We start from the raw sequence: 238,208 nt of genomic DNA, 5'->3' as shown, positions 1-238,208 counted from the left end.
GCATCTGGGTTCTTTGCTTGCCTTCTCTCTGGGAGCAGCACAGTGCCCTCCAGCCCATATCCCAACCAATTCTTTTGATGTTTAATAGATAAGTTTAGGGATGTAGTGTGGTGGGGACCTGCACTAGTTTTCTAGGGGAGAGACTTGAAGCACTGAGACTATTGTAGGTTTCACTGAGGAAGACATCTGGACCAGAGCACAAGGGTGTTGACTTGGAGCAAGTAAGCTAGGCAGCCAGTTTCTCGGCTAAGCTCCCCTTGGCAGGCTACTCTGTACCTATGCTGAGGGGTGGGGAAGGGAAAAGTCACCCACTGGCTCTTTTGTCCCTGGAATGGTGTACCCATGATGCCACTGCTCACCCAGGAGCTCCAAGAAGAGCAAGTCATCTCCCCACTGTGGGCCCGAGGTATTCTTCAGATTGCATGGTGTGCCTCCAGGTTAACTGCTTTCCTTCTCTCCAGGAGTAGGGCAGAACCTCAAGGATCTACCCCAGCTAAGACCACAGACCTTTAAAACTCCAGTCTTCAAGCCCAAGTGATTGCAAAAAACTCAAAAAAGTCAACCCGTCTCATTTTCCCAGCCAATGGCTTTGAGAAAGTGTTCCCTTTGTGTATTCCCCTGTGTACTCTTCTCTCTTGCCTTTCTTCATGGTCACGGCTCCCTCCCTTCCACAGCATATGATCTGTTTCTCCTTCAAACCACATCCCCACCCTTCCCACCTTCTGTGTTGTGGTCTCTTTTTCACACTAGTTGTGCAGATTGTTCTATCAATTCTCAGGTCAATTTTTTGGGTCTTCAGAATGATTTGATAATTATCCAGTTGTGTTTGAGGGATGAGATGAGCCTAGGGCCCTCCTATTACCCTGCCATCTTATCTTCCGAGTCTTAACTAGTATATTTTAATGGAAACAGTAAGCACTGAGTGACATAATGATAAATAAATTTTAGAAAAGTGGCACTTCCATTGTATGACTGCGTATGCATTCATGTGGATAAGACTGAGTATGACTGTTTTAAGATTATAAATCTATCATATGAGACTATGAATATGAATCATCTTTTCCAAGTTATATGTCAATAGTCTGTGTTATGAGGTACACTATAATATTAAAAAAACAAACTCCCACAACATACATTATTCTAGAACAGTTAAGAAAAATTATGACACATTTAAAAAAACAGTCATGGAAAAAATATTCAATTTATTAATTATTCTTGAAGAATAAAGTATGGATTTCTCCTGCAACTTTAAAATATGATGGATAAAGTTATTTTATAAGACAATAATAAGATGCAACTATAGATAAGGGCTCCAAATCCTTCATTTTTTGTTAACTTGGTTAATGAAAGATAATGCATGACTTGACAATCCGAAGCAACAAGTGATCTAACCATTATTCCAATTTGGATTAACATTGTATTCTCGTGTGCATTTTTTTTTACTGAGTAGATGGGTTCCTTGAATTTAGTTGTGAATATGTGCATATGTGAGAAATCATATCTGATATTGTTTAAAGTTAATCATTGTTAAATAAATTATTTTATAAACTAAAAAATATAGTATGTTTCATATTTCAAGAAGACATAGCTATATAGCACCTTTCATTATGTAGAGGAATGTGGTATGTGATAAGATGTGCAAGATACAGTCCCTGTATACCAGTTTATGAGTTAGTGAAAATATATGTATATACACAAAGTATAATAATATCAAGCTGATGGTGACAAATGCTATAGTTAAAAATGTAAAAACATTCTTCATATTATTTTCTTCTATGGGATTCACAATAAAATATTAAAATGTAGTTATGCAAACACCTTTTTTGAGGAATTTAACTACTTTGGTCCGGATGAGTACCTTTCTCAGGCTCTAACTTAGTATAAGGCTACAGTTTATAAATACTAAAAGACTGAATCTTTAATGTGTTCCTTTGACTATCCCAAATATCAAAAGCCTGAAGAGGATTTTGCAGAAACTAGACTGTGATTGAGCTCACTGTGTTCATTACCAAAAGGAACTTCTTAAACTACCAACCACTTTATCAGAGGTACAATATGCTATTAAGAGCATAATTAGGAAATAAATAAAATATAGGGAAGAGATTCTGTGATTAAGGATTCACAAAAGATGTACTATTATTTAAGTGTGTTGCAGGGTGTGGTTATAGCTTTAATGTAAGATGTGTGTGAGTTCAGACAAGAGTATATAGACAGGAAACTAGATGGTAGGTTAGGAACAGATTAATGAGGACCTTCAATACTACTGTAAAGAGTTTGGGCTTTATGCCATAGTTAATAAAGAACCTTGAGTGAGTATCCATGTAATAAAAGTGGAGGCACATTTTTAGATTTTTTTTTCTGCCAGCAATGTGAACACTATATTGAAGTGGAAAGTATTAATGGCATGGAAAACAGTTGTAGCTATTGTCATAGTCCAGTTGTGAAATTATGAGTGCCTAGACTATGATAATTGTCTCACATATTTAAGGAAATTGACAGGTATAATAAAGATTGCAAAGGTAAAATTAGAAGGACTTGACACCTATTTAGATGTGAGGAAGTAAGTAAAGAGTATATGGTGACTCTAGATGCTTGTGAAGATAGCAAATCCATTAGTAGAGTTTGGGGACCCAACAGGAGATATAAACTTGAAGAAGATGAGCTTCATTTTTCATGGTACCAATAGAAATTCAGAGGCATTTGGAAATATGGATCTGTAGATCAAAATAGGAAGCCACAGGGTAAGAGAAGAAAGAAACACTTATGATTAATTATTATTAACAATAATGGTAGTAACGTTTTTTCTTAATCATGATACGTCACTAGGTGGACATTTTTTAGGACATTTTTAGGAAACTGGAGGGGAGTAGAGATAATTTTATTTACTAATGTAATAGTCTATATGTTGCCAAACTCAAATATGCTATTTCTAAGATATTTGAAGACTTTACACTTATCATCTACACATTATTTATATAACAATTAATATTCTTTTGGCATAAGGTTTATAAAAAACAATAGCCACCATCTCCTACAGATAAGCATCAGTAGTATTTGGACCAGGGAAGACTAACAATTTCTTACTTGAGAAAAGAAATCTGAACTCTTTAAAGTTAGTGTTTCTTAATACTGAATTAGATATTAGATAAAAGGTTAAAAGAACATCATGTGTAATAAATTAAAGTGGATATATAAATCTTCCATGGAAGATGTTTCTAAGACAGTTCATTTAACTGCCTTTAATTGATCTCACTTGAATTATAAAATTGAATGCTTAATTCCAAACTGTTATTAGATGTAAATTCCTCTTTTTACTTTAAAAGTAACTTTTCTTCTGAAATCTTGCCATTTGCAACAATGTAGATGGAATTGGAGTTTATTATGCTAAGCAAAATCAGTCAGTCAGAGAAAGACAAATATCATGATTTCACTCACATGTGAAATTTAAGAAACACAATGATGAACCTAGGGGAAGTGAAAGAAAAATAAGATTAAAAACAGAAAAGGGAGGCAAACTGTAAAAGAATCCTAAATAAAGAAAACAAACAGGGTTGCTGGAGGGGTGGTGAGTGGGGAGATGGGCTAAATGAGTGATGGGCATTAAGGAGGCACTTGTTGGGAAGAGCACTGGGTGTTATATGTAAGTGATGAATCATTGGGTTCTACTCCTGAAACCAATATTACTAACTTGAATTTAAATAAATAAATTTTAAAAAATAACTGTTTTGTAGCCCATATCCTTCTACCAGCATGTAAATTCCATGGACATTATCTGGTTTAGATCAGTGCCTTGAAGGTAGTTGTGAAATGAATAGGTGGAAGGATGGATGAAAGGCAAATGAATGAAAGAAGGCATGGAGATGAAGGGAATGGAACAATTTCTCCTATCTGTGATACCTTCGTTACAGCTCGGTTTGTAGCAGACTGGCAGCAGATCTGTAACTCTTCCCTTACATCTTGTCCTCACCAACAAACTGACATTTGAGGGTTAGAAAATCACACTTGATGAGCACTGGGTGTTATATGGAAGTGATGAATTACTGGGTTCTACTCCTAAAACCAATACTATTCTATATGTTAACTAACTTGAATTTAAATGTAAAAAATACACAAAAAATAAAAATAAATAAAAGAAACTTTTCTTCTACTTCTGAATCAATCTTCTGAGCTGAAATTTCAGAAGTGTCCAGAGGTGAAATATAAACCCCTACGGGGGCTTAAGTTAAATAAAACTGTTCGTAGAGTTATGTGGGTGGTTGTGGGTGTAATAAAATGCTTTTATGTTTTTTGAAAGGGTTGGTGAAGAATTAGTAAAGAAAGGTTTAGTAACTTAGAAAAACCTCAGTGTCTTTTTATGGGAGTTTAAGTCTATATCTGTTGCCTCTATGTGCAATTGAGAACATCAGAAAAAGTGTCATGCTGCTATTAAGGCAGGGAGGAGTTGGAAATTAAATTTTCTTCTGCAGATCTTTAATCTGCAATGACCACTGCAGTAAGTTCTGTGATAATAGCAATCTTATTTTGAGCCAGCCCAGAAAAATCATTAGAGCAAAGTCAAGTCTATATGATTCTCAGACCTCAGCTGCAGGCATCATAGGCCAAAAAATTATTATTCCCCAGAATGAAAATATTTTGTTTGAAGATACAAATTTTTAATGAATTTTGCATTATATATCAAAAATCCAAAACTACAAAATGGCTAAGAGCAATTTCAGGTGGCATTGAGCTATATAACATATATTCAAATAACACCTTTTTTTCTAGCATCATCAAAAACAGAGGCTATATAAATGTGTCCACTTAAGATATTGGAAATCTTGCCAGCGGATGGCATATCATCTCATTACATGTACAGTTTAAATAGCTATCACTTTTACACAAAGGTGAAGTTGGCAAAAATAAGTTCTGAAGTCAAAAATGTATCTTTAAAATTGTGACTGATTGTTAAGATTGATCATGTGATATATGTTTTGTAAGTGTGCTTACTGAGTCCAAAATGAAAAAAGGCAGTTTTCATGATTTAAACTATCAAATTAAAATGTGGAAACAAAGTAGGCCAGAGAGAGAATAGAAATTAGTCACTTAGGGCTGTTAGGCAAGATGGCAGAGCAGCATGGAAGTTCTCAGCTTGTCTCATCACTGAAATGCAGCTAGATCAGCACCACAACATTTTGCACACCTAGGTAATTGGTCTAAGGATTAACATAACAGTCTGCATAACTGGAGCCACAGAACTCAGCGGGTACACAGTGTGGAGAAGTGAACTGGGGGAGAGAAAAGCCAAGGAGGGTAGGGAGATGTTTTTGCAGAGAGAGGACAGAGAAAGAAGTGGAGAATGTGGCACACCAGGAAAGTACAGGAAAACTACTCCCCTGAAAGTAGGTAGAGATAAAGAGAAAGAATGAAAACACTCACAAGTGACTGAACAAGAAATCTGTTCCCTAAAACTACTGATAGGGAGAAAGCAGAGGGTTTCAACAGCATTAAATTCTATAAATAGTGGAGCACAGAGTCTGAAGTTCTGGAGCACAGTGCCTGGTGGTGCTCTGGTGAAGAAGTAGTGTGAATCCCCTGGAGCAGGTAGTGGAGTCTGAGGGGTCCATGTGCCACACAGGGAGAAACAGTTCCCCTGTTTGGAGAGCATTTGGTAGAGGCCATATGACCTTCCCACAGGCAAGGGTCCCAGCGGTCCCCAGAGAGCAGCCATGTTTTCTGGTAATGGGACAAAGATGCAGGAGTGTGGTGAAACCTGGCACTAGCTTTTTATTGTGATTCAACATAATCTCTGAAACTCTGCTGCTACATGATTGTATGAATGTTTTCTGGGGCCAGCTGGCACCTTGCCACTGTTCAGTGAGACCCTGCCCCACAGATTTGGCATGGGTACAAGCCACATGGTACTCTGAAGTGAGAGGTTTTGAAACACAGCCCCACCTGAGATAAAACTCTGGAGGGAGGTGCCACCTGGCAGGCTGACAGCTTGGACATGGGCAGGGTAGACACAGGGAGTAGACAGAAGCCTGACACAAAAGAGGGATGCTTGACTGTAGGTCAGTGAGAATGCAAAATTCCTGTGCCAAAGACTAGGAAGCTGAGTGAAGACATTTTTACCTCTCCAGCAAAAGTGCATACATGCACATGCACATGTGAACTATACCAATCCACTCAGTAAGCTAAGCAGCTCCACCTAGTGGAAAACAGAACCGTTACACCAAGCCCAGCCTAATTGCACCATCCAAGCATATCCCCTAGAAGCCAACACAAGTCTCTCCATCTGCATAGTGTATGGACTGTATAGAGTGCTTCATAATTTGAGTTCTAGGGAAGACTGGATGTAACTTCATTCGAGTTTCATTCTGTTTGCTGGTTCATCTATTCGTTGTTTTTTTTTTTTTTATTTATTTTTTTCCTTCTGTCTTTGTTTAAATTGTTTTTTCTTTCTTTTTTCCCTTCCGTTCATTTCTTTATCTTGGATACAAAAAGAGAAAATTTACTATTTTTAGTTAAAAAATAGAAAGATATGGGTTTAGAGTCATTGTGATGTCTGTAGGTTTCATGCTTGCAGTGATGTCTCTGGTATTTGTCTCACAGGATCTCCCTTAGGATCTCTTGTAGGGCTGGTTTAGTGGTGATGAATTCCTTAAGTTTTTGTTTCTTTTAGAAGACCTTTATCTCTCCTTCAATTCTAAATGACAGACTTTCTGAATAAAGGATTCTCAGCTGCATATTTTTTCTCTTCATCACAATAAAATACCTAGGAATAAACCTAACCAAAGATGTAAAAGATCTGTATGCTGAAAACTATAGAAAACTTATGAAGGAAATTGAAGAAGATACAAAGAAATGGAAAAACATTCCATGCTCATGGATTGGAGGAGTAAATATTGTTAAAATGTCAATACTACCCAAAGCTATCTACACATTCAATGCAATACCAATCAAAATTGCACCAGCATTCTTCTCAAAGCTAAAACAAGCAATCCTAAAATTTGTACAGAACCACAAAAGGCCCTGAATAGCCAAAGTAATTTTGAAGAAAAAGACCAAAGCAGGAGGCATCACAATCCCAGAATTTAGCCTCTACTACAAAGCTGTAATCATCAAGACAGCATGGTATTGGTACAAAAGCAGACACAGAGACCAATGGAATAGAATACAAACCCCAGAACTAGACCCACAAACGTATGGCCAACTAATCTTTGACAAAGCAGGAAAGAATATCCAATGGAAAAAAGACAGTCTCTTTAACAAATGGTGCTGGGAGAACTGGATAGCAACATGCAGAAGAATGAAACTAGACCACTTTCTCACACCATTCACAAAAACAAACTCAAAATGTATAAAGGACCTGAATGTGAGACAGGAAACCATCCAAACCCTAGAGGAGAAAGCAGGAAAAAACCTCTCTGACCTCAGCTGCAGCATTTCTTACTTGACGCATCCCCAAACGCAAGGTAATTAAAAGCAAAAGTGAACTATTGGGACCTCATGAAGATAAAAAGCTTCTGCACTGCAAAGGAAACAGTCAACAAAACTAAGAGGCAACCAACAGAATGGGAAAAGATATTTGCAAATGACATATCAGACAAAGGGCTAGTATCCAAAATCTATAAAGAACTTACCAACCTCCACACCCAAAAAACAAATAACCCAGTGAAGAAATGGGCAGAAAACATGAATAGACACTTCTCTAAAGACGACATCCAGATGGCCAACAGGCACATGAAAAGATGCTCAACGTCACTTCTCATCAGGAAAAAACAAATCAAAACCACACTCAGATATCACCTCACGCCAGAGTGGCTAAAATGAACAAATAAGGAGACTATACATGCTGGAGATGATGTGGAGAAACAGGAACCCTCTTGCACTGTTGGTGGGAATGCAAACAGGTGAAGCTGCTCTGGAAAACAGTGTGGATGTTCCTCAAAAAATTAAAAATAGACCTACCCTATGACCCAGCAATAGCACTGCTAGGGATGTACACAAGGGATACAGGAGTACTGATGCATAGTGGCACTTGTACCCCAATGTTTATAGCAGCACTCTCAACAATAGCCAAATTATGGAGAGAGTCTAAATGTCCATCAACTGATGAATGGATAAAGAAATTGTGGTTTATATATACAATGGAATACTACATGGCAATGAGAAAGAATGAAATATGGCCTTTTGTAGCAACATGGATGGAACTGGAGAGTGTTCTGCTAAGTGAAATAAGCCATACAGAGAAAGACAGATACCATATGTTTTCACTCTTATGTGGATCCTGAGAAACTTATCAGAAGTCCATGGGGGAGGGGAAGAAAAAAAAGAGGTTAGAGAGGGAGGTAGCCAAAGCATAAGAGACTCTTTTTTAAAAAAATTTTTTTAACGTTTATTTATTTTTGAGACAGAGAGAGACAGAGCATGAACGGGGGAGGGTCAGAGAGAGAGAGACACACCGAATCTGAAACAGGCTCCAGGCTCTGAGCAGTCAGCACAGAGCCCGACACGGGGCTCGAACTCACATACTGCAAGATCGTGACCTGAGCCGAAGTCGGACGCTTAACCGACTGAGCCACCCAGGCGCCCCCATAAGAGACTCTTAAAAACCGAGAACAAACTGAGGGTTGATGGGGTTGGGTGGTAGGGGATGGTGGGTGATGGGTATTGATGAGGGCACCTTTTGGGATGAGCACTGGGTTTTGTATGGAAGCCAATTTGACAATAAATTCAAATTTTAAAAAGTGTAATAAAAAATAAAAGAAACATTTGTAATAGTTAAAAAATATTTTTACTATGTTTTTCATTTTTTGTAAAGTGTTTATGCTATTTCACTTTCTTCATTTCATTTTATTTATTTTGTTATATAGATTTTTTAAATGTTTAAGTGTTTAGTACCTTTTTTTTCCTTCTCTTTCTTATTCTTTCCATTTTTTTCTCCATTCTATCAAGCTTCTTTCAACAATCAGATCAAAATACACTTAGGATCTAGCTTCCTTTATTTGATTTTTTTGTGTTGTTTTTAATTTTTTAATTTTATATTTTATTAATGTTTTTCCTCCAAAATGACAAAATGTAGGAATTCACCCCCAAAAGAAGAACAGGAAGAAATGATAACCAGGAGCTTAATCAACAAAGACATAAGCAAAATGTGTGAACTAGAATATTAAACCATGATAATAAGGATACTAGCTGATGTTGCAAAAGCATAGAATCACTTTCTAATAAAAGAAGTAAAATCTAGTCAGGATGAAATTAAAAAATGCTATAACTGAGATGCAATCTTGAATGGATGCTACGGAGGCAAGGGCGGACACAGCAGAGCAGTAAATCAGCGATATAGAAGACAAAATTATGGAGAATATGAACCAGAAAAAAGAGGGAAACTAAGACAAAAGAGCATGATACAAGAACTAGAGAACTCAGTGAGTTATTAAAAAGAATTAACATCTGAATCATCAGAATCCCAGAAGATAAAGAGAGAGTAAAAGGGGCTAAAGGTGTATGTGAGCAAATTATAGTGGAAAACTTTCTTAATCTGGGGAAGGACACTGACATCAAAATCCAAGAAGCACAGAGAACTCCCATTAGATTAAACCAAAACCGACCATCACCAACGCATATCATAGTCAAATTCACAAAATACAGAGACAAGGAAAGAATCATGAAAGCAGAAAGGGAAAAAATGTTCTTAACCTTTAAGGGAAGACAGATCAGGTTCACAGCTGACCTGTCCACAGAAACTTGGCAGGCCAGAAACGAGTGGCAAGATATAGTCAACATGCTAAATTGGACAATATGCAGCCAAGAATTCTGTATCCAGCCAAGGCTATATGGTTATTTACAGAGATTGTATCCTACGCCCTGGGAAAGTGAATGGGGTAATTGCTGAAACATCAGGATTGTTCTGGTCTCAAAGCTTTCAACGCGATAGCACTATGAGATCCAGAGCCCCATGATCTCCCAGGAGCCAGTTAGGGAACAAACCCTCTGTAATTGCCTAGCAGTCCTTGAAACTGCACATCTTCCCTGCATGCTTTCACATAAACACCAGATGTGTATTTGTTCTATGTCTGGAGGCTTTTTGTGTTTTCCTCCCATGCTTTGACATTCTTTGATGTTTATACCTGGTGAACATGAAATAAAGACTATTTCTAGTTTGCTGCTGCTGCTGCTGTTTTGCTGGCAGAGGCAACCCTGCACATCTACTCAATCTAAGTGACTGAGAATTTTTTCCTCAGTTTGTGGCTACAAGTGGCGCCTGAACAGAGACTAGCAGAATTGACTGGCTCCTAGCTGCATACCTCATATCTCAGACCCTTAAAGGGAAAAGGACATCCGCTAATTCAGGTAGGAACTACTACCACTCAGTGTCCAAAAGGAGACCAGCAAATATCCCTAATCTTTCCTTTTCCAATCAGGAGTGCATAACCCTTCATTTTTTTGTCTCTTTTACTTTTGCTTTCATGTTTGCCTGTCATGGGAGTTTTACTATCTAATTTTTTTTTAACGTTTATTTATTTTTGAGACAGAGAGAGACAGAGCATGAATGGGGGAGGGTCAGAGAGAGGGAGACACAAAATCTGAAACAGGCTCCAGGCTCCGAGCTGTCAGCACAGAGCCCGACGCGGGGCTCGAACCCACGGACCGTGAGATCATGACCTGAGCTGAAGTCGGCCGCTTAACTGACTGAGCCACCCAGGCGCCCTGGGAGTTTCACTATCTAAACAGCAAAATATACATAAGGAGCAACTCCATATGCTTTTGCACTCATCAGGATGTAAAGCCCCAGACAAAGATTCAACCCAATTGTTTTCCATAATTTATCAGCAATGCCCATGGTACCCCACTGAAGGATCCCTTGAAATGGCCTTTTGGGAGTGCATAGGGAGCTACTTAAAAAAATGCTCTTGGACCAATAAAGATCACCCATTTACATAACTAGAACTTATGCCACATTGCTACTCATGCTTTACAAGAAAAACTTGATTAAAATAGTTGGCAGGAATTGAAAAAAATTCTGCCTCTACTCATCTATCCAAACTAATAGGCTTTAAAACTGGGAGACTTTTTTCTCTGTCTTCTGGGATTTTATCCATCTCCAGCCTTCTTGGTGGCATCATCTCTTCTATGTTCCTCCATCACCTGGGTTATGAGAAATTCCATGACATATGTTGTTTTAACATAACTAATAATTCTCACAGATTCTCACAACTAATAGTTGACATTCGGGCACAATTAGACAAAGTCAGTGTCTCTCCTGGGTTGTTTAACTGGTTTGGAAACTGGGGACATTATCTTAGAGATGCCATCTTGTTGGTCAATATAATTCCTTAGTTTGTGTTTTTCTCTTTATGTCCACCAATGTTTATGTCACCTCATGAATGCAAGCCTTCCTATGAAGCTTTTGAACCACTTAGCCTACCCTTTGGTAGACTCTGACTGCTGTACCCCCACACCGTCTTTTATCACCTTGAAGAAGACAGAAATATAATTGTTCCTGTTCCCTAATGGCAGTTAGAGGCCCTATTCCAGGCGGAGAAATATGTAGGGAAAAGGCTAACATTAGGCAGGAAAACATAAGGGACCTTCAGGGAGGCAGGAAATAGCTGCAAATTGGAGACTGAGAAAGTAGCAATGGCAATGTCGGTGGTGTTTGTGAAAAAAGAGGATGAGATAAATATGTTTCAGACCTGCCTGAGTTAGATGCCATAACAGTACTATCTTACAGTTAGATCTGTGTCACAGAAGAGAAGGTAAATAGTCAGAAGTTCCTTATATGCAGGTTTTCTTTGCTTTACATGACCAGGCAAACTTATGTAAGAGTTGTAAATTAGGTGCTCACTTCCTGTCCACTTTAAGCAGCCAAGAAAGGCAAGTACTTGCAGACTTCCCCTCTGAGGGCTCTTCTCAGGAAAAGCCACCTGTTAGACCTTCATACCTTCCTTATCCAGGGTTGTCAGGGATAAAAAATCTTCCCCCTAAAAGGAAGGCACATGTAATGTATCTATTGACTAAAATACCTCATGGTACCTTTGGCCCCATAAAGGTTCCATTTTCCTTGCAAGATTTTAAACAAATAAAAATGGACCTAAACAAATTTTCAGACAACCCTGATCAATATATATATAGAAGTGTTCCAAAACCTAACCAAACTGCTGGAGAACACCCCGGCCATCCCTAATGAAGAGAAGTGTAACACTGTCTCGCTGTTTTTCCTAATACACTAAAATTCTGCTAAATGTAATTAAGACTGATGGAAATAAGTAAAGTAACTCTGTATGTAGAAAAATAGGAGATATATAAGAAAGATACAAGTAATTAGAATACATTTTTGTTAAAGGTAAAAGAAAGGAGTTTTGTCCAAAATGAGACTAGTTATTTGGAAAAAATGGCTTGGGACAAAGTCTAAATGCAAAGGGTAAGTTATAGAAGATACATAAAGGGAAATCTTAGAAAAAATTATATGTATGCTTAAGAAAGACTAAGATTAAAATAAATGGATTTTAAAAATACACTAATACAACGTTAAAATTCTACCTTTCCCTCTATTCATAAAACAGTTTTCTTGGATTGTGACTTTGCTCTTGAAAAAAAAAAAAAAGTAAACTAAGGTCTTTTCTCTTTTGTCTACCAAAAAACACCAAAGTTTTATGTTTTGTATTTATCAGGTCTTTAATTACTCAGTCAAAACTTCTCAACGTTAAAAACTAGGTTTTGCTAAGAACTATATAATCCTACATATTTCCCTTTAAAATTTCTTATTGCCACCTTGGTTAAATAAATAATTAAAATTTATAATGAAATATAATCTTATTTAGGATATGCTTCATAACTTTCTAAGATTTTAACAAATTTCCCAAGATTTAAATTGTAAATAAATCTTTTTAACCAATTGGCCCTTTTAATTTAATATGTTACTTAAAAAGCCCTGCCAAACAAATAATGATAAACCTTAGGTTGTATTGCTTAGGTCAATGCTATAGCTATTCAAAAATTTATATATAATTCTTAAAATTTTAATATGTTTTCATATAAGGTCATCACTTGATATTCTAATTATCAAAAAGTTTTATGTTTCAAAAATAACCAAATTTCCTTGTCAATTGCACCATAATAAACTCTCATATCACATTATTAACCATGTCCAATTTTAAGTCTTTTATCATTTATACTTTTTGTACTGATTCTCTTACAAAATATGTTTCATATTCAAAGAGATTTATAAAAATAACTTCTGAGACAAATGCAGGTGTTTGACATCTTTAAGATTATAAAACGTATGAGTAAAAATTTCCAAAATTAAATAACTACATTCAAACTAAACAAAAATTAATAACATAAAACTAAATAAAAAAATATCAACTATCAAAAAACTCTTATTTAGACTTCTTTTTCTTTTTGTTATTCTAATCATACTTTGCCAAAAGGGGGGAAATGCCACCCATAAGGCCAGACTAATGAGAGCCTTATTCACATTAAATCATTTACAGTTAGATAGAAATTTTCATTCCACAATGCTCAAACATTTTCAAATGGGACAGGAACTCCCAAAACCCAAGGTATGGTACAGATTGCCCAACGAGGGGCCAATATGGAAGGGTCCAATACAATTGTTAACCTGGTGGAAGGTTGTGCTGATGTGTTTTCTCCTCAGGGCCCTGTGTAGGTACCTGCTTAGTTAATAAAACCATATCATGAGCTGGCAGGAGGGACTCAAGAATCCAATACCAAACTTCAAACTGTTGGCAGTGCCCCTCCCAGTGGGATCTATAATCAAAAGAAGAGGAAGATCAATAATCCAACTGGGAGATCTCCTGGGGTGATGTTAAAAAATTAACCTCAAAGGCTGAAGAGGTTTGAAGCAACACGTGTATGACCATGACTCCTAAAAACATGTTTCTATCCATCATCTCTTGCCTTACTGCCAACTCAACCAAGGTAATACTCCTGCTAATATGTATGCATATTCACCCACACTCTACTTTTACCTACTGGACTCATCTTCTTAGCCCTCTGATGTTTGATCTATTCTCCTAGGAAGATCCTGAAATTCCTATATCACCTAATGACTCCTCTATTACTGGAGGACACTGAGTTTCCATGAACGCTGATGATTCGTCTAACTATCCATCCCATAGGATCTCTATAAATTGGAATCTTTCTCACTTGGACATCTATGTTTCTATTATAATCCTAACACTCAAAATACTAACCGAAGTCTCTGTGTCCCTCTTCACAAACAATGGTATATTAATAGCATACCTAAAACACCAGAAGATGAATCTCAGGTAAGTATTACCAAATATCAACATTTTTTCCCTCACAATACGAATAGTAAGAAACCTAACTGAGGTAAAACGAGTACCAGAACCTCCAATGCCAGTATGTACTAGACCACGACTAGAGATAGGGTCCTAGTATGGCTTCTCAGGGGACTTCTGCCATTCTTATAATTTTACCCAAATATCCCTATTTAACAATACATTCCTTGAGAATTGGGGACCCCAACGACTGATGGTGATGGAAAGTAATAGAACTTGGGAAGCACGAATCTGCAATTGGTCACTTCCTTTTCATTATGACACTTGTAACCCCATATGGAGTCCCGAATTTGCAGTCCGATACTTAGACTCAAATACTCCACTAATACCTCTTCCTGTATTAAAACTTCCTCTTGGAGGATTGGCTTGCCATTTATCCAAAGAAAATTTAGACACGGTCCTGCTACATTTATACATGGCAAATTTAACTGGTCCTATACTGATGGAATCAACAGCACTCTTATAGGAACTACAAGACCATATATTTTCTTACTTACATCTGCAGCTCCATATTTTAATGAGACACACACTGTTTTCATAGAAAAAAAACACGGGTGACCCCTTGTTTCTTTACTACAAACATACCACATTTACATATGACTTTTGCCTATATTGTCAAACAAAAGGCACAACTTTGGCTGCCAGTCGAATTAAGTCTGCCTTGGCAAGTGGAGGGGGTGCTCCTTGCAACAGCTTGCCTCTTCATTGGCAGACAGAAAGAGAGTCAAAAGGTTTCTAGACATTGTGTTGGAGACTATTTTGACCATTAGGGCACTTGCAACAACAGCAGCCACCGCAGCTGCCTCTATAGACATCTCTTTACAGACCACATAACAAATAAATCAATATATGCAAAGCACTACATTAGATTTAGAAAAGCAGGTGAAGATTCACCAACAAATCGTCACCCAACTTCAGGCATTAGAAGCCGTTATTGTCTGGATAGGAGAAAATCAACAGGCATTGTGCACCCAATCAGAACTTGTATGTGACTCAGTTTTCACAACCTACTGTATCACTTCCACTTCATACGATGGGTACTGGAATCAAATACATCAACATCTAAGTCAGGCATTTGACTTGCCCTTAAAGATGAATTAAAAAATGTAAAATCTCCATTAACAACTGAAAAATCAAGTTGCAAAAACAATTACAAGAACTTCGACAAGAAAGCCAACAAGCCACAATTAACACTCTCAACAATAATTCTAACTGGATCAACCCAAAAAACTGGCTCTCTGGGTTCAATTTCTACTCCTGGTTCAACACTATTACAATATTGCTAATAATCTTATTTTTTGTTGCAGTTGTCAAGCTGATTATGTCTCTTTTCCCCTCTAACAAGTCACCCAAGTAGTTCTTTACCAATATCCAGATGCTCACCACTTCCGTGACAACTCCTGGTCATGCAAATAAAATACAAAAGGGGTGAGGGAGATGTGGAGTTATTTCTAGAGAGTGTATTGTAAGTCCTGGAGGGTGAATGGGGTAATAGCTGAAATGTCAGTAATGTTCTGGCATCAAGGCTGTCAAGCATGTAGCATTATGAGATACAGTGCCCCATGATCCCCCAAAGGATAGTTTAGATACAACACCTGCTGTAACTCCCTGACATTCCTTGAAACCACATGCACTCCCTTCATACTTTCACCAGACATAGGTCTGGCTAAGGTTTAAAGATTCTGTGCTGTCTTTCCGTGCTTTGATATACTTTGATACTTACACCTAATGAAATATGAAATAAAGACTAAGACAGAAATATGAAATAAGACTAAGGCAGACTAATGCCACTGCTGTTTCTCTCACAGAGGCAGCCCTGCATGTCCATCAGTCTTGTGTCTGAGAACTCTTTCTTCAATGTGCGGCTACAGATGGCACTGTTATAAACATTAGGGTGCATGTGCCCCTTCAAAAAAGCACTCCTGCATCCTTTGGATAAATACCTAGTAGTGCAGTTGCTGGGTCATAGGGTAATTCTATTTTTAACTTTTTGAGAAACCTCCATACTGTTTTCCAGAGTGGCTGCACCAATTTTCATTCCCACCAGCAGTGCAAAAGTGTTCCTCTTTCTCTGCACCTTCACCAACATCTGTTGCTGCCTGAGTTGTTAAGGTTAGTCATTCTGACAGGTGTGAGGTGGTATCTCATCAGGGTTTTGATTTGTATTTCCTTGATGATAAGTGATATTGAGCATTTTTCATGTGTCTGTTAGCCATCTGGATGTCTTCTTTGGAAAAGTTTCTATTCATATGTTCTGCCCATTTCTTCACTTGATTATTTGATTTTTGGGTGTTGAGTTTGATAAGTTCTTCATAGATTTTGAACACTAATCCTTTATCTGATATTTAATTTGCAAATGTCTTCTCCCATTCCATCTGTTGCCTTTTAGTTTTGCTGATTGTTTCCTTCTCTGTGAAGAAGTTTTTTTTTTTTTTTTACCTTAATGAGGCCCCAATAGTTCATTTTCCCTTTTTTTCCCCATGCCTCTAGAGACATGAAAAGTAAGAAGTTGCTGCAGTCTAGGCCTAGGTTGCTTGTTTGCTTCTGTAGGATTTTAATGGCTTTTTGTCTCACATTTAGGTCTTTCATCCATTTTGAATTAATTTTTGTGTACGGTGTACACAAAATGAAAGTGGTCCAGTTTCATTCTTCTAATGTCACCATGCAGTTTCCCCAACATTTGACAAAAGACTGTCTTTTTGCCATTGGATATTCTTTCCTAGTTTGTTGAAGATTAGTTGGTCATATATTTGAAGCCCATTTCTGGTACTGTGTTCTGTTCCATTAATCTATGTGTCTGTTTTTGTACCATTACCATACTGTCTTGATGATTACAGCTTTGTAATACAGCTTGAAGTCTGGAATTGTGATGCCTCCAGCTTTGGTTTTCTTTTTCAGGATTGTTTGGCTATTCCAGTTCTTTTCTGGTTCCATACAAATTTTAGGATTGTTTGTTCTAGCTCTGTGAAAAATTCTGTTGTTATTTTGATAGGGATTGCACTGAATATGTAGATTTTTTTGGGTAGTATCACCATTTTAACAATATTTGGTCTTCCAATCCATGAGCATGGAATGTTTTTCCTATTTTGTGTGTGCCTTCAATTTCTTTCATAAGTCTTCTATAGTATCAGCTCAGAAAACTTCTAGATGGTTTTTGGTGGAGTCTTTTGGGTTTTCCACATAGAGTATCATGTCATCTGCAAAGAGTGAAATTTTGACTTCTTCCTTGCTAGTTTGGATGCCTTTTATTTCTTTGTGTTGCCTGACTGCTGAGGCTAGGACTTCCAACACTATGTTGAATAACAGTGGTGAGAGTGGACATCCTTTTTGTGTTCCTGACCTTAGGGCAAAAGCTCTCAGATTTTCCCCACTAAGGATGATATTGGTAGTGGGCCTTTCGATTATGGCTGTTATGGTCTTGGGATATGATCATTCTATCCCTACTTTCTTGAAGGTTTTTATCAATAAAGGATTCTGTATTTTGTCAAATGCTTTCTCTGCATCTATTGAGTGAATCATGTGGTTCTTATCCTTTCATTTATTAATATGATGTATTACATTGATTTGTGGTTATTGAATCAGAGTTGCATCCCAGGAACAAATCTAATTTGATCTTGGTGAATAATTCTTTTAACGTATTGTTGGATCCAGTTTTCTAGTATCTTGTTGAGAATTTTTGCATTCATGTTCATAAGGGAAATTGGTCTGTAGTTCTCCTTTTGAGTGTGGTCTTTGTCTGATTTTGGGATAAAGATAATGCTGGTTTCATAGAATGAGTTTGGAAGTTTTCCTTCAATTTCTGTTTTTTGGAACAGCTTCAGAAGAATAAGTGTTAACTCTTCTTTAAATGTTTGGTTGAATTCCCCTGGAAAGCTATTTGGCCCTGGACTCTTGTTTGTTGGGAGACTTATGATTATGTATTCAATTTCTTTACTGGTTATGGGTCAGTTCACATTTTCTATTTCTTCATGTTTCAGTTTTGGTAGTTTGTGTGTTTCTAGGAATTTGTCCATTTCTTCCAGATTGCCCAATTTATTGGCATATAATTTCTCATAATATTCTCTTATTATTATTTGTATTTCTGTGGTGTTGGTTGTGATCTCTCCTCTTTCATTTGTGATTTTATTTATTTAGGACCTTTCCTTTTTCTTTTTGATCAATCTGGCTAGGGGGTTATCAATTTTGTTAATTATTTCAACGGTCTACCTCCTGGTTTCATTAATCTGTTCTACTGTTGTTGTTTTTTTTAATTTCGATATCATTGTTTTCTTTATTATTTCTCATCTTCTGATGATTTGGGGCTTTATTTGCTGTTCTTTTTCCAGCCCTTTTAGGTGTAAAGTTAACTTGTGTATCTGAGACCTTTCTTCCTTCTTTAGGAAGTTCTGGATTGCTCTATGCTTCCCTCTTATATCCACCTTTGCTGCATCCCAGAGGTTTTCGACTGTCATGTTTTCATTTTCATTGGCTTCCATGTACTTTTTAATTTCCTCTTTAATTTCTTGGTTAACCCATTCATTCTTTAGTAGGATGTTGTTTAACCTCCATATATTTCAGGGCATTCCAAATTTGTTCTTGTGGTTGATTTCAAATTTCATAGCGTTGTAATCTGAAAATATGCAAGGTATGATCTGAATCTTTTTGTACTTGTTGAGGGCTGATTTGTGTCCCAGTATGTGATCTATTCTGGAGAAGGTTCCATGTTCACTTGAGAAGAATGTGTATTCTCCTGCTCTAGGATGAAATGTTCTGAGTGTATATGTTAAGTCCATCCAGTCCAGTGTTTCATTCAAAGCCATTATTTTCTTGTTGATTTTCTGCTTACATGGTCTGTCCATTGTTGTAAGTGGGGTGTTGAAGTACCCTACTATCATGGTATTATTATCAATGAGTTTCTTTATGTTTGTGATTAATTGATTTATATAGTTGGGTTCTCCCAAGTTGGGCACGTAAATATTTATAATTGTTAGATCTTTTTGGTGGCTAGACCCCTTCATTATGATATATTTCCCTTTTTAATCTCTTCTTACTGTCTTTATTTTAAAGTCTAGTTTGTCCGATAGAAGTATGGCTACTCCAGCTTTCTTTTGGTGACCATTAGCATGGTAGATAGCTCTCCATCCCCTTACCTTCAATCTGCAGGTGTCTTTAGGTCTAAAATGGGTCTCTTTTAAACAGCATATAGATAGGTCTTGTTTTATTATCCATTCTGGTACCCTATGTATTTTGAATGGAGCCTTTAGTCCATTGACATTTAGAGTGAATACTGAAAGATACAAATTTAGTGCCATTGTATTGCCTGTGTAGTTGGAGTTTCTGGTGATGTCCTCCAGTACTTTCTAGTCTTTGTTGCTTTTGGTCATTTTTGTTTTGTTTCATATTTTCTCCACCCAAGGAGTCCTGCTTAAAATTTCTTGCAGGACTGGTTTAGTGGTCACAAACTCTAGTTTTTGTTTGTCGGGGAAACTCTTTATTTCTCCTTATCTTTTGAATGACAGCCTTGTGTAGCCAAACAATGAAGAAAAAATTCTCAGTCACTTAGAATGAGTGATGGGCAGGGCTGCTTCTGCTAGCAAAACAGCAGCAGCAGCTGCAGCATTAGCCAACTGGAAAGAGTCTTTATTTCATGTTCACAAGGTATAAACATCAAAGAATGTCAAAGCATGGGAGGAAAACACAAAGAGCTTCCAGACATAAATCAAATACATATCTGTTGTTATATGTGAAAGCATGTAGGAAAGATGCGCAGTTTCAGGAACTGCTTGGCAATTGCAGTGGGTCTGCCTTCTAACTGGCTTCTGGGAGATTATGGGGCTCTGGATCTCATAGTGCTATCGTGTCTGAACACCTTGAGACCAGAACATCACTGATGTTTCAGCAATTACCCCATTGACTTTCCCAGTGCTTACAATACACTCTCTAAAAATAACTCCACATATCCCCCCTTTTATTTTTTATTAGCAGGACCAGGAGTTATCATAGAAGTGGTGAGCATTTGGGTATTGGTGAAGAACATCTTGGGTGACTTGTTAGAGGAGCAAAGAGACATTTTGACAACTGAAACAAAAAACAAGATTAGTAACAATATTATAGTAGTACTAAACCAGGAGTGTAGATTGAACACAGAGAACCAGTTTTTTGGGTTTATACAGTGAGATATATCATTAAGAGTGTTAATTGTAGCCTGTTGGATTTCTTGTTGAGGCTCTTGTAATTGTTTTTGCAATATGATTTTTAAGTTGTTTAAAATTTTTTGAACAAATGGTAAACTAACGCATCAAGAGGAAGTCTTAATAGAGGAATAGGTATTAGTAGGGTATTTGAGTCTGAGTATTGGACCCACAAGCTTAGGATTTCATATGGGGCTAAAATTATCATAATGGAAAGAAGTTAGGTTTCTTACTATTCATGTTGTCAGGAAAAAATGTTGACATTTGATAGTACTTACCCGAGATTCATCTTCTGGTGTTTAAATATGCCATTCATATACCATTGTTTGTGCAGAGGGACACAGACACTTTGACTAATATTTCAAGTATTAAGATTATAATAGGAACAAAGGTGATGCCCAAATGAGAAAAAGTCCAATTTATTGGGAGCTTATGGGATGGATAGTTAGATGAATCATCAGCATTAATGGGAACCCAGTCTAATGACTCCAGTAATAGAGGAGTCATTAGATAAGAATTTCTAGATCTTCTCAAGAGACTAAATTAAACATAGGAGGGCTAAGAAGATGAGCCTAGTAGGTAAAAGTAGTGTGTGGGTGACTAGAAGAAACAGGTAAAGAATGCAGACACATTAGCAGGAGTATTACCTCAGCTAAGTTGACAGTAAACAAGAGATGACAGAAAGGAACATATTTTCAGGGATCACAGGCATGCCCGTGTTGATTAGAGCCTCTTCAGCCTGTGAGGTTAATTTTTTAACATCACTCCAGGAGATATCTTGGCTGAATGATTAGTCTTCCTCTTCTTTGGATTCAACATCCCATTGGGGGGGGTCACTGTTAGTTTGAAGTTTGGTATTGGATTCTTGAGTCCCTGGTGCCACGTCATGATGTGGTTTTAATAACTGATCAGGTACCCATACAGGACTTGGAGGAGAAAACACAGCAGCGTAACTTCTTTATCAGGTTAACAGTTGTATTGGACCCTCCCAGATTAGCCCCTCTTTGGGCAATCTATGCCATACCTTGGATTTTGGGAGTTTTTGTTTCATTTGAAAATGTTTGAGCATTGTGGAGGGAAATGTTCTAATTGTAAATAATTTAATGTGAATAAGGCTCTCATTAATCTGGCCCTAAGGGTGGCATTGCCACCCTTTTGTTTTAATAAAAATAATTTTAGGGGGCCATTTGCATGTTCCCTGATGGCTTGACCTTGTGGGTTATAAGGAATTTTAGTGGAGTGGCACATATTCTATTGTAAGAAGAGCTGTAATTGTTTTGAGATGTAAGCTGGGGCATTAAAAGTTGTAATCTTTTCAGGTACATCCATCACTGTAAAACATTCCAATAAATGAGAAATAACATATGAAGTGCATTCCTCCCTCTGGGCAGAAGCCCATATGTATCCAGGAAAAGTGTATATAGATACATGTGTCTATAGATACAAGTGTCTATAGATACATTCAGTTTTCCCAAAAGATGATATGGGTAAAAGATCCATTTGCTGTAATTTGTTGGCTGTTAGGCCCTGAGGATTTACTCCATGGAGCAAGTAGGTAGGGGGGAATTGTTTACATTCTGAGCAAGAATGAATGAGATTTTTTGCTTGAGAAAGAGGAATAGAAATTTGTTTAGATAGAGAATGTGTGTTCTGGTGAAAAAAGAATGAAAAGAGACATTGTTTAGTCACAATTGTGACTATATGACCTATGTGACCTATGTTTAATAATCAATGCTTCAGCATTCCATTAGAATTGGAAAAGGCTTAAATGTCCAATGAATTCAATCCAGTTTATAAACCAAGCAAAACTTTAAAGTTTCATGTTATCAAAGACTTTGAAAGCTATTTTAACAATTACCCATGAAAAGGTTTGAGATATAATGAGTCATCATCTTAAGTTGTCTTTTTGTTAACAAATTGCAACAGAGATAACATGAGGTTGTTTGACCTTTGGTAAACGTAGGTAGAAAAAGTTTAATATATTAAATGCCACTGGCTATAAAAACATGTCTGTCTTAAATTAGTTTAAATACCAAACATGTTCCATTTGGGTCCACTTAAGAAGTGAAGCAATTTGGTTTCTTGCTTGGGAAGATGGGGGCGTAGGAGGATGCAGGGCTCACGGCATCTTGCTGATGACTAAGATTCCACCCACATCTGCCTAAATAACCCAGAAAACCACCAAAAGGCTAGCAAATCAGACTTTCTGGAGACAAGAGTAGACAAGAGGCCCACGGAAGAGGGTAGGAAGGGTGGAGAGGTGGTGCACGCAAACACAGACTGGCGGGAAGGAGCTGGGCAGTAAAGGAGCAGCCCTCCCTGAAAGGCAGAGCCCCAGAGTCTGGCTTGCAAAGGCGGAGGGGCTGGACTGTGAGAGTTCTGACAGCCAGCTGGACTTAACATCTGGATTGTTAAAAGTCAACAGATCTGCTCTCGGAGAGCCAGGAGGGCAAGAGGACACCAAAGGGAGAGTTGCTGAGGCCCAGAAAACAGAACACAGCTAGGTGGGGTACAAAGGCACTGGCAAGTGCCATCTCCCTCTCCCATCCCCAGCTGAAAATCCAAAGGGAACCAGCTCCCGTCACCAAACTTGCTTGCACATTGCAAACGCCCAACAATGTGCTTCTCTGGATCCATCCCTTCTATGGGTATGGCTCCCTCACAGTGCTGCAGAACCCTTCCCACAGGGGACCACCCATGGCAAATCCAGCTAAGCCTTCCCCTCCCAACCCTGTGCACCTTGCGGATCCACCCTAGCTAATATGTCAGATCCTATTGAAGCAGCACCACAAGCCTGGCAGTGTGCAAGTAGCCCAGAAAGGGGCCACACCACACCAGAGTGAACCCTGCCCTGGGAGAGGGTAAGATAAGGTACACACCAGTCTGACTGTGGCCCCAGAGATGGGCTGGGGGCAGAAAACGGGTCTGACTGCGGCCCCAGGCACCAACACAAGTTACTGTGGACAGTACAGGAGAAGTGCCCTGCGGTTTGGAGCCACCCCAGGGAATACCCAAAATGAAGGAACAGAAGAACTCTCTTCAAAAGAAACTCCAGGAAGTAGCGACAGCTAACGAATTGATCAAAAATGATTTAAGCAATATAACGGAACAAGAATTTAGAATAATAGTCATAAAATTAATTGCTGGGCTTGAAAAAAGCATAGAGGACAGCAGAGAATCTACTGCTACAGAGATCAAGGGACCAAGAAATAGTCATGAGGAGCTAAAAATGCTATAAATGAGGTGCAAAATAAAATGGAGGCAACCATAGCACAGATTGAAGAGGCAGAGGAGAGAATAGGTGAATTAGAAGATAGAATTATGGACAAAGAGGAAGCCGAGGAAAAGATAAAAAAAAATCCAGGAGCATGAGGGGAGAATTAGAGAACTAAGTGATGCAATCAAATGGAAAAATATCTGTATCATTGGAATTGCAGAAAAAGAAGAGAGAGAGAAAGGAGCTGAAGGTGTACTTGAACAAATCAAGCTGAGGACTTCCTTAATCTGGGGAAGGAAAAAGGCATTGAAATCCAAGAGGCACAGAGAACTCCCTTCAGATGTAACTTGAATCGATCTTCTGCATGACATATCATAGTGACACTGGCAAAATACAAGGATAAAGAGAAAATTCTGAAAGCAACTAGGGATAAACAGGCTCTAGCTTACAAGGTAGACACGTAAGAGTAGTGGCAGATCTATCTACTGAAACTTGGCAACCAGAAAGGAATGGCACGAAATCTTCAATGTGATGAACAGAAAATATATGCAGCCGAGAAACCTTTATTCAGGCAGTCTGTCATTCAGAATAGGAGAGAGAAAGGTCTTCCCAAACAAATAAAAACTGAAGGAATTCATCACCACTAAACCAGCCATACAAGAGATCCTAAGGGGGATACTGTGAGTGAAATGTTTCAAGGACCACAAAGTACCAGAGACAGCACTACAAGAATGAAAGCTATAGACATCACAATGACTCTAAATCCATAACTTTCAATAATAACACTGAATGTAAATGGACTAAATGCTTCAACCAAAAGACATAGGATATCAGAATGGATAAAAAACCAAGACCCATCTATTTGCTGTCTACAAAGAGACTCATTTTAGACCTGAGGACACCTTGAGGTTGAAAGTGAGGGGATCGAGAACTATCTATCATACTACTGAAGTCCAAAGAAAGCTGGGGTAGCCATACTTATATCACACAAACTAGACTATAAAGTGAAGGTTGTAACAAGAGATGAGGTAGGGCATTATATAATAATTACAGGGACTATCCATTAGAGAGAGCTAACAATTAAAAATGTCTATGTGCCAAAAACGGGAGCCCCTAAATATATAAAACAATTAATCACTAACATAAGCAACCTTATTGATAAGAATGTGGTAATTGCAGGGGACTTGAATACTCCACTCACAACAATGGATAGATCATCTAGACACAGAGTCAATAAAGAAATAAGGGCCCTGAATGATACATTGGATCAGATGGACTTGACAGATATATTTAGAACTCTACATCTCAAAGCAACAGAATATACTTTCTTCTCAAGTGCACATGGAACATTCTCCAAGATAGATCACATACTGGGTCACAAAACAGCCCTTCATAAGTATACAAGAATTGAGATCATACCATGCACACTATCAGACCACAATGCTATGAAACTTGAAATCAACCACAGGAAAAAGTCTGGAGAACCTCCAAAAGCATGGAGGTTAAAGAACACCCTACTAAAGAATGAATGGGTCAACCAGGCAATTAGAGAAGAAATTATAAAATATATGGAAACAAATAAAAATGAAAAGACAATAATCCAAACGCTTTAGAATGCAGTGGAGGCAATTCTGAGAGGAAAATACTTAGCAATCAAGGCCTATCTCAAGAAACAAGAAAAATCCCACGTACAAAATCTAACAGCACACCTAAAGAAAAGAGAAGCAGAACAGCAAAGACACCCCAAAACCAGCAGAAGAAGAGAAATAATAAAGATAAGAGCAGAAATAAACAATATAGAATCTAAAAAAAAAACAAAAAACTGTAGAGCAGATCAATGAAACCAGGAGTTGGTTTCTTGAAAAAATAAACAAAATTGATAAACCTCTAGCCAGGCTTCTCAAGAAGAAAAGGTAGATGACCCAAATAGATAAAATCATGAATGAAAATGGAATTATTACAACCAAACCCTCAGAAATACAAGCAATTATCAGGGAATACTATGAAAAATTATCTGCCAATAAACTGGCCATCCTGGAAGAAATGGATAAATTTCTAAGCACCTACACCCTTCCAAGACTCGAACAGGAAGAAATAGAATACTTGAACAGACCATAACCAGCAAAGAAATTGAATCAATTATCAAAAATCTCCCAACAAATAAGAGTCTGGGACCAGATGGCTTCCCAGGGGAATTCTACCACACATATAAAGCAGAGACATTACCTATCCTTCTGAAGCTGTTCCAAAAAATAGAAAGGGAAAGAAAACTTCCAGACTCATTCAATGAAGCCAGCATTAATTTGATTCCTAAACCAGACACAGACCCAGCCAAAAAAGAGAACTACAGACCAATATCCCTGATGAATATGGATGCAAAAATTCTCAATAAGATACTAGCAAATCGAATTCAACAATATATAAAAAGAATTATACACCAAGATCAAGTGGGATTCATTCCTGGGCTGCAGGGCTGGTTCAACATTCATAAATCAATCAATGTGATACATCACATTAATAAAAGAAAAGAAAACAACCATATGATCCCATCAATTGATGCAGAAAAAGCATGTGACAAAATTCAGCATTATTTCTTAATAAAAACCCTTGAGAAAGGTGGGATAGAAGGAACATACTTAAACATCATAAAAGCCATTTATGAAAAGCCCACAGCTAATATCATCTTCCATGTGGAAAAACTGAGAGCTTTTCCCTGAGATCAGGAACACGTCGGGGATGTCCATTTTCGCTGAAGTTGTTTAACATAATGTTGGAAGTTCTAGCATTAGCAATCAGACAACAAAAGGAAATTAAAGACATGAATATTGGCAGAGATGAAGTAAAGCTTTCACTTTTTGCTGATGACATGATACTATACATGGAAAACCCGATAAACTCCACCAAAAGTCTGCTAGAACTGATACATGAATTCAACAAAGTCGCAGGGTTCAAAATTAATGTACCTAAATCAGTTGCATTCTTATAGACTAATAATGAAACAACAGAAAGACAAATAAAGAAGCTGATCCCATTCATAATTGCACCAAGAATCATAAAATACCTAGGAATCAACCTAACCAAAGATGTTAAATAACTGGATGCTGAAAACAATAGAAAGCTTATGAAAGAAAGTGAAGAAGATACAAAGAAATGGAAAAACATTCCATACTCATAGGTTGGAAGAATAAATATTGTTATTGTCAATAGTACCCAAAGCTATCTACACATTCAATGAAATCCCAATTAAAATTGTACCAGCATTCTTCTCGAAGCTAGAACAAGCAATCGTAAAATTTGTATGGAACCACAAAAGGCCCCAAATAGTCAAAGTAATATTGAAGAAGACCCAAGGCGGGAGGCATGACAATCCCAGACTTTAGTCTCTACTACAAAACTGTAATCAAGACAGCATGGTATTGGCACAAAAACAGACACAGAGACCAATGGAATAGATTAGAAACCCCAGAATTAGACCCACAAAAGTATGGCCAACTAATCTTTGACAAAGCAGGAAAGAATATCCAATGGAAAAAAGACAGTCTCTTTAACAAATGGTGCTGGGAGAACTGGACAGCAACATGCAGAAGAATGAAACTAGACCACTTTCTCACACCATTCACAAAAATAAACTCAAAATGGATGAAAGACATGAATATGAGACAGGAAACCATCAAACCCTAGAGGAGAAAGCAGGAAACAACCTCTTTGACCTCAGCCACAGAAATTTCTTGCTCCACACATCTCCAAAGGCAAAGGAATTAAAAGCAAAAATCAACTATTGGGACCTCGTGAAGGTAAAAAGCTTCTGCACTACAAAGGAAACTATCAACAAAACTAAAAAGCAACCAATGGAATAGGAAAATATATTTTCAAATGACATATCAGACAAAGGGCTAGTATCCAAAATCTATAAAGAACTCACCAGACTCTACACCCAAAAAACAAATAATCCAGTGAAGAAATGGGCAGAAAACATGAATAGACACTTCTCTAAAGAAGACATTTAGATAGCCATCAGGCACATGAGAAGATGCTCAACGTCACTCCTCATCAGGGAAAAAAAAATCAAAACCACACTGAGATATCACCTCACGCCAGTCAGAATGGCCAAAATGAACAAATCAGGAGACTAAAGATGCTGGAAACGATGTGGAGAAATGGGAACCCTCTTGCACTGTTAGTGGGAATGCAAACTGGTGCAGCCACTCTGGAAAACAGTGTGGATGTTTCTCAAAAAATTGAAAATAGATCTACCTTATGACCCAGCAGTAGCACTGCTAGGAATTTACCCAAGGGATACAAGAGTACTTATGCATAGGGGCACTTTTACTCCAATGTTTATAGCAGCACTTTCAACAATAGTCAAATTATGGAGAGAGCCTAAATGTCCATCAACTGATGAATGGATAAAGAAATTGTGGTTTATATATACAATAGAATACTACGTGTCAATGAGAAAGAATGAAATATTGCCTTTTGTAGCAACGTGGATGGAACTGGAGAGTGTTATGCTAAGTGAAATAAGTCATACAAAGGAAGACAAATGCCATTTGTGTTCACTCTTATTTGGATCCTTAGAAACTTAACAGAAGACCATGGAGGAGGGGAAGGAAAAAAATATTAGGGAGGGAGGGAGCCAAACCATAAGAAACTCTCAAAAACTGAGAACAATCTGAGGCTTGAAGGGAGTTGGAAGGGAGGAGTGGGTGGGTGATGGGTATTGAAGAGGGCACCTATTGGGATTAGCAGTGGGTGTTCTATGGAAACCAATTTGACAATACATTTTATTAAAAAAGAAAAAGTCAAGCAATTTGTTTACCATTGTTAACTTTTACGTGGGACATTGGTGGGGAAATCTGATGTGGGTGGTTTACATCTAGTGGGGTGCTCTTTGCTCCTTGACATCAAGGGGAGGAGGAGAAGCCCATGGTACCAGTGGCACCAAGAACGTATAGAAGTCAGTCATGTAGGTTGCACCCTAGGTGGTGTACAAGTAGGAGGAGGGAACGAAAGGCAGAAGAGGTGAGGTGCAGCAAAGAAGGGTGGAGATGGATAAAATCCTAGTGGACAGAGAAAAAAGTCTCACAGTCCTAAAGCCTGTCAGCTCCAACAGATCTGGTCTCCGAATGGAGGCATGAGTTAAATGTTTGTTTGAAAATTTACACCTTGACAAGTGCAAAAGCATACGGAGTTGCTCCTTATGTATATTCTGCTCTTAGATAGTGAAACCCCCATGACAAGTGAATGTGAAAATGAAAGTAAAAGAAACAAGAAGACCAAGGATTCTGCATGCCTGACTTGAACAGAAAAGATTAGGGATACTATTCTTGTCTCATTGCAGGCATTGAGTGCTTTAGTTCCTACCTAGATGAGTGGACAACCGTTATCTTCCTTAGGCTTGAGAGACAAGGTCCGCTGCTGGGAACCAGCTGACTTTTCTCATCCCTGTTCAGATGCCACTTGTAGCTGCACACCAATGAAAAGTTCTCAGACACTATACTGAGCAGACATACAGGGCTGCCTCTTTGAGAGAAACAGCAGCAGCAGTAGACTGCCCATAGCCTTTATTTCATATTTCATTAGATACAATTATTAAAGGATAGCAAAGCATGGAAAGATAGCACACAGTATCTTTAGATGTTAACCAGACCTATGCTGGTGGCTATGTGAAGGCATGAAGGGATTGTGTGTGGTTTCAAGCAATGTCTGGGAGTTACAACAGGTGTTGTATCCAAACCGTCCTTTGGGGGATCATTGGCCTCTGTATCTCATAATGCTATAATGCTTGACAGCCTTGATACCAAAACATTGCTGACATTCCAACTATTACTGCATTCACCCTCCAGGACTTATGATACACTCTCTAGAAATAACTCCGTAGCTATCGACAATGCCAAAGTATGGAAAGAGCCCAAATGTCCATTGACTGATGAATGGATAAAGAAGACATGGTATATATACTCAATGGAATATTACTCGGCAATCAAAAAGAATGAAATCTTGCCATTTGCAATAACATGATTGGAACTAAAGTGTATTATGCTAAGCGAAATAATTCAGTCAGAGAAAGATAAATATCATATGACTTCATTTATATGTGGAATTTAAGATACAAAAGAGATGAACATAAAGGAAGGGAAGCAAAAATAATATAAAAACAGAGAGGGAGACAAAGAATAAGAGACTCAATTTTTTTATTTATTATTATTATTATTATTATTTTAATTTTTGAGAGAGAGACAGACAGAGTATGAGCAGGGGAGTGGCAGAGAGAGAGGGAGTCACAGAATCTGAAGCAGGCTCCAGACTCTGAGCTGTCAGCACAAAGCCTGATGCAGGGCTCAAACTCACAAGCTGTGAGATCATGACATAAGCCAAAGTCATACGCTTAACCTACTGAGACACCCAGGCACCCCCATAAGAGACTTTTAAAAACAGAGAACAAACAGGGTTGCTGGAGGGGTTTTGGGTGCGGCCTGGGCTAAATGGGCAAGGGGCATTAAAGAGGACACTTGTTGGGATGAGCACTGGGTGTTACATGTAAGTGATGAATCACTAAATTCTATTCTTGAAATCATTATTACAACTATATGTTAACTTAGATATAAATTAAAAAAAAACAATAATAATAAAAAAATGTGGAAACCATCCCTACAACTATAAACCTGCAAATGTCCTGAAACTTAGTATTCTCCAAATACTTGTTTGAAATGTCTCATCCTCTAATGTAGTGATGAAGAAAGATAATTTGGATCTGAATTAAAATACTTGGTTTCCAACCTGGTGTATGTCACTTATTAGCTATCTGGCCTGAAGCAAGTCAATTAACAATTCTAAAACTCACTTCTGGCATATTAAAATAAAAATGTAATACCCACTTCACAGAGTTATTAAAAGACCAAAAGAAAACTACAAAGCTCAAAGAAAAATTCTAAGCAGCTTATAGATTTTAAATAGTGTTTTCTTATCGGTGTATGGGGAAAATATGGGCAAATTATTCATGAAAAGTTGTTATGAAAATTTCCTGAAAAAAAACAATTTAATTTCTATCTCACATCATACACCAAAATAACTTTTAAATAAATTTAAGACCCAATATAAGCTTTTAAACCTAAAATATCAAAGAAAATATAAACAAATAATATATTGTACAATCTGTAATAATAAAGATATTTCCAGGGATTAAACAAAAAAGTAAAAGAGGATTAATGGATTCAATAACACCAGAAACAGAAGCAAATCATCAACTGGAAAAAATATTTGCAAGGTGTATTATAGAATTAATATCCATAAGAAAGTGTTCTTACAAGCCAATTAAGTTATGACTAACTCTTGATTTTGAAAAAATGAGCTAAGATAAATAATAAATTTACAAAAGATTATTTTTAATTGCAGTAATCTAAGAAAGGCAAAATAAAATAAAATTTCATTTTTCCTTTATAGGTTTAGTAAATAATAATAATAATAATAATAATGTCAAAAAAGGTAAAATGAAATGCCTTCTGTTGACCATATCATAAATTGGTAAAATCTTTCTGAAAATTTCACAATATGTATGAAACATATTAAAAATGTCCATAATCTTTTTATGCATAAAAGTATTCATTTCAGTATTGTAATATCACAATAGTTGAAGACAATCAACATATTTAGCAATGGGGATTGATTAAATCATGGTAAGGTATACAATTTAATAATATGCAGTAATTAAAGTCATATTGTAGGGAAAAGTTCACTTTATTTTGAGTAAATATTTGTAAAATAGGATTTCAGTGTAATTCAAATTTATTTATATACAAATACAAATTCACATATGCACACATACTTGAGAGATACACACCAAAATTTATCAAGTTTTTGCTTTGTGGTGTTTTGTATTTTCTAAAATTTTTTAAATGAACATATGTTAATCAGAAAAAAGTATATATTATTTTTAAAGCCCTTAGTTTTGAATCGAAATATAAATATTAAAGTGAAAAAATTACGGGAACCTTTAGAACAATTCGTATGAAACATTTAGCATACAATAAGCGCTGTGTAAATGTTAGTTATTACTGTTATTACTATTTTCATCATTGATATTCAGCAGAAATATTTAAAGTTCTTTATTTGTACTTACAACATGTCACTCTTTCAGTGACTTAAATGTGCTGAAAAGATAAAGATATTCTAGCCTAATCTCATTATTTTATCAGTAAAATGTTCAGTGTTGAGATGGTTTACTTAAAGGAATACAGTTAGGTTATGGAAAGCTGGGGTCAAAATCCAAAACTTCATTAGATCCACGCACATGTTGTTATGTCGGGATGACATTGTTTTAAATATCACTAAAGGAAGAGTTAAAAATAGGACATGACCCCAATAACTTTGCAAATCCTGGGGCCCTGAAAAATCACATGATGGAACACTATGGTTTGAGCCCCATTGGAACATCAGTATGAAGCTTAAGTTATTAGACGTTGAAAGCCAGAACGTTTTTCATAATAACTCTAAGTAATAAAGAATGAATGAAGTAGTCAGCATTGGAGAAATATTGATTCATTTATTCAACAAATATTTACTAAGTGGTTACTATATATTAAGCAATGTACAAGGTACTAGGGAAAAGGTCACCTGCTGGTTTAGTCAGTAGAGCATACAACACTTGATCTCAGGGTTGTGAGGTTGAGACCCACATTGGGCGTGGAGCTTACTTAAAAAAAAATAAAAATAAAGGTACTAGGGAAATGAATGGTAAACACTATGCCTATTGTGTCTGTGCTCAAGTAGCTTTCAGTCCAGGATATAAAGAAAGCCTTTAGTTCAATCTACAACAGAATTCAGGAAATAATCAAACTCCCATTTCTGTTAAACCTTTCAAACAATGTTATACTTAATTTTACTATCTTCAAAGCTTGATATATTTATACATTTAATTTTGACAGGATTTTAGCCACTGAATTATGAACTGATACTTTCCTATTCTTTCGTCTGGTCCTAGTGATAGGGGATGCAGCCCATACTTCTTAGTGACATGGTATTTAACCCTAGGCATGACTTTCTACCCCAGAATAGAGCTTTTTTAGGAGGAGCAATTATTTGTAATTGCTACTCCTGACTCTTCATTAAGTATCCAGGTTATTAAGCTTTAATGAACAAACTTTAAAAAAGTTTCAAACTCATTCTGTGACTGAAAATATGTACACCAAAAGCATTTAAAGACTTAGGTCACTGTTGCTGTATCATATACTGTTTTTATTTTTATTTAAGGAAACTCCATACTGTTTTCCATAGTGGCTGTACAGTTTTACATTCCCACCAACAGTGTACAAGGGCTCCAATTTCTCCACATGCTTGTCAACACTTGCTAGCTTTTTGTTTGTAATAGCCATCCTAACAGGTGTGAGGTGATAGCTCATTAATGATATTGAGCATTTTTTTATTTACTTGTTGGCTATTTGCATATCTTCCCTATAGCAGTCTCTTTTAAAATCCTCTGCCCATTTTTAACTGGGTTAATTTTCTAAAATTGAGTTGTAGGAGTTCCTTATATATTTTGGATGTTAAGCCTTTATCTAATGTAGGTATGTAAATGTTTTCTCGTTCCATAGGTTGCCTTTACACTCTGCTGATTATTTCCTTAAATGAGCAAGGTTTTTTTTTTTTTAGTTTAACTTAGTCCCACTTCTTTATTTTTGCTTTTTTTGTGCTATATCCAAAAAATCATTCCCTAGACAAATGCCATAAAGCACTTTCTTCTATGTTGTTTCATGGGATTTTTACAATTTCAGGTCTTAGTTTAAATCTTTAACCCATTTTTAGTTGATTTTGTGTAGGGTGTGCTATAAGGGTCCAATTTCATTCTTTTGCAGGTGGATATCCAGTTTTCCCAGCATAAGATCCAGAAATCCTATTTCTGGATATATATAAATCAGGATCTCAAAGAGATATCTGCATTCTTATATTCACTGCAGCATTCACAATAGCCAGAATATGGGAGCAATTTAAATGTCCATCAAAGGATGAATGGATAAAGAAAATGTGGCATATACACACAATAGATGTTATTAAAAATAAGGAAATCCTACCATATATGACAACATGGATGAACATGGTGGGCATTATGCTAAATGAAATAAGCCAATCCATGAGACAGATACTGTATAATTTCACTACATTAAGGGGGTATGGTCAAACTTATAGAAATAGACAATAGAATTTTGGTTTCCAGAGGTTGAGAGAAAGGGAAAATGGGAAGTTCCAATCAACAGATACAAAGATTAAGTTTTACAAAGTGAATGAATTCTAGAGATGTGTTGTACAACATTGTACTTATATTAAATAATACCATATTGTGCATTTCCAAATTTGTTAAGAGGGTAAATCTTATACTAAGTGTTCTTACTATAATGATAAAAAAAGAAAGAATTAGGCTCCCACAACATTTATTTGGCAAGTTGTTAATTACAAGTAGGGGGAAATTTCAGATCTGACTTTTTCTTAATGGTAGTGTAAAAGGACAGAACAGGCCCTGAGGCTTCATCTCTTATTGCTAAGGTTGGAATCTTAGGGGTTTAAAGATGGGTTTGAAAGGTCAAGGGCCAAGATAACTTAGCCACAAATTAAGATTCAAGACCTGGAGAGTTGAAAGTAATGCAAAGATGATAATTGCTTTTCCAGCAAATTAAAAAATAAATATTTCTTTGGTCCAAGTGTTTGAATTTTGATGTAGCAAGTGGTTAAACCTTTAGTATCTGGAGAATCTGTGAACAGTAAGTACCTATACATTCCAGGAATTTAGAGTTCTAAAGGAAATGGCATATTTCTTGTTTCCTTCAAATGGGGTTCATGACGCCTACATACCATCAGGCTTAGCATATTCCTAGTGGTCCAGGTGCTCGATATGAAACCGTCATGAAAATAGAAAAGCAGTTATCATGAAAATTTATTAGAGATACTTCCAGGATCCAGAAACTGGTTCTGCCTTTACTTCTTTTTTTTTTTTTTTTTTTCTGGATTTATTTCTAATGACTGAATTTGCTATGAGGATTTGTGGAGATTCTGTCAAAGGAATTATGCTTGAATATCTGAAGCTTAGTCACATTAGAACACACAGTTTTACATGCCACCTTTCAATGACTTTATTTTTTAAACTTTTTAAAATAATAAAATACTTCAGGCATAAACAAACCATAAGTAATAATATTGACAACCTTATTTAGACTCTTCAACTGAAAAAGTCATCATTCATACAATTTAAATCTCTCACCCCTATGTCATTATCCTTGAGCCCTCATGGTTACATATTGCCAATAATAAATATTTGTTCTTTTTTTTTTTTTTGGAAAGAGAGTGCATGAGTTGGGGAGAGGGGCAGAGGGAAAGATAATCTTCTAGATTCTGGGCTCAGTCCCATGACCCTGGGATCATGACCTTAATGGAAATCAAGAGTCTGATGCTCAACCTACTGAGCCACCCAGGTGTCCCACCAATAATAAATATTTATATTATTTTATACTTCTATATTTATGAGAGTTCTTGTTGCCTCACATTCTTCCCATAATTTGTTATTGTCGGAACTTTTTGGTCATCTCCAAAAGAAACCCTGTACTCATTAAACAATAACTCCCAATTCTCCCTCATCCTCAGTCTCTGGCAAACTCTATTATACTTTCTGTCTCTATGGATTTGCCCATTCTAGGAATCACACATAAATGGAATCATGCAATATTTGTCACTTAGCATAATATCCTCAAGATTCATCCATGTTTTACATGTGTCAGAATTTTCTTCTCTTTCAAGCCTGAATAATATTATTATATTTATGTGTATGTACATATATATGCATATGCATATATATGATATAAATATATATATTATATTTTGTTTACTCATTAATCCATTGATGGACATTTGGAGTGGTTTTTAGTTTTACTTTTGGCTATTGTAAATAATGTTGCTATGAAAACTCGTGTCCAATGATCTGAGTCCCTGCTTTCAATTCTTTTTAATATATATCTTAAATTGGAATTACTAGAACATATGTTAATTCTATTTTTAATTTTTTTAGAAACTTCCATACAGATTTCCATAGCTGTTACACCATTTTACATTCTCACTGGCAATGCACAACGTTTCCAATTTCTTCACACCTACACAAAAACTTGTTATTTTCTTCTTTTATGATAATACCCATACTAATGGTTGTGAAATTGCATCTCATTGTGGTATTTTATTTGTATTTCCCTAATAACTAGTGACGTTAAGCATGTTTTCATTAGCTTATTGGACATTTGTATATCTTCTCTGGACAAATTTTTATTCAAGTACTTTGTGCATTTTTTTGAAATAGGCTGTATCTGTTGCTGTTGAGTTGTAGAAGTTCTCTATATGTTCTGGAAATTAATGTCTTACCAGATATATGATTTCCAAATATTCTCTCCAATTCCATGGATTACCTTTTCACTTTCTTGATAGTATCCTTTGACTCACAAATTGTTTTAATTTTGATGAAGTTCAATTTATCTATTTTTTTGTTATTGCCTGTGCTTTTGATGTCACATTCAAGAAATCTTCACCAAACCTAATGTTATGAATATTTTACTCAATGTTTCCTTTAAAAAGTGTTATAGTTTTAGCACTTATGTTTATATCTTTGATCCACTTTGAGTTAATTTTTGTATATGGTGTAAGGTAAGAGTCCAACTTCATTCTTTTGCATTCTTTTCCAGTTTCCAAGCACCATTTGTTGAAAGACTGCCCTTTCTCTATTGAATTGTCTTGGCACACTTGTTAAAAATCATTTAACCATGTATGCAAGGGATTCTATCTTAATACCTATTCCATTCCATTGGCCTATGCATCTGTTTTTATGTGAGTGACACACTGTTTTGATTACTGTAGCTTTGTGGTAAGTTTTGAAGTCAGAAACTGTGAGGCCACTGACTTTTTATTTTTTCTTTTCTTTTTTTTAAAACATTTTTTAAACGTTTATTTTATTTTTGAGAGACAGAGAGAGATAGAGAATAAGCAAGGGAGGGGCAGAGAGAGAAGGAGACAGAATCTGAGGCAGGCTCCAGGCTCTGAGCTGGCAGCACAGAGCTTGACACAGGGCTCAAACCATGAACCATGAGAACATGACCTGAACCGAAGTTGGATGCCCAACCGACTGAGCCACCCAGGCGCCCCTGTATATGTTCTTTTAAAGCATATAATTACATTTTTTTAATCCACAACCTTCCAAACTTTATCTTTGAAATAGAGCAATAATTCCATTTAAGTTTTACCATTTTATTTTGCACTATTTTTTCTGTCATTTTTTTCTCTTCTCATCTCCTTTTTGATCACTGGTTTGTTTTAATCATTCAAATTGCTGCCTGATATTTGGAAATTAGAGATTTTATTTCTTAGTATTTATTCCATAAATTATAGCATGTGCACTTAAAGTATAAAAGTCTAAAGTCAACAAATTTATTTATTCTCCTCCCAGATAATTCAGAAACTTTCCAGCACTCTAATGCTATTTACCTTTTGGCAGCTTATGTTATTGATGTCATGTATTTTAATGGTATGATTTCTTAAAAATTGAATTCCCCAAGTTATTATTATTAGTTTCACGCAGTAAATGCTCATTTAAAATTGCTGACATATTTACCATTTTCTTTTGTTTTCATTTCTTCTATTTAGAACGACCTCTTTTATTTCCTTAAGAGAACATTCTTTTTATTTGTGATAGTTATCTTAAGATAACTCCTTAAGTTTATTTTTATCTGGCAATGTTTTCATTTGAAAGATATTTTCACTTGAAATATATTTTTACTGGATATAGAATGTTAGCAGTTTATTTGAAAACAATGGCTATACTATTCCACTGCCTTGATTTCTATTGCTGCCATTGAGAAACAAGATATCAATTAACCTGCCATTCCTTTGAATATGTCTCTTTTCTTAGACAGTTATTAAAGTTTTCTTTATTTTTGGTGTTTTGCTATTTCATTATGATGTGTCACTGGTGTGAGTTTCTTTATGTATATTTTTTAGGATTCATCAAAGTTCTTGAATCTTTAGTGTCTTTTGTCATTGCTGGAAAATTCATAGTGAATATCTCTTTAAATATTGATTCTATCCCATCCTTTCTTTTCCCTCCTTTTGGTTCTCTAATCAACCACATGTGAGACCTTCTAATTCTATTTTCATTGTTCCTACCTCTTCTACATCTTTTAAATATTTTTATGTCTATGTGATTGCATGATAGCTAATTTATTCTGACTTATGTTCTAGTTCATAAATTCTCTCTTCAGTTATGTCTAATTTCCTATTAAAAGCCACCCATTTTATTTTTGTTATTTTAGTTTTTACTTTTATAAGTGTCATCAAATCTGCTTTCTCAAATCTTCTGAGTCACTTTTTACAGTTTCTTGTTCTCTCTAAAATTATTAATATTCTCTTTTAATTTTTTAAGCTTAGTAAGCATAGTTGTTTTAAAGGTATTTCTGACCACTTTATTACCTAAAGTCTGAAGATCTGCTGTTTTACCACTGTTTTTCACTCCTGGTACCTTGGTTATTTATATACTTGATTATCATTGTGTGTTGCTTACTGTACCTTGAACAATTAACTGTGGGAATAATGTGAGACCTAGAATAAAGTTGACTTAATCTAAGGAGAGTTTGTATTTGCTTCTGGATGCCTAGGGACACTACAAGTTTGTTACCTTGTTAAACTAAATTCAGAGCTTGAGGTTTTCTGGATGAGTTAATATGTATTTGTGTAGAAAAAAATAGTATACGTATCATTTTTCTTTACCTTGGAGGTTTACACTTTAAAGACTCAGCTTACAAGGTTCAAATTTTCCTATATTACCAAATTCTCTCAGGGCCAAATAGCTTCAGTGTTCTTACTTCTCTGATTCTCGCTTTCCCTTCTATTTTTGGCCGGTAGTTTGTAACTATCTTATCATTTCTTTCTTGCTCCTAAGCAAGATATCTTTAAAAAGATATTTTTAAAATAAATATTTTAGCCAGTATTTTAACTTGTTTTCTCAGGAATGGTTGGTAAAAATAGCGTGACCTCTCATTACTCAAATGGAAGTCCTTCTTTTTCTTTTTGCAAACTCACCTATGTATTTAAAATGATGTTATTTTTCCAGAATTTTCAGGTGTACTACAGTGAGGATTTTCATGTTTCTGACCATAATGCATGAAAGGGAACCCTCCCCAGTTTATACTAATGAATATACACAATAAAAGCACTCTAATACACTGGGCCAAAGTATGTGTGAGCTTCAAGGCCACTCTTGCTCTTTCTACCCAATGTTCAGATCAAAGAAAAGTCTGAGGTAATTGCTCTGTGCCTCCCTTTACCTGAGTTGTTTTTTAGTAGCATAATTTCCTAAACTGCCTGCATTGGCTTTTGCCTTGGCTTTACCCTGGTGCAATGTTTTCCAGTCCTATCTTACTGCATCAACCACTTTGAAAGGAACACAGATATTATACTAGTCTAGTACTACTTATATTGCCTTTCCTTACTTCATAAAGTCCCTGATACATGAAACTATTTGTATGCCTAATTGTGGGTCTTTGAGGATTCCATTTTGTCTTAATCATTATCATTATTTTCTTACTGAGAAGTATAATGCAAGGAGTGAATGGGTAGTAGGAGTGTGGTGAAGAGGCTTAAATATTTTCTTAAAAAGTTTATTTACTTATTTTGAAAGATACAGCACAAGTTGGGGAGTTATAGAAAGAGAGGGAGAGAGAGACAATTCCACCAGGCTCTGTGTTGCCAGTGCAGAAGCATTTAATTACTCTAAGGAGAGTGTGTAACCAAAATGAGTCTTGTCCTGTAGCTTAGAAAATTTATATTAATAAGTTTAACTACAGTGAAGAAGGTAGCCAACTTCATGGCCCTTGGGCCACTTGTAGTATTTCAACAATGGCATGCCTGATAGAAGTTTGTAGAATCCCTTTCTTAGTTTCTCTTCCCTTTGTAGCACTTTCCTGGGTCTGAGATTTAACTTCTTTATTTGATATGGTGGGCAAGAAATAATGAACACATTATTACTTCAGATAAATTGTTATTTCTAGAAATTCCTTGAACACATTTTGAATTACCTATAATGTTCTTCTTGTCTTTTCTTCTATTTGTCAACTTTTGGTATTACTTTTATAAAGTTGTAGCTTATAAGGTTGTGTCACTATCTAACATGATGTAATTTAGATGAAAAATGGCTTCATTTTTTTATAAACTATGAACTTTAAAACTGAATAATTTCTGTATTTTAACATTTTAGTCACTCACTAAATTTGTATATAGTTATTTTAAAAGAAGTACATTTAGAGACCAATATGGTGGTGAAGTAAGGAGATCCGTACTTCCCACATGTCTCAAACAAAAAAGGGATGCAGCCAAAAGACTTTGAACCCTAAGAGTCTGGGAGGAAAAGAGACTGAGTCTACTAGGGAGAAACCGGGACAACCTGATGGGCCATAGATGGGTGATTGGGAACTGGGGGAGATAAAATGGGCCGTGTAGGCATGGAAGGGAGGGATCCCCTTCTGAAGAGAGACAAAAGGAAGAGAAAGAGTTGCTGAGGAAGCGTAAGACTATATCTGGACAAGAGAAAAAAAAAACTCACATAAAGATGGAGATGTATCTCATCTCTAACTGCATGTTAGAGGATCTCTAAACAGATCCCATCTTCTGACTGGGGCCAGCTGCCCTGTTCGGGCACCTGGGGAGCCACCTCCAGGTTCAGTGGTATATACAGGGCACAGTCCCCAGCAGTAAAAAATGGTCCCCTTCCTTGAAGGGCTATGGCACAGGGCAAAACCAGCTGGGACCACTATCCGGAGGCACTTCCCCAGTACTGGGGCACAGAGAGCAGGAGTTTAATTCCCAGCCAAGTGCCAGGCAAAGGAGTTGGCAGAGCAAGACAGACAACCTTGTCTGCACCCATGGCACAGAGAGAATGAGTCCTAAGGCGTGATTTGGGACACCAGGTCCATGGAGAAGAGACTGGGGGATTTCTGTTTTTCTCCCCATCACCACCAAGGCTGGGCCTCAGGGATCAGTCCTGGGGGCCCACAGTGGAGGAGGGACCAGCCTACACTAAACCATGTCCCTCAATGCCAGGTAACTGCATATCTACTGGAGCAGGACAGAGGCTGTGGAACCAGACAGACCCCTTCCAGACAAGCACTGCTGTATTGCCTGGATTAATTCAAGGACAATTCTTGTTATATAGATATATTCTCCTTTCCATTTCTCCTTCTTATCTCTTCCCTTCTCTAGGCTGATTACTCTGGTTATTGGTCATAGGGTAGTACTGGTTTTAATTTTGTGAGGAACCTCCACACTGTTTTCCAGAGCGGCTGCACCAGTTTGCATTCCCACCAACAGTGCAAGAGGGTTCCCATTTCTCCACATCCTCTCCAGCATCTATAGTCTCCTGATTTGTTCATTATAGCCACTCTGACTGGTGTGAGGTGGTAGCTCAGTGTGCCTTTGATTTGTATTTCCCTGATGAGGAGTGACGTTGAGCATCTTCTCATGTGTCTGTTGGCCATCTGGATATCTTCTTTGGAGAAGTTTCTATTCAGGTCTTCTGCCCATATCTTCCTGGATTATTTGTATTTAGGGTGTGGAGTTTGGTGAGTTCTTTATAGATTTTGGATACTAGCCCTTTGTCTGATATGTCATTTGCAAATATCTTTTCCCATTCCGTTGGTTGCCTTTTAGTTTTGTTGATTGTTTCCTTTGCAGTGCAGAAGATTTTTATCTTGATGAGGTCCCAATAGTTCATTTTTGCTTTTAATTCCTTTGCCTTTGGAGATGTGTGGAGCAAGAAATGTCTGTGGCTGAGGTCAAAGAGGTTGTTTCCTACTTTCTCCTCTAGGGTTTGATGGTTTCCTGTCTCATATTCATGTATTTCATCCATTTTGAGTTTACTTTTGTGAATGATGTAAGAAAGTGGTCTAGTTTCATTCTTCTGCATATTGCTGTCCAGTTCTCCCAGCACCATTTGCTAAAGAGACTGTCTTTTTTCCATTGGATACTCTTTCCTGCTTTGTCAAAGATTAGTTGGTCATACACTTGTGGGTCCAGTTCTGGGTTCTCTATTCTATTCCATTGGTCTATGTGTCTGTTTTTATGTCAATACCACAATGTCTTCATGATTACAGCTTTGTAGTAGAGGCTAAAGTCTCAGATTGTGAAACCTCCAGCTTTGGTTTTCTTCTTCACTATCACTTTGGCTATTTGGGGTCTTTTGTGTTTCCATACAAATTTTAGGATTGTTTGTTCTAGCTTTGAGAAGAATTCTGGTGCAATTTTGATTGGGATTGCATTGAATGTGTAGATTGTTTTGGGTAGTGTTGACATTTTAGCAATATTTATTCTTCCAATCCATGAGCATGGAATGTTTTCCCATTTCTTTGTGTCTACTTCAATTTCCTTCATAATCTTCCTGTAGTTTTCAGCATACAGATCTTTTACCTCTTTGGTTAGGTTTATTCCTAGGTATTTTATGGTTCTTGGTGCAATTGTAAATTGGATCAGTTTCTTATTTCTCTTTCTGTTGCTTCATTATTAGTGTATAAAAATGCAAACGATTTCTGTACATTGATTTTGTACCCTGTGGCTAGTTGAATTCATGTATCGGTTCTAGCAGACTTTTGGTGGAGTCTGTTGGGTTTTCCATGTAGAGTATGATGTTGTCTGTGAAAGGTGAAAGTTTGGCTTCTTTGACAATTTTGATACCTTTTATTTCATTTTGTTGTCTGGTTGCCCATGTTAGGACTTCCAACACTATTTTAAACAACATTGATGAGAATGGACATTCCTGTCATGTTCCTGATCTCAAGGGGAAAGGTCTCAGTTTTTCCCCATTGAGGGTGATATTAGCTCTGGGCTTTTCATAAATGGCTCTGATGATAAAGTATGTTCCTTCTATCCCATCTTTATTGAAGGTTTTTATTAAGAAAGGATGCTGTATTTTGTCAAATGTTTTTTCTGCATCTATTTAGAGGATTGTGTGATTCTTATCCTTTCTTTTATTAACATTATGTATCACATTGATTGATTGCGAATATTGAACCAGCCCTGCAACCCAGGAATGAATCCCACTTGATCATGGTGAAAAATTATTTTTTTAAAAAATTGTTTTAACGTTTATTTATTTTTGAGAGACAGAGCATGAGCAGGGGAGGGGCAGAGAGAGGGGGAGACACAGAATCTGAAGCAGGCTCCAGGCTGTGAGCTGTCAGCACAGAGCCTGACGCAGGGCTCGAACCCACGAACTGTGAAATCATGACCTGAGCCAAAGTTGGACGCTCAACCAACTGAGCCACCCAGGCACCCCTGAATAATTCTTTTTATATGCTGTTGAATTGATTTGCTTTTACCTTGTTGGGAATATTTGCACCCATATTCGTCAGCGATATTAGCCTGTAGTTGTCTTTTTTTGCTGGGTCTCTGTCTGCTTTGGGAATCAAAGTAATGCTGGCTTCATAGAATGAGTCCAGAAATTTTCCTTCCATTTCTCTTTTTAAAAAATTTTTTTAATGTTTATTTATTTTTGAGACAGAGAGAGACAGAGCATGAACGGGGGAGGGTCAGAGAGAGGGAGACACAGAATCTGAAACAGGCTCCAGGCTCTGAGCTGTCAGCACAGAGCCCGATGCAGGGCTCGAACTCACGGACCGCGAGATCATGACCTGAGCCGAAGTCGGCCGCTTAACCGACTGAGCCACCCAGGTGCCCCACCATTTCTCTTTTTTGGAGCAGCTTGAGAAGGATAGGTATTAACTGTGCTTTAAATGTCTGGTAGAATTCCCCAGGGAAGCCATCTGGTCCTGGACTCTTATTTGTTGGGAGAGTTTTGATAACTGATTCAATTTCTTCACTAGTTATGGGTTTTTTCAAATTTTCCATGTCTTCCTGTTTGAGCTTTGGTAGTGCATGAGTGTTTAGGAATTTGTCCATTTCTTCCAGGTTGTCCAGTTTGTTGGCATATAATTTTTCCTAGTATTCCCTAATAATTGCTTGTATTTCTGAGGGATTGGTTGTGATAACTCCATTTTCATTCATGATTTTATCTATTTGGATCCTCTCCCTTTTCTTTTTGAGAAGCCTGGCTAGAGGTTTATCAATTTTGTTTATTTTTTCAGGAAACCAATTCTTGTTTTCATTGATCTGTTCTACTGTTTTTTGTTTTGTTTTTTGTGTTTTTTTTTGTTTGTTTGGTTTTTTTTTGGATTCTATATTGTCTATTTCTGCTTTGATCTTTATTTTTCCTCTTCTGCTGGGTTTGGGGTGTCTTTGCTGTTCTGCTTTAGTTACTTTAGGTGTGCTGTTAGATTTTGTATTTAGGATTTTCCTTGTTTCTTGAGATAAGCCTTGATTGCAATGTATTTTCCTCTCAGGACTGCCTTTGTTGCATCCCAAACATTTTGGATTGTTACCTTTTCACTTTCATTCGTTTCCATATAATTTTTAATTTCTTATATAATTGCTGGTTGACCCATTCATTCTTTAGTTGGATGTTCTCTAACCTCTATGCTTTTGGAGGTTTTCCAGACTTTTTCCTGTGGTTGATTTCAAGTTTCGTAGCATTGTGGTCTGAAAGTGTTCATGGCATGAGCTCAATTCTTTTATACTTATGAAGGGCTGTTTTGTGACCCAGTATGTGATCTATCTTAGAGAATGTTCCATGTGCAATCGAGAAGAAAGTATACTCTGCTGCTTCAGGATGTAGAGTTTTAAATATACCTGTCAAGCCCAACTGGTCCAATGTATCATTCAGGGCCATTGTTCCTTTACTGATTCTCTGTCTAGATGATCTACCCATTGCTGTAAGTCCCCTGCAATTACCACATTCTTTCCAATAAGATAGCTTATGTTTGTGATTAACTGTTTTATATATTTGGGGGCTCCCATAATTGGCACATAATCATTTATAATTGTTAGCTCTTCCTGATGGATAGACCCTGTAATTGTTATATAATGCCCTTCTTCATCTCTTGTTTCAGCCTTTAATTTAAAGTCTAGTTTGTCTGATATAAGTATGGCTACTCAGCTTTCTTTTAATTTCAAGTAGCATATAGTTCTCCATCCCTTCACTTTCAATCTGAAGGTGTCCTCAGATCTAAAATGAGTCTCTTGTAGACAGCAAATAGATGGGTCTTGTTGTTTTATCCATTCTGATACCCTGTATCTTTTGGTTGGAGCATTTAGTCCATTTACATTCAGTGTTATTATTGAAAGATATGGGTCATTGTGATGTCTGTATGTTTCATGCTTGTAGTGATGTCTCTGATATCTTGTCTCACAGGATCCCCCTTAGGATCTCTTGTAGGGCTGGTTTAGTGGTGATGAATTCCTTCAGTTTTTGTTTGTTTGGGAAAACCTTTATCTCTCCTATTCTGAATGACAGGCTTGCTGGATAAAGGATTTTCGACTGCATATTTTTTCTGTTCATCACATTGAAGATTTCCTGCCATTCCTTTCTGGCCTGCCAAGTTTCAGTAGATAGGACTACTATTACCCTTATGTGTCTACCTTTGTATGTTAAGGCCAGTTTATCCCTAGCTGATTTCAGAATTCTCTCTTTATCCTTGTATTTTGTCAGTTTCACTATGATATGTCATGCAGATGATCAATTCAAGTTACGTCTGAATGGAGTTCTCTGTGGCTCCTGGATTTCAATGTCTGTTTCCTTCCCCAGATTGGGAAAGTTCTCAGCTATGATTTGTTCAAGTACACCTTCAGCCCCTTTCTCTTCTTCTTCTTCTGGAATTCCTATGATATTGATATTGTTCCATTTGTTTGAATGACCTAGTTCTCTAATTCTCCCCTACTGATCCTGGATTTTTTTTATCTCTTTTTTTCTCAGCTTCCTCTTTTTCCCTAACCTCATCTTCTAAATCACCTATTCTCCCCCCTGCCTCTTCAATCCATGCTGTAGCTGCCTCCATGTTTATTTTGCACCCCATTTTTAACATTTTTTTAAATTCCATCATGACTATTTTTTAGTCCCTTGGTCTTTGTAGTAATAGATTCTCTGATCTCCTCTATCCTTTTTTCAACCTCAGTGATTAACTTTATGACTATTATTCTAAGTTTGTTCAGTTATGTTGCTTGTAACTGTTTTGATCAATTTTTTGGCTGTCACTTCTTCCTGGAATTTCTTTTGAGGAGAATTCTTCCGTTTCACCATTTTGGCTAGTTTTCTGTCCCTTATGGGTTTTAGAAGTTTGTTATGTGCTCTGTACCTGTGAGCACTGCTATATTAATGGAATCTTAATATATATGTTTTATAATATATATAATTATTAATATATATATAATTTTTTCAGCCATAAAAAATAATGAAATCTTGCCATCTGCAATGACTTGGGTGGAGCTAGAGAGTATAATGCTAAGTGAAATGAATCAGGGAAAGACAACTACCATATGATTTCACTCATATGTGGAATTTAAGAAATAAAACAAATGTGTAAAGGGAAAAAAGAGAGAGGGACAAATCAAGAAACAGATTCTTAAATATAGAGAAGAAACTGATGGTTAATGGAAGGGAGTTGGGCGGGGGTACGGGCGAAATGGGTGATGGAGATTAAGGAGTGCATGTTTTGTGATGAGCACTGAGTGATATATGGAATTGTTGAATCACTATGTTGTACACCTAAAACTAATATCACACTATATATTAACTAACTGGAATTTAAATAAAAACGTAAAGAAAATTAAAAAAAAAAAACAAAAAACAAAAGAAAGATGTTGGAAAGCCTGGGTGGCTCAGTCGGTTATGTGTCCAACTCTTGATTTTAGTTTAGGTTATGATCTCACAGGTTCGTGCAATCAAATACCACGTCAGGCTCTGTTCAGGATGCAGCCTTCTTGAGATTCTCTGCCTCTCTTTCTTCCCCTCCCCCACTCATGCCCACTCTCTTTCTCAAATAAATAAGCATTAAAAAAGATGGTTAAAAATCTATAATCTATATCTATCTATCTATATCTATCTATCATTTTACCTATACATACTTTGTGCTTTAAGCTTCTATGGCTGCTGTTCGTTGATTTGCCATGATTCCTGACCACTCCCTTTCTTGATTTTTAAATAAGTCAAACTGGCCTGGCCTTAGTTTATCCTGTTTGGTCTTTGGCTTCTTTCTTTTCCTTTACTTCCTTTTACTTTATTTTCCTTATCCATAAAAAGTGATGGCAAAATGATGTAACAAATTAAATATTTTTTTCTTATTTAATTTACCTAAAAAATATAGCCATTTAAATTCTTTTTTGTGCAGCACGATTTTTCAAAAAGTTGTCAAATGACTCTGCATTTTTAAGAACTCTTCTTTTTCTTTCCTTTCCCAATCTTCCCTGTAGCCCAATATTGATTTAGAATAATTAGATTTTTTGTTTTGCTATCTTCTTTGGTAATGCAGATACGAAGCATGTATCTGGGTGCTTCTTTAGATAGATTTTGCTTACTTGGACAAAGGTATTTTCAATGTACCTCCCTTGATTTGACCTGAGGAGTACTAGTACTTTTAACTCCTCAGATCTTTTAGTTCCTCTAAAGACAGATGAGATTTCAGATCAAATTATAGGTGTCTGGTTGATATATTTGTGTGGATTGGGGGTGAAAACTTGCATAGGATCCTGATTTGAGGCATTCTGGAATGGCCCATACTTCATAGTGCTAAATAACTGACTAATAGGGACTACTATTAGAACTCTAATGAGCAAATAGTTAATTTTTTGGATCATCTTAATGATATAGCAAAAGAGTTATTTCTGAGGATATAGTCACTCCAGCAAGTTCATGATGATCTATAGGAAATGTGTGTATATGTTTCTGGAGAAAGGATTCATGGTTATGTCGTATTAGCAAAAGGATCCACCAATCAACCAAGTGGTTGAGAACAACTTTAAAATTTAAAGGAAAGACAGTTTAACCTTGAAAAAGTAGTATATGTTTTTTCTCATATAAATAGGGTTCAAGCTTCTTCCAGAAGTCAATGAATGTGAATATGTAGGGCCCCTAAAATCTAGTAAAATTCTACAAATATATTTCAATATGAATTAGAGACACAAAAATAAATTTTATTATGCCCTCAAGGGAGGCATTTAGAAGTGGATTTTTTCCTGGATGTATAGAAAATGTTTCTTTAATTTTTTTAACAGTTTGCTATTGCACAACTGTCAAATTAGAAAATCTAAAGATCTGGTCTCTTGCTTTATCCTGACAACAATAGCATGACTGAAAGGAAAAACATATGGAGCCATATCAAAAATATAGCTGTTGACAAGTGAGAAATAGAACTCCACTATGCAAAAGACAATCACTTATATTCATAGCTTTAGTTTTCCTGTATCCACTTTACAAACTCTGCCCCCACTCCATCCTTATCTCACTATTTTGCATTTTCTCTTTAATTCTTTGACTGCTGTACTAGACTATAAATAGTTTGAGGACAAAAATAATGTTTTAGTAAATTACATATGTCTGTACATAATAGCAACTAAATGAAAGTTTGTGTAATGAAGTTGTCTCCAGTATTCCTTTTATACTTACAGCTTAATACATTGGATCTCAATCTTTATCATACACAAGAATTCTCTGGAGGGTTTATTGAAACAGTGGTTGCCGAGTTTTACTCTCAGAATTTCTGGATCTGTGGGTGGGGCCCTCAGGTCTGCATTTCTAACAAATTTCCAGATGATGATGCTATTGGTTCAGGGAAAAATGCTTGGTTTAAGTAGGAAAAAAAACAAGAATATTAGTAATAACCTTGCATCTCAAAAATCACAGTGCAGCTCCAAAATCAGTTTCATTTTTGAAACTTATTAGAGTGAACTAGTTTCATGAAATATATTTTCCATAAAATAAGTTCCCTTAATAACTAAAATACAATGTAGAAATATAGTGTTCTGCATAGGTTATTTACAGAATCATTACTAGGTATTTACCCAAAGAATACTAAGTTGAAGGGATCATGTACCCCAATGTTTATAGTGGTATTATAAAAAATAGCCAAATTATAGAAAGAGCCCAAATGTCCACCTGCTGATGAATGGATAAAGAAGGTGTGGTATATACATACAATGGAATATTCCTCAGCCATAAGAAAATGAAATTTTGCCATTTGTAACCACATGGATGGAGCTAGAGTATATTATGCTAAATGAACTAAGCCAGCCAGAGAAAGACAAGTACCATATGATTTCACTCATATGTGGAATTTAAGAAACAAAACAAATGATCATGGGAGGGAAAAAGAGAGAAGCAAACCAAGAGACAGACTCTTAACTATAGAGAACAAACTGATGGTTACCAGAGAGGAGGTGGGTGGGGGATGGGTGAAATAGGTGATGGGATTAGAGAGTGCACTTGTGATGAGCACTGGGTGTTGTATGTAAGGGTTAAATCACTAAATTGCACACCTGAAACTAATATTTCATTGTATGTTAACTAACTCGAATTTAAATAACAATTTTAAAAATAAAGAATCATTAGAGCAGAGGAGAATATGCAAATGATTCTGAAGAGGTTTCCAACAGAAGTTTGTGGCAGAGTGTATTTTTCTTCTTGATTTTACTCTGACTTGGCCCACAGTAAAGCGAGGGAAATTTCTTCAACTGTCATCTGTTTAACTAGTCAGAATACTAAGAACAAGGTTGTCATGGATAATTGAAATCTATTGAGAACGTATACATTTAACATTGCATTGTCATTTTAAATTATTTCCTTCATGCTTTGAATCAAGAACATTTAAAAGGACAACACTTAATTTTAATTTTCTTGTTAATTTTTGTTGTGCAACTTTGAAGATGTCAGTAAGTGGCAAAATGCCTAAAAGTTGGAGAGCAAAAAAATGAAAGAGACGTAAAGAGCCTCAATTATCTACAAAGCATTGACCTTCTGATTAATGAAAATCAACTTGACCAGGGAAATCAACCTAATTTTCAGTAGCTTAAAAGTTAGTTTTTTAAAACCTTTTTTTTAATCCTAGCAAGCCATATTGTTAAGAGTTGTGTTTTGGACTTATATAGGCAGGTTTCACATATGTTAACAAGTGGTTGCCTTGGTTAAGATAAACTGGAAATGAATTGCTTATTAATGGGAAAAAGTTTAAAGAGGAGAATGAAAGTTGAAAGCACTTTCTTTGGTGTATGTAGTCCCACACTGACCCAAAATGCACTGTGAAAATGTTTTATTTAGATTCCACCTACTGAATAATTGGATAAGAGTGAATTCTTTGTCTTTTATTAGTGGTGCCCCAACCTAGAACTCCTCTCCCATTCAGCTCCACCAAACCAAATCCTAAAAGACCAAACCCACTTCTACTCTCAAGGCATATTCTGGACTAATTCCTATCTGGCATGATCCAAAGATTAGTAAAGTCCATGTTGGAATGGATTTTAGCAGTCACTCAACAAAGATAAGCCTTTATTCCTGATTGATTATCATTATGCTTGAACATTTCCAATGATTTGAAGACTTTGAATTTATAAAGCAGCCCTATCATTTTTGAAAACTTGAATACTAAGCTGAAACTTGCCTCCCTGTCAGTTCTCTTTTTTGGCTTTGGTTTTGCCTTCTTGAGAACCACACAGTAAGTCCATCATTCTTTGCCCTAGTAGTCTTTCAAATATTTAAATGTAGTTATATTGTCTTCAGATCTTCCCTTCTTTATACTAAACATCCTCACTTCTTGGAGCTTTGCCTCTTATCACATATTTTTAATATGCCTCATCATTCCTGGTTTCTCTTCTCTAGATGCAGCCTTTTGTGAAGTTTTTTTTTTAAATGAAACAATTGGCTGAATAGAGCAGATTTTATCTGATAAGGATCAAGGATTGTAAGACTCTTAACTTTCTTGCTTTAGATCTAACTTTTTCTTAATGCAGTTTAAATCTCAATTATTTTGCTTAACACCTATGGTACACCAGCTCATACTAAATTTATACAATTTTTAAATAAAATTTTCCCACTTTAAGTGTTTATTGCCCATCCTGTGCTTGTGCAGTTAATTATTGTAAATCTAAAAGTAAGATTTAACTGTTAAACTCTGCCAAATTTGATCTTGCTGCATTTGAATTTTGAGTTTTTTGAGATGATTGAAATCTTGTTTAATATCTATGCTTTCATTATTCCTCCCAGATCGTTTTTAACCACAAATTCAATAAACATGGCTTTGATTGATACATTGCATGAAGAACAGGTGTGGATACCTATGACATGGTACTGGAAATATCTCTGATTTCTGAATACCAATTACTCTAGCTTACACCACACCATCTATCCTTTTCCACAGCCATTCACTCAACAGAGTTTCACACCACCAACAGTTCTAGGCACTGGGAATATAACAGTAAATAAGAGAGATAAGATTTCTACCATTATGGAAAAGCAAAATAAATAAGCAAATTGTGATTTTCCATAGTGATTTGAGAAGAATAAACACAACCAGAAGATAGAGGAGATAGTATGATTTGGGGATGTTATTTTATTTTATTTTTTTAAATTTGTTTAAACGTTTATTTATTTTTGAGACAGAGAGAGACAGAGCATGAACGGGGGAGGGTCAGAGAGAGAGGGAGACACAGAATCTGAAACAGGCTCCAGGCTCTGAGCGGTCAGCACAGAGCCGGACGCATACTCGAACTCACGGACTGTGAGATCATGATCCGAGCGGAAGTTGGCCGCTTAACCCACTGAGCCACCCAAGCGCCCCGGGGATGCTATTTTAAATAAATTATTCCATAAAGACACATCTGAGGAAGTAAATTTTAGCTGGCAACCTTGGTGAAGTAGTATGCTATGTGAAGATCTTGGAGAAGAGTTTTCCAAGAAGGCATAGCAGGTGAAAAGTCTCCAAAAAGACAACAGGATTTCCAGAAAGAAGGAGAGAGGGTGAAAAAAAATGCCAGTGTAGCATAATGATGCAGGGCAGAAAGAAGTGGTAGGAAACAAACCCTAAGAATGATTTGTGATTTTATTGTTAATGTGTTGGGAAGCATTTTGAGGATTTTAAGCTGGGAAATAATATGATCCTATTCAACTTTACAAAGAATATTTTGACTGCTATTAACAGAAAGTGTTCTTGTGCCTTGGTAGCTAAGTCAGTTAAGCATCCAACTTCGGCTCAGGTCATAATCTGGTGGTTCATGAGTTCAAGTCCCACATCGGGTTCTGTGCTAACAGTTCAGAGCCTGGAGCCTGCTTAGGATTCTGTGTCTCCCTCTCTCTCTCCCTGCCCCTCCTCCACCCACACTCTGTGTCTTCTGTCTCTCATAAATAAATAAATGTTGAAAAGTTAAAAAAAAAGAGAAAGTATTAAAAAAGGTAGTAGTAGGGGCGCCTGGGTGGCTCAGTCGTTTAAGTGTCCGACTTCGGCTCAGGTCACGATCTCGCGTTCCTAGAGTTCGAGCCCCGCGTCGGGCTCTGTGCTGGCTCAGAGCCTGGAGCCTGTTTCAGATTCTGTGTTTCCCTCTCTCTCTGACCCTCCCCCGTTCATGCTCTGTCTCTCTCTGTTTCAAAAATAAATAAACGTTAAAAAAAAAGGTAGTAGTAGACAATAGCAAACCATATAAGATGATTTTGCAGTGGTTCAAGCTAGAAACAATAGTGACTTTGACTGTTGGAATAGTAATGGAAGATGTAAGGAGTGCTTAGATTTTGGACATATTTTGAAGGTAAAACCTACAGGATTCATGAGTGGCTTGGATATAGAGTGTGAAGGGAAAAGAAGACTGAGAAACTGGGTGAATTTAATTACCTCTGTTTGTACTCTGGTTTCATATTTGTCTCCTCTTTATCAGTTGGACTATACATTCTTTAAAGGTAGGGATCCTTCCCTTCTTTTTCTCTCAAATCACCTAAGTTCAAGATATGCAGTGTGTACTTAATGAATTTGTTTTCCTATCATAGGTAGTCTATCTCTGAATCCTCCATTTTCATCCTAATCATTCCTTCTTTGAAATTCAATAATTTCTCTTTATTACTGCTCTTGACACCCTGATCTAGGACTGAGTCATCTAGAAGCTGTATTACCACTACAACTGTCTAACTGATCTTTCTTTTTCCAGACTATCCCTGATCTGATTCAAGCTGCAAATTGATGACCAATTACTTGAAAAATTCGCTTTCAGTCATTCATTCAACAAAAACTTACTGATTTGTCTACTTTGTATCCAGGACTCTTCTAGAAGCCAGGGATATAAAAATAATCAAGGCAGACAAAAAAAAATCCTGCCATCATGGGGCTCATATTTTCAATAACTAAAAATAAAGAGCATGTTAGATAGTAAGTGCTATGAAGAGAAATAAAAGAGGAAAGGGAGTATAGGGAGATAGATGAAGTGTTGAGAAGATCACAATTTGAAATAGCATTACAGTGTAATGTCTTTAAAATTTTAGATATTACTTTTAATGAAGTTACATGACAACAGAGATATGAATCAAATAAGGGAGTAAAGTCAGGCAAAGATCAAAAGGAACAATAGTGCAAGGGTTCTGATGTGGTCATGAGATTAATTTGTTTGAGAAACGGATAGGCCTGTGTGATTTGAAAGTGAGTTAATTGCAGGGTGGCAGGAGGTGAGGACAGAAAGATGGCAAAGGCCAGATAAATTAGGAGTTTCAGACTATGGTAAGAAATTTTCATTTTATAGAATATGTGAATGTAAGCTATTGGACATTCTGGAGCTGGGCATGATTTTATTTTCTTTTAAAAAATCATTGAAGCTGCTCTCTAGATTGTATAGGTTTGAGGTACCCTGCCTTAGGGTCTTTAGTGGCTTTTAATGAAATCAACATTCTCTGCCTATTTTCAAAGACTTATCCTATTTCCTATCCTATTTCCCCACAAGTCCTCATATATGCCCTTTATTTTCTAGGCTGATTTTATCACGGGTGTCCTCATATATATATTTATGCCTTCCTAATTTTTGTCTATTCCTTCCCCTTTAAGACAGTGCTTTCAGTTCTCTTTTATCCATCATTCAGGAACTATCTCAAGTTTCAATTACAAAATAAAATGCTCCCCCAACTGTCATCACCTCACTGTTGTTTCCAGTCATCAAATGATGTATATCTTGTCCATAGTTGATAATTGAGCACCCAATAATGTACTTAATTTTAGTGTTGTGAATGTTTAATGTGTGCTAATCTTGTCTTCTGAATGATGTTATAAGTTCTATAATAGCATAGGTCCAGTAAATTGTACATCTCTTATGGCACCCAGCAAATTTGGGGGGTGTTAACTGTGTAACATATGGCTTGAATTGTTTTTTATTTTTCTTGCAATGGTGTAGCTGTGACCATGCAACTAACTTCTGGCAGAACAGGATTGATGTTAGGTGAACAGAAGTCATAATTTTAATTTGTTTTAGTTGCCAGAGTCAACTGGTCACATAAAACAGTACACTTGCTCTTATTGACAAATTCCAAAAGCTTGATAGATACCTTCTTGATTTTAGTAACACTGAATATATGCATGTCATTTGAACACTGACCACAAAAGACTATTTCTGTATGTCATCATTTGATTTTGGCATGCAACAATTCTGTTGAAAGCAAATCTCAAGTTGGAAGACCAGACAGCACCTGCTCAAATGGTGGCATATTAACTATTATAGTCACAGGGATGCTGGGTGTTCACAGCTATTCAGGAAGGGAAAGATACAGAAAGGCCTGGCCTTGGACACAGCTGATAGCAGGGAAGAGGCAGCCCCACTGCAGGCAGCTATCTTTCCTCCCCCCTCCCCACTCTTGGGTTCTGGGCTGAGGCCTGGGACTGTCCGAGCTGATCTCGGGCTCCCATTGGTCGCTGTCTTTTGTGACGTCACAATCATGATGAGAATTGATGATCGGACACGCTGATTTCATTGTCTGAGGAGGCTGTAAGACCCAGGAAAAATCTTGCTGAATCTGCCTGCCCCGGCACTGGCCTGATTGGGGATCCTGCGATCCTTCCAGTGACCGCACCACGCTGCGAGGTAAGTACCCAGTCTGGGTGGGTGTGAAGGGTGAAAGACGATGAGCAAGACACCGAGCTAATGCTTTGCCCAGTAGGGAGCTTATAGGTTCAGAGGCCTACAGAGGCTGCCAACAAATTTGCGGCGGCTTTTGGGGAGCCAACTGTCTCTAGTTTCCAAGCAAAGGCTGGCGGCAGCGTAAGGTTAAAAAAGAGCTGAGGATAGGGATATAGCAGGTATTGCCAGAGTGCAAAGGATCTTGCTCCTAGAGAGGGCAACGTTGGGGATGCGCTTCTGCCTTCGGAGTAGGAGGAAGTGGCACATTTGCCTCTGAAGAAAGGAGGCGGGGGCGGGGGATGAATTCTACCACTACCAGATTTCACTGGACAGCCGATTTCTCACAGTCCTACTCAAACTCACTGAGTGCTGCGCTTGCGCATTAAGAACATGTGGGGGAGGGGGAGGGGGGGAGTTCGTGGCGAGAAGAATAGACGTAGAGTTTGCGCAGGCGCCTTTTCGGTTTCGCTGGAGGAGGTGACGCTGAGCTCTGTCTGGGCTGAATATAGAAAGAGCTGGGGAGTTGGCCCTGTGATATTTCAAGTGCTGATTGATGGAGAGGGGTGTGCCAGTTATTTTAAATCTGGCTTATTGGGCATACCCAGACCCCAAATGGGTCTGATGAATTTAAGAAAGCAGATTCTTAATCTACAGTTACCAGGTTTGTAATAATTGAAAGAAGTCGGAGAGGAATCTGTGGAGTAGAAATTACTGAGATGAGAAACCTTTGGAAGAAAAAAAAAAACCCACTAATTATTCGAATGAATCCAACTTTTAATCTTCAGTGAACTCTGATTTGAGGTACCATTCAATGATTTTGAAATTTAAACTCTTTGGAGAGACTCAGAGTGAGACCCATTGTGGAGAGTCAGAGTAAGAAATTTAACTTTCTTGTCTTCTTTTTTCTTCTTTCTTTCTTGAAACGATTTCTTATAAAGCCTTGGTCTCCCTTTCAGGTTGGTGCTAAGATTTTCTTCCTTCTTTCTTCCTCTGTTTCTCTGCTAAAACCACCAAAGTCAGATCCTGTTTGAGAGACCCTTTCTAACTCTCCTTTTTTGGGAGGGGCAATATTACTCAGCAATTGTGAGGAAAAACCTGCCTGTTTGTTCTTGGTGGAAAAATTGTACAGTAGTGTTATTAACTCTCGACTATTTCATAGAGAAATCTGATTTTTCCCGCCTATTTTTTATAGTTAAGGGGTTGTCAAGTCCTGGGAAATTTTATTTTCAAAGGTCACTATTACAATTCTTCCTTTATCCTACAATATAAGCTATCTTCACCACCCATCCAGTCACTCCAGGAACCTCCTAGCCAGCTTTCACTTGTGCCCCAAATCCCTAATTTATTCTGCCAGACTAATGGTCAGTGAGCACTTCTTTTACCAAGTCATTTTCTTCACCAAAATATTCTTAGCTCTATTTTTTTTTTTTATTGTTTCAAGCCCAACTCCACTTGGATTGCAAAAACTTCATAATCTGGCTTTATTGTACCATAGGAGTCTTATTTTACTTGATTCTTCAGTGTATAATTCTCCTTAATGTCCTTTGGACAATCTATCTCCAGAGCTTTGCTCCTTGCTCACCACCATTCCCTTCACCCAGGATGCCTTCTCTTCTGCCCATTCAGATCGTACCGAATTTGAAAACTCAACTCAATTTATACCTCTCCATAAGTGCCTTCCAAGTGTAACCCAACCATCATTAAGCTCACCTTTTCTAGAACTTCTACATCAGTTCTTATATTTGTCACTTTCTTATAGCCTGTATTATTGTCTTATTTGGGTGTGTGCATGTGTGTGTGTTGGACTAAAATTTTCAAGTGGATTTTAAACCCCCTCTTAAGGGTTGGGACCATGCCATCTAATTCTTTATCTTCTGCCTACAGCACCTGGATGATTATTGGAAGTATCTATAACCATATATTGTCTTTGTATCCCAATTTCTTGGGTAACAAAGTAGTATTATTATAGAGAAAACTGTATATATGTGAAAATTTATTCATCATTGCTTAGGCAAGGGACCCTCCAGTGACTGAATAAACTTGAGTATGAGTCAGAGAAAAGGCAATATGGACATATCTATATAGTGGGTGGCCTCCAAATATATACTGTCTTCATAAAAGACCAAGGGGACATTAACCCAGAAGTGTTTCTATCTCTAACTTTCTCAGTTTGAAAAATACTAAGACATTTCCCATTTTCTGTATTTCTCTTTTATGACATTACATCATGTATGTTCTGTTAAAACCTACTACTTATTTACTGTGTTTTATTGCAATATATCATACAGTTGCTGATTTGCATTGACTGTCACTAATAGTTTTCATTTGTACCTCTGTTAAATCAGAGCTAATCATTGTGATAGCTATCATAATTGCTATCATATAACCTATCACTTGCCACTTTCCTACCCTTTCAGCTTCAAAGTGCATTGTTTCATGGAGCTGAGTTTATTTGATAGACATTGTTTAATATAGAGGCTTTCCACAGATTTCACTTTGGCTGCTGCTTCACTTTGAGGCACCATGCCAAACAATATCATATGTGGCTTAAGAACGTGGATAATAATCATTCTAGAAGTGGATAATAACCATTCTAGAAGGGTATTATAACCTATAAATTTAAAAATATTTGTCATATATCATTATGAATGAACTGTGAATGTTATTTACTATAAGGGAAAATCCTTTGTCCTTGACTTTTTCTCTTATTACCTATATTATGTAAATTCCCTCAAAGTGTTTTAGCTTGCAACCATTTCATAGTAATTAATAAGACTTACCTAGATATTCACATATAGACCAATAGACTAAACTATTCAAAGGTAGGACACTCTAGATAGAATGTAATGCTTAGGAATATGCTGCCAATTTTTATTATTATTATTTTTTAATGTTTATTCATTTTATTTTATTTTTAATTTTTTTTAAAGTTTATTTATTTTTGAGACAGAGAGAGACAGAGCATGAATGGGGGAGGGGCAGAGAGAGAGGGAGACACAGAATCGGAAGCAGGCTCCAGGCTCTGAGCCATCAGCCCAGAGCCTGATGCGGGGCTCGAACTCGTGGACCGCGAGATCGTGACCTGAGCTGAAGTCGGATGCTTAACCGACTGAACCACCCAGGCGCCCCCTTATTTTATTTTTAAATATAATTTGTCAAATTTCATACAATACTCAATGCTCATTCCAAAAAGTACCTTCCTTAATGCCCATCATCCACTTTCCCTTCTCCCCCAACCCCCCATCAACCCTCAGTTTGTTCTCTGTATTTAAGAGTCTCTTATGGTTTGCCTCCCTCCGTCTGTAACTTTTTTCCCCTCCCCTCCCCCATGTTCTTCTGTTAAGTTTCTCAAGATCCACATATGAGTGAAAATGTATGGTATCTGTCTTCCTCTGACTGACTTATTTTATTTAGCATAATACCCTCCAGTTCCATCCGCGTTGATGCAAATGGCAAGACTTTATTTCTTTTTCATTTCCAAGTAGTATTCCATTGTATATATAAACCACATCTTCTTTATCCATTCATCAATTGATTGACATTTAGGGTCTTTCCGTAGTAATTTGGATATTGTTGAAAGTGCTGCTATAAACATGGAGGTACATGTGCCCCTATACATCATATGCTGCCGATTTTAGAAAACATATAAAAAAATAGAAGTGTGGTATTTGTGTTTTAAGGTTTATTTTACAATTCCTATCTCAATGAAAGGATGGCATTGGACATTGTCATTTAAGTTTTAGTTTGAGCTGCAGGAGATTTTATAATGATGAGCCAATCTCCCCATTTTATAAATGAGGAAGCTGAAGTATAGAGAAGTGTAGTACCTTAGCAGCATTAATAAATGGTAATATTTATTAAACACTTAATACCAGGCACTGTGCTAACAACTTTATATATGTTGTCACATTTAAACCTCACGACATCCCTAAGAGATAGTTTCTAGTATTATTTCTCATTTTACAAGTGGGAAAACAGTGGCTTAAAGTGGTTGACTTCCTTGGGGCCACACAACTATAAAATGTCACAGAGTTCAAACATTGGTCTGTTTTGACTCTTTTTTAAAAAAAAATGTTTATTTTTGAGAGAGAGACACAGAGTGCTGGCAGGGGAGAGGCAGAGAGAGGGAGCACCAGAATCCGAAGCAGGCTCCAGCCTCTGAGCTGTCAGCATAGAGCCCGTCATGGGGCTTGAACCCATAAACTGTGAGATCATGACCTGAACCGAAGTCAGATGCTCAACCAACTGAGCCACCCAGGAGCCCCTGTTTTGACTTTTAATCATGAAACTATACTTGACCAAAGTAATATGCAATGAATCTTTGGCAGAGCTTTAGCAAGAATCTGAATATCTGGAGTCCCAGCCTAATTGTGTGCGTGTGTGTGTGTGATATCAAAATGTTTTCCATGAACAACATACTACTTGTATAAAGTCGCTGATTTCTAAGCCTGACCAAATGGTGTATACCTACATTTCTTTTTAGGTATTTTACTAAAACATACTTTCTTGGTCTCGATTGAAAAATATGACATTAAATTTTGTATGAAATATATATTTAAAGATATTTAATTAGTTCTGCTTTTAAAATTGTATTGTACTTCCAGAAAGAATTATATATTGTGTATTGTTACCCCCAAACACAGTAAAAATACTTGAATTGTTGATTTTAATTTTATATTAGAGTTAGCTAAACATGAAATTAGTGCTGTCTCAGTATACTTGTATAGAGTACATTATATCTAGGTATAGTGGTTTGGAAGTAAGCAGTGAAAATTCTAGAGAGATATATTCTGCATAAGAAGGGAGCTGGAGAGGTTAGCATATTCAGAAGCTGTAACTAACACTATGAGACCTTTCTAGTATGTAAAATTTCAAGACAACAGACTGAAACCTGTCTGTGGAAGTGGAGTCATCCATATACCAACTAGTACCAAAATTTCCTGGATTAATTGGATATCTAGGTACATGGCAACTAAATAAATGAGATTATATTATATCAATTAAATGTTATGCTTTACATTTGTCATCCATAAAGAAATCTGCAATAGAAGCTGTCCTACCTTCTTGGTCTCCTATTGTTTTATAACTAGAGTTATGTTCGAATTGGGTTGATCCTTAGAAGCTTTAAAATGGAGGAGGATGGAGATTTGGACAAAATGGGTAAAGGGGGGAGGGAGATACAGGCCTTCAGTTATGGAATGATTAAGTCAAAGGAATAAAAAACAGAACATAAGGAATGCAGTTAATAATATTGTAATCACTATGTAATGGGACAGATGGTAGCTACACTTTTGAACATAGCATAATGTGTAAACTTGTCATATCACTGAGTTGTACACGTAAAACTAATGTAATATTGTGTGTAGGTATACTCAAAAAATGTATTGTCAGAGTGACAAAAATTTGGGAAAACATTTTCTTAGCAGTTTTTCCCTTGGAGTTGGTGGCAGTTTATTTTAAGATTTTTAAATGCAAGTATGTCTCAGGTAGGCAATTTTCTCATGTACACAACAGTTTGTGCATGATGCTTGCCCAAGGTCATGCAAGAAGTAAGTGGCAGAGCCAGGGCTTTAAAGGAGATGCCATTGTAGATGCTGCACTCTTTACTAGGTTATGGACTAGAGAGCTAGAGTGAGGCCCATCTTTATTTATTGTTTTTAAAAATTGTTTGTATGTATGTATATATGTGTGTGTATGTAATTTCCCCCTAATTTCTCTTTCTGAGAAAGAGACTGTCTTTCAGAGTCTTTATGTCTATGACATTTTTCCTTTTTCTGTCAGTGGAGACAAATAATTTTAATTTTTTTATGTTTATTTTTGAGAGAAACAGAGCGTGAGTGGCAGAGGGGCATTGAGAGAGAGGGAGAGAAGGAGACACAGAACCTGAAATAGGCTCCAGGCTCTGAGCTGTCAGCACAGAGCCTGACATGGGACTCAAACTAGGTAACTTTGAGCTCATGACCTAGGCCAAAGTCGGATACTTAACTGACTGAGTCACCCAGGTGCCCCTAAACAATTTTAATAGAAAGGCCAAGGCTTAAGAGAAAGGGATCATTGTGTTGGCCTCCAATGGCTTCAGAGGCTGAGGGCATATAGACCCGTACACTATTCTTTCTTATTGTCAAGTACAAAGCAATGGCAAAAGCATGTCTTCTTTGGGTTTTGTTTTGTTACACTAATATACATTGTTTATATACATTATACACTAATATCTTTCTTTACATATTGTCTTACTTGGTTGACTTGGGCTATGTATTGTGTGTTTTATGGATGAAGTAGTTATGCCATTTAGGAAAGTAATGATCTGAGACCCATCCTCCAAATAGCTTTACCTTTCCATAGACCCATGAGGTGTGTTGAAATCTCCTCAATAGAACAACAATTGAAAGAGACCCAGGGCATTATGAAATATGGAAAAAAAATATATTCTACATTAGTGGGACTATTACATTAGTCATAGAATACTCAGCCTTGACTTATCCCCGCTATCCTGAGACAGCATGGAGTTATTTTTGAATATGTATGTAAATTATTAAAATAATTAGTCAGACATTTTATTTAGAACCTACAGGTTCACTTTTATCACCAATGGATGTTTGAAAGATGCTCAAGGTCAGTTTTGGGGCACCTGGGTGGCTCAGTCAGTTAAGCGACCGACTTCGGCTCAGGTCATGATTTCACAATTCATGGGTTTGAGCCCCGTGTTGGGCTCTGTGTTGGCAGCTCAGAACCTGGAGCCTGCTTCAGATTCTGCATCTCCCTCTCTCTCTGCCCCTCCCCTTCTCATGCTCTGTCTGTCTCTCTGTCTCTCCCTGTCTCTCTCTCTCAAAAATAAAAGGTGCTAAAGGTAAGTTTCAGTTTTTTCTTCTTTTCCCAACTGCTAGTGCTTAATGTAAAGAGACACTTTTAAAAACTCATTATTGATTGTGATGTTTAGCCAGTGTACTTTTCTGGTAGGGTTGAATGCATCCATATCTATTAAATTTTTGCTCCTCAAAGTGTGTTACATGGAGTACAAGCATGAGCATCACCTGGGAACTTCTTAGAAATTGCAGAATCTGTGTCCTCAACCAAGACCTACTGAATCAGATTCTGCATTTTAATATCTCCAAGTAACTCATATGCACATTAAACTCTGAGAAGCACTGCTATAAAGTGAAATATGACTTTCTGTGCAACTTAGACTTTTAAGAGCTGATAATCAGAAAAATCCCTTAATTTCTTTTATACAGTTTTCACATGTGTAAAGAAATATGTAATCAAAGTCTTACTTGTCTAATATACATCAGCTTTACTTCATTTTGGAGTCTATCTCATTGGGAGAATAGCTACTCTTGTGTGATGGGTAAAATTGTTTAGCCTGAGTGAATCCAATTATTTTGATGGTAGTAATGGCCTTACTGTTGAAATGATATTTTTCCTAATTGTCAACAGAGTGTTACAAAAGAGTATGAACGTATTGGGGTCACTGTCACTAATATCTTCAAAAGAAACTATACTTAGTTTTCCATTTGCTACTGTAACAAATCACCACAAACATAGAGGCTTACAATAACACATGCATTATGTTCTGGTGGTTTGAAGTCTGAAATAGGTATCATTGAGTTAAAATCAACGTGTCAACAGGGATTTTTTCCCCTAAAGGCTCTAGGAAATAATTTACTTTATTACCTTTTTTAGCTTCTAGAGGCTACCCTCTTTGGCTTGTGGCTGCATCCATCTTCAAAGCTAGCAATGGCCAATCAAATCTTTCTCATATCGCATCACCCTGGCACTCTTCTGTCTCCATCTTCCACATTTAAGGATCCTTGTGATTACATCTGGCCCACTCAGATAATCTAAAATAATCTCTTTATTTTAAGGTCAGCTGATTATAAATCTTAATTCTTTCTGTAACCTTAATTCACTTTTGTGTTGGAATTTAACATATTCGCAGGTTTCATGCATGAAGATGTAGATATCATTGGGTGTGTGTGAGGGGCACAGGAATTGATGGCCTTTTTGGCTGATAAGGAAAGTCAGCTTCTAATCTTGTAATGGGAATAAGCAATTAGTGTATGGTTTGAACTGTGTCTCCTACCCCCAAAAATTCATTGAAGTTCTACCCCCCGCCCTCCGTATCTCAGAATGTAAATTTATTTTGAAATAGGGTCATCACAGATATAATTAGTTAAATTAAGATGAGGTCATACTTGAGTAAAGTAGGCCCTTAACCAGATGTAACTGGTGTCTTTATAAAAGGGGAAGTCTGGATATTGGTATGCATAGAGAGAGAATGCCATATGAACATGAAGATGTCCATGTATAAACGAGGAGAGAACAGAGCCTTCCCTCACCACCCTCAGAGAGAAAAACTCTCCCAATACTGTGATTTCATACTTCTAGACTTCATAATTGTGAGATAATAAATTTCTGTTTATGCCATCCAATTACAGTAGACCTAGAAAAGTCAAGATTGTCCTTCAGTTGATATCTAAGTATCATCATCCTCAAAAGCATTTATTTAGTAATGTGCTAGATGTTGGATGAGGTGAATTAGACATTGAAGAACTTATGATATACATTAGACAATTTTCATAAAGCAAGCTCTGAAATAGATGACTTTATGACCCTCCGTTTATTCAACTGTGAAAAGAGGGCATAGTATTCATACTAACAGCATTTCTAACTTAAAATCCATGATTTTATTTATTAATTAAATTTTAGGAAGTTATTACATCCATACATTAATAAAAAGTATTAAGTGCAGGCAAAGCCATCAAACTGTTAAACTTTTCTTTAGGATCAGTATCTTTTTTTTTTTTTTTTTAAATTTTTTTTTTCAATATTTTTTATTTATTTTTGGGACAGAGAGAGACAGAGCATGAACGGGGGAGGGGCAGAGAGAGAGGGAGACACAGAATCGGAAACAGGCTCCAGGCTCTGAGCCATCAGCCCAGAGCCCGACGCGGGGCTCGAACTCACGGACCGCGAGATTGTGACCTGGCTGAAGTCGGAGGCTTAACCGACTGCGCCACCCAGGCGCCCCTAGGATCAGTATCTTAATAACTACCACCTATGCTATTCATTGCCCACTTTCTTCAATTTTTTTTTCTGAACAAGTGCCCTCTTTTAATGCCCAGCTCCCAGCCCCCAGCAACCTCCCCTCTGTCAACCCTCAGTTTGTTCTCTATATTTAAGAGTCTTTTATGATTTGCCTTCATGTTTTTATCTTATTGTAGTTTTACTTTCCTTCCCCTGTGTTCATCTGTTTTGTTTCTTAAATTCCACATATGAGTGAAATCATATATTTGCCTTTCTCTGATTGACTTACTTCACTTAGCATAATACCTTTAGTTCCATCCACGTTGTTGCAAATGGCAAGATTTCATTTTTTTCTAATATTTAAAACAAAAGTTTAATATTTATTTATTTTTGAGAGACAGAGAGAGAGCCTGGGGGAGGGGCAGAGAGAGAGGGAAACACAGAATCCCAAGTAGGCTCCAGGCTCTGAGCTGTCAGCATAGAGCCTAATGTGGGGCTCAACTTCACGAACCACGATATCATGACCTGATCTGAAGTTGGACACTTAACCAACTGAGCCATCCAAGCACCCCAAATTTCATTCATTTTGATGGCTGAATAATATTCCCTGGTATATACCACCTCTTCTTTTTCCATTCATCAGTTGATAGACATTTGGGCACTTTACATAATTTGGCTATTGTTCATAGCACTGCTATAAACATCGGGGTGTGTGTGCACCTTCAAATCAGCATTTTTGTATCCTTTGGATAAATACCTAGTAGTGCAATTGCTGAGTTGTAGGGTAATTCTATTTTTATCTTTTTAAGGAACCTCCATACTGTTGTCCAGAGTGGCTGCATGAGTTTCCATTCCCACCAACAGTGAAAAAGGGTTCCTCTTTCTCTACATTCTTGCCAACATCTGTTGTTTCCTGAGTTGTTAGTTTTAGCTATTCTGACAGGTGTAAGTTGGTATCTCATTGTGGTTTTGATTTGTATTTCCCTGCTAATGAATGATGTTGAGCCTTTTTTCATATGTCTGTTAGCCATCTGGATGTCTTATTTGGAAAAGTGTCTATTCATGTCCTCTGCCCATTTCTTCATTGGATTATTTGATTTTTTGGTGTTGAGTTTAGGTTTTTTTAAATAGATTTTTGGATACTACCCCTTTTATCCAATGTGTCATTTACAAATATCTTCTTCCATTCCATCAGTTACCTTTTAGTTTTGTGGATTGTTTCCTTCCCTGTGCAGAAGCTTTTTATTTTGATGAGGTCCCAGTAGTTATTTTCTGCTTTTGTTTCCCTTGCCTATGGAGCTATGTCTAGTAAGAAATTGCTGCAGCTGAGGTCATAGAAGTTGTTGCCTGTTTTCTCCTCTAGGATTTTGATGGTTTCCTGTCTCACATTTAGGTCCTTCATTCTTTTTGAATTTATTTTTTTGTACTTTCCTTAAATTTTAAAGAGAAGTAATAAAGACATTGAGAAACACTTTTGTTCTTTTGACTCTTTTGACCCTTTTGAAATTGGTTTAAAACTTATGTTTAGGGGGCGCCTGGATGGCTCAGTTGGTTGAGTGTCTGACTTCGGCTCAGGTCATGATCTCACAGTTAGTGGGTTCCAGTCCTGCATCGGGCTCTGCTGACAGCTCAGAGCCTGGAGCCTGTTTCGGATTCTGTGTCTCCCTCTTTCTTCTCCTCCCCTATTCACGCTCTGTCTCTGTCTCAAAAATAAATAAACATTAAAAAGTTTTTAAAAAGACTTATGTTCAGGACACAGTATATTAATGATTCTATGCCCACAATAGATGCTTAAGAAATAAATTTCAATAAATGAGTAAATTGTCAAAATATATGACGTGACACATTCATATACTGGAAAAATTTGAGAACAGTGACATGAAGAGGAAATGGTTATTTTGATACAGTTTTCCCCTAATTTCTCATTATTGCAAAGTATATTGTAGTAATATGTGTTCTCATAATTCACAGATGAAGCTGTATTCTTTAAGTAGCTTTAAGAATATTTTTGCAAATTGTTATCAGGTTTCCTGGATTAATTAGCAGTAAAATAACAATTCCTGAGTATGGTCATGATCAAACACTGGACAGTGCATTTCATATGTGCAGATCTTTGCTGATTAACACCAAGGAATATGATTGTAATGAAATATTTAGAAACACAGTTGTGTGATAATCTCTGCCTTTGTGTTTCATATCTACATGAAAAAAAAAAACTAGGCAGGAGAAATGCAGTGCCAGCAAAAACATTAGGGGTCAATGTTAATCCCATACTTTAAACATATATTCGCCTATAATTTGACAGTAACATATGTTTTCTGACTTAATGTCACAGGCTTAACTTAAGACAATGTCTTTCAAACTAAGGTCTGCAGACCCCTGTGAGTCCAAGGAAATGTCTTCAGAGGTCTGCAAGTTTTATGGCAATTTTTAAATTTGAGGGTTTTCTTTGATCTTGAAATAATTTATCTTAAAAATAAAATGATGATCTTGAAAAAAATCCACAGTAAGCATGCATTCACTCATACACAAAGCCTTTCTACCAGGTATAAAAACAAAACCTCTCTTTTATAGTCATAAATCACAGTTAAAAGACATTTGATGGAATTAATTGGGTACCTTAATACAGAGTTCCTCAAACTGACATCCAAAGATAGATTTTGGCAGGATAGGAAATATTTTGGTTTTGGTTTTGGTTTCTTATTTCAAATGAAGAAGAAAGAAGGGTCTTTACCTGTGGCTTTATGATTTGGGTTGTGTTCCATAAGGCTTTTATGTTATTAAGCAGTTTCTTAGCTTATTCAAAATATTTGTGGAGATCAATTTATGCTTCCACTATTTGATGAATTAAGTATGTATACATATATTTTTCCACACTATATATAAGTATGTACTTATTACTGTTAAATACTTACCACTAGATTGTGTGCTTTGAGGACTCTTTCTCTAATCCCAAAAGAGCAGGGTGTTTAATTTTTCCCCTGTGTTTTTCTAGTAAAATCGAGAATGGAAGACAAGAGACTCTGATAGTTTATCTATTTGCTTCTAGGTGAAACTGGAAGCAAATCTTTAAAAAAATTTTTTTTGTGTGTTTACTTTTGAGAGAGACAGAGTGTGAGCCAGGGGAGGGGCAGAGAGACAGGGAGACACAGAATCTGAAACAGGCTCAGCTCAGAGCCTGACGCGGGGCTTGAACTCACGAGCTGTGACATGACCTGAGCTGAAGTCGGACGCTCAACTTACTGAGTCACCCAGCGCCCCGAAACTGCCCTCAAATCTTAACATATACTATTTAAATATTATTCATGAAACACTAAAAGAATATCTAGTCTAAGTAAATGAATATGGCTTTACCCTTTTTTAAAGCAAATTTTAATTACCAATAAAACTTCTTGCTGGGAGCGTGTTAGAGAAGATGTAGAATAGGGTAGGGTGGAGTTACGTGGATAATAAAAAAGGTTAGAAAGAACTAATAAGAATAAGTTTACAGTAAGAACAAGCTTATGGTAGGGGCGCCTGGATGGCTCAGTTGGTTAAGCATACTACTCTTGATTTTGGCTCAGGTCATGATCTCAGTGTCCTGAGATCGAGCTCCGCACTGGGCGTGGAGCCAGTTTAAGATTCTTTCTCTCCCTCTATTCTTCCCCCACATGCACACACACTCTGTGTCTCAAAAAAAAAATAGGTTTGCAGTATAGTAAAATAAGGGATATATAAATTATTTTGGTATAATGGATAATTTGTTATAATTACTATTTCAAAGTGTGGCTGTGGAAGTTTTGTAGAGTTCCTCTAAGAAGTAACTGAAAATGCAAGCTACATTTTAAATATGTTAACCTAGAATGTGAATTGCAAGATTTTAGTAGTCAATGCGTGAAGCAGTGCAAACAGCTTGATTAAATAGCGGAAGACAGAAGTGATTTATGTGCACAATTTGGGGCTAGGAATGCAAGAAAAAAAAAGCACAATTTGTAGACAAATATGAATGGAACAAATATGTATGTGTGGCCCTACTTAGCTCATCATAAGATGCTATATATCTCTGGTAACTGACAGTCATTTCTTCAGAATAAGTGTATGTGGGACTGTATCAAAGCAGAGTTAGGACAACAAGAAATCAGTTATCCAGTTGAGGCTTTGTTTATGCCTCTGTTGTTCAACTTATCATCTGTTTGAAATTGATCTTTTTGTATTTTATTGTAATGTGAGTTTTGATATCTGAATGTATAATAAAGTACTTACAGTTTAAATGTATTTTATTAATTTAACATCAGGACTCTGTAATAAAGCAAGTGTAATTAAAAGCCAATAGGTAATTATAATTGATAAAACAAAATGAGGTCTAGCATAACAACTGGCTAATGCTCTGTTTCTTTTAAGATAATCTAATCAAAATTTAAAAAAATATTCAAGTATACATGACATAAATATATTAATTTCACACGCAGTACATAGTGATTTGACAAATATGCACAATAAGTAATGCTTATCACAATGAGTAGTTAACCATTTGTCACCATACAAAGTTCTTACACTATTATTGACTATATTCCATATTCTGTACTTTTATTTTTTTTAATTTTTAATGTTTATTTGTTTTTAAGAAAGAGACAGCAAGAGTGGGGAAGGGGCAGAAAGAGAGAGAGAGAGAATCTGAAGCAGGCTCCAGGCTCTGAGTTGTCAGCACAGAACCCAATGCAGGGCTCGAACCCATGAACCATGAGATCATGATCTGAGCCGAAGTCAGATGCTTAACAGACTGAGCCACTCAGGCGCCTCTGTACTTTTCACCTTTGTAGCTTATTTATTTCATTTTTTAAAGTTTTAATTTAAATTGCATAGTTAACATACAGTGTAATAGTAGTCTCAGGTATAGAATTTAGTGGTACAGCATTTACATACATACCTTTTGCTCATCACAACTGCACTCCTTAATCCCCATCATTTATTTCACCTACCCCCCTCCCTGCCTCCCCTCTGGTAACCATCAGTTTGTTCTCTATAGTTAAGAGTTTTTCTTGATTTTCGTCTTTCCTCCCCCATGATTATTTGCTTTGTTTTTCAAATTCCAAATATAATTCAAATCATATGGTATTAGTCTTTCCTGACTGACTTATTCTGCTTAGCATAATGCTCTCTAGATCCATCCATGTTGTTGCAAGTGGCAAGATTTCTTTCTTTTTTATGGCTGAGTGATATTCCGATATATGTATATTGGCCATCTGGATGTCTTCTTTGGAAAAACGTCTATTCGTGTCTTCTGTCCATTCTTTCACTGGATTATTTGTTTTCTCACTGGTGTTGAGTTTTGTAAGTTCTTTGTATATTTTAATTACTAACCCTTTATCAGGTCATTTGCAAGTATCTTCCCCCATTCCATTGGTTGTCTCCTGGTTTTGTTGATTGTTTCCTTTGCTCTGCAGAAGCTATTTATTTTTAATTAAGTTCCAATAGTTTATTTTTGCTTTTGTGTCCCTTGACTCAAGAGACATCTAGTAAGAAGTTGCTATGGCCAGTGACAAAGAGGTTACTGTTTATGCTCTCCTCTAGGACTTTAATGGTTTCCTGTCTCACATTTAGGTGTTTCATCCATTTTGAGTTTATTTTTGTGTATGGTGTTAAGAAAGTGGTCCAGTTTCCTTCTTTTGGATGTTGCTGTCCAGTTTTCCCAACACCCTTTTTTTTAAACAGACTGTCTTTCCCATTGGATATTCTTTCCTGCTTTGCCAAAGATTAATTCACCATACAGTTGTAGGTTGATTTCTGGGTTTCTATTCTGTTCTGTTGGTCTATGTATCTATTTTTGTTTTGGTAACCATAATATTTTGATTGCTACAGCTTTGTCATATAACTTGAAGTCCATAATTGTGATGCCTCCTGCTCTGATTTTCTTTTTCAAGGTTGCTTTGGCTATTTGGTCTTTCAAGATTTCATACAAATTTTAGGATTGGTTGTTCACCTCTGTGAAAATTGCTGTTGGTATCTGACAGGAATTGCATTAAATATATATATTGCTTTGGGCAATATTCACAATATTTGGGACATTTTCACAATATTTGTTCCTACAATCCATGAGCATGGGATTTTTTTCAGTTTTTTGTGTCATCTTCAATTTCTTTCATCTGTGTTTTATAGTTTTCAGAGTAAAGATCTTTTATCTCTTTGTTTAATTTTATTCTTAGGTATCTTATGGTCTTTGGTGCAATTGTAAATGGGAACGATTCCTTGATTTCTTTTTCTGCTGCTTCATTATTGGTATATAGAAATGCAACAGATTTCTATACATTGATTTTGTATCCTATGACTTTGCTGAATTCGTGTCTCAATTATAGCAATTTTTGGGTGCAGTCTTTTGGGTTTTCTATATAGATTGCCATGTCTTTGAAGATAGTGAAAATTTGGCTTCCTCCTTTCTGACTTGGTGCCTTTTATTTCTTTTTATTTATTTATTTTTTGTCTGATTGCTGTGGCTAGGACTTCCAGTAGTATATTAAATAACAGTGGTGAGAATGGACATCATGTTTTTTTCCTCACCTTAGAAGAAAGCTCTTAGTTTTTCCCATGGAAGTTGATAATAGTTGTAGGTTTTTTATATATGACCTTTATTATTTTGAGGTATCTTCCATCTTGCCCTACTTTGTTGAGGGTTTTTATCATGAAAGGATGCTGTACTTTGCCAAATGCTTTTTCTGCATCTATTGAAAAGATCATATAGTTCTTATCCTTTCTTTCTTAATGTGGTGTATCATGTTGATTGATTTGTGAATACTGAACCAATTTTCAGCCCAGGAATAAATTCCACTTGAACATGGTGAATGGTTTGTTTAATGTACTGTTGGATTCAGTTTGCTACTATATTGTTGAGAATTTTTGCATTTAGTTGAGTCTTTATTTGGTTTTGGTATCAGGGTGATGCTGGCCTCATAGATTGAGTTTGGAAGGATTCCTTCCATTTCTGTTTTTTTTAGATAGTTTGAGAAAAATAGGTATTATGTCTTTAAATGTTTGGTAGAATTCCTCTGTGAAGCCCTCTGGCCCTGGACTTGTGTTTGCTGGGAGATTTGATTACTGATTCAATTTCTTTGCTGGTTATGGGTCTGTTCAAGTTTGCTATTTCTTCCTGTTTCTGTTTTGGTAGTTTGTATGTTTCTAGAAATTTATCTATTTCTTTCCAGTTTTCCAATATGTTGGCATATAGTTTTTCATAATATTCTCTTATAATTGCTTGTATTTCTGTGGTGTTTGCTGTTATTTCTCCTCTGTCATTACATGTATTTGTACCCTTTCTCTTTTCTTTTTGATAACTCTTGCTAGGGGTTTATCGTTTTGTTAATTTTTTCAAAGAACCAGCTCTTGTTTTCATTGATCTGTTCTTTTCCTTTTTTAGTTTCTATATCTTTTTTTTTCTGCTGTAGCATTTATTATTTCCCTTCTCTTGGTTCTAGGTTTCATTTGTTGTTCTTTTTCTACCTCCTTTAGGTGTAAGGTTAGGTTGTTTATATGAAATATTTCTTGCTTCTTCAGGTAGCACTGTATTTGCTGTATACTTCCCTCTTATGACCACTTTTGCTGCATCCCAAAGGTTTTGGAGTGTTGTGTTTTCCTTTTCATTTTTTTCAATGTAGTTTTAGATTTATTCTTTGATTTCCTGGTTGATGCATTCATTGTTTAGTAGCATGTTGTTCAACTTCCATGTATTTGTGGTCTTTTCATTATTTTTCCTGTAGTTGCCTTCAAGTTTCATAGCATTGTCCTCTGAAAATATGCATGGTATGATCTCAGTCTTTTTGTACTTGGTGAGGCCTGATTTATGACTTAGTATGTGAGCTATTCTGAGAATGTCCCTTGTGCATTTGAAAAGAATGTGTATTCTGCTGCTTTGGGATGAAATGTTCTGAATATATCTGTTAAGTCCATCTTGTCCAGTGTCTTATTCAAACATTGTTTTCTTGTTGATTTTCTGTTTAGATGATCTGTGCATTGGTGTAAATGGGTTATTAAAGTCCCATACTATTATTGTATTATTATCGAGTTTCTTTATGTTTGTTATTAATTTTTTTAAATGTATTTGGGTACTTCCATGTTGTGGAATAAATATTTACAATTATTAGATCTTCTTATTGGATAGTCCCCATTGTTATGAGACAGTGCCCTTCATCTTTTGTTACAGTCTTTGTCTTAAAGTCTATCTTGTGTGATGTAATTATTGCTACTCCAACTTTCTTTTGACACCTATTTGTAGAATAAATGTTTCTCCATCTCCTCACATTCAATCTGCAGGAGTCTTAGGTCTAAAACGAGTCTCATGTAGGCAGCATATAGATGGGTCTTGTATTTTTATTCATTCTGACACCCCAGATCTTTTGACTGGGTCATTTAGTCTATTTACATTCAGAATAGTAATTTTTAAATTTTTTTTTATTATCATGAAAGAGAGAAAGAGACAGAAAGAGAGAATCCCAGGCAGGCTTTGCACTGTCTCAGAGCCCAACGTGCTGCTGGATCTCATGAACGGTGAGATCATGATCAAGAGTCAGGCATTTAACTGATTGAGCCACCCAAGCACCCCCAGAGTAATTATTAATAGATATGAATTTAGTGACATTGTATTACTTGTTTTGTCATTGTTTCTGTATTTTCTCTGAGCCTTTTTTGTCTTTATCAGTTTGGTCTTTCCACTCAAAAAGAGTTTCCTTTAATGTTTCTTGTAGGGCTCACTTAGTGACCACGAACTCCTTTTAAGTTTTGTTTGTCTCAGAATCTTTTTGTCTTTCATATTCTGAATGATAGCCTTGGTGGATAGACTATTCTCGGCTGCAGATTTTTCCCATTCAGCACATTGAATATATCATGCCCCTCCTTTCTGGCTTGCCAAGTTTCTGCTGAGAGATCTGCAGCTACGTTTACGGGTCTTCCCTCATAAGTTACGGATTTCTTTTGTCTTGATATTTTTAACATTTTAAAAAAATTTTTGATGTTTATTTATTTTTGAGAAAGAGAGAGAGAGACAGAGCACGAGTGGGGGAGGAGCAGAGAGAGATGGAGCCACAGAATCGGAAGCAAGCTCCAGACTCTGAGCTTTCAGCTCAGAGCCCGACGAGGGGCTCAAACTCACGAACTGGGAGATCATGGCCTGAGCCGAAGCTGGAGGCTCAACTGACTGAGCCACCCAGGTGCCCCTGTTTTTTAACATTTTTTAATTTATCATTATATTTAGCAAATTTAATTATAATATATCTTGGTGTTGGCCAGCTTTTTAAAATTTTGATGGGAGTTCTCTGTTCCTCCTGGAAATGGATATCTCATTCCTTCACCAGATTAGGAAAGTTTTCAACTATTTATTTCTTCAAATAAATTTTCCACTCCTTTTTCTCTCTCTTCTTCTTCTGGTACTCCTATAATATAAATGTTACCATATTTTATGGGATCACTGAGTTATCTGAGTCTATTTTTTGTGTTCCATAATTATTTTTTTCTCTTTTATTCAGCTTTATTAGTCTCCATTATTTTATCTTGTCTATCACTTATTCTCTGTTTATTCTATCTTTATGCTCATTTATCAAGTCTGTTTTCAATCTGTTATTGAATTTTTATTTCTGACTGACTTTTTAAACTTTTTTTTTTTATTTGAGAGAGAGTGCAAGCAGGGGCAGAGGGAGAGAGAGAGAGTGTTAAGCAGGCTCCTCACTCCATGCAGAGCTTGACGTGGAGCTCGATCCCATGACCCTGCATCATGTCCTGAGCCAAAATCAAGAGTTCTCCTGTATTTTGTTGTTGTTTTTCTGTTAATTTATTTGTTTTTATTCTACATGTAACTGAAGTTATATGGTATTTGTCTTTTTCTGTCTTATTTCAAGATTTCATTCTTATTTATAGCCAAGTAATATTTCATTATGTATATTATACCACATCATTATATATATTATACCACATCTTCCTTATACATTCATTTACTGATGGAAATTTAGGTTGTTTCAATATCTTGGCTATTGTAAATAATGTTGCAGTAAACACAAGGGTGCGGTTATCTTTTTGAATTAGTATTTTGTTTGTTTGTTTGTTTTGTTTTCTTCAGAATAGTGGAATTACAGCATCATATGATACTTCCATTTGTAGTTTTTTGAGAAATCTCCATAGTGTACAGAGGCTGCATCAAATTACATTCCCACTAACAGATTTGGATGATTTTCTTTTCTCCACATCCTTGCCAACACTTATTTCTTGTCTTTTTGATACTGGCCATTCTGACTGGTATGAGGTGATATCTCATTATGTTTTTGATTTGTATTTCTCTGATGATTAATGATATTGAGGATTTTTTCATGTGTCTGTTGACAATCTGTAAGTCTTTGAAAAAAAGTCCTTGGGGTGCCTGGGTGGTTCAGTATGTTAAGCGTCTGATTCTTGGCTTTGATTTAGATCACAGTTTTGGGGTTTTGTGAGTTCAAGCCCCACACTGGGCTCTGCACTGGCAGCATAGAGCATGCTTGAGATCTTCTCTCTCTCCCTCTCTCTTCCCTTCCCCCACTTGCACTCTCAGTGTTGCTCAAAATAAATAAACTTAAAAAAAAAAAGTCTAATCATGTTCTCTGCCCATTTTTAATCAGATTAATTTTGTTTTTAGTGTTAAGATCTTTATATATTTTGGATTTTGACTGCTTATCAGATATATCATTAGTATATACCTTCTCCCATTCAGTAGGATGTCTTTTCATTTTCTTATGGTTTCCTTCACTATGCAAATTTTTTTACTTTGATGTAGTTTAATTTTTCGTTTCCCTTGCATGGGGAGACATATATTAGAAAAATATTGCTAAGGTCAAGATCCATGAGTTTACTACCTATATTTTCTTTTAGAAATTTTATGGTTTCAGGTATTACATTTAGATATTTAATTCGAGTTTTTTTGTGTGTGTATGGTGTAAGGATCTGCCCCAGTTTTATTCTTTTGAATGTAGCTGTCCAGTTTCCCAAAGCCATATATTGAGACTGTTTTTCCCCCAAATACATTCTTTCTTTGTCATGGATTATTTGACCATATAAATATGGGTTTATTTGTGGGCTTTAAATTCTATTCCACTAATCTATGTGTCTGTTTTTGTGCCAGTACCATACTGTTTTGATTACTATATGTAGTTTTGTTGTATAGTTTGAAATCAGGGACTGTGATACCTCCAGGTTTGTTTTCTCTCAATATCACTTTGGTTATCCAGGGTGTCTTGTGGTTCCATACAAATTTTAGGATTTTTTGTTACAGTTCTGTGAAAAATACTATTGTGATTTTTACTAGGGATTGCATTTAATCTGTAGATTATTTTGGATAACATGAACATTTTAATAATGCTAATTCTTCCATTCCATGAGTATGTTATATTGTTCCATTTATTTATGTTATCTTCAATGTCTTTTGTCCATGTTTTATAGTTTTTAGAGTATAGGTCATTTACCTACTTGTTAAATTTACATTTACACATTTTAATATTTTTATGCAATTGCAACTGGGATTGTTTTCTTAATTTTCTTTTCTACTATTATTAGTGTATACAGATGCAACATATTTCTGTATATGAATTTTGTGTCTTGCAACTTCACTGACTTCATTTATTAGTTCTAATAATCTTTGGTGGAATCCTCAGAGTTATCTATGTATAGTATCATGCCATGTACAAATAGTAGCAGTTTTACTTATTTCTTACCAATTTGGATGCCTTTTATTACATTTTTTTGTTTGACTACTGTGGCTAGCACTTCCAGCACTGTGTTGAATAAAAGTGGTGAGAGTAGACACCCTTGTGTTGTCCCTCATCTAAGAGAAAAAGCTTTCAGCGTTTTTTTCAATATATTAAGTTTATTGTCAAATTGGTTTCCATACAACACCCAGTGCTCATCCCAAAAGGTGCCCTCCTCAATACCCATCACCCACCCACCCACCCCTCCCTCCCACCCCCCATCAACCCTCAGTTTGTTCTCAGTTTTTAAGAGCTCTCTTATGCTTTGGCTCTCTCCCACTCTAACCTCTATTTTTTTTCTTCCCCTCCCCCACGGGTTTCTGTTAAGTTTCTCAGGATCACATAAGAGTGAAACCATATTGTATCTGTCTTTCTCTGTATGGCTTATTTCACTTAGCATAACACTCTCCAGTTCCATCCATGTTGCTACAAAGGGCCATATTTCATTCTTTCTCATTGCCATGTAGTACTCCATTGTGTACATAAACCACAATTTTTTTTTATCCATTCATCAGTTGATGGACATTTAGGCTCTTTCCATAATTTGGCTATTGTTGAGAGTGCCGCTATAAACATTGGGGTACAAGTGCCCCTATGCATCAGTACTCCTGTATCCCTTGGATAAATTCCTAGCAGTGCTATTGCTGGGTCATAGGGTAGGTCTATTTTTAATTTTTTGAGGAACCTCCACACTGTTTTCCAGAGTGGCTGCACCAATTTGCATTCCCAGCAACAGTGCAAGAGGGTTCCCATTTCTCCACATCCTCTCCAGCGTCTATAGTCTCCTGATTTCTTCATTTTGGCCACTCTGACTGGTGTGAGGTGATACCTGAGTGTGGTTTTGATTTGTATTTCCCTGATGAGGAGCGACATTGAGCATCTTTTCATGTGCCTGTTGGCCATCTGGATGTCTTCTTTAGAGAAGTGTCTATTCATGTTTTCTGCCCATTTCTTCACTGGGTTATTTGTTTTTCGGGTGTGGAGTTTGGTGAACTCTATAGATTTTGGATACTAGCCCCTTTGTCCGATATGTCATTTGCAAATATCTGTTCCCATTCTGTTGGTTGCCTTTTAGTTTTGTTGGTTGTTTCCTTTGCTGTGCAGAAGCTTTTTACCTTCATAAGGTCCCAGTAGTTCATTTTTGCTTTTAATTCCCTTGCCTTTGGGGATGTGTCAAGTAAGAAATTGCTACAGCTGAGGTCAGAGAGGTCTTTTCCTGCTTTCTCCTCTAAGGTTTTGATGGTTTCCTGTCTCACATTCAGGTCCTGTATCCATTTTGAGTTTATTTCTGTGAATGGTGTGAGAAAGTGGTCTAGTTTCAACCTTCTGCATGTTGCTGTCCAGTAGTCCCAGCACCATTTGTTAAAGAGACTGTCTTTGTTCCATTGGATGTTCTTTCCTGCTTTGTCAAAGATTAGTTGTTCATACGTTTGTGGGTCTAGTTCTGGGGTTTCTATTCTATTCCATTGGTCTATGTGTCTGTTTTTGTACCAATACCATGCTGTCTTGATGACTACAGCTTTGTAGTAGAGACTAAATTCTGGGATTGTGATGCCTCCTGCTTTGGTCTTCTTCTTCAAAATTACTTTGGCTATTCAGGGCCTTTTGTGGTTCCATATGAATTTTAGGATTGCTTGTTCTACTATCAAGAAGAATGCTGGTGCAATTTTGATTGGGATTGCATTGAATGTGTAGATAGCTTTGGATAGTATTGATATTTTGACAATATTTATTCTTTCGATCCATGAGCACAGAATGTTTTTCCATTTCTTTATATCTTCTTCAATTTCCTTCATAAGCTTTCTATAGTTTTCATCATACAGATCTTTTACATCTTTGGTTAGATTTATTCCTAGGTATTTTATGCTTCTTGGTGCAATTGTGAATGGGATCAGTTTCTTCATTTGTCTTTCTGTTGCTTCATTATTAGTGTATAAGAATGCAACTGATTTCTGGACATTGATTTTGTATCCTGCAACTTGGCTAAATTCATGTATCAGTTCTAGCAGACTTCTGGTGGAGTCTATCAGATTTTCCATGTATAATATCATGTCATCTGCAAAAAGTGAAAGCTTAACTTCATCTTTGGCAATTTTGATGCCTTTAATTTCCTTTTGTTGTCTGATTGCTGATGCTAGCACTTCCAACACTATGTTAAAGAACAGCGGTGAGAGTGGACATCCCTGTCATGTTCCTGATCTCAGGGAAAAATGCTCTCAGTTTTTCCCCATTGAGGATGATGTTATCAGCTTTTTACTATTGTATGATGTTAGCTGTGGAATTGCCATATGTGGCTTTTATTATGTTGAGGTGTGTTTTTTCCATACGCACTTTATTAAGAATTTTTATCATAAATGGATGCTGAATTTGATCAAATGTTTTTTCTGCATTATACTGTTGAGATTATCATGATTTTTATCCTTCATTTTGTTAATGTATTGTATCACAGTGTTATGAACTATCCTTGCATCCATGGAATAGATGCCACTTGATTATGGTGAATGGTCCCTTTAATGTATTTCTGAATTTGGTTTGTAATATTTTGTTGAGGATTTTTTGCATCTGTGCTCATCAAGGATATTGGTCTGTAATTTTTTTCTTGTAGTGTATTTTTAACTTATTTTATTTTTATTTTTTTGAAACTTATTCATTTTGAGACAGAATGCAAGTGGAGTGAAGAAGAGTAGGAAAGGTTTTATAACCCCGTTTTTCAGATGAAGAAAGTGAGTCCAAGAGGTTAACTACATAGATATATCCTGATTCATAACATAGCATTCACACTCCACCACTCCTAAAGGCCCCTTGAATCTCTGCTTATGGCTATGGTGAAGTAACAGGAATAGAATTTACACTCTTATCTTAAATATCTAAAACAAATATATATATATATATATATATATATATATATATATGAAACATTGGATTTCAGCTATTCAACAAAAGACAGCACCAGACCATTATTATTGAGAGAAGGGAAATAAAACTAGCCTATGAGTGTCTCAACTCACTGCCTGGAGAAAATGTCCAGATCACAACAAAAGGAAAGTGAAGCCAAACAGGCTGGAAGTCTCTCTGAGTTAAGGGGACAAAGTTAAGGAAAGACAAAGGGACAGAATAATGGAGAGGAGAAAGCTCACAGACAGATGAAAACTGCACATTGAGAAAGTTATGGAGATTTGTACAGGGACCTCTCAAGTCTTTGGGTAAATACTGATCAACTCTAGTGTGTTAAGAAAATATTGAAGACAAGGTAAGAACCACTAGTAAAGAAAAAGCAAACAGTTCTCAGGGCTCACATAGGACCCAAAAGTGTTTATGTTTCAACAGCCAGACTGGAAAACCTCATATTTATGGAGCACCTAGGCAGGTCCTAAAAAGGATATTGACTCAGTAATGGGACAAATTAGCTCTGAACTATAGGCAATTCTTGACGTGCCTAACATAATGAAACCTTAAAAGAAAAAAAAAATTTCAAGTAACATAAATATATCCCAGAAAAAAAGCCCAAAATTATTTAAAGAATACAAAAACATCCAGTACCCAATAAGAAACTGCACAATATCTACCAATAAATGAAAAACTACTATGCCTGGCAAGCAATAGTAAATAGAGGTTTAGTGTGGTGAAAAGGCATTTATAAAACAGAATGAAAATAATAGATTATAGAATTAGTAAAGAAGAATATTTAAACATCTGTGATAACTGTATTCTCTATGTTCAAATAGGTAGCCAGGAAAGGGGTACATGCATCCCCAATGTTTATAGCAGCATTATCAACAATAGCCAAACTATGGAGAGAGCCTAAACAAATGTCTATCAACTGATGAATGGATAAAGAAGATGTGAGTATGTGGTATATATGTATACCACATATATGTATATATGGTACACACACACACACACACACACACACACACATAAACAATGGAATATTACTCAGCCATCAAAAAGAGTGAAATCTTGCCATTTGCAATGATGTGGATTGAGCTAGAATGTATTATGCTAACTGAAATAGGTCAATCAGAGAAAGACAAATACCATATGATTTCAATCATGTGGAATTTAAGAAACAAAACAAATCAGCATATGGGAATGTAGGGGGAAGAGAAGAAAGGAAAACAAACCACATGAGACCCTTAATGATAGAGAACAACCTATGGGTGGAAGGAGGGCAAAAACCATAGAGAACAAACTGAGGGTTGATGGAGGGGATGTGGGCAGGGGATGGGCTAGATGCATGTTGGGTATTAAGGAGGGCAATTGTGATGACACTGGGTGTTGTATGTAAGTGATGAATCACTGAATTCCACTCCTGAAACCAATATTGCATGGTATGTTAAATAAAATTTAAATAAAAAAAGAAGGTAGAGGAAAGCACAAGCCTGATGCAAAAGAAAATGATTTATTAAAAGATCCAAATTGAATTCTAGAGACAAAATAAAGTACATAAAATGACAAATGCACTGGATGTTTTTGACAGCAGATTAACCACAGCAGAAGAAAAAGTTAGTCAACTTGAATACATACTAGAGAAAAAATAAAATATTAAAAGCAACTGGAGGAATATTTGTTTTATTGGTGTTGAGTTGTATAAGTTATTTATGTATTTTGGATATTAATCCCCTATTGGATATATCATTTGCAAATATCTTCTCCCATTCAGTAAGGCGCGTTTTTGTTTTATTGATGTTTTCCTTCATTGTGCAAAAACTTTTATTCTTATGTGATCCCAGTAATATGTTTTTCCTTTTGTTTCCTTTGCATGGAGAACATGTCTAGAAAAGTATTGCCACTGCCAGTGTCAAAGACATTACTTCCTATGTTCTCTTCTAGGATTTTTATGGTTTCATGTCTCCCATTTAGTTCTTTAATTTTTTTTTTTTTTTAGTTTATTTTGTGTAAAGTGTAAGAAAGTGGTCCAGTTTTATTCTTTTGCATGTAGCTGTCCAGATTTCCCATAACCATTTATTGAAGAGACTCTCTTTTCCTTAATATATATTCTTTCCTCTTTTATCATAGATTAATAGACCACATAAGTGTGAGTTTATTTTGGGGCTCTATATTTTGTTTCATTTATTTATTTGTTTCTGTTCCATACTATTTTGATGACTACAGCTTTGTTCTATACCTTGAAATATGGAATTGTGATAGCTTCACCATTATTGTTATTTCTTAAGGTTGCTTTGGCTGTTCAGGGTCTCTGAGGTTCCATAAAAATTTTAGTACTATTTATTATAGGTCTGCAGAAAACTCTATTGGTATTTTGATAGGGATTTTATTGAATCTGTAGATTTCTTTGGGTAATATAAACATTTTAGCAATATTAGTTCTTCCAATCAATGAGAATGGAATATGTCCATTTGTTTGTGTCCCCTTTAGGTTCTTCTTATTTATTTTTTAACATTTATTCATTTTCGAGAGACAGAAAGAGACAGAGTGCGAGTGGGGAGAGGCAGAGAGAAAGGGAGACACACAATCCAAAGCAGGCTCCAGGCTCTGAACTGCCAGCACACAGCCCTATGTGGGGGCTCAAACTCACAGACTGTGAGATCATGACATGAGCTGAAGTTGGTTGCTTAACCGGCTGAGCCACCCACGTGCCTCCCCCTTCAGTTTCTTTCATATGTGCTTTATAGTTTTCTGAGTGCAGATCCTTCACTTCCTCGGATAAGTTTATTCCTAGGTATTTTATTCTTTTGGGGCAATTGTAAATGAAATTGTTTTCTTAATTTCTCTTTCTGCTACTTTGTTATTAGTATATAGAAATGCAGTCCATTTATGGATATTAATTTTTTATCATGCAATTTGACTGAATTCATTTGTTACTTACAGTAGTTTTTTGTGGATTCTTTAGAGTTTTATATGTATAATATTATACTGTCTGCAAATAGTGGCATTTTAGCTTCTTCTTTACCACTGTGGATGTCTTTTATTTCTTTTTCTTCCCTGATTGCTGTGGCTAGATATGGAAGTGACCCAAGTATCATTGATAGATGAATAAATAAAGAAGATGTAGTATATATACACAATGGAATATTACTCAGCCATAAAAATAATTAAATCTTGTCATTTGTGAAAACATGGATGGACCTAGAACATATTATGTTAAGTGAAATACATCAGACTGAGATAGACAAATGCCATAATTTCACTTATATGTAGAATCTAAAAAACAAAGCAAATTAACAAACAACAACAATAAAATTAGAAAGGACTCATAAATATTGAGAACAAACTAGTGGTTACCAGAGGGGAGGAGGATGGGCGACAGGCAAAATGAGTGAAAGGAAGTAAGTACAAACTTCCAGTTATAAAATAAATAAGGCATGTGGCTGAAAAGTATAGCTTAGGGATTATAGTAAATAATATTGTGATAAGTGTGTGATGACACATGTTTACTACACTTCTTGTGGTAAGCATTTTATAATGTATGTAATTGTTGAATCGTTGTACACTTGAAACTAATATGTCAGCTCTGCTTAAATTAAAAAAGACTCACTGTAAAGCTACAATAATTAAGACAGTGTGGTTTTGATGAAAGAATGGACACATAGATCAATGGAACAGAAAAGATTGTCCCAAAATAGACCCACAGATATATATAGTCCATTGATTTTTGACAAAGATGAAAAAGCAATTCAATAAAAATTTTCTCAAATAATGGTGCTGGAATAATTAAATATCCATAGCCAGAAAAAAAAGCTCACAAAACTGACCTGTACTTCACACCTCTACAAAGGTGATCTCAAAACGGACCATAAACCTAATTGTGAAATGGAAAAATATGAAACTGCTAGAAGAAAACATGGGAACAATTTCTGTGACCTTGTGCTAGACAAAGGTTTATCAGATATAACACTAAAAACAACAGCACAATCTGTAAAAGAAAAAAAAAAACAGTGATAAATTGGGCTTCATCAAGATTAAAAAACTTTACTGTGAAATTCACAATATTTTTTTTTGAAATACAATTTATTTTAATAAAATATGGACAAGCTACTAGCAGGGAGAAAATGTTTACAAATCATATTTCTGACAAAAGACTTGTATGTAGAATATGTAATGATTCCTAAAAACTCAGTAAAAAATAGAAAAAAATCCAATTAAAAATTTGCAAAATATTTGGATAGTTCTACAAAGTAGATATGTAGATGGAAAATAAGCATATTAAAATGCTTAAATTCATTACTCACTAGGGAAATACAAATTAAAACCACAATAATAACATATGATTATACACCTATTAGAATGGCTAATTTTTATTTATTTATTTGTTATTTTTTTAAGTTTTTATTTAAACTGTTGAACTGCAGTGTAATATTAGTTTCACATGTATAATTTAGTGATTCAACACTTCATATGACACCTGGTGCTCATCACCAGTGCACTTCCTAATCCCCATCACCTGTTTTACCCAGCCCGCCACCCACCTCCTCTCGGTTAACTATCAGTTTGTTCTCTATAGTTAAGAGAACTAACTCTCTTAACTATACTACTCTCTAACTATATAGAACTCTCTATAGTTTCTTGGTTTGCCTCCCTCTCTTTTTTTTAGCCTTGGCTTATTTATTTTGTTTCTTAAGTTTCACATATGAGTGAAGTCATGTGGTATTTGTGTTTCTCTGACTTATTTTGCTCAACATAATACTCACTTGCTCCATCTATGTCATTGCATATGGCAAGATTTAATTCCTTTTTGTGGTTGAGTAATATTCTATTGAATATTTATACCACAACCTTTTTATCCATTCATCAGTCGATGGACTGATCCATAATTTGGATATTGTAGATAATACTGCTATAAACATGGGCGTGTATGTATCCCTTCATTAGTATTTTTGTATTATTTGGGTAAATGCCTAGTAATGAAATTGCTGGATTATAAGTGCAGTTGTATTTAATTTTTAAAATATCTAATGACAATAAATGCTGGTGAGTATGTGAAAAAACTGAAACACATAGAATACTGGTGTGAAAAGCAAAGTTTTACAGTCACTTTTGAAAACTGTTTAGTAGTTTTTTATAAAGTTAAACATATACTTATCATATGAAATCCCACTCCTAGGTATTTATTCAAGAGAAATGGAAAGACATTTGCAGACAAAAACCTGTATACAAATGTTTTTATTGACTTTATTAATAATAGCCAAGAACTTGGAATATCTCAAATGTCCTCCAGTGGATGAATGGATAAACTGTGGTACATTTCATGCAATGTAATACTACTCTGCAATAAAAAGGAGAAAACTACTGATACAACACAGATAAATCTCAAATGCATTATGCTAAGTGGAAGATATTAGTCTAAGAGGAATACATACTCTATTATTCCATTTATATAGCATTCTTCAAAAGTTATTATTATAGAACCAGATTAGTTGCTGCTGGGGCTGGGGTGGCTGGAGAATTATTTATAAAGAAGCAGTATAAGGGAGCTTTTTTTTTTTTTGGAGTGAGGGATCTGTTTTGTATCTTGGTTGTGGTGGTGGTTTCATTACTGCATATGTTTGTCTTAACTCTTAAAACTGTATATCAAAAAGAGTGAAATTTACTATATATAAATTTAAAAGTGAATAACAATAATAATGAATAAGAAGAACAATGCTAATAGAGACATATTGGCCAAATTAAAGACATTCAAAGTGTTTTATTAACCCAGGCAGAACTCTTTGCAAACAAACAAAAAAATCAGTGGTTTATCTAAAATTCTAATTTTAATGTTGGAAAGAATGTGTTATATTTGACTTGGTGATGATGTTATGGACTCAATCCATCTTTAGAATCGGTTTTCTGAGAATGATTACTTATCAGTAAAATTTTTTAGTACTTTTCAAATGATTTAACCAGTTAAGACATTATTAGGGCATTATTAGAGCTGGCTTTATATATGAAATCAGATATGTAAGGACAATGTTATGTAGCAATTCATCTGAGATGTTTCCATGTGAAAATATGGCCTAAGCAATGAGGAACTGCTAAAGGGAATTCATTCTTAGAAGATTCATTTTTCAAGTACTCCTGAAGCAATAAATTTAAAACATTTTACTCATTGCTCTGCTTCTTTGAATAGAAGGTATTGAGCATAATCCTTTCAATGGCTAAGGATCTTCATTAAACAACTGAATCATAAAGCTGAGAGCAACCTGAGAAATCCCATACCTGAATATGATAAATAAGTTGAAGGGCCCACTCATACTTAAAAATATAAATATGTTACAACTGTAACATGTTTTACAACTTAAGAAAATGAATTTACATATTGTAAATTATTTGTAAAAACCCAGACTGGTAGGTAGAACATGTCATATATTCTAGCATTTTACAAACTAGGTAATAGAGGCTCATAGAAATTAAGTGATTTACTTAATAGTCCACAGTGGAGCTAAATGTAGAATACAGGTCATCTCATTCCTATGGGCTGGCATTTGCTGAGTGAGTGGCACATTGCAGAGTATTAGATTAGGAAATCCTGGGGTAAAGCTAAATTACTTGTTATTTCAGTATTTAATCCCTTAATTCAGTTACCCTCCCTACTTCAACCCAACAGACCTCAATTTCCACGAAGACAGTTGCTTGCCATTTTATTTGCACATAAATAAGAACCCAACTTTTAAAATGAAGGTTTTTACAACTCTTTTCCTGATTTTTGTGTAAATGATTAGTAACTTTGGCTATGCATTCAATATCTTGCCACTTAATAGACCAAGATAACTAGGGTACATAAAGATTATGACAAGTTATTTTGCAGATAAGCCTTTATCTAGTTGTTGTGATAAATAATGAATGTCCTATAATTTGAAAGAAAAAACATTAGATCTCCTGATCAAAGTGGCCTTCTTGCTATTGCTATGAGTTTAAGGGAAAAACCAGAAGGGTCATAGCATTGTTTGTTGGCAGAATTGTAGACTCCAGGAGTCTGTTTAGTACTCAGATCTACATTTGGCTATTGGTATAAGTGAGGAAGAACCTGCTATGCTTTTTAATGCTTATATCATACTTGAGTAAATTTAACAGTTGTAGCCAGCCAATAGGAAAACATGCCTAAATTTTACAGCAGTTATCATCACACTTGAGGATCACCCATATCTTGCATTCTAGGAATTTTTATTTTTGTGGTTATAGCACTTCAGAGAAGGATCAGAGCCATTACCCTGATTACACATTAGTGAATTGAAGTTTATGTCCCTCCTCAGAACTCATTCCAAAATACCTTGCTTCTAAATCCATACCAGCTAACATATTTTAGGTAGTTGCCCTCTACCTTCTGGTTCCTCTCCTGACTAGCTGAATTATTTAGGAGAAGGAATTTCACATTGCTCTGAAAGCTGACAGCCATGATAGCAAATGTTGCTTTGATGGATACCATCACTACCCTCTGGTCCAAACATCCTTGAAAGTTTGGTTACATTGAAGAATCAGATCCCCTTCAGAAAGTTAGTGGAGTTGTTGTTCCTGAAAGTTTCAGGGAGAAACTCTACTCCATCTTTCCTGTGTCCTCTCTACATCTGATTTTATCTAATTAGATTTCTTAACATTAGATAGGAAGATGGAAAAAAGTCAGGTATACAAATAGCAATAGATGCCTATATGACTGTTTTTAATTTCTTTGTGAGACTGCCTTATTGTTCAACATATCCAGAAGAAAGAAAATTATTTTTATTTACATGTCAATTTACTAGATTGTTTCCATATCCAGTATACTAGAATGATTTCTGTTTGGTTTGGCTTATAGTGCTTTTCTTGTTGCTATTTTCCTAATTTTGAAGGGGCAATTTCCTTAGAAAGGATGTTCTTTCTGTAAACTTTTAGGAATAACAATTTCAGTGTGACCACTTTTAATAAGAACCTGAAGTTGCCTTAATGTAATTACAAGAGTTCTTTATAAAATGCACTACTAGAATTCATCCTCTTTAAAAGAAAAAAAAAAAGAGTTTGCATTGCCTTTTATTTGTGGGATTCACAGGTTGTCTTCTCTTAATATTAAACACATTGCATATTTATAGGAAGGATAAAATGCATTATTAACATTTCTCTTGTATAATTATGATGGTGTCAATTTAATTAAAAGTATGTAGTTTTTAGATGGTTTGTTTTTAGTAAAATTCACATGATTTTGAATTTTGATTTATAATCTATCATGATTAAAAATAATTATTTTTGTTAGTATTGCCTAAAGCAAAGATATTTTTAGTCACCAACACTTTGTTTATTTTTAAGCTTTTAAAGAGAGGTTCTGTTTTAATATATAAAATGAACCCCTTTATTCAAGAAAGAGGAAAAATAAAAGCACCCCTTTGTTTCAGACCATAGTTTCTGGTTGTAAGACATATGTCAGATGCCTTGTTTGACAAAGAACAGTGAGTGTTTCTGTTGATAATTGACCATGAATGTATGGGCACCACCATTTCTGTCTTTACTAGACATAAATATTTATTTCTTTGAAAGAACCTTTATTTCCCCATGGACTGACACTAACTAGATAAAGGTTTTCCTCTCTCTCTTTCTTTTATTTTTTCCTTAAAGTTAGTTTTGAGGAACAAATTTAATAAGTGTTTTCATTATGTATAATTTTCTGTTATAACTTTCTCTCTTTAGCACACAAATTATTGCCCATTGCTGGGAATTAGTTCACTTAAATGAATCTTGCAGCTTCAAAGCACTGAAACTTTATCAAAAAAACAAAAGCATACAAATTTTGCGTATACCCAATTTTTATTCCAATTTTCAGAGTATCTTCTTTTATTTTTAGATGAATCTGCGTTCTGTATTTACTGTAGAACAACAAAGGATTTTACAGCGTTATTACGAAAATGGAATGACAAATCAAAGTAAAAATTGCTTTCAGCTCATATTACAGTGTGCACAGGAGACTAAGCTGGACTTCAGTGTAGTCAGGGTAAGTATTGAGGTCTTAACTCTTGAATTTATAGCTTTTTATTGTAAGTGATAATTGCTTCATAGAGTGAAGTCATTAACTTTATAAACAGTTTCATTTTCCTGGTGTAAAAATACTACTTTAAAAAAAAAGAAGTAATCATTTAGTATGTGTTTCTGTAAACACCTTGAGAACACTAAAACTTTTGCATTGTAAACATACCTCTAAAAAAATCCCAGTCCTTTGAGCTAATGAATACATTTAAGATTACTTGTTCATCCTATGCCTGCTTTAATCCCAGAATTAATCTGGACATAACCCACCAAAATGGTATCAGTAAAACAGGCATCTACCAAGGGACTATTGTGTACCTAGCATATTTTCTTCGTGTACTTGAATTTTTTTCATCAGGCCCTTTTTTCACAGCTGAAAATGTCAGTACTTTAGCTTTATTAACTAGCTGTTAGCCCGTAACAATAACAGTTATTGTGGTGACGCAGTAGAGAAGGTTTGTCATTAGGCATTTTTAATTTCAGCATTTTTGTCTTTTTAGGAAAACCTGGCCTTTTTAATGAATACCGCCCCCTTTTTTCTAAGTAAAATACATGCATTTTAATGGGTTACCTAATGCCTAAGGAACAAGAAATCTCAGGGAGGAAATTTTCCATTATCACAACCATAGTTATTCAGTTGTAAAAATCAGAGCCCCATGGATGGAACCGGAGAGTGTTAAGCTAAGTGAAATAAGTCATACAGAGAAAGACAGATACCATATGTTTTCACTCTTATGTGGATCCTGAGAAACTTAACGGAAGACCATGGGGGAGGGGAAGGAAAAAAAAAAGTTAGAGAGGGAGGGAGCCAAACCATAAGAGACTCTTAAAAACTGATAAACTGAGGGTTGATGGGGGGGGGGGGGGGAGGGGAAAGTGGGCGATGGGCATTGAAGAGGGCACCTGTTGGGATGAACACTGGGTGTTGTATGGAAACCAATTTGACAATAAATTTAATATTAAAAAATTATAATAAAAGAAATGCATACAAAATAAAATAAAATAAAATAAATCAGAGCCCCTAAACTTCTGTGAATGGCAATGAGAAGGTGATAGAGAGGAGGCAAGGGATAAATCTAACAGAACTAGTCACAGATTCTATAGGTCCTTTCATGTTTGTCTGAATATGCTACAAACACGTAGGAATTCAAAGATACCTTAGGAATTCAAAGATTGGCAACTTTCCATCTCTTGTCATTCATTAAGCTAATTTGGCAAAGAAAAGCACACCTGTTTTTAAGTCCATTTTTCTTTTGGAGGACCCTTCAAAAGACCCTAAAGATAAAAATCTCTTGATAAGCAGAATTCTTTGGAAAATCTATTTTTTTAACGACTAGAAGATGTATTCACCTTTGAACTCCTAAATTATAGGATGGAAATATCACAGGATAGCTGTTTTTTATCTGATGAGATCAACCATCTTATTCTGATTTCTGTAAGAACTAGAAATAGTCCTATTGGTAGCTCTGAATTCCCTACTTGAATTTACAGCTTGATTTTCTTTGATAGAACCCCAGACTATTTAATGTTTTTTTGTACCAGATTTGGTAAAATTGTGTATAAAATGAGAGAAAGTATGTTTTTTATTAATTTTTTAAAAATATTTATTTTTGAGAGAGAGACAGAGAGAGACAGAGAATGAGTGGGGGAAGGGCAGAGAAAGAGACCCAGACACAGAATGTGAAACAGGCTCCGGGGTCTGAGCTGTCAGCAGAGAGCACAAAACAGGGCTGGAACTCAGGAACTATGAGATCATTACCTAGGCAGAAGTCTGACGCTTAACTGAGCCATCGAGGCACCCTGAGAGAAAGTATGTTTTAAGGTCAAGGTTGTCCTTTTAGTAAATTCAAATCTTTATTTCCCTTTAGTAGACCTCAGAGAAAAATGTTTAATTGCCTTAGAAAGGATAAATGGGTAATATTTCAGATTGATGAGATTGCATTTTATAAGTATAAACTCATTTTTTTTTTCTTGGAGTAACTTTTTCCTTTTTTCCTTCTATTTTATCATTACTTTAAAGTGAAAAGCCTTCTCAAACAGCTGCTTTGTGGACTATGTTACCTTTCATATTTCCAATTTGTTATTGCAATCTTCCTCTAATAACTTATTTGATTGTACTTGTATATTGAGAGTGCTGAAATACAAAGATTTATATTTATGCTCCAAATGGTATGGAATCTAAAACAATGAGAATGAGAGAAGTAAATTCCTAGATTGTAAGCTTACAAGTAAAATATTAAGTTTTAAGTAATTGTGTAAAACAGATTCTTTTTGTCTAGAAGAGTGTAAATTGTACAGAAATTCAGTCTTCCTAATCTAAATTCCAACACAATTTTGGTTGCTTTTTCCCATCTGAGGAGAAAGAAGTTGTTTATAGACTCATCATTCCATGACCTCCCCTGCCTTCAATATCTTACTCCAATATTCTACTTGAAAGAGACTTTTCTTTATTATTTTTAATATAGTATTTGTTGTGTTTTCCTCAAAAAACCCCTCAAATCCCGTAGTACTAAGAACCTGATCCCAATGTAAAATGAACTTAAAAGGTTAGGTCCATGCAAAAAATAAATAGTAGAGTAATGGAACAGGGAAACCAAAGAAGGAGGTATGTAGAAAAAAACAAAAACAAACAAAAAAAAAAACCCGTTTGGAGACCGTGAATTTCAAAGAGAGAACTGAAAGAGAATTTTATGGACACCAAGAATTGGTGACCTAATGTCTTTTTCTTTCTTTCTTTCTTTCTTTCTTTCTTTCTTTCTTCTTTCTTCTTTCTTTCACCTTCCTTCCTTCCTTCCTTCCTTCCTTCCTTTCATTCTTTTGTTCTTTCTGTAGTATTGTTTTGTTAGTTTTCCCAAATTCTCATCATATCAGTTTTGTTTGATCCATTATTTTCTCTTTCTCCAATGAGTCATTTTGAATGAGAATAATTTATAGCCTATAAGCATTGGTAAATTTTGTATCCTGTAACTGAATAACTTTAAGTAAAATTTAATTCAGTTATTGGGAATGCTCAGGCAATAAATTTATTTTCAGAATTTTAAAAATATTTCTTAAGTATACACTTTCCTACTTTAACTTCAATGGAAAATATTGAAAATATGAAACCTTACTTTTTGACCCAGAGTTTCATTATGGAAATGAATTATTGTACTGTGGTATAAAATAATACTGCTCACTACATGGTAAGCTATATGGGGTGATTTTCTTCTTCACTAAAGTACCCCAAAGCATTTAATTATTTCTCACATTAATTCTGTTATGTTCTTTCTTATTTTTGGTGAGCAAAATTTCATGGGCATTCTTAGTTTTGGTGGCATCAAGTTGCCTCTAATTGCAATCTCTATACCAATGTTCTGCCCACTTTTTTTAATTTCTAATTTGCTATATATTAGAATACTAGATTTGGTGAAATCATGTATAAAATAGAAGAAAGTGTGTTTTAAGGGCAAGGGTTGTGCTTTTAGTAAGGTACATGTATCTTGTGATATCTATGTTGGCTGTGTTCTTGACAAGTGAGTTTGTTAGCTAGCTAATCTTCATATGCACATGATATTCTACTACATTTTACTTTTTCGAGGGGTTCATAATATAAATATCTAATAAACTCTATACGCAACTGTATATGGTATATGTACATATTTCTATGTATAATATATATAATGAACAGTAAAACTATTAAAATAAGCCATAAATTTGCAATACACTAAGATCATTCTTAAACTTCCTGTATTAAGGTATTTATAGTAATGAGAACATTTATTTGTTTTCTTAGAAATATTGCCCAGAGCTGCCTTCCAGATGTAATAGTTCTTGAATTTAAATTTTACAAATTCACTATGCTTTCCCACTGAAAGACTTAAAATGTAATTCTTATAAATTTTTGTAAAAATTATGAACAAATGCATAATTCTTCATATGCACACTTTTCATAGTTAAAAAGCCACACAGTAACTTATTTTTAACATTTGTAAAATTCACCTTTTTGAACCATACACTGAAATTATATTTGTCCAAAAATATTTCTATTTAAATATTTCTTTTGAGTATATACTTTAAATCCCTTCATTTTTCTACTCTAAATCCTTTTCATTCTCCTTTGATATTTATATTTATTTGTCATTCTGCTTGTAGTTTACACCTCTGCTATTCAGTAAAACTAAATAATAGTGAGTTTAAAAATCCGACAGCCTCATGTGAAGCAAAGTAGAGCATCTACATCTCTGGAATATTTTCCTTGTTAGAAAAATACTAATTATAAAAGTAAAATGGCCAAGAAAGATGAAAATTTCAGGAGTTTCTTGCCATAGTGGAAGGAGAATGTGCTTTGAGGTCAAGTGAAATTTATTTTGAATCCTTCCCCTGCCACTTGCTGACAGGATATCCTTCTATAAGCTACCTAATATTTCTGAACATCAGTGTTTTTATTTATACAATTAGGAAAATAATCAAAGAAGCCAATATATATGTAAACACATAGTGAGGATCCAATACATGTTAGCTTTTATTTATGGTATTCTAGGGGTGCCTGGGTGGTTCAGTTGGTTAAGCGCCCGACTCTTGGTTTCAACTTCAGTCATGCTCTCACTGTTCGTGAGTTCAAGCCCCATGTCAGGCTTGGCACTGACAGTATGGAGCCTGTTTGGGATTTATCTCTTCCTCTCTCTCTGCTCCCACCCGTGGCTTGCTGTTTCTCAAAAAATAAACAAAAAAATTTAAAAAAAGTTATTTGTAGTATTATAGAAACTTTAATGTAGATTGTATAAACATTAAGAACTGAGTAATTTTTGTGGTCTTCAAAAACAAATCACCTAAAAGTTAACCAAGTATACCCTGCACCATGTTTGTGCAAGGCTAGTTGATTTAATGTTTTCACTTACTTATTTTTTCTTTAATTCATAATAGATTAAAGTGTTTTGGTAGTTTATAGTATGGTATGTATTTTGAAATAATTATGAAGTTTGCTGATCACATTAGGGAATGTAATATTTCTTATTACATATTTCTTATTGCATAATCATAATTCAGTATAATACTAGATTGTTACAACAAATCACTTATATAAAAGTGCATATTTTGTAATCAAATACTAAATGCCAACCCCTTACATTATTTTTATTAATGATATTTTTTTTCATTTATAAAAATAATATACACTCACTATATAAAATTTGGTATGTGGGGCGCCTGAGTGGCTCTGTTGGTTGAGCATCCGACTATGGCTCAGGTCATGACCTCGTGGTTGGTGGGTTCCAGCCCCGCATTGGGCTCTGTGCTGACAGCTCAGAGCCTGAAGCCTGCTTCGGATTCTGTGTCTCCCTCTCTCTATACCCCCCTGCTCATGCTCTGTCTCTGTCTCAAAAATAAATAAACATTAAAAAAAATGTTATTTGGTATGTAAAGTATAAAGAGGGAAATAACTACCATGAATTAATGACAAAGTGGGAAAAATATTTGCAACTTGTGACAAAGTGTTGCTGTCTCTAGTAGAAAATTGCTTTTATTTTTATTTTATTTATTTATTTATTAATATAATTTATTGTCAGATTGGTTTCCATACAACACCCAGTGCTCATCCCAACATCCCTCCTTCCTGCCCATCACCCATTTTCCCCTCTCCTCCACCCCCATCTACCCTTAGTTTGTTCTCAGTCCTTAAGAGTCTCTTATGGTTTGCCTCCCTCCCTCTCTGTAACTTTTTTTCCCCTTCCCCAACCCCATGGTCTTCTGTTAAGTTTCTCAAGATACACATATGAGTGAAAACATATGGTATCTGTCTTTCTCTGCCTGGCTTATTTCACTCAGCATAACACCCTCCAGTTCCATCCATGTTGCTGCAAATGGCCAGATTTCATTCTTTCTCATTGCCAAGCAGTATTCCATTGTATCAATTTAAAAAGACAAATATCTCAATATAAAAATGAGTAAAGTTAATAGGAAGTGATTTTATTAATTAATACAGTAACCATAGAAATTCAAATGAAAATAGCAATTATATACTTTATATTAACTCCTAGGCTAGTAAACACTACAAAAAGATAATGTAAAATGTTGGTGAGGTTGTGGGGAAACCGGAAGTCTTGGACAGTACTTTGAAAATATCAAAAATCAAACACTTTCCCTTCTAGGATAGCATTGTAATGGACCAATAGCACAAAGATGCATATACAATGACATGTACTTCATTATGATTTATAATAGTGAATATTTCTAAAAATAACCCAGTAATATCTAGCAGTATTAAATTAACCAAGTTGTGATATAGTCATAGAACATTGTTAAACATGAAGATTACAAGTATATATTTGTTTAATAATATTATGAGCATTTTCCAATGTCATTAAATACCCTATCTTTAGTATCCTTCCAATGTCTCACTATTATAAATAAATATATGATGGACATAATTCCATATAACTTTGTATATGATTGTTTTTAGGATAAATTCCCAGAAATGGATTTACTACAAAAGGGATGTAAACATTTTTAGGGTTCTTGCTACAGGTTAATTGAATGGGTTTTGAGGAGAGAAGCAATAATACAATTCTATTATCAAAGTTCTTAGATAGTTATTGAGTGCAAGTTCTTGAACATGTCTGACCATATACTTTATTTATTTTTTTACTTTTTTGACCTTATACTTCAGTTACTTTTTCTTTTATTGTATATTTTTGTTTGAAAAAATTATAGGCTATTGTCATAGTTCTATGACAATGAGAACACAATTTATCACATTGAAAGTTTTTTTTTCTTTTTTTGTTAAAAACATTTCTATAATATCATTTTTTATCCTTACAGACGTGGGTTGGCAATAAGAGAAGAAAAATGAGTAGTAAGAATTCTGAATCAGGAACAACAACAGGAACTCTTCCCAGTACCTCTTTGACAGCTCCGGACATTACAGTCAGAAATGTAGTTAACATCACTAGACCATCAAGCCAACAGTCTTCTTGGACATCTGCCAATAATGATGACATTGTAACTGGTGCATACAGTCCAGCAAGTTCATCAAGGAGGCAAGGGACAACCAAACATTCAGATACACAAATTACAGAAGCACATAAAATTCCTATTCAGAAGACTGCCAGTAAAAATGATACTGAGTTTCAGTTGCACATTCCTGTTCAAAGACAAGTAGCACACTGTAAAAATGCTTCTCTGCTCTTAGGTGAAAAAACAATTATCTTGTCAAGACAGACAAGTGTGCTAAATGCTGGAAATTCAGTATACAGTCACACAAAGAAAAACTATGGAAGCTCTTCAATGCAGGCCTCTGAGATGATGGTACCTCAAAAGCCATCTATGTGCCACCGACCTTGCAAAATTGAACCAGTTGGAATTCAGAGGTCATATAAGCCTGAACACATGAGTCTAGCATCACAAAACTTATGTGGGCAAAAGCCACCTATTAGAGACCCTTACTGTAGAACGCAAAACTTGGAAATCCGTGAAGTATTTTCATTGGCTGTTAGTGATTACCCCCAGAGAATTCTGGGAGGAAATGCCTCACAGAAGCCTAGTTCAGCAGAAGGAACTTGTTTGTCCATTGCAATGGAGACTGGAGATGCTGATGATGAGTATGCCAAAGAAGAAGAGTTGGCATTGATGGGAGCACAGATACCAAGCTACTCAAGATTTTATGAAAGTGGCAGATCCCTTGGAGCAGAGAACCAAAGTACAGTACTTCCTGGACCAGGAAGAAATATGCCAAATTCACAAATGGTGAATATTAGAGACTTGGCAGACAATGTACTCTATCAAAGCAGAGACTACCATTTGACACCACGGACCTCATTGCATTCAGTAGCTACTACGATGTACAGTAATACAAATCCATCACGGAGTAATTTTCCTTCACATTTCGCATCATCAAACCAATTGAAGTTATCACAAAACCAAAACAATTACCAGGTAATGTATACATTCATTTTATAAAATTTTTAAAAAGCTTTGTTTGGTGTAAAAAGCTGTGTTTGATATCCAGTTAAACATGAAACCTGGGTCACTTAACTCATACTGTGTTTTTTGTTTGTTTGTTTTTTGTTTTTTTTGTTTCTTTGTTTTATTTTTTTTTAATGTTCATTTAATTTTGAGAGACAGGGACAGAGCAAGAGTGGGGGAGTAGCAGAGAAAGGGAGAAACAGAATCCAAATCAGGCTCCAGGTTCTGAACTGTCAGCGCATAGCCCAATGTGGGGCTCGAAAACACAAACTGCAAGATCATGACCTGAGCAAGTCCGCCGCTTAACTGACTGAGCCACCCAGGTGCCCCATCACTTAACTCACACTTTGAAGTAATTTGAGATTTTTTGCTTCAAGTTGGTAGTTTGAGGTCAACTATTTGCTGAATGTTATGCTGTCTTTGTCATGTTTAAATTGCTTAGTTTTTTTCCCATGGAATATAATCATGGAAGCTTTCTCCTGACATTTCAAATGATTTTGTTCAGGAATTATTAGGAAATTCCTAATAATTCAGGAATAATTCAGGAATTATTGTTCAGGAATTTTATGTCTCCTGACATATAAAATTATTTTGTTCAGGAAGCATGGCATTTCCCATTACTAAAATAAGACTAAATTGACTAAGTTCATCCACTTGAACATAGATTATTCCTGTGATGGTTTTTACTTGCAGTTTTGGAAGCTGTCAATAGATGAGTAGTGCTTTCCATGCATAACTGGCAAAGCAAGTCAATCATTTCCCCAAGAGATGATGGCTGAGAAGTCATAGTATGCAGTAACTCAGTCAACTACTTTTTCTAAAAGTAAATACTTTATTAAAACATCAAGTGGAATATTGATCAAGTTTTAAAAATGTTTATAGAGAAGAGACATTCAGATTTAAATGTAAAGCAACTTCAAACCTGTGTAAAAAATAGGTGTTATTTCTACACTGCTTCACATATTCAGTTGTTTAGATATGCTTCAAATAATCTCAAAAGAGAGGTGAAAGCCCACCTCAGAACATCTCTTAAGACCAATATTTCTCTGAAAAACATGTTTCTGTGAATTTTAATAGCAGGACATGGATGTTTGCTATTTTTCCTTGCTAATAGCTAGACACTTTGATTTTTTTCAACCACAGTATTTAAGTATAATCTGGACTTAAGGCGCATCTGGGTGGCTCAGTTGGTTAAGCCTCTGATTTCAGTTCAGGTCATGATCTAGAAGTTTGTGGGTTTGGCCCTACCTTGGGCTTTCTGCTGTCAGCACAGAGCCTGCTTTGGATCCTCTGTCTCCCTCTCTCTCTGCCCCTCTCCCATTTGTGTTCTTTATTTCTCTTTCTCTCTGTCAAAAATAAATAATACAAAAAAATTAAAAAATCTGGACTTAACGTGCTTCCAGGCTATTCTCAACCAATATAAGGAACCAAATTCTCTTAACTCCCTCCATCTTATAGCTCCCTGCTTCAAAATGAAAAGCAGTAACAGAGTATAGGAAGAATCTCTCTGGCACCTAGCCCTAACAGAAGAGGACTCTGTCATCATCATTAGTATTCATTTACTATTGAGAATCTACACATTTTTCTGTGTTGTTCTTTCCTAAAACATGCTTAAAGTAACAATGAATCATACTATTAAGATCCTCACACAAACCAGTTTTAATTTACCTTCTCCTTTGTACTTCTTTACCCCATTAGTGTTGTTCTTAATAATAGCCATAACAATAACATTTACCATCTGTTGAGCGTATTCCACATACCAGGCATCATCAGTCACCTTATATACCTGATCTCATTGAATCTTCTGGACATATAGGCCACTCTGAACATATAGGTAATTTATATATATTTTGGTAACTTGCCCAGGATCACACAGCTAGTATGTACATGACAGAACCAGGATCCCAAGTAAAAAATATATCATGTGGTTATTTTTTTTTCTGTTTTACCACACAGCCTAATGATTTCAACTGTGTAGGGTATTTGGAAGCCTGAAAGTGCAGTTTAATTTTTATTTTTTCATAAGCCAACAACTTCCTTAAAAATAAGTTAACCTATGTTTTACCTTAAACTTTTTTAATGTTTATTTATTTTTGAGAGAGAGAGAAAGAGAGAGTGTGAGTGGGGGAGGGTCAGAAAAAGAAGGAGACACAGAATCTGAAGCAGGCTCCAGGCTCCAAGCTGTCAGCACAGAGCCTGATGCGGGGCTCAAACTCACAGACCACAAGATCATGACCTGAGCCGAAGTTGGACACTTAACTGACTGAGCCACCCAGGTGCCCCATATGTTTTACTTTTTTACAGTCTACATTTTTTTTCTTGACAGAACACTTAAAATTAAATTTGTTTTATATAAAAGAACCTCTTAAAAGGAAAAAGCTTAGCAACTTTTTGGAATAGTAATCTCTTTAAAGAAAGGCAGTCTGACAACAATGAAGAGCATCGGCTTAGAGCCTGATAGGCCTGGACTCAAATCTAGGTTCTGCCACTTTCTACTTGGGAGGCCTCAGGCAAGTGGCATAACTTCTCTGTTTAACAGTTTCCTCATTTATATAATGTGGTTAGTAACATCTGTTTCACAGGAAAGCTGTGACATGATTATGTCACAATCAGTGCAAAGCTACTTTTACATTCCCTGGCACATAAACTGTCTTATACATATGACATTATAGTTGGAAAATTATTGAAACTCTGGTAGCCCAGGTCTCCTTTATATTCAAATAAAATATTTCAAAAGCCCACAATTATCACAGGGTAGTTGAAGAATAAATACCTGTAGTGCTGACTGAAAGAAGACTGAAGATTACCCATCAACTTTACCATACTGTGTGTACACTTATTAATATTATACCACACTTCCTCCAACTTGACCTTAGATTGTATGGGAAAGAGTGTTTGCAGAGAACCTTGGGGCATTGTTTTGCCCCTCCTTTCTTTTAATTAGTTGAGATTTGGGGAAATCAAAGCAGCCTGAGGAAGTGTAGTCCATGAAAATGTCTTAGTCCATTTGGGCTTCTATAACAAACATACGATTGACTGGGAGGACTAAACAACAAACATTTATTTCTCACAGTTTTGGTGGCTAGGAAGCCCAAGATCAAGATGCTGACAAAGGGCTGGTATCTGGTAAAGGGCTGCTTTCTAATTGATAAATGACTGTCTTCTGTGTCCACATATGGCAGAAGGGGCAAAGGAGCTCTCTAGGTTCTCTATTATAAGGACATTAATCCCATTTATGAAGGCTCCATTCTCATGACCTAATCACCTCTCAAAAGCCCATCCTCCAAACACCATCACACTGGTGATTAGGTTTCAACATATTAATTCAACTATGACACACGCATTCAGTCCATGGTAGTTATTCTTTAAAATTCAGAAGAAGTTCTATTACCAAGATATATTACTGTTAGGTGAGGACTTAGAAAAATAGAATCTATGGCCATATTGGCAACTTCCTAGCTGTGAAACTATAAGCAAGCAATTCTCATTAGTTTCTGACTTTAGGACTGTATAACAAAGATATCTGCCTCTTCCTGTTACACCAGGTATCTTCAAGCTGCTGAGGTCTTCCTGCAAGAAGGTCTAGTTCCAAGCTATCTAGGTGAATGAGAGCAAATTGAGGGAATCCTAGAGGATGCTGAAAAGTTGAAATCAGATCTGTTTTGGAACCTTTTGGGAATGCCATATTAAGATTTGAAGTGGTAGTAAGGAAACTGTCAGAGGGTGCCTATATCAGGATACTGTAGTTTAGTTCCTTTTTTTTTCTTTAGAGGACAATTTATTTCATTTTATGTAAACCTTATTTTTTGATAGTTTCAAGTTTTTATTTAATTTTATTTTTTTAAATTTACATCCAAATTAGTTAGCATACAGTACATCATTAGGGAAATACAAATAAAAACCACAATGAGATACCACCTTACTCCTGTCAGAATGGCTAACATTAACAACTCAGGCAACAACAGATGTTGGCGAGGATGCGGAGAAAGAGGATCTCTTTTGCACTGCTGGTGGGAATGCAAGCTGGTGCATCCACTCTGGAAAACAGTATGGAGGGTCCTCAAAAAATTAAAAATATAACTACCCTATGACCCAACAATTACACTACTTGGTATGTATCCATGGGATACAGGTATGCTGTTTTGAAGGGACCCATGCACCCCAATGTTTATAGCAGCACTATCGATGATAGTCATTTTTTAAATTTAACTTCCAGTTAGTTAACATACAGTATAATATTAATTTCAGCTGTAGAACTTACTGATTGATCATTTATATACAACACCCAATAACCACCACCACACGTGCCCTCCTCAATACCCATTGGCAACTTAACCCATTCCCCCACCAACCTCCACTGCAGCAACCCTAAGTTTATTCTCTATAGTTAAGAAACTATTTTATGGTTTCCTTCACTCCTTTTTCCCCCATGTTGATTTGTGTTTTTTCTTAAATTCCACATGAGTGAAATCATATGCTATTATTTGTCTTTCACTGACTAACTTATTTCCCTTAGCATAATACTCTCTAGCTCCATCCATGTCATTGCAAATGGCAATATTTCATTCTTTTTTATAGTTGAGGAATATTCCCTTGTATGTATATACCACACCTTCTTTATCCATTCATCAGTCAATGGACATTTGGGCTTTATCCATAATTTGGCTACTGTTGATAATGCTGCTATAAATAATGGGGTAAATGTACCCCTTCAAATCCATATTTTTGTATCCTTTGGGTAAATATCTGATAGTGCAATTGCTGGATATTAGAGTAATTCTATTATTAACTTTTTGAGGAACTCCCATACTGCTTTCCAGACTTCCTGCATCAGTTTGCATGGCCCCCAGCAGTGTAAGAGGGTTCCCCTTTCTCCACATCCTTGCCAACACCTGTTGTTTCCTAAGTTGTTAATTTTAGCCATTCTGACAAGTGTGAGAAGGTATCTCCTTGTAGTTTTGCTTTCTATTTCTCTGATGATGAGTGATCATGTGTCTGTTGGCCATATGGATGACTTCTTTGAAAAAAAAAGTCTATTCATGTCTTCTGTCCATTGTTGACTGGATTAAATGTTTTTGGTTGTTCATTTTTATATATTCTTTATATATTTTGGTTACTAACCCTTTATCAGATGTGTCGTTTGCAAATATCTTCTCCAATTCTGTAGGTTGCCTTTTAATTTTGCTGCTTGTTTCCTTAGCTGTGCAGAAGCTTCTTGTCTCAATAGTTCATGTTTGCTTTTGTTTCCCTTGACTCAGGAGATGTATCTAGTAAGAGGTTGCTATTGCTGATGGGAAAGAAGTTACTGCCTGTGTTCTCCTCTAGGATTTTGATGGTTTCCTGTCTCACATTTAGGTCTTTCATCTATTTTGAATTTATTATTGTGTACAGTGTAAGAAAGTGGTCCAGTTTCATTCTTTTGCATGTTGCTGTCAAGTTTTCCCAACACCATTTGTTGAAGAGAATGTCTTTTTTTCATTGGATATTCTTTCCTGCTTTGTTGAATATTAATTGACCATTTAGCTGTGGGTTCATTTTGGGTTTTCTATTCTGTTCTATTGATCTAGATGTTTGTTTTTGTGTCATTACCATAGTGTCTTGATCACTACAGCTTTGTAATATAAATTGATCCTGGCATTGTCATGATTTTAGCTTTGCTTTTCTTTTTCAAGTTTACTTTAGCTATTTGAAATCTTTTGTAGTTCCATACAAATTTTAGGATTGTTTGTTATAGCTCTGTGAAAAATGCTAGTGTTATTTTGATAGGGATTATATTATGTGTGTAGATTGCTTTGGGTAGTGTAGACATTTTCATAGCATTTGTTCTTCCAATCCATGAGCATGGAATCCTTTTCCATTTCTTTGTGTCATCTTCAATTTCTTTCTGGATTGTTTTATACTTTCCAGAGTACAGATGTTTTAACTATTGAGGTAGGCTTATTCCTAGGTATCTTTTGTTTTGGGTGCAGTTGTAAATAGTATCAATTCCTGAGTTTGTATTTCTACTGCTTCATTATTGATATATAGAAATGCAACAGATTTCTATATGTTGATTTTGTATCCTATGACATGACTGAATTCATGTATCATTTCTAGCAAATTTTTGGTGGAGTCTTTTACATTTTCTATATAGAGTATCATGTCATATCCAAGTAATTAAGTTTGACTTCCTCCTTTCCAATTGGATGCCTTTTATGTCTTGTTGTCTGGTTGTTGTGGCTAGGACTTCCAGTATTATGTTACATAACAGTTGTGCAAGTGGGCATCCCTGTCTTGTTCCTGACTTTAGAGGAAAAGCTCTCAGTTTCTCCCCCATTGAGGATGATATTATCTGTGTGTTTGTGGTATATGACATTTATTACATTATGTTCTCTCTAAGCCTACTTTCTTGAGATTTTTTATCATAAACGGATACTGTATTTTGTCAAATGCTTCTTCTGCATCTATTGAGATGATCATATGCTGCTTATACTTTCTGTTCTTTATGTGGTGTATCATGTTGATTGATTTGTGAATATTGAGCCACCCTTTCAGTGGAGCAATAAGTCCCACTAGATTGTGGTTTATTTTTTAAATGGATTGTTCTATTTGGTTTGCTAGTATTTTATTGAGAATTTTTGCATACATGTTGATCAGGGATATTGGCCTGTTCTTCTCTTTTTTAGTGGAGTCTTTATATATTTTTCTTATCAAGGTAATGCTGGCCTCATAGAATGAATTTGGAATTTTTCCTTCAATTCCTAGGCATTTTTTGGAATAATTTGAGAAGAATAGTTAAGTCTTCTTTAGATGTTTGGTAGAGTTCGCCTGTGATAGCTATTTGGCCCTGTACTTTTGTTTTTTGGGACATTTGGAGTTACTGATTCAATTTCTTTGCTGGTTATCAGTCTATTCAAATTTTCTATTTCTTCCTGTTTCAGTTTTTGTAGTTCATATGTTTCTAGGAATTTATCCATTTCTTCCATGTTTTGCAATATGTTTGCATATAGTTTTTCATAATACTCTCTTATAATTGTTTACATTTCTGTGGTGTTGGTTATTTCTCCTTTCTCATTAGTGAATTTATTTTTTTAAGTCTTTTCTGATTTCCTTTTGATAAGTCTGGCTAAAAGTTTATCAATTTTATTAACTTTTTGAAAGAACCAGCACCTGGTTTTATTGATCTATTCTTTTCTTTGTTTGTTTCTGTAAAATTTATTTCTGCTCTAATCATTATTCCCTCTTTTTCCATCTGTAGACATTGTTTGCTATACTTTTTCTAGATTAGGTTGTTTATTTGAGATTTTTCTTGCTTCTTGAGGTAGGCCTGTATTGCTATATACTTCCCACTGAGGACCACTTTTGCTTTATCCCAAAGGTTTTTGACCTTTGTGTTTTCATTTTCATTTGTTTACACTGTTAGTGGGAACACAAACTGGTGCAGCCACTCTGGAGAACAGTATGGAGGTTCCTAAAAAAGTTAAACATAGAACTACCCTATCATCCAGGTATTGTACTTCTACCCAATTCAGTGATACATGCACCTCAATGTTTATAGCAGCATTATCAACCATAACCAAATTATGGAAAGAGCCCAAATGTCCATTGTGTGATGAATGGATAAAGAAGTGATATGTATATATACAGTGAAATATTAGTTAGCCTTAAATAAAGAATGAAATTTTTCCATTTTTACCTACTTGGATGGAACTAGAGAGTATTATGCTGAGCGAAATAAATCAGTCAGAGAAAGACAAATACCATGTGATTTCACTGGTATGTGGAATTTAAGAAATAAAACAAACAATAATAGGGGGGAAAAAGGAGAGACCAAACCTAGAAACAGACTCTTAACTATAGAGAGCAAACTGTTGATTACCAGATGGGAGATGGGTGGGGACTGGGTTAAATAGGTGATGGGGATTAAGGAGGGCACTTGTGATGAGCCCTGGGTGTTTATGTAAGTGTTGAATCACTAAGTTGTACACTTGAAACTAATATTATACTGTGTGTTAACTAACTGGATTTTTAATAAAAACTTAAAAATATAAAGTCCACAACTATTAATGTGTTTATGTTTATGTTTATTTTGTCTTTTAGTTCTTTTACTTTTTACTTTATATATTTAGGTCCTCTGATGTTGGATACATAAACATTTAGAATTGTTATATTGTCTTGATGGATTTGACCCCCTTATCATTGTATAATGTCCTTCTTTGTCTCTTTTTCACCTGTTTAGATTAGTTTAATTTGTCTGATATAAGTATAGAGATTTCTGCTTTGTTTTACAATGTGCTTGAAATATTTTTTCTGTGTCTTCATATACAGTCTTTGCATGTCTTTAAGCCTAAAGCAAGTGTCTTGTAGGCAGCATATTATTGGGTCATGTTTTTTTTTCCATCCATTCAGGTAATCTGTTTCTTTTACATTTACTTCTCCCATCAAGTTTTAGGTTATAGATGCTGTAGTTTACATGATTTTTATATTGTGTAACCAATCACAAGTTTTGGCACTTAAAGTTATTTTTTACTTTGTTCTTTTAACTTTTAAAGTATAGGTGTAAGCAAATTATGCACCACCATTTCCATATTACAGAGTCTAACTTTATTTATATTTACTATATATAGTATTTTGTTGTTTTACTACCATATATTTACAATTACCTGTGAGTTTTATTCTACCTTTATATGTTTGTATGGTATTAGCATATTTTTAATATTATTAGTAGAACTCCCTTTAACATTTCTTGTAAGGCAGGTCTAGTAGTGGTGAACTCCCTCAGCTTTTGTTTATTCAAGAAAATATTTCTGAAGGACAGCTTTGCTAGGTATAGATTCTTGGTTGACAGGTTTTTTTTTGTTAATATTTTGAATATATAATTCCATTATCTTCTGGCCTGAAAAGTTTCTTTTGAGATATCTGCTTATAGTCTTATAGTGGTTCCCTTGTATGTAACTTCTTTCTTCTTTCTTGCTGCTTTCAAAACCTTTCTTTGTCTGACTTTTGACAGTTTAGTTATAATGTATCTTAGTATAACCCTACTCAGGTTCAAACTATTTTGGGTCCTTTTGGCCTCATGGATATGTCATGTTAATTTTACTCCCCAGGTATGGGGCATTTTCAGCCATTTTTGCTTCAAATATACTTTCTATACTATTCTCTTTCTGGTATTCTCATAACGTGGATATTGTTTTTTAATTGTGTCCCATAAATTCCATGGACTTTCTTCCCTCCTTTTTATTCTTTTTTTCTTTTTGATCCTGTGACTATGTAATTTCAAATGGTCTATCTTCTAGGTCTCTTCTTCTTTTTTCTGCATGATTGGGTCTGCTTTTGAAGCTCTCCATTGAATTGTTCAATTTAGTCATTGTCTTTTTCAGATCTATGCTTTCTAGTGTTTTTCTTTGTTTTTCCAATGGTTTCTATTTCTTTGTTGAACTTCTCTTTTTGTTCATGCATTACTTCCCAAATTTCATTTATTTTGTGTGTATTCTTGTAGTTTACTTCACTAGTTCACTTTAAAGGGATTGTTCTAAATTCTTTTTATGAATGTTCATAGATCTCCATTTATTTAGGGCCAGTTTTTGAAATTTTATTATGTTTTCTTTGGTGGTGTCATGTTTAATGATTTTTCATGATCCTTGATTGTTTATTTGGTGCTTGTGCATTTGAGTAAGCAGTCTCCTCTTCCAGACTTTATAGGTTCTCTTTGGCAGAGACAGTTCTTCACCAGTCAGCTCACTTTGGGTTTCTGAATATGCCTGTTGGCAATGTCCTTGAGAATGTGGAGCTTGCTATCAGGATCTATTTTGGGGCAAGGTTATTGTGAGCTCTGAGTTCGCTGGGCTTCCCCTGGCTGAGAACAGTTGAATAGGACTACTGGCTTGATTCTGTGTACAAGCAAGGCTGTAGGTTGTATTCTAGAGTTGCCTGGGTTCCCTGGACAGGCTGTATAGATGGTTAAGTCTGGGTACTATATTCAGTAATAGATGATACTTTGAAATGGTTCAGTATAACAGAATAGACCCCAGAGTCTTCATGTCTCCTTGTTTGTAGATTTAAATCAGGCAAGAGCGGGTACTGAATTCCCTAGCCAGATAAGGTTACCAGTTTTACTTTTGCATGGAAAGCCATGGGCTTCTGCTCTCTAAGTGCCACTTCAAGCAAGGTTGTTGGATGAACTGTTCAGCTTTCAATGTGCTCATTAGGTTCCCTGGTTGGTAAGGGTGAAGGCTGTATTCAGCCATGGAATGGGCTACAAATTTGTTTCTGTGGGTAGAACAAAAGAGCTATTTTCAAGACTGGAAAGGCTCTTTGTTTTTGGTCTTGACTCAAGTCAAACCATACCACCAAGCTACCTGACTGAATGGGGTCACTGGCTGTGCTCTGAGGCTGATCAGGTTTTCCTGCCAGAGTCTGCAGTCAAGTATTGCTGGGGTATGCAGCTCTCCAGATGTTTCAGCCAGGCTTTCTTGTCAGTTGGGACTGGGAGCTACACTTAGCAGTAGGCATGGTCAGAAGTAGCTCCACTGCTGAGCATACAGGATGACCAGACCCCAGAAGCTTCCTGTGTATTCCCAGTCAGGGTCTCTGGTCCAAGGGTCTGGAGCTATGCTCATCAATGAAAGGGGTTATTAATTAGCTCCTCTACCTGGGCAGCTTGACTCCAAACTTGGAAAAGCTCTTTATTTATGGTCTTGATTCAAGTTGACTTACTGTCCAAATTCCCTAGCTGAACAGTGCCACTGGCTTTGCTCTGTGGATGATGAGTTTTGCCTGCCACACTCTGATCTAGTGCTGCTGAGTTGTGCAGCTTCAAGGTGTTCTGGCTAGCCTTTTCTGGTTAGGTATGGCTGGGAGCTACATTCAGCAGTGGGTTTGGCTATGACTCAGCCACCCTGCCTGGGTGGAGACAAACCAGACTGTAGGGTTAGAAAGCTCTTCATTCAAAGACCTGAATCAGGCAGACTTGTACCTTGCTGAATTCCCTGGTCAGACTGCACAACCATGTTGGCTCTGCAGATAAGCCAAACCACTGGGTGGGACTATTACTTGGGCATTGCAGTTAGGACTTTGGTCTGCCAAATCTGAGTGCTGGTTGGTGTCAGCCCCTGTGTGTAATGAGTCACTTTTGCTGCTTTCAAGATTCCTTGTATGTGTCTTTTGACAGTTTGATTATAATGTATCTTCATGTGAATGTCTTTGAATTTATCCTAGTTACAGTTTGTTGAGCTTTGTGGATTTGTATGTCAATGACTTTCCTCAGTTTTGGGAAGTTTTCAGATATTATTCAAATAATTTCTCTTCCTCTTTCTTTTTACTTTTCCTTTCGGGGCTTCTAATAATACACATATTGCTCTGCTTGTTAATGTCTCATAAGTTTCTTTAGGCCCTGCTTACTTTTTTTCATTCTTTTTACTTTTTGCTCCTCAAACTTGATAATATCAAATTACGTTTGCTCAAGTTTACTTATTCTTTCTTCTACTTATTCCAGTCTTCTGTCAAACTCTTTTAGTGAATTTTTCAATTTAGTTATTGTACTTTTTAGTTCCAAAAATTCCTTTTTGGTTCTCTTTATAATTTCTATCTCTTTGATGATATTCTCTTTTTGTTCATATACCTTCTTCCTGATTTCCCTTAGTTCTTTGTCCATGTTTTCCTTTAGCTCTTTGAGCATATTTAAGATAGCTGTTTTAACATATTTATCTAGCAAGTCCGATATATGGGTTTTCTTCAGGGATATTTCCTGGAGATTTTTTTCCTTCGAATGGACAATGCTTTTTGTATATATCATGATTTTTTTTATTGAGTATTTGAAAAACAACTATGTCTTCCACTCCTTGCATTCTGGGTCTGTGCAGTTCAAGACAATTAATTAATTAATTAGCCTGGTGTAAAAGCTTAAAGGCTTTGCAGGCCTTTTCTGGGCATGTGTCTCCCCTGGTTGTATGTACATGATTTTTACTGATTACCCTACTATTAAAAGTCTTAATTTCCCAAAGAGTCTCACTTCTGCTTCTTCTAATAAAAACTCCATGAAATTTCCTATCTTTTACAATGGGGAATTTTTTTGATTAGTCTATGGCTTGATTGCTGTAGAACTTTGACTGATTTCTAAACCTACCATAATGTTATTCTTGTCAGTCTCTATTTTTAGTGTTTCTGTGGGGGATGAAACTGTGGAGCTGTCTAATTTTTTATCTTGCTTTATCTTTATCTTTATCTCTTTGTTGTTTGTTGTTTTAGATGACAAAACGAATGTAGCAACTCATATAATGTTATTGCAAAAAAAAAAAAAAAACCAGGGTGTTTGATTTCTTTCAAATGCCTATCTTTTGGTTTAACAAAGAGATGTGTGCAAAGCAAAGACTTGGAGCTAGGTATTAAGAATGCTGGTCCAGTCTTGAAAAGATTGTAGCTTGATAAGAGCTATCAATCTTTTCCTATTATTTAAGGGACTGATCTCTGAATATACATTTAAGAAAACATTTCATTTCAGTTGTATATTTATAACTTAAAACTAACACATGATAATTTATTTTCTAAGCTTAGCAAAGAATTTTTATTTTTATAACTTATAAAAGATCTGCCTTTTATATGGGTAAAATTATAATATTTTAAAATATGTTAGAGTATAATTTTGAGGTTTACAGATTTGTAATTCTGTACTCCCCAGGGCTTTGGCTCAGAAGATAATCATTCCACATATTAATTTATATTATTTTTCTGATATCCTTCCATTATTTTTCACAATCAGTATCCCTAGAATCAGTATGGTGAAATCAGGCTAGTTATGTTATGTCTGAGTACTTTTTATAATTTTATTGAAACATCTTGGAATTTGAGTTTTCCTGATTTTAATATCTTGTGCATTGTGAAATTTAACTTCTAAAATTATGTAGAAAAAAGAAAAATCCCAAATAGTATCTTGGTTTTTGACTGCAAGAACTTTTCAGGCTAGTAAGATTTTCTAAATACGAATTTCTTATAACTTAATAGAAGAAAAATTAATATGCTTAAAAATGTTAGTTGCTTTGCCAAATGTTGTAGTATTTGAATTTCAATTTGTAAAGCTTATTTTGTTATTTCTCAAAGCTTTCCCAGACTTGGTCTAGAGACGAAAGGGAAATTATATATATATATATATATATATATATATATATATATATATTTAAAAAGCCAATATATCTTTTCTTCTTTGCTCCAGAACACATTGTTCTCTACCAGAAGCTAGTTATTCCCTCCTCCAAACTGCCTACCCCCATGTAATGGTCTCTTGTACATTTCCACTCTTGGCCTTTTGTTAAAGTTCAGCAAGTGAAGCTAGTTATAAAGTGCACGTTAATTCAATCAACCAATCAATCAGCATATATTTATTGATTGCCTACCAAATGCCCAGCAGTGTCTTCTATGTTCTATACCTTATAACTTTAAAAGATCTAAGAAGCTCTGCTGATTAAAGCATAAGGATTGATATCTTTTATTGTTCAACTGATATCAAAACAGCTGATGAAAAACAAAAATATAAGTTTATTATGAATCTGTTGCTGCTAAACTTTTCTGATAGACATGGTAATTGTCTGGTTGTTTCAGTTAATCGAATTAAGTAGAATGTCCCACATATGTTGAGAATTGTCTTTTAACAGAAATATTTTTGAAATCGGAATGAATGCTTTTTTGTGTATATTCTTTGTGTGACTATATACAAACCTTGCCCTTAAGAATCTCATAGTCTAGCAGAAATATAGCAGAGTCATATGTAAGATCTAAATCATGAAAATGAAATGTAGAAAAGTTCCTTTAAAAATCCTTTAAATCATCTATAAAAGTAATTATGTATAATGTATAATTAACATTCTGATATATATTACTTATTTTAAATATAACTTTCCATGAGAAAGGTAAGTGTTTTATAGATGGATTCACAAACCTTACCTATCCATATGATGTGACTACAGTTTACATCCATATAACTGTATTACTCCCTTTAGTGTATTTTATTTTATTTTATTTTATTTTATTTTATTATTTTTTTAGTGTTTATTTTTTGAGAGAGAGAGAGAAAGAGAGAGAGAGAGAGAGAGCCAGCATGGGGAGAGGCAAAGAGAGAGGAAGAGAGAGAGAATCCTAAGCAGGCTCTGTGCTGTCAGCATAGAACCCAATGCAGGGCTTGATCTCATGAACTGTGAGATCATGACCTGAGCCAAAATCAAGAGTTGGACGCTTAACTGACTGAGCCACCCAGGCGCCCTTAGTGTGTCCACATTTTTCTGTGAGAGTTCCAATATTAGTACTTCCTTGCATTCACATTCAAAATTGTGACTCTCCAACTCTCTATTTGTTTGAGCAGACCAGCCATTTGGAGAGGCAGTCTTATGATGGCCATAAAAAAAGCTATTCCAGTAATTTCCAGACTGTCTAGTCCTCTTTAATCTCCTGCACAAGACCTGTATTTACAAGTGTATTTTATATTTCTCTCTAAATTACTATTCCCTAACTTTGTTCCAAGTCTGGATTGCCTAAACTATTATAAGTTTCCATACTGATTCAATTTACTGAACACATTGAGTCAAATTAATCATCGTAATGTATAAAAATGCATTCTGACCATATAACTCATTTGCTTAAAACTTTGAATGGCTCCTCTTTTTCCATAAAATTAGATGTAAATGTACTTTGGTATTTATGGCTTGCAGAAAGTAACCCCAATTCCATTTTTAATTCTAATTGAATTGACCATTCCCAAACACATCCTATCTTTTTTTTAAAATTTTTTTAATGTTTATTTATTTTTGACAGAGACAGAAGAGAGACAGAGCATGAGCGGGGGAGGGGCAGAGACAGAGGGAGACACAGAATCCGAAGCAGGCGCCAGGCTCTGAGCTGACATCACAGAGCCCAATGCGGGGCTCAAACTCACAGACCTCAGGATCATGACCTGTGCTAAAGTCGGACGCTCAACCGACTGAGCCCCCCAGGAGCCCCAACACATCCTATCCTTTTATTCCACTGTGCTCATGCCATTCTTTTTCTCTGGAATGCTCTTTTTTATTTCTATAAAAATTCTATTCATTTTTTAAGGTTCAGCTGAGATATAAGTCCTCAAATTTGATGTAATTTCACCATACCTTGAACTTCTATTGCATTTCATTTATTATACTTCTCATGACACTTATCATAGTATTCTTTATATTAAAGTCATTCATGTATCTTTCTCATCTTCCCTCTCACATTCTTGCCCTCTAGGAAATTATGTTTTACCCATCTTTTTTATTTCCTAAGTACCTAAAACAGCAACGTAGTATAGAAATTAAGTTCAAATTCATGACTTTGGAAAGTTACCTATACTTATTTCAATCATGTTTAATTTGTCAAAAAAGTTTTGAAATTCTTTTACAATTGCTTTAAGGGCCTGTGAGAATTTTTTTTTGGAAAAAAAATTAATGTTTATTTATTTTTGAGAGAGAGAGAGAGAAAGAGCATGAGTGGGGGAGGGGCAGAGAGAGGGAGACACAGAATCCCATGCAGGCTCCAGGCTCTGAACTGTCAGCACAGAGCCAGATGCGGCACTCGAACCCACTAACGCTGAGATCATGCCCTGAGCCAAAGTCCACACTTAACTGACTGAGCCACCTAGGTGCCCCCTGTGAGATTTTTAAAAACACTTTCATTGGTGACAAATCTCCATTATTTGAGGTAAAATTTGACTTTGGAAAATAGTTAGAATTTATTCTGAGCCACATTTAGTGAATAATATTGATGTTCAATTTGGGTTATTATATTTTCAGTTAAGACAAACAGAATATGAAATAATGACACAGAGTCTCTGGGTGTCATGAACTGCCAAGAAAAGTTCCCAAAATGTTTTCAACAATGGCAACATCATTGTAATGACTGTATAACTTCCTGTTTTCTACTTTGAAACATATAGTACTCATTTGTATGTGTAAGTTCAAATATATTTGTTAAGTTGGTCTTGTCTCCTTGTCAATTACTTTTATATTTTTCCAAACCAGGGTACTGAAAAATGTGTTTGGAATTTAAATATCATTTAAATGATTACTATATTACCCTGCTCATTTGAAATACTATTTTTGTAGCTTCTGGTGAGGGAAAAACCTTGTCATCACTACTGACCAAACAAAACTTCCCAACTTTGAGAGAAATATGTTTATACCGTATTATTCTTCAAAAAAACATACAAATTCAGTTGCTATACTTAGCTGTTCCTGAGTTTTACCAGAAACATAAAGAACTGGAAAAAAAATTGAAATAAACAAAAGAAGGTAGTTAATATAGCATTTGAATATTATGTAACTGGTGCCCCAGAATTATAAAGCAAAAAAGTGAAACTTCATCTCTTCCCAACTCACATGGAATTGATATTTGTATGTTAATGTGCTTATAGTAGTTTTCTATTTTCTTGGCTACATACACTTGACCTAAGCAGAAAACAACATTTTGTATTCTTAAAATGTATAATTCCCATTCATTTATCATGTATATTATATGCATAATTTTTTTATTTCATATGTAACTTTTTAATACTTACTGGTTTATTTTTTTTTTTAATTTATTTTGGGAGAGAGAGCACAAGTGGGGGAGAGGAGCAGAGGGAGAGAGAGAATTTTAAGCAAGTAGCACACCCAGCACACACCCAATGTGGGGCTCAATCTCAAGACCATGAGATCATGACCTGAGACAAAATCACAAATCGGATGCTTAACCAACTGAGCCACCCAGGCGCCCCTGGGTTTGTTTGTTTGTTTGTTTTTTCTAGTTCATTTGGTTTAAAATGTTTTCTATAGCAAATTTATATAGACAGTTTGAAATTATCCTCACTAATAGGTGGGAGTATGTAAAAAGAGAATCCAAAATGTTTTGATATCTCTATTTTTTCAAGAGTATATTATGTGGTTATTTTGGTAGACTTACCTCTTTCTTTGAGGCTAGCAGCCAAATTACTTTGTAAACATTATATTATATTCCAAGTATTAATGGGAGGACAGGAAAGTGTAAGTTTTGAAGAATTTTTTCCATCAAAATTTTCATTATCACTCAGTTTACTTTTAAAAATCAATTATTTGAAACTTCATGATCCTCAAACATTATATTTAAGTGCCATATTACTGTAATGGGGTTTTAACTCAAATAAAATTATTTTTAATTTTTTTCTTAAAAGTATTATTTGGAGTTTATAACATTAATTTTGTTAGCCTATCCCTAGCATAGTGGTATATTTTGAACTCAAAATAAAATTTCATGTTTAGTGGCCAGAGACAGTAATAATTTACCTAAATTTTGAATAATTAAGGATATTACTTTACTATTTGCATTAACTGTTTGATTATCACTCCTTATCAGTAAGCATAATACTAATTCACAAGTCATCACTGAATGTAATTTATCAAAAACAATAAATGTTTGAATACCATATTCTCATCGTCACCATTTGGCAAGTCTGATTTGACTTGTCAGTGTCTCAGGATGGTATGTGGGAGGGAAGGAGAAGGCAAGTGGAGAATTTGGAGTTATTCTCCAAAACTTGTGTATTTCAGGAAAATGTATGGTTACGTCTAGGCTACTCTGTGCTATAGCCCACAGGTCCACCTTGGTCTCTGTAAACAGTCCCTGGAATCCTACTGGAGTATTACCTATCTCCTTGCATGCCAATGTCGATGTAATAGGTGTTGCTGCCTATTCATCTTAGTAGTCTCTGCTTAAAAAGGAGCTTGTAGTTATGTAGGATAAGTCTATAGAACTAATACATAGAATGATGACTATAGTTAATAATTTAATTATTATAACATATTCCACAGAGTACTGCATTTTTATTACAATAATTTTCTTGTTCACAGATTTGTAAACCATACTTCCAGGCCCCAACAGTGCCTAGGGATTTTCTTGAATTTCCAGGGGAAATTACACTGCTTCTAAAATTTTCTTACAAATGAAAGTCCTTTAAATCTGTTGTGTTCAGTAAGGAAATGGCAAAGTCTATGTGGGGGATATGCTCTGAATGCAGACCTATGTTGACATCTTGTGTGAATTCATTGATGTTGATCAGCATTCCAAGTAGTGTCAATGCATACCTTACTGAAATTCCATTTATTGTTTCCACAGATTTCAGGAAACCTTACTGTGCCTTGGATTACAGGGTGTTCTAGAAAAAGAGCAGTAAGTAATCCTTTATTTAAAGCAACGTTTGTTTCCCTTCTATGTTGTTAGTAAGAATGCCATTGAGAAAATTGTCATGATATTTGTAAAGTTGGCAAAATTGAACCTCGAAAAGACTGCATTATCTAAAATGACATATTTTGAGATCATAATATTTATATATATTACTAATGTAACCCTAAATAAAATGCAGTAATCAACACACCATTTAGACTTTGAGCAGGTTTTTTCAGTTGAAAAAAAAAAACACATTCAAACGGGGCACCTGGGTGGCTCGGTCAGTTAAGTGTCGAACTTCGGCTCAAGCCATGATCTCTCGGTTAGTGGGTTTGAGTGCTGCATCGAGCTCTGTGCTGACAGCTCAGAGCCTGGAGCGTGTTTCAGATTCTATGTCTCTTTCTTTTTCTGCCCCTCCCATAGTTGCGCTCTCTCTCCCTCTCAAAAATACACATGAAAAAATATACAAATAAATACATTAAAATTAAAAAAAACACTCAAAGGTAATTAATGGGATGGATGAAATAAATAAAGTGGATTAAGAGGTACAGTTATGATGAGCACTGAGTAATTATAGAATTTTTTTAAATGTTTATTTATTTTTGAGACAGAGAGAGACAGAGCATGAACGGGGGAGGGTCAGAGAAAGAGGGAGACACAGAATCGGAAACAGGCTCCAGGCTCTGAGCTGTCAGCAGAGAGCCCGACGCGGGGCTTGAACTCACGGACCGTGAGATCATAACCTGAGCCGAAGTCAGACGCTTAACCGACTGAGCCACCCAGGCGCCCCTAGAATTTTTTTCATTATATTGCACACCTGAAACTAATATAACACTATATTAATTATAAGTCAACAAAAATACAATCAATAAAATATGTTTTTACATATAATTAGCCCAGTTAACTTGATCATATAATTGAATCCTGATTGATATAAATATTTCAATCAAAATTAAGGATTTTATATTATTATTTGTTATTGGTGCATTTTAGTATTTGAAGTAATGAGTAAGTAGTATTTTAACAGTCTTATTTTGTTTTTCTGACTTTCTGTGACAACTGTTGTGACTTTTTTTTAATATGAAATTTACTGTTAAATTGGTTTCCATACAACACCCAGTGCTCATCCCAAAAGGTGGTCTCCTCAATGCCCATCACCCACTTTCCCCTCCTTCCCACCCCAAATCAACCCTCACTTTATTTTCAGTTTTTAAGAGTCTCTCATGGTTTGCCTCCTTCCCTCTCTGTAACTATACTTCCCCCTTACCCTCCCCCATGGTCTTCTGGTAAGTTTCTCAGGATCCACCTAAGAGTGAAAACATATGGTATCTGTCTTTCTCTGTATGACTTATTTCACTCAGCTTAACAGTCTCCAGTTCCATCCACGTTGCTACAAAAGGCCATATTTCATTCGTTCTCATTGCCAAGTAGTATTCCATTGTATATATAAACGACAACTTCTTTATACATTCATCAGTTGATGGGCATTTAGGTTCTTTCCATAATTAGGCTATTGTTGAAAGTGCTGCTATAAACATTGGAGAACAAGTGCCCCTATGCATCAGCACTCCTATATTCCTTGCGTACATTCCTAGCAGTGCTATTGCTGGGTCATAGGGGACCCTTAATTTTTTGAGGAACCTCCGCACTGTTTTCCAGAGTGGCTGCAAGAGTTTGCATTCCCACCAAGAGTGCAAGAGAGTTCCTGTTTCTCCACATCCTCGCCAGCATCTATAGTCTCCCGATTTGTTCATTTTAGCCACTCTGGCATGAGGTGATATCTCAGTGTGGTTTTGATTTGTATTTCCCTGATGAGGAGGGGCATTCAGCATCTTTTCATGTGCCTGTTGGCCATCTGGATGTCTTCTTTAGAGAAGTATCTATTCATGTTTTCTGCCCATTTCTTCACTGGATTATTTGTTTTTCGGGTGTTGAGTTTGGTAAGTTCTTTACAGATTTTGGATACTAACTCTTTACCCAATATGTCATTTGCAAGTATCTTTTCCCATTCCGTCCATTGCCTTTTAGTTTTGTTGATTGTTTCCTTTGCAGTGCAGAAGGTTTTATCTTCATGAGGTCCTAATAGTTCATTTTTGCTTTTAATTCCCTTGCCTTTGGAGATGTGTCAAGTAAGAAATTGCTGTGGCTGAGGTCAGAGGTTTTTTCCTGCTTTCTCCTCTAGAGTTTTGCTGGTTTCCTGTCTCACATTCAGGTCCTTCATCCATTTTGAGTTTATTTTTGTGAATGGTGTAAGAAAGTGCTCTAGTTTCATTCTTCTGCATGTTGATGTCCAGTTCTCCTAGTACCATTTGTTAAAGAGACTGTCTTTTTTCCTTTGGATATTCATTCTTGCTTTGTCAAAGATTAGTTGGCCATACTTTTGTGGGTCCAATTGTGGAGTCTCTGTTCTATTGCATTGGTATGTGTCTGGTTTTGTGCCAATACCATGCTGTCTTGATGATTACAGTTCCTGCTTTGGTCTTCTTCAATATTACTTCAGCTATTGGGGGTCTTTTGTCGTTCCATACAAATTTGAGGATTGCTTGTTCTAGCTTCGAGAAGAATGCTGGTGCAATTTTGATTGGAACTGTATTGAATGTGTAGAAGGCTTTGGGTAATATTGACATTTTAACAATATTTATTCTTACAATCCATGAGCATGGAAAGTTTTCTTATTTCTTTGTATCTTCTTCAATTTCCTTCATAAGCTTTTTATAGTCTTCAGAATACAAATCTTTTACATCTTTGGTTAGGTATATTCTTAGGTATTTTATGCTTCTTGGTGCAATTGTGAATGGGATCAGTTTCTTTATTTGTCTTTCTGTTGATTCATTATTAGTGTAAGAATGCAACTGATTTCTGTACATTAATTTTGTATCCTGTGACTTTGCTGAATTCATGTATCAGTTCTAGTAGACTTTTGGTGGAGTCTCTCGGGTTTTCCATGTATAATATCATGTCATCTGCAAAAAGTGAAAGCTTGACTTCATCTTTGCCAATTTTGGTGCCTTTAATTTCCTTATGTTGTCTGATTGCTGATGCTAGAACTTCTACCACTATGTTGAACAACAGTGGTGAGAGTGGATATCCCTGTCGTGTTCCAGATCGCAGGGAGAAAGCTCTCGGTTTTTCCCCATTGAGGATGATATTAGCTGTGGGATTTTCGTAAATGGCTTTTATGATGTTTAAGTATGTTCCTTCTATCCCGACTTTCTCGAGGGTTTTTATTAAGAAAGGATGCTGAATTTTGTCAAATGCTTTCTCTTCATCGATTGACAGGATCATATGGTTGTTTTCTTTTCTTTTATTAATGTGATGTATCACATTGATTTGTGAATGTTGAACCAGCCCTGCAGTCCAGGAATGAATCCCACTTGATCATGGTGAATAATTCTTATATGTTGTTGAATTCAAATTGCTGGTATCTTGTTGAGAATATTTGCATCCATATTCATCAGGGATCTTGGCCTATTCTCTTTTTTTGCTGGGTCTCTGTCTGCTTGGGGAATCACAGTAATGCTGGATTCAGAGAATGAGTCTGGAAGTTTTCCTTCCCTTTCTATTTTTTGGAACAGCTTCAGAAGGATAGGTATTATCTCTGCTTAAATGTCTGGTAGAATTCCCCAGGGAAGCCATCTGGTCCCGGACACTTATTTGTTGGGAGATTTTTGATAACTGATTCAATTTCTTTACTGGTTATGGGTCTCTTCAAGTTTTCTATTTCTTTCTGAGTTTAGGAAGTGTCTGGGTGCTTAGGAATTTGTCCATTTCTTCCAGGACATCCAGTTGTTGGTGTATAATTTTTCCTAGTATTCCCTGATAATTGCTTGTATTTCTGAGGGTTTGGGTGTAATCCATTTTCATTCGTGATTTTATATATTTGGGTCATCTCCTTTTTCTTATTGAGAAGCCTGGCTAGAGGTTTATCAATTTTGTTTATTTTTTCAAAAAATCAACTCTTGGTTTCATTGATCTGCTGTACAGTTTTTTTTTTAGATTGTATATTGTTTATTTCTGCTCTGAACGTTATTGTTTCTCTTCTTCTGCTGGGCTTAGGCTGTCTCTGCTGTTTTGCTTCTGTTTCCTTTAGGTGTCCTGGTAGATTTTGTATTTGGAATTTTTCTTGTTTCTTGAGATAGGCCTGGATTGCAATGTATTTTCCACTCAGGACTGACTTCACTGCATCCCAAAGTGTTTGCATTATTGTCTTTTCATTTTCATTTGTTTCCATAAATTTTTAATTTCTTCTCTAATTGCCTGGTTGACCCATTAATTCTTTAGTAGGGTGTTCTTTAATCTCCTTTCTTTTGTAGGTTTTCCAGACTTCTTCCTGTGGTTGATTTCAAGTTTCATAGCATTGTTATCTGAAAATGTGCATGGTATGATCTCAGGTCTTTTATACTTATGAAGGGCTGTTTTGTGACCCAGTATGTGATGTATCTTGGAGAATGTTCCGTGTACCTCGAGAAGAAAGTATATTCTGTTGCTTTAGGATGCAGAGGTCTAAATATATCTGTCAAGTCCATCTGATCCAATGTATCATTCAGGACCCTTGTTTCCTTTTTGACCCTGTGTCTAGATGATCTATCCATTGTTCTAAGTGGAGTATTAAAGTCCCCTGCAATGACCACATTCTTATCAATAAGGTTGCTTATGTTTGTGATTAATTGTTTTATATATTTGGAGGCTTCCATATTTGGTGTATAGACATTTATAATTGTTAGCTCTTCCTAATGGATAGACCTTGCAATTATTATATAATGCCCTTCTTTTTCTCTTGTTACAGCCTTTACTTTAAAGTCTAGTTTGTCTGATATAAGTATGGCTACTCCAGCTTTCTTTTGACTTCCAGTAGCATGATAGATAGTTCTCAATCCCCTCACTTCAACCTGAAGGTGTCCTCAGAACTAAAGTGAGTCTCTTTTAGACAGCAAATAGATGGGTCTTGTTTTTTTTTCTTTTTTTTTTCTTTATCTATTCTGATACCCTACGTCTTTTGGTTGGAGAATTTAGTCCATTTACATTCAGTATTATAGAAAGATATGGGTTTAGAGTGATTGTGATGTCTGTAGTTTTCATACTTGTAGTGATGTCTCTGGTACTTTGTGGTCCTTGCAACATTTCACTCACAAAGTCCCCCTTAGGATGTCTTGTATTGCTGGTTTAGTGGTGATGAATTCCTTCAGTTTTTGTTTGTTTGGGAAAACCTTTATCTTTCCTTCTATTCAAATGACAGACTTGCTGGATAGAGGATTCTCAGCCACATGGTTTTTCTGTTCATCACATTGAAGATTTCTTGCCATTCCTTTCTGGCCTGCCAAGTTTCTGTAGATAGGTCTGCCACTACTCTCATGGATCTCCCTTTGGAAGTTAGAGCCTGTTTATCCCTAGCTGCTTTCAGAACTTTCTCCTTATCTTTGTATTTTTCCCATTCCACTATGATATGTCAAGCAGAAGATCGATTCAAGTTATGTCTGAAGGGAGTTCTCTGTGCCTCCTCGATTTCAATGTCTGTTTCCTTCCCCAGATCAGGGACGTTCTCAGCTATTATTTGTTCAAGTACACCTTCAGCCCCTTTCTCTCTTTCTTCCTCTTCTGGAATTCCTGATACGGATATTCTTCCATTTGATTGCATCACTTAGTTCTCTAAATCTCCCCTCATACTTCAGGATTTTTTTCATCTCTCTTTTTCTCAGCTTCCTCTTTTTCCATAATTTTATCTTCTAATTCACCTATTCTCTTGTCTACCTCTTCAATCCATGCTATGGCTGCCTCCATTTTATTTTGCACCTCATAGAGCTTTTTTTAGCTCCTCATGACTATTAGTCCCTTGATCTCTGTAGCAATAGATTTTCTGCTGTCTTCTATGCTTTTTTCAAGCCCAGCGATTAATTTTATGACTCTTATTCTAAATTCTTGTTCTGTTTTATTTCTTAAATCGTTTTTGATCAATTTGTTAGTTGTTGCTACTTCCTGGAGTTTCTTTTGAGGAGAATTCTTCCATTTCGTCATGTTGGGTAGTCTTTGTGGTAGCTCCCAACTGCAGGGTACTTCCTTTGTGCTGTACGGGGAAACTTGTGTTGGTGGGCAGGGCCGCAGTCTGACCTGATGTCTGGCCCAGCCCACCGCTGGGGCCACAGTCAGACTGGTGTGTACCTTATCTTCCCCTCTCCCAGGGGCAGGACGCATTGTGGAGTGGTGTGGCCCTTGTCTGGGCTGCTTGCATACTGCCAGGCTTGTAGTGCTGCTTTGGTGTGCTCTGGCCAAGGGCATATTAGAGAGGTGGATCCGCATGGTGCACTGGTGTGGGAGGGGCCGGCTTAGCTAGCTTTGCTGTTGGTGGTCCCCTGTGGGAGGAGCCCTGCAGCACAGGGAGGGAGGCAGGCCCATGGGAGGGATGGATCCACAGAAGCACAACGTTGGGCATTTGCAGGGTGCAAACAAGATCAGTGACAGGAACTGGTTTCCTTTGGAATTTCGGCTGGGTGATGAGAGAGGGATATTGCACTTTCCAGTACCTTTCTTCCTCACCACCCCCAGCTCTGTCCTTCTGGGGCTCAACATCTCTCCCTCCTGGCATCCTCTCACCTTCCCTGCTCTCTGAAAGCGGAGCTGTTGACTTTTAACATTCCAGATATTATGTCCCACTGGCTGTCAGAATTCATGCAGTTTGACCCCTCCACTTTTGCAAGCAAGACTTCGGGGGCTCTGCCTTTCCCAGTGGGTTGCCCCTCTATCACCCTGGCTCTTTCCCACCAGTCCATGTAGCACACACCTCCTCTCTGCCCTTCCTATCCTCTTCTGTGGGCCTCTTGTCTATTTGTGGCTCTTGAGAATCCATTCTGCTAGTCTTCCATCAATTTTCTAGGTTATTTAGGCCGAAGTGGGCAGAATCTAAGTGGTCAGCAAGACGAGGTGATCCCAGCATCATCTTACACTGCTATCTTCCCTTTTCTCATGATTTTGTAATATTAATATAAAATTCATTAAAATTATGTTTTTTCAAAGAATCTCATTCAATTGTTGTGGGTAAGACCTATGAATATGCATTTTAACAAGTATCCCAGGAAATTTTGATGTAACTCATCAAATAGATTGGAAACTATTAAAGGATTTTAATTATAAAAGAGACCTGAGTAGACTCTTATAAAGGTAACTCAAATTACTTTTTGGTAGGTTTGTTTAGGGATAAAACTGAAGCGAAGATATTTGTACTGGATAAGACTGTGTAGACTCTTCTCCCTTCCCTTTCCAAAAAGTAGAACTATATACCATGGAAATAATACAAGATGCCACCAAAGCAGATTTCTAAAAGATGGAAAATAGGCAACTGGTTAGTAACTCTAGGACTCAGAAAGATACAGGGTATTTTGTGTCCCAATTAACAACAGAAGTTAACTTACGCCAGGCATCTCATGACCCTCAATGTAATAAGAGAAAACAACTTGGATGAGCTAGGATAAAATAGGTGAAGGGAATTAAGAATATATATATGTGTGTATATATATATGTGTGTGTGTGTGTGTGTGTGTATGTGTGTGTGTATAGATATAGATATAGATATAGATATAGATATAGACATTGGTATATATATACTGATCAGACTCCATTGTTTGGCATTAATTGAGCCATATTATGAAAATTAAACTTGCCACGTTTTTAAGTGACCTTTTTATTCCTCAAAGGTCTATAGGTCTCTTAAACCTACTTGATTTATTTATGATTTCATTTGAATTCTTTTTAATTGTCTGTAACTACCCTGAGGTTTTCTTAAAATATCTTCTCATAACTTTCAGCAGAAAGGAAAAATTTAAAAATTAATATATTATAAAAATTAATATGTATATTAATTTAAATCTAAGTTAGTTAACATATAGTATAATAATGATTTCAGGAATAGAATTTAGTGATTTATCACTTACATATAACAGCCAGTGCTTATTCCAACGAGTGTCTTCCTTAATGTCCTTACCCATTATGAGCATGGAATAATGTATAGAATTGTTAAATTATTATACTGTACACCCAAAACTAACATAACACTGTATGTTAACTATACGGGAATAAAATAAAAAATAAATAAATAAAAACACAATTATCTAAATAGATGCAGAGAAAGAATTTAACAAAATTGAGCACTGTTGCATGATAAATACCCTCAGCAAATTGGGAATAGAAATATAGTACCTGAATGTGATAAAGGCCATATATGAAAACCCAATAATTAACATTGTACTCAATGGTGAAAAACTGTAAGTTTTTCCTCTAAGATGAAGAACAAGGCAAGGATGCTCATTCTCACCACTTCTATTCAATGGGGTATTAGAAGTCCTAGCCAGAACAATTATAGAAGAAACAAAAATAGAAAACATCCAAATAATCTTTGCAGGTGACATCTTCTTATATATAGAAAACCCTACAGGATACACACACAGTCTCTCTCTCTCTCTCTCTCTCTCTCACACACACACACACACACACACACAGTTCTAGAATAAATGAATTCTATAATAATATAATAATTAAATAAATAAAAGTAAATTTGCAGGTTACAAAAATTTGTGGTGTCTGTATACACTAAAAATAAACTATATGAATAAGAAATTAGGAAAACAATTCCATTTGCAATATCATAAAAAAGAATAACACTTAATAAACTGAACTAAGGACATAAAAGAAGCTGAAAACTACAAAGCATTAATTTAAGAAATTAAGGAAGACACAAACAAATGAAAGAAAAAAATCCCATTTCTCTGGTTTGGAAGACTTAGTGTTAAAATGTCCATACTACTCAAAGCAGTCTACACATTCAGGGTAATCCCTACCAAAATGTCAATCACATTTTTTACATAAATAGGAAAAAATTCTAGGAATCATGTGGAACCACAAAGGACTCCAAGTAACCAAAAAATCTTACAAAGTACCAATCTGAAGTCCTCATACTTCCACCTTTCCAAATATACTACAAAGCTACAATTATATAATAATTGCTACAAAGCTACACAGCTTCACAATAAGATAATAATTATAAACTGAGAAATGAACGTTTAAATGTCTCTAAAATTTTGAATGTTTCAAGATATCAGACCAAAAAATAAGACCAATCTATACGATGCCTACAAGAGACTAATTTTAGACCTAAGGACACCTGCAGGTTGATAGTGAGGAGATGGAGAAATATTTATCATGAAAATGGAGGTGAAAAGAAAGCTGAAGTAACATTAGTTATATAAGACAATTATTAAAATAAAAGCTACAAGAGTTGAAGGACACTATATCATAATAAAGGGGACAATCCAACAAGATCTAACAATTGTAAATATTTATGCACCCAACATAGAATTACCCAAATACCTAAAACAGTTAAAAACAAACATTAAGGAACACATTGATTGTAACGCAATAATAGTAGAGGACTTTAATACCCCACTTATATAAATGGACAGATTATGTAAACAGAAAATAAAGGAGACAGTGGCTTTGAATGACAAATAGGACAAAATATACTTAACAGATATATTCAGAACATCCCATTGTAAAGTAGCAGAATACACATTCTTTTCAAGTGCATATGGGACATTCTCCAGAACAGATCACATATTAAGCCATAAATTAGTCCTTAACAGATACAAAATGAACAGATCATACCATGCATATTTTCAGACCACAACATTATATAACTTGAAGTCAACCATAAGAAAAAATTTAGAAAGATGATAAGTATATGGAGGTTAAACAACATGCTACTAACAATGAATGGGTCAACAAGGATATCAAAGAAGAAATAAAAAAATACGTGGAAACAAATGAAAATGAAAACACAATGGTCTAAAGCCACTGAAATGCAGCCAAAGCTGTGCAAAGAAGTATATAGCGCTACAGCCCTACCTCAAGAAGCAAGAAAAATCTAGAATGAAAAACATAGCCATGATGAGAAATAACCAACAATACAGAAATACACGCAAATATAAAATAATATTATGAAAAACTATATGCCAACAAATGGACAACCTGGAAGTAGTGGGTAAATTCCTAGAAACATACAAACTACCAAAACTGAAACAGGTACAAATAGAAAACTTGAAAAGACTGATAACCAGCAAAGAAATTGAATCAGTATAAAAAAGCAACCCATATACAAACTCCAGGGCCAGATGGCTTCCAGGTGAATTCTGCCAAACACTTAAAGAAGAGTTAATACTATTTTTCCCAAACTATTCCAAGAAAGAGAAAAGGAAGGGAAACTTCCAAATTCATTCTATTATGCCATCATTACCATGATGCCAAAACCAGATTAAGACTCCCACCACAGGCCAATATCCCTGATGAACATGGATGCAAAAATCTCAATAAAATAATACTAGCAAACTGAACCTACAATTACATTGAAAGAATCATTTACTACAATCAAGTGGGGTATATTGCTGGGTTGAAAGGGTGGGTCAAAGTTCGCTAATCAATCAGCATGATACACCACATTAATAAGAGAAAGAATATGAATCATATGATCATTTCAATAGATTCAGAAAAAGCATTTGACAAAGTACATCATTTCATGATAAAAATACTTAGCAAAGTAGGTTCAGAGGGGACATACCACAACATAATAAAGGCCATATATAACAAACACCTACTAACATCCTCAATGGGGATGAGAAAAACTGAGAGCTTTTCCTCTATGGTCAGGAACAAGACAAGGATGTCCACTCTCACCACTGTTGTTTAACATAGTACTGGAACCCTGGCCACAACAATTAGACAATGAAGAGAACTAAAGGGCATCCACCTTAGCAAGGAAAAAGTAAAACTTTCACTATTTGCAGATGACGTGATACTCTATAAAGAAAACCTGAAAGACTCCACCAAATATCTGCTAGAACTGATAAACAACTACAGTAATGTCATAGGATACAAAATCAGCATACAAATTTTGACTCCATTTCTTTACACCAATAATGAAGCAGCCAAAAGCAAAATTAAAGAATCATTCCTGCTTACAATTGCAACAAAACTATAAGATACCTAAGAATAAACCTGACCAAAGAGGTGAACAATCTGTACTATGAAAATTATATAACACTGATGAAAGAAATTGGAGATGACACAAAGAGAGGGAAAGATATTCCATGCTAATGGATTGGAAGAACAAATATTGTTAAAAAGCCTATACTACCCAAAGTTATCTACACATTTAATGCAATGTCTATCAAAACACCAGCATTTATTTCACAGGGCTAGAAGAAACAATCCTCAAATTTTTATGTAACCATAAAAGACCCCGAATAGTAAAAGAAACCAAAAAACAAGAGCAAAGCTGTAGGCATCACAATTCTTGACTTCAAGTTATATTACAAAGCTGTAGTGATCACAATAGTATGGTATTGGCACAAAAATAGACACATAGACCAATGGGACAGAATAGAAAACCTGGAAATGAACCCACAACTTTGTCAATTTATATTTGACAAAGCAGGAAAGCATATCCATTGGGAAAAAGACAGTCTCTTCAACAAATGGTGATGTGAAAACTGAACAGCAACATGCAAAGGAATGAAAGTGGACCACTTTCTTATACACAAAAATAAATAGAAAATGCATTAAAGAGCTAAATGTGAGACCTGAAACCATTAAAATCCTGGAGAAGAACAGAGGCAGTAACCTCTTTGAATTTGGCTGTAGCAGCTTCTTACTAGATACGTCTCCTGAGGCAGGGGAAACAAAAGCAAAAATAAACTGTTGGGGCATCATAGAAATAAACAGCTTCTGCACAGTGAAAAACATAATGGATGAAACTTTCTAAAAGGCAACCTACAGTATGGGAGAAGGTTTTTGCAAATGATAGGTCTGCTAAAGGATTAGTGTCCAAAATAAATAAAGTACTTAAAAAGCTCAACACCCAAAAGTGAGTAGTCCAAGTAAAAAATTGGCAGAGAACATGAATAGACATTTTTCCAAAGAACGAATCCAGGTGGCCAAGAGACACATGAAAAGATGCTCAACATCACTCATCATCAGGGAAACACAAATCAAAACTACAAAGAGATAATCTCACACCTGTCAGAATGGGTAAAATCAACAACACAGTAAACAACAGGTGTTGGTAAGGATGTAGAAAACGTTGAACAGTCCTGCACTTTTGGTAGGAATGTGAACTGGTACAGCCACTCTGGAAAACAGTATGGAGTTTCCTCAAAAAGTTAAAAATAGAACTACTCTATGATCCAGCAATTTCACTACTAGGTATTTGCCTAAAGGATGCAAAAATGCTAATTCAAAGGGATACATAATCTTAATGTTTATAGCAGCATTTTCTATAATAGCCAAATTATGGAAAGAGCCCAAATGTCCATCGACTGAAGAATGGATAAAGGAGATATGATGTGTGTGTGTGTGTGTGTGTGTGTGTGTGTTTTCCCATATTCCTGCAATATATAACTCAGCCATAAAAAAGAATGAAAGCTTGCCATTTGCAAAGACATGGATGGAGCTAGAGAGTATTATGCTAAGTGAAATAAGTCAGTCAGAGAAAGACAAGTAACATATGATTTCACTCATATGTGGAATTTAAGAAATAAAACAACCATAGGGGAAAAAAAGACAGAGCAAACCAAGAAACAGAGTCTTAAATATGGAGAACAAACTGATGGCTGTTTGCTTGAGCGAAGGTGGGTGGGGGGAATGGGTTAAATAGGTGATAGGAATTAAGGAGTGCATTTATATTGTTGAGTGTTGTATGGAAATGGAAATAAGCTTCAGTATTAAATAAATAGGCCTAATTTCAGGGAAAGATTTACCACAGTGTGCCATGTTGATACTTGACTGTTTTATTATGCAAAAGTTTTTGCCCTTGCGATTCTGGCAACACTACTATGGAATTCCTTTAGAGTTCACTGTTATGAAATCTATAGAGTTTTTAACAATACAGCATATTATTTATATATGAATTTTTGGCCATTATTTAATATTTATATATTAGGCTTTGGCTTGATAAGTGGAATTTACAGTTGTATTCCTTTTCCCTTCTGATATTTGAAATATGTGACCCAGTTTGGTGTGTATTCCTCTTTATCACTACTATAGTTTCTTTCATGTCCCTCTTCTGTTTGATGCAGCTCTTGTGGCTCCTCATTTCCTGTGGAATCTAATAAAATTTTTTCTGTCATTAGAGCCCATTATTGTCTTGTCCCAACTTGCTTTTTTAAATGTATCTTTTAATGGAGGTTGTTCCTGTTTTGTTCACTTGAGTCTATACATTGTGTTCTCTGGGTTTCTTGCTTTCACTTTCACTGTTTTCACTTTCTCTCTTATCTCTCTCTACCTGAATCTCACTCATATCTCAAGGCTCAACTCATAGTCCACCACAGTAACCTATATTGCCCTCTTTCCATCTGAAATTCCATAATGCTTACAATTTTTACCATACATTTCAGCCTTTAGTTCCATTTAGCATGCAATTGCTGTTTTTTTTTTTATTCTTTATCCCAAGCAAGTCTCTTTCCTGTCACCTATAGTAATTAATAATAAAGTTCTTAGCCTTTACTTGTAAGCATGTTGAAATTAATAGGTACTGTCTTACAGTACAATATCTTTACTTGAAGACTTTAGATGGGCTGATTTGGCCTCATTGATTAGTCAGTTATTAGACAAAAATCAATTTCATGATTCTTCAAAAGTTGTGCTGGTTGTTTCTAAACCTGTTGAGTCATACCATTCTTTACAAATATACTACATATGTGACACAGCTATGGTATTATGAAAACAGTAAGAACTGTAAAAAATAAGAATTGCAAGAGGTATATATGTTTTAACAACATGAGGGTGTGTATTTATAAAAGTATTATTATAATTCAGATACTTTTTTGATTTAAGAAATTCACTTGGTTAATCCATTTTTTTTCAGGAATTAGATGGTTATAGCAGTTACTTATCAGCTAAGTTAATTAAGATAGTTCCTCTTTTTGAAAGGTTAGCCAAAAATTAAGAATTCTGAATTTTTAGAAATGTGACTACCAGTCTAGTTTATTTAAAGATACTTTAAAGAAGCACAATGTCTTTTCCTTTCTCTCTTCCTTCTGTCCCAAATTAATGTACTTTTTTTTCCTGACTGAGTATTGTGTACCTGAAAAAACACATCCATCTTCTGTTGAGTGTCATCTAAATCTTTTGTGAAAATTTAGTATATTGTGTCTTCATAATATAGATTTTAACTTTCTTACCTGCATGTAATTTAGTTTGTTTTTTAATTGTGATGAAGTTTACATTTAGTTTGAATACCTTAGTTTATAGGTGTATATAGATGTTGAAAAATATTGGCTATCTGACTGTATGTTCCCTCAGAATGTAACTTAGGCTGGTTACTAAACTTATACTTTATGGTTTATGGTTAAACTATTAGACAACTAAATTTCTGTATTAAGGTACTTGGTATCCAGTCTATTTCAATATATTCAAAATAGTAAAAACTAATATCAGTATTAAAACATTATACAGATTCCAGTATATTTAGAGTTATGATTCTCTTTTGAGCATTAATTCCTCTTTGTCATTAATATATAGACATGGATTTTTGTCTTACTGTGGCAATATAGCACCTAAATGATAATTTTATAATATATTCTTCTGGATTTTTTAATTTGCTTTTTGTTCCATTTTGTTTTGGAATTGGCAATCTTAATATTATCAAAAGGAAATTTAGCACCCCCCAGTTTTATTGAAACATAATTGGCATATACCATAATGTATAACTTCAAGACATACAACATAATGACTTGACTTACATACATTGTAAAATGATTACAACAATAAGTTTAGTTAGTATCCACCATGTCATTTAGACACAAAAAAAGAGAAAAAAATGTTTTTTCCTTGTGAAAAGAACTCTTAGGATATGTTCTCTCAACAACTTTCAAATATACTGTACAACAGTATTAACTACACTTATCATGCTGTACACTACACCCCTAGTAATTATTTACGTTATATCTGAAAGTTTGTACCTTTTGACCTTCATCAAATCCCTTCTTTTTTAGTTATATAGACATTCTATTTAATCTTTATTTTTATGTATCTATGTGTCTCAATATTTTTATTTAGATTGGGAATTCTGGTGCTTCAAACTCAAAGTTACTAGAAGTTTTGCTCAGAGTCTAGCATTTTCTACATGCAAGTAGAAAGCACTATTTTTTTGTTGTTGTATGCAAACACTATATTCTGAGATGATTGGTAATATGAGGTAATTACTGTGAATTTTCCCCAATCATATGGGAGCAGATAGCTCTAGACTTTTAAAAAATATTTTCTTTCCTTGTTTGTTTTTGAAAAACTTCTTTATTAACTAATGTATAGATATGAGAACTCTCTTTTAATGTGTTTTTTATTTTTATTGTTTTAATTTTTTTAAATATAATTTATTGTCAAATTGGCTTACATACAACACCCAGTGCTCATCCCAACCAATGCCCTCCTGAATGCCCATCACCCACTTTCCCCTCTTCCCCACCCCCCATAAACCCTCAGTTTGTTCTCTGTATTTAAGAGTCTCTTATGGTTTGCCATCCTCCCTCTCTGTAACTTTTTTTCCCTTTCCCTTCCCTTATGGTCTTCTGTTACATTTCTCAACATCCACATATGAGTGAAAACATATGATGTCTGTCTCTCTCTGACTTATTTCACTTAGCATAATACCCTCCCAGTTCCATACACGTTGCTGCAAATGGCACTATTTTATTCTTTCTCATTTTCAAGTAGTATTCCATTGTATATATAAACCATATCTTCTTTACCCATTCATTGGTTGATGGATATTTAGACTTTATCCATAATTTGGCTATTGTTGAAAACACTGCTATGAACATTGGAGTACATGTGCCTCTGTGCATCAGCACTCCTGTATCCCTTGGGTAAATTCCTAGCAGTGCTATTGCTGGGTCATAGGGTAGTTCTATTTTTAATTTTTTGAGGAACCTCCACACTGTTTTCCAGAAAGGTTGCACCAGTTTGCATTTCCACCAACAGTACAAGAGGGTTGCCGCTGCTCCACATCTTCACCAGCATCTATAGTTTCCTGATTTGTTCATTTTAGCCACTCTGACCGGTGTGAGGTGACATCACAGTGTGGCTTTGATTTGTATTTCCCTGATGAGGAGTGACATTGAGCATTTTTTCATATCTCTGTTGGCCATCTGGATGTCTTCCTTGGAAAAGTTTCTATTCATGTCTTCTGCCCATGTCTTCACTGGATTATTGTTTTTTGGGTGTGGAGTTTGGTGAGTTGTTTATAGATTTTGGATACTAGCCCTTTATCCGATATGTCACTTGCAAATATCTTTTCCCATTCCTCTGGTTGCCTTTTAGTTTTGTTGATTGTTTCCTTTGCAGTGCAGAAGCTTTTTATCTTGATGAGGTCCCAGTAGTTCATTTTGCTTTTAATCCCCTTGCCTTTGGAGATGTGTCTAGCAATAAATTGCTGCAGCTGAGGTCAAAGGGGTTGTTTCCTGTTTTCTCCTCTAGGGTTTTGATGGTTTCCTGTCTCACATTCATGTCTTTCATCCATTTTGAGTTTATTTTTGTGTATGGTGTAAGAAAGTGCTCTAGTTTCATTCTTCTGCATGTTGCTGTCCAGTTCTCCCAGCACCATTTGTTAAAGAGACTGTGTTTTTTCCATTGGATACTCTTTCTTGCTTTGTCAAAGATTAGTTGGCCATACATCTGTGGGTCCAATTCTGGGTTCTCTATTCTATTCCCTTGGTCTATGTGTCTGTGTTTGTGCCAGTACAATACTGTATTGAAAATTTTAGCTTTGTAGTAGACAGTAAAGTCTGGGATTGTGATGCCTCCCACGTTGCTTTTCTTTTTCAGTATTACTTTGGCTATTCAGCAACTTTTGTGTTTCCATAGAAATTTTAGGATTGTTTGTTTTAGCTTTAAGAAGAATGCTGGTGCAATTTTGATTAGGATTGCATTGAATGTGTAGATTGCTTTGGATAGTATTGACATTTTAACAATATTTATACTTCTAATCCATGAGCATGGAAAGTTTTTGCATTTATTCATGTCTTCTTCAATTTCCTTCATAAGCTTTCTATAGTTTTCAGCATGCAGATCTTTTGCATCTTTGGTTAGGATTATCCTAGGCATTTTATGTTTCTTGATGAAATTATGAATGGGATCAGTTTCTTTATTTCCTTTTCTGTTCATTACTTTTGTATAAAAATGCAACTGATTTCTCTAAATTGATTTTGTACCCTGCGACTTTGGTGAAGTCATGTACCAGTTCTAGCAGTCTTTTGGGTTTTCCATGTAGAGTATCATGTCATCTGTGAAAAGTGAAAGTTGACTTCTTCATTGTCAAGTTTGATGCCTTTTATTTCATTTTGTTGTCTGATTGCTGATGCTAGGACCTTCAACACTATGTTAAACAGCAGTGATGAGAGTGGACATCCCAGTCATGTTCCTGAAAAGCTCTCAGTTTTCCGCATTGAGGATGATATTAGCTGCGGGCTTTTCATATATGGCTTTTATGATGTTTAAGCATATTCCTTCTATCCCGACTTTCTTGAGGGTTTTCATCAAGAAACGTTGCTGTATTTTGTCAAATGCTTTTTCTGCGTCTATTGAGAGGATCATATGGTTCTTATCCTTTCTTTGATTAATATGATGTATCATATTGATTGATTTGCTAATATTGAACCAGCCCTGCAGTCCAGGAATGAATCCCACTTGATCATGGTGAATAATTCTTTTTATATGCTGTTGAATTTGATTTGCTAGTATCATTTTGAGATTTTTTTGCATCCATGTTCATCACGGATATTGGCCTTTAATTTTCTTTTTTAGTGGACTCTGTGTCTTGTTTGGGAATCAAAGTAATGCTGGCTTCATAGAATGAGTCTGGAAGTTTTCCTTCCCTTTCTATTTGTTGGAACAGCTTGAGAAGAATAGGTATTATCTCTGCTTTAAATGTATGGTAGTATTCCCCAGGGAAGCCATCTGGTCCAGGACTCTTATTTGTTGGGAGATTTTTGATAAGTGATTCAATTTCTTCAGTACTTATAGGTCTGTTCAAATTTTCTATTTCTTCTCATTTGAGTTTTGGTACTGTGTGGGTATCTAGGAATTTGTCCATTTCTTCCAGGTTTTGCAGTTTGTTGGCATATAATTTTTCATAGTATTCCCTGAAAATTGCTTGTATTTCTGAGGGATTGGTTGTAATAATTTCATTTTCATTCATGATTTTATCTATTTGGGTCCTATCTTCTTTTTGAGAAGTCTCGCTAGGTGTTTATCAGTTTTATATATTTTTTTCAAAAAACCAATTCTTGGTTTCATTGATCTGTTCTGTTTTCTTTTGGATTCTATATTGTTTATTTATGCTCTGATATATTTTATTTCTCTTCTTCTGGTGGCTTTGGAGTTTTTTTTGTTGTCCAACTTCTAGTTCCTTAAGGTGTGCTGTTAGATTTTGTATTTGGGATTTTTCTTGTTTCTTGAGATAGGCCTGGATTCCAATGTACTTTCTTCTTAAGAATGCCTTTGCTGCATCCCAAATGATTTAGATTGTTGTGCTTTCATTTCCATTGGTTTCCCTATGTTTTTAATTTTTTTCTTTAAGTGCCTGGTTGACCCATTCATTCTTTAGTAGGATGTTCTTTAACTTCCATGCTTTTGGGGGGTTTCCAAAATTTTTCCTGTGGTTGATTTCAAGTTTCATAGCGTCGTGGTCTGAAAATGTGCATTGTGTGATCTCAATTCTTTTATATTTATTGAGAGCTATTTTTTGACCTGGTATATGATCTATCTTGGAAACTGTTCCATGCACACTCGAGAAGAATGTGTATTCTGCTGTTTTAGGTGAAAAGTTCTAAATATATACATCAAGTCCATCTAGTTTAGTGTATCATTCAGGAGCACTGTTTCTTTATTGATTTTCTGCCTAGATGATCTGACCATTGTTGTACGTGGAGTATTCAAGTCCCCTGCAATTACCCCATTCTTTCCAATAAGATTACTTACATTTGTGGTTATTGTTTTATATATTTGGGTGCTGCCAAATTTGGTGCATAAACATTTATAATTGTTAGCTCCTCTTGATGGACAGACTACATAATTATATGATGCCCTTATTCATCTGTTGTTACAACCTTTAGTTTAAAATCTTTTTTAATGTATGTATGGCTACCTCAGCTGTCTTTTGACTTCCAGTAGCATGATAGATGGTTTTCCATCCCATCACTTTCAATCTGAAGGTGTCTTCAGGTCTAAAATGAGTCTCTTGCAGACAGCAAATAGATGGGTCTTTTTTTTAATCCATTGTGATACTTTATGTCTTTTGTTTGGAGCATTTAGTCCATTTACATTCAGTGTTATTATTGAAAGATATGGTTGTAGGGTCATTGAGTTATCTGTAGGTTTCATGCTTGTAGTGATGTCTCTGATCCTTTGTGGTCTTTGCAACATTTCACTCACAGGGTCCCCCTTAGTATCTCTTGTAGGGCTCGTTTAGTGGTGATGAATTCCTTCAGTTTTTGTTTGGTAAAACCTTTATCTCTCCTTGCATTCTGAAAGATAGGCTTGCTGGATGAAGGATTCTTGGCTGCATATTTTTTCTGTTCATCACATTGAAGATTTCCTGCCATTCCTTTCTGACCTGCCAAGTTTCAGTAGATAGGTCTGCTACTACCCTATGTATCTACCCTTGTATGTTAGGATCCGTTTATCCGTAGCTGCTTTCAGAATTCCCTTTTTATCCTTGTATTTTGCCAGTTTCACTATGATATATCATGCAGAACATTGATTCAAGTTATGTCTGAGGGTAGTTCTCTGTGCCTCCTGGATCTCAATGTCTGTTTCCTTCCTCAGAGTGGGGAATTTCTCAGCTATTATTTGTTCAAGTATACCTTTGGCCCATTTCTCTCTCTCTTCTTCCTCTGGAACTCCTATGATATGGATATTGTTCCTTTTCATTGAATCACTTAGTTCTCTAATTCTTCCCTCATAATCCAGAACTTTTTATCTATCTTTTTCTCAGCTTCATATTTTTCATAATTTTATCTTTTATTCCACCTCTTCTCCCTCTGCCTCTTCAATCCATTCTGTCACCACCTCTAGTTTATTTTGCACCTCATTTACAACATTTTCTAATTCTTCATGACTATTTTTTAGTTCCTTGATCACTGCAGGAATAGATTCTCTGCTGTCTTCTATGTTTTTTTTTTCAAGCCCAGCAATTAATCTTATTACTATTATTCTAAATTCTTGTTCAGTTATATTGTTTATATCTGTTTTGAGCAATTCTTTAGCTGTCATTTCTTCTTGGAAATTCTTTTGGGAAGAATTCTTATATTTTGTCATTTTGGCTAGTTTTCTGTCCATTATGTGTTTAAAAGTTTGTTATGTCCTATATAACAGGGGTCTTATATTGTCCAGGGCATAGCCCTTCAGAAGTTTTTTTTTTTTTTTTTGGACTGCTACTTGCTCTTTGTTGTTGTGCCTTGGTTACTTTATCTCCCTACTGGTAGTGATGTTTTGGTCCCTCCACCAAGTGTGGTTTGATTTGTTAGTTGAAGTGGCCCTTGAAAGGAAAACACACAAACAAACACACAAAAGACAAAGAGAAAACAAAAACATGCAAACACACAAATAAAAAACAAACAAACCAGAAACGCCAGCTACAAGTAAACAACAGGGTGGAGGTGGTGCTGACAGAAGAGACCTTATCCCATACAAAGAGAAATGACAAGGGCAGGGAAAAAGAAAAAAATAAAAATTGACCAGACAGAGAAACTATATGGCTTAATCCAGAGAGAGAGAAAGGAAAATAAAGAAGGAGGCAGAGAAAAAGAAAATAATATAAAATTGACCAGAGAAACTATAGGCTTGATCCAGAGAGAGAGAAAGGAAAATAAATAATGAGATGTAGAACATGTATGAAGAGAATGGATTATATTTGTCTGCTTAAACAAACCAACAACCAGTGCAACCAAACTAAAGGAAGGAAGTGATAAAAAGGAGGAAAGGAAGAATATATCTATATCATAAGAACTGTCCAAGAATTAAATCAGGCAATGCAACAGCACTGATCTAGGGTAGGGGCCATCTATTTCATCAGCATTAATCCTGCTCCAGTAGATACAGTTACCAGGTGGGGGAGGGGCGTGGTTTGGTGTAGGCGGGTTCTGCCTCCACTGTGGGCCCCTCTCTCTGATCCCTGAAGCCCCACCTTGTTGGTGATGAGAGAAAAAGGGCAACCTCCCTGTCTCCCCTCCATGGACTTGGTGTCCCACACCACTCTGAGCTGTCCTCACTGTGCCGCGGACTCAAACCAGGTGGTTTGTCTCACCCCACCTACTCCCATGCCTAGAGCTTGGCTGGGATTCAAACTTCTGCTCCGTCTGCCCCAGTACTGGGAAAACGCTGCTCCGTGCCACCTAATATGTGGTCCCTGGATGGTGGATGCAGGCAAGCTTTGTCCTGTCCCACAGCACTCCACGGAAGGGATCGTTTTCGCCTACTGCAGACTGTGTTGTTTACCTAGCCACCCAGCCCGGGGCTGGCTCCCCTCATTCCTAGGTGTGCAATCCAGGCATCCAGCCCCAGTCCAGAGAATGCCCAGCAGTTAGAGATTGGATCTTTCTCCATCCAGGTCGAGGTTTTTCTCTTGTCCAGATACAGTCCTATGCTTCTCCAGCTTCTCTTTCTCTTCCCTTTGTCTCTCCACAGAAGGAGAACCCTCCCCTCCATTCATTTTATCTCTCCTAGTTCACAATCACACACCTATGGCCTGTCAGGTTGTTTGGGTGGGTGCCTGGAAGTGAGAATGTCTACTTCCCTCCTGGACTCTTGGCGTTCAAAGTCCTTTGGCTTCAACACTTCTTTGTTTGAGAGACGAGGGAAGTTCAGATCCCCCTACTTCTCTGCCATGTTGGCCCCTCCCTCTAAAAACTATTTTCTAAGCACTATTAATTTTTGCAAAAACACATGTTTAAACTCAAATATAAAGTTATAGTTTTAGACATTATTCTGAATGAAACAAATCCTGAAACTTTAATGCAAAGGTGATTTTGCAAAGTACCATGTCCTTAGTATGAAAATTCTGTCATTTTTGACTGTGTATGTTTTGCAACAAAATGCTGTACACCCATTAGAATGGCTAAATCCAAAACACAGAGAATAGCAATTGCTGATGAGAAGAAAAAGAAATTCTCATTTATTGGTGGTGAGAATGTAAAATGGTACAATCACTTTGAAGAACAGTCTGAAAGTTTCTCAAATATCTTACCATATGCTCCAGTGATCATGCTCCTAGGCATTTACCAAACTGAACTGAAAATGTATGTCTACTCAAATCCTGCATACAAATATTTATAACAGCTTAATTAATGAGCACAAAAAACTGGAAGCAACCAAAATGTCTTTCAGTAGACAAATGGATAAACTGGCACACTAAATAGAATAGAATACTATTCAGTGATAATAAAAAAATGAACCATCAAGCCATACAAAGACAGTAGTGAATCTTGACAGATTCTGGCCCAAGATGGCCATTTAGGAAGATGCTAAACTCATCTCCTCCACAGGATACCCCAAATAACTGTGAGCAATTCTTCCTGAAAAATAACTGAGGACTGCATGAACAGCTTCTGGACAAAAAAATATAGAATGGCAGAAGAGAACAACAAGAGAGACAGAGGAATAGTAGTGAGAGGAACTCCCACACTGCAAACTGCAGTGGGGAGAGATTGTGCTGTGGGAATTGGAGCAATTGATCTGTCCTTGGTAACAAACAAAAGCTGTGGTTCAAACTAGAACTACGTTATGAAAGATCTAGCTCTTCAGCTCTGCCACTAAAGCTTTTTCTGTGTCAGAGGAACTGGTGAATGATAAGGTTTATGCTTGCCCTCCACCTTAAAAGCACAGACTGGAACAGAGTCGAGATCATAGCTAGCTTGGCCCTTTTGCGAGTCCCAGTTCCCTTAGTCCACATCAGCTTCAGACTTGCTGAAGCACAGGAAAAAAAAAAAAGCTGTGGTTTAAAGGAGTAACCAACATATGAGTCAGCCTTAGAATTCTCCCAAATGGTGAGAAGGTTGCTGGAACTCTCTGGGTGGGAAGGCCTGACAGACACAATTTTACACTTCCCATCCACCTTGAAAGCACAGACCAGTGCATCATCCAGGTATTGTAACTGGCCTGCCATCTCAGTGAGCCCCAGGCAGGACCCTATCCCATACCAGCTCCAGCCTTCCAACTGAGGCAGCTACAGGGCAGGGCACACCTGGATGTCTCTAGTGCTCACTACAGCTCCAGCCTTCACATCATGGTGACACAGGTGCAAAGCACTGCAAAACATTCCAGGCCTATACCACTTAGGCTTCAGGAAGCTTGCTAAGGCACCCTCAATGCAGAGTGCTCTGAAACAGCCTGGCTGATGTCTGTTTTGGATCTAGCCAACCCACCAGGGTGTTCCCCATTTAAAGCACCCCAGGAACCCTTAGCCCCCACCAGCCTCAGTTACAGCTAATCTATCAGGGCACCCTTGCATGGAGTGCCTTGGAACCCCCCCCCCCAGTCCACCCACAACTCCAGTTGCCTGGCCAGAGCACCCCCTGTCTTGAGCACCTCAGTACATGTGGCTTACACCCACTTCAGCTTCAGCTGTTCCAATAGGGTACCCTCAGTGTGGAGATTCTTAATTTGCAAGCACTCAGCTTTAGCTGTACGGCCAGGGCACACTTTATGTAGAGATTTTAAAGGCCACACCAGCCCTCACCCACTTCATTTTAGCTGCCCAGCCAGAGCAAACCATGCACAGAGTACCTCATGATCCCCACTGTCTGTACCCTGCTTTGGATTGAGCCACCCCTCCAGGTAACTCCTCTGCTGAGAGCCATGAAGCAATCAGTTTACACTCAGTTTAGCTCTATCCTCCCAAGGTGTCCTCTGTGGAAAATACCTGGGACTCCTGGCTTACATCCCCTTTAGCTTCAGCCACCTGCCAGAACACCCTCTGTGTGGAGAGCCCAGGAGCCTTCCAGCTAACAAACCACTTCAACTCAACCTATCTAATCAAGACATACCCTGCGTGGAGCACCCCAGGAAACCTCAGCCTACATCCACTTCACCTTTACCTGTTTTGCCAAGGTGTTTGCTGCATGGAGAGCATTGACTACCTCCAGGTTGCACCAATATTAGCTTCAGCTGTCCTGCCAAGGTGCCCTTCAGCATGGAGAACCCCAGGACCATACAGCCAGCACTCTATCTCATCTCAAGACACTGTGTCAGGGTACCGTTTTGTAGAGAGTCCCAGGGCACCCTGGCTTATACCCACTTCAGCTTCAGCTATTCTGTCAAGGGACCTTCTGCATGTAGAACCTCAGGACATTCTGGCATGCACCCATTTCTGCTTTTACTCTCTTGCCAGGGCACCCACTATGTGAAGAGCCCAGGGGCCACACCAGCCTGCACCCACTTAAGCTTTACTGTCTTCCAGGGAATCCACTGCAATGAAAGATCCAACACCCATAGCCCACACTAGCCACAGCTCCCACCAACAAGGGAAAGTCACCAGCCACACACAGTCTACATAGAGGATGTTCATGCACCACAAGGTAATTCCTTCAAGTTTAGGAGAAGTAGCTGTTCCACCCAATCTCTAGAAACACAGAGAGTCAAGCAAAATAGGGAGACTGAAGAATGTGTTCCAAAAGAAATAAGACAAAGCTTTGGAAAAAGAACTAAATGAAATGGATATAATCAATATGCCTGATATAGAATTTAAAGTAATGATCGTAAAGATGCTCACTGTTCTACAGAAAAAAGTGAAAAAAATGTGAGTTTTTTTTGAGATTTAATTTGTTGGACATTTTTAAAGAAAGAGATGAAAAATATAAAAAAGTAATCAGAATTGAAGAATAAAATAACTGAAATAAAAAATACATGGCAGTAAACCAATAGTAAATTAGCAGGTATAAAAGAATGTACCAGTGATCTGGAAGATAGAGTAATAAGCACATAAGCTGAACAGCAAAAAGAAAATAATAAAAGACATTATGATAGGTTAAGGGATGTCTTGGACAATCTGAAGCAAACAAACATTTGCATTCTAGAGTTCCCAGAAGAAAAAGAAAATGGAAGGGGCAGAAAATTTATTTGAAGAAATGATAACTGAAAATTTTCTTAACCTAAGGATGGAAATAGATATCCAGGTTTAGGAATCACAGAGAGTTCCAAAAACAATTTTTTTTTGAACCCAGGATGGTCCATACCATGACACATAATAATCAAAATGTCAAAGGTTAAAGATAAAGAGAGAATTTAAAAACAGTAAGAAATAAATAAAAAACTGTATACAAGAGAAACCATATAAGACCATCAGCTGATTTTTTCAGCAGAAATTTTACAGACCAGAGGGAATTGCATGATATATTCAAAGTACTGAAAGGAAAGACCCTACAACCAAGAATACTCTACCCGGAAATGTTATCATTCAGAATTGAAGTAAAGATAAAAAGTTTATCAAACAAAAGTAAAATAGTTTATTACCCTAAATAAACTTTGTAAGACATATTAAAGCGACTTCTTTAAGTGGAAAAGACAATGACATAACTACATGTAAGAAAATTATGAATAAAAAGATGTAAAATATGACATATACATTAAATGTAGAGGAGGGGGTAAAAAATAAGGTTTTTAAGAATGTGTTTGAACATTTGAACTGAAAGGACCATCATCTTCATATAGATTGCTATATACATCGTAAGTTATATATGCATCTCATGGTAATCATGAACCTAAAACATATAATAGATACACAAAAGAGAAAGAAAAAGAGAAAGAAAGCCTAACATAACACTACAGAAATGCATCAATCACAAAGAAGGAGAGCAAGAGAAGAATGGAAGAGAGGAGAATTACAAAAAAACTGGAGGGGCACCGGGACAGCTCAGTCGGTTGAGTGTCCAACTTTGGCTCAGGTCATGATCTCTTGGCTTGTGGGTTCAAGTTCCGTGTCAGGCTCTGTGTTGACAGCTTGAAGGCTGGAGTCTGCTTCTGATTCTGTTTCCATCTGTCTCTGTCACTCCCCCCCCCCCCCAAAATAAATAAACATTAAAAAATTTTAAAAAACTAACAAAATGGCAATACATACATACCTGTCAATAATGACTTTAAATGTAAATGGCTTAAATGTTCCAATAATAAAAGAAGGTGACTGAATAGTTAAAAAAAAGAAGACATATCTGTATGCTGCCTATAATAGATTAACCTCAGACCTAAAAATATACCTAAATTGAAAGTGAAGAGTTAGAAAAATATTTACCACATAACTGGAAGTGAAGAAGAAAGGAGTGGCCACATTTATATCAAACAAAAAATAATTTAAAACAAAGACTGTAACAAGAGACAAGCACATTACATGATGATAAAGATCAATTTAACAAGAAGATGTATCAATTGTAAATATTTATGTACTTAACATTAGGGCACCTAAATACATAAAACAAATATTAATGGGTATAATGGGAGAAAATTATAGTAGTACTATAATAGTAGGGAATTTTAACACCCCACTTACATCAATGGATATATCATTTAGGCAAAAAGTCAATAAGGAAACTGTGGCTTTGAATGACACATTAGACCAAATGTACCAACCAGATATATACAGACCATTCTATCCAAAAACAGAATACACATTCATTTCAAGTACAAGTGAAACACTCTACAGAATAGATCACAGGTTAGGCTAGAAGACAAGTACCAATAAATTTAACAAAACTGAAATCACATCATGATTTTTTTCTGATCATAACAATATAAAACTAGAAATCAATCATTAAGAAAAGAACTGTAAAAACACAAACATATGGAGGCCAAACAAAAACTAAACAACAATTGAGTCAATGAAACAATCAAAGTTGAAATAAAAAAAATACATAGAGACAAATTAAAATGAAAATACGTTAGTCTGAAATCCTTGAGACACAGTGAAAACAGTTGTAAAAAGGAAATTTACAGTGACACAAGAGTATCACAAGAAACTAGAAAAAAGCTCAAATAAACAATGTAACCTAAAAACTAAAAGATCTAAAGAAAGAACAGCCCAAGTGAGTAAAATGACATAAAGACTAAAAAAAGAAAAAAGAAAAGAAAAAGAAAAAGAAAAAAAAAAATCAATGAAAGCAAGAGGTGGTCCTTTAAAAAGATAAACAAAATTTATAAACCCTTAGCCAGACTCATGACAAAAAAAAAACCCTTATCTAGACTCAGATAAAAGATCCAAATAAATAGAGTCAGAAATTAAGGAGATGAATTAAAAACTGAAACAACAAAAATACAAAGGATTGTAAGAGAATACTACAAAAAAATCATATGCCAACAAATTGGACAACACAGGAATGGATGAATTCCTAAAACCATACAATTTTCCAAAACTGAGTCAGGAAGAATTAAAAAATATAAACATATCAATTAATAGTAATATAATTTAATTAGTAATCAGAAACCTACCAAAAAAATAGTCCAGGATCAAATGGATTCACTAGTAAATTCTGTGGAATACTTAAAGCAGAGTTAACACTTATTCTTCTAATACTATTACAAAAAATAGAAGATGAAGGGAAGCTTGCAAATACATTCTACAAGGTCAGCATTCCCCTGATATCAAAACCAGAAAAAGATACCAAAAAGGAAGGAAGGAAAGAAGGAAGAAAGGAAGGAAGGAAGGAAGGAATAAGGGAAGAAGGGAAGAAAGGAAGACTACAGGCCAATATTTCTGATGAACATAGACAGAAATATTTTCAACAAAATATTAACAAACCACATTTGGCAATACATGAAAAAGATCATTCACAAGCAAGTGGGACTCATTCCAGGGATGAAAAGATGGTTCAGTATTTTCAAATCAATCAATGTGATATACCATATCAACAAAACAAACAATAAAAATTATATGATTATCTCAAAAGATGCAGAAAAAGCATTTGACGAAATGCAACATTCAATCATGATAAAAACTCTCAACAAAGTGGATTTAGGCAGAACATACTTCAACATCATAAAGACCATATATGAAAAACCCATAGCTAGCATCATAAGCAAGGTGAAAACTGAGTTTCCCTCTAAGATCAGGAAGAAAGCAAAGATGGCCACTCTCATGACTTTTATTGAACATCATACTGGAAGTCCTAGCTGCAGCAGTCAGAAAATAGAAAAGGAGACATCCATACTGGCAAAGAAGTTAAATGTTCACTATTTGCAAATGACATGACACTACACATAGAAAACTCCCAAGGATTTCACCAAAAGCCTTTTGGAAGTAAAAGGGAATTCAATGAAGTTGTAGGATACAAAATCAATACCCCCAAATTGGTTGCATTTTTACATGCTAATAATGAAGTAGGAGAAAGAGAAATTAGGGTAACAATTCCATTTACAGTTACACACATACACACAAACACACACATACAAACTAGGAATAAACTTAACAAAGGAGGTGAGGGATATGTACTTGGAAAACTACAAACCACTTATGAAAGAAATTGAAGACAACGAAAAGGGGAAAATATTCCATGCTCATAGATTGGAAGAATTAATATTGTTAAAATGTCCATACTACCAAGAGCAATCTACAGATTCAATGCAATCCATATCAAAATACACACAACATTTTTCACAGAACTAGATGAATAGCATTAAAATTTGTATGGAACCACAAAAGACCCCAAATAGCCAAAACAATCTCAAGAATGAAAAAGAAAGCTGGAAGTATTACAATCCCGGATTTCACAATATACTAAAGTCATAGTCATCAAAACAGTATGGTACTGTCACAGAGATAGATGCATAGATGAATGGAACAGAATAGAGAGCCCCCCCCAATAAAAAACACACTTCATGTAGTCAGTTAATCTATGACAAAGAATGCAAGAATATACATTGTAAAAAAGACAGTCTGTTCAATAAATGTTGCAGGGAAACTGGATAGCTACATGAAAAAGAATGAAACTGGACCACTTTTTAGCAGCATACACAAAAATGAACTCAAAATGGATTAAGACCTAAATGTGAGACCTGGAACCATAAAAATCCTATAAGGAAATATAGGCAGCAATTTTTTGACATTGATCATAGCAACATTTTTCTAGAAGTGTCTCATAAGGCAAGGGAAACAAAAGTAAAAATAAACTATTGGGACTACATCCAAAAAAAGCTTCTACACAGTGAAGGGAACCATCAGTAAAACAAAAAGGCAACCTACTGAATGAGAGATATTTGCAAATGACAAGTCTGATAAGGATTTAATATCCAACATATATAAAGAACATATACAACTCAACACCAAGCAACAGCAACAACAAACAACTAATAATAATAATAACAATAATAATAATAATGATAATAATAATAATCAGATTAAAACATGGGCACAGGACCTGAATAGACATTTTTACAAAGACATAGATTTCGAACAAATGCATGAAGAGATGCTCAACATCACTAACCACCAAGGAAATGCTAATCAAAACCACAATGACATATTACCTTGCACCTGTCAGAATGGCAAGAATCAAAAAGATAACAAATTACCATTGTTGGCAAGGATATGGAGAAAAAGGAGCACTTGTACACTGTTGATGAGAATGTAAATTTGTATAGCCACTGTGGAAAACAGTATGGAGGGTCCTCAAAAAATTAAAAATAGAACAACCACCTGATCCAGTAATTCTATAACTGAATATTTGCCAGAAGGAAACAAGAACACATTAATTTAAAAACATACATACATCCCCATGCTCATTGCAGTATTATTTACAATAGCCAAGATAGGGAAGTAACCTAAGTGTCCACCAATAGATGAATGGATAAAGAAATAGTATATATAGAGAATGAAATACTATGCAACCACAAAAAAGCCAAGATATGTAAGCAACGTAAGTGTACATTGATAAATGATTGGAGATGGAAAACGTGATACACAACAAACAAATAGTAAAATATTAGCCATAAAAAAGGATGAGATCTTGCCATTTGAAACAACATGAATGGACCTAGAGGGTATCATGCTAAGTGAAATAAGGCTTACTGAGAAAGACATATTCCATATGATTTCACTCATATGTGGAATCTATATACAAGACAAATGAATAAACAAACAGAAAGCAGAATCAAACATATAAATACAGACAACAAACTAATGGTTGCCAGAACAAAGGAGTGGGCGAGGGGGAGAATGGACAAAATGGGTGAAGGGAAATAAAAAATACAGGCTTCCAGTTATGGATTGAATAAGTCACAGGAATAAAAAACACAGCATAGGGAATACAGTCAGTGATATTGTAATAGCAGTGTATGATGTCATATGGTAGCTACACCTGTGGTGAGCACAGCATAACATATAGATATGTTGAATCACTGTTTTACACCTGAAACTAAAGTAACATTGTGTGTTCACTATGGTAAAAAAAATTCTAAAAAACAAAGAGGGGCACCTGGGTGGCTCAGTCGGTTAAGCGTCTGACTTCAGCTCAGGTGATGATCTCGCAGTTTGTGAGTTCGAGCCCAGTGTCAGGCTCTGTGCTGACAGCTCGGAGCCTGGAACCTTCTTCAGATTCTGTGCCTCCCTCTCTCTCTGCCCCTCCTCTGCTTGTGCTCTCTTTCTGTCTCTCAAAAAAGATAAACAACAACAATAACAACAACAACAAAGACATTGATGAATCTTAAATGCATTTTCCTAAGAGAAGCAACCTGTTTTGAAAGGCTTCATACTGTATGATTCCACTTATATGATATTCTGGAAAAGGCAAAACTCTATAGATGGTAAACAGGCGAGTGGTTTCCAGGGATTCACTGGGGCATAGTTGTTGAATAGGTGCAGCACCTATTTTGGGGGAGGTGAAAATATTCTATATGGTACTATAACGGTGGACGTATTACACTATAAATTTGTCAAAACATGAGAATTTTACAATAGAAGGCTATACAGATGTGCATAAAACCTGCAATGGATTGCACAAAATCTTAGCCTTTCCAAATTAAATTGATTGTACAGTAACTCTCAATTTATACATTTATCTGCTTTAACCAATAACAGTTGTCCACATTTTAGACATTATGTTTTATAATGGGAAAAGTCTCCATTTGAGTCCCTTATTGTGAATCATGTTAAAAGTACTAATTTGTTCTGACACTAGCTCTTTAAGATGTTTTTTTTTTTTGTGAAAAAGAATGTGTGAAAATCTAATCAATTCCTTTATTTTACTTACAATTAAAGTACATGGAGTTGCAAAGTTATAACAAATTAGAATCATCTGGTAACTTGCATAGATTCTCCTTCTGTTCACTGGATGATCATAGAGGAATTTTGATATTCATTTATCTTGGATAATTTTAAAGTTGTCCAGCCTGGATTGAAGAATTGCTAGAGATCTACTTTCTCTGTGGTTCTGAGTCACATGCCTCAGAATTATGCTCTACAATCTGTGCTAAATATAGTACAAAGGGAACTTGATTCTTCCAATCCCTGCCCCCTAGTAGCTTCTAGTTAAAAGCTAAGCAAATTTTTGTAATACGATGTTTAAATATTTATACTATAACAGTGGGAACTAAGATGGCAGCCTACTTGGAGGACCAAAGTCTTGCCTCATCCCTTTAACATATAACTATCTACATAACTATCAAATCATTCTAAATACCCAAGAAATAGAACTGAGTACTGGCAGAACAAACTGCACAACTAGAGGGAAAAAAGAGACTACATTGAGGAAGGAAGTGCAGAGACATTATTTGGGAGAGAAATGGATTGAGGGTGCTGCAGAGTGGGGGGACCCCTGGTTGCAGAGAAGGAGAGAGAGACAGAGACAGAGACAGAGAGAAGTGCACAGGAAAACACACAAGGAGAACACTTCATTCCCCCAAAGTCATTGGCTGGAAAAACAATAGGAGCTTATTTCCATGAATTTTTGCAACCAGTGGGGCTCAAAGACTGGAATTTTAAAGATCCCTTGGCTTAGCCAGGAAGAGCCCTGAGAGTGCTACCCTACTTCTGGAGAGAAAGGCAGGCAAACAACCCTGGGGCTGATGGTATGCTCTGAATATCATCTAAGGCACATAAAGAAGAAACTTCTCTTCTTAGAGCTCATCTTTAAGAGATGATATTCATAGATGTTTCTCTGAGGACAAAAGAGACAGTGGATGTCATTTCCCTCTCCCACCCCTCAGCATAGGCATAGAGACACCTGCTAAAGGTTTTCAGCCTGACACGGTCTATTCAGCATGCTTCCTCCAAGTCCCACGACCCAGCACTCCAGAGCAACTGCCCTTCTTGGTCAAACCTGCATCTGTCTCAGAACGGGAAGACCCTCATCCAGGATAGTGCAGGCCTTTGTCACAGCATGTCCCTAAAGTTTGGAGTTTTAAAAGACAAAAGGCTTGCTGGGATAGAGCTCAAAGTACACAGCACTTCTCCAAACAAGCAAACAAACAGGAGATAGCATGAAAATAGTAATTTGAAAAATGCATAGGTGGCACAATGGGAGATTATTCAGTCTTCTGGAAGTGCTTCCCTGAGAGCAACAAGCATGGAGACACCAGTCCAGGGACAAAGAAGGTGGCTGGTGCCATTTCCTTCCTCCACCATTTCAGCATAAGCCAGTTTCAGTAAAAAGCACAGCACCAAACTGGCTACCTAAAATGTTTCCATCAAGTCCCATCCCCCTGCACTCTGTTGGTACTACTTTTCTCAGGTAAGTGTGCCTAAGACCCAGCACAGTGGCCCCTTCCCTAGAAGACCAGCAAAACACTTGCACACACCACGTCCCCAGAACAGAGACTTTTTAAATACTTCAGTTCTAGTGGAAGTAGCATCAGGTCTCATTTAACAAGCAGACCAGAGAACACCTAGTTAAAACTCACCACACTCTAGGCAACATCCAAACGCTCCCCATTGCAGTCAAGGAGAAACTTCTGCAGAGGACTGATCTTAGGGAAAGAGCAGCCAAAACATGTAGCAGAGTGCATACAACATACACCAGAGACACTTCCTGAAGCGCCAGACCCTGGACAGTATATGGCCTCTTCTTCGTAACACCATTACTCTCTGAAGTAGGAAAAATAACAGGCTTTTTAAGAGAAGACAGAGGCCTACACAAAATGCCAATAGAGAGGAATACATATCAAAGGAAAGAACAAGAAAAGGTCATAGCAAGAGATCTAATCAAAACAGATATAAGTAATATGCCTGATGGAGAATGTAAAGCAACAATTGCAAGGATATTGGCTGGGCCTGAAAAATGTATAGAAGACACCAGGGATACCCTTACCACAGAGATAAAACAGTTAAAAAACAGTCAGAAATGAAAAAAAAAATGCAATGACTGAGACTGTAAACTGACTATAATGACCACAAGGCTGGAAGAAGCAGAATGAATAAGTGATGCAGAAGATAAGACTAATGAAAGTAATGACGCTAAACAAAAGAGAAAAATAATTATGGATCACAAGAATACACTTGGGGAACTCGGTGCTGCCATTAAACATACTAACATCTGTATTATAGGAGTCCCAGAAAAAGGAGAGAAAGGGGAGTAGAAGGTTTATTTGAGGATATAATAACTGAAAGCTTACTTAATCTGGGAAGAAAACAGACATCCAGAACCTGGAGACACAGGGAACTCCCAGTAAAATCAACAAAAGCAGGCCAACACCAAGACATATTGTAATTAAATTTGCAAAATATAATGATAAAGAAAAAAATCTTAAAAGCAGCAAGAAAAAATAAATCTACAGCTTACAAGGGAAGACCGATAAGGCTAGCTACAGGTCTTTCCACAGAAACTTGGCAACATAGAAGGGAGTGGCATGATATATTCAATATGCTGAATGGTAAAAATCTGCAGCCAAGAATACTTTATCCAGAAAGACTATCATTCAGAACAGAAGAGATAAACAGTTTCCCAGACAAAATGAATTTGTGACAGCTGAACTATCCCTGCAGTAAATATTAAAGAGGACTCTGGGAAAGAAAGACCAAAAGTGACAAAGATGAGAAATGAACAGAGAAAATTTCCAGAAACAACAAAAAATAAAATAGCAATAAATACAAATTTGTCAATAACTATTCTGACTCTGAGTGGACTAAGTGCTCCAATCAAAAGACATAGGGTGTCAGAATGGGTAAAAAAAAAAAAAAATAAGAACCATATATTGTACCTACAAGAGATTCATTTTAGGCCTAAAGACATCTGCAGATTGAAATTGGGGGGATGGAGAAATATTTATAATGCAAATGGGGTGAAAAGAAAGCCAGAGTAACAATACTTATATCAGACAAGCTAGGTTAAACCAACGACTATAACAAGAAGTGAAGAAGGGCATTTATCATAATAAAGGGGACTATCTAACAAGATCTAACAATTATAAATATTTATGCCCCAATATTAAAGCACCCTAATATAAGAATCAATTAATAACAAACATAAAGAAGCTCATTGATAATAATACAGTATTATCAGGGGACATTGACACCCCACTTATGTCAATGGACAGATGATCAAACAAAATCAACAAGAAAACAATGGCTTTGAAAGTCACCCTGGATCAGATTAACTGGACAGATATTTTCAGAACATTCCATCCCAAAGCAGCAGAATACACATTCTTTTTGAATGCACATGGGACATTCTCCAGAATAGATTACATACTAGGTCACAAATGTGACCTCAACAAGTACAAAAATATTGAGACCACACCATGTTTATTTTCTGACAACAATGCTATGAAACTTGAAATCAACCACAAGAAAAAATTTGTAAAGACAACAAATACACGGAGGTTAAACAACATGCTAGTAAAGAATGAGTGGACAAGCCAGGAAATCAAAGGAGAAATAAAAAAAATACATGGAAACAAATGAAAATAAAAACAGGACAGTCCAAAATCTTTGGGATGCAGTGAAAACTGTCATAAGTAGGAAATATATATGACTACAGGCCTACTTCAAGAAGCAAGAAAAACCTCAAATACAAAATCTAACCTTACACCTAAAGGAGGTAGAAAAAGAACAATGAGCAAACCTTAAAGCCAACAGAAGCAGGGAAATTATACGAATTAAAGCATAAATAAATGATACACTAAAAAATAAAAACATAAAAAATAGCAGAACAGATCAATGAAACCAGGCTGGCTCTTTGAAAAAATTAATGACATTGATAACCCCCTAGCCAAATTTATCAAAAAGAAAAGGAAAAGGAACCAAATAAAATCACAAATGAGAGGGGAGAAATGACAATCAACATGACCAAAATTCAAACAATTATAAGAGAATATAATGAAAAATTATATGCCAACAAATTAGACAATATGGAAGAAATGTATCAATTCCTAGAATCATATAATCTAACAAAATTGAAATGGAAAGAGATAGAAAACTTGAACAGACCAATTACCAACAAAGAAGTTAAATCACTAATCAAAAACCTCCCAACGGGGAGTGCCTGGGTGGCTCAGTTGGTTAAGTGTCTGACTTCAGCTCAGGTCATGATCTCGCTTTTCTTGAGCTCGATCCCTGTGTCGGGCTCTGTGCTGACAGCTCAGAGTCTGGAGCCTGTGTCGGATTCTGTGTCTCCCTCTCTGCCCCTCCCCTGCTCCTGTTCTTTCTCTCTCTGTCTCTAAAAAAATAAATAAGCATTAAAAAAAAAACTTAAAAAAATTCCCAACAAACAAAAGTCCAGGGCCAGATGGCTTCACAGGGGAATTCTATCAAACATTTAAAGAACAGTTAATACCTATTCTTTTCAAAGTATTCCAAAAAAGATAAATTGAAGGAAACTTCCAAATTTATTATATGAGACCAGCATTACTCTAATTCCAAAACCAGATAAAGATTCCACTAAAAAAGAGAACTACAGGCCAATATTCCTTATGAACATAGATGCAGATATTCTCAAGAAAATACTAGCAATTTGAATTCAACAGTACAGTAAAAGAATGATTCAGCGAGATCAAGCAAAATTTATTCCTGGGCTGCAAGGGTGTTTCAGTATTCACAAATCAATCAACATGACACACCACATTAAGAAAAGAAAGGATAAAAACCATATGATCTCTTCAATAGATGCAGAAAAAACATTAGACAAAGTACAACATCCATTCCTTATGAAATCAATGAACAAAATAGGGACAGAGGGAACATATCTCAACATCATAAAAGTCATATGCAAAAAAAAAACACAGCTAATATCACCTTCAATTGGGAAAAATTGAGAGCTTTTCCCCTACAGTCAGGAATGAGACAGGAATGTCCACTCTCACCACTGTTATTTAGCATAGTACTGGAAGTATTAGCCTCAGCAATCAAAAATAAAAGGCATCCAAATTAACAAGGATGTAGATATTTTTCATATTTGCAAATGACATGATACCCTATATAGAAATCCCAAAAGACTCTTGCTCAAAGTTGCCAGAACTGATACATGATTTCATCAAAATCACAGGATACAAAATCAATGTACAGAAATCTGTTGCATTTCTAGACAATAATAATGAAACAACAGAAAGAAAAATTAAGGAATCAACCCCATACAACACCTTACAATCAAAAATCATATCTAGGAATAAACCTAAACAAAGAGGTAAAATATATATAAACTGAAAACTATAAAACACTGATGAAATAAATTGAAATTGAAGAGGACACAATGAAATGGAAAAACATTCCATGCTCATGGATTGGAAGAAAAACATCGTTAAAATGACTATACTCCCCAAAGCAAAGTACTTATTTTATACAATCCCTATAAAATACACCAGCATTTTGTACAGATGTCGAACAAACAATCCTAAAATTGTTATGGGACCACGAATGGTCCTGAATAGCCAAAGCAATCTTGAAAAAGGAAAGCAAAGCTGAAGGCATCATAATTCCAGATTTCAAGTTATATTACAAAGTTGTAGTGATCAAGACAGACATGGTACTGGCAAAAAAGCAGACACATAGATTAATAGAATAGAATGGAAAACTCAGAAATGAACCACAGCTATATGATAAACTAATCTTCGATAAAGCAGGAAAGAATATCCAATGGAAAAAAGATAGTCTCTTCAACAAATGATGTTGGAAAAACTGGATAACAACATGCAAAAGAATGAAAATCATAAACTTTATTACACCTTCCACACACAAAAATTTCAAAATGGATAAAAGACATAAATATGAGATAGGGAACTATTGAAATCCTAGAGAACACAGGCAGTAACCTCTTCGGCATTGGCTGTAGCAACTTCTTACTACGTATGTGTCCTGAGGCAAGGGAAACAACAGCAAAAATAAACTATTGGGACTTTATCAAAATAATAATCTTTTTTAAACTTTTTTTAACGTTTATTTATTTTTGAGAGAGAGACAGAGCATGAACGGGGGAGGGTCAGAGAGAGGGAGACACAGAATCTGAAACAGGCTTCAGGCTCTGAGCTGTCAGCACAGAGTCTGACGCGGGGCTCAAACTCATGGACCACAAGATCATGACCTGAGCCGAAGTTGGATTCTTAACCAACTGAGCCACCCAGGGGCCCCTCTATATCTTTAATCTTTGACATTTCATTATTATATATTGACGTGCATCTCCTTGGGTTTATCTTGTTTGGAACTCTCTGTGTTTCTTGAGCCTGGATAAACTTCATATATCAAAAAAAAATTGTGGTTTATATACACAATGGAGTACTACGTGGCAATGAGAAAGAATGAAATATGGCCCTTTGTAGCAACATGGATGGAACTGGAGAGTGTGATGCTAAGTGAAATAAGCCATACAGAGAAAGACAGATACCATATGTTTTCACTCTTATGTGGATCCTGAGAAACTTAACAGAAACCCATTGGAGGGGGGGGGGGAGAAAAAAAAAGAGGTTAGAGTGGGAGAGAGCCAAAGCATAAGAGACTCTTAAAAACTGAGAACAAACTGAGGGCTGATGGGGGGTGGGAGGGAGGGGAAGGTGGGTGATGGGTATTGAGGAGGGCACCTTTTGGGATGAGCACTGGGTGTTGTATGGAAACCAATTTGACAATAAATTTCATAGTTAGAAAAAAAATTTAAAAAATGAAAGGACAGTGAATTGCTAATCATAGATAATGTGTTCAATGTGATTACAAATGTAATTATGTCCAAAAAGACATCTGACATGTTTAGCACAGAGGTGTATGGATTTAAAAAAATAATAAGAAAGAAGAAATAAAAGTATGATCCTTTATCTTTTAAGCTTATTTATTTTTATTTATTTTGAGAGAGAGAGACTCTGTGGGTGTGTGTGTGTGCCTGTGTGTGTGTGTGTGTGTGTGCGTGTGTGCATGAGTGGGGGAGGGGCAGAGAGAGAGACAAAGAGAGAACTGATTCTGCTTTTGGTTTGTTTATTCATTTGTTTTGGTTTTTAGATTTTTACATAGTGAAATCATATGGCATTGGTCTTTCCCAGTCTGACTTATTTCATTTGGCATAATACCCTCTAGGTCCTTAAACAAGGGCAATTTGGCTATGTTTATAAAAACTTAAATGCACATATTCTTTGGCCCACTAATCCCAATTTGTGGCATATTTATAGAGGCCGGAGGAAGAGGGATTGGGGATGGGTGAGTTCTGCTTTCGGTTTTGTCCAGAAAAGCCTAAGTTGGCAGAAAAGATTACTCAAGGCTTCATGCAAGTCAAGAGAGAAAAGAGGGAGGCTAAGGGAAGTCTCCCAAGCTGATCTCAAGCTCCTGTATTTAAGAATACATGTAGGGAAACATTGTGCAATACATCAGGGGGCTAAGTGCCAATAAGAAAGTATAGAAAGTGTACAGAAAAACAAGTTAAGGTGTTGTCAAGACTACAAAAGAGCATATGCAGAAAACAGGGTGGAAAACAAGATGAGCTATTCCATAGATAACATGATCTAAGGAATTCCTGAGCACAGGAACAACCCAACCCCTAGATATACATTAACTAAATAAGGGAAGTGCAGCCCGCTGTTTTCAGCAAGGCCAGAAAGCAATGTTCTCCTTTCCAATGCATTCCCTATAATCTCCAAACCCAGGGCATAGCTATTTGATTTGCCACAGGGATGGACAAAATTGATGAAGGGGAGTAGGAGGTACAGACTTCCAGTTATGGAATGAGTAAGTCATGGGAATAAAAAGCACAGCATAGGAAATGTAGTCAGTGAGAATGTAATAGCATTATATAATGATGAGTGATAGCTACACTTGTAGTGAGCATAACATAATGTATAGAGAAGTCAAATCACTATGTTGTACACCTGAAACTAACATAACATTATGTTTCAAATATACTCAAATTTTAAAAAAAATTAAAAGACCTAATATTAAGGCCTCATATTACATGTGTTTTGACATCTGGGGAAAGCAAGGAGAGTCTCAAATGGCCAACCACAAGTTCCCCTTGTCATCCTGTACCTGTAGACAAAGTACCATATTCAAATAACTCATCACAGGGACCAAGTGCAGTGCCTGCTTATCCCTGAATTGTGGGTTTCTGTTCAAACAGGCCAAGCACATCCTCCTCCTGTGGGAAATTCTCCTGAGGGAAATCCAATCCTCCTATGGGAAATGGGGGTTTCACCACTCTCAGGGATTACACTACAGCCTCTGTTTGTTCACTCTATTCCCAGAGAGAATCCCCATGTGTCCCTTTGTAGCATGTGGTGTTCTTTTTCCAAGCTATGAGTATACCTGACTAATACACTACTGTTGATTTTATCTGTTTAGTGTTGAGAGGCTTTTGTTGGCTATCCCCAAAACTCTAGGGCAAGAATCCCTTCATCACCAATGAGAACTGGAGGTGATCAAAACAAAAAAAAATATGTATAGTTGCAAATAATGTATAATTGTATAATTGCAAATTGTATAATTGCATAATGTATAATTGCAAATAAAAATCAAGATTTATATACAAGGATATCCATTTAAGTGTTGTTTTTAATAGCAATAACCTGAAAAACACCTAAACTTTCACAATTAGATATTTCTAAATCATGTAGTGTCTATTGCATATATATGTATATACACCTTATCTTCTTTATCCATTTATCATTATATATACATCTTCTTTATCCATTCATCTATCAATGGACACTAGGATTAGTCCATAATTTGACCATTGTAAATAAAGCTGCAATTAAAATAGGGGTGCATATATCTTTTTGGATTAGTGTTTCTATATTCTTTGGTTAAATACTCAGTAATAGAATTACTAAATCATACAATAATTTTATTTTTAATTTTTTGAAAAGCCTCCATATTGTTTTCCACAGTGACTGTAACAATTTGTATTCCCACCAAGAGTGCATGAGGGTTCCTTTTTTCCACATCCTCATCAATACTTGTTTTTTGTGTTTTTGATTTTAGCCATTTTGAGAGGTATGAGATGATATCTCATTGTGGTTTTGATTTGCATTTCCCTGCTGATGAGTGATGTTGAGCATCTTTTCGTGTGTCTGTTAGTCATCTCTATGACTTCTTTGGAGAAATGTGTGTTCCTGTCCTCTGCCCATTTTTAAACTGGATTATTTGGGAGTTTTTTGGTGTTGAGTTGTATAAGTTCTTTATATATTCTGGATACTAAGCCGTTATTGGATATGTCATTTGCAAATATCTTTGCCCATTAAGTAGATTGTCTTATTATTGTTGCTTGTTTTCTTTGCTGTGCAGAAGCTTTATATTTTTATGTGGTCCATGGAACACAATTTAGCAGTTAAAAAGATTGAGGTAGTTCACACCAGTCAGAGTGGCCAAAATGAACAAATCAGGAGACTATAGATGCTGGCGAGGATGTGGAGAAACGGGAACCCTCTTGAACTGTTGGTGGGAATGCAAACTGGTGCAGCCACTCTGGAAAACAGTGTGGAGGTTCCTCAAAAAATTAAAAATAGACCTACCCTATGACCCAGCAATAGCACTGCTAGGAATTTACCCAAGGGATACAAGAGTACTGATGCATAGGGGCACTTGTACCCCAATGTTTATAGCAGCACTCTCAACAATAGCCAAATTATGGAAAAAGCCTAACTGTCCATCAACTGATGAATGGATAAAGAAATTGTGGTTTATATACACAATGGAGTACTATGTGGCAATGAGACAGAATGAAATATGGCCCTTTGTAGCAACGTGGATGGAACTGGAGAGTGTGATGCTAAGTGAAATAAGCCATACAGAGAAAGACAGATACCATATGTTTTCACTCTTATGTGGATCCTGAGAAACTTAACAGAAACCCATTGGAGGGGGGGGAAGAAAAAAAGAGGTTAGAGTGGGAGAGAGCCAAAGCATAAGAGACTGTTAAAAACTGAGAACAAACTGAGGGTTGATGGGGGTGGGAGGGAGGAGAGGATTGGTGATGGGTATTGAGGAGGGCACCTTTTGGGATGAGCACTGGGTGTTGTATGGAAACCAATTTGACAATAAATTTTATATATTGAAAAAAAATATTGAGGTAGTGTATCTGAATGTGATGGTATAGAAATAGCTCCAAGATATACGTAAGTAATAGAATTTAATTTTATAGTATCATCACTTTTTTTTGTAAGTGTATATGCATTTTTGTTTTGGAAATTTTCTGGAAACTACTGACAGAAGTTGCCTTGGTGTTTAGATTAGTAATTTGTAAATAAGGAAGGGAAAGAGACTATAGCTCGTAGTTTGGCTGTTTTTCTTATCAAGTGTATTATTCATTTTTACAATGAAAATAAAACTAAAAAAAGTATGATCTCTGCTACTAATGAGCTGATTTTTAAGTAGAAAGATGAATAGAATTTCACAAAACAAGTTTGAAGTCTCAACACTACAGGCTAGTGTCTGGACTGATGATTGAAATAGGGCAGAATGGTGCACAGCATATGGAACACTGAAGCAGTAAGCTGAAGGAGTGTTAATTGTATTAAAATTTTTTAATAGTTCTCATTTTAAAGGGGCTTCCTCTGAATATAAATAGTTTACTTCTACATTTAAGTAAGATCCATACATAAAACAGGACACTGTACTCCCCAACATCAGAGTTTTGTCATCTAATTTTATTTTTAAAAGAAAAGCAAAGAACTAATTTCCTACAAATGTTATGAAGTTTGTGAAGAGACCAGAAGGTTTCTGAATATTGTGTTGCAATATAATCCATGTACAATCAACACAATTACCTGGTCACTTGGGCCAAACCTCAGCTTTCACCCTAGTTTCAGGGTTACTGGAATGTTATTCTTTTCACAAAATCAACAAGAGAATTGTTTAATATGTCTCTCTCACTTGAGCCAGTGGTTTTGGCTGTAGGTTTCTTTCTAAAGTGAAAGTGGCTTAGAGCCCTGTCAAAAAACAAAACTGATTTTAACTTGAGGGCAGAATGTAACTTATCCTTTGTGTCCACCTTTTTATTCTTCTCTAAATCAATATTTACAGTTTTAATGATAAATTATTTTTATAACCTTATTATTTTCTTGGATAAGATATTTTTAAGAACTTTAACTGTTCTTCCCCCATAAGTTTCTACTTAATAGGCATTATCATAATAGCTTGCCTTCAACATTGCTAATGTTGGGACCCCAGCACATTTCTAACAAATCAAGTCAGGTTTTATTTAGTTCAATTTAAGGGATGAATCAGCTTCAGATGTCCTCTAAATGAATTACAAATTCATTGGATGAGTGTGTTCAGCGTTCTGTTCATTATTCCTTACATTCTGACAGTAATGTAGCCTGGCTTGCACTGGAGAACTTGATGCAATGGAAATATATAAAAACCCTTATGCTGGCTGTTATGGTGGATTATTTGAATCTACCTAGAACCCTACTCCCATTTATTTTGCTTTCTGTTTTATTTTAGCTACAAAACTATGGTACGATCAATATACAATGGGAACCTAATGAGCTTTTTATGTTGTAAATACTTGAAGCTTATTCCACTTGATTAAAAACTCTTGTATGGTATATTTTTATTTGTTCCTTAGGAACATGTAATTTAGTACTAGTACTTACAATAAATGTTACTCATCAAGGCTCTTTAAGTAGAGGAAAAACAAATTTATCATTTATCTGTGTTGAATGATCAACATACGCACAGAACAACTGTACTATATTGCCTATGAATAGACACATTAATTATACAATCTAACTTCACTATTTTGGTAGTAAACCACAAGTTCATATATTGCTTTCCCTCCTGATGTTTAAAATTCTTTCTGAGGGCCGCCTGGGTGGCTCAGTTGGTTAAGCCACCAACTTTGGCTCACGTCATGATCTCACGGTTCGTGGGTTTGTCCCTGGAAATGGCTCTGTGCTGACAGTTCAGAGCCTGGAGCCTGCTTCGAATGCTGCGTCTCCCTCTCTCTCTGTCTCTCCCCTGCTCACATTTTGTCACTCTCTCTCTCTAAAAAATAAAAAAAGTAAACATTAAAAAATTAAAAAGTAAAATTCTTGTTCAAAGGGTTGTAGCTTTAAAACATATTTGCACTTGTTTTTTAGTATTTTACCAGTTTTAGCTATGATAACTTTCATTTAAGTCATGCTTTATATGTTGTATACATTATATTGTTATTCAAATCCAATTCAGGAGAGGGATCTATTTTAAATTTCATTAAGAAAGGGAATGTTGAGGGGCACCTGGGTGACTCCGTTAAGCGTCCGACTTCAGCTCAGGTCATGATCTCACAGTCCGTGAGTTCGAGCCCCGCATCGGGCTCTGTGCTGACAGCTCAGAGCCTGGAGCCTGTTTCAGATTCTGCATCTCCCTCTCTCTCTGCCCCTCCCCTGCTCATGCTCTGTCTCTCTGTGTCTCAAAAATAAATTTAAAAAAATAAATTAAAAAAAAAAAAAAGAAAGAAAGGGAATATTGAAATCAGTGTACTTCTACAAAGGATTTGAGGTGTAGCCTCTGTGAGACCAGACCATATCTTTTTAGGCAGAAGGAAGCAACAGAACCTCATACCTCCTTCCATGATTTGCAGCATTTCTCCTCAAGTCACTATCACAGGCTTTCTCTCTCACTCTCTTGCTCTCTCATTCTTGTTCTCTCATCACAAAAGCATGCATACACATACAAGGGCTTTGCAGGATATATATTTTTAATTAAAAGCTATTTTTAGATTTTTTTTACCACCTCCTTAGCTAATTGGAGACCTCATAAGGATGAAGCTACTAGAAAAAAAAATCAGATTTCTATTTCTAGCTCTGCGATGGACATTTTGTTCCTTGTTAAATGTGTCCTTTGACCCTGCTTTTCCTGACTCCTTATCAATAAAATGAAAGTCATTATTCCATCATGCTTCTAATTTACTTCCTACAGTTGCCTCTAGGATTCATTGAATTAAAATAACATACAAGGTCTATAGTTTATTGGAATAAAAAAAATCTAAGAACAAAAAGGATAGGGTTATTATGAAACTTTCTGAAGTCATAAATATGATTATTAAAAGCTACCTTATCTTCTTAAGCCTTTCTTATTTACACTTTTAATTTATTATAACATTAATACAAGATCTACACATGGCCAATCTAGATTAAATTCTCAAAAGACACCACAGTGATGTGATCTTGACTGTTATTTTTTAAAATATTTTTAATGTTTATTTATTTTTGAAAGAGAGAGAGACACACACACAGTGCAAGCAGGGGAGGGGCAGAAAGAAGGAGACACAGAATCCGAAGCAAGCTCCAGGCTCCAGGCAGTCAGTATGGAGCCCGATGTGGGGCTCAAACTCACAAACCGTGAGATCATGACCTGAGCTGAAGTCGGACACTCAACCGACTGAGCCACCCAGGCTCCCTAACCATTATTTTTTTAAATATATTTAGTGCGAATATGAATATGTGTATCATAGAAAAATGAAAAAAAAAATAGACATTATAATATTAACAAGTGCTATTTACAGAATTGTGGGTAATTTAAATTCTTTCTTAAAAAATTTATCCTTATTTTCTACAATGACAATAAAATGTATTATTTATGTGATTATAATCATTTAAAATCAATACTGCTTATTTGCTGGGGCACCTTGCTGGCTCAGTTGGTAGAGCATGCAACTCTTGATCTCAGGGTTGTGAGTTAAAGCCCCACAATGGGTATGAAGTCTACTTTAAAAAAATGGTAAAAATAAAAACTAAAAACAACTTAAAAATACTACTTAATTGCTAACAGTTAATTTTTTTTTACTTGTTTTATTCTAACACACTTTCATGTTATGGAAATATCATGGAGAGGCCCATTTCAGAATGGGGAAACACATATTAAGAACTGTGAAATTAATTTAGTTAGTTATGTGTTGAAAGTAGCCTAGCATAATTCACCCAGATGACCCTGTCTATAATATTATTTCCTTTTATTCTAATTATTTTAAATCTGTCTTACAGCTACAAGACCGCACTCAGTTCAGTGACCGAGACTTAGCCACCCTTAAGAAGTACTGGGACAATGGCATGACCAGCCTTGGTTCTGTGTGTAGAGAGAAAATTGAAGCAGTTGCAACTGAATTAAATGTTGACTGTGAAATAGTTCGGGTAAGACATTTTCAATAATTTTCATGCTGTGATTGAAGATTGTCATAAAATAAAGCTCTATAAAAATTGCATGAGGTGCTGAAAACAAGAACATCAATAAAGTGAAAAAGATTATCCACAGAATGGGGCGAAATATTTTCAAAGTACATATCTGATAAGGAGCTTATATTCAGAGTATGTAAAGAATTCTTAAATATTAATAATAAAAAGGCAAATAATGCAATTGAAAATGGGCAAAGAATTTAAATATACTTTATCAAAGAAGATATGCAACTGGCCAATAAACACACAAAAAGATGTTCAACATCATTTGTCATTGTGGAAATCAAAACCACAATGAGATACCACTTAATAACCTATATGATGACTATAATAAAAAAGACAGATAATAACAAGTGTTGACTGGGATGTGGATAAATTGGAACCATTGTACACTTTTGTTGTAAATGTAAAATGTTTTAGCCACGTTGAAAAACAGTTCTTAAATTTTTAACATAGAGTTATCATATGACCCATCAATTTCACTCTTAGGTATGTACCCAAAAGAAATGAAATGTGTGTATACTCAAAAACTTATACATGCTCATTTGTTTTTTTTTTCTTAAATTCCAAATATGAATGAAATATTATGGTGTTTCTTGCTCTCTGACTGACTTATTTCACTTAGCATAATACTTTCCAGATCCATTCACATTCTTCCAAATGGTCACATTGCATTCTTTTTTTTATGGCTGGGTGATATTCCATTGTATATATGTACCACTTTTTCTTTATCCATTCAGCAGTCAGTGGACATTTGGTCTGTTTCCATAATTTGGCTATTATAGATAGTGCTGCTATAAACATTGAGGTGCATGTATCCCTTCAAGTTAGTATTTTTTATTCTATGGGTAAATACCTTGTTGTGCAATTCCTGGATTGTAAGGTAGTTCTATTTTTAATTTTTTGAGGAAACTCCATACAGTTTTCCACAGTGGCTGCACCAATTCACATTCCACAGACAGCGCAAGAGGGTTTCCCTTTCTTCACATCTTCACCAACACTTGTTGTTTCTTGTGTTGTTAATTTTAGCCATTTTGACAGGTGTGAGGTGATACCTCATTGTAGTTTCAATTTGTATTTCTCTGATGATCAGTGATGGTGAGCATCTTTTCATATATCTGTTGGCCATCTGTATGTCTTCTTTGGAAAAATGTCTATTCTTGTCTTCTGTTCATTTCTTAATTGGATTATTCATCTTTTGGGTGTTGAGTTTTATGAGTTCTTTATATATTTTGGATAATAATCCTCTATCAGATATGTCATTTGCTAGTATCTTCTCCCATTCTGTAGGTTGGCTTTTAGTTTTGTTGATCATTTCATTCACTGTGCAAAGCTTTTTGTTTTATTGAAACAAATGAGCATAGGAGAAAAAAAAGAGAGAGAGGTAAACCAAGAAACAGACTCTTAACTATAGAGAATGAATTGATGGTTACGATGGAAGAGGTGATTGGGAGGGATGGAGTAAATAGGTGTTGGTGATTAAGGAGTGCACTTGCAGTGAGCACAGGGTGTTGTACGTAAGTGTTGAAACACTGAATTGTACACCTGAAACTAATAATACGTTGTATGTTAACTAATTGGAATTTAAATAAAAACTTAAAAAAAGTACTTATACATGGATATCCATAGCAGCATTGTTCATAATAGCCAAAAAGTGGGAAAAAAAACAAATGTCCATGAAGTGAATGCATAAAGAAAATGTGATATAGCATAGAATGGAATATTATATAGGCATATAAAGTAATGAAATACTGAAACGTGCTACAAAATAGATGCTTCTTGAAAACATTATGTTAAGTGAAAGAAACCAGTCACCAAAGACCACATATTTTATGATTCCATTTATATGAAATATCCAGAATAGGCACATCTATAGAAATGAAAAGTAGTATCAGTAATTGCCAGGGGATTGAGATAGGGAGGAATGAAAAATGATTGTTAATGAGTATAGGGTTTCTTTTTGGCATGCTGAAAGTATTCGGAATTTGGGTGATTACATTACATTACATTACATTACATTATATTATGAAACATTACATAAGGTAATATGAACTAGACCTCACATGTTATGTAATGAAATTTTGATTGAAAATTATATTGATCAGTCATGGGTACAGTAGTTTACATTCAATTTATAAAATGTGGATATAAGATTTAAATAGTAGTAATAGTAGTATGCTTGTAAGTGTTTAACAATTAGCTAAGGGAAAAAACCTGATTTATAGCATTTCTTGATTTATGTGGTATAAAGAATCCCACTCTGGGCGATTTCATGGATCATTAAATGTGGAATTTAGAAGAGATGCTAACAGTTGACTTTTTCAAGGAAGTATGAGTAGGCTTTAGCTTACACTGGAGATTCATCCCAGAAAATCAAGAGGGAAGTGCTATTAAAGAACAAATGGCAAACTTCAGATTTCTTCTAAAGGAAGAAATAAAGTATTTTCACATACATAGATGAAGAAAAAGGGAATATTGGGAGAAACCATGGAGCACAGATTTCAAAAAATAATTGCTATTTTCACAATGCTTGCTTTTCGGTTTTTTTTTTTTTTTTGGATCCAAATGAAAAATCAAATTAAATCCTGCATTTACTGAGCATGCTATATTATGTATACTAACAAAGAAATAGAAATGCATTAGACACTTTCCCTGTTTTTAAGTAGTTTGGAGTCTAGCAAGAAAGATAACACAAGAATACAAATGATTGAAGAGGAATTGGAGTGGGATAATGGTATGAGAAGCCTAAATGCCAAGAATAAGGAACTTCAGAACATGTGTTTTTGTTCTTATCATTTTTTTTTAAATAGAAGTTATAAATGCACACAGCTTAAGGAGCCGAGTTCTGTAAAACTTGCTATAAAACCAACATTCTTTATTCTTTCCCTACTCCTATTTTCCAATAGCTGGAATCAAGCACTTTTTACCTCCACCTATGAATAATGTGTTTTATTAATTAGAATTAGGTTTGCCTGTAACAGAAACACTCAATAGTAATTCAGACAAGATATTTTAATTTCATGTACAAGTCCAGGGATGTACAACTTAAAATTGGCATGGCAGTTCTGCCCCATAAACTCCTGAGTGACTCTGGTACATTCCACCTTCAATTCTGCCATCTCTATGATGTACTTCTTGCCCACAAGGTCCAAAATTATGACACTTATGGTCCAGGAAGCAAGACAGAGGGGGGTAAAAGAAGAGGCAAGGGGTGTGTACCAGCTATCTTTTAAAGAGGATTCCCAGAAACTGTCACAAGACACATTCACTTCTAACCCACTGGCTGAAGATTAGTTCCATGGTCATACCTAACTGTAAGGGATGCTGAAAATGCAGTTATACTCTGGGAAGCCATATGCCCAACTAAACTTTTTTATTATTCTGGAAGAGGGAGAAGACAGATATTGGGAAATACCTAAGAGTCTCCCTTCTCTCTGTTTATATGACTATTTCTTGATTTTTCAATGCTAGCCATTGTTGATTGATTTTCCACTAAAATACGAGGGTTTATCCTCAATCTTTTTCAAGATCTCTTCAGTGATCCTTTTACTTACATGCATACTTTTTCTTTTTTATTCTCCCAGTTTGGTTATTTCATAATTTCAGTTAGTTAGTTATCCAGTGTTAACATTATTATAACTAAGTAAGTGTTTTACATATTTGACTTATGTAGTATACTATTATACTACATATTAACATATGTAGTATATTATATTTTACTATTTCTGTGTAACATTATTTTGTTTTTTGTTTTGTTTTTGTTTTATGTTCATTGTTAGTTTTTTGGGGTTTTTTTTTTTGCATTTTTGCTTGCTTAATTTTGTAGGTACTTACTACTAATTTATTCTGAAACCCTTCCCAGGTGCATATCTCTCTTCTCAATACATTCATACACATTTGGTAGTGTAACAGTTTTATCATCTTGAAGAAATTTTTCCTGAAATCTGATTTGTTCCAGTCTGAATTGGTAGGTCTTCACCTGGAACACAGATGTTATCCTGAGATTTCCATTTTCAATGTGGTTATCTTTTTCTGTACTTTCAGTAAGTTATCATGAAATTCATTGCCATGGGGGAGACCACATTCTGCAAGAGAGAGGAGACAGTGATAGAATATTCCTAAACATGCTCTCTCAAAATGAAAGATATAAAAATCTTTCCTCTTCGGACAGTGTTTGCTGCATCCCATAGAGTTTGAACCATTGTGCTCTCATTTTCACTTGTCTTCGTGTGTGTGTTTTTTTTTCATTTGTTGATTGATCCATTCATTGTTTAGTAGCATGTTATTTAGCTTCCATGTAGTTGTGTTCCTTCCAGATTTTCTTGTGATTGATTTCCACTTTCTTTTTTTTTATTTTTTTTTTATTTTTTTTTATTTTTTTATTTTTGGGACAGAGAGAGACAGAGCATGAACGGGGGAGGGGCAGAGAGAGAGGGAGACACAGAATCGGAAACAGGCTCCAGGCTCCGAGCCATCGGCCCAGAGCCTGACGCGGGGCTCGAACTCACGGACCGCGAGATCGTGACCTGGCTGAAGTCGGAGGCTTAACCGACTGCGCCACCCAGGCGCCCCTGATTTCCACTTTCAATGGAGGGTGGTTGGAAAAGATGTGTGACATGATTTGCTAAGATTTTTTATGCCCTAATATATGGTCAGTCCTGGAGAATGTGGCATGTGTACTTGAAGAGAATGTGTACTCTGCTGTTTTGAGATAGGATGTTCTGAATTTATCTGTTAGGCCCATCTGGTCCAATATGTCATTCAAAGACAGTGTTTCATTCTTGTTTTTATGTTTGTATAATCTATCCATTGATGTAAGTGGGATGTCAAAATCCCCTCTTATTATTGTATTATTACCAATTTCTTCTTCTATGTCTGTTAATAGCTGTTTTCTTTATTTAGGTGCTTTAATGTTGGTGCATAAATATTTACAATTGCTATATACTTTTGTTGAACTATTCTCTTTATCATATGCAGTGTCTTTCTTTGTCTCTTGTTATAATCTTTGTTTTAAAGTCTATTTTTTTTCTGATATGAGTACTGATACACCACCTTTCTTCTTGTTTAGATTTGTATGGGAAATGTTTTCCATCCTTTCACTTTTTATGTGCATGTGTCTTTAGTTCTGAAGTGAGTCTCCTTTGGCAGCACATAGATGGATATTGCTTTTTATCCACTCTGTCACCCTATATTTTTTTATTGGAGCATTTAGTCCATTTAAACAGATGCAAAAATTCTCAATAAAATACTAGCAAGTAAAATCCAATAATACGTAAAAGAATCATTCACCATAATTAAGTGGGATTTACTCTTGGGTTGCAAGGGTGGTTTAATATCTACAAATAAATCAATGTGATATACCACATTAATAAAAGAAAGGATAATAACCAAATGATCCTCTCAATAGATGCAGATAAAGCATTTGACAAAGGACAATATCCATTCATGACAAAAACCATCAATAGAGTAGGTTTAGAGGGAACATAACTCAACATAACAAAGGTCATATATGAAAAACCTACAGCTATTATAATTCTCAATGTGGAATTCATATAATTTCACTCATATGTGGAATTTAAGGAACAAAACAGATGAACCAACAATGGAAAAATATCAAAAACCACACCTTTAAATTCAGAGAACAAAATGGTGATTGCCAGAGGGGAGGTAACTGAAGGGAGGGGTAAAATATATGGGATCAAGAGTATGTTTATATTTATGAACACTGAGTAATGTATGTCATTGTTGAATCATTATATCGTAGATGTGAAACTAATATAACACTATGCCAATTATTACTTCAATAAAAGAAAGAAAAAAAGAGACATTGATAGCAATAGAATAATAGCAGGGGACTTTAGTAGCCCATTTGCATCAATGGATAGTTTTTCCAGCCAGAAAATCAATAAAGGGCCTTAAACAACATAGTAGAGCAAATGGACTTTAAAAACATATACAGAACATTTCATCCAAAATCAGCATAATTCACATTCTTCTCAAGCTCACGTGGAACATTTTCCAATACAAATCACATATTAGGCCACAGGTCTCAATAAATTTAAGATGATTGAAATTTTATTAAGCATCTTTTCTGACCACAAGAGCATGACACTAGAAATCAATTACAAGAATAAACTGGCATCATAGATTTCTTAGAAACAAATGAAAACAAACAAAAAAAATGACTTACCAAAATCTATGGGATACAGCAAAAGTGGTTCTAAAAGGAAAGTTCATAGTACTACAAGCTATGAAAAAGAGAAACCTCAAATAAACAATTAACTATAGACCTAAAGTAACAAGAAAAAAAAAGTTAGTAGAAGAAAGGAAATAACAAAGATTAGAGTGGAAATAAATTAGATAGTAAAAGTGAAATAGAAAAGATGAATGAAATCAAGGGCTGTTTCTTTAAAAAGATAAACACAGTTCACAAATCTTAGGCAGTTTCACCAAGAAAAAAGAGGGCTCAAATAAAAACAGAAATGAAAGAGAAATTACAACTGATACCACAGAAATACAAGGGTTCATAAGATTATTATAAATGCTCTGGAGCAACACATTAGACAACCCAGAATAAATTGATAAATTACTGGAAACACAATATTCCAAGACTGAATCATGAAGAAATAGGAAATCTAAGTTGACTTATTATTAATGAGGAGAATGAATCAATAATCAAAAAACTCTAAACAAACAAAAGTTGCAACGAATCCCTCAGAGATACAAACAATTATCAGGGAGTACTATGAAAAATTATATGCCAACAAACTGGACAACCTGGAATAAATGGACAAATTCCTAAACACCCACATGCTTCCAAAACTCAATCAGGAGGAAATAGAAAGCTTGAACAGACCCATAACCAGCGAAGGAATTGAATCAGTTATCAAAAATCTCACAACAAATAAGAGTCCAGGACCAGATGGCTTCCCAGGGGAGTTCTACCAGACGTTTAAAGCAAGAGATAATACCTATCCTTCTCAAGCTATTCCAAGAAATAGAAAAGGAAGGAAAACTTCCAGACTCATTCTATGAAGCCAGTATTACTTTGATTCCTAAACCAGACAGAGACCCAGGAAAAAAAGAGAACTACAGGCCAATATCCCTGATGAATATGGATGCAAAAATTCTCAATAAGATACTAGCAAATCGAATTCAACGGCATATAAAAAGAATTATTCACCATGATCAAGTGGGATTCATTCCTGGGATGCAGGGCTGGTTCAACATTCGCAAATCAATCAACGTGATACATCACATTAATAAAAAAAAAAGAGAAGAACCATATGATCCTGTCAATTGATGCAGAAAAGGCCTTTGACAAAATCCAGCACCCTTTCTTAATAAAAACCCTTGAGAAACTCAGGATAGAAGGAACATACTTAAAGATCATAAAAGCCATTTATGAAAAGCCCACAGCTAACATCATCCTCAATGGGGAAAAACTGAGAGATTTTCCCCTGAGATCAGGAACACAGCAGGGATGCCCACTCTCACCACTGTTGTTTAACATAGTGTTGGAAGTGCTAGCATCAGCAATCAGACAACAAAAGGAAACCAAAGGCATCAAAATTGGCAAAGATGAAGTCAAGCTTTCACTTTTTGCAGATGACATGATACTATACATGGAAAATCCGATAGACTCCACCAAAAGTCTGCTAGAACTGATACATGAATTCAGCAAAGTTGCAGGATACAAAATGAATGTACAGAAATCAGTTGCATTCTTATACACTAACAATGAAGCAACAGAAAGACAAATAAAGAAACTGATTCCATTCACAATTGCACCAAGAAGCATAAAATACCTTGGAATAAATCTAACCCAAGATGTAAAAGATATGTATGCTGAAAACTACAGAAAGCTTATGAAGGTAATTGAAGAAGATATAAAGAAATGGAAAGACATTCCCTGCTCATGGATTGGAAGAATAAATATTGTCAAAATGTCAATACTACCCAAAGCTATCTACACATTCAATGCAATCCCAGTCAAAATTGCACCAGCATTCTTCTCAAAGCTAGAACAAGCAATCCTAAAATTCATATGGAACCACAAAAGGCCCCGAATAGCCAAAGTAATTTTGAAGAAGAAGACCAAAGCAGGAGGCATCACAATCCCAGACTTTAGCCTCTACTACAAAGCTGTAATCATCAAGAGAGCATGGTATTGGCACAAAAACAGACACATAGACCAATGGAATAGAATAGAAACCCCAGAACTAGACCCACAAACGTATGGCCAACTCATCTTTGACAAAGCAGGAAAGAATATCCAATGGGAAATAGACAGTCTCTTTAATAAATGGTGCTGGGAGAACTGGACAGCAACATGCAGAAGATTGAAACTAGACCACTTTCTCACACCATTCACAAAAAGAAACTCAAAATGGAAAAAGGACCTGAATGTGAGACAGGAAACCATTAAAACCCTAGAGGAGAAAGCAGGAAAAGACCTCTCTGACCTCAGCCGTAGCAATCTCTTACTCGACACATCCCCAAAGGCAAGGGAATTAAAAGCAAAAATGAACTACTGGGACCTTATGAAGATAAAAAGCTTCTGCACAGCAAAGGAAACAACCAACAAAACTAAAAGGCAACCAACGGAATGGGAAAAGATATTTGCAAATGACATATCGGACAAAGGGCTAGTATCCAAAATCTATAAAGAGCTCCCCAAACTCCACACCCGAAAAACAAATAATCCAGTGAAGAAATGGGCAGAAAACATGAATAGACACTTCTCTAAAGAAGACATCCGGAGGGCCAACAGGCACATGAAAAGATGCTCAACGTCACTCCTCATCAGGGAAAGACAGATCAAAAGCACACTCAGATATCACCTCACACCAGTCAGAGTGACCAAAATGAACAAATCAGGAGACTATAGATGCTGGAGAGGAGGTGGAGAAATGGGAATCCTCTTGCACTCTTGGTCGGAATGCAAATTGGTGCAGCCACTCTGGAAAACAGTGTGGAGGTTCCTCAGAAAATTAAAAATAGACCTACCATATGACCCAGCAATAGTACTGCTAGGAATTTACCCAAGGGATACAGGAGTACTGATTTATAGAGCACTTGTACCCCAATGTTTATAGCAGCACTCTCAACAATAGCTAAATTATGGAAAGAGCCTAAATGTCCATCAACTGATGAATGGATAAAGAAATTGTGTTTTATATACACAATGGAGTACTACGTGGCAATGAGAAAGAATGAAATATGGCCCTTTGTAGCAACGTGGATGGAACTGGAGAGTGTGATGCTAAGTGAAATAAGCCATACAGAGAAAGACAGATACCATATGTTTTCACTCTTATGTGGATCCTGAGAAACTTAACAGAAGTCCATGGGGGAGGGGAAGGAAAAAAAAAAGAGGTTAGAGTGGGAGAGAGCCAAAGCATAAGAGACTGTTAAAAACTGAGAACAAACTGAGGGCTGATGGGGGGTGGGAGGGAGGGGGGGTGGGTGATGGTTATTGAAGAGGACACCTTTTGGGATGAGCACTGGGTGTTGTATGGAAACCAATTTGGCAATAAATTTCATATATTGAAAAAAAAAAGTTTAGGGCATGATGATGTGGCTGGTAAATTCTATCAAATGTTCAAAGATGATTTAATACTTATCCTCAAAATCTTCCAGAAATTGAAGTGAGGAAAAAGCTTCCAAACTCATTTTAGGGTGCCAACAATATCTTGATACACAAACCAGATAAGGACACTACAAAACAAGAAAGTTACAGTCCAGTATTCCTAATGAACATAGATGCAAAGATCCTTTACAAAATATTAGAAAACTGAATTTAACAATACATTAAAAATACCTTACAACATGGTCAAGTGGGATTTATCCCAGGGATACAATGATGGTACAAGATACATAAATCAATCAACATCATACAGCCACATTAATAAAATGAAACATAAAAATCATATAATCATCTCAACAGATGCAAGAATCATTTGACAAAATTCAACATCCATTTATGATTAAAAATATCTCTTATTAGAGTAGGCACAGAGGGGATGTACCGCAACATAATGAAGTCCATACATGACAGACTCACAGCTAATATCATTCTCAATTGTTGAAAGTAGAAAGCTTTTCCTCTAAGATCAGGAGAGAATTAATAATGCTCAATCTCCCCACTTTTTGCAACATAGTATTGGAAGTCCTAGTAACAGCAATTAGGAAAGAAAAAGAAAGAAAAGACATATAGATTGGAAAGGCAGAAGTAACACTCATTATTTGTAGATGACATGATACTATATATAGAAAACTCTAAACACCCCGCCAAAAAAATGTTATTATAAATAAATCCAGCAACGTTCAGATTACAAAGTAAAAAACATTTTTTGTGTTTCTATACACTAATAAAGAACAATCAGAGAAATCAAGAAACAATCACATTTTCAATCACATTGGAAAGAATAAAAAACCTAGAAATAAATTTAACCAAGAAGATGAAATACCTCTACATTTACAGGTATAGGACATTGAGGAAAGAAATTGGAGAAGGCACAATGAAATTCCTATCAAAATTCCAGTGGTATTTTTCACAGAACTAGAAAAAAATGATTCTAAATCTCTTATGTATCCACAAAATATCCTGAATAGCCAAAACAATCTTGAGAAAGAAGAACAAAAGTGGAAGCATCATACACCCTGACATCAAACTATAATGAAAAGATATAATCAAAACACTATAGTATTTATTAGAGTACCTATAAATAAGCCCGCATATATATATATATATATATATATATATACTAAACTAATTTATAACAAAAGATGCAAAAATATACAATGGGAAAAGAGTAGTCTCTTCAATAAATGGTGGTGGGAAAACTGGACAGCTACATGCAAAAGAGTAATGTTGGACCACTATGCTACACTACATAGAAAAATTAATTCATGGTGGATTAAAGACTTCAACATTAGTCCTGAAAACAAAATTTCTGGAAGAAAATGTAAGTGGCAAACTCCTTGCCATTGTTCTTACTGATGTTGTCTTGGATTTGTCTCCAAAGGCAAGGGAAACAAAGCAAAATAAACTGGGGCTACATGAAACTAAAAAGCTTCTGCACAGCAAAAGAAATTATCAAAAAATGAAAAGGCAACCTACTAAATGAAAGAGGATATTGGCAAATTAGATATCCAATAAGAGGTAATATTGAAAATAAAGAACATATGCAAGCCATTAACAAAATAACAAACACCCAGAATGAACCCACAACTATATGGTTAATTAACCTTTGACAAAGCAGGAAAGAATATCCAATGGGAAAGCGACAGTCTCTTCAACACATGATGTTGGAAAAACAAAACAAAACAAAACAAAACTGGACAGCAGCATGCAAAATCAGGAAAACAGACCACTTTCTTACACCATACACAAAAATAAATTCAAAATGGATGAAAGACTTAAATGTGAGACACAAAACCACTAAAATCCTAGAGAAGAACACAGGCAGCAACCTCTTTGACATCAGTTCTAGTAACTTCTTACTGAATAGATCTCCTGAGGCAAAGGAAACAAAAGCATAAGCAGACAATTTGGACCTCTTCAAGACAAAAAGCTTCTGCACAATGAAGGACACAATGAACAAAATTAAAAGGCAACCTGAAGAATGGGAGATTTTTTCAAATGACATATCTGCTAAAGAGTTAGTGTCCAAAATATATAAAGTACTTAAAAAAACTCAACACCCAAAAGTGAATAGTTGAAGTCAAAAATTGGCAGAAAATATGAATAGACATTTTTCCAAAGAAGACATACAGGTGGCCAACAGACACATGAAAAGAAGCTCAATACCACTGATTATCAGGAAAATACAAATCAAAACTACAATGAAATATCATTTCACACCTGTCAGAATGGCTAAAATCTGGGGCACCTAGGTGGCTCAGTTGGTTAAGCATCCAATTCTTGATTTCAGCTCAGGTCATGATCTCATGGTTCATCAGATTAAGCCATGCATCAGGCTCTGCACTGATAATGTGGAGTGATTGAGATTCTGTCTCTTCCTCTTTCTATGTCCCTCCCCTGCTAAGGTTCTCTCTCTCTTTCTCTCTCTCCTCTCTCTCATTCTCTCTCAAAATTAATTAAAAAGAAGATTTTTTTTAAAAAAGAATGGCTAAAATCAACAACACAAGAAACAACAGGTGTTGGCATGGATGTGGAGAAAGTGGAACACTCCTGTACTGTCTGTATAGCCACTCTTGAAAACAATATGGAGGCTCCTCAAAAAGTTAAAATAGAACTACCCCTATAATCCAGCAATTGCATTATTAGTTATTTACCAAAAGAATACAAAAATACTAGTTCAAAGGGATACATGCACCCCAGTGTTTACAGCTGCATTATCTACAATAGCCATATTTTGGAAACAGCTCAAATGTCCATCAGCTGAAGAATGGATAAATAAGTGGTAAATATATGCAATAGAATGTTACTCAGCCATGAAAACTAATGAAATCTCCATTTGCAATGACATGAGTGGAGCTAGAGAGTACTGTTAAGCAAAATAAGTCAGCCAGAGAAAGACAGTACTATATGATTTCACTCATATGTGGAATTTAAGAAACAAAACAAAAGAGCATAGGGAAAAAAAGAGAGAGGCAAACCAAGAAACACACTCTAAACTATAGAGAACACACTGATAGTTATGGGGGGGTTAGTTGGGGGAGGGGTTAAATAGGTGATCGGTATTGAGGAGTGCACTTGTGATGAGTGTTCGGTGTTGTAAGGAAGTGTTAAATCACTAAATTGTACACCTTAATCTAATATTACACTGTATGTTAACTAACTTAAATTTAAATAAAAACTTGAAAAAAATAGCAAACAATCCAATTAAATACTGGGCAGAGGACCTGAACAGACTTTTTTCCAAAGAATACATGTAGATGGCCAGGAGGAACATCCCTACTCATGGTAATGGAAATCAAAACACAATGAGATGCCACTTTTCACCTGTCGGAATGGCTAGTATCAGAAAGACAAGAAAAAAAGTGTTGATGAGGATGTGGAGAAAAGGGAAATCTTGTACACTGTTGATGAGAAAGTAAAATGGTGTATCCATAATGGAAAACAGTATGAAGTTTCCTCAAGAATTTAAAAATTGAGCTACCATAGTATCCAATAATTCCATTGCTGGTTATTTATCTGAGGAAGACAAAAACACTAGTGTGAGAAAACATGCGCACCCCTATGTTTATTGCAGTATTACTTATAATAGCCTAGGTATGGAAAACAACCTAAGTTCCATGGATGGATCAATAAATATAAAAGATGGTGGTGTGTATATTGCATATATACATTCCCATCAATCCTTAGTTTGTTCTCTGTATTTAAGAGTCTCTTATGCTTTGCCTCCCTCTCTGTTTGAAACTATATACATACATACTCTGCTATAAAAAAAATAATACAATCTTGCCATTGGTGACAACATGGGGGGACCTTCAGGGTATTATGCTACATAAAATAAGTCAGACGGAGAAACACAAACACTGCATGATTTTGCTTATATATGGAAACTAAAAAGAAAAACAAACAAAAAATATCTTTACATGTGGAGAACAGATTGTTGGTTGCCAGAAGGGTTGGAGGTTTTGCAGAGCAAAATGGTTGAAGGGAATTAAAAACAAACTTCCAGGTATAAAGTAAGTAAGTCATGGGGAAATAATGTACAGCATGAGGGATACAGTCAATATTATTGTATTAACTTTCTAAGCTGAAAGATGGTATCTAGATTTTTTGTGGTGACCATTTCACAATACATACAAATGCCAAATCAATAAATTTTACACCTTAAACTAACATAATGTTTTATGTCAATTATACATCAATAAATTTTTAAAATGGAGTCAAGAATGGCATGATCAATCTCACACAGTCAGTGACTACAAGCCAAATCTTTTTATTATTATCTAATATTGTTTCTATTTCTATTTTACCAGTGTATGCCCTATCATAAGAATTACCTTGAAAACCTCTTTAAAAATACAGATTACTCCATTCCAGTCTTGCTCTCAGGATTTGCTAGAAAGGATCTGCTAATCTGTATGTTTCCTTTTTCTCAATAATTAGGATCAGGTTAATTTGGAAGAGTTCACTTCACTACACTATACTATGTCATTGTGGTTAAATATTGTAGCTGGTTCTTTCCTTTTATAATACTTAATCAGATTTTGTGATTTATATTTTCTTCTCAAAATTTCTATTGTCTCTACTTTTACTAGATTGTACGTTTGAGTTCCACGAGGACATATATCATGCCTGGTTGTTCACTACTGAGACTCCACAACTAGAACTGTGCTTGGTACATACTTGATGTTCAGTAATATTTGTGGAATGAATGTTTAACAGAATGGTGTACCCTGTACATATAACATTCCCACCATACAAATATATAATAATATACACTTAAATAGAAGTTTTACATATTGTTTTATATTATTTTAATATAATTTATTGTAAAGTTAGGTAACAGTGTATACAGTGTTCTCTTGGTTTCGTAGGTAGATTCCCATGATTCATCGCTTATAAACCACACCCAATGCTCATTCCAACAAGTGCCCTCCTCAATGCCCATCACCCTTTTTCCCCTCTCTCCCATCCTCCCATCAGCCTTCAGTTTGTTCTCTGTATTTAAGAGTCTCTTATTGTTTGCCTCTCTCCCTGTTTGAAACTATTCTTTCCCCTTCACTTCCCACATGGTCTTCTGTTAAGTTTCTCAAGTTCCACATATGAGTGAAAATATATGATATCGTTCTTTCTCTGACTGACTTATTTCACTTACCATAATACCCTCCAGTTCCATGCACGTTGTTGCAAATGACAACATATTATTCTTTCTCACTGACAAATAGTATTCCATTGTATATATAAACCACATCTTTATCCATTCATCAATTGATGGACATTTCAGCTCTTTGCATAATTTGGCTATTGTTGAAAGCACTACTATACACATTTGCGTTCATGTGCCCCTATGAATCAGCACTCCTGACCATTAAACAGCACTCCTGTTTAATCTCCATACTGGCTTTATAAAGTTTACAAGTGACTAATCTACTACCTTTCACTATATGTTTGCTTTAACATGTGAAATTATTTCCTTGCTTAATTTTCTGTGTTCCAGTCATGGCCTTTTTTTTCCACTCAAAAAAGTCCCTTTATCATTTCTTATAAAGTTGGTTTAGTGGTGATGAATTCCTTTAACTTTTTTTTTTTTTCTGAGGGGGAGGATCCGGGAAACTCTCTCCCCTTCAATTCTGAATGATAGCCTTCCTGGGTACTCTTTTTTTTGTTTTTCCTGGGTAGGTTTCTTTGTTTTTTTTTTTTTCCTTTTATCTCTTTGAATATATGCCGATCCCTTATGGCCTGCAATGTTTCTGCTGAAAAATTACCTGATAGCCTTTTGGGGTTTCCCTTGTTTTAACTGTTTCTTGTTGTTGTTGTTGTTGTTGTTGTTGTTTTGCTTTGTTTGTTTTTTGGTGATTTTAAATTCTTTCTTCATCATTATATTTTTCCAGTTTAATTATTATGTGTCTTGCTGTGGGCCTCCTTGGGTTCATCTTGTTAGGGGCTCTTCTTACTTCTTGGACCTGTATCTCTGTTTCCTTCCCCAGGTTAGGGAAGTGTACTGCTATTATTTTTTTCAAATAATTTTTTCTTTCCCTTTCTCTCTCTTTTCTCCTTCTGAGAATTCTATAATATGAATGTTATTATGCTTGATGGTGTTGCATAGTTTTCTTAACCTATTCTCCTTTTATTATTCTTTTTTTCCTTTTTGCTATTCAATTTAGTCGCTTTCCATTACCCTGTCTTCCAGATCACTTATCCATTTTTCTGCATTCTTTAATCTGCTATTGATTTCCTCTACTGTATTTTTCATGTCAGTCATTGAAGTCTTCAACTATGATTCACTCTTGTTTATATTCTCTAACTCTTTGTGGACATTCTCACTGGGTTTATCCACTCTTTTTTCTCAAGTCTTTTCAGTATCTTTATGACCATTACTTTGAACTCTTTATCAGGCATATTTCTTATCTTTGCTTCATTTAGCTCTTTACTGTGATTGTCTTGTTCTTTCATTTGGGAAATATTCCTCTGACTCCTCATTTCATCCAACTCTGTGTGTATGTTTCTATGTATTAGGTAGAACAGCTATATCTTCTGATCTTTCAAGTAGTGGCCTTGTGTAGAAGAGGTCCTGTGGTGCCCTATAGTTCAATTCTCCCATGTCACCAGAACCAGGTGCCCCAGGGGTATCCCCTGTGTGGGTTGCATGCACCTTCCTGTTGTGGCCAAGCATAGTTGCCTTCATCCCAGATAGCTTCTATGGCCCACTCTGCCCTCTGTGAGCACACATTTGAGAGTTCTGGCTGATGCCAGATAAGACTGGTGGTGGGTGAGGCCATTATTCATTCTATCAGTGTGCTATTAACCTCTCTGCCAAGACCACATACACTGAACCTCAGGGCTCAGTCACTTCCTTGTCCATGCAGCTAAGGGGTCTGGCTACAGGAATTGTGGGTGCCTGGTGTGTTGGTTTGTTACCCCCTCCACATGAGTGGAGTCACTTTGTAGTGGCGCTGGTGTGGGCCAAACCTGCAGACCAGGTGTAGTTGGGAACAGCTTTGGAAGCCATGGCAGGCAGGTCGGTGTGGTTTGTCAACAGAGAAATTCCAGGGTGAAGCACTTGGTGCTGGCAAAGAAGAAGGAGAGTTTTAGAACTGAGTCCCAAAAGCATTCTTTTATTTGTGTTGAGGTTGAAGAACAGTGGTACCCATATGTGCTTTTGTTCCTAGAGAATTCTTCTGTAGTTTTCTTTTCCTGTAGCACATGTTCTCAGATTATTCAATACATCTCTTTCATGGATACCCCAGGGACTTTTCAAGCTGCACCTCCTATTTCTTGGTGAAGTTATTTATTATTATGGCTCTTTAAAAGAAGGTATTGAGTTTATACTGCCATCTGGCTTTCCTGGTCTTGAGCAACCTTGAGTTTTTTACTCTCTTGGTGTAAACCCAGCTGGTTTTCAAAGCCAGAATTTATGGAGATTCTTCTTTCCACTGTAGATCCCCAGTACTAAGGCTGCCTGTTGTGTGGTTTGTTCATCTTACTTCTCCTTGTTTGTGAATTCCTTTCTGTTTGTGGTTAGTTACTCTGGGGGTTTGGTTCCCAACTACATCTTTACCACTCCTACCATTTTTGATGTAACAATCTTTTTATGACTAGCTATGGAATATCTGTTCTTCAAATCTTTAGGTCATTTTCAGAGTTATTTGCAAAGATGCAGGTATTATCCCAGTGTGTCTGTGGCATGAGGTGAGTTCAGGGTCCTCCTATTTGGTCCTCTATCAAAAGGATATTGATTTTAATTAATTGTTCTGGAACTACTGAATATTCACATGAAAGAAAAAATTAATCTAAACATGGATCTTTCATTATTCACAAAACTTATCTCAAAATGGATGATATGCCTAAAAGTAAATGCAAAACTATGAAACTCCTAAAGATAACATAAAAGAAAATCTGGGTGACTTTGTGTTTGTTGATAACTTTTTAAATACACTAAAGTCAAGTTTGATTACAAAATTGATAAATTGGACTTCATTAAAATTGAAAATTTATAGTCTTCAAAAGACATTCTTACAAGAATGAAAATACAAGCCACAAATTGGAAGAATTTTTTTCAAAACATTTTTATGATAAATGTACAAAGGACACTTAAAACCCAACACTAATAAAATAAACAACCTAATTCAAAATAGGCAAACATCTCAATCAATAAAACTAAAAGGCAACTGACAGAATGGGAAAAGATACTTGCAAATGACATATTGGATAAAAAGTTAGTATCCAAAATCTGTAAAGAACTTACCAAACTCAACACCTGAAAAACAAATAATCCAGGGAAGAAATAGACAGAAGACATGAATAGACACTTTTCCAAAGAAGACATCCAGATGGCCAACAGACACTTGAAAAGATGCTCAACATCACTCATCATCAGGGAAATACAAATCAAAACCACACTGAGATATCACCTCACATCAGTCATAGTGGCCAAAATGAACAAATCAGGAGACTATAGATGCTGGAGAGGATGTAGAGAAACAGGAACCCTCTTGCACTGTTGGTGGGAATGCAAACTGGTGCAGCCACTCTGGAAAACAGTGTGGTGGTTCCTCAAAAAATTAAAAATAGAACTACTCTACAACCCAGCCACAGCACTACTGGGAATTTATCCAAAGGATACAGGAGTGCTGATTCATAGGGTGACATGTACCCCGATGCTTATAGCAGCGCTTTCAACAATAGCCAAATTATGGAAAGAGCCTAAATGTCCATCAGCTAACGAATGGATAAAGATGTGGCTTATATATACAATGGAATACTGCGTGGCAATGAGAAAGAATGAAATCATTCCATTTGCAGCAATGTGGATGGAACTGGAGGGTATTTTGCTAAGTGAAATAAGTCAGTCAGAGAAAGCAGATATCATATATTTTTCACTCATATGTGGAACTTGAGAAACTTAACAGAAGACCATGGGCTAATGGAAGGGGAAAAAATGGTTACAGAGAGGGAGGGAGGCAAACAATAAGAGACTCTTAAATACAGAGAACAAACTGAGGGTTGATGGGGAGGTGGGGGAGAGGGGAAAATGGGTGATAAGCATTGAGGAAGGCACTTGTTGGGATGAGCACCAGGTGTTGTATGTAAGTGAGGAACCACAGTAATCTACCCCCAAAACCTAGAGCACACTGTACACACTGTATGTTAGCCAATTTTACAATAAATTATATTTTTTAAAAATAGGCAAACATTGAACAGACACTCACCAAAGAATTTAATCAGATGACAAATAAGCATATGAAAATATATACAATATTATATATCATTAGGGAATTGCAAATTAAAAAAAGATAAAATACCACATACATTTATTAGAATAATCAAAATCCAAACCCCCAACAGCACCAAATGCTGGAGAAGATGTAAAGCAACAGAAACTCTTACTCATTTCTGATAGAAATGCAAAATGATACATTTGCATGGTCTTTGGAACATATTTTGGCAGTTTCTAAGAAAAGTAAACATAGTCTTAACATATGATACATTAGTTTTGCTGCCTGGTGTTTACCCTGATGAGTTGAAAACTTATGTTCACATGAAAACCTGCACATAAATATTTATAACAACTTTATTTAATTACAAAAGAAATTAGAAGCAGCCATGATGTCCTTCAATAGATGAATAGATAAACTGAAATACATTCAGACAATGGAATATTATTCAGCAGTAAAAATAAATAAGATATCAAGCCATGACAAAAATGGAAAAATTTTAAATGAATATTTCTATGTGAAAGAAGCCAATGTTAAAAGGCTACATAAATGCTGTGTCATTCCAAGTGTATAATATTCTGGAAAAGGCAAAACGCTAGAGAGACAGTAAAAAGATCAGGGTTTTCCAGCGACTTGTGGGGAGAGAGAGAATTAGGATAAATAAGTGGAACACAGAAATTTTTAGGGCAGTAAAACTATGCTGCATGATAGTTTAATGTTATAAACTGTCATTACATATTTGCCAAAACCCATAGAATGTACAACACAAAGAATGAACCCTAATAGAAATTCTGGACTTCACTTGATAGTTTATCAATATTTGCTCATCAATTGTAACAAATCCACTTTATGAATTTTAGAATGATGTTAAATCAGAGGAAATTGGGTGGGTGAAGGGTACATGGCAAATCTTTTTTGCCTTTTTTTTCCTAGAAATCTAAAACTGATCAAATACTAATGCCTGTTATTTTATTTTTTTTAATTAATACATACAGAAAACAGATTGATGGTTGCCCGATCAGTGGCGGTGGCAGGTGGAGTGTGGAGTTGGGGGATGAAAGAAATGTACCAGGATGGTCAAAATATACAAATAAGGGGCGCCTGTGTGCCTCAGCCAGTTGAGCATCTGACTTCAGCTCAGGCCATGATCTCATGGTTCGTGGGTTCAAGTCCCGCACCTGGCTCTGTGCTGACAGCTCAGAGCCTGGAGCTGGATTCTGATTCTGTATGTGTCTCTCTCCCTACCCCTCACCCGCTTGCTCTCTCTCTCTCTCTCTCTCAAAAATAAACACTTTTTAAAAAGATAAAAATAAATAAATATTAATTTGAAAATCAATAAAAATATAAGTCCATTGAAAAAAAGAAGTGAAATTGACAAACATCTAGCCAGAGTGGCAAAGAAAAAAGACACAAATTAGTAATATTAGGAATGAAATGGGATAATTCTACATACTTTTAAGATAGAAAAAGGATAAACAGAATTTTTAAAACAACTCTACATGGACAAATTTGACAATCTGGATGAAATGGATTCCTCAAAGGGTGTAAAGTATCACAACTCACCCAATATGAAATAGACTACTTGAATAGCCCTATAACTATTAAGAAAATAAAATTTGTCATTAAAAACTGCCCTCCAAAAGAAATCTACAAGTGCCCAAAATTTACAGTTAACATCACACTTAATGGTGAAAAATATAATGCTTTCCTCCTGAGATCAGGAACAAAACAAAATATACACTTTGACCACCTTTATTCAATTTGTACTGGAATTTCTAGCTAATGCAAAAAAAATAAGAAAAGGAAATAAAAGTAACATACAATTATCAGTATTGACAATCCGAAAGAATCTACAGAAACAGTCTTACAACAAGTAAGTGAGTTTAACAATGTTTCTGGATACAAGATCAACATACAAAAATCAATTCTGTGCATATATAGGAAAAAGTGAACATATTGAAACTGAAATTAAGCATATAATACCATTCTCAATCCATCAAAATATCAAATATTTAAATATAAATCTAACATAACATGTATAGGACTTTTATGCTGAAAACTACAAAACATTGATGAAAGAAATCAAAGACATTCTAAATAAATGGAAAAGCATCTGTGTTAATGGACTGAAAGACTCAACAGAGTAAAAATGTAAATTCCTCCAAAATGATATGAAGTTTTAACATAATTCTTACAAAAGTTTCAGCAATATTTTTGATGTAACATAATTATTATAAAAGTTTCAGCAATATTTTTGATGTAGACAAGAAAATTCTAAAATTCATATGGAAAGGAAATATGTTAATTTAGTTAAAATAATTCTAGAAAAAATACTGAAGTGGAAGAAATCCACCTACCTAAAATCAGGACTTATTGTATAGCTATAGTAATCAAGACTCTGGGGCACCTGAGTGGCTCAGTTGGGTAAGTGTCCGACTTCAGCTCAGGTCATGATCCCACTGTTCGTGGGTTCAAGCCTATGCTGACAGCTCAGAACATGGAGCCTGCTTCAGATTCTCTCTGCCCCTCCCCCACTCATTCTCTCTCTCTCTCTCTCTCTCTCTCTCTCTGTCTCTCAAAAATAAACATTAAAAAGAAAAGACTGTGTGGTAGTTACAGAAAGATACAAATGTAGATCAGTGAAAAGGATTAGAAATAGTCCTGCACAAGTGTAGCCAGCGTAGTTGATTTTTGACGAAGGTGCAAAAGCAATTCAATGCGGAATGTCTTTTCAAAAAATGGTTCTGAAATAATTTGATATCCATTGAAGGCACAAATGAACCATGACCAAAACCTCACACCTTATACAAAAATGAAATCAAAATGGATCACAGATTTAAATATAAAATATAAAAAATAAAACTATAAAACTTTTAGAAGATAAAATAAGAGGCAATCTTTAGGACCTAGGGCTTGGTGAAGTATTCTTAGAAATGTCACTAAAAGCACAATCCATAAAAGAAAAGAAAAAAAAAAAAAAACAAGAGCTTGGAATTCATCAAAATTAAAAAAAAAAAAAAAAACTTTTTTTCTGCAAAATACCAGAATGGTGAAAATAAAAACTACAGACTGGGATAAAATATTGCAAAACCACATATCTGATAAGAACTCCTACCTAGAAAATATAAAGAACTCTTAAAACTCAACATTAAAAAAAAAAGTCAATTAGAAAATGAGCAAAATGCATGAAGAATCATTTCAATGAAGAGAGTGTATGGATAGCAAATAAGCACATGAAAAGATTTTCAACATCACTAGGCATTGGGGAAGTCAAATTAAGAACTCAAGGATTGGGGCACCTGGGTGCCTCAGTCGGTTGAGCCCTCTGACTTTGGCTCAGGTCATGGTCTCACAGCTTGTGAGTTTGAGCCCCGCATCGCGCTCTGTGCTGACAGCTCAGAGCCTGGAGCCTGCTTCTGATTCTGTGTCTCCCTCTCTCCCTGCCCCTCCTCCACTCATGCTCTGTCTCTCTCTGTCTCAGAAATAAATAAACATTAAAAAAGTTAAAAAAAAAAAAAGAACTCAAGGATCTATCACTGCATGCATCAGTGAAAATAGATAATCTTTTTCATTACTAAGAATACCAGATGCTGGAAAGAATGCGAAAAAAACTGGGTTTTTCATACATTGCTGGGAGAAATGTAAAATGGTACAACTCTTCTGGAAACAATTTGACAGTTTTTCATGAAACTAAACAAGCAATTACCATACGGCCAATCATTTGCATTCTTGAGCATTTGTCCTGGAGAAATGAAAACTTAACGTCTGCACAAAAGCCTGTTCATGACTGTTCATGACTGTTCATGAAATTTTAAGGGCCCCTAATTGGAAATAACTTGTGTCCTTTGATGTGGGAATGATTAAACAAACATTGCAAATAAATTGGAAAAAAATTAGTTCATAAATATCATGTAATACAACTTAACAATAAGAAGGAATGGAGTATTGATACATGCAACTTGAAAAAATCTTCAGGGCGCGTGAGTGGCTCAGTCGGTTAAGCTTCTGGTTTCTGCTCAGGTTGTGATCTTGTGGTTTGTGGGTTTGAGCCCTGGGTCGGTCTCTGTGCTGACAGCTCCGAGCCTGGGGCCTGCTTTAGATTCTGTGTCTCCCTCTCTCTCTGCTCCTCCACTGCTCACGCTCTCTGTCAAAAATAAATAAGCATTAAGAAAGTTAAAAAAAAGAAAAAGTCTTCAGAAAATTATGGTGAGTGAAAAAAGCCAACTTCAAAAAATTACATACTATGACTCCATTCATAAAACATTCTTGAAATGACACAATTAAAGATGTGGAAGATAGATTAGTTGTTGACAGTGGTTGGGAATAGTGGATAAAAGAAGAAGAAGAATAGTGTGATAAAGAAACATAGAACTGTACATACATACTGTGTAATTTCAATTTAATGTTTTAATTATTGTGATACAATTAGGTTAAACATAAATTGGAGAAAGCTGAGTGAATTTACCTCTGCCACTTTCTGTGAATCTAAAAATATTTTACTATAAAAAGTTTTAAAAATTGGTTCTGAGTCCAATGAAATGAAATTTTACAAATTTTGAAATACCCAAGTAACCATTAAAGAGCTGAAGTTAATAGAAGTTACATTTTAATCAAGGAAGAACAAGGTTGGAAATGGCATATGAACTATAGTTATAACTATCTGTCTGGTCCCTGTAGAAAAGAACTAATTTGTGTTTTGTTTCAAAGATTTGGTGGGTTATGTCTACAGAAAAAGAAAACCAAAACCAAAAACAAAAGTTTGTGAATTTTTAACTAATTTTAAAAGATATAATCATTTATATTAAATAAGTACTTTCTCAAAAAATAACATTGGTATTTAATTATCTTTTATCAAAATATTAAATATATTTTGTTTAATTTCCCCTCAAGGTTGTTCTGTTTGAATTATGTTTGCTTCATAAACATGAATATCTGCTTATAAATATTTTGTTAGCCCTTTATTCAACATTGTATTTGACATTTTTGTACGTTATAGTATGTAAAATCAGTAAAATGACCAATTTCAAACATGAAAAAAAAAGTCTAAAAAAAGTGTTCTGCAATAGACTGCATGTTTCTTGAAAGTCTGAATATTTAGGTAAATGTTACCTTTCTGCTAATAGTATATTTAAAATAAAAGCATAATTACTTTTATTTTTGCTTATTGACTAATAATTAAATTTTCTTATTCTAGGTACCTATTTATTTCTAATCATATTTTATGCAGCATCCATTTATTATTTTAATGGCCAAACCTGCTAAAGGTTCTATGTTTACAAAAATTCCTTTTGTATTTCTCTTATAAGACTTGGATTGGGAATAGAAGAAGGAAATATCGTTTAATGGGGATTGAAGTTCCACCTCCAAGAGGAGGCCCTGCTGATTTTTCTGAGCAGCCTGAGTCTGGTTCTTTGTCTGCACTCACATCAGGAGAGGAAGCTGGTCCAGAAGTAGGAGAGGATAATGACAGAAATGATGAAGTATCCATCTGTTTGTCTGAAGGAAGCTCTCAAGGTATTTTATATGCTGCACTTCCTAATAATAGCTTTTGTAACTTTGATGGATTTTTAACTTGCTTTTCAGCTAATTGCATTTCACATCTAAAGTTCTCAAAACATTTGGTTAAACGTTTGAAAATAAATTGATTTATTTTTATTTATTTTTACTTTATTGATATGTATATACACATATATACATAATGAAATGATTACTGCAGTCAAAATAATTAACATATCCATCTCCTCACATAGCTACCATTTATGTGTATGGTAAGAACACCTGAAATCTACTCTTAGCAAATTTCTAGAATGCAATATAGAATTGTTAACTGCAATAATCATATGCATTAGATCTCTAGACTTATTCATCCTACATAATTGCAAATTTGTATCCTTTGACCAAATTCCCCCATTTTCCTGATCTCCCCACCATGGTAACTACCATTCTGTTCTCTGCTTCATTTGACTTTTTATGATTCCATGTATAAGTGAGATCATGCAGTATTTTTATTTCTGTGCCTGGCTTATTTCAGCTAACATAATGTCCTCCAGGTTCATTCTTCATACATTATATATACAGTATATATATATATATATATATATATATACACATATATACATATATATATAATCTCAGTTATGTGGAGAATCTTAATATAATATTATATAATCTCAATTTCTTTATTTATTCATCTGTCAACAGATAATTAGGCTGTTTTCATATTTTGACTACTATAAGTAATGCTGCAAAAAATGTGGAGCACAGATAACTCTTAGAGGTACTGATTTTATTTATTTCGGTTATATATCCAGAAGAGGGATTACTGGATCATGTGGTAGTTATATTTTTTACGTTTTTAATGAACCTACATACTCTTTTCCATAATGACTATACCAATTTGCATTCTGACCAATGATATACAAAGGTTCTCTTTCCTCTATATACTCACCAACACTCTTTGTCTTTTATCTTTTTTATTCTTAATGCCTCCACCTAAAGAGTCTCCCACACTGAGTCATCACAAGGAACACTTATGTACCACAATAAAGATCTCTCACATTTAGAAATGTTGTTTATTACAACAATCCATAGTTATAATTAAGTACATGATTGTTTTTATTTTATTGAAACTCTAACCAATTTGGCTTTGAATGTTATAAATGTATTATAATAAAAAAGGATATGGTATAATGTGATATGCACCAGGGTAGTAGTCAGGCAACCTCAGTACAAGTCCTGGATCTTCCACTAGCTGATTATGTGACTTCAGGCAAAACATTAATTTTAGAATTGCTTAATCATACGTTTCCCCAATCCCTCTTGCCAAATATCATTTAAGCTTTTTTTATTGGTACTGAATTAAATGGATAGTAAAATGTGGAAAGATAGAAACAGTTTTCCATGTGTTGAGTTTTAGATGATGTCAGGATATCAATGTGGAGCTGTCCAGCAGACCAATGGATAATGTGGGTCTGAAACTCAGAAAAGGAGTTAAGATATGAAAAGAAATATAGGAGCTACTCACATTGAGGCTGAACAAATGTCTAGCCATAGAAATAGAAGATTTAGTTAAGTGAGAAAATGGAAGACAAGAAAGGAAGATAGAGAAGGGCTGTATGTTAAGAAATATCCAGATTTGGGGGCTAAGGGAGAAAAGGGAGGCAATGAAAGAAGATTCAGATATAGGATAAACAGGATATTATGATATTATTAAAACCAACGAAAGAGAGAGATTTAAGAAGAAAGAAGTGTCATTATCTCAATCATCTTTTGGAAGGTGAGTAGAAAGTCTTCTCATATGAGGCATTTAAAATGGTCAAAGGTATACAAGTGGACAATATAATGGTAGTACCAGAGGATAGGGGAGAGGGATATGAGGAGTTGTTGTTCAATGAATATAAAGTTACAGTTATACAACTGGAGTATAATTGTTGAAAAACATATTGCATATAGTTAGCAATAAGGGGCTATAGACTTTAAAAAAGAAAACTTAAGAGGGTAAATCATTAAGTTGTTCTTAACACAAAAAGAGGGACACAAGAAAACTTTTGAAGGTGATAGATATGTTTATTACCTGGATTGTGGTGATGGTAACATGAGTACTGATATGTTCAAACTCACCAAATTGTTTATATTTATTATGTGCATTTTATGTATACCAATTACACCTTAATAGGGCAGAAATATTAAAATAAATCTTTAGAAACAATGAGAACCCATTGAATTGGGTGCTTAAGGGCTTCTTTCAAAAGTAATGTGTGTTGCGAGGGGTAGGCAAACAGATTGCATTATGTTGAGTAATGAAAGGGATATTAAAGCTCTTGGTATTGCCAGGGCCATGTATTTTAATACTAAGTCTTTGAAAAGATGTGTGAATATTCAACTGCTCTCTCTCTCTCTCTCTCTCTCTCCCCCCTCCCCTTCTCTGTCTCTCTGTGTCTTTACCAACATGTGGTGTTGGCTTTGATGAAGATGATACAGGATTTAGTGTACAGAAAACTGTGAAGCAAGAAAAAGGAGAAGATGTTGCATCTTTTCCAAGTCCCTTATTTATAATCTAGTTGGTCCATTAAACCAAAAATGGACCAACTTCTATTAGTCTGCTACCAAAGACTATTAGTCTTTACTAAAGTGTATGTGCCTGGTAATACTTGAATATTTTCAGTGATTTAGGAATAGATATTTATTTCTTTTAATATATGAAATTTATTGTCAAATTGGTTTCCATACAACACCCAGTGCTCATCCCAAAAGGTGCCCTTCTCAATACCCATCACCCACCCCCCCTCCCTCCCACCCCCCATCAACCCTCAGTTTGTTCTCAGTTTTTAAGAGTCTCTTATGCTTTGGCTCTCTCCCACTCTAACCTCTTTTGTTTTTCCTTCCCCTCCCCCATGGGTAGAGAATGATGACTGGCAGCTATTTGAAAGATAATGGGGATTTGTGTGTTTCTATGGGTGGGTGGGAGAGCTATGAGGAAATATTCTTTTTTTAATGTTTATTTTTGAGAGAGAGACAGAAAGAGAGACAGAGAGAGAGAGAGAGAGAGAGAGAGAAAATGCAAATGGGGGAGGGGCAGAGAGAGAAGGAAACAGTATCCTAAGCTGCTTCTGTGCTGCCAGCAGAGAGCCCAATGCCAGGCTCAAACTCAGGAACCATGAGATAATGACCTGAGCCTAAATCGAATGCTTAACCAACTCTGCCAACCAGGCACCCAGGAAATATTCTGATAAAAGCAAATTACTTAAGCCCCTGAAAGGGAGTTTCAATCCACTACTTCCACTTCCCCACCTAAAAGGGAAATTTTTTAAAAATAAGTAGTTAATAGGGGAAAAATGATTTAATTTTAAGGTTGCTAATGGACCACTGCTCCTACACTGGCATCCTTTGCCATTTAATAGTGCGTTCTCTAGACAGGTTACATAGTAATTAAGGCCTAATGAGAAAGAGGAAAGAGAATTAATGCATGAATCAAAAAACACTTAATGGGAAGTGATATTACCTAGAGTCCCTTCAGTGGCTTACTTTTTACAGCTGCATAGTAACCTTTTCATTCTCATCAGAAATTGGAGCAGAAAAGCAGAAAATAGTCTTAAAATACTAACAGAGCCTTTTTGCTCACTATTTCCAATGAGTTCTGTCTTATTCTCTTCCTCATTTTGCTGATGGAGAATACTAATCTGACTGATTTAACTGTGTGATCCTTTTGTGATGATTAAGTGAATTGTATCATCTGGCCTAGACTAATATATCTTTAAGATATGCTAACCATATTCTCTTTCAGTTATGAAAATATAGTTAAAAGTCTGTTTACTTTGACATTTCCATTGATTACATCTGAGAGATATAGAGACAGAATAATCAGAGTAATTACCCATTCTATTTCAAAAATCTAACAATTTGAAATTCAGAGCCCTTTATAATATGGCTGTTACTTCAAGCGGGTTAGAGTCTTCCAAATGTCTAAGAAAAAGAAAAATGTCTTTAAAGCAGGGCTTATATTTTACATGTTAAAAATCAATTAAAAATTATGTTAAATTTTCCTAGAAAACACTCTACAAGCTAAAAGAAGCATTACATTTTTCAAGCACACTAAAAGGCAGGTTTAGCCAAAATCACCAAAAAGTGCTTGCTGACCTTTTAGCAGTTTCAGTTCCATTTTTTTTTTCTTTTCTGAGAGAATAGGTATTCCCCTGATATAGAGCTTTTGACTTACCTCTAGCTTCCACCTTTTATCTCCCACCCTCACCTCTCCCATTTTTTTTTTCTTTCCCTGTGTGGAAGTGAAGAGAAAAGAGATGTGGTAAAGCTACCTGGCAAACTCTAGAAAAAGTAATAGATGACTCAGCTCCTTAAAGTTCTGTGTCTACTGAAATATATGTATGGTTGAGCAATTTTAAAGATTTTTACTATCCTGAGAATCAAATTGTTTAAAGTATGACAAAGGTTAACATCTATAATGTTAAATTTTATAACAAATCTTCTTAGCTATATCTATTATATGTGTATGCATATAAAATATAGTTCTGCATAATTACACAGTGTGAGTATATCCCTAATATATAGAATGCCCTCTAGAATTTTCACTGATTAATAACTTTGCTTATTTGTTTATTTTCCAATTTGCAGAGCTGCTTTTGTTGAGAAATAAGCAGACACATCAACTGTATTTAGCTTTCAAACTTTCAGTAATGTAGAAGCTATCTGTAAAAAAGAAAACATGCCTTAATTAGCTGCATCACTTCATACCTTTTTATTTTAGAAATCCTCCAAATAGTTTTTATTTACATCTTATAAAATAATCAAACCTTGTATGAATATGTTGCCAGTAAAGCAAAGCTGTGTATAAAGTTATGAGCAATTAAGAACGGAAATATAAGGCAAGCCTATAGGGAATGATACCAGTAATGATCTTACTGATGATTGCTGTAACTTCTATTCTGACATCATTAGTACTAATATCAGCTCTGCAGCTAAACCTGATGACAACTCCCCCACTTCATTTCATTTAGTGGCTAATAACATATGACATGAAATATCTAAGTAATGAATAAAGTCTCCTCCATATAAGCATCATTATTTTACTAAAAAATTAAATTGAGGGGCACATGGGTGGCTCAGTCTGTTAAGCATCTGCCTTTTTTTAGTTTATTATTTATTTATTTTCAGAAAGAGAGAGAGTGGGAGAGCAAGCACACATAAGTGGGGGAGGGACAGAGAGAGAGAGAGAGAGAGAGAGAGAGAGAGAATCCCAAGCAGGCTCCACAATGTCAGCACAGAGCCTGATGTGGGGCTTAAACTCATGAACCATGAAATCATAACCTCAAGCATCCAACTAGTGGTTTTGCTTCAGGTCATAATCTCACAGTTCATGGGATTAAGCCCTGCATTGGGCTCCACACTGATAGCAGTGTGCTTGGAATTTTCTCTCTCTCTCTCTCTCTCTCTCTCTCTCTGCCTCTCCCTTGCTCATGCTCTCTCTCTAAAAATAAATAAATAAACTTAAAAAAACTAAATTTAATTTTTGGTGTTCAATAGATGCAGAAAAAGCATTTGACAAAATACACCATCCATTCATGATAAAAACAATCAACAAAGTAGATGTAAAGGAAACATACTTCAACATAATAAATGCCATATATGAAAAGGACACAACTAACATCATCCTCAGTGGGGAACTACTGAGATCTTTTCCTCTATGGTCAGGAAAAAGACAGGATGTCCACTCTCAACATTGTAATTTAACACACAATACTGGAAGTCTTAGCCACAGCAATCAGAAAACAAAAAGAAATAAAAGGAATCCAAGTTGTCAAGGAAGAAGTCAAACTTTCACCATTTGCAAATGACATGATACTCTCTATAGAAAACCCAAAAGGCCCCATTAAAAAACTGCTAGAACTGATACACAAATTTGGTAAAGTTGCAGTACACAAAATCAGCATACAAAAATTTGTTGCATTTCTATACACCAATAAAGAAGCAGCAAAAGAGAAATCAAGGAATTAATCCCATTTGCAATTGTACCAAAACCCATAATATACCTAGGAATAAACCTAACCAAAAAGGTAAAAGATCTTTACTCTGAAAACTATAAAACATGGAAGAAAGAAATTGAAGATGACACAAGCAAATGGAAAATCATCACATGCTCATGGATTGGAAGAACAAATATTATTAAAATGCCTATACTACCCAAAGCAATCTACACATTTAAAGCAATCACAACAAATGGTGTTGGTAAACTGGAAAGCTACATGCAAAAGAAACTCAATCACTTTCTTACACCATACACAAAAGTAATTTCAAACTGGATTAAAGACCTACATGTAAGACCCAAAACCATAAAAATCCTAGAAGTTAACACAGGCAGTAACTTCTTTGACATTGGTTGTAGCAACTTCTTTTTAGATATGTCTCCTGAGGCAAAGGAAACAAAAGCAAAAATAAACTATTGGGACTTCATCATAATAAAAAGCTTCTTCACAGTGAAGGAAACAACAAAACTAAAAGGTGACCTATGGAATGGCAGAAGATATTTGCAAATGACATATCCAATAAAGGGTTAGTATCCAATATATAAAGAACTTATCAAACTCAATATCCCCAAATGAATGATCCAATTAATAAATGGTCAGAAGGCATGAATAGACATTTTTCCAAAGAAGACATACAGATGGCCAAGAGACACATGAAAAGATGCTCAGCATCACTCATCATCAGGGAAATTCAGATCAAAACTACAATGAAATATCACCTCACACCTGTCAGAATGGCTGAAATCAAAAACACAAGAAACAAGTGCTAGGGAGGATGTAAAGAAAAATGAACCCTCATCCACCATAGGTGGCAATGCAAACTGTGGAAAACCGTATGGAGGTTTCTCAAAAAATTAAAAATGGAACTAACCTACAGCCAATAATGGCACTACTAGGTATTTATCCAAAGAATACAAAAACACTAATTTGATAGGATATATGCACCCTTATGATTATTGTAGCACTAATTTACAATAGCTAAACTATGGAAGTAGCCCAAGGGCTATATATATATAATATTATAATATTATATATAATATTATATATAATAGTAAATATTAAATATTTATTTAATATTATTAATATTTAAATATTAAATATTTAAATATTAAAATGTATATAATATATACTATTTTATATATATATAATTATTGAGCCATAAAATAGAGTGAAATCTTGCCATTTGCAATGATATGGATGGAGGTAGAGATTATCATGCTAAGTGAAATAAGTCAGGGAAAGACAAATGCCATCTGATCAATCATATGTGGAATTTATGAAACAAACAAATGAACAAAGGGAGAATGAGGCAAACTAAGTAACTATAGAGAACAAACTAATGGTTACCAGTAGGGAGGTGGGTAGGGGACGGGTGAAATAGGTGATGGGGATTAAGGAGTACACCTGTGGTGGTAAGCACTGAGTGTTGTATAGAAGTGTTGAATTACTATATTGTACACCTGAAAGTAATATTACACTGTATGTTTACTGACTGGAACTTAAATAAAAATTTGAAAATAACTAATTAAAGACATGAATTTATGGTGGAATTTGCATTAAAATTCTGGTAATATTTTTCTGTATATCTTAAACTCTAGTGATGTATGTACTCATAGGAGTTCCCCAATTAGCCATGTTTTTTTTTCTGTTTATCCTCCATGCTCAGACAGGGCACTCCTATACATCTTTCCATGGGAAGGAATGGATCTGGAAAAATTCTAGGAGGACTGATAAATATTTTTGTTCTGTTTTCTATGGTGAAATAAAGCATCAGTTCCAAAAAAGCTGAAAGCTTTCACTAGTGTTTAAATAATCTGCATGCCATGACTGTGCAAAAAGAAAATGGAGAAATATTACTGTCTTGTTTTACTAAGGAGTAGAGGTGGGGATCATCTAAGACAGGACAATATTTTGTAGACACCTATGCTGTGAACCAGCCACTTTCCCTAGCTCAGCACAGAAGACTTTTTAATAGACTTATTTTTCTGAATTTATTTTTCTTTGTTTATTTTTTCACATTTTTAGAATATTGATTTTTTATCATAAGAGGGGTACATGTTTATTATAGAAAATTAAAAAAATACAATGAAAAATTAGAATAGTCCTACCTTTCAGTAATAACTATTCCTAAAATAGGAGTGTGTGGGTATTTTTGCCAGTGCTTTCTTTGCATATATGCAGGTGTGTGTGTGTGTGTGTTCATGTCACATGCCTTTTCACAAAATTAAAAATGTTCTGTATTTATAGTTTTATATCATGTATTCAAAAATTATCATCTTTCTCTTATTATAAGTAATACAAATTCATTGTAAAAATATTTAAATATGATTAAACAAATTGAAATAAGAATTATCAAAATAAGTAAAGGGCGCCTGGGTCAGTTAAGCGTCCAACTTTGGCTCAGGTCATGATCTCATGGGTCATGGGTTCAAGCCCCACATTGTGCTCTGTGCTGACAACTCAGAGCCCAGAGCCTGCTTCAGATTCTGTGTCTCCCTCTTTCTCTGCTCCTCCTCAGCTTGTGCTCTATCTCTCTCCCTCTCCCTCAAAAATAAAGAAACATTAAAAAAAATAAGTAAAACTAAACAAAATGAAGAAAAATAGAAGTTTCCTGTAATTCCATCCAGAAATAACAATGTCAGTGTTTTGGTATTAAATAACATCATTCTTTTTGTTTGTTTTTTTTTTTCTCTATGAAAAGGTACACTTCTTTTACTTTTACAAAATTAAGATCACACTGTACCTACATAGTAGGTTTTGTCACCTTCATTTATTTACTTTCCAATTTTTTGTGAATATTTTCTTTATTATCAATTCTTCTTCTTCTTCATTTTTATAGTATTTATTGTAGGAAGAGGTCCTAAATGATTTATTGAGTCCTTCATTGTTAAGCATATAGGTTATTTCCATTTATTTTTCAATTATAAACAACACAGTAGTGGCCATCTATCCACACTTGTTTCCTAGAATGCATTGTTAGAGGTACAGTTGCTCATCACAGCATATATGATGTGAATATATCATTTGTGCCTTTTTAAAATAAGAAAAAAATATTTAAGTGATCTTGAGAAAGGTATTCTCAATAAAATTTTGAGGAATGAAAATGAAACCGTGGCCTTTTTTTCTTTTCTATAGAAGAGTCCAATGAAGTTCCAAATGAGGCAAGGGTTCATAAGGAGGAGGACCACCATGCAGTATCCGCAGAAAATGTGGTATGTACATTTTGAAATTCTTTCCTCATGATGGATTCTTTCCCACATGATGGATTTCAAGGATACGTTTCCCTTTGGTAATGATATTGGTGTTAGCAGAATAAAATCTTGCTCCACTTCACAAGCCAAAACAGAGCTGTCACCAATGAATTTATATATCTTTGAGGGTTTAAGAAATGAAACTTGGGGCGCCTGGGTGGCGCAGTCGGTTAAGCGTCCGACTTCAGCCAGGTCACGATCTCGCGGTCAGTGAGTTCGAGCCCCGCGTCAGGCTCTGGGCTGATGGCTCGGAGCCTGGAGCCTGTTTCTGATTCTGTGTCTCCCTCTCTCTCTCTGCCCCTCCCCCGTTCATGCTCTGTCTCTCTCTGTCCCAAAAATAAAAATAAAAAACGTTGAAAAAAAATTTAAAAAAAAAAAAAAAGAAATGAAACTTAAAGCACTGTCATTTGTGTCTCAAATTTTTTGATTGAAGAGATTTGTGGGGTGCCTGGGTGGCTCGGTTAAGCATCCAACTTTGACTCAGGTCATGATCTCACAGTTTGTGAGTTCAAGCCCCACTTTGGGCTCTGTGCTGATGGTTCGGAGCCTGGAGCCTGCTTCAGATTCTGTGTCTCCCTCTCTCTCTGAATTTCCCACACTCGTGATCTGTCTCTCCTTCAAAAATAAATAAACATTAATTTTTTTAAAAAAAAGAAGAGATTTGCACATATAAAAATCTGATGCTTACTACACATAGACATTTTATACATGTTACTTTAACACATTCAGCAAAAAGCAGATTTCTTCTCATTTAACAGGTGGAAGAAATAAAATTGAGGTTAGCCTGAAACCATGAAGGAAACCCTTGTTAGTTCTGGGTCTTGTATCCAAGGATTCCTGATTCAGAGTTGTCTGTTCAGACCATACCTATCTCTACTATGTTTGGAAACTTACCTTCTTTCTAGTTGTATTAGACTCTTTTAGTCTTCTTAAAAATTGCTTTAATGAGAGAAGGACGATATTAAAAGACTGGGTAACAGGCAGAGACTGTATGCAGATTAAACTGGGCTTTGTGAAAATGTAAACATTATTGATATATAGAAATGTTCTCCAAACAGCTGTTTTAGCAACATCTGTTTATATTTTGACTCCATCAAGTAATACAGAAACCAAGATAATATTAAAGTCAAAGCCAAAAGCAAATGCCATTTTGCTTTTGCTTGATTGAAATCTTTAAAAAAAAAATGGTCCCTATAATGGATTTTTGTGTTACAAAATGGGTGTGGCTTCATGATTTACCCAGGCTTCCATTGCAAAAAATATTTATGACACTCTGATTCTTCTATATCTCCTTAATAAAAGTTGACACATAAAATACAATTTTGCTCTTTTTTGTTAAATTCAACAATATATAACAGTGTTTTCCACGTGCAGAATATAGTTTAGGATTACATTTTATTGATCTCAGTCTTGATTTAAGTTGATGTTTGACCCTACTAACACAACTCAATAGACTATAGGAAAGCAAGCTTTGATTTTGATGCAAAGCCATGTTTTCTTTAGATAGCTAGTAATAATTATTTTCCACAATATTAATCGTGTTAACATACATTCCATGAAGTAATAATATCCTCTGCTCTATATTTGAGTTGTACTGTACAAGCTATATACACTTATTTACAAATTAAAACCTTTTGCCCTAAACACATGTTCATTTTTAGTCTGAATTTCTCTGCATTGGATCTCCCCTCAGCAGACATTTGGAAATAATAAATGAAGTAATAGCATGGGATGACCGAAGTCACTTAGGGACCTAATTTTTGAAAAACAATTGATTTTTAGAGATAAATTTTGACAAAGCACAAAGACATATAAGACTTATTTATATGCACATATCTATCCAGTGATTCTTGGTGCCTTCTTCCCTGGATTACTTATCTTCTTTCCCTCCAAACCAATACAAATACAGAATCTAAAAAAAAATTTGGAAAGTGTCAAATCAGGTCTGATGAAAACTGATATGATTAAACACCAAGTTTATAATTATTTTAATTAAAAACAAAATAGATTCATCTCTAATCAGCAGTAGAAAGCAGTTTTCATTGCAGCTGTCCTCCTGACTAGTAAGTCACAAACCCTGCTATGGTTACATATCCTTATAGACAAAGTATTAAGGATGGTCATTCAGGGTATGTTCTGCACTTTTTAAAAATTGTTATTCAAATTCCAATTAGTTAACACACACTGAAATATTAGTTTCAGGTGTACAATATAGTGAATCAACACTTCCATACAACACCTGGTGCTTAAAAATTTAGAGCTGATCTTGTCTTTTGGTTTTGATTTAAAAAAATGATGTTCCATGATTAGAGAACTTTCCTTGCTCTCATGGTTGGAGCTTATTGGTCATTCCTCACATCAGCAGTTAGCTGTTCACTCTTTTGAATAGATAATTAATTAGTACCTACTATGTGCAAAGTACTGGACAGACTATGTTGCACCTTAATTCTAAAGATAATGGAAGTTTAACATCTCTCTCTCCCTCTCTCTCTCTCTCCTTACTGTCCAGTGAAGGAAGAAAACTGCCAGGTTATTTTTATTATCACATCATAATTGTCTAGCTAATGGAGTGCATTTAATAAATGAATTTTTTAGGGGTGCCTGGGTGGCTCAGTTGGTTGAGCGTCCGACTTCGGCTCAGGTCATGATCTCACCACTTGTGAGTTTGAGCGCTGCATTGGGCTCTGTGCTGACAGCTCAGAGCCTGGAGCCTGCTTCAGATTCTGTGTCCCACTCTCTCTCTGCCCATCCCTCGCTCATGCTCTCTCTCTCTCAAGAATAAATAAAACATTAAAAATTTTTAATAAAAAAATAAATAAATGAATTTTTTAAAACTGTATTTGACTTTGGAATGCATGTCACGTGTTGATATTTTACATTAGAAGTTAGTTGTGAAGAAGTACATGGTAATTAAAAAAGAAAAAAGCCCTTGCAACAAAGTAGGTATGGTTAGCATTAAATAGACTACTCTTATGGGAAGTGAGCTTCCTGTCACTGTAGGGCTCTGTTTAAGCAGAATTCAAGTGGTTATTTTTTTTTCCTTTTATATTGTGAAAAGTTTAAAGTTTCTTTTTAAGCTTGTTATTTGAGAGAGAGAGAGTGCAAGTGTGAAGGGGTAGGGAAGGGCAGAGAGAGAGGGAGAGAGAGAATTCCAAGCAGGCTCTGGACTGCCAGTATAGAGCCTTAGGCAGGGTTTGATCTCATGAACTGGTGAGACCATGACCTGAGCTAAAATTGAGTTGGACACTTAACCCACTGAGCGACCCAGGGGCCCTGAGGTTTTGCAATTTTAAATAGTATTACAATAATTTTCTATTTACTTAAAAAAATTAATGTTTATTATTGGGGGAGAGAGAGGCAGAGCGTGAGTGGGGAAGGAGCAGAGAGACAAGGGTATAGAATCCAAAGCAGGCTCTAGGGTCTAAGCTTTCAACACAGAGGAGGTCACGGGGCTTGAACCCACCAACCTTGAGATCATGACCTGAGCCAAAGTCAGACACTTAACCAACTGAGCCACCCAGGCATCCCCATAATTTTCTATTTACTAAGCAGTCATCAATTAAAGGTAGAGGAAGGTGGCTCAAACACACACTGGTTATAACACTGAAAAGCCAGTCAGTTATCAGTTTATTGTGGATAATAGACTAGATGATCTCATCATAAAAAGTAAACACTGAATGTATATGTTCTATACATTGTTGAGTGTAGTGATGATAATCAGATATATATTTATTGAAACTTCTCTACTTCTGTTACAGAAAATAGAAATTATTGATGATGAAGAAAGTGACATGATAAGTAATTGTGAAGTTGAACAAGTGAATTCTCTCTTGGATTATAAGGTGAAAGTAATTTCAAATTCTTAATTCATTAAGAGAAGGTACTAATTGAAGCAGACTTTTACAGTACTTATGTACTAGTTTATTTCACTTTTACTTTCATTTGATAAGTTAAACTGGGGCTCCACATTGACTTTCTCAGGCACTTAGATATCAGTCAAGATGTTGGCCATTTTAATGCTGGCTAATGCTAGCATGCTAATGCTTTAATGCTGGTTCTGGTTTTAAGCAAAGAGCTTGCTGAGTGGGAGTAGGTTTTGATAGTGTATACCAAGGTGAGGCTGTGCACAGTGTTGGTTAATTTATGTTGGTTAATTTATGACAGTGGATTAAAAGGTAATGTTTATTTTTAAATGGTGGCAGAGGGGAGATTTTTTTTCCAGTGGCATTTGCTAATTTTATCTTGGAATTCAACTTTTGAAGACCATTTCTAGGAAACCTGTTTGAGAAGTTTAAAAACAATTCGCAGAACAAATACCAAATGAATATAAATAGAGATGACATTTTCTTAAAACCACTTGTACCTAAACTGAAAGGCTTATGTTGTGAGTATGCCATACATAATTTTATTTTATTAAATTTTGACATGAGATATCTGTCTATATGTCAATATGTTTTCTGCATAGATACATAATTGTTACCCCTTTGCTAATCAATACTGTATCTTACTAGGTAACTTTGTGGCTTTCCAAATTTTGGCCAATCTTTCTATCCATATACAAAAGTTCTTTTCTTGAAATATCATAAGTGACAAAGCAGAGATTAATCATCCTAAGCTGGTAATAGAAAAAAGAAACACTTAATCAGAAAAGAATACTTTTCATTTTCTCAGAGTCTTTTCGGTTTTACTATAATTGAAATTATGTAATTCAACAGATTATTTCCTAAATATTTATAACATGTCAGACTTTATAATATTTAACATTATAAACATAGGAGACAATTATCTTTTGAAATTTGTTTGTTAAGTGGTCAAAGTGCACACTATAATCCAGTATTTAAGCTGTATTTCCAACTAATAAAATTATAAAATTGTATTTCTGAACTACATGAGATCATTCTTATCTTTCCTCCATAGTCATAAAGTATTTCTAAATGCCCAGTTAGGTTTAAAGAGCTCTGTACCATGTGGCACAAGGTATGAAAATTACAGAGAAGAGGACCGGATTGCATGGTGGCTAAGTAATCTCCACTTAGTACTCTCAAACAGGTCAAATGGAGTTGGACTCAAAACAAAGGATACTCTCCAGAACCTTTCCCTTCTAGAGTGCCACTTGAGAAGGTTTTGAGCTAAAACAAGGGTAGGGCAGAATGTTCTACCCAGAAATGCTAATTACAGTTTTATTGCACTCTATAGGACATTTAATGATTCAAAGTTTTCCATTGCGGTAAATGCTGTGGGAATAGGAGTCCTTAACTATCTTGTTAAGAATGTCTTTGACAACACATTACTATCCTAGATAAATGTCTTTCCTTTAACTCTAAAAAATTAGCACCTATATAGAAAATATATCTTCCCATAATCATTTTTTTTAAGGTTTATTTTTGAGAGAGAGAGAGAGAGAGGGAGAGAGAGAGGAAGAGTGCTAGTGGGGGAGGGCAGAGAAAGAGGGAGACACAGAATCTGAAGCAGGCTCCAGGCTCTGAGCTGTCAGCACAGAGCCTGCTGCAGGGCTCAAACTCACAAACCATGCAATCATGACCTGAGTTGACGTCGGACGCTTAACCAACTGAGCCACCTAGGTGCCCCTTTTCATAACCATTATTGAAAACACTTCACTTCATTTGTGATTTCTTACCTTAATTCAAAAGCAAGGGTAAATTAGGAAAGGAAAGAAGATGGAAGACTAGAAGAATCCTGAGCTCACCTCTTCCCACAGAAATACCTAGGCAATACTATACATCTATTCAACTGTTACTAAACACTACCAGAAGAGATGTTGCACAGCTAGTCTTAGAAAGCCACATATAAAGGGTAAGAGAGGCAGAGATACAGTTGGGAACCAACTCCGTGTGTGAGTAAATACAAACAAGAGGGACATCACAATCATGGAGAAGTGACTCAGACTCCTCAAAGGGCACTGCTGGCACTGGGGACACTACAGGGAAGAAAAGTCCCCATAATGTTTGGCTTTGGAAACCAGCAGGCATTAACTCTGGGAACTTTAAAAATCAGTAAGCTTAATGCCATGAAAGCTGAAGGTTGATAGGAAACTGAGTACTTAACCTTAAAGAGACAGCATACTAAATAAATGGGCCCAAGACACAGCACAGAAAACAGCAGTTTGAAAAGTGCCTGAAGTATACATGAAAGACATTTATTGTTTAATCTTAGAACATGTACTGGAAGGAAAGGGATCTGCATATTTCTTCAAGAATGAAAGTTCAATAATGTCAAAAATTTCTTGGCTTTTCCCAGAGTAAAGAGCCAGAGGCCTAGAAGAGCCATTTCTAACACTCTCCATCTTCCTTGCCAGCAACAACTGCTTCACCAAGTAATTCCTCTGAGGACCAACCACACCCAAAACACTTGCCATGATAGGCACAGCTTCCAAAGCTGTTCCTGACCAACTACACCTGGTTGACAGCTTTGGCACAGACCAGTACCAAAACAAAGTGACTCCACTCATATGGAGGGGGTAACAAACCAACACAGCAGGCACCCACAATTCCTGTAGCCAGACCCCTTAGCTGCATGTATAAGGAAGGGACTGAGCCCTGAACTTCAGTGTATGTGCAGTCTTGGCAGAGAGGTTAATAGCACACTGTTAGAATGAGTAATGGCCTCACCCACCAACCAGTACTACTTGGCCTCAACCAGGACACTCAAAGGTGTGCTCACAGAAGGCAAAGTGGGCCATAGAAGCTATCTGGGATGAGGACAACTATGCTCGGCCACAACAGGAAGTGCCTGCAACCCACACAGGGGATATCCCTGGGGCACCTGGTTCTGGTGACATGGGAGGATTGAACTATAGGGCACCACAGGACGTCTTATACACAAGGCCACTATTGAATGACCAGAAGATATAGCTGATCTACCTAATACATAGAAACACACACACACACACACACACACACACACAGAGTTGGATGAAATGAGGAGTCAGAGGAATATGTCCCAAATGAAAGAACAAGACAATCACAGTAAAGAGCTAAATGAAGCAAAGATAAGAAATATGCCTGATAAAAAGTTCAAAGTAATGGTCATAAAGATACTGAAAAGACCTGAGAAAAAAGAGTGGATAAACCCAGTTAGAATGTTCACAGAGAATTAGAGAATATAAACAAGAGTGAATCATAGCTGAAGAGTTCAATGACTGGCATGAAAAATACAGTAGAGGGAATCAATAGCAGATTAAAGAATGCAGAAAAATGAATCAGTGATCTGGAAGACAGGGTAATGGAAAGCGACTAATTTGAATAGCAAAAAGAGAAAGAATAATAAAAGGAGAATAGGTTAAGAAACTATGCAACACCATCAAGCATAACATTCACATTATAGAATTCCCAGAAGGAGAAGAGAGAGAGAAAGGGAAATAAAAATTATTTGAAAAAAACAATAGGAGGACACTTCCCTAACCTGGGGAAGCAAACAGAGATCCAGGTCCAAGAAGTAAGTAGAGCCCCTAACAAGATGAACCCAAGGAGGTCCACACCAAGACACATAATAATTAAACTGCCAAAATGTAATATTGAAGAAATAATTTAAAAACAGCAAAATAAAATTGTTACAAACAAGGGAAACCCCAAAGGGCTATCAGGTAATTTTTCAGCAGAAACATTGCAGGCCAGAAGGGATTATTGGCATGATATATTCAAGGAGATAAAAGGGAGAAAAAAAAACTACAACAAAGAATACCCTACCCAGGAAGGTTATCATTCAGAATTGAAGGGGAGAGGAAGAATTTCCCAGACACCACCCCCCACAAAGAAGAATGTTAAAGGAATTCATTACCACTAAACCAACTTCACAAGTAATGATAAAGGGACTTTTTTGAGCGGAAAGAAAAGGCAATGACTTGAAGAAAAGAAATTAAGCAAGGAAATAATTTTCAAGTTAAAGCAAACATAGAGTGAAAGTTAGTCTATTAGTCACTTATAAACTTCATAAAGCCAGTAAGGAGGTTAAAACATAAAAGTAGTAAAATCAAGTGTGGCTATAAAAGGGATACACAAAATAGGAAGATGTAAAATATAACATTATGTACATAAAATGGAGGCGGGAGTAACAAGGTAGTGCTTTTAGAATGTATTGAAACTAAAGTGACCATCAACTTAATGTAGACTGCTACTCACATAAAATGTAACATATGAATGCAATAGTAACCACAAATCAATAAATTACTATAGATATACAAAACAATAAAGAGAACGGAAATTAAACATAACACTAAAGTAAGCCATCAAAACACAAGGGAAGTAAACAAGAGAAGAAAGGAACAGAGAATAACTATAAGAACAACCAGAAAACAATTTTTAAAAAGGCAATAAGTACATACCCATTAATAACTATTTTAAAAGTAAATGGACAAAATGCTCCAATCAAAACACAGGGTGACTGAATGCATAAAAATGCAAGACCCTAGGGGCGCCTGGGTGGCGCAGTCGGTTAAGCGTCCGACTTCAGCCAGGTCAGGATCTCGCGGTCCGTGAGTTCGAGCCCCGTGTCAGGCTCTGGGCTGATGGCTCGGAGCCTGGAGCCTGTTTCCGATTCTGTGTCTCCCTCTCTCTCTGCCCCTCCCCCGTTCATGCTCTGTCTCTCTCTGTCCCAAAAATAAATAAAAAACGTTTAAAAAAAAAAATGCAAGACCCATCTATATGCTACCTATAAGACACTTCAAAACTAAGACACATGCAGATTGAAAGTGAAGGGATGGAAGAATATTTACCATGCCAATGGAAGCCAAAAGAAAGCTGGGTAGTAATACTTCTATCAGACAAAATAGGCTTTAAAGCAAAGACTGTAGTAAGAGCCAAAGAAGGACACCACATGATGATAAAGGAGACAGTCCAAGAAGAGAATAGAATGATTGTATATATTTATGCACCCAATATAGAGGCAACAAAATATATAAAGCAAATATTAAGAGACATAAGGGGAGAAATTGACAGTGATGCAACAATAGCAGGGAACTTTAAGACCCCACTTACATCAATGGATAGATCATCCAGACAGAAAATCAACAAGGAAACTATGGCTTTGAACGGCACATTACTCCAGATGGACCTAATTGTTATTTCCAGAACATTCTATCGAAAAACAGAAGAGCACACAGTCTTTTCAAGTGCACATGGCACATTCTCCAGGACCAATCATATATTAGGCCACAAGTCTTAATAAATATGAAAAGCTTAAAATAATACCAAGAACAACATTAACCACAACGGTATGAAACTAGAAATCAACTACAGGGGAAAAAACTGGAAAAACCAAACACAATCGGGGTAACCAACAAGCTACTAAACTCCAGTGGGTCAATGAAGAAATCGAAGGCAATTAAAAAATACATGGAGACAAATGAAAATGAAAACACAGCAATCCAAAATCTTTAGGATGCAACAAAAGCAGCTCTAAGAGTGAACTTCATATAGCAATACAGGCCTACCTCAAGAAACAAGAACAATCTCAAATAGACCATCAAGCCTCACACCTAAAGTAACCATAAGAAGAACAAGTAAATTCCACAGCTAGTAGAAGGAAGGAAATAATAAATGTTAGCACAGGAATAAGTAAAATAGACACTACAAACACAATAGAGAATATCAACAATACCCATTGCTGGTTCTTTGAAAAGTTAAACAGAATTGATAAATCTCTATCTAGACTCATCAAGAAAAAAGAGAGATGACTCATCAAATGAAGGGAGAGAAATAACAACCAACACCATATAAATACAAAGAAATATAAGAAAATATTATGAAATATCATATGACATTATATTGGACAATCTAGAGAAATGAATAAATTCCTAGAAATATACAGTCTCAAGAACTGTCCAGGGATGGATGAATGGGTAAAGAAGTAGAGATGTGTGTGTGTGTGTGTGTGTGTGTGTGTGCATGTGTTACTTTGCCATAGAAGAAGAATGAGTTTTTGCCACTTGTGACCACATGGATGTACATAGAGGGTATCACACTAAGTGAAATAAATTCAACAGTGAAAGGTGAATATGATATGATTTCACTTGTACATGGAATTTAAGGAAACAAAACAAATGAACACACAAAATAAACAGACACTTAAATACATAGAACAAAGTGGTGGTTGCCAGAGGGGAGGTGAGTGGGGGAATGAGCAAAATAGATGAAAGGAATTCAGAGGTGCAAACTTCCAGTTATCAAATAATTAAGTTGGGACGCCTGAGTGGCTGAGTCGGTTAAGCCTCTGACACTTAGTTTTGGCTCAGGTCATGATCTCACACTTTCGTGAGTTTGAGTCCCAGGTCAGGGTCTGTGCTGGCAACAAGGAGCCTGCTTGGGATTCTCTCTCTACCTCTCTATCTTCCCTTCCCCCACTTGGACTGTCTATGTCTCTTTCAAAAATAAACAAAAATAGGGAGATAGCTGGAGAAGATGGCAACTTAGGAGGACGCTGGGCTCACCTCGTCCTGCTGATCAATTAGATTCCACCCACATCTGCCCAAATAACCCAGAAAACCACCAGAAGACCAGCAGATTGGACTATCCAGAGCCAAGCGTAGACGATAGGCCCAAGGAAGATGGTAGCAAGGGACGGAGAGGTGGTGCTCACTACCCGGACTAGTGGGAGGGAGCCAGGGCAGTGGAGGGGCAGCCTGCCCAGCAAGGCAGAGCCCCCGAGTCTGGCTTGCAAAAGCAGAGGGGCCAGACTGCCTGAGTTCTGACAGCAAGTGGGACTTAACATCTGGAATGTTAAAAGTCAACAGCTCTGCTCGGAAAGCAGGAGGGTGAGAGAACAACAGGAGGGAGAGGTGTTGAGCCCCGGAAGACAGAGTTCAGCTTGGCGGGGAACAAAGGCCCTGGCCAGCGCCATCTCTCTCTCCCATCCCCCAGCCGAAATCCCAAAGGGAACCAGTTTCTGTCACTGAACTTGCTTGCACAGTACAAACACCCAATGCTGTGCTTCTATGGATCCATCCCTCTGACAGGTCTGCCTGCCCCCGACCTGGTGCTGCAGTACCCCTCCCGCAGGTCAGTGACCACAAAGCGAACTAAGTCTGCCCTCCCTCCGCTGTGCACCTTGCACATCCACCCCGGCTAATAGGCCAGATCCCATCAAAGCAGCACCACAAGCCTGGCAGTGTGCAGGTAGCCCAGACAGGGGTCACACCACTCCATGGTGAGTCCTGCCCCTGGGAGAGGGGAAGATACGGTACACACCAGTCTGACTGCGGCCCCAGTGGTGGGCTGCGGGCAGACATCCAATCTGACTGCAGCCCTGCCCACCAACACAAGTTACTCCATTCAGCACAAGGGAAGTGCCCTGAAGTTCCGCGCCACTCCAGGGATTACCCAACATGACTAAATGGAAGAATTCTCCTCAAAAGAAACTCCAGAGAGTAATGACAGCTAATGAATTGATCAAAAATGATCTAAGCAATATAACAGAACATGAATTTAAAATAATAGTCAGAAAATTAATCACTGGGCTTGAGAAAAGGATAGAGGACAGCAGAGAATCTATTGCTACAGAGATCAGGGACTAAGAAACAGTCAGAAGGAGCTAAAAAATGCTATAAATGAGGTGCAAAAATAAAATAGAGGCGACCACAGCTGGGATTGAAAAGGCAGAAGAGAGAATAGATGAATTAGAAGATAAAATTATGGAAAAAGAGGAAGCTGAGAAAAAGATTTAAAAAATCCAGGAGTATGAGGGGAAAATTAGAGAACTAAGTGAGGCAATGAAATGCAAAAATATCCATATAATAGGGATTCCAGAAGAGGAAGAGAGAAAGAAAGGGGCTGAAGGTGTATTGAACAAATCATAGCTGAGAACTTCCCTGATATGGGAAATGAAAAAGGCATTGAAATCCAAGAGGCACAGAGAACTCCCTTCAGACCTAACCTGAATCGATCTTCTGCATGACATATCATAGTGAACCTGGCAAAATACAAGGATAAAGAGAAAATTCTGAGAGCAGCTAAGGATAAACGCATTCTAACATATAAAGGGAGACCAATAAGACTAGTGATGGATCTCTCTACTGAAACTTGGCAGGCCAGAAAGGAATGGCAGGAAATCTTCAACGTGATTAACAGAAAAAAGTATGCAGCCAAGAATCCTGTATCCAGCAAGTCTGTCATTCAGAGTAGAAGGAGAAATAAAGGTCTTCCCAAACAAACAAAAAATGAAGGAATTCATCACCACTAAACCAGCAATACAAGAGATCCTAAGGGGGACTTTGTGAGTGAAATGTTGCAAGGACCACAAAGTACCAGAGACATCACTACAAGCATGAAACCTACAGACATCACAGTGAGTCTAAACCCATGTCTTTGTATAATAACACTGAATGTAAATGGACTAAATGCTCCAACCAAAAGACGTAGGGTATCAGAATAGATAAAAAAAACAAGACCCATCTATTTGCTGTCTATAAGAGACTCATTTTAGACCTGAGGACATCTTCAGATTGAAAGTGAGGGGATGGAGAACTATCTATCATGCTACTGGAAGTCAAAAGAAAGCTGGAGTAGCCATACTTATATCAGACAAACGAGACTTTAAATTAAAGGCTGTAACAAAAGATGAAGAAGGGCATTATATAATAATTACAGGGTCTATCCATCAGGAAGAGCTAACAATTAGAAATATCTATACAGCGAATACAGGAGCCCCCCAAATATATGAAACAATCACAAACATAAGCAACCTTATTGACAAGAAGGTGGTAATTGCCGGGGACTTTAATACCCCACTTATAACAATGGATAGATCATCTAGACTCAGGATCAATAAAAAAGCAAGGGCCCTCAATGATACATTGGATTAGATGGACTTGATAGATATATTTAGAATGCTGCACCCCAAAGCAACAGAATATACTTTCTTCTCAAGTACACATGGAACATTCTCCAAGATAGATCACATATTGGGTCATAAGACAGCCCTTCATAAGAATACAAGAATTGAGATCATACCATGCACACTTTCAGAACACAATGCTATGAGGCTTGAAATCAACCACAGGAAAAAGTCTGCAAAACCTCCAAAATCACGGAGGTTAAAGAACACCCTACTAAGGAATGGATGGGTCAACCAGGCAACTAGAGAGGAAATTTAAAAATATGTGGAAACAAATGAAAATGAAAAGACAACAATCCAAACACTTTGGGATGCAGCGAAGGCAGTCCTGAGAGGAAAATACATTGCAATCCAGGCCTATCTCAAGAAACAAGAAAATCCCAAATACAATATCTAACAGTACACCCAAAGGAAATAGAAGCAGAACGGCAAAGACACCCAAAACACAGCAGAAGTAGAGAAACAATAACGATCAGAGCAGAAATAAACAGTACAGAATCTTGAAAAAAAACTGTAGAGCATATCAATGAAACAAAGAAGTGTTTTTTTGAAAAAAGAAACGAAATTGATAAACCTCTAGCCAGGCTTCTCAAAAAGAAAAGGGAGATGACCCAAATAGATAAAATTATGAATGAAAATGGAATTATTACAACCAATCCCTCAGAAATACAAGCAATTATCAGGGAATACTATGAAAAATTATATACCAACAAAGTGGACAACCTGGAAGAAATGGACAAATTTCTAAGCACCCACACACTTCCAAAACTCAAACAGGAAGAAATAGAAAACTTGAACAGACCCATAAACACCAAAAAAATTAAATGAGTTATAGAAAATCTCCCAAGAAATGAGTCCAGGACCACATGGCTTCCCAGGGAAATTCTACCAGACATTTAAAGCAGAGATAATACCTATCCTTCTCAAGCTGTTCCAAAAAATAGAAATGGAAGCAAAACTTCCAGACTATTTCTATGCAGCCAGCATTACTTTTATTACTAAACCAGACAGAGGCCCAGCAAAAAAGGAGAAATACAGGCCAATATCCCTGATGAATATGGATGCAAAAATTCTCAACAAGATACTAGCAAATCGAATTCAACAGCATATAAAAAGAATTATTCACCACGATCAAGTGGGATTCATTCCTGGGCTGCACGGCTGGTTCAACATTTGCAAATCAATCAATGTGATATATCACATTAATAAAACAAAAGAAAAGAACCATATGATCCTGTTAATTGATGAAGAAAAACCATTTGACAAAATTCAGCATCCTTTCTTAATAAAAACCCTCGAAAAAGTCAGGAGAGAAGAAACATAGTTAAAGATCATAAAAGCCATTTATGAAAAGCCCACAGCTAATATCATCCTCAATGGGGAAAAACTGAGAGCTTTCCCCCTGAGATCAGGAACACGACAGGGATATCCACTCTCACTACTATTGTTTAACACAGAGTTGGAAGTTCTGGCATCAGCAATCAGACAACAAAAAGGAACCAAAGGCATCAAAATTGGCAAAGATGAAGTCAAGCTTTCACTTTTTGCGGATGACATGATATTAACATGGAAAACCCAGAAGACTCCACCAAAAGTCTGCTAGAACTGATATATGTATTCAACAAAGTTTCAGGATACAAAATGAATGTACACATATCAGTTGTATTCTTATACACAAATAATGAAGCAACAGAAAGACAAATAATGAAACTGATCCTATTCACAACTGCAGCAAGAATCATAAAATACTTAGGAATAAACCTAACAAACGATGTCAAAGATCTGTATGCTGAAAACTATAGAAAGCTTATGAAGGAAATTGAAGAAGATATAAAGAAATGGAGAAACATTCCGTGCTCATGGATTGGAAGAATTAATGGTATTAAAATGTCAATACTACCCAAAGCCATCTACACATTCAATGCAATACCAATCAAAATTGCACCAGCATTCTTCTCAAAGCTAGAGCAAGCAATCCTAAAATTTGTATGGAACCACAAAAGACCCCAAATAGTCAAAGTAATCATGAAGGAGAAGACTAAATCAGGAGGCAGCACAATCCCAGACGTTAGCCTCTACTACAAAGCTGTAATCATCAAGACAGCATGGTATCGGTACAAAAACAGACACATAGACCAATGCAATAGAATAGAAACCCCAGAATTAGACCCACAAAAGTATGGCCAACTCATCTTTGACAAAGCAGGAAAGAATATCCAATAGAAAAAAAGACAGTCTCTTTAAAAAATGGTGCTGGGAAAACTGGACAGCAACATGCAGAAGGATGAAACTAGACCACTTTCTTACACCATTCACAAAAACAAAGTCAAAATGGATGAAGGACCTAAATGTGAGACAAGAAACCATCAAAACCCTAGAGGGGAAAGGAGGAAAGAACCTCTGTGACCTCAGCCGCAACAATTTCTTACTTGACACATCCCCAAAGGCAAGGGAATTAAAAGCAAAAGTGAACTATTGGGACCTCATGAAGTTACAAAGCTTCTGCACTGCAAAGGAAACAATCAACAAAACTAAAAGGCAACCAATAGAATGGGAAAAGATATTTGCAAATGACATATCTGACAAAGGGCTACTATCCAAAATCTATGAAGTGCTCGCCAAACACTACACCCGAACAACAAATAATCCAGTGAAGAAAGAGCAGAAAACATGAATAGACACTTCTCTAGAGAAGACATCCGGATGGCCAACAGGCACATGAAAAGATGCTCAACGTTGCCACTCATCAGGGAAATACAAACCAAAACCACACTCAATACCACCTCATGCCAGTCAGAGTGGCCAAAATGAACAAATCAGGAGACTATGGATGCTGGTGAGGATGTGGAGAAATGGGAACCCTCTTGCACTTTTGGGGGGAATGCACACTGGTGCAGCTGCTCTGTAAAACAGTGTGGAGGTTCCTCAAAAAATTAAAAATAGAGCTACCCTATGGCCCAGCAATAGCACTGCTATGAATTTACCCAAGCGATACAGGAGTGTAGGGGCACGTGTACCCCAATGTTTATAGCAGCACTTTTAACAATAGCTAAATTATGGAAAGAGCCTAAATGTCCATCAACTGATGAATGGATAAAGAAATTGGGGTTTATATACAGAATTGAATAACTATGTGACAATGTGAAAGAATGAAATATGGCCTTTTGTAGCAATGTGGATGGAACTGGAGAGTGTTCTGCTAAGTGAAATAAGTCATACAGAGAAAGACAGATACCATATGTTTTCACTCTTATGTGGATCCTGAGAAACTTAACAGAAGACCATGGGGGAAAGGAAGGGGGAAAAATAGATACAAACAGAGAGGGAGGGAGGCAAACCACAAGAGACTATTAAATACAGAGAACAAACTAAGGATGGATGGGGGAGCAGGGGAGAGGGAAAATGGGTGACGTGCACTGAGAAGGACACTTGTTGAGATGAGCACTGGGTGTTGTATGTAAGCCAATTTGGCAATAAATTATATTCATAAAAAATAAAAAGACTGACAATAGCTAGTGGTCGTGAGAATGTGGAACAATATGTCTCATACATTGTTAGTGGGTTTATAAAACAATACAGACATTTTGGAAAATGTTTTGAGAGTTTCTTATAAAATTACACATTATCTTTCTTTCTTACCATCTGATGTAGCAATTTACTCTTAAGTATTAAACCAAGGTAAATGAATACATGTGTCCACAAGAAGATGAATATTCATAGCGGCTATTTTTAATTTTTTGAGGAATCTCCACACTGTTTTCCAAAGCGGCTGCACCAGTTTGCATTACCCCCAATAGTACAAGAGAGTTCCCATTTCTCCACATCCTCACCAGCATCTGTAGTTTCCTGATTTGTTCGTTTTAGCCACTCTGACCAGTGTGAGGTGGTTAGCTTTAGATATTGTAGTATGCATTGCAGTTTTAATTTGATTCCCTTAATGACAAATTATATCAAGCATTTTTCATGTTTATTGGTCATTCACATTTTGATGAGGTGTGTGTTCAAATATCTTTCCTGCTGTTTATTCTGTTGATGGTCCTATAATTGTATTGTAAGCATTCTTGATGTATTCTGAATACAAATCTTTTATCAGGTATGTGATTTACAACTATTTTTTCCCAATAAGTAGCTCATATTTTAATTTTCTTAACAATGTCTTTTTTTTTCAATATATGAAGTTTATTGTCAAATTGGTTTCCATACAACACCCAGTGCTCATCCCAAAAGGTGCCCTCCTCAACGCCCATCACCCACCCTCCCCTCCCTCCCACCCCCATCAACTCTCAGTTTGTTCTCAGTGTTTAACAGTCTTATGCTTTGGCTCTCTCCCACTCTAACCTCTTTTTTTTTCCCTTCCCCTCCCCCATGGGTTTCTGTTAAGTTTCTCAGGATCCACATAAGAGTGAAATCATATGGTATCTGTCTTTCTCTGTATGGCTTATTTCACTTAGCATCACACTCTCCAGTTCCATCCACGTTGCTACAAAAGGCCAGATTTCATTCTTTCTCATTGCCACGTAGTGTTCCATTATGTATATAAACCACAAATTCTTTATCCATTCATCAGTTGATGGACATTTAGGCTCTTTCCATAATTTGGCTATTGTTGAGAGTGCTGCTATCAACATTGGGGTACAAGTGCCCCTATGCAGCAGTACTTCTGTATCCCTTGGGTAAATTCCTAGCAGTGCTATTGCTGGGTCATAGGGTAGGTCTATTTTTAATTTTCTGAGGAACCTCCACACTGCTTTCCAGAGCGGCTGCACCAATTTGCATTCCCACCAACAGTGCAAGAGGGTTCCCGTTTCTCCACATCCTCTCCAGCATCTATAGTCTCCTGATTTGTTCATTTTGGCCACTCTGACTGGCGTGAGGCGCTGTTGTTTAAACTTAGTGTTGGAAGTTCTAGCATCAGCAATCAGACAACAAAAGGAAATCAGAGGCATCAAAATTGGCAAAGATGAAGTCAAGCTTTTGCTTTTTGCAGATGACATGATATTATACATGGAAAATCCGATAGACTCCACCAAAAGTCTGCTAGAACTGATACATGAATTCAGCAAAGTTGCAGGATACAAAATCAATGTACAGAAATCAGTTGCATTCTTATACACTAACAATGAAGCAACAGAAAGACAAATAAAGAAACTGATCCCATTCACAATTGCACCAGGAAGCATAAAATACCTAGGAATAAATCTAACCAAAGGTGTAAAAGATCTGTATGCTGAAAACTATAGAAAGCTTATGAAGGTAATTGAAGAAGATATAAAGAAATGGAAAGACATTCCCTGCTCATGGATTGGAAGAATAAATATTGTTAAAATGTCAATACTACCCAAAGCTATCTACACATTCAATGCAATCCCAATCAAAATTGCACCAGCATTCTTCTCAAAGCTAGAACAAGCAATCCTAAAATTCATATGGAACCACAAAAGGCCCCGAATAGCCAAAGTAATTTTGAAGAAGACCAAAGCAGGAGGCATCACAATCCCAGACTTTAGCCTCTACTACAAAGCTGTTATCATCAAGACAGCATGGTATTGGCACAAAAACAGACACATAGACCAATGGAATAGAATAGAAACCCCAGAACTAGACCCACAAACGTATGGCCAACTCATCTTTGACAAAGCAGGAAAGAACATCCAATGGAAAAAAGTCTCTTTAACAAATGGTGCTGGGAGAACTGGACAGCAACATGCAGAAGGTTGAAACTAGACCACTTTCTCACACCATTCACAAAAATAAATTCAAAATGGATAAAGGACCTGAATGTGAGACAGAAAACCATCAAAACCCTAGAGGAGAAAGCAGGAAAAGACCTCTCTGGCCTCAGCCGTAGCAATCTCAAACTCGACACATCCCCAAAGGCAAGGGAATTAAAATCAAAAATGAATTACTTGGACCTTATGAAAACAATGTCTTTTGAAGAGCAAAGGTGAAGCACCTGGGTGGCTCAGTTGGTAAGCGTCGAACTTCAGCTTGGGTCATGATTTTGCGGTCCGTGTGTTCGAGCCCCATGTAGGGCTCTGTGCTGACAGCCTGCTTCAGACTCTGTGTCTCCCTCTCTCTGTCCCTCCCCTGCTTGCTCTCTCTCTCTCTCTCTCTCTCAAAAATGAATAAACATTTAAAAAAATGAAGAGCAAAGAGTTTTTGTTTGTTTACTTTAATTTTGATGAGGTCTTTTTGTGCCGTTGAGAAACAGCCTAACCCAAGGACACAAAAATTTTCTCCTGTTTTCCTCTAGTTTTATAGTTTTAGGGTTTGTCCATTTCTTGTTAAATTTTGTATATGATGTGCGGTAAGAATTGATCATCTTTTTTTTATATGGATTTACAATTGTTCAACCACTATTTGTTGTATTTGTTGGAAGATTGAACTTTCTTTGTTCATTGAATTACCTTAGCACCTTTTAAGAAAATACGTGTGTGTGTGTGTGTGTGTGTGTGTGTCTTTTTTTCTACACTGTTTTCTCTTGATAGATATGTCCACCCTTTTGGCAATAACATAACTTATTGATTACTATAGTTTTAATTATAAATCTATTCAGAACACTTTTGTGACCATTAGTTTATTTGAGTTTTACAACCCTCAAACCTAGAATTGCCAAAGATTACTAGTATTATATACATTTCACTGATGAGCAAATAGAATCACAGAGAGTTTAATTGGTCTGCTCAAGTTTACACAGTGATCAGTAGAACTGGCACTAAAATCCTCTCAAATCCTAGTCTATTGTTCTTTTCTTAGGAAACTAACAAAATAGTAAAGAGAGACTGTGTGTCAAATCAGTGGTACACAGTGGTACATTGGAGATATTATCTGAATAACAGACTCCTATATAAAGTCAGGGAGCTCAACAAACTACTTAAGACTATAATAATTTTATTCCCCCCTTGGTAGAAAATGGTCTTTTTAGTTCTCAGTATTTGGCTTTGTGAATGGCACATTCAGTATTACTGCATCTGCTATTGCTCTTTAGTTGGGGTAATTGGACTTTGCCTGTTCTTAATCCTAACAAAAATGCTAATTAGGTTTAATATAGGAGTATTCTTTCCAAAAGGAAATTGTTTCTTGAGATTTCTTCTACTGGAATTTTTTATTGTATTTTTGACCTTGAAAATTGTTTTCTTTTGTTGATTTGTTTAAAAGCCTTTGGGTAACATGATAATTTCCTTCTGTGCTTTATATTCTTTATACTAAAATGTTATTTTCTTTACTGTCCTTCTAATTTGATTGCTTTTTGGAATTTTACTGTGCATCAAACATATATAATCCTAGGTTTTCATAAGGTAATGATATTATCTGATGTTTTCTCGCTCAGAATGAAGAAGTCAGATTCATTGAAAATGAGCTAGAGATTCAAAAGCAAAAATACTTTAAACTTCAGACATTTGTTAGAAGCTTGATACTAGCTATGAAAGCTGATGATAAGGAACAGCAGCAGGTAGGTGCCAGAAGAGAATAGTAAGCTGTAACGTATCATGTTGAAAAATGACATGTCACACTTGAGTTCTTAATATTTTTTTTATTTTTCTACTTCATTTCTGCTTGGCAGAAATCAAGAAAGGATTTGTTACTTTATAATCTTTTTTTATTATTTAGCACAATATTTTTAAGAATAGATGTTCAGATATGCGTGTGATACTTTAGTAAGAAATCAAAATAATTGTTAATTTAAGGCTAGATTTAAGTAGGGGGAAATAATTTTTAAAAATATGTTTTAAAGAAACTCTCAGAGTGTTTGTAGAGACCAGGCTACCCTAACTGAAGAGGCACATATTTTGGAAACTTTCTTGAATAAACGAGGTAGGGTATTTGCCTCTCTTCTGGATTTCAGTTACCCTCTAGACCTCACTAGATTTCACAAATGTTTGAATATCTTTTATTCCGTGATACGTTGCTTATCACTAAAAAATATGAAATTACTTTGTGAAATTCTTTGTGACCACAATGCATCATTTACTTTTCCCAGTTTAACTAGAATGTTTGATTCCTTTACCCCAAAGGTGAAATGTGATGTCTTTTGTTTGTCACTATGGATTTTTATTTAAAAATTCCTCCTAAATTACACTTTCTGTCCCATTATTTTTCATGGTAAATTTGTATAAAATGTATTAAGGTTGCTAAAAATTATGGAATGTTATTAAATGTTCTATTCAATACTAAATGATACCAAATTTGCTTCTGAGTTGTACGCTATCGTGTTGATTTCTTGTCAGAGACATTCAGTGAATAGTATGTCACACAAGTAACCATTGATTTGGAAGCAGTCTTGTAGGCTTTTATTTAGTAAGTAATCTCAATAGTAGTGTACAAATTCATCCCTTATATACAAGCAAGACTGACATGTGTAGTTCATCTCAGATATGTCCAGGGAAAAATAATAGAGTCTTAACAGCCCACTGTTTTTCTTTTTAAAGAGAGGAATTTATTCATGAGATTCAATCCAGTATGTACATTTTGCTCTCCCCATGCCTCACACACACAGACTTTCCAAGACAGCAGTCTTCGGTTACCTTTACCATCTTTATTTAAGCATGTTATTGTTTTATATTGTTTTATGTGAGGTATCATATTCTATGGCATATTAAAAGTGTGTTTGTTGTTTAGGAATATAAACTATGGATTTTAAGTGAATAAGGTGGCAGTATTAATCATGGTCCCAAGGGTACTGTAAATTTTAAATAACTGTAAAAAAAATAGGTTCAATCAGAGAAATAACTTGGAGTGTGGTCCTGGTCCCAAAAGTTATGACATTGTTTTGAATTCAGAGTTACAAGGCCAGCTAACTAGCATCTAGGTGTCTTAATATCTTGGAATGGTGCACAGAATGCATTTTGTTTTCTAATTATAACCTCATCCTTGTCTTCGTTCTTTCCCCAAGAATACTCACAAATAAGAAAAGTAAATATTATGTATTTTACTTTTCTCCTTCTCTTATACTTTTCCTCTGATAAAAGACTAATGAAAAAAAAAAAACTATGACAAAACATTGGCCATCAAAAAGGAGAAAGTCACACAAAACCTGTACTGAAAGTTATATCATATATAATCAGCACCCAAATAGAAACTACAAATTTGTATAGTTGAGATCAGGTATAATCAGTCTCATAATATAGAAGACACCAATAGTAGTTTATGAAAGTTATTATGCTGATCTTTTAAGTTACTAATCTTTATGTTTTGAGATACTTAGAGGTTTATTTATGCAAGAAATTAATGTATATTCTACTTAACAAAAGAAAACCATGTGTCATTGGTTTCTCATTTTTTAAAATCTGGTTTTTTTTTTCATTAGTTTTGGTTTTGGTAAGCTGAGATAAGTGGTCCATAGAATATGTTTCCCCAGTGGAACTGGGTTCTAAAAATATATGACACTGTCTGATTGAAATACTAGATTACCCAAATGTTTTGTTAATTAACAGCCATTTTTAATTAAAAATAATGTTGCCAGCACTATACTACATGAGTTACTGTCTTTCTTCCCATGATAATTAACTGTGTGATCCCAACCAGGTCAATTTCTTCCCTTGAACTTCCAATTTCTCCACTTTGCAAGGAAAATATGCATTATTAATGTTATGAAAATTGGCATTCATACCCATAGGGCTTAGAATACGTGTTATAAAAACATACTATATTTGGGAATTAATTTAATCTTTTGGGAAAGATTTACTTTAGGATCTATAAAAAAGGCAATTCTAGCAATTGTCATAATCCATAGATTTGTTCAGTGTGGCAATGTTGCAATCCAATAAGATATTAAAAAGAATTTTGAAGTGGACTTCATGCTTTAGAAGTTCCTATGCTGCTTTATATATACTCAGTCAGCTACATGAATGCAATCACACACACACACAAAAAAAACTCTTTTGATTTGAAGGTCTCCCCACCAGAATTTAGAATGTCATTAAGTCTGCTCATTCACTTAACTTTTTAATATTCTAAGCACATGTTCAATGAATGTTAGTTCGAGCACTTTGCCCTTTTTAACATGGCTTCTTCACAGTTGCAAAGTGAATTAAATCCAGTGATGTATTTCTAATAAACTATGATCAGCTAATATTAGCAAAGGCTTTGTTTCACCTTGACTGGGATAGTGATAAATATCTATTCTAAAAGGCAATGTCTCTGTGTCCTTTTACTAAAATCTAATACCTTAGAAAGTGTATAGTACCATTAGACGACTGCTTTGTAAATACTCCAAATTTCAGCAAGAAGTTCATGAGCTATTTAATAGTATAAAATATATAACTTTTCTATCAGATAGGATTTGGTCTTTCCTTATGCAGATTGACAAAAAGGAGGAAGTTTTTAATCTTGTCTCTCTGCTATTAGACAAAATGTATAGATGTCACTTATTTTAATAAAGAGAATAGAATATGTCTTATTTCAACAGTGGATTTAATAACTTCTCCAACATTCCCTATCTTTCTATTCCTTAATTCAGTAGTCGAAAATTTGCATATGTTCCCATTTCCCTGGTCCTTGTTTACTACTGCATCCAAATCCCACACTACAAGTAATTCTATCTCAAATTGCCCATATATGCTACATTATTTTTAGTATTTGGAGCTTCAAATCAATCATTTAGTTCACAGTTTTTTTATGATAAAGTGGGCATTAGCACTATCAACCACATAAATCTTTAATCATTTATTTCTCTAGTATGGATGCATGTTCTGTAACTCCAGTTGAAACAATTATACCATGGCAAAGCTTAGTTCATGGCTCTTGGCTTATCCTAATTACTTATAGAGAAACGAGCAGACCTTTAGATACATAATTTCACAGCTGTGAATTGCTCAGCTGTGCCCTGGTGAATGCTTGGCCATCTATGGGCATAGCCTAAGAAAAGAAAAAAAAATACTTGGAATTTTCAAGTTGTTAATGTTCAGTCTAAAGTAAAATAACTGAGGGGCGCCTGGGTGGATCAGTGAGTTAAGCATCCAACTCTTGGTTTTGGCTCAGGTCATGATCTCATGGTTCGTGAGTTCGAGCCAGGCTCCACACTGAAACTACAGAGTCTGCTTGGGATTCTCTCTTTTCCTTTCTCTCTTCCCCTCCCCTGCTCATTCTCTCTGTCTCTCTCTCAAAATAAATGTAAAAAAGTAAGTAGAATAACTGAGCTTTTTTCCTAATTGATAAGTTCTTTCTCCCACTGACGTACAAAATACTCTTGTGAAATGAGGTTTTCTCTAAAGGACAACATAAGTGGGCAGGAATATTTTAATAAGGAATATAATTTTAAAGCCCTTTAGCACTGATCAGTGGGCATTTAAAACTAGTATACTACTTGGCAATGAGAAAGAATGAAATATGGCCTTTTGTAGCAACGTGGATGGAACTGGAGAGTGTTATGCTAAGTGAAAGAAGTCATACAGAGAAAGACAGATACCATATGTTTTCACTCTCATGTGGATCCTGAGAAACTTAACAGAAGACCATGGGGGAGGGGAAGGGAAAAAAAAGTTAGAGAGGGAGGGAGCCAAACCATAAGAGACTCTTAAAAACTGAGAATAAACTGAGGGTTGATGGGGGGTTGGAGGGAGGGGAGGGTGGGTGATGGGCATTGAGGAGGGCACCTGTTGGGATGAGCACTGGGTGTTGTATGGAAACCAATTTGACAATAAATTTCATGTTAAAAAAAACTAGTATGAAAATCACTTATCTCAAATATTTCAGAGAATTTGGTTCAGAATAGTTGCTCATTTCCCTCCTGATTTCCCTTTTGCTTAGGGTTTCACTCTACATAATTCACATTCTCAGGATCTAGTATTTTGTTAGTTTCTTAATATATTGTATGAAGTTTTTCTTTTACATAAAGTATTGTATAAGGTCCTGAAGAGAAATGCTCCATTCTTTAAGTTCATGAAGGTAAATCAACAAGAGAGAACCAAAACTATTAACATAAAATTGGGGGGGGGAGGGAAACTTGTCCTCACACTAATTTTTAAAAATTGATTTTTCTGACTTAGGCACTGCTGTCAGATTTACCTCCTGAATTAGAAGAGATGGATTTCAACCATGCCTCGCCGGAGCCTGATGATACCTCATTCAGTGTGTCTTCTTTATCAGAGAAAAATGCCTCAGACAGTTTGTAATTTGAGGGGGCATATATGACACAGCATTTTGGCTAAGAGGTGTGCATTTCAAGATAACTGCATTCTGTTGCCTCAAAATTCTTCAGTTGGAAAAACATATTGTTGAAACTGACATGCCCTGTGAAGAATGGACAAGATATAATGGCTACAGTGTAAAAAATGTATGTGAAATTTAAGAGCAGTGTTTGAGAATTTTTTTCCAAATTGGTAAAACTTTGGTGAAAATTGTATTTAATTTTTAGGAATTTAGCTATGAAATGCATAACGCTTAATTTCTGAAATATTTATGTTTGGTTTTTAGAAGAATCTTAGTTTTAGTAATAGTTTTGACCAGAGACACAAAAAATAAAGGTATTTCAACATTGCTTATCAAGTTACTAACACTTGGTTAGTTTTGTTTTGTAGCCATTACATCTTCCTTCTCTCACCTTTTCCTATATCCACATACACTTTTACTCAGGAAAGTGGACTCAAATTTGAAAGAAAAAAAAACTTTAAAAATGATTTTACCTGGGTGAGTCCTGGGATTTATTTTCCAATTCCTATGAGAATTTGACTTCAGTTAATGATTGAAAATTGAAGTGATTACTGGTATATAATTGTAAATTGATGGCATTCCTCCATTTCCTAACCCAAATATTTGGGGAGAAGTGGGAAAGCACTATGGAAAAGTAATTCACCAACATGAAGTCAAATAAATTATTAAGTGTACAGAAACAAAATGTTGTAAAAAATTAGTCTTAATGGGGATTCTTCATTGTTGCAAATGGCAAATATTGATAAGATTCACATTCCACTAATAAATTTGTGTAACTGAGTTAGTTGAAATGTTGCACAAATATTACACGTTTATCACTATCTTTATAATATTTTTCAGTTACATTTTATGAAACAGGAAGTTAAGGTAAGGCACTGAGATTTCTTTTTTAATCTGGTCACTCAGCTTTGCCACAAAATTTACCTCATTCTCATGTGAAGCTTCTACAGAGCCATCAGCCAAGGATAATATCCAAAAAAGTTATACACTACTATGGTTGTGAATCACAGTTCTAATTTCCTGGATACTATTCTTTTTTTTTTTTTTGAAGGGAGTGAGTGGCAGACAGAGAGAGAGAGAATCCTAAGCAGGCTCCAGGCTCAGCACAAAGCCCAGACAAGGGACTTGATTTCACAACAGTTGAGACCATGACCTGAACCAAAATCAAGAGTTGGACGCTTAACTGACTTGGTCATCCATGTGTCCCTTCTGGATACCATTCTATGAATACACTCTGAAATGGACATGCTACACAGTTGTACCAGATTGCTACACACTGTAGATGATTCTTTGCAGATCATTCCTTCTGGGGTACCAGAAGGCATTACCAAGACACATAGAAAGGAAAATACCAGTTTCTCCCTGAGCCACACAGCATCATGTATTTATGAGTTGGCTGTGTGGATTTGTGTTGCATGGTTAAATTACTGTCTATTTCTAAAAGATTAATGAAGTAGCTACATGGCTGCTTTGGTCATCACGTTTCTGTGTCATATATTTTTGTAATTTGTAAGTAAAACAAATTTTGATCTTGGAATTCACAAATACTAATTTATGAATACAGAAAAGAAGTCATGACTGTCTTTGACCTTGAAATGCTCCCTCCCCACATACACAAATAGGTAAGGTTCATTGATAATCCTTCATTTTGTCAGTAATTTATTATTGTTGCCATGCTACTGCTATGGTTCTTTTGTTAGAAATATTACAGTGGTTAAGTCCAATCCTTTTTAGCTGGAAGCCATATGGTTCTTTGTAAATGATGCTTAGTACTTCTGGCTGACAAGTAAAATTCCACTCAAAAAAGAGTGCTGAAAAGAACCCCAGACATTAGGATTAAATTTAACAGTTACACCAATTCTTCCATGATATAAAGAGTCCCTACTATATACAACATTCTTAAGGTAAAATGAACAAATTCCAGGCTTTCAAGTCTCTCCTAGGAGCTCCTTCCTAGTCATTGAGTTTATCTTTAAACTCTACTTTCTTCTGCTTCAGTTTAAACTCTTATTATTTGTTTCTTGTCACTAAGTAAAGATAGCTCATTCTCTCCTACATCTTTCAACTTTATGGTTTGCATTTGTCACACCCCAGCAATTTGTCACCAAATAAAAAAAAAAATCTTATTGAACTATTGCTATAGGGACATTGGATTTCTACTCAGCAAGCCACACACTTCAAAACGAATTATGTCTTTTCACTTTTTCAGGAATATTAATAAAAATTATTTAAGCAGAAATTTTAATAGATTTAAAGATTCTGTTAGGTTTAATTCCTAGAAAAACATCTTATCTACAATTTTGAGAACAAACATAAATGATTCCTTTGTCCCTATTTAAAATTCCATTAAAATAGAAGCAGTACACTTAAGAATCCTTTTGTTTTGGCGTTTGTGTTTCAGCACCATAATTATTTATTTTACTCTCATAAAATTAAACATTTTATGGGAACCTTGGTAGCTCAATCGGTTGAGTATCTGACTTGTGCTCAGGTCATGATCTCAGTTTGTGAGTTCAAGCTCCACATTGGGCTCACTGCTGTCAGTGCAAAGCCTGCTTCAGATCCTCTGTCCCTATCTCTCTCTGCCCCTCCCCTGTTTGTGCTCTCTCAAAAATATATGAACATTTAAAAAATTAAACATTTTAAAAACAAAATATAGTTGTTCTGTAGCAGGAACCAAAAGAAATAGCTGTATCTAGAAAAAATCATAATTGACAGAATGAAATTAAGCATTGCAGATTTTTTAAACGATACCAAGGTCAAGTACTAAAAACCTATTATGAAGAAAATATATCTTTAACACATATAGATGGAATTTTTGAGACATCTTAAAGCAGAAAACATATCAGTTTGACTGCTTTTGTGATATTTTCATGAATGGGGGGAGAAAAACAGCTAGTGTTTCTTTCTTTTGGGCTTTGACACATTAAAGCAGACTATACTATCTGGAGTATTTCTCACAAAGACAGATACCAAGGTGAAAAAAACTTGTTTTTCCTTCTACTACATTTTGATGTCTGCTTTCAGCTTAGGATAACCAACCAGTTTCTAAGCAACAAAGTATATATAAGGGCACTTGCCTTAAATGTGTATTAAAAAATAACTTGAAGGTACCTTCCTCATTTCAGCCAAGCTAACGTTAGTCACAAGAAAACGAGAACTGCAGTGATGCTGGAGAATGGAAAAATTAGCACATGCAAGGACAACCTCAAAAGAAAATTGATCTTTTCATGAAAAATGGGGATGTTTTGTTTTAAGATCAGGTATCAACATTAAGACTTCTATGCTACCATTGTAATAATGATAAAAACATTTATCATTGTTGGAGAAAAAATGCTGCAAACCACTCACATCCTGTGCTCTGTATACTACCAAGACTTCAAAAATGTTGAAGAAGCCATTTTTCCAAAGGCAACAGCATGTATTTTAAGGCACTTTCATAGTCCACCATCTTTAAGTTTGTAGAGAAAACATGAGTAGTGAATTTAAAAGAATTTTAGGCTCTAAGTTAGACTTTGTTGCCTTCTGTTTTGGGGGAAGAGGGGAAATTCCACTCATTTCCTAGGAATAGTTTCCTCATCTTAGCCTGATAACTTATGGTCATTTTTAAGAGAAATTCTGAAAATGTTTCCTTCACATTGTAGTGATGGTGTACCAGGAATATTATCTATTTAAAAAATATATATGAGATTTTCATTCAGGTCCTAAAAATGCCAAATTTTGACTTATTAGCCTTTTAAGGGAGCTATCAGTACTATAATATTTAAGAGATGAGTACATGGGTTTATCTTTGAAGTTGGCATTATCCTTGGGAGACAACACTATCATACTCATAATATCAAGCTATGCTCTGCGATAATATGAGGGAGAAGCCTACTAATTTGTGAGACTGCAGTCAGCATGCCATTGCCAAAACCAACCCATTATTTAAGAGCAGATTTGCTAAGAGGGAAAAGATAATAAAATAATATTTTCTTGAAAATAAATATGATTGTTCCATTAAAGTTTATACTGAGTATATATTGCTCTGCATTGGAATTTTATTTTGTATTAACTTGTTAAGTAGTTCCTTTAAGCGATCTTGCATCCCATTTTACTGATACTACCTCTGAAATATACTACCACCTTGAAACCACATCACTGTAATGTGATCTTTTGTAGGGTTTTTATTTAAAGTTTTATAGAGGCAATAAATGATTTCTAACTAATAGACATCTATTTCTTTCTTTTAATGTTTACTTTCCAAGTCTTTGTGTTTTAAGCATTGTTCCCTTTTTAAAGATAATTTTTGTCCTCCCCAAAATAAGGTTCTTGTAAAAAAAAAGGCCCCCAAAATACAGAGAATGATAAGGTATTGGGGGTCAGAGAAGGGAGAACATGGAATGCTCACGTAGAAATTGTCACGTAGAACTGGACAGCAACATGCAGAAGATTGAAACTAGACCACTTTCTGACACCATTCACAAAAATAAACTCAAAATGGATGAAAGACCTGAATGTGGGACAGGAATCCATCAAAACCCTAGAGGAGAAAGCAGGAAGAAACCTCTGTGACCTCAGCCGCAACAATTTCTTACTTGGCACATCCCCCAAAAGCAAGGGAATTAAAAGCAAAAGTGAACTATTGGGACCTCATGAAGATAAAAAGCTTCTGCACTGCACGGGAAATAATCAACAAAACTAAAAGGCAACCAATGGAATTGGAAAAGATATTTGCAAATGACATATTGGACAAAGGGCTAGTATCCAAAATCTATAAAGAACTCACCAAATGCCACACCTGAAAAACGAATAATCCAGTGAAAAAATGGGCAGAATACATGAATAGACACTTCTCTAAGGAAGACACCCAGATGGCCAACAGTCACATGAAAAGATGCTCAATGTCACTCTTCATCAGGGAAGTACAAATCAAAACCACACTCAGATACCCCCTCATGCCAGTCAGAGTGGCTAAAATGAACAAATCAGGAGAGTATAGATGCTGGCGAGGTTGTTGAGAAACAGGAACCCTCTTGCACTGTTGGTGGGAATGAAAACTGGTGCAGCTACTCTGGAAAACATTGTGGAGGTTCCTCAAAAAATTAAAAATAGACCTACCCTATGACCCAGCAATAGCACTGCTAGGAATTTACCCAAGGGAGACAGGAGTTCTGATGCATAGGGGCACTTGTACCCCAATGCTTGTAGCAGCACTCTCAATAATAGCCAAATTATGGAAAGAGCCTAAATATCCATCAACTGACGAATGGATAAAGAAATTGTGGTTTATATACACAATGGAATACTACGTGGCAATGAGAAAGAATGAAATATGGCCTTTTGTAGCAACGTGGATGGAACTGGAGAGTGTTATGCTAAGTGAAATAAATCACACAGAGAAATACAGGTATCATATATTTCCACTCTTATATCGATCCTGAGATACTTCACAGAAGACCATGGGGGAGGGGAAGGGAAAAAAAAGTGAGAGTGGGAGGGAGCCAAACCATAAAGGACTGTTACAAACTGAGAACAATCTGAGGGTTGATGGGGGGTGGGGGAGGGTTGGTGATTGGTATTGAGGAGGGCACCTGTTGGGATGAGCACTGGGTATTTTATGGAAGTCAATTTGACAATAGATTTCATTAAAAAAAGAAAAATATTTAAGTAGTGAAGCTATAATGGTGAACAGCTCTCCTAAAAGTAAGACAAAATTATCTCCTTCTTGTCTCTAAGGGGAAGAAAATATTACACATTGTTGGCAAATAAAGAAAAATCAAAAAGTGTGTAACCTAAAAATAAAGGAAAATATTGTATTATAAAATCTAGGCAATTAATTGATAAAAAAATATACATTGGTTTCTTCTTTGAAGAAAAAATAAAATAGATTTAAATGGATAAAATATAACAAACAAGACAGCATAAATATCAAACAAGACAGACATTAAATATCATGTGTGGTTGCTGAGAAGTTGATGGGTGGTTGCTTACCTAAGTAAAGGGTAGTTGTCAAAAGAAACTGTGTTAATAAGTAAATTTGAGTTGGTTGAATCCAGTCAAGTATTGATGGCCACCAAGAAATGATGTCGGGAGATATATATAATTTGTCTTCACACACTTCCCAAATATTTTCCTACCTTTTCTTAACGCATTGCCAATTACATATCTACCAACTGAAAACTTATTTAATTCCTGTTTGAATATGTTTATACTTTCTGTCTGCATTCCATAACTAACATTTATTGAATTCATATGATGTGCCAGGCATTGTGCTGGGTGATAGGCCCTATGACCTCCTGGAACAAGTTCAATTAATTTAATGCCCTGTGTGTGATTTGTGCAGTGTTAGAGCTGAAGAAAACCTTAGAGTTTCTCCAGATAAAATCTCTCATTTTACAGAGAACAGTAATGGTGCTCAAAGGGTTAACATCACTTACCCAAGATCTCCCAGATGATAAGGATAAATCCAGGACTAGATTGTAGGCCTCCTCCTCCCCACATCTGTGTGTTTTCCATCATACTAGACTATAGAATAGTACCTTACTTTACTGATTCTAAATCTACCTCTTTAAAGCAATAGTTCTCAAAATTAAAATTCATAAGAATCATGAAGAAGATGGTTGTTTAAAATGTAAGTTCATGAGCTTCATATCCAGAAATTCTAAAAACCCAAGATTTGGGTTTTTTGCTTTTTTTTAACCCTGTGATTTACCCAAGTGATTGTGGATGTAAACAGTCCTTACATCATACTCAGAGAAACTTTTTAAAGTTTCAAGTAATGACAGTACATAGATTCATCATTCTGTGATTTGGTGTTATTAATAATTTTCACAATTTTAAGGACTTTATTGATCTCTATAAGTATTTGTTTCTGCAGATATAAAAATCTTAAACTTTAAGCTCTTTTCTTACATTGAAGACTTCCAAACGCTTGAAAGTTTTAGTGCCTTTATCATAAAAGAAAAAGTGACTATCCCATACCTATCATGGGAGTGACCCCAGACTGAGTTGGTTGCTCATGAATCAATACCTGTCAGGTTTTCAGGAAATTAAAAAGGATTCTGTGTTAGAGCAGAACACCTGGTAACTAACACAAACCCTAGAACCATGTCTTGATGACAGTATATACAGGACTCCAACGGAAGATATAGGCCTCTAAGACCACATTGAAATTTTGTCTAAAGCAATACACACACACACACAGCACATAACAATAATCCACAAATAGGAATGGCATTAACTGATGGAGCAGATTCTAGGATAATAATTGGATTACCTAATGCTAGTGAGTGAAATAACTATGAATGAAAATATCATTGAGGTTTAATGTTTCTGTCTCTCTTTTACTATCTATCTCTCTTGGAAGCTTTTTTACATCCTCTTTGCATGAACCAAATGCATGGCCCACTAATGCCTGCTCATCTCCTCTCAAGTATATCTTTTCAGTTTGCTGTACTATACAGCCAGTTACTGGCTGGTCTGACTGATTTGGGGTCAGGGAAGAGACCCCCATTAAGTTTCCAGTTTAAGCCTGTTCTCCAACAAGTTTGACACTAATCTCAGTGCTAAGCTTTTTACAAGTGCAGGTAATAATACAGTCACACTTTGCTTTCTCATTTGCCATTGTTTCTCATATGATATCTCCCTTAGTAATCTCAAAGTGGAGAAGAGGGTGATTAATGTAGTGGAGTGCAGACATATTTGAATCTCTATAGCACTTTAACCCTAAAGTAGCAGAGAAATATTTTAGAACTGAATATTGTTAAACCTCTTTTATGTTTATAAGAGTGACTTGCCCAAGGTCCAAGAGTTAGATGAGACCTTTGGAGCAGTAGAGAACCCAGGAGTCTTGTGTTTATTGTCACAAACTCTTTGCAGCAAAAAACTACATGTTAAGCAACTATTTGGGTGACATTACCATTCACACATTTAGTAGTACTTGTGTTTTTTTTTACACTTGCCAGAAACAAAATGGAATCACAAAATACAATGATTAGAAAGTAGACTTTCACACACTCTATTTTAAAGGCTGGAAGGTTTTTAGTATTTTACCAGAATGTAATTTTAAAATGTGGTGGGCATATATATAATTTTTAATGTCTTTATTCATTTCTGAGAGAAAGAGTGAGATCATGAGCAGGGAAGGAGCAGAAAGAGAGGGAGACAGAGGATCCGAAGTGGGCCCTGCTCTGAGAGCAGAAAGCCCAATACAGGGCTCAAATTCACAAACCATGATATCATGACCTGAGCTGAGCTGAAGTCAGATGCTTTACTTACTGAGCCACCCAGGCTCCCCAAGCATACATATAATTTTAAGAATGAGACTTCTGTAAGAAGAAGAATGAGTATTCTGTAAGAATACAGCCCTGTGTATTCAATAGTCATTCCAAAACGCTTGTTGATGATGATACCTTATTCAAAACATAGTAATCCTATAGACAAAATCCACTGGGTCAATTTTGGTGTAGAACCTCAAACTTAAAAAGACTTTAAACCGTTTCAAAAAAAGAATAAAATAAAAGACTTTTAACAGTTTCAGATCATTGTTTAAGTCAACAAAGAAGTCCATTCCAATATCACTGGCATTTTTTTCCGTCTGCTCCTCCCTTCCCATGATTGCCACTCTAGCTGCACCAAGCTCACTTAGAACTCCTGGCTCCTGCTAAGCTGACATTGCCACCATCTTTCTCCAGCTGCTGTCATGATAATCTTTTAGGACTTTATAAGCCATAATGAGATGTTCTCTGACATCTACAAGATCTGGAGATTGCAGACTGGATGTGCCTAGAGGTGGAAGAGAAGATGGTCAGTAGGACAGAGGGTAACATTGATAGCTTGCTCATTGGTGAAAATGCCTCCACTGAAGGCCTGGTGTGCAAAGGTACCAAAAGCACAGTAATCACTTGTATTGATAATGTCATGATCCATCACTGGCAGGAAACCAGCTTCACAAAGGAAGCCTGCGAGAAGTACATCAAAGATTACATGAAATTAATCAAAGGCAAACTTGAATAATAGAGGCCAGAAAGAGTCAAACCTTTTATGGCAGGGGCTTCAGAACAAATAAGAAAATCCTTGCTAATTTTAAAAACTACCAGTTCTTTATTGGTGAAAACATGAATCCATATGTCATGGTTGCTCTGCTGGACTACCGTGAGGATGGTGTGACCTCATGTATGTATGATTTTCTTTCAGGGAAGTTTAGAAATTAAAAAAAAATGTTAATGAATTTGGCTATTACTTTGGATGTATCACCTGTTGTCCTAACTGCCTACTGCTCTTCATCCACACAGCACTAAGACTTAGAAAAATGGGGCTAATGTCATCTTGAGCTCTTCATTTATTTTGACCTTGATATTATTGGAGTGGAGGCATTGTTTTTAAGAAAAGACTGTCATGTAGGTTGTCTAAAAATAAAATGCACTTAAACTAAAAATAATTTATCTCTGGCTTATAGTCTTCCAGTTTCAACTTAAACACTTCTAGGGAGAGGGAGATCACTCCTTAAGAAGACAATCTATTCCACTGTGACACCCCTTAAGCATTCTAAAGTGCTAAATTCTGACTTCCTGTAATTTCTACCAATTGATCCACATTTTGCACTCTTAATTGATACAGAGCAATACTGCTTTTGTATGTGAATCCCTAAAACTACTTGAAGGCAATACACATGGCCTCAATCTCCACCCACACCATCCATAACAAGCATTTTCCTATGTCAAATATCCCTCCCTTGTTCTTTCCAAAAATCCACATTTGACTTCATAACCAGACTTAAAGCCAGCCTGGTTACTCTCTTCTAGAAGAATCTCTGAGATTGTTCCATCTGGAAGGAAATCATTTCCCAGATGCAGTATCATCAGTCGGGAGTAAATAGAGCTACTAATCGTGTTGCTTTGGATTTCTAAACAATTAAGGGAGCCAAAGTTGCACATTAGACAAGCTAAAACAGTCAAACTATAGCATAGAAGCTTCCACATCTTTTTCTTTATTCAAATTGGCATCCTATTGAAATGTGGAGATTTGTGCAACTAATAACTTCCTTAGGAATGATCAAACAGGGTCATTTACTTCCCTTGTAAATCTCTAAATTTCTGGGCAAATAAACCTTCTACATCTGAAATTCTTAAGAACAAGTTTTAAAAAAAACAAATTCTTTTTCAGAAGGAATTAAGTATGACTTCTTCTATGTCTATTCTATGATGCAACCTGTCATTGATTTCAACTACAGACATATCTTGCTTTATTGCACATGGCTGCATTGCACTTCACAGATACTGAATTTTCTACAAATTAAAGGTTTGTAGCAATCCTGCTTCAAGCAAGGCTATCAGCATCATTTTTCAAACAGCATTTACCCACTTTGAATTTCTGTGTCACATTTTGGTAATTCTCATAACATTTAAAAACTTTAAGTATTATTGTATTTGTTATGGTGATCTGTGATTATGAATCTTTGATGTGAATATTATAATTATTTGGGGGCACCACAAACCATGCCCATACAAGGCCATGAACGTAAATGTTATGTGCGTTCTGACTGATCCAACAGCCAACCATTACCTAATCTTTCTCCCTCTCGTTGGACCCCCCTATTCTCTGAGACACAACAATATTGAAATTGGGCCATTTAGTAACCATACAGTGGCCTCTAAGTGTTCACGTGAAAGGAAGAGTTACACCTATCTCACTTTAAACCAAAAGCTAGAAATGATTAACCTTAGAAAGGAAGGCATGTAAAAAGATATGATAGGAAAAAACCTAGGCCTCTTGCACCAGTTAGCCAAGCTGTGAATGCAAGGGGAAAGTACTTGAAGAAAATTAAGAGTACTATTCCAGTGAACACACAAATGATAAGAAAGTGAAACAGCCTTGTTGCTAATATGGAAAAAGTTTTAGTGGTATGGATAAAAGATTAAACCAGTCATAACATTCCCTTAAGCCAAAGCCTAATCCAGAGCATAAACCTAACTCTCTTCAATTCTATGATGTTTGAAGCTAGAAGAGATTGCTTCATGTTGTTTAAGGAAAAAGCTGTCTCTGTAACATAAAAGTACAAAGTGAAGCAACAAGTGTTGATGTAGAAGATTCAGCAAGTTATCCAGTAGATCTAGCTAAGGTAATTAATGAAGGTGGCTAAACAACACAACAGATTTTCAATGTAGATTAAACAGCCTTATATTGAAAGAAGATGCCATTTAGGATTTTCATAGCTAGAAAGGAGAAGTCAATGCCTGGTTCCAAAGCTTCAAAGAACAGGCTGCTGACTGTTGACTCAGGCTAATGCAGCTGGTGACTTTAAGTCAAAGCCAACAAATCCTAGGGCCCTTAAGAATTATGCAAAAGCTACCCTTTTGCTCTATAAAGAATCAACACACTCGGGGCGCCTGGATGGCGCAGTCGGTTAAGCGTCCGACTTCAGCCAGGTCACGATCTCGCGGTCCGTGAGTTCGAGCCCCGCGTCAGGCTCTGGGCTGATGGCTCGGAGCCTGGAGCCTGTTTCCGATTCTGTGTCTCCCTCTCTCTCTGCCCCTCCCCCGTTCATGCTCTGTCTCTCTCTGTCTCAAAAATAAATAAAAAAAAAAAGTTGAAAAAAAAATTAAAAAAAAAAAAAAAGAATCAACACAGCCTGAATGAAACCACATTTTTTGACAAAATGGATTAATAAATATTTTAATCCCACTGCTGTAAACTATTCCTAAGACAAAAATATTCCTTTTTAAAATATTACTGCTTGCGTGTGTGGGGGCGGGGGGAGAGGGAAATTAAGCTGGCAGTGTAGTAAGGGAACGCTATACTTGACTCCTTTCTCAAACACAGTTAAATAAATATCAAGTCATTATGAACAGCCAGGAAATCAATCTGAGGGCTGAGAGAACAAACTGCACAACTAGAGGGATAAAAAAAGGCCACATCATGGATGATAGGATGTGAGGTGATGGAATTTGGAGGAGAAAAGAAACCTACCCCTCCCTCCCTTCCCCCCACACCTCCATGCTATGGTGGGGAGGGAGCCTGATCAGGTAGAGAGGAGAGAGAGAGAAGAACAGGGTGCAGGGCATTCACAAGTAAAACATTTGCCCAAAACAATTGATGGGAAAAATGAGAGGGCTGATTATCATAAGTTTTTACAAGCAGTGAAACTCTAACTCTGAAATTTTAGAAGTCTGACCCAAAACCAAGTGGAGCCTGATGGGCATAGAGGTGCTCCTGTGGAGAAGGAGGGAAAAGGCCCTTGAGCAGACAGTGTGGTCTGAGAATCCGGTGGGGCATTGTGAGAGACAGTTCTCCTTCTTGGAGTGCATTTGGAAGAAGTGGCACTGCTTCTCCAGGGACAAAAGAGCCAGCAGGCAACATTGAGCAGACCCATTCACTAGCAAAAGAACAGAGGAAACTGCTGAAGACAGCTAACCTAGACACTGGCTTTTGCTATGCTTTGCCATAAACCTAAAAGTCCCTGCACATTCATGCACCTGCCCTTCTGGGACAAAATAGCGCCAGCCACCTCAGAATGTGACCCTCCCACAGAAGATCAGGGTGGGTCTATGCTTCACCAGATCCTTGAAATTTGGAGTTTTGAAACCCAGCCTGTACACCTGAGATAAAACAAAGGAGCACTGTACCACCAGGTGGGCAGACAGTCCAGATACTGAAAAAGTAAAGGCAGTATTTAGAGGTATGCCTGGGACAAAAAAGGGGAGACTGTTCATTCTTTTGAGGGCTTCCTGAGCAATGGTGGGCATGATGTCCCCACTCCGGGAGCTAGAGAGGTGGCTGGTCCCATTTTTACCCCTGTCTATCAGGATGAACGAACATCAGTGGACAGCACAGCACCCAACAGGCCAATATTCCTGATGAATACGAATGTAAACATTCTCAACAAGATGCTAGCAAAATGAATCCAACAGTACATTAAAAGAATTATTAACTACAATTAAGTGGCATTTATTCCTGGGCTGCAGGAGCATTTCAGTATTTCAAATCAATCAACATTATACACCACACTAATAAAAGAAAGGATAAGAACCATGTGATCCTATCAATAGATGCAGAAAAAGCATTTGACAAAATACAGCATTCATTCTTGATAAAACCCTCAACAAAGCAGGGATAGAAGGAACATACTTCAACATTATAAAGGCCATATATGATAGACCCATATCTAATATCTTCCTTAATGGGAAAAAACTGAAACTTTTCCTCTATGGTCAGGAAGAAGACAGGGATGTCCACTCTCACCAATGTTATTTAATATAGGACTGGAAGTATTAGCTTCAGCAATTGGACAGAAAAAAAGAAAAGACATCCAAATCAGCAAATAAGAATTTGAAGTTTCACTGTTCACAGACAACATGAAAATTTATACAGAAAACCCAAAATACTATCAAAAAATTGCTAAAACTGATACATGAATTCAACAAAAGCACAGGATATAAAATCAATGTACAGAAATCAGTTGCATTTCTATATGCCATTAATGAAGTAGCAGAAAAAGAAATCAAGGAATCAATCCCATTTACAATTGCACCAAAAGAAAGACAAATACCTCACGATTTCACTCATATGTGGTATTTAAGAAAAAAAAAAACAGATCAGCATAGTGTTAGGGAAAAAAAAAGAGAGAAGGATGCTAACCATAAGAGTCTTAACTATGGAGAACAAACTTAAGTTTGATGGAGGGAGGTGGGTGGGGAATGGGCTAAATAGATCATGGGTATTAAGGAAGGCACTTGTGATGAAGGCATGTGTTGTGAATGTTATATGTAAGTGATGAATCACTAAATTGTACACCTGAAATCAATTGTACCTTATATGTCAAGTAACTAGAATTTGAATAAAAACTTGAAAAGAAAAAAAAAATAAATAGAATTGAAGGGTCATAGTTTCCAGCAACTCCACTACTGAATACCTATTTTAAAAGACATGTGTACCACTATGTTCACTGTAGCAGTTTTTTTTTTTACACTTGCAAAGACACAGAAACCATCCAGGTATCCATTGATGTATGAATGGTTAAATAATATATGGTATATAATACACTATAATATACATTGGAAAACTGCTCATAGAAAAGAATGGTCTTGCCATTTGCAACAACATGGATAGACCTTACAGGTCTATCCTATGCTAAGTGAAATAAGTCAGACTAAGAATGATAAATACTGCATGTTTTTACTTATATATGAAACTAAAAACAAAACAAAACAAATGAACACACAAAGCCAAGCAAAACACAGACTCGTAAATGTGGAGAACAGATTGGTCATTGTTAGAGTGTAGTGGAGTCATAGGGGATGTAAAATGTATGAAGGGGATTAAGATATATAAACTTTGATGGGGCACCTGGGTGACTCGGTTGGTTGAGCATCCAACTCTTGATTTTGGCTCAGGTTATGATCCTAGGGTCATGAGATCAAGCCCTGGCTCAGCACAGAGCCTACTTAAGATTCTCTCTCTCTCTCTCTCTCTCTCTCTCTCTCTCCTTAAGATTCTCTCTCTCTCTTTTCCTCTATCTCCCTCCCTCCCTTTTCCCCTCTCCCCCACTTGCACAAAACTTAAATAAATCTTAAAAAATATGTACAAACTTCCAGTTATAAAATAACTAAGTCACATGGATGTAATATTTAACGTGGTGAATATAATCAATAATATTGTATTAACTTTGTAAGGTGACAGATGGTAACTATACCTATTGCAGTGATCATTTCATAATATATACAAAAGCCAAATCACTATGTTGTATTCCTGAAACTAATATAAGATATCATGTCAATTAGACTTTCATAAAAAATAATCGAAACATAAAGTATAACGGTGGTTTCTAGGGGCTGGAGGAAGCAGGAAATGGGGAGATTTTGTTTAATGAACATAGACTTTTAATTATGCAAGATGTAGATATTCTAGAGATGTGTTACACAACAATGTGAATATAGCTAACATTTTGCCAAGCTGTACACTTAAAAATGGTTAAGATGAGAACGTTTGTATTGTATCACAATTTTTACAACATTGTATAAAGAACGATCAGCTTGTTTAAAAATATTTTATCAATAGTTAAATTATAAATCATTTTCCTGAGATGTCACATTATATGTTCCCAAAGTCATTTTAATTAGTACTTTAAAAGGTTCATATCTTTGCATGCATTTCTAAGGTACTGTATTTCAGTTTTTAAAACATGACTTAATTATAACATTTGGCTTAGTCACAAACTTGTGTCAAATTATTTTATTTTTGTAAACTGCTGCAGTCTAAGAAGGTGGGGTAGCTCATTCAAATTCTTCACCTTGTATTCTCACATTTATAGTTTTGAAACCTCATTTTTTTAAAATAAATCTCATTCTAAATGTTATTATATTGATTTGTCGTCTCTGGGAATACAGGGACTTTATTGTACTCAGGAAGTTATCAGGGGTGTCAAAGAGTCTGTGTCATAGCAGTTCATCCCCAAGGCCCCTACATCTTTTCCTTTAAGGTGCTAAGATATAGAAGATTATATTACAACCCTAAGATGTTATCATTGTGCTCCCTTTTACTTCCTTACATATGATTCAGCCATATTGGGAATAATACTTTTGTTAAGCAGAACTAATCTATACCTGAAAATGAGGTGTCAGTATGCTATAAAATATTGGGATTGTATAGTGAAATAATGGAACTCCCTTCAAATTAATAATTTGGAAATGTACACATTTTATTATAATGGGTCACATGAGAAAATCAGTCCTACTGCTTTATAGTTATGCCTTGTATAATGTGTGAGACAAAATAGCATGGCCATTTCTCTCAGTGGGAACTCTGATTATTTCCACTGCCATTATAAGTGAGGGAAAATTCAGATCTGGATTAAATGTTTAACTACTTCCTAAAACTTTATCTGATTCCTCTCAATCACAAGCAAACCCTCTCTCCTATGAACTAACAGAGTGCCATATTGATAGCTTCCTTAGTGCACAGAGTTCATATCACCTTTGGTTATAGTTAATACATCTTCCCCATTTTTTTCATAATCTCCTTAGAAACAAGCTTTATTTAGCTTTATATGCTCTTACAGAGTTGGCTATCAATAAATATTTCTTAAATGAATGAATGATCTAGGGGGAACCACTCTTCAACATTGAATAAAGAAGTTTCCTGGGCTTTATCTGCTTCGCCTATTAAATGAAAGACTAACAATTATATCTAGTCTACAAGTATGCTGTTAATACCAAATAATAAAAGCTTTAAAAATGCTTTAAGATTGCTAAATTCAATGAAAAGTAAGGTGTTGTTATTAACTAATTTTTAAATAAATTGGAAACCATTCAAAACTATCAACAATATATATTTATTGACATTACGTTGAAATAAGATGAATCGGACACTATCCCCTGCACTCAAGGAATTTCCAGGCTTCTTCATACCACTTTGTCACTCCTTAAATTATATATTTATTTATTTTTGTCTTTTCCACTCGAATGAAAGCTTTAAAAATATAAAGATGTTGCCTATCATGTTCAGTGCTGTATCTCTAGTAAATGTTTATAGAATTGATGAATAAATGATTGACTATACCTAGTAGAAGATATACAACATTAAACAGTATTCAACAAATATTTACTGAGATCCCATTGTGAGCAATAACCAGAGGACACAAGCAAAGTTGAATAGAAAATGCAAAGAATTATTACCTTTAGGGAAGCTAAGATGGTGATGTAGTAGGAGAACCCTAGGTTTCCCTCCTCCTTTGAACACAGCTAGATAACTATCAAATCATTCTGAATACTCAAGAAATCAACATGAAGACTGATAGAACTGCACAACCAGAGGGAGAGAAGAGGCCACATTGATGAAAGTAAGTGCAAAAATGTGGTTTGGGGAGAAACTGCAAAGAGGAGGGAGACCTGGTCCCAGAGAGAGGTGAAAGAGTGTGGAGAGCACAGGGAAATACAAAAGGAGAACAATTCCCCAAAGCCAGTGTCTAGTTTTTGTGAATTTTTGCAACCAGCTGGGCTCAAAGACTAGAGTTTTAGAGGTCCTCAGGCTTGTCTGGGATAGAGCCCTGAGGGCACTGCCCTACTCCTGGAGAGAAGGCACACAGGAAGCCCTGGGGGAGATAACACAATCAGAGGGTCACCTAAGACATGAGAGGAGAGACTGTTCCATCTTCTTGGAGCATATCTGTGAGAGGGCGAATTGCCTACCCAGAGAGAGAAGAACTGACAGGCACCATTTCCTTCCTATGCCCTTCAGCATAGGTGCAGAAACAATTTCTGAGGGTGACTAACCTGGACACTGGCTGTTTAGACTGTTTTGCTTCAAATCCCATGCTTCTGGTGCCACTGCTTTTCTGGGTTAAACTTGCATCAGTCCTAGTGCAGTGACACCTTCCCCCAGAAGACCAGTGTAGGTCTCTGCCACACCAGTTCCCTAATTTTTGGAGTTTTAAAAGTCAGCAGGCTTGGTTGGGATAGACCCCAAAGGGCACTGCACAAGCAACCCAGGCAGACAATGTGAAAACAGCAATCTAAAAAACACCTAGGTTACATCACATGAAGGGAAATTATTCCTTCTTCTGGAAGTGCTTCCCTGAGACAAACAAGCATGGACTCCCCTCTCTAGAGACAGAGGAGCTGGCTGGCATCATTTTCTGCTTCCACCCCTAAGCAGAAGCCAACTTCAGCAAACAGCACAGCACCAACACTGGCTTCCTAAACTGGTTAAACAAGTCCAGCCCCTCTCTGCTCTGCTGGTACTGCTTTTATCTAACAAGTGTGCCTAAAGATGAATGCAAAGGAACCCCTTCCCCACAAGACCACTACAAAGTCCTGTACACACCATTTCTACCAAACATAGAGTCTGCAATGCTCCAGTTCAGGTGGAAATAGCATAAGGTCTCATTTAACATGCAGACCAGAGTATACCTAGTTAAATCTTACCACACACTGCCTAAGGTCCAAACACTACCTATTGCAGGCAAGGCAACCCTCTGTAGATTACTGACCTGTAGGACAGAGCAGCCAAAACACAGCAGCAAAGTGCACACAGCATACACCAGGATGCTCCCTGAAGCTACAGGACCTAGCCAGTATATTACCTCTGCTTCAAAAAGCAGACGGGCACCTGGGTGGCTTAGTTTGTTAAGTGTCCAACTCTTGATTTTGGTTCAGGTCATGATCTCATGGTTAGTGAGGTCAGCCCTACGTCAGACTCTGTGCTGTAAGCATAGAGACTGCTTGGGATTCTCTCTCTCTCTCTCTCTCTCTCTCTGCCCTTCCCCTGCTCTCTTTCTCTCCAAACAAACAAACAAACAAACAGTCTCTCAAAATACATGCATACGTATATACATACACAAACTTAAAAAAAAGAAAAGAAACTCTGAAGGAATCACAATTTCAGTCTTAAAGCTATATTACAAAGTTGTAGTCATCAGGACAATATGGTGCTGGCATAAAAACAGACATATAGGTCCATGGAACAAAATAGAAAACCCAGAAATGGACCCACAGCTAAATGGTGAACCAGTCTTTGACAAAGCAGGAAAAAATATCCAATGGGAAAAAAAGACAATCTCCTCAACAAATGGTGTTGGGAAAATGGGATAGCAACATGAAGAAGAATGAAACTGGACCACTTTCTTACACCATCCCACAAAATATATTCAAAATGGATTAAAGACCTAAATGTGAGATAAGAAATCATCAAAACCCTGGAGGAGAACACAGGCAGGAGCCTCTTGGACCTTGGCCATAGCAACTTTTTACTAGACATGTTGACAGTGAAGGGAAACAAAAGCAAAAGTGAACTATTGGGACTTCATCAAGATAAAAAGCTTCTGCACAGTGAAGGAAACAGTCAAGAAAACTACAAGGAAATATATGGAATGGGAAAAGACATTGGAAAATGACATATCTGATAAAGACTAAATATCCAAAATCTTTAAAGAACCAATACAAATAAACACCCCCCCAAAACCCCACAAATAATCCAGTTATGAAATGGGTAGAAGACATGAATAGATATTTTTCCAAACAAAACATCCAAATGGCTAACAGACACATGAAAATATGCTCAACATCATTCATCATCAGGGAAATGTAAATCAAAACTACAGTGTGATATCACATCACACCTTTCAAAATTGCTTGAATTAACAGCACAAAAAACAATGGGTGTTGGCGAGGCTATGGAGAAAGGGGAAAACTCTTACATTGTTGGTGGGTATGCAAACTGGTGCAGACACTGTGGAAAACAGTATGGAGGTTCCTCAAAAAGTTAAAAATAGAACTATGCTATGACCCATCAATTGCACTACTAGGTTTTTACCCAAAGAATACAAAAATACAGATTTGAAGGGATACCTGCACTCTGATGTTTATAGCATCATTATCAAGAACAGCCAAATTGCAAAAAGAGCCCAAATTTCCTTTGACTGATGAATGGTTAAAGAATATGTGGTGTATATATAAATGGAATATTACTCAGGTATAAAAAAGGAATGAAACCTTGCCATTTGCATAACATGGATGGAGCCAGAAAGTATTATGCTAAGTGAAGTAAGTCAGTCAGTGAAAGACAAATTCCATATGATTTCACTCATACATAAAATTTAAGAATCAAAACAGATGAATATAGAGGAAAAAGAAAAGATGAAGGCAAACCAGGAAATAGACTCTTAAGCATACAGAACAAACTTATGGTTACTTGAGGGGAGGCGGGTGGGGTAGTTGTCTTTTATAGGTGATGGTTATTAAGGAGGGCACTTCTTGTCATGAGCACTGGGTGTTGTATGTATGTGATGAATCACTAAATTCTATACCTGAAAATAATATTACACTGTATGTTAACTAACTGGAATTAAATGAAAACTTTATGAAGAAAACAAAGAAAATGCACAGAAATCTAACATAGAAGGCAGAGTGTGAACAGAAAGGTGATAGAGTTAGAAGCAGTTTTGTGGGAATCTGTATGGATTCACGGAGTTGGCATTTGAGCTGGACCTTGAAATATTGGCAGAATATGGGCAAGTAGAAATGCAATGATAAGGTTCTAAGCAAACAGAGTAGCATGAACAAAGGCATAATATCTAGGATGGCATAGGTGCCCTTGGGAAATCCGGATAGTCCAATAGAACTGGAGCATATGATATAGAGTAGTGGAAATGGTTCAGTCTTGCATTGGATGGCATTGAATATCAGGACAATTCAGCCCAACATTATCCCTCTCTGAAGAAAGACAAGTTTTGTATAATACTGCTGGAAAGTAGGGGTTAAAATACAATGACTTAGAAGTTTACCCTGGACCCCTTATTTCCTGGCCTTTTAATGCTGTTGCCAGTGTTAAGTTATTTTAGTTTAAAATCCAATTATAACAAAAATTAGGGTCCTCGATATCAGTTTTATTTGAAGATCTTTTCTGAACCTGTAGAAAACAATTTTGGCATGTGTGAAGGATCTGTGTTTTTTCTAGCAAGGGAAAATCTGAAATAAAACAGGAAACAAGAAATAAGACATTTCCTTTTGTCGTTTGACCTTCATGACTCTCACCAAAGAT

At 35.9% G+C, this 238,208-nt stretch overlaps 1 protein-coding gene and 1 pseudogene across 2 annotated transcripts; both read left to right on the top strand.

The window, feature by feature from the left end:
• The first annotated feature begins 54,516 nt into the window (after window positions 1-54,516).
• Window positions 54,517-221,899, top strand: HDX (highly divergent homeobox). Of its 2 annotated transcripts, none has more exons than XM_049644008.1 (11): window positions 54,517-54,680; window positions 87,219-87,365; window positions 94,193-95,305; window positions 113,438-113,491; window positions 158,861-159,007; window positions 183,217-183,424; window positions 192,583-192,659; window positions 196,457-196,540; window positions 212,875-212,997; window positions 217,532-217,696; window positions 220,823-221,899. In XM_049644008.1, exons 2-10 carry the CDS (start codon window positions 87,219-87,221, stop codon window positions 217,655-217,657), a joined length of 2,079 nt encoding a protein of 692 aa, XP_049499965.1. In that variant the 5' UTR covers window positions 54,517-54,680; the 3' UTR covers window positions 217,658-217,696; window positions 220,823-221,899. The 2 variants fall into 2 exon arrangements, with proteins under 2 accessions (XP_049499965.1, XP_049499966.1); XM_049644009.1 differs by lacking the exon at window positions 54,517-54,680 and adding an exon at window positions 55,103-55,517.
• Window positions 221,900-226,377: 4,478 nt separating this feature from the next.
• LOC125931798 (translationally-controlled tumor protein-like) lies at window positions 226,378-226,918 on the top strand (annotated as a pseudogene).
• The last annotated feature ends 11,290 nt before the right edge of the window (window positions 226,919-238,208 follow it).

The sequence above is a fragment of the Panthera uncia genome, chromosome X (assembly GCF_023721935.1).
Source record: "Panthera uncia isolate 11264 chromosome X, Puncia_PCG_1.0, whole genome shotgun sequence".
NCBI classification, from domain to species: domain Eukaryota; kingdom Metazoa; phylum Chordata; class Mammalia; order Carnivora; family Felidae; genus Panthera; species Panthera uncia.
The sequence above is the reverse complement of the archived record's forward strand: the minus strand, read 5'-3'. Positions and strand labels throughout refer to the sequence as shown.

Excerpts from the sequence above, each read along its gene's own strand:
- HDX (XM_049644008.1), top strand. The coding sequence starts at position 87,219 with ATGAATCTGCGTTCTGTATTTACTGTAGAACAACAAAGGATTTTACAG. Across the intron at positions 113,492-158,860 it reads GGTGTTCTAGAAAAAGAGCA|CTACAAGACCGCACTCAGTT; the intron begins GTAAGTAATCCT and ends TCTGTCTTACAG. Across the intron at positions 183,425-192,582 it reads GTCTGAAGGAAGCTCTCAAG|AAGAGTCCAATGAAGTTCCA; the intron begins GTATTTTATATG and ends TCTTTTCTATAG.